The 287598-nt window shown below is 37.7% G+C and overlaps 1 protein-coding gene across 2 annotated transcripts; it reads right to left on the reverse strand.

Annotated features, from left to right (window-relative positions):
• Positions 1–6195: 6195 nt before the first annotated feature.
• On the reverse strand, positions 6196–239296 carry BNC2 (basonuclin zinc finger protein 2). 2 transcript variants are annotated; one of them, XM_074812595.1, is made up of 7 exons: positions 238351–238450; positions 214128–214192; positions 137558–137572; positions 119795–119897; positions 102781–103016; positions 28080–30043; positions 6196–6896 (listed from the first exon to the last, which is right to left on the reverse strand). In XM_074812595.1, the coding sequence occupies exons 1-7, from the start codon at positions 238448–238450 to the stop codon at positions 6236–6238; spliced, it is 3144 nt and encodes a 1047-aa protein (XP_074668696.1). In that variant the 3' UTR covers positions 6196–6235. The 2 variants fall into 2 exon arrangements, with proteins under 2 accessions (XP_074668696.1, XP_074668695.1); XM_074812594.1 differs by lacking the exons at positions 137558–137572; positions 214128–214192 and adding an exon at positions 239276–239296 and having other exon boundaries at positions 238355–238555.
• Between the last annotated feature and the right edge of the window lie 48302 nt (positions 239297–287598).

Here is a 287598-nt window from a genome sequence, read left to right on the forward strand (position 1 = left end):
AACTGTTTTCCTTTCAGTGCCTGTGTCAAACATAGAGCAACAGTATAGGGACATACACGATCAATATTTTGGCCAAAAATCAAAGCTGTCATTCAATACCACGACTTGACCAGAGAAAACAAGCCACATAAGACTGGTTAACTACAGACTCAATATTATGTAAAAAAGTTGCTGCTTCACTTTGTTACAGGCCATTTTAGAAGCAGTGATAATGCTGCTTGGCAAAGACAGACAGAAACCATGGGACTGGAACAGACATGTACTTGGGCAAACATGTGGGTGAAAGGTTCAGTCCATCATACGATGTTGCTCTGTTCATAAAGTAAAAATGGGTATGGAAAAGAGTTCCTTTTATGTCCCTACAGGAGGGGGAAAAAAGTCCAACTCATCATGTGGTGACAGCAGGATATGCAGATGCTTATCGAGCAAAGTAGCACTACATTCACTGTTTTGCTGAGTTACTATAGCAGCAAAGTAGTGACATAAGAAAAAAAAAAAACAAAACTAAGAAGGAACTGACATATACCAGCTGCCATCATCTGTCTGCCACTCACCTTTTCCCCACAGAGAACTCCTATAGCCTCCTTGCCCTTAGTACAGACACCTTTGCTTCTCTTTTGAAATAAAAAAGAGTAATTCTGTTAACACAACCCAAAGAGAAGAGTTTCAAAAACATTCTGGGGACAGAAGAAGGAGTAATATTTCTGTTCACATAACTGGCACAAAAAGTTTAGAGGAGCATGTGTGTGCTTCTAGACCAAACACTTTCCCTCCCTTATTCCTTCCCCTGCCACCTATGATGCTCTGAAAATGTCTTGCAGAATCTGAGTACAATACATTTCTGAAAAGATGTCCTGTTTTCTGATGGCACCTGATATCCCTAACCACCCTGTGAAAAATGTGTCCAAACCAAGCACTTTGATTTTAAAATACCATATGCATTGAAGGAGAAATTTTTGGAAATAAATCTCTAGTCTTGTAAACGGTTCCTATCTTTGGAACAGATCAGACCTTGAATCATTATGTTTCTGAGCTTTCCAGATACCCAGACAGCTCTTTGTCTTGTTGCTTGGGCACATTCCTACCCCATATAACTAGCTATGCCAGATCCTTAACTGAGTAGACTAAATAGAGCAGGCTAAAACTCAGGGAAAACTCAAGCGGATCCCTGCAGCCCTACTACCTATAGCTGTACTGGACCTGATCAATGGAGGTGCTGACCTCCTCTGGCAGCTACTTTGCTGTTTAGAACCTGACTACTCTTTTTCCTAAACAGTTCCTTTTTTGGTGATGGAATGGGAAACGCATAGGTAATGGAAATCTTACAAACTTCTGGAACAGGCAGAGAAAGTACACTTCAATTTCCACAATGGAGGAAGGGAAGGGAAGGGAAGGGAAGGGAAGGGAAGGGAAGGGAAGGGAAGGGAAGGGAAGGGAAGGGAAGGGAAGGGAAGGGAAGGGAAGGGAAGGGAAGGGAAGGGAAGGGAAGGGAAGGGAAGGGAAGGGAAGGGAAGGGAAGGGAAGGGAAGGGAAGGGAAGGGAAGGGAAGGGAAGGGAAGGGAAGGGAAGGGAAGGGAAGGGAAGGGAAGGGAAGGGAAGGGAAGGGAAGGGAAGGGAAGGGAAGGGAAGGGAAGGGAAGGGAAGGGAAGGGAAGGGAAGGGAAGGGAAGGGAAGGGAAGGGGGGAAGGGAAGAAGGGAGGGAGGGAGGGAGGGAGGGAGGGAGGGAGGGAGGGAGGGAGGGAGGGAGGGAGGGAGGGAGGGAGGGAGGGAGGGAGGGGGGAAATACAGTGAAGTTTACTCATGGCAAATATGGTGCACAATTTCTGTTAAGTATCTACAGATCCCTAAGAAACATACAGATTTTATGAGCTCTGTCATGAAAAGCCTTTGAGAGATCTTTAAGAACAGTGTGTATGTGCTAATAGGCTTTTTAATCTATACCTTCCACATTTTGTCCAACTGAGTTGTGATTCAGTGACACAGTGCTTATACTTTGTATGCACGATCAGAGTGTCACCATGGAGCCAGCTGCAGGTTAAGAGGCAAAGTTAAAACCTCAGCCATAACAAAATGTACCTGGTTGAGATATAGCTCAGAAAAATTGACTATTGTAAGGTGTACAAAAATATTTATGAGTTAAATTAGCTCTTTATTAACCAGCTAATTAGTCCTCACAGGAGCACCCTTATGGGGAAGATCATATAAGTATTAGCCATATTTTAGCAGAGTGAATCACAAATGTGTAAGTGATGTGATCTGTCCAAGTCTAAACAGTGAGTAGGGGCCACCAGTGGTATTAAAACTGGTTCCCATTCTTGTCCTTTGACTGTTTGGTTTTCCTTCCAAATGGTTTCATACAGGTTTTCAAAAGATGCCTTGTGATTAACCAGTATCACATCCTCTTCTGACCCCCATTTCAAAACAAAGAAAAATGCTTAACAACCTCCAGACAAGTAGTTCTGTTTCTAAAGGAGGTTCAGTACGAAGAGCTATTTCCTAAAAGTAGACAAAACCATTTTGATATTTACAGAAAAATACAACTACCTTGAATAAACAAAACATTGAAACAACATGGAAAGTACCAAACAAGAAGGAAAAAACTCCATGTAGAATGAAGAGTCTCGTCCTCAAAGTTGGTCTAATTCTTGTAAAAAGGTTTAGACTGACAGGTTTGGAAACTGAAGGGATATCCACAGGTTGTGATGGCATAAGGAACTACACAACACTTATCTTGTCATCACACCATTACAGCCATGCTCTGTGCTGGATACATGAGATGTTCAGTTGTTACGCTTATTGCAGTCTGGGTTGCTGCTGCGATCACCCCAGAAATGTTACTTTCTATCAATAAACCCAAACTTGTATGATAAAGCCTTTTCAAGGATTTTTTGGGTAACTTCAGTTGATATAAATTCCACCACAGGAATAATTCTGATAAATATAGATTCTCATAATGATGCATGGTAAGTAGGAAGGAGGGAAATGCCATTCAATTCAATGTAAGTGTATGTGCCCTTCTAAAACAAAGACTCTTCTGACATTAGTATCACTAGTACTGAAAAAACCACTTGATTCTCCTAGAAATAACTGTGAGTAATATTCTGTCTATGAGATGGAGATGATATCTCCTACACGGCTTAAGCAAAACCTGAATGAAGTTTAGAATGCTATAAAAGTAGGACTGCAGAGCTTCTAACAGTTTTTTGGAGGTTTGTGCCTGCTTCTTTACTTTTTAGAATGTCCTGTTTCACTTTGTGTAATAAACAGCTTTTTTTACTATGTAATTCATCTGCTGAATTTAGCTAATGATGATGTTTAGGTTTCCAAACAAGTTTATGAAAACCATTTGACCTCTACCAGAAACAAAGTGACATGAGAATGCAGAAGTGATGCACTCAGTGAGGAATTATTTATATACCTCAGATATGTTTTTCATTAAAAATTATATTTATTTATACCATACATACTACAAAACAGTGGGGATTTCTTTCTGTAGATATAATTCAATTTTTTGTTGTTTTGTTTTTTAGACTTTCCATCTTGCTTGTTACTAATAGCTTGGGAGGAGGGATGGGAGTGCAGTACAGATAACACTACAAAGGTCCATGTGTTTTAGAAGAATGCACCTTTACTGTTCTAATTTTCCTTTCTCACAAACACACTGAGCTTGCACAACAAACCAAAGTGAAGCAGATCTCTCCACTCAGTTTAACAAGGCAAAGTAGTTGAGACTTTGAGGAAAAATAAAAAAGATGAAAGAAAAAAGTCAGTGAAACTGCTTAGCTTTTTGCTATAAAGTTTTTTTTTGTTAAACCAGAAGATAAATTTTCCTTACAGCTTCTGTGGGATCCACAAATGTTTTCAGAGCTTCATCAGTGTACAGAATCAAAAAATCATCAAAGGCTTGTAACCCATAGGAACACAGTGAGAATTCATTTAGAAAGACTTTTCTTTTATTTTCTACAACTGGAAATACTGATTCATTAGTTATTGATTCCTACTTTCGGAAACAAGGATACTGAAATGCATAAAGAGTACTAAAAAAGAGGAAATCCATATTAAGAGTTTCCTCCTGAAAATGAAACAGGAGTTAAGTTCTCAAGTGGACATAAAGGTAAGAATAATCAAAATGCACAGCAAATCAAAGCAACAACAAGCTGAAACAATGGAGCATTTCTGACTCTTGGCTAAGAATAATAATGTTCTGGGTCAGTAAATACAGAAAAGGAACACATTCTCACTGAAGGATTATTTTATTGTATGTTGAAATATCCCTTGGGTTTTCATTTGTTTGTTTGTTTGTTTTTTCTTTTGTTATGTTTTTGTAAAGAAAAGAGTCTACAACACACACCCTAATGGTTTTGGCTGTAGACTGAACTTAAGTAAATACCATCACTCAGTCAGTATGTTGTGGTAACTCAGGCTGCCAGTGTGGTTTACCAGCTCAAGCAACATGTGTAAACACCGGAAACAAAAAAGATTCAGAGGACAGCCTCTCTTTCTCTCTGCCTTTCTCAACTGCTTGCTCCTTCTCACTCTCCTGTTCATGCTTGCTCTCTTTCTTGGACTTCCGTTATTTTCTGACAAACCATGTGGGTGAAACACAAAACATTAACAAAACTAGAGATCCCTTTTTTCTGGTCTCTAATTTTATCCAAGGGGAAAGTTATCCAATAAAAAGTCCAGCATATGTTTTCAGAGCTTCTAAGTGCTTCTGCCATTACTTTCTTTTGATTGCTTCTATAAAACATGCCTTAATCATACTACAGCACTTTCCATTGCAAAAAAGGAAACTTTACAGAACAACATAGTTAACATTATTTCCCTGTTTTGTTTGGGTTTTGTTTTTTTTTTTTAAACACCACAAAAAATCCAGGCCATAGTAAGGAGCACACAAAATTATATTCATCTTTGTTCTGTGACAAGTAGTATCAGCATTTATATCCCCAAATATTATGCCTGTTTGACAAAAGAAAAGTTTCCACTGATTCACATGACACAATTCTGGTTTGGTTTTTTTTTTTTTTTTCTTTTATGTGATGTAGTGTATAAGGAATAAGGATACACTATTGTTTCTAGTAATAATTGGCACTTGAAAAAAGCACCAAGAATTCTGTATTTCACTTTACCCCTTTTCCCTCCCCAGTAATTTTTTCTGTAGTCCAGAAGCTACAACTGTGGTTATGGTGAATAACTACATTTAATTTTTTCAAAACGTGTGCAAAGTTGGCACTTTTGTATTAACACTAAACACTAATACTCTTTGTTTGGCATTCATGCCCTCATACTGACCAGACCACTTTTATCTAAGTGTATTTTTTTAAAGACACTTACTGAAAATATGGCAATAGTTTAAGAAAAAAAAAGCATGGATATTATTACACATCCCCTTGTAGTGTACGAAAAAGTGCATGACTGGATTTATGTAATAGTACAAGACAAAAAAACTGTATCAGATCAGGTACTGTAAAGCATGCCAGCACCTCTGTATTACTTATATCTAGCAGGTAGTTAAAACAAGACCGTGGTTCTTTTAAAAATGTGCATTAAAGCTAACATAAATGAATAGAACTAGCCAGCAAACTATTTTTCCTGCTTATCTAACAGCTGAATGTAACTGTAAAAATTAAGCAAAAAAATAAGAGTTAAACCACCATCAATACAATTGTTTTACATCATAGGCCTGTCAAGGCTCAATATATATATACAAGTGTAACAGCCATGCTTAGTAGAACGTTATCCCCAATGCTTAGAAGACACAAAGACAACTAAGTAGATTGGTTTTTTTTCTCTTTTTGTTTGTTTGCAATTTTTTTTGGTGTTTTTTTGTTCTTTTTTTTCAGGCAAAAGTCATGGGTAGAACAAATTGTCTCTTTGGAGATGACCAAGAACATTCTAACAGAACTAGGGACAACTGCAAGTTTCCTGTGGGTTTGGTTTTTTGTTTTTGTTTGCTTTTTCCATGAAGGGTCTCTTCCCCCAAATTAAAGATCCCACCTTTTTTTTCTATGCAAAAAAAAAAGGAAAAAAAAAAAACCCAACAACCAACAAAGGGGAAAAAGCACCTGGTGTTTCTTTCTTTTGTTAAAAAAGAAAAGAAAAAGATTATATATATATGTATATATATTTTTATATATATATATTTATATATATATATAAAGGGAGACTGTATATGGCAGTTCAGATGTGGTGGGCCCTCTCTGAGAGCTGGCATTATGCTGTGTCCATCCTTGAACTAATCTACTGAAGTGAAGGGAATGTTTTTATGCAGATTGGGGTTCTGACTGTGCCGGTTTCGGCTACGGACAGAGGAGAACATCATGTTGCACCCAGGGACTTTACATTTGTGCATTTCTCGCAAGTGCACTGTTTTATAGTGCACTCTGAGGGTTCCCTTGTTGCTGTACATTTTGTGGCAAATGTTACACATTATCCCACCGTTGCTCACCGAAACACTGTTGAACATGAGGGATCCTGGGACATCAGTGCCCATACCTACAGCTAAGGCGGGGGCATCTGCTTTGTGGGCAGATTCCCCGCTGTCACTTGCCCCATCAACGTCGTCCAGGAGAATGCCCTCATCGCTTCCAGCATCAGATTCTCTTGAGGAGTGGATACTGCTGCTAGACTGGATGCTCGAGGTGGTGCTCAGGTCTAGGACCATATAGTCTTCCGACATGCCCCTGCCATACCCATTCATATGGGAATCCTCAGTACCAGCAGGTGAGGAGGTGTCTTCCCTTATGTCGAGCCCCATCTGATGCTGAGCGCCATATATCTTCACCAAAAATTCATCACGGAGGTCCTTACTAAGAGAAGGCTGTGAGGTGTCCAGGCCCATGTCATCCAGTTCTTTGGTCAACAGTTTACGGTGCAGGTTTATGTTAGCACTGTGTCTGGGAAAGGAAGAGGGAAGGGAGAAAAGGAAAAATGTACAGTATGTTTGATTAAACATACAGTCATCAAGCACCAAATCAAAATTCTGATTTATCAATAATTTATCATAAAAATATGCTCTATCCATGTTTCTTGGAAAATTCAGTCTTGTTACAAGTGAACAAATTGAAACATAAAACCAAACCAAAACAAGCAAATTAACTCCCCCATATTGTTTTTCTTTTCAGCTACTGCTCCTCAACATTAGTCCCCAGCAGCAGCTACAGCCCTTTTGTTTGATATTTACAAAATAATAAATTGTGCTAGCAGAAAATGCAAAATGTTCTTCTTGGTTCCTGAATCCCTGCTGGCCTTCCTAAAAGCCTTGCTTCAAGAGAAGATATTAATATATGGAATATCTTTGTGTGTTTGTATCTATGTCTATCTCTAGATCCATATCCTTATATGTTTTTACACACATACATATAAATATATTATATATATGTAGTAGCATAACTGTGTAAGTGAAATATAGAAATATAGAAAAAAATAAAGGTAACTGAATGATACATAGTCAGAGGTCCTGATTCTGATAATTTAATTCTGGTATAAAGGGATTAAGAATCAGGCCAAACCAAGATGGAGAAGACTTGAAAGGTTTAGGAGAACAAGTCTCTGAAATCTACATGTAAGTTTCTGAAAATCTTAGCCAAAGTCACTGGTTCCATCTTTCTGGGAGGGTACTGCCACTCGTCCCCGTACTCTTCCCAGTATTGTGTCTGATGCAGTGCTGATTGACCCAGTAATTTCCAGTAAAAAATCCCTACTAATGCAATGAAAATTTTGCCCCAAATCAATCAAAACACTTAAGCATGGGCTTTGTTTTAGTTATGTGCTGAAGTTACTGTGGGTGCTCAAGAGACACTGGAAAAGCTGTCACTGATGCCAGTGGTCTTTGGGCCAGATCCCAAGAGCCGCCAGTTAAATTACTCTTAAGAGTTTTGCAGGACCTGGGCCTTTGTTCTCAAGAAGTAAAGCTCTACATTTACAAACAATCTAAGCCTTTGGGTTAGTAACTGTGTAAAACAGCCTATTATTTTAAATACTGCATTCTACTCTCCACTTTTGACATTGGGTTTATTCATCCATTGCAGTAGAACCTCACTGATTTGCAGTGGTGTCAGGAAACCCTCTTTGAAAACTTCATTTTCTAAATTAACAATGCAACCAACAAAGATGACAGACATCAAAGACCTCTGACCACAGAACATGCTCATTTTGTTGACGTGCTTAATATTAAGAAATCAGTATAAAGTTTTCAGTATTAGAAAACTTTAGGGTTCAGTATTCAGAATGTGCACCATTCTGAGGAAATGACAAATATTTATTCAGTTTCTTTGGAGGGTGACTGGATTTTCAAGTCAATAAAAAAAGAATTAGCGAAGTTCTACTGCGTAACATTCCTTGCAAGCTAAGGACCCAAACCCGCAATTTACAACATGCAGACTCACCAGCCTGTCTGCCCATTATAAATTGCAGATCAGAGCCCAAATGTAGGAGGGAAAGAAAGAAAGGGGGGGAAAGGGGGGGGGGGGGGGGGGGGAGGGGGGCACGGGCAGGGTAGGGGGAAGAGAGAGAAAGAAAGAGAGAGTTTTAACATAGGAATACTTTAATTTGCAAAAAGCACTAGATAAAATATTGCCATGGGAAGACATAACAATGATCAAATATTTTACACACATTCAGGTCCTACAGTAACAAAAAAGGGAGAAGGGGAACAATAGCTATTAGCAATATTTCCTTATTGGAAGCTTTTGTTTTAAGAAACCCTTTGAAACATACCTCTCAACTAGCTGACGTCCCAAACATGGTACAGCAACACAATGCAGATAAATAGGGAAAATGCAAATGGTGGGAAGATTAAATTGACGTAGAGTTAATTTCTGTAATTTTCTATCACTTACTTTGCAATTCATCTATCCGTTGCACATAACTTATGGGAATAAATAAAGAAAACAGCAATGGAAGCGATCCGTCCCACTCACCTGCAAATGCAGGTAACTGTTCTCTGACATAAAACTGATACTGAACTGCAGTTTAATTGAATCATGTCTGCTTGGGATGCAATTATTCCAGTAAGGGGGGAGTCTAGAAGAGAAAATTTCTCCCCTAATGAGAGACAGTTGAGAGGTATGGGCAAGGGTGGAAAAAGTGGAGAGTATTCCTTGTTTTTCTCCCACATGGGAAATACTCCTTTCACACAAGCAAGTATAGCACCATTGCTTTTTGAGGCTCAGAAGTGTAATTATGCATATCCCCACACTGCACTTAGGAAGGCTGAGCTTACCTTGTGATAAGATCAGCTTTCTAATCTTTTGCTAAATTGAGATCACAAAAGAGAGAGAGAGAGAGAGAGAGGAGAGGAGAAAAGAGAAAGAAAGGGGGAGGGGGTGGAGAGAGAGAGAGAGAGAACAAATTCACATTCCAATCCAGACATATCTGGGTTTTTTTTTAAAAAAAGACAAAAGAAAATAATATCTGAAACCAATAAATACAGACTTTTAAAAAAGTCTTGACTGTGAAACTGTTTTTTGTCAGCTGTAATCTCACTTATACTGTTGTCCTGATGGATACTGATTCAACCACACAATATGAAAAACATAAAGCAAATTAATCAAAGCATATTCACAGCATCCCCATTATCATCCACAAATGAGTTCTGAACAGATGCATGCAGTGTGCACATACATGAATGATAAACAGTAGTCCTAACAGTCCCTTGCCTGGCTGGTGTCAGATGGCATACAACTCCATGTAAAGTTGCTAAGTGCAGTACAGGAAACGCTTACTGTGAAGGCCTGTTCACACTGACCAGTGTTATTACATGACCATAAAAGCACATTTGTGCTTATCATCATAACGCTAACTGCGAACTACTCATAAAGTGCTCATGTGTTTACTCCTTATGATTTCTCCCCCTCTCTCCCCTCCTCACTCCCCTGGTACAGGAATTTGCTGCAGTGTAGAAACTAGTCAGGATAACTGTAACTGTTGTTTCCATGCCTTTGCACTTACTATTTCCTTAGTCTGTTGCTGAGAAAACAGCAGCCAGGCATGCAGCAAAAATTCACTGAATGAAGAAATAAGAATAAATAAAGAGGGGTTACTGTGCCCCAGATGGATAGAGGCCATTCTGAGAAAGACCAGTGTAAGGATGCAAACCCTGCTGATGCTCTGATAAGAAGAGATGCCTCCCTTATTTAATTCTCACTTACAGCAGTGGCAATCAGTAATCTAGTTAAGGTATGTACCAGCCCATAATATCTGTCAGGCAAACGATGTGCAGAAATGTGCGGACCAGTTCTGGCACTCTGTTCAGTACTGTCCCTTTTCCGCTGTCAGCAGTACTGTTGGATTCTCCTAATATAATTACATTGACTTTTATTCAATTAAGTGCCATTCCTAGCCTTAAAAAAAAGCTACTTTATCAATTGATTCAGGTGTAATGCAATAATAAAGATGAACTCATGGCAGTGCATTAGCTCTGCTGTTCATAACTTCTGAACATAGGTTCATTCATAGCAGTCGATTTCCATTATGCAACCACAGTTCAAGAGAATTGATTCTTTTGCATTCATTTCTTAATCTATTTCACTTGTGTTTAATAATCTTCCTAAATATCATATGCAAAAACATTCTGGTAGGGATGAGAGGAGCAAATTGTGAGAAAAAGTTCATCTATTTGGACACTGAAGTTTTGAAATCTTATGGCAAAACCAAAGTCACAGAGGCTACAACCTTGTCAGAATTAAGAATGCTGTCTGCTGAAGGTACTAACACACATTTCCTGAATAGCTGAAAGGTTGTTGGGATAGGAGGGAAGGAAGAGTATGTTTTCATAGACACACCAGTCTAGAGTACTTGGAGTCTGGCTCTGCACCCCTGTCCCATCTGCTACACAGCTAAATGTAGCATTGCACCCTGAGTACACCGTGCAGGGTGCTGTTTATGCCCTGTACAAAGAAAGTGCTTCCCAGGGCTGACAGTAGCATTCTCAAGGCTTCTTTGGAAAATGATGACAAGGGTGCTCTGTGTAGTAGGAACATGCCCATGAATGTAAGGACAACTACAAGTAATGGATCCATAAGCAAAAAAATGGAATTAAGAAAGAAGAGTAAGGATAAAGGCAGACTAGAAAGAGAAGCAGTACAATCAGGAAGTTTTAAAAGGGAGATGTACTGGGAAAAGGCAAGAACTGGCAATTGCTAAATAGAATAGCGTTGAGTTTAGGGGCAGAAATGAAGCATGATTTGCTATGAAGCTATGAAGACTGTTATTCAGCTGGAAAGGCAGAAGAGTATGCGGCCAACAACCTGTACTCTGACCCTGTAGCTGCAAACAGCAGTCAGAGAAAAATGAGGAGAAAAAGTAGCACTACAAATATTGGCCAAGCCCATACTATCTTTTGTCTTGATAAACTTAACTATTTCTTTGCTCCCCTCATCCAGTGTTGATCTTCCTTGCTTTTTTTCTTGGAAAATGTACTCATTCAGCCATCTTAAATTGCTCCAGTTCCCAGACCCACTTCTCCATGCCTAATTGAAGAACTCTTTCTGTGCTGCTTTGTCACTCCTAAATCCTAGCAAGTCCTCTACCAGCCCTCAGCCAATGCTAGCCACCTTGTCATCTGTTCATCTGTTCCTACCCATGGCACCTGCAGTTTCTTGCTTCAGCTGTTCTGTTCCCTGATGTTATTTACAAGCCGCTACCCCTTCATCCTCTGAATACTGCTCCCAGGTAAGTGTAAATAATGTTCCCTGGGTAAGCTGAGGCACAGCTTTGGCAGAGTGATTTATGCCAGTGCATAAACACTGCCATCAAGCAGGCAGAAAATCATGAAGATATGCCAAAAGCAGCTAAGCTTCAGCTTGCCATGGCTCTAGTACTCCTCATACCTGAGCTAGCCAATTTAAGGCCATCTCTGGTGTCCTTTGTACTGCAGTTGCTGCTGTATCTGCGGGAAAAAACCTTGAAGAACCTAAATGAATGGCAGAGGTACATATATGTATTGAAAATGTAAAATATTTGACCTAATAAAATCCTCTGAATGACTCTGGACTTCTTAGGCTGCTTATTTGTACATCAATGACCAAATGACATTTCATCATGGCAATGGAAGTGTTGCGTAAAGATAATTGGCGAATGAAGTCTTCCAGGCAGAAGTATGAGGTTGAAAGAGCTTAACTGAAGGCATATCTCACTTAGCTCCAGTTGCCAGATCTATCCCATCCTAGGCAACAAGGGATGGTGAAGAGTGTTAATTCTGAGAATTTAAAATACTGTGTGTCCCAAAAAATGTCCAAACACCTGTTTAGCTGCGTACTACAAAAATGAGGAGAGTATTTTTCCAAGATGTTTTGAGATGTAGCTTGCTGTGGCAAGGAAGTTTCAACAAAGTCTGGTTTATTTTAGGAGGCCAAGAATGCCTGATTTTTCCACAAAATTATCATTCTTCTTTCAAGTTACTATTCATGAACTAGACATATGGTGGGCAAAAGTGTGTGGAAAGTCCTCACCAGAGTGAATTCAGCCTTCTGAATTCAATGATCTTAAGAATGGATCAGTGCTCCTGTAAGGATGATAGTAATGATGATACAAATGAAATCTGTGGTCGTGGCAAAGTAACAAGGGTATCTTAGCTCCCACTTCACCATTGCCCTTTCAGACAGGAGTTTTGGTAGCAGCACAATGCAGGGTGCTACAGCAACTACAGCAGCTCTCTGACTGTGGGCATGATCCCACTGGTGGTAGTATTTTTCTTCCCTTGTGAAGTTCATGGAAGTATTCTTCCATAATTAGAATTCATTGTCGGTTCCACCCCACCTACTACTATCAAGCTCCTCTGCTGAGAGATGTACTATGCATCAACAGAAGAAAGGGGATTATAAGCCTAGGAAATATGGTCAATTAAACGTACATGCCATTTACACAGCTCATAAATCCAGACTGGGTTCTCTTCAGCAGTTTCTTTCTGCACTTGTCAATGAATCTGATTTTGTTAATTTACTATCCATTTGTTGGAAAGAAAAATGTAATGGCCTCTTTATTATAGTTTATTTTTATTTAGTCAGTCTTTTTGTTTCTTTTTGAAGTGAGTGAGGAGGAATTTATCAGAGAGCAGAATTTGTCCTGGCATAGAAATTGGCATGAATTCTATTGATGACTCAAGGCCAACTTTTGATGCACCCATGGCTGTAGTCCTATTTGCACTAGGACAAAATGCATCTCTGATGAGCACAGCAGAGTTAGGGAATTTGGATGATAAAGAGTACTCTATTTACATTCAAGTACTATACAGAGCACAAAATCAACTGCATGAAAATTGGGCTGAATGTGTTGTTCACAGTTCAGGGCAGGGCAGGTTGTTGAAAATGAAACATAAAGCATTGTTTTCTTAATTTTTTAGCAAGAGAAAATTATGATTACACTTAAATATTAAGGGGATGAGAGAAAAAGAGAGTGAGAATGAAATAGCAGCATAGTTGTTAGGGCAGTCAGTTAGGGACTAAAGAAACCCATTTTCCAGTCCCTGATGCAGTCAGACAGAAAGGCCAAGACAACTGATGTCCCAGTTAAATGTCCTAGCTATTGGCCCCTTGCTCCTCCTTGGCTGACAGAAAACGACAACGTTCCCTGATGAAAAGCTCAAACATCAAAGCCCACTGTATTGTTCATTAAAATTCTGAAATGAATAATTTCAATATTTCCAGTTGTATCCCGCCACATCCTTTCTTTCTATGTTTTCAGATAAAACAATATCCCCATCTCTTATACTTCAAATGTTCTGAAAATGCACTTTCTGGCAATTACATGATTTGGCAAAGTAATACCACCCAGCCCTATCATTCTAACACTGCAAAGAAATCACAGACAGGAGGTCACAGCAGGGAGCCATCAGTCTTTGGGCAGCTTTGCTTTAAGATACAACAAGTGATCCCAGCATTAAGAAATACAATGAAACTATATTTGGAGACTTAATGCACTAAAAGTCAACATTAAATTATTTCCTGTTAAATTCTGTTCTTTTCAAGTACTAGTAGATTTTTGGTTTTTTTAAGAAGATAGAAGCTAATACTGAGTTACAAAACCTGAAACCACACAATGTTCAGCAGTCTGAAGAAGGTTCTATTACAAAATCAAAGGCCAGGACACATTTGTCTGGTGGTTTACATACTGATTGGCAAACCTCTTATTAAAGTTGGATATGTATGTAATCGCTCAGGTTGTACAGGCCCCATACAAGCTATCCTCCTGCTATACTTAATTTAAAACTAAGCTTTGTCAGTCTTGTTTAAAATACCATAAACAATTAAACTTTCATTATTCCTCTCATGAGACTTTTTCCACACCTATTTTCAGCTCAGTATTCAGCTTACTTTTTTACCTATAATGAAATGTTAAAGCAAAGTTGTCTTTGTTTCTCTTCACCTCAAAGGCTGCCAATTAAGATTTATGATTTTGTTTAAAAATTTCACATGATTTTAATCACTAACGCAATTTGCTAGTATGGCAAAGTATTGTGGTCTTACCTCAATTTCGTGTTCCCTTCCTGCTTATTTAAGCCTGAAACTCATAGAAAGGTCTCAGAATATGTGAACATAACAGAAAGTAAACGAAGAATTTTATGCTTTCTCAGAATCAATGCAGATAGAAAGTGCTGAGTTTCATGCAGCTAAAATCAAAGAACCAGAAAGTAAGACTCTGGCTAAATATAACAGTGTACATATTTATGAGAAAAGATATGACCTTAATTCTGATATTTCTTCAAGAAGGAAGCAGCAATCATTTTTCCCATTTACTTAAGAGAATCAACAATAAATAGTTCCTGGAATTTAATTAGTAATGGAAACTGTTAAAGAAATTATCTTCTCAGTTACTGTTCTAATTTTGCCACTCTCTTAGCAGTCTTTGATACTTTTTTTTTTTCAATTACAAAGAAAAAAATTCGTAAGTCTAAGCAAAGATAATAATTATGGTTGAAATTCTGATCTGACCTACACTATAAAATTCACATTTATATGAACAGGGCCAAGGTTTCAATCTGTGTACTAGCACTTCCATGTATTTGATCATGTTTAGTTTGCCTCTAAATGTAAGGGGAAAAGAAGGGATAGGGGCTAGTCTTTAGAACAATGACTGAAGACAAAATACTATAGCACCCAATGAAACCATGGCATTTCTACATTAACAGTTTGGGTAATAACATCAGTGCTTGAGGCTTTAAATTGCATAGAATCTGAAAAATATTAACCTTTCATAGGAAGAAAATCCAAAAGGTAAAATACAGTTCAGCACCTATTAAAAAAAGTAAAAAAACAGTACTTATTAAACGCAGGAAATAAAGGACAAGTAAGTTCTTGCAAATTAAAGATGTGGAGCCCAGTCATTTCAATCCCTTTCAATATGAAACAAATCACTCACACTGGTCACGAAGACAGCTCCCTCTACACTCAAATTATTCACTTGAAGATAAGCTCCCATCAAACTCTTTAGGGGTTTAACTAATTTACTGCACAGATACGGCACGTCTGTTGTAATAACAGGTAGGATGTATTGGGGTCGACCATTTATCAGAATTAGACTTCTTTTTTCAATTCGCAGTGAATTATGCTGCCTACACTGCTCCTCTTTCTCAGAGCTTCTCATCCCCTTATGGCCCCTAATGTGGCAGGCAAACAAAATTGACAGTCTCATCTTGTCAACAAGGGGTGATTCTCCTGAGAAGCCATTTAACTTTGCAGAGGAAGCAATGTATTAATGTGCCTGTCCCAGGAATGTTAATCATCTTCAAGCTCCCTCTAACTTTGACATGAACGAAATCACCAAATTTGTTTACTAAATGAATCGTAATATGCTAATAAGAGAGCATGACATATATGGTAAAGCCAAACAGATGGTTTGTTTACTCCACTTTGCAACTTTATAAATGTTGTAACTCTGAAGATGTTAGTGAGAATTATTGGTTTGTTGGCAGTGGCAAACACGCCTTTTGCATACTTAATCCACAGTTAGAGTCAGAAAACAATTTGTCATCGCCATGGAATGCATAAAAAATGTTAATGCTGAGATGGCATTTGGGGAGGCAGGATAGCCGACTGTGTGAGCAAATACTCAGGTTAGATGTGGAACTGATATCTGATGGCAATGTTTGCTACCAAATAATTTTTAATGTAAAATCTGACAGGTTCAGGATTCTTGAATGGCCGAATAATTCAGTACATACCTGTTGAGGTGTTTAGTGAGATGGTCCTTACAGTGTGAACAGAATTACACTTTCACAACAGCTGTGTGTGCTCAGAAGCATTGAGGTCATGTTGCACTCTTAATATATTACTATTGTTGTCCATTAAAGATCAAAAGATATTACAAACAAAAAGCACAACCACTTGCGTATTTGCCAGACTTACTCAGAAATGATCAAAATTGTGTTGCAACACTTCAACCTCTCACTTTACTAGCTGCCTGGAAGCAAAACAAACTCATTACAAAACAGCCAGCACTGTTGTCTGATATCTGGACTGGTTGAGAAAATTTAAAATAAAAAGATTTATCTGGCGGAATATTTCCAAAGTGAACCAACTAAGTGTAGCAATGTTATGTGCATGAGAAGGTCATCATATGCACAACAAAGTCCTTTGATAGAAATTACAGGTGCTCAGCACCACTGACAGTCCAACGGCAGTAAGCTGTTTCTACATCTCCACATGCTCTACAGAAAAGTTTATCTCCTGTGTGTTGAAGTATTTTGCTGGTCCTTCACACAAGGTGAATTTCCCCTTAAGAAGTACTGAGGCAACATCCAGGTAGAATCTGTTGCCAAACTGCATGAATTAACATTTCTGTTTAAACTTAAATCATCTAAATAGTATATGATCCAAGTTTTGTAAACAGAAGTTTTCATCCTTCATTTTACTGTTACAACAGCCATGTAAAATGTGAAAATTTTGCAAGATTTTATGCAAACAGTCCTTCCAGTTCAGCATCCCACTCGAATTTTACTGTGTTTCAAGTTTCAGTAAATGCAAAAAAAGATAAAACTCAGCCAGAACAGCTAGCTTCCCCCAATTCTGCTTTGAAACCAATTCTTTTCTCCCAGACATTGATGCACAGCAACACATTATCTCATGATTTGCTTAGAAGGTTCATAGACTCTTTACAGATTGCATTATAGTTCAAATTAATAACAAACCCTCAGATCCAGGGTTAGTTTTGTATGATTTCAGGTTAAACAGCAAATATGTAAACCATTTCTTTTGGTCATAATGCAATGGTAATTCTCATTCCACCTGCTTTGTTTGTCTAAAAATGCTGGTTTTATTTATATAATACCAGAGGAACTATAAAAGCAAATATGATGTGGCACTTCAACAGGGTTCCTCTATTACTAATTTTTGCATTACTAAATAAGTACCCCTTTCAGGTCAACTGATAGCTGATTATTCTATAACCTCACTTCACTGATGCCCCAACTCCTAAATAATTTCAATCCTCTGAGATTTTTCCATACATACTATTGTCAGCAGTTATTAAATTCTCAAGTTTTTACCCATCCACAAGAGACTGTGAAAAGATATCTAAGGGAAGTATGAGTTCAGCTTGCCGTCCAAGGATTATTTTGGAAGAAACATTAGCGGCCGTCCCAGCCTGGCGCTTATATCTCATTTGAAACATCTACTCATTCCTGACCAACAAAGAAAATTTCAATAAAGTACTTTTACTGGTTTAACAGCAGTGAGCTCCTGGGATTGTCAAAGTGCTCAGTCTTTTCCGAGGAGAGAAGGAATCAGCAGCTCAAATATAATTAACCTTCCATTCTCAATGCAAACTGCCACGCACAGGAGCTCTGCAGTCTATTAGTGAAGTTATAACGGCCAACAGGCAGAGGCAAAATTGGTCAAAAAGTTGGCTGCTGCTGTCATATTTTTAGAATTATGATTAATGACACTAATAATGTGGATGATTACTGATATGTGTATCTCCTGCAGTTTATCATATTGCACTGGCTGCCTACGTCCACAATAAACATGATGCTATCATTTACCTCTTTATTGAAGGCAATCCTTCTCTTGAAGGAGCACATTCTAATTACTTTGTAATGTTTTATGTCTTAAACATTTTGCAGCTCTGGACCTTGCCAACTGCTTCATGTCTACCATTGATTAATTACAGAATGTTTAATCAAAATTTAGAACCTAATGCAGTCATTTATGAGTGTGCTGCAGTGCCAAGATAGTTAGGCTGCTGTCCCAAGCTCGGAGAGTGCTGGGTTCAAAATTAAATCCCAGAAATGTGGAAGATGCCAAAGATTTTACCTTGAGTGATTTGAGTTTAAAATCTTACTTCGGTTGATGAATGACAGGCACCCACCCAAAATGAGAGGTCCTTCTTGTGCATGTATGTCTGCTTGTGTGTTTCTATTACATTTTTCTTCTTTAAATGTCTTCATTTTTCCTTTTATGCCATTGCTGCTGTAGTTGCTTCTCAGCTCCCTTACAAGACTTCCCTGCTGCTAGAGCTTTTGCAAACACCAGTCAAGAGAGTGTAGATTTGAAGTGGTTAAACAAGTGAAAAATAATTTGCAGGGACAAATACATAAGTTTTTTTTTTAATGTGGATTTTTATGGTACTGTCATACAACCATTCACCGTTGAAGTTAAGTGTTTTTTTAATACCATTACTGAACTGCTGAAATGGATGCTAATATAGCTTGGAGTGCTAATGTCAAATCCTGGTAATAAAAAAGACAGACTGCTGAATGAAATAATTTCAAGTAAAAAATAGAACAAAAGTGCTCTCACTCTCGCTCTCCACTTTTATTGAATTGGGACTGACTGAGCCAATTGCTTTAGAAGTCTGTAAAACACAATTACTAGTGAGCTGACTGACCCAGCAGTGCCCCTTCTGTGACAGAACAGACTAAAAAGGCTGCAGAATTAGTGCTGCTCCTCTATCTGGCTATCAGACCTGAGAGACGTCCAGCACTGGATCTGTTATCCTTCCTGCCAGGGCCTGCCTCCTCCCCTCATGAAATCTTGGTTCTCAGTCTTACATAATATATGATCTGCATGCATCTTCTTCCTGAAACAAGGGCTTATTTACCTTTTCTGAGTGGGAATCCAAGTTCTCTTTCTATCCATTGTATTCTTAGATCTTTATCTACCAACACAGCTAGATACATGTCTTTTAGTACACGCATCCACAGGCATACACACATTTACGTGTTTGGGCTATTTTTATTTCCACATTTTGTGCAGTAAACACAAAAGTACAACGTAAGATTTATGGGCAGCAAAATTAACTACGTGCCCTTTGTATTTTCAGTTGTAAGTGGCTGAAGTGCAATTGCTTTTTTATTTTGGCATAACAAAGAACAGGAGAGAGAAAGGGACAGAGAGGAAGGAAGAGGGAGAGAAAGGGAAAAAATGTATTGAACTGGAAGTAGCCAACACTTTTCCCTAGTTAATAAAATAAGCAATAAAGTTTGTAAACCACTAGAATCAGTAACATTGGAAATCACAACTTATAAAACTTATAATTTACAGCTTATGTTTCGGACTCACATAGTTTGACATGGACATACAGCTTAGGCCTTTTTTTTCTTTCTCTTCCAAAAAAAAGCAAAAACAAAGTGACAGCAAAAATGATCTTCTTATTACAGTCACATCCTTTCTTTCTCTCCTCCCGCTCGTCCCCATACAAAACAAACCATTTTGCATTTATAAACAGTGCCAACAAAGTCCTGCAGTCCTTTCTTTCTTATGACAGTGTACATTTTGGCAAATCTAAAACTCTTTCATTTTTCTTCCAGGTCCATTTATATGAAGCCTGCAGGTGCCTTATGGCAAAAATGTTAAATTATTTCTTAGACAAATCTTTTTAAGTAATGCTTTTTAGGGCAAGCTTAAATGCAAAATGAGCTCTTAATTAAAAAAAAAAAACCAAAAAAACCCACAACAATTTGCTTAGCACAAGGCAAACTGATCGTTTAAAAGACGTTGCTTGGGAGTAGGAAACACTACTAAAACCTTAGGTTTTCTCTAGAAGTGGTGGGCTCTAAACTCCTGTCAGGAAATATCCAGTGTTTGCCATTAAAAGGTCAACATGTGAAGAGTCATAAGTGGTATTGCACCTGAGATATTCCCATGTTACCTCAGGTCCCAACAGACCACCCAAGGTATTTCTAGTGCCATTTGGAATGTTTTATGTGTACCTGCTGGATGTGAATGAGTGGTTTCTCCTGTAGTACCTACAGCATAATACAATTAATAATAGTACATGATGTGTGCCACAGCTGGGCATCTTTGCTGAAGAGAGGCAAAAGACAGAAGACTGAGTACTGCAGGCCAGGTTCAAGGGGTAGCAAAAAGCAGTGTGTGGTGTCTTGCAGTACATAGTGACTTGCAGTACATAGTCTTTCCTTGACACTGCCCAGTATTTAACTCTGATAATTCTGCATCTCTTCCTTCAGATAAGTAGTCAGCAGTCTGGTTATCTTTCTCCTTAACTGTTTCTAACTGCACAGTATGCTCCTGCAATTATGGGCTCTACTTTACAAATTTGCTATTACTCCCTGTCATATTTGCTAACCACTAGCAACTTGTATAACCATGAAAAGGTGTGCCAGATTTAGAGAGGCTGGGTTTTGCATTTTCTTTTCCCCAGGGTCCGTAAATTGCCAAATATTTTTGAGTAGCATCTTTTCACTAAGACATATTTCAGTGCAAAACACTCTCATCTCACCTGTTTGTTGCAAACCTGCCTTCAGGCCAGTGGCTACAGCAAAACGTTCCCTGTAATTCTTAACCAATCTATCTGGGTCTACTACCCAAGACCTATCTTGTTAATATTGGAATAGGAACCCAAAAAAGCTTTGTTTTACTATACTGATTGCCTGCTACATAATTCTACTTCAAAAAATACCCCGTGACCTCACAAACCCTAGGAATGACTAATATCTTTGGGATGAGGCCAACTGTGGACAATGTCTACATCTATGCAGATATACTGACAGGACTGGCACACTATCCTCCAAAACAGTGTTGTAGCTATTTGGAGTCATCTACACCCAGTAATTTTTCCACCTTCTGGGTTATTTTTTTTTTTTTTAGGTGATTTCTAGGGCTTGCCTCACCAGTTTTCCTACTTTCAGGTAAACTTAACTTTAATTCAGATATGCCCCAGCACAGTCACTCAGTTCACGTTCTAATGAATGAAATGGCTCAAATCTAGGGGGAGGAGCATCATCATCATTAAGGGGAGAAGAAAATGACGTCACCTACAAGTAATCTTTGGTTAGGCCATAAGATCTGATGTAAAATTTGCCTCTTTAGGTGACAGTTTCTCTTTTCAGACAAGCACAGCTGATGAATGTATCATGTATGTACATAGGACAGCATTTACCTGCCTACTTAGGTTCTCTCTCATTCATTGAAAGCTGTAACTCCAAAGGGCAGTAAACACACAGCTGTTTGTGCCACAGATGTGTCTCCCTCCCCCTTTCATTATTTCTCCTCAGACTCCACCTGAGACTATTAGACCTCGCAGGTTGCAGTGTCTTGTTCCTTTTCATGCATCCAGGCTTTTGCAAGTAGTGCCCTGGTGCTATCTTGTATCTGTAATGTACTGCTTCCTCCACTGTAACAGAAATCTTACAGTCTTCTGCTGTTAAGTTTAAAAGAACAGCTAGAGTCTTTCTCTGCAGGTACTAACATAGCTAGATGTTTTGTTTACTCCACTTCCAAAAGACTAGGGAAGATGGGACATCTCTGTGTATGGGGAACAGCTTTACATTTACTCAGTTAAGTGGAAAATACTGAATTTTCTCCCACTCTCTGGAGAAGAGTTTTGGTTCTTCCAGTTATTTCCTAGGAACCTGAGGGCAATCAGGTTGTTGTGAATATGCATTCATGTTTCCATTCCTGTCTTCTGAAATAATCTCTTTCACTGAACATAAGACATACAGAACCTGCACAGGAAACTTGGACAAAACAAATTAAACATTTACACTATTTGTCACAACACATAGCAGGGGAAAATATTGCTTAATGCATGTTTTGCTTTTGGCTAGTATTTTCAATGCTTTACTTATGCTTACCACCTATCTTAATCCTGGTGTAACAGTTTATTTAAATAAACTTCTCAGGTCACTGAAAAGTCATTGACTTATTTTGCAAGTTCACATAAAAATGAGACTTCTTACACTGCACAAGAAACTGTACTGTCACTCTCAAATTGATACCATTTTGTGTACCAAAAGAGAACAAGGTAATGAAAGCAGCAGATTGTTTTAAAAAACAACCACCACCTCCAACTCAAACCCAAAACAAATGGATATGTGTAGTTGGAAAAGACCTCCCTCCACACCAGAGCTGATCCTGCAATCTTTACTTGCATGCGTAGCCTCTTTAAGGCTTGTTTTAATTTATTTCTTTTCTTTTAAAATAAAAAAAAATCTTATGAAGAAATTAGTTGTATGCATTCTAGTTTTAATTCTGCTTCCCTTGTTGACATGGCTGAGTATGCAATATGACAGAACTCTGTGTTCAACGTGACTAATCATGAAAGAGGTTAGCTCTGTGTTACAGGTGGCACAAAAAGTTTCTTTATGATCCACGTTCTCCTGAGTAAGGAAGAGTTATGTGAACATTAGCAATGACACACATCTCAGTGACTCTGTAAGAGAAAATGTAATGGTTTATACAATTGTATTGGATATGCTGCCAGTCTCTTCATAAACTGCAGAAACAGTAGTATAGGTGTAAATATGTTTATATTTTTAAAAATGTATAAAGTAGCCCTTTTGTCTCTTGACAAATGGTTCATCAAACACCTAATGTCTTAAAACCTGATTTCCTTGTCCTTACTGGAGGAAATTCAAGTTTTATATGACCGCTAATTATATTAGGGGAAATACAGCAATAGTTATCATGGACTGGTGTGAAATATCTTACTTCTTGGAGCTATCTGTTCCTAGAATCGAGTGCATTTATAGAAAACAATTCTCTAAAAAGTTATCTGTAGAAGATTCCAAGCATAGTAGGATGATGAAAAAAATGGGTGCTGTTGTGTCAAGGGGGTGATAACAGGAGGCAGGTAGCAGCTTTCTCACATCTTCACCTCTCTTGATAATGTATGCAGTGGCTCATCATAGGTAACTGCTGTTAATTTATTCAAGCACACCTGTACAGGGCTGGAAGTCAGGTAACCAGACAAAAAATATGTCTCTGCTTTTTCAGTACAGCTACCCAGAGGCCTATATCCACACAAATTTAGTTCTGGAGACATCAGCAGGTTTAAATAAACCACCAACAGATGTCTTGCTCCATACAAATCAAGGAGTTTACATGTTTAAATCTGGACTGATTTAACTAGCAATCAAGTGGCAAGATCACACTTGGCACCAATAGTTGCCTCTTATTTATTTATAAGTCACCCTGAGCAGATATTATATTGTTTTTAAATTCATTCATGGTCTCAGTCACCTTTCCCATCTTGTGGAACACACACAGACACACATGCTCACTTGGTGCAAAAATTTAAAGACAAACTTGAGCAATTAATAGTCCTACTTTAGTAGCAGAAAGACAAAATGAAAAGTTCTTGTTTTGTTCCTCTGAACAGGTACGCCGAGGATTAATTTATTTTGCATACACTAAGTAAAAGGAAAATGTGGCAACATATTGTTACTAATGCTGCATCCTACCTTAAGAAACACAGATTTTAATAGTGCCAATACTAGGTGAAACAGGAATTTAGCATGCACTAAGGTTGACAGAGAAGATGGCTGTATTTCTCCTTAAGATCTGACAGCTTCTCAACAAGACTTACTGAAGGCAGGTCCACCCGCCTCCTGTTTCATCAGTGGTTTTGACCATAATATTATTGGCTCTTAAAGGTGAGAGCCACAAATGAAGCCAACTTCTTGAAGCTTCCTGACTTTCAGCTCTGCATGTGCTCTCCAACAGACTCTTAGATGAAACTTTGGCATTGGTGTCCGCTTTAAACAGGAAATAACTACTCCCTCCTCGCATCCACATGTCTCATCTACAGCTCAGGATCATCCCTGAGCAGCTGTAACTCAGTGCTGGCTTCAAGGACCAACCGCACTTATCTCTTTGTAAGGCAAAGTCAGTAACTGCTGGGGCAGGACTCACAGATAAAGCTGGGAAGCATATCCCAGGGCAATCTAACCACTGGGGCCACAGGGCCTTTCTCCTCACTCACAGGAGAGACACCCTCCGAGTCCAGAGACAACTCACTTTAGAGAGAATTCTTTCCATTCAAGTGCATGGTTCTCACAACAACTTACCTTCTTTCTCTTCTTTCTCTTTTCCATCTAAAAAATTATCCTCCTCTTTCATTCAAAAGGAGGTTCATGACATTGCTTCTGACCACTGACGTAGTTTTTAATACAGTCTCTTTCCCTATTTACTCTTCATTTCTTTCTTACAAGAAGAAGTAGCCTGAATATCTTGCCTTTAGAAGAAAGGACATGTAAAGTAAATACAGAAACAGACATGGATGAACAGCTAATTCAGGGAGTTGCTGGTGAAGAATGGAAGAAAAAACAGTTTTCACAAGTGTAGTGCTTCCAGGAAAACAAAGACAGAAAGACTTATCTGTTTGGAGAAACAATCAAAGATATAGCTACCTATAAGGTTGATTTTGTGAGTGATGTTACTTGTAGCTCAGAAGGTGATAAAAAAAGGCCCTTTTAAAAAAATCTACGCTTAGTGGAGCTTGGCAAGTCAAAAGCAGTAGTGCCTAATTTTTAGAAGGGAAAACAGAATTACTGGGTCATTGATGGTAAGGGCCAGGAATCTGCTTTACTTTCCTCTGCCCTGTGTTGAAAAAACACATGTGAGGTGGACTCCTGAATCTTCTGGTTATCTTGATCCTAATTTACAAGGAATAGCACTGTTTAGTCAAAGATCTCAGCAGATATTCCAACCTTTCTGGCAGAAGGATATTTATACAGGAGTTGACCTTGGCACAAATGATGTAGGAATGGTGAAGCTGGATTTAGTCAGCCCTTAACATGAATTGCTACAGGATGCATTCCACAACGGAGGGTTGCAGCTGTGACGTGGATAAAAAAACCCTCCTTCAGTCAAAGCAGCACTGTATTTGCTCCTGACATGACCCGCTGCCTCTAGTAACCAGCAGTTTGTATCACAACCCCACTCTCGCAAAGCGCATCCCACTGTTAACAATTTGGAGTTTTGTGTATGTACAGAATGGGGAATATAGACAAACCTTTGATTAACTAGAATTGCATTGGAAAATGCCTTTAAGCCATATCAGATGCCTCTAAAGCAAACAAAGACGATTAGCCAATGTTAGTTATCTCCACATAAGCTTGTATTTTGTTTTAGAACATAACTGGAGTTATGAGTTTTAGACCACTAACTAGTTATAATAGGATTAATAAAATAATTAATACAATACTAGTAATATGATTAATAAAATTACTAAAGATACTAACTTCACAAGACTCTGTAAGCTATGGGATAGTTAAAACTCTGATTTCATTAAGAAGATAGTACTGAAAAAATTTTTTCATTCTCAAAGTAAAGAAATTCTAAGCTTCTCTAGCTAGTCAAACATTATGTCACTCACAACACAAGGAAATCACACAGATTTTTTATAATGTGTCCAAAGTGGAACACCGGTACATGACAAATATTATTCAGGAATTATTATTGTGTGCTTTAGGTAGCTATTTCTTATTTCTTGTACAGCATTTAATAGCAAAATGCTTCAGAGCTTTTAAATGAAATTGATTTAAGTGGCTGGGAGAAGTTCTCACTTTGCAATGCTATTAATTTAGTTATCCAGTTATCTTTGAGGTGCTCTCCATAATTTGAAGAGGTAGAAATTTTACATTTAGGTAATGACTCTCTCTAAAATATGAGTGCTAATGAAAACATCAAGCCTGAATGTGCACACAAACTGTACCATACCTTTGAATTTTTTGAAGTGTATAACCACTCTTAAATCTTTGCAATTAAAGGATATAATATGCCCATGAATTTTTTTTGTCCCAAGTGCAATGTATAATTGAAACATATTCTGAATGTTACTAGTGTAATGGTATAAAAAGATGGTCTTGAGCGTTACACAACTCAAAATGATGTGTAAATAATAATTTTGTCTTTAAATATGCAGCCTGCATTTTAAGTTCCTGAATAAGATTTTTATTTTATGGCTTGCTTGTAATAAGCTTAAAAGGAGTGTCCTACATAGTTCACAAAATATTTTCAAAATGTGCCCCTTTTGTCTCAGAAATATTTTATGTATGTCATCACACTCATCTTTTTCTTAAAACCTACAAATCTTTACTATGTTAACTTTATTATTAATATGATCTATCAGTGGATTCCTGCTGAAATAGAATGCATTGCATAAAGTTCCAAACTCTAAAGTTAGCCACTTTTTACGTCACATGCTGAACGCAAAGCTGTTTTGCGTAGTACATGACTGACTTTTCATAATTCGCTTATGGAAACAGACCAAACAAGCCAAATTCTTGACTAACAAAACCTGTGCAATTTAAGGAACTAAATGGGGTTGCACATATCTAAACTCAGCATAGATTATGCCACTTAATTCACACGCTTCCCTTGTCAAACTCAAGTCTCAAAAAAATTATCAGGATACCCCAAGAAGGGAGTCTTAGTTTAGTTTACCTGCTTCACGTCCAGTGGTTTCATCCTACTGAAATGCAAACTCTAGATTGTCCTTCTTAGCCGTTTTGAATTTGTATTCTTATGTGTGTTCCTATTTTTCTGTTTAGTGGATTTCATAAATAGTAACAGAAGACATGAGATATTTGGGGACTGGACTCTCCATTAAAATAGTGCATTTTGGCTCCTCAGTATCCTCGACACTAACTTTCTCTTATTTTATATATGATATATTCACTTTCAAACCACATCAATTTCAATGGAAAAATAAAAAAAAAGGGAGCTGTGTGAGAAATGTTTAGCTAGGTTTAATTTCCTTCCTGTGTCTGCTAAGTTTTTACAACATAATGAAAAAATATGAAACACAAGTAAAGAAAAAGAGACAACCCAATCTCACCATCACTCCATGAACCAGAGAGATTTTGTTATGTGACAATATGATCATCATCACATGCAAGAGCTTTTATCTACAAGTATGAAATAACTGTGTTATCCTACCACCTTGACAAATTCCATTTATATTACATTTTCCTCAGGAATCAAAAAGAATGGTGTATAAAAAAAAAACCCCAAACCCTAAGAGTTTAAGGACCAGCTGCTTCTGTTTAAGCCCAACTGTTTCAGTATTGATGCAGCATAGCTAGGGCATGATGTCATCTGAAGGGCCAGCAGAATATACCCTGGCTGATCTTAAAAATATGTAGGGGTCTAGCCTCTCCTCTCTGAGTGTGCATAATTCCCATCAGTGGGAAAGGCAGTTGCTCACATGCAGAAAAGAAGATAAAATAGACTAAATGACCATAGTGTACAGAGAGGTGTATAAGTTCTACTAAAGAAAGAGACAACTATTTTCTTAATATTAACTTGTTCCTGCTACAACACAGCAGCTAGTTTTGAAAATTGAAGAGAAAAAAAGAATAGTCTTCTAATGCTTTCTGTTTCCTTTTATATGACCCTATGGGGATGGAATTCATTCTTTTATTCCAATCCTTCTGTTTCTCTCTCCATCCATTCATCCAACCGTCCATCCACACCTCCCCCTACTTCCTAGTTCTATGGTTTGATATGCATACATGGAGATATTTGTATTGTAAATAATTTACTATATATTTAATAGAAGTTTTTCTTGTTTTAAAAGTTGCAGGGAGAAGAAAATCAATGTAATAAAAACTGCAGCTTATAAACAGAAGTACAATACACATGTTCACAGGCACACAGAAAGAACAGTGACATTTATTATCTAGCCAGTCACTTAAGAGGATGGCACAATATATACTATTCTGAATGCCAAGCAACAATGAAAATCTCAAAGTGATAAAACTCTCTCAATGTCATGGGAACACGACTGTCAGTTGTCATTACTGTACATCTCTCTGTTTCTTCATATATCCTAAACTGCCTATTCTTACATAATTCAACACATTTAATAATGTAGAAAATCAATTAATATTTACTGACCTGTCTCTGCTTCTCCGTGATGGGAAGGCAGCATTACAGCCAGCCACTGTGCAGACATGCATCTCTTTTAAATGAACATTTCTGTAGTGAAGCTTCACACTGTAGGAACTCTTGAAACTTTTCTTGCACACATAGCAGATCTTGGGGTCTGGGCTGGAGCACATTTCACCTTCTGGGGAGAACTTCTGAGGGCTGCTGTAGTTGAATGTAGAAGCGAAACTTTCATGAAGGGCAGCCATACTGGCACTGCCTCCATTGTACAGTCCATATTGGCTCATGTAGAACATATCATATGTAGGGTCTGTATACTCTTCCTTCACCTTAATGACATCCTGGTTGGAAGAGTCATGGTTTTCATCTGGTCTGTCACTGTGCATCATAGATTTTTCACCAGGTTCATGGAGGCGATCATCACCTTCCATGGATTCCTCACACAATTTGGGCTCTGATGACTCTGACTCATTTTCATAGTCTCTCTCGTGCTCCTGGTCTTCTGATGTCATGCTGTCTGCCCTTCTTATGTCTGGTCTAGAAATGCATCTGCTTCTGTCACTTTTGGAAAAGTCTTTCACAGACAGGCCTGGGCTCATTTCCTCCTGAGAATGGCAGTGATTGTCATGACCAATGTCATTCACCATCGTGCTGCTGTCATTCACCTCTTCCTCTTCATCATCAAACTCATCGGCAGTATCAATAACTTCCTTTTCAATTTTAACTGGCATGCTCGACTTCCTTGGCTTCTTCTTGGGGGCAAGGTCAGCATTAGACTCTGGAGTGGGCATCAGCACTGAAGGTACCGATGACTCTGAAGGAGGAGGAGGAGGATGCTCCATGCCACTCACTGCTGGTATTATTGGACTGGTAGGGAGCGAGGTTGGAGGACTCACCATTTCTCCAGGAGTAAGTAAATTTCTGTAAAAAGGAGGAACAGGTTGGACAGTCTTTAAAGCCGGGAACACTAGCTGACTGGGAAGAGGGTTCTGTAGTACAGGATCTAGAGGGGGAGTGGTAAACCCCATTGGTGGACGCCCAGGACTTGTTAAAGTTAGGTTGGATTTTGTACTTGCTATGACTGGAGTGGCGGCACCTGATGTAGCACGAATTAGATCTTTGTCACGGTTGTTCCTTAACATAGGCATGTGGAGGCGGGGATTGGGGTTAGCACTGTGGCGATTGCGGCTTCTGAGAGAGCTGAAGACCATGTTGCACCCCTCAATAGTGCACCGGTGCTTGATTTTCAGGTGAACGGCATTGTAGTGGATTTTAAGAGTACCTTTATCATAGAAAGTTTTGCCACATGCATTGCAAAACACTCTTCCTTTCCTAGAGGCCGACCCCATTCTCCTCATTCTGTGAATGCGGAATGAGCTTTTAGTGTGTTCTGGTTTTGATAAATCATTGACAGGAGTAGGTGTCTGAACAGGAGAGATGCAGGCTGGCTCAGTTTTAGGCTCAACATTTGTGATGCTGGTCAAAGCATTCCTGCTGGATGTTTGCTCATTCTTGAAAGGTGTAGGGGAAACTTCAGATTCACTGCTCTCGTTATATTCATTTTGGGTTGTAAGGTTTGGTTCACGGAGCCTCATTGCTGGCTGTTCCAGCAGGAGGCCATTTGGAGGCAGCCCCAGCAGCGGAGCAGAGACTGGATTTATGTACTGGAATGGAAGCAGGAATGCAAGGCTATTTGGGATGTTTTCAAAATGATGAATACTGGAAGGATTGCTGTTCTCCAGGTGAGCAAGGAGACTTGGGCTCCTGGTACGATTATTGCTTTCAATAAAAGTCCTTATATCTGAATCTGTCTTTGAAGATGGCACAGCCACAGCCTGCCCTTCTTTTTCTTGAATTGCCATCAGCTCCACGATGGATTTGGTTTCTCCAAATCTCAGGAACTGTTGAAGGGTAATGATCTCTTCTTCCCTGGACATGATGGCCCAGCGGTCCAGCACCTTGCCTGCAGCATCCTAGAGGCCATATCAAAGAAACAACAAAGACAAACACAAAGAAAAAACTTATTGATTCTGCATAATTATTGAATTCAATAGAAGGTGTTCTGCTGTCTGAACATGAAACACTAAGCTCAAAAACCAACATGCAAACAGCATTAACAGAACTCGACCAAAATTTCAAACTTTCCAGCCATACAAATATAGTAATTAAGAGTCACAGTCAGAGAAACAGATTGAGTTTAATAATGTCAGAGCAAACAAAATGTATACCATGGGGCTCTGTGATCCAAAATGCTTTCAATACTTTCATTTTAACATCCATGTTGATCTATGTACAATGCTACTGTTTAGCATACATTAGCGTAAAACATGAACTGTTCCTGTGCACTCCACTGTAAAATATAGAAAAATTGTACTTCAATCACTATTAAATGGTGACACTATAAGAAAGAGTTAAATAAATGCATTTGATAGATTTGCTTCTTAAATGCAAGCAGACATAAGAGTAAGTCACTCGTGGGCCATCTCACAAGAAATTTTGATGCAAGGCAAAAAGTCTTAAAAATAGCACATAATACTTGTACCTTACTCCTTTTTTTTTTCCTCTCTCTTTTTTTTTTTTTTTTCCCCCATGACTGCAATACTGAAAAACATATTCATTATTAACTTGTATCAAAAGGTAGAAATTGGGGCACTGGTTTTAAGCATAACTGGACTATTATTGGCAATTGATTGTAAGCTTGCAATCTTGGTATGGTTTAGATTTAAGAGATTACTTTTTTTCTGCCTTGTTATAAATGACAGTTAAAAGTATGTAAAAAGTAAGCATCTGATGGATGTAGATAGCATAAATGTGTAAAAATGTTGTCTCTTAACATTGCCTTCTGATAGCAAGGGAAAAATCTAGAGAGAATACACATCAGTAATCACTAGACTATCTGTTGTTAAATATACATTAAAAAGCATTTCACACTTTCATTTTTGCTAGTAAGCATGAGATTTGCCTGAAGGTAGGACTTAAAAATTCTGCAATGTAATGTCAGGCAATCCATTCCAGCATGTATTGATAAAAACATATTAAAATACTTATATAATTAATACATAATTTTATTGGCATCTTTCCTTTTGGGCAAATGCTGGACATAACCTCAGCACAGTAACTATAACTAACAAGCACTGTTGCAGGCCATCAAACCAGAATTATTCCAATGCTTCCTCATGCATTAAATAGTTTGAAAGCCTTGCAAGATACTGCATTGTACTGTCTCTGATCTTTTTAAATCTTGAATCTCAGCTTCAGAACTTTGAACACTTTGGACTATGCACTATTGCAAAAACCACTAGCTCTTGTTTGATTATGAAGCCTGCAAAAGCCTTTCTGGGTTTTTTTCAGGTCTTATTTATTTCATTATCTTCAGTCTTCAGAGGACTGATTCTTCTCTTCCCTCACATTTCCTAGAGTATCGGAAAATGCAATTTGCCCCAAATAGTAAAGTATATATTTATTTGATTACATCTGGTTTTATTATCTCAGTTCTGATCTGTGTCACCTGTGGATACAAAGTCAGTGATGAAGGTCAATGCCATGTATGTTTCAGTACCTGATGCAACTGTAAAACCTCTAGACAGTCTTCACACATGACCGTTCACAATCAAACCTTACAAGACTAAGAAACCCTCAACAGCAATTAATTATGGAGAATCTTACCCAGCTGACCCAGATGGAAAGCCCAGAAACCATCTCTATGCAGAAAATGTTTAGCATGTATTTACACAGTGATGAAGGAACACCACGATGCAGATGCTGGTCTTGATTTGCAGCATTAGTCAGGAAACGTCCCCACCTTTGAACATTTCTAATTTCTATGCCCTGCCAGTTCTACCTGCCTGATGAAGCAGTATTTTACAGGCAGTCAGTGCTATCTAATAGGAATCATCCAGAACATCAAAAAACTCCACTCAACAACAAAACAAAGTGAAACAAAACAAAACCAAAATGGGGCGAGGGGAGGGAGAAAAAAAAACCACCACCACCACAAACAAACAATTAAGACAGGTTCATATTTTAGTGCTCTAAGACTATTTTTTTCCCATCCAACTAATTTTGGCTACCCTCCCCATGAGTGTGACCTAAAGCTTCTTACGTAAACTTCTCTCACAACTTCCAGCCAGCCATACTGGTTCTACATTTGAGTAATTCCTATCTGGAACTGCAAAACCAGACTTGGTTCAGATTTTGATCTCCAGGCCTTCACTGTCACCTCTGACCCAATCTAAATCCACACATTTCTAATCCCAAACCACAAGTATTAATTCCTTCTAACTGTAACCTGCATTGTTTGAAGATGGAAATAACATTGTCTAATTTACACTGTTTACATGTACTGAATTAGGATTCCTGTCTGCACCCAGCTGCAGGCTGCTTTGTAATGTACTACTGGTAGTAATTTGTTTTGTTTTTGCTTTAATTTGTAAATCACTCACAGGCTTATGCAACAGATGGATGCTTTACAAAAATGGGTATTTAAGTAAATAAAAATTAAATACAGCCAGCACAACAATAACTCATGAGAATAGTAGGTACAGATCCTGTAACAGACTCGCACATGTAAGCAGAAGGTGGTACCACACAGTCCCTCACCCAGTGGCAGCACACCCAGCTCTTTGCATGCACAGAACAGGCAGACATCGTCTAAATATGGGGGCTCCCACTATGCTTTAGAGAAGCCATAAGTTGGCTACATGAGCTACCTCTCAATCAGACACCACCCCTCTTTGTTTCATTTAGTTTAAGGGTTTGCAATGAGGAGGGCCAGACCTTCAGCAGCTGCTAAGTCCCACTGATCAGAGAAACTGGCAGTCAAGAGTGCGATTGTCATGGCATTACCCTTGCTGTCATTCAAAGAAACAGCAGGGAATCAGAAAGCTGCTCTTAAATGATCTTTGCCTACTCCTACTAGTTATATCAAGCTATATCTTGTTAATTTTCAGCAATAAGTTGCTTGGCTTTTTTCCCCCAGCAAAAGTAAATAGAAATTGCACAGATGCCTATATTTAATAGAAAACACACTACTTACGGATACTGTGTAGCATATGCTTCAATATTTACATAGTGATGGCTTTCCATAAATCATTGTAAGTGTGTATTATGCAAAACTAGATAAAGAGCAAATAGGAATGTCATTTTTTGATAAAACTTAACAAAAAATCTAACCATTATCCCCTTTGAATTAAGCTATAACTAGCTAGGGATCTCCCTGTATATGGTAATACTTGATTAGACGTTCAAGTCCTTTCTTACATGTAATCGATTTCTTGTTTCTTACAATCTCTCATGCTAAATTTTCTCCCCAAAGCCATTAAATCATATCCACATTTAAATATTCCATGACAAAAGGTTCCAATTTATATTACTTTTTTCAGTTCACAACTGATTAAGCCAAGCCTCCTGTGACAATGTGTACAAGGAAGTCAGTGAGTATAGAGATACCACAGCACGCTTACAGCTCTAAGCCAGGCACGAGACAAGCAAACTGTTCAGCATAGTGATGCTCTTCCTTCTTTGGCCATATAGCCTTGTGTTTATTTTTATTTTATATGTGTGCATAGCTCTCTCACAATTTCAGATGTAAAAAATCTTTTAATCTCTAAATCATATTATATTAACCTCTAAGGATACAAGACATAACCTTGAATCTTCTTCTAACTCTAAACAGACACTTGACTATTATTTGTATAGATACACATTCACATACACACACACTTCATTAGATCTATAAAGTAATGTCATAATTTATCACCCTGAACCTGCCTCCTCATTTTTGCTGATCATATGTTAGGAAGGGATGTGTCAGGATATGTTAGGGTACCTCTTGTCTTAAACTTCTCGGTCAGATAGAACAAGTGATGGGTGTCAAGATGATTATCTTGGATGATACAAACAGGCTACAACAGAAAATGGGCACAAAGATCACTCTAATTTTTAGGAGCTTAACTAGGGAGGATTGTGAAGATGAGTCTTCATTTCCTGAGGGCCTTTAGGCTTTACAAATTTCAAACTTTCAATTCACCTTTAAAACCTTCCAATTTAAAAACTTTCTATTTAGAAAATAAGAACAGTCTACACAAACATAAGTCTACACTATGAAAATAAACTGTAAACCTTGAACTTCTGTTATGAAATCGGTTGTTTTAAACTGTCACTTTGTGTGAGAAGCTCCATTGACTCCTGTGCCTGCATTACCTGCAGGTAATTTTATATGTCTACACTCACACTAATACATGTATCTACATACACACCACAGACTTTTTGCAGTTCTATTTTTATCTTACTAATTAACTTCTTGGCATAGGTAAAATGTATATACACACCTGGCTGAATACATGGTAAGAGATGATTATAAAAGAGTTGAGATTAATAGAAAGGTTAAAAAAGAGTTAAAATTACTTCTTAAACAAGCCTTATGTTCTTGGAAGTAGACTGGTTTGGGGCACTATTGTGGTAACTTCTGAGAACCACCCAAAATTCTATAGAAAAACACACTGCTAACCACCATATTTTAGCAAATTTGCATATGCACCATAAACTGCTGCTTTTGATGCATATCAGCTAAGTATCCCTGTTACAAAATACTACATAGATACGTTTGATTAAATAATTAAGCAAGTCTAGTGTTTATCACAAGCCTTTCTTCTGTAAGCCCTTCTTAAAGAGATATATATTTTCTAGCTGATCTCAAAGAAACATTTTGAGTGCAGCTGTAACAGTTGAAAAGCAGACTGAAAGATATTCATTTGGTCATACTATAATTGCAGAGGATGGTTTTAATTAGGGTGTAGACAGAAAAAAAAAAATCAACATTTGTTTCTAATAAAGGCAGGCCTACATAATTTCCATGATTTAGGGTTTGTTGTTTTTGTTTGGCTGAATTTCCCAGGAGCATCTCTTTGCTTCCCAATTAAATTTCAAGCTGTTACACTATGGGTAATCCTACTACTCCTGGGGTAAGTTACGAAAAGTGTGCAGCAGCACACCAACTCACATTAGTACAGATGGGCAATGTGCAACACCTCTTGCTCATTTTGGTTAACTCCCACTGACCTCAGTAGGAAAGAAATAATCCCTCTATCTAGTTTTCCATAGAAATGTGCACTTACACATACAATCTCATACTCATTTTCCTGATAGGTGTTTGTACCGTGCTGAACCTAACTTACATTTACTCCTGTAAACTTGATAAAAAGGTGTCCATACTTCCTCCCTGTGATTATACATGTGCAACTGATATGAGATTTAAGACACTTAGCCTGCAGAGAGTCATCATTAAAATTTTTTCCCCTCATCTGTCACTTCTCATCCATCTCCCACCAGCCCTCCTTCACCAACTGAAACCATATGAAAAAACTCATGTTAAAGTGTCAGCAGTCCTTTCCTTGAGTTATACTGCTGCAGCAGGAACAAATACAGTGCAGCACTACTGAGTTCTCAGTCAATAGTAGAAATCTTTATCTTTTGGTTTCACTGCAGCCTCCACTCTACTAGAAAAATCAAAAGCAATAGATCTTCTTCCCTTCTGACACCCCCTTTCTCCTACCTCTTGGACTTGTTTTCTTCATTCCAAAGACACAGGGTATGCATGAGGATACCAGCATGTTATAGCAGGGGAAGAAAAAACTACTGTCCTTCCCCAACGTATCACTGAGAATGACACCGGCAGTATGTATTCGAATGAAGAGTAACATGAAGGAGATGTTATTTACTTACATGCATGCTTATATTTACTTCTCCTGCCAAGTTTGTAGTGGTACTTGCTCTGGTTGCTCCTTGGACTCCAGGTCTTATGCATTCAGTAGCAAAAAGCTTTGTGTTTTGAACAAAAGGACCCCCAAAGACCTTTGCAAACTTTGCTAAGTGATTTTGTAGACACTGAGTCAAATCTGGCTAGACTTTAGATCCAGAGTAATTGCACTTTAAAACCAGAGTAATTCCACTGACCATGTTGGAAAGTAATTTTGACATAACTTAGCCCTGAAACATGATGTGAAGCCAAATCTGTTTGAATATATATTGGGTATATACCACCATGGTGGAGCACAGCGGCTGTGTAACGACACACAGAAGCACTACTCAACAGTTTCAGAGTGAAAGTGAGGAACACCATGTCCTGCTGAAATTGCAGATGGAACGTAAGGAGGTTGAATGCAATAACTGCAGCTGAAACCTAGCCAGGACACTGCCATTAACCACCCACACTCTTACTAAATGCCCTACAGGGTCTTTACTGACCAAAAGTATGCCAGTCCTCTGTTTTATATCTTATCCCAAAGACATATGCCAGCAGCAACAGGTGCCTGCACAAGCAACCTGCTGGAGTGCTGGTTCTGGACTAAATTGCAGGGAATGATATCAAAATACTGAATCCTCAACATATGACTCCTTTTGGGGACTGAACTTCCTCATAGGGCACCCCAGTTGCAGAATGACTTTTAATTTTTCAGGTTCACCAACCTTAAAATACATTTGAAAGAACTGCCCTGAAAGATGATGACACTGTCAAATGCCAACTATAAAGCATCCATGTGAACTCGGCATAGGGGAGAGAAGTGTCTTACTGTTTTCATTAAAGAAACATTAATTCGAACTCTTTCCTGCTCTTCATGAATGTGTATTCACCTCTGCAACTCCAGTAAAACTATTAGGATGCAAGGGCACTAGTTTTAAATGCTTCTTCTGATTTTTAAAACATATTGTTTGACTTTTGATAAAATATGCACTTTGTTGTGGAATGCTCTTAATTATGGACCAGATAAGAATGTATAATTCACAAGATGATGATTTTTTTTTTTTCCCAAATAACACTGTGTCCTGGTTTCAGCAGGGACACACTGCATACAGCATTTTATTTTTAAAACTGTGATAGATCACTGTGGGGTTACAACGTATTTAATCACAGCAGCCCGAGGTTCATTTAATCATACCAACTACATCAAGCCTCTTTAAAATTGGGTGCCCGACAAGTTCTTTTCACAGTAAACATCTGTCCATACTTGAAAGAAAAGAATCTAAGCACAGCCAGAGCTTGATACTCTTCTTGCATTTACTAGTTTTACAGTAGTATGACACCTATGATGTCAACAAAATCTCCTTTGATTTACAGCTGTTATGGTGAAAATTATTAAAGGGCAAAATCTGTCACTAATTGATAACGGTGGAACTCCTGTTAGCATGGCTACACATTGATTTGGCAGCTTTAAGAAGATCCAAAGTAATCTTTCAGCAGTTGTCATTATCTCATTATTTGATATTTATTTTTGAAATACCAGTGTCACTTCACAAGTATTTTGCTCCTCTCCCCCAAGAATTGCAGAAATTTTCAAATGCAAACATCTATTCCCTTCACCATCAGTTCTGGTTGAGCCTTCTAAAAGATTTCTAAAGACTTTCCCAAATAAGGAGTTAATGAGAGGTGATCAGATGCTTTATGGTATCTGGTCACAAAAACATTTTTAATGCACACTAATGGTGAGACATTTTTTCTCACATTCACCAAATGGTAGAATATCAAGATTTTATAGAAATTGGGTGTTTGAATTTCTTAAGCAGCTTTGAAATCCACAACCTTGGACCCCAAGTATAGAGGAATAATTTGATACCTTTGCTTCTCTACAACCTGTGAGAGTGGAAAATTCATTGAAATGTCTCTGAAGAAGTTTTGCCACTAACCTGTGTTTGCCCTTAGGCAGACATGGCTCCTAGAGGCAATCAAACCACCAAGCACAAAGTGTACGAAGGCAAAAATTTTAGACTGTATGAGGTGCCATGGGGACTTCTCAGGATAGGATGTAAACAGAGACACAAACATGGCAAACCACAGAAATAATTTCAGCTATTAACTTTACAACACAATTTTGCATCTAAGTGGGTAGGAAATACCCACCACATATATAACCATAGCAATGATTGATTTTCATACTCACTTTCACCAATTTTTGTATATATAGTTGCCCATTTTGGTATGCCACGTAAAAAAATTTGCCTTGATACTATCAGTCCCTGAAAACACTCGTGGTTTTACTGTTTGGTGTCAGTGCTGCACAACTCACTGAGAAGTAAAGTTATGTTTTCTGTGCCCTGGCAGTCTTTCAGTAAATTTAGTAAGCTACTTAAGCCTCTTTTTCTTAGCCTTAGTTTCACCAACACTGAAAGAATGACACACAATTTTTGTGAAAAACAGGAAACATTCAGAGAGCACCAATGAGGTACTGTATTTGCAATACACAGAGCCACAAGAGACACCCAGGCTTTCCTCAGCCAAGACCTTCCCCAATGCACAATGTGATAATACAAACAAATCATGTCTGACATCCTTGCTCAATCTAACATGGACTGCACTGAAAGCAGGGCAAGACATCTAACAGTCAAATCAAATCAGGTTATCAGATGGCCCTTTTCTCACTTTGAATCTAAACTGACTAAAGCCACAAACCTAACAAAAATGTAAGCAACAAAAGCTGAGTCTTCCTGGGCTTGTAAGTAAAACTCCCAAAAAGTCAGTAAGAAATTTGTCTAACCAGGGGCATTGCAAGGAACTGAGAAGTTGCCCAGGGACAAAACCACTGGAGTAAAAGTGCCAATAAGTTATACTCATAAATTGGATTTCGTTACATGCTTGGTTTTCTGACTGAACCCAAATTGTGCATCAGTAGGGGGATTCAGTTGTGCTATATGCTGGGTATATGAATGGCAGCAGAACCAGGAGATTGATTTCCATCTTTAGTATTCATTAGGGAACTATGTATTATTATTTGCAATATATACAACATGATCTTAATGAGGCCTTTTTCCTTTGATTGTTTACCTAAAAAATTTACACCAAAACTCCCAGGTGTGTCATAGGTGGCAACCCGATGCAAAAGAGAGACAGCAGGGTGCAGAAGTGACACCAAAAAGGCAAAGGTCACTGGGATATAAAAGTGAGCTATCTGTTTGCAGGTATTAGAGGCACTGAAATGCAAAAGAAAGTGGGGGAAATTATATTACAGTGTACAAAGTAATAATAACTGTGCCTGAATGTCTTAATACCCTCTTGTCCCAGCAGTCCTGACTTTCTAGGCAGCCCACTTCTCCACATTAACAGTAGTCATTTGGAGAGCAGCAAACGTGCCATTAGAAGCACTTTTACAAGTGTATATTCATCCACCAATTAGCTTAATGTGGCCGCTTTCTGCATATTTTCTATCCAGGCTTGCACAAATCTTATTAATATTTCCCCCTAGCGCTTTGACAGATTACCTTGTCATTATGCATCCCGGAGCCTTTTAAACAATATGGGTAAACTACTGTTTGCGAGGTTAATGACAATTATCCCCTAATTACTGCATAAGTCACTCAGTCCACTTTATCTCATAGGCAGGGTTCTGCTCTGTGTATCTGCCATTGTGTCACTGTAAATGAATCTTGTATAGCTATGTTTATCTGTCGTTGCCTTGTAAATTACACTGACAGAAGAATGAACAAATTACTGTGTGTCATCACTTAAATAAGGCTTCTGATAAAAAAAGTCCCACAAGCCCAGCACTTGAATTTTAGCCTGATCACAATTACTAAACACATATTGAATGTTTTAAGAGATATATTTAAAAGTGGATGGGACACAGCATAGTGGAAGAAGGCTATGAAGTGGTAAGCCTAAGGGCGGTAAAACAGAAGAAATATAGAAAGCTACAGCAATAGTAATTCCATGATCACCTCCTGAGAACTCATCTGCTAATTTAACAGTTGATAGATGAGCCAGTGATATTTTCCAAACAATCTCATATTCAGGGCTGTGTTGAATTCCACAATTTCTATTGTTCCTGACCACAGCCACATAGGATTTTTTTTTAGCTGAGAAATTCAAACACAAGTTGGAACAGAAGTAGCATCCACAAAACCACAGGCAATGCTAATTTAATGGATGCATTTCAGAACAGCATCAAAGAAGATTAATAATTTGGATCGTGTCTGCCCTGACCAGTCCTAGTGACTCCAACAGGACTGCTCAGTACACAAGCCAGAGCAGAATCTGGCAGGGAGCACCTAAGTCAATGTATTGATTAAAAAACAAATAAAATATTAAATTAGCACATTGTCTACTGTTTTCCACAGTGCCTTCACTTTGAGTCACCTCATTGGTGTAATTAGAGTTCAACAGAGATAGAGAAAAAATTCTGAGTTCAATTCACCCTCTATGGATCGAGGTAGTTCTACCTCAGGAGAGGAGAGCAGAATTAGCAAATACCAACTTCCTGGTATATTCCATTTTCTGAAGCAATTTCAAGTCACAGTTAGAAGTACTCTACTGGTGGGACATCACTGAGACCAGATATGTCCTCCTTTGAGAAAGCAAGAAAGTTGACTTGACTTTTTATTGACCTTGATTTCTTTGTTCACCAAAGACAGCTCAATGACTTCAACAAGAAGCACATACATAGTGCTCAGAAGCAAAATAAGTCTATGCTAAAGAATGTTAAAACAACAACTGCTTTTTAAATAATGCTTCTTCCTATATTGGTGTTGAAAAGGTAACTGTCCGATAGCCCTAGGAACCTCAGTCCTTTGCAAACAGCATAACACAAACACCGCATTTCCACTCTGTCCTGGGAAGGTCCCTTCTTGAGTCAAAGAAGGCCTTTTAGTACTGGTTTTGTATTGCTGGCAATAACATTAATTGCAAAGAGTTAGTAATGACTATGTTTCTTACTGTCATTCAGGCTACAAATTTCATTTCCTCAAGCTTGGTGCAGTCACAGCATGTGAACATCACTGGCTTGAGCAGAAACCGAAACCTCTCGCTCTCCCTCAGACCTGACATTTAACTCTTAGAACAAGGGTATTTCTCTGCTTGCCAGGCAAATGGATGATTCGTGGAGTGAGATGCTCTTTTAGTTACTTAGATGAAACTCCCTGCTGCACAGCTTGCAGGAAAACCAATGCATAACAATAGGTATGTCAACCCTGCATCCTGCAATGGGGCTGCACAGTAATGCATTTTACCAGCTTTGGGGACACACTTTATACATATATATATGATACACTCACAAGTTGTATATGCATTGATATAATAATGTTACGTATTTGCATATTTAAAATGTATTTGATTTTGCCTTATATTTTACACATCTCCTTGTTCAGCAAACCTTCCAATTTTATACACATCCCAAAACATGTTCAGCACCAGCTTCTGACCAGTGCAGTACAAAACAAACGAAGTCAGGAGGACAACATGTAAATTGGAGCAAAATTATGATTTCTGGGGGGTAGCATCATAAGACTGTTTAAGATGTTGTACAAGAAAAAGGAAATGTCAGAATTCTCCAAAACCTGGTGATTATTTACTGAAATTCAGCAGGTTATACCAATACTGAAAAGATTTTTATCATAGTAAAGTGTACATTTATTTTGTTGGATTACAACAGTATCATATCCAGAAAGATTGGATAAACTGAGATATAACAAAATTGCTGGTATTACTGAAAATAACACTAGTTTGAATGGAACACAGATGAAGATAGCACCTCTGACCATGCTCTCAGTATAGGTTGGAAGAAATAGCTTTAGTGAAATGGTAAGAAAATGTAACAGCCATCACTGCCAGGGATAACTGAAAAGACTGATCGATTTTGAGTAAGCACTACCTCAAGGGTTTTGGTCCCACTAGAATTGATCTTTGTGTCTGTCCTGTGTTCAGTCAATGCAACTTTCAGCAGGGTATCCACTGCAGAAATAAATGGAAGTGCTGGAGCAAACCTCCACCCTCCCTCTAAGTATATTGTTTTCTCTCTATGCTGAAGGAAGAGTAAAAACAATGTGGCTGACGGTAAAGTGCTAGGCAACAGATGGTTTAAAATGTTCAAGGACACAGAACACTGTTACTGTCATGTACAATATTATTTGAAAAAATGCATTTCTAAATTATTAATATTTCTCTTTGAATTTGGAAGTTCTTTGGCCTCTGACCTTTGCTAATAGCAGAGAAACTCTGTAAGACAGAGACAAGTGTTATACACTTGTAATAGGTAAGTTGGCAGTCCCACCAAATGAACATCAGGATTAATACCCGTTTTCTATGTAGGCAAGCGTGGGCCCTAAATGCAACATTAACCTTTAAGGGCAGGGAAGCAATGCTGGCTGCTTCTGCGGAAAACTGTGAGACTGGTTTAACTAAACAATTTTTTTAAAAAACCCTGGCAAAAAAGCAGAATAAAATTAGGTGACAGCTAAGAAAGAAGATAGGAGAAACATAGTCATGCCACTTAGAATCTTTAAAAAAATTCCATATACTGTTGCTTTAGCACATTTGGATTTCATCAGCTTTCTAGAGATACCAGGTTACTTGCAGACAACTCTATTTATTAAGGCATATTATTTACATAGGTATTATTCAGCTATGCCTGAGATATTTTACATTTAAATGAAAGTATGTACCTTTGATCTAAAACTGATTCAAAAAGCTAAGTGATACTTTGTATGGACATAGATCAGCAGGTGGTAAAGTTTGAGGTAAGCAAGAAAACACTATAAAATTTAACATGTACATGGTGTTAACAAGACAGCTCAGTCACAACATTATTTATGAAAGGAAATTCTGAAGAGGAACGTGAACATTTAGAATTATACTAAAACCATTCTTTCTGTGTATCAATTATTCATCATTTCCAGAGAATTCACACACTGTGGAGTTTTAGCTACCATTTTCAGCTCTCAACAACAGTGAAGAAAGAACAGAAACACATTTTTCATGAGCAATTCATGTTGAGGAGGACACCGGAAGGTATGATACATACCCACAGTATGGACCTGACAGAAGAGTAAGCAAGAGTTGGAGATTAACAAGTGCCATTCATTGGCCTAACTATTTATGCAAAAACTCCCTTTTTCCAACATAGTGGAAGTTCTGCTTGAGTAAATTCTTCAAAGTCAAGTCATGCTGAGGACTGTGCCACTCCTCTCTGCAGTAACATTCACACTCCCTTTTTCAGTGAGGAACAGTGGGATGTGGCCAAAAGGGTTCAATTCTACGATATTCGGACACATAAGTTACGTTCAGTCAATGAACACCTTTTCTAGTTCATCCCCTCAGAGAATGACCTTTATTACACTACATTGTAATTGTCTCATTCATGCTCATTATGTTCAAAGCTTCCCAAGTGAAATAATTCTCAAATAAAAATACCAATCCCACTTCCTCAAATGGACACCAACAAACTGTCAATAGATTACTCATAGTACAGCAAACTCTGAAGGAAATAACAGTGCTCATACTTAAAAAAGTTTCTTCTGGTAACTTTACAAGCTACCCTCTTACCCCAGGGGACAGACAGACTCTGTCTTAATACAGAAGAGACTCCCCTGAATACAAATATTTGTTGCAAAGCAAATAAAATGAATTATTTTCATAAAAAGAGAACAGTAAGAATAGCTTGGCAAAATGCAAGCAAAAAATAACTTTTAATAACTTTGGCACATCTCCAGCTCTTAGAAACTGCATCCAAAGTTGGTCCAAGTGTGGCTGATAAAGCAGGCTTAGAGCTGCCTTTCAGCTTGCACTTTTTAATAATAAAAAATCAATATATGGAGGATTACAGGCCTCTTGGTTTTGATTTTGTATATCAAAACCAAAAGATGACAAGGTTATGGTGGTGTATGAAACTCCTCAGGCCACAGCCACGATGATGCAAGTATTTTATACCCTATTTAATTATTGCACTCTACTGAGAGGCTAAAATAAATTATTAAAATAAAATTAATGATCTTTTTTACCTATAGATATATATTATGTGGAAATGCAATCCTGCATTCTAAACCACAGAAATTTAACAGATTACAGTTCAGACCCTAAATTAATCATAAATGTCTATTTAAAAATAAAACAAGGAATAGTCTGGATAGCAACCTGCATACAAACGTAAATGCTCATATGGGGTCATATGTACTGTGAATTACACTACGGAGAGAAGGGAAAGTATCATGGTGTACAAAAGAAAGAACCAAGTGAATCTCTTGGCAATCTCAGCTGTCCCTCGGTGATGGCAATGTCTGAAATGAAACTGTTTAAACAGTTTTGTGAAGGAAGTAAGACTCTCAGCTTCATTGTTCACAGACAGACCAACTGAGCTTGGATCAATCGTGGTAATAACACAGAAAATCTTGTATAGACAGAAGGCCATATTCCTGCAATGTTGAAAAAGGCAAATGGGAACTGAAGACTGCAAGCCAATGTCAATTTTGCCCACATAGGACAGTAAGGTCAGACCTCCAGAGGGATCTGTAAAACTCACAGTAAATGGAGTTACCATTTATAAGTTATTTAAAACATATCTGTATGTCTTGCAGTCCTCTTGGCAAGAAATGATTGCTGCCAAGTCATTAGAAATGCAACATTAGTGTTGTTAAGTGATCAACTCCTGGAATTGTTTTGTACATTTTCCTTAAGTGAACTACAGAGTAATTAATTCAATTTGGTGGAGCTAAACAGGTAAGGTTACCTTAACATGGCGGTCTCAATCCACATGAGCTTGAAGGAGGGGACCGCACCTTCTAAAATCCATTCATCAAATCAAATTACTGTGCAGGATTCACCATAGGAACATCGCAGCAGTGTGAGCGTGTTCAAACAATTATACTGTAGTACACACATAGCAGCAAGGACATAGCAAACAGCAGCAGCAGTAGGTCAGAACGTGCAGCAAGGCAGTCGCTTACACCTGCCTTTTTACTCATCTGAGGGAGTGAAAAACATTGAATTTACACTAAGAAAGAACTATAGGTACTAAATGACTTATGAACAACCTTTGTCACAAGATGTAGTAAAATTAGATTGAAGCCAGGCTTTGTTCTTCCTTAACTGCAGTTTTTAGGAGGGAAAATAACACAGGGAGATGAAGAACGAAGCTGCATTTTCACAGCAGCAGGGCAGGTGAGGCTTTGAAAGAAGCTGCAAAAACTATGTGTGAGAATTAGGAGAGAGGATAAAGCCATAGCCTGCTTCCTCTGCAACCATTCACCGACCTCTTTTTCCTATTTTTCAACCAGAGTGGGGAGAGCTGTGGCTGCAGAACACCCACCTATAGTATAACCATCCATAAGTGAGCACTGGCTGGGCCAATGCCAGAACAGTAAAAGCAGTATTCACTTAGTATTTTTTAAGCACTTTGTATTGTACAGAGCCCTCTAAGGAAGATTGATTTCCATAAAGACCCATTTCTATCTCAAGGTAGTGATGATGCCATAAACCACAAGAGTTTCTCCACTCAAACCCTGCAGTGGAATTTCAGACTCTCCTCAAGAAGCCCATGTATTAGCCAGGGCTCAAGGAATACAGGCATGTACTGCAAGGCGCAGCGTCAGGTCAGCCTCAGGATCAAAGAGCAATAAACCAAGACAACAGTGTCCATCTTTAAAATAATTATGCACACATGAACGCACACACATTTTGTGCATTTTGTCTACATTTCCTAGAGAACTCTACCTATTATTTAAAGTTCTTCGATCATCACTCTACTACCACCCAGGTAAAAGCTCCCTAGTCAAAGATGGTGAGGCAGAATTCTCTGAAAGAATTACAAAAAATGTTTATTGGACTTTATTATATCTGAATGTTTTGGTGGTTTTCTGTGGGATATACAATGGCTTCTTATGGTGCTCTTCTGTCACTTCATTTATCTGTCTTGGACTTTGTGTTGCATGTAACCTGACTGTACCATACAGGACTTTCAAACAAGATGAAACTAACTGACAAAAGAAGGAAGAATGAAAGGGGAATGTGACATGTTCAAGGTAAACTTCAGAGAAAATATAACAGAGTCACAATCCACTTCATGTATTTTAAAATTATTTAGTGCTTGTAGGATGTTATTGTCAGGAAACCCAATCTCATTTGGAGTCTGAGCACAACACTTATGACACTTAAAGAGACACCATAGCTGAAAAACTTGCACTCGTATGAATCCTTCCACTACACCAAATCAACATATATAAGCTGTTGTTTTAGTTTTGAAAATATATTTTCCAAAGCCTGTGAAGAAGTCTCTGTGATGCGGGGCTCAAGAGAAGTACATAAGTGTCCCCTGAACCTCAGGTGTAGCTGCTTATCAGGAATGCAGATGCTGATGACATCTGCCTCACTGGGGACTAAGCGCTCCACCGATTCAATAAGGCTACACAAGTGCAACAGGCCTTGATGTCAGTTACATGGTTTTACATACCTACCATGTCAGTGGTTCTCAGCCTCCCTGGGAATTTATTCAGATATAAGTGTATTCAGCCCATAACAATGTCTTCTACCTGCCATAGAGCTAGAAATATTCCCACCTTTTATGAATCTACAGTACATGACTGCTGGTGTTTTACATGTTGGGAAGGGGGGAAAGAAAAAAGAGAGAGAGAAGGAGAGGATAGAGAAAGGGAAAGAAAAAGAGATGGGGAAGGGGGTGAGAGAGGAAGCAAAAGAAAAAGGGGGAGAATGAGAGCGAAAGGGAGAGAAAGAGAAGGAGAGGACACTTTTCCAGAATTTCTTTTTCACCCCCATTTTACCAATTTTTCCACCTACATACAGCACTTGTCCAAAAACTGTTTAGAAACTGCTGGAAGTATAAAACAATTACTTCGTCTGAAGCACAGTGCTTAACGCATCCACTTCCTTTTCTCTTTTATTTAAAAGAGCTCATATTCAAAATTCAAAATTTCAGTCTTGCACATCTGCAATTATTTCAACTTGACTTAGACAAGCAGTCAGCGCAACTACTTGCTGATGTAAAACTGCTTATGTGGGTTATGCTTATGGAACTAGGGCCCAAATCAGTTAATTTCTAGATGCAGATATAAAATACAGACAACTTACGAAAAGGCATGATTGCTGGAAACATGGAGAAGAGATTTCTGTGTACTTCACACACTGAGGCTGGGTATCAATAGAGAAAAATGCTAATGACATTAGTGACCTTCAGTGTTCTCTTGCACCACATTATTCACTGATAAAACAATACAGAGAGTTTTTACTGTGTTGCAGCCTCTTCTTTCTCTGTCTGTTTCTTTAATTCTGATTATATTGTCAGTAACAAAGATTAGCAAAGTATATTACTGAGGGCTGTTTTTTTTTAACGTCAGTATATATCTATGATGCAAGTTAAAATTAATTTAGAATAAGCTTATCTATCCAAAATTGTATATTTCACCATTAACACTCATCCAGATGTCCAAACGATATCAGATGCTGATACAACAAGGCATCCAAGCATATCGGTTCTGCTGTTATTATTCACAATAGACAGATAAATAAAAAATAAGTCCTAATTTCAAGCAATAGCTGTAAAACATTGTCCTCACACAGGCAGTTACCTCAAATCATGCAATAATTAAGACACAATGAAACTTTTTGCAAACATCTTGCAAAAAATTCTCACAAATTCACACAATACTTCCAGTATCTATACAGAGAACTTGGTAGTAGTGTAGGAATCTGGACTGATTAGCAATGTAGTAGGAATGATTGGCTCTCATGCATACACACCAAGACCTAGTGTTGAAATAGAGTCACAATCGTAAATGCCACCTGAAATCCTTACTATTAGAAAGGTTAGGTGCCAAATGACATAGTGGTCAAAAATTTAACATTTTCAAAAGAGAAGGGAAGTAGTAATCTACTGTCAAAATGATGGAATATGAAAGAATCTACCCTGGCTTTTGTCAGTTTTATTGGCCACAAGTTTGTGTGGATAGAAAGGACACATGCTTTTCTTATCATTCACTAGTGATTCCACGTAACATACGTAATGGCAATAACAGCATGAGAACTACAAAGACACTATACAAACCTGCGGAGGAGAGGTGCAGCAGCAGCTCTCGTTTCTGTCAACTGTAAATGGAAGGAGTTTGGTAAGTCTGAGAGTTTTTGAAAATGCGTCTAAAGTTTGAACTCACAGGAATATATTTTGTCTGGTGCATATATGGTGGTCACCATATGCATATACATATGCATACAAAGCAACCTGACCCCTTTCTTCTGCAGTGCAAGCTGAGATCCCTTTGAAAGTGTGACACTTGATATCCATTATTTCAGTCATACACACTCATAAGCTTTAATTGTATTTTGTGCATATGTCAATAGAAATCAAGAACACAGTTGCACTTACATACTTTTTGTAAATTCCTCCAACAACTTTTTTTCCTTTAATGATTTCTTTTTTCCTTTGAAAGCCCTAGGACAAATCAGGATCTTCTGAATCAAAACATAAGTGAAAAGGTTTGGCCCATAAAGATGATATAAGTGATACTAGTTAGAAAGCTTACCCAGGCTTGGTAATTTTTTCATTGCCTTGATGGTTCATATTTGATAGGGAGGATTATGGCTTGTGGTGGGCAGAAAATGATTTTACTCTCACTGTTCCACTTAAACACTCCAAAACCAGTTGCTCAACAATTATGAAGTGTGTAATACTTTGAAGAATTTAATAACTTATTATGTATCTGGGTATATTTTTTTATAAGGTGTTTTTCTAACAATCTCAATTTTTTATTAAACAGTAAATACAAAACTTCAAAATAAATTCTTGTGATCTAGCTGAACTGGATATAATTTCCTCCCCTAGTATTTATCTATGTATTAAATGAATAACTTGTTTGTACACATGACATTGCTTTTGGTTTAAATAAAATAAGCAAGCTATGATTTCTCCACAAGTACAAGAAGAAAAGTAAGACTTCAAGTAACATGTTAAACACTGCATATTTAATTTAAAACAATGGATTTTGTCTTTTGTTCTGCACCTCAATTAATTGTTAGATATATGCAAATGACTGAAAAGTTTCAGGTAATCAAAACGCATGCGACTTAAGCCATAGCTGAACCTTGCTCTGTCTCCATGAATAATATTTCTGGGATAAACCAATTCACTTGTATTAAATGAGGCCACCCACGTGTGTGTAAATGCATACTGGATTAGACCTTCCCTGTTCCTTGATATCGACTGTTTCTTCTGCTATCTTGTCTGAACATGAATTTCACCAAACATGGCTAAACAAACCTATTTCTTTCCTGTGGATAAAGCAAGTTAATGAGAATGCTTAAACCTGATACTGGGAGATCAGTCTCCCTACAGCAGTTGGTCCCTTGCTGTAACTAGGGTTAGTTTCAAATATCTATTTTTTTCTGGTAATTTACTATTTGTGATACAACAGAAATAAAACATCCTACAAAACCAGTAACTGAAACAAAAATTGGTATCAAACAGGATCAGTCATTTATGTCGTGAATGATTTATGGATATGTTAGGGGGATACCCAGGATATAGTTCTCTGTGCAGACATAAAATACAGTTTTATTTAGTATAGCATCTTTCAAACAAGCTGTATCCTAAAATGTTGCACAGACTTATATCTTAGTGTTACACTGATATTGTAAATAACAGCAGAGGGAGAAATTAAGAGGCATAGGTAAAAGGAATGTTTTCAGCTGAGATCTGAAAAGAAATAGAGACGCCAACAAAGCATAGGCTGTATCTAAGAGCACAAGCTAGAGAGGAAAAAGAGCTTGTATGAGCCATGACAAGTAGTCTGTGGTGGGAGATAGAGGAAGTCAGTTGCTGATGAGCTAGCTGAGCTAGCAGAGAAAGGGCTAGGGATACAGTGGTTAATTTTGCCACCACACATAAAAACCTGCAGTCTCTCCTGAAGAAGACCAGAAATGTGTAAGCACCCAATGCCAGAATTTGCCTCTCTCCTCTGATTCATGCTAGTATAAACTGTGAACAATTCTGTCATCTCCAAAGGACTTCAGACAATACTTTTGCAGTATAACTGGACTTGAAACTTCACTTTTGTGGATCAATCTGACTGAATAGAAGTATGTTTTGTTGTTGTTTTGGTTTGGTTTGGTTTGGTTTATGAACAACCATCTATTTAGTTGGTGGCAAGTTCTGAAGGGAATGCTAAGTGGACCACAAAGGAAGGGTGGTCAATATGGTTGCAGTTTTTTTATGCACGTATAATAATATAAAAGCAGTGCTACATGCTGGAAGACATTGGCAGAAAAATCATTTAATAAATGTGACTGAGAAGGTCCCTACCCTTAAGTTCAAATCCTGTAAAAGATAATTTTTCAGGTACAGTCAGCGTAAGAATCAGTCTGTCTCACAAAACTCACAGATTCTTACTAAAATTACTGAAATCAGGCAAGGAGTTGAAATTCAAGTCCTTAAATGAAATGGAAGCTAAAGAGGCTTAATTAAGAAGATACAGACAAGGCTTTCCTAGGTATAAGGGTTTTTTATTATGATGTTTAATACCACACCCTTCTTAGCTCATAGAGAGCAATGCTTTTGAAAGAAATTTCAGGTTATTTCAAGGCTCACAATATGTTGCTATGGTGCATGCTGCTGAAGAGAATAAGCTAATGGGCTCTCTCTTTAATGTGATTAGAGCTATTATTGACATAATGCCAGGAAGATGCAAAACCATTAGCATTACACTACAGCTCACTTCAGTCACTACTCAGATTTAGCATTTGATCCACAATTTTAATTTTGCTCTGCTCTATTCAGGGCTGCATTACACAAAATGCATAATTAAAAGCTGCTGTGATTCTCTCTACTTCTCAAATTAAAAACATAGCAAACATTTGTAGTTCTAATCCACTAGAAATTAATAAATCAAACATTGTCTTTTATCCTCATTCCTCAGTGCAGTTCAGGATGCATGTTGGGAATATTTTACCATGCAACAGAGAAAACTCCGCTAAGAGCCACTGCTCGAAAGGAAAGAAAGTCTCTAAAGCCTGTACTGTACCAGAGTGAGAACCTGGAGGACAGCAGAATACTGATAATCTCGTGATTCTTCAAGTTATACTGGAAGCTGTTTCTCAATTCCACCTTCCTATAAATCCTTGCAATTCATTTTCCTTTATTAGCTTTTTTAGTCACTAGAAAAGAGTAAAGCTATGGGTGGTTTTGATTTTGCAAAATCATGTATCTTTTGAGTTTAGACTTTGCAAACAAAAACCAGGACTAGTGGTGATCATAAGCAAATGCACTAATTGGTTCACATTGCAGATCAGCCCAATGATCACAGCTCATCATTTCTCCTTAACATACAGATAGGCCTTCTAACAAGACTTAAGGCATACTGCACCTACTTTCTACAGTCTGCCAGTGCTTCCCAGTCTCAATTTCAAATTGATTCATTATAAATTTTATAGGCCAAACTAACCGGTTACAAAGTTAGAAACATTTATCCCAGCCTACTATAACTGTATGCCACGTGAAACCGCACTCACATTTTGCTTGCTCTTATTTCTTCCCCAGATCTTTCCATAAAAACTAGACATGAACGCAGCTTTTTTGTAAGATGCCTTTCATTTTTACTGTAAAATTAAATGTTGACAGTGCAGGTGGCAGCAGAAAAAGTTTTAAAAATTTGTTTCCTCCTATGAAAAAATACATAAACCAGAAAATATTAATTGCGTTTACTTTTTTTTATCACTTGAGTGGTGTAAAAAGGCGTCAGTAAAAACATGGTTCAGGTATAACAATGTATTTTAAATGTCCTGATAATAATTCCTAGCATTGGCTCAAAAGTTCACTTGCATGATACACTAGCAAGACGTTGAATCCTAAAGCTTTGGGTTCAGATTACAGATTGCAAATATGCACATGTACCAAAAGTACAAGTATATACTAGTATCTGGATTTTATACAAACAGTAAAAGTCTAATTCAATAGCAACTAATTAGGAATTCAAAATTAAGGCTAAAACTATACATTTTAACAATTCTTCCCTGTCAGGAATTGTTTTAATACTTATCACTGCTCAATTACTTAAGCAACACAATTCCTTATTGTACAACCGTTATTTTAAAGACAAATTAAAACCTATATACTAGATGACTGAACTATTTTGTAACAAAGCAAAATCTGAACACTGAAGCAGCTCTTAAAATCTGAGATCTCTTAAACACCTAGATGATTTCCTTCAGCTACAGCTTATCTCTCATTTTTCAGCAATGGGAGCCTGGGTAGACACTGACCTAATGCTACTAAAACTATATAGCATCTTGATGATCTCGTTATCTTGTGGATCAGAAATATAGATCATTCCGCCTCACCCCTCAGAAGCATCACAGTTCTAGAGTTCATTATTTTTCTAAAATAACAGCTTGGTTTAAACTTGTTTTTTTCCACTGTAGTTGAACACTCTTACGAACTGAAAATTTCTTTACTGAAATATTTCTCTCTAGCCCATAAATATGCTTGTGCTATTGTTCAAGCCTGATAGCATCCAAGTTGTTTTAGAGTTGTTTGGGGTTTTTTTTAAGAGAGTTAGACTACAATTTTTGCATGTCTTCACCATTCCTTCCAATGCTCTACTATATCAAATCACAAAGAACTTTTATGAATACTACTCAAAATACTGATAAATAAATATGTAAACTCAAGTTTACAACAGGAAGAAATCTGCTTATGAAAAAATATGTAACAAGACGTATAATTAATTCAAATAGGTATCAGGAAGCTAAAGGAAGCAATTATTTGAGATATAGCTTATCAATATTTACATACAGTTAGCTCTTCTTAAGTCTCTTAAGCCATGGCCATATGCTTTGCTAAAGATTTTACTATATAATGACATGCCAAAAACACTAGGGGCCAGTGGAAACAAGTGCATACCCTTGGACTTGCCTTGGATTAGCACAGAAAAATCAAGCTTGAACCCAAGACCTTCTCGAGTCCAGGCCTAAATGCACACTTTTCTATGGTGTGTATAAACCATGTATACCTGTGTAAGTGATATTGTGTTTGTTTGGCCTGAGTCAATTACTAGACAGCATATATGACAATTTTGCCTGGGCCAAAGTAGGAAGAAAAAGTCTTTCTGGGCCCCTGTCAACAAGTGTTCAATATCAAATGCACTCAGGCCTGACAACAATCATTGTGCTTTCACCTGTTGTTGGGTCACCAAACAAACAAGACATGGCTTCAGAGATTTTGTTTTCTTAATGCTGTGCACCAAGTGTTGGAAGACCTTCCCTACTAACTCACATTTTATATAAATGTTTCCAAGCAAATTGTCTCCACATAATACTACTTTATTTTCACTGGATTTAAAACCAAGAATTTTCTGTGCTTTAATCAACAAAAATCTAATCTGAATAAATTAAAATATCTCGTTATTCAAAAGCACTCAAATTTCTTCAAATTTTCAGCTCATATTCATTCTGAGAAAATATTAGTATTTTCAAACCAGCACAATTTATTTTTTTCAGACTTAAAAGGGACTGACATAGGTTTTATACTGCAATTTTGATTGCAATATTCCTTATGAAGAGACTGCTGGGCTTCATAAATATAAAAATCTTCTGATGTTTGAAGTCCTTATTGAGAATTCAAAAGGAAGTAATTTCATCCACAAAGACATACAGTGATGTGTCCTCCTATGCTCCTTGTCCAAGCTGTAGTGATATTTGTGTGCAAATAATGAAGTACAAGGATGTATGCCAAATGTATTTACCCTTTCTCTGATATCAATCTTTACCATCATTACAGTCCATTTCCTTACCAGTATTGAATTAATGGGTTTGGATAAATCTTCTGCCAAATGTATCATACAAAACCAATTAGGAATTCTTAAAGGATCAAAAGCATCTTCTGGTCTCAGTGAGTCCATACCCACTGGCTGGCAATATGGCTAATAAACAATTTAAAAGTAAAGCAAAGCAAAGTAAAGCAATGGAGGTAAAAATGAATGTGATCTCTGGAATGAAATACCGCTGTCAGTAAGGCAAACGAGAGACATTTATGTCAAAATCATGTTTAATCTCAGATTCACAACATACCTAGTCTTCTTGCCTACCCTCTCTCAGTGAACCAGATTAGCTTAAATCAGGTCCAGTCCAGTGCACCCCTTGACACTGTGATTGTGTGTGAAGAACAGGTCTGTGTGGAGGGAGCTGCAGTACCTGAGCTATGGGCACAACCGAGTCTACTGCTATAGGAAAGGCAAAGAAAAATCAGTCAGACCATCCCTGACTGAGACAAAAATAATGTCAAAAGATCTCGAGATTTCATACAGGCAAAAAATAACTATCACATTGGAAAAGTGAATGGCAATGTAGATAAATAATAGATTAATTAAGAAGAGATAAGTACAACTCAATAGTGTAATAACTTTCCTAGGTTGCACCCCAGTATCTCTGACATGCAGTGGACTAACTGAAGGTCTAACTGAATCCTAGAAGTGTCTCATAAGATAAAGTATAAATATAATAGTGATTCTGTAATTTATAAACTTTTCAGTTCTCATTCCTCTCCTTATTTTTGCTCCTGCTGTTTTACTTCTGTTTCTTCACACTTGTTCAGCTATGTCCTGGCAACCTCCATCCTTCAGCTAAGCAGAACGACTGACCACAACTTTCTACACAAAATGTACTACGCTTGAGACAGCCTTCTCAAAGTTGCCAGGATAGCCACACAAATATGGTAAAATCAATAAAAATCATGTACTCATTCCTAAAATGGAGGGCCACCACAGCACCTGACTGCATTATGGGGTGCTTTCATCCAACCTCTGTTAACACTGGTTTCCTTACAGAGATCTGTGGTCTGCATTTTGTTTAAAATACTGAAATTCTGCAAGCCATGGGAACTACCGAGTCTCAGGTGCATCTCACTTGCAGATATGTAAATATGAGTTGTTACTGATTTATATCAGCACAAGGGAGAAACAAATCAGACTGGAAGTATGTGAAAGACGAAAAGGAAAATATCAAACTCAGAACACTGAGGCAGAAAGAGTCTAAATTGCTGCTTTTTTCCTGGATAGTCTATTACTTAATCTCTGATTTTATCCTTCAGTGAACACAGAATGTTCTGCCTAAAAACATCTTTTAATGCAAATTATAAGATGAAAGGACTGTTAGATGTAATAAGTGTAGATCATCTTCTGTACAGGTGCTTTTTAGCTGAGGAAGCACAAGACCTAAATTAGCCACGTGGATGTTGGTGGACTGTACCAGAGCACATTGTAAGGACGCAAGCGTGGTTTTGTACCACCAAAACGATCATATTATGTATTACAATAAATCTGCTTTTGCAGTAAGAAAAAAGAGCTTGTCACTTAGTGTAAGGGAGAAGAAACACCATTCCTGGACTATTGACAGCTACTGACTGAGCTAAGCAGGACAAAGCTGAGGGCACAGATGAAGACACAGAAGGTTAGTTTCATTCCACTATAGGGAAAATAAAAGCATGATACCCTAATATTAGTAATGTGTGTGTGTATGTTTATATACCCTTATATACTAGAAGAACTTATCTTACTATAATGCATGAGTTGTGACAGATTTTCAACTCTCCTGCCAGACCCTCTGTAAAGGTAAAGCTTTATAATGAATTGTTTTCCTGTTCAGAAAAAACAAAAAAACACAAAAAAAAAAGGGGGGGGGGGGGGGGGCAGGAATTACTCATGGTGTTTGGTGATGACAAAAGGGAATTAAAAATACTCCAGCTTTCTCACATGGGCTAAGAGCATTTTTCCATGTTTAAATTCCCAGACTCCAGTCACAATGAGTATGTGAATGTTTGGTGCCCGTACAAGTCAGCAGTAAGGGAAAGGTCAAACTAAATAGAGGTAAAACTGATTGGAATCAGACCCTATCAGACTCTATCATTTGTACTCAGCTCAGCAGAAACCAATAGAACTGCAATGTGGAAAGTGGTAACCTGTCTGACAAGAATGAGACCCGAAGCATGGGCAGGTACCAAACATGGCACACATGGCCATACTGAAAATTTGTCTGTGGTGACCAGCAGTATCTGCTGCTGCTGTGCCTCACTTCTGAGGTTCTCTGTTTAAAAGGTGTGGCCAGTGATACTGAATTATGCCAGATAGTTGCATTATGCTTATGATGAACACACAAAAAAGACCGCTAGCTTTAAAGATCATTTTTGCAGGTATACCATTAGCTCTCCACTGCAGCAGAAGCAAAAAACCCCAGCTTTGTAATAAGGCGATCAAAAACCACAATCAACGTGTAAAGATAAGAAAGTCTAGTATTTAACTGCTATCAACATATATTTGCTAAAGGCTACATTATTTTAAGCTTGTAGCACACTGTCCACACTATACAAAATAGCAAGTCTGTATTCAGCTTTCTTCATTCTTCCAGACAGAACTGTACTTCTGAGATGGTCCTCAATAAGTTGGATAAAAGTTAACATGAATTAATGATTAACTATTACTATACAAGAAAAATAGGGAAAATAAATCCATAACAGTCAATGAATATTCCAACAGCTGTTTACTCACAACATTATTTTCTTGTATTTATAAAACCATATATGAAAATAAACTTAACAAAGTACTTACTTTTGATATATGTAGGTAGTCCTCTACTGACTGACTGATTTGCATCACTGTTACCATAGGCATGCCCAAATTCTGAGCTTGGGCCTCTGAAGGTTACCATAATTTAAATAATAAATATTAAAAACACAGCTGTGAAAAATATCTACAGCAAGTTTTACAATTAAAATCGGTTGCCAATTAGCTATTCAGGACACTATCAAAAATGCTACAGGAAAGAGACTTCAAAAATGTTTTTTAAACTGACAAAAACCAGTTAATATAATAAGCAGGAAAAAGTGGATTTATTGTATCGGAAGAAAAAGATCAGTCAATTGTAAGCAAATTACAGTAGTTCTGGTCTCAGATGGGTTTTCAGTAGGTTTGCAGTGTATCATACACAGGTCAAAGCAACATGTTTGTCTGCTTGCTCTCACCCTAGAAATACTGAAAAGGCCAGAAATACTAACCTGAAAAAGTGAAAATGTTTGCTATCATAATGCAACAAAATTATTGCAGTAACAACACTACCAACAAATCACAGAACATCAGTTTTAATTCTTTCCTTTTGTATACGTGACTGATGATGTGTCAGTGTACATGTGTATACCTACATCTTTTGCAGTGTCTACATCTTCACTCCTCCGCTCAATCAATTAGGTGAGGAGACATGAAATTTTAGTGGCTGTGACACTACGGTCTGTGGTCAGACTATAGGATTTGCTACTTATGTTACAATTTGGACATTTTTTAAAAAAAGAACAAAAAAACCCAGACAAAAACATGCTGAGAAGAACAAAGTAAAATATTTACTGCTGGCTGTTAAACTACATCCTTCAAGTTAAGGCTAATGTGGTTTCCGATATGGGAACATTACCAAGAGGTCAGCATTACAGCATTAAAATTTTAGAAACCAGGACTCTCAGGAGCAGTCCATGGTCTTACAAGCAAAGGAACACAAGTACAGTGATGGAGCCACTGAACCACAAACAGTAGTTTTTAAGTGAAAAGTCATGCAAAGGTACAAGGGCCTCAGGTCTCTGGTGTAACAGGTACATCTATGTCTGCCTATCAGCTCACTCAAGTGCTATTAAAGGCCGACCAATCCATCTGAATGGGCCCATTTGCTCCTTGCAGGTACAAATGGCTATTTGCTGTACATACGCGATTACACACTCACTTCCTTTGCCCTATGCTAACAGCATGTAAAACAAAAAAGTGCCATTTTATGTACACAAAGGCACTTATCTGGGGCCCTTGGGCTCTGAATACAAAGCACTCTGAATAGATTGATGGTACTGCGGTGGGGACAAACAGGAAATGGACAACTGTGTATTTCCCAGGTTAATAGCATAATGATTCTTTATTATTAAAAAACTTGTGCACTTCACCACCTTTTGCTACTGATTCTTCCACAGTAGAAAGATATGCTATAATGGAAAGCAGCCAGCTTCTATTCAGGCAAAGGATACTGAGAAAGTCAAAAGTGTTGGGGAGGGATTCTGGACTTTTCTCCCAATTGTTGTTACCGTATTTCTCTGCAGTTTCTGTTATTGCTGACTTAAATCTATGAATGCTCAACAGACACTTTTTTTTTTTTTTTTGCTTAGCATAAGGTACAATACATGAAACCTTTCTAGCAAAGGCTGGATTCCATCCAGAGTTTCCAGTTCCTTAAAAAATACACTTAAACATAATTAGCAAAAGCTTAGGTGACACATACACTGGATGGAGTATTTCATCCATGAACCTCCAGAGACTTGTGTCTGAATTGCATGCACCATAGCAGGTGCGGTGCTTTTTACTTCTTGTATCAGCTAAGATCCCTGGTGAAAACTACAGCAAAGCAATTCATTAAAAAAAACCCCCAACCCTCACACACAATAACGCCTATACTTTCCTCCCTGCTTATCTCCTGCAAACACATAATATTTTTCTCTTCAGAAAATTAATCTACACAGAAGAGCACCAGGCCTGTTAAGAGTGTCGCTCCACATAAAGAGTATGACTTGTGCTAAGATTCAGGCTACCCTTTTTAAAGGATAAGGCATTCACAGACTGTGCTACACAGATAGAATTTTTCCTCATCCTCCCTCAAATGCATTTGGTACTTAAATGAAATATCAGTGTGAAAGGTACTCTTAGAAATATCTGCGTATCCTTGCCATAAACACCAACACCATCCCCCTACCAGGCAGTATTAATAAGACTAGCAATGTAATCTCATAATTTGTGCTTTTATTGTCCCTTGGTGACTCACACTCCAAACACTCAGGTAGTTTTCAGCATTCTGAAATTTGGCTTTGTGTTAAATTTTGAACAGTATCTGCCATTTTACACCTCAGAGCTCAGAGAAGGCAGCACAGTAGTTGGTGTACAGATGTGACAGAATGTTTTTATTCCAGAAAATAGCTCCCTGTTTTTGACACACTGGAAAATGTACAGCCAGAGAATGCTTGAGGCGAAGATGCCACACCAGCCTTACATCTGTCTGCTTTCATTTGTCTACAACTGTGCTTATAGATAAAACAAGCCTTCCAGATGTCATCACAAGCAGTGTTCATATGCTGACTTCACTGAGATGCTATTGTTTGCTGCCAGCATAACAGAGTTGTAAAACTAAAATATTTAAACTCTGTGCTAGTCAACACAACTTTGAATGTCACACAGGATCTTATTTCAGGATTAATTAATGTACACCCCAATAAAATAATCATGTGTTAAAAAACAGAGCTAGCTGGCATATACAGTATGCTGTACTTCTTTCTTTTTTTTTTTTTTTAAATGACTGTTCACATTCCAGGAGATACAGTGGAGATAAAGAAGCTGCCCATAAGGGAATAAAACATATACCCCCCATATGTCTGAAGAGAATGGGTGACTATATCTATAGAGTGTGTGGTAACATTTTGTATATTGCATGTATTTTAAACTGTCCTGATTTTGTGGAAGAAGGATTGTTACTGAAAACTAGCAGATATCTTTTAGAGGAATATCTTGGTCTACAGTGGTTGTCATTAAATCTTTACTATAGCCAGCAGCAAATTAACATAATTCCAGAATTCATGGGTTTTCCTGTATCATGTCTTGTGAACACTGCAGTATCATTAATTACTTGCAATCACAAAACTGCGAAAGATTTCTCTGAGTGACCATTTTGCTGCAGAACTTCTGGTCAACTACTCTTAGTTAAGTTAAAAAAGCATTAATTAAAAATGTCATGATTAAATTCCTCTAGCTGTTTGTGTAGAAAACAGACATTTTCCTCCCAGATATTTCTGATCTCTGGTCTAGAGTCTTTAAACTATTATTTCTGTTGAGTAATTTGAAGATAACCACAAAAGGCAAACTTTACCACTGAAAATATCTCAGTTTCACTTTCAGACATTTCTTGCTAGTAATAAAATTATAGTATAGGAATTTTTAAATGTTTCATTCATGACTTTTGTTAAAATTATTCTACTGGGCCATCATATACAGTATTCCTATCATGCCATATTGAAAATATTCACTTATCTCTATGACAGGTTCAATATCTGCAAGTTTTGAGTTATTAACTCTTAGAGAAGTATGGCAGGTTTGCAGACAACCACATGAAGTTTGTAAGTTGCTTTGTAAATTGCTTTGGAAGACATTTCATTTCTATAGCGCAACAAAGCACAGACTATACAAACTCTGAGAACCAGCTAACTGCTGGTAACGAAAATTCCTACTTTCTGGGAAAGTCTACATAGACCCAACCCTGCTTTACCAGGTTTGTTGTATAAAGTGTAATGAGCTTATAGTGGCCAATGCATAGGTTGCAACAGAAAGAGGACTGTAAATCTTGCTTGACTGTAAATCTTGAAGAAGGCTTCTTAAAATTTCTGCTAGACTTTACTCAGATTCGAAGAAACTGCATCTGCAACTTGGTAAAATCTACAGAGGATATTTTCAGCTCCCCTGACTTTCATTGAACAAATAATTTTTACTCCAGGAACTGATATACTCTTCAACATACCTTAAGAAACCTGTATACTCTAAGGTTCAAATACCATAGTCTGAAATCAAGGAATATGCATGTTCAGTTGACAGATCTACCAGGGTTTTAAATACTAGGGAAACAACAGGGCATTACTTACCTAGTAAAATTGTATGATACATTCTCACTTGATCTACTGAAGGGTGAACACAGCCACATGGCTTATCACTCATTGCAATTAGCCTTATATTTCCTTTTCTTTTTTCTTAAAGTTCCTTTCAAGAAAACCAAACCCTAAAACAGTAATTATGTCAAATAATAGAAAGCAATTGAAAACCCACCAGTTGCTATCAACAAAAAGCTAAAGATAGATGAAATTTGTTACAACAAAATTAAGGGGTGAAACTTCATTTATTTACATCGGTACTGTTAAAAGATTGTGGTCATAACACTAAAAACGTACACAAGTCAAGACTTCCAAATGAATCTAAATACAAATATTTGAGGGTGAAGACACTAAGACTCACTGTTAGGATACAGAACTCCATGTGTGTTGCAGAACTTTGCACTCCAGTTCACTAATCTACTAACAGTGAGAAACATCTTGCTACTTGTCAGCCATGTGTACTTCAAAAGAACCCAGAACATGTAACCCTCATTCCATCATGAACCATAGAGCTTATCCAGTTTACTGTCTGGAATATCTTATGACTATTTTATTTAACTGCTGCACAGAATTCATACCATGGCTCATACGGTAAGCATCAAATAGCTTCCAGGAATTTCAATCATTCTGAACTCCAAAGTTTCCTAAATTGGTAATTTTAATTTTCTAGAAAGAAAACACAAATTTTCTTGCATATATAAACATACACATGCACATCCCCCACAAATATTTACATATAGGAGTTGGAAGAAAGGCTATTTGTAAAAAACTTGTGAGTGACTTCACTTTTTCTTGTAACAGATAGGTCTTATTTGAAGGTTCGGTATAGTACTTCTTCTACACTTCAGGGTAAAATCTTTACAGTTATCAAGTCATGTATACTAATTCAAAACCTACACATTGTGCTTGATCACCATTTGATCCAACAGATCAGAACCAGACACACTGGTCTCAGGTCATCTCTCACAGTTTTGCTTCAAACAGGGAGGTCTACATTGTAACCTTAAGCAGCAGTAAATATACATATCTGATTACGGAGAGTAGTAATGGAAGGACTTAAGGAGCTTTCAGAGGGATATACCTAGATTATGCTTTATACACCTGCTAGCTGTTCTCCCTAGCTAACAATTTTCCAATTTTTCTTCTAGGCAGTAATAACAATCGCCAGAGCTACACAGGAGTAAATTAGGAGCTCAGTAATTGGTTTCTTAAAAACTGAGTTTTAATGTCATTCTTCAAAAATATAGAGTGTTATCAACAAGCCTTACTGTAGAGGCAAACAGCATTTGGTCCAGAGAATGTACTCGGCTCCACTTGCAAGGACAAAGCAATAGCCAGTTGACTTGGCAATCATCACAAGGAAAATTACAAGAATTGCAGGGAGTTAAGTTACCTCTGTCCTAAACTTCTGCTACTGAAAACAGGGGGTAAAGAATTAAGGGACATGCCTATCAAGAACTAATATGTCTACCACAGGATTATTACAAAAGACATGGGAGGAAACCATAAAAAGGCCTGGAAGGGCCTTAATTTAGAGGCCTAAACCTCACTAATAATGAGCAGGATTTAAACTCTTAAATGTCTAAATCACTTTGAAAATGAAACTGAAATACACATTTTTGAAAATACTATTAAAGGACTCATTTGCATAACCATTCACAAATACTCTCATATAGAGTTTGCTGATGGTACTTGTGAAGTAAAAATTTAAAGGCAAACATTTTTTATACTTTTCAGGCTAAATTGACCTCTTTCAAAAGAAAGAAAGGAAAAAAGGGGGAAAGAGAAGCAGAGTCCATCAGAGGACTATGGAAAGAAATTCATACGCTTCATACTGACACAGAGAGCAGAAACGCTTATGCTCACATAGTGTTGACTGCTAGCCGCACATGTGCTTTTTGTCATTGGCTCTTTATCTAAGCAATACTGGTATCTTCAGGTGTCACTCCTAATTAAGAACAGAATCCACTCACTTTCCCCTCTTACTTCATTGGGAACAGTTATGCTGCTGAAACAACCCTGCAGCTGAGAGTCCTGATGCAATACCACTCCTACCCATGTCTACCAGCACTCGCTCTGGTCTATGAAAATGAATGTGTTGTTCCTGTAGAATTTCTGACCTAAAAGTACAAGAATCCCCGTGGATACACTTATTATACCTGGTTCATCTAGTCAGTGACCTACTGTATTCACAGACTCTCTTGACTTACAGTTTTTAATGCTTTATCTTATGTCTTCTAATAAAATCTGTCACACCCTTGATAATCTGTGCTCTTCTGTGAACAAGTGCCTGTGAAAATACAAAGGCAAGTTCTGTGGTTGTAGTGAAATAATTTGTAGAAGGCAAAGTCCACACTGGAGCCACAATCTCTTTTCCCTGCACCTTGCCTAAAACATGCATATCTTTTCTAGAGCTGATTTTGCTTAAACCCTTTGAAAATAAATCATTCCCAAAAGCACTCAGGATTTCCCCGAAGACTTTGTAAGGCTTCCTGCTTCATAGGTTTCCACTCCTTTGCTGTAAGGCTAATGCATTTCAGGGATGTTTGTTCTGATGCAAAGCTAACTTAGGAGTAAAAATAAACTACCAGCATTTACAATGCTGTTGGAAGGCAAAGAATGCCAAGTGCCAAACTTAAATAATCAGAGCTGGTAGTCATTCCTTAATAACCTTCTCTTTAGACAATTTTTGCTGTCTCACTGGAAAAGACATTTAGTAGGAGTGTAATGATGAACATACAATCACTTATAAAATCTGCAAAATCCCCAAACCTGCAATAGCTGTACACGAAGATAAAAATAATTTCATGGGAGAGGATGATGGTACTCCACTTCCAGTTTGATGCATGAAACCAGAGGCAAATCATTGTCATTATTACTCAAGTGAGCTGTATGTTTATTACTCATAGGCCATCCTGTTTACCCTTCTGTGAACACTAGGAGCTACACTTAGCTTGTTTCAGATATGCCCATCTCCACAAAGATTTTACTAGTGTTCACACAAATCAGTATCTACAAAAAAACCCGGTAATATCCAGAAACAAAAACATTTTTGCATAGAATATTTAATCTGCAAGATCAGCAACTTGCTGATTAAAGCACACATCGTTATAACATATATTCACTTACATAAAATAATTATTTGTTTTTAAATTTTGTTCAGCAGATGGGGAATTCATGTTGCTGAAGTGCTAGTACTTCACTGTACATAGAACTGCAAACAGAATTTTACTTTAGATCTGTATTGGAACACAATTTCATTTTTACAAAAATAACCCAATTTAACAATTCAGAAGTTCTCATATATATTTTATAAAAATGTATGAGAGACCTAAAAACCATGGAGAGTCATAACTTCGAGTTGGCTCATTTGTTTCCATTTTATTACAGCACTACATGGTGGGTATCAGATTCTTCACACAAAGTAGCATATTAAATCTTTATTCTAATCTGTTTTAGCAGAACTATATTATAGTTTAATACTATTTTGTCTGACTGATAAAATACCATTCAACTAAGACCAAAGAGGGCATTGAACCCCAACAGAGATCTATACTGAAAAAAACCCACCACAAATATTACTTCAAGCTATGTTCAAAAATAATACTTCCACTTTCTTGACAGGTAGGATACTATATTCTATTTATTTCTCATTGTCTAGATGAACTCCTACTTCTTGCTTTGTCTGAAGGCTACCACACAGATATAAAACGCACTGTGTATATTGATATTCTTTATTTTTGACAGACCAGGTTTTTATCTGGGGTCTTGTAATGAGAATATTGACAGCTTCACAAACACTCTTCTGCAGCTGCTTGAGTATGTCTCAGTAAGTTAAATGGTTGGGGTGTACTACTACAAGGAAGGAAATAATTTGAGTAAATTATAGCTGTATACTATAGCCTAGCTATAGCAAAAATTAATTCCAGTTCTCTGTACCCTCTGCCATAGCATCATCCAATCCTTCTAGCTGTCAGAAGGTGGGGAGGATAAAGCTTCAAATCTGCTCAGGTCTTATCTCCTTTCCATTGAGATCAGAACTGAGACTTGCTTATAGACTTCTGCTCTCCCAGTAACTGGCAAAAGAGTAATTTTATGTATTGAAGAACACATCCATTTCAACCGACTTAAAGAAAATGGGAACTATTGCACCATCTACATGGTCCTGTAAAACAAAATGACAAAACAAAGAACATACAGGCATGTGCTGTCCACTGCCAGTAGTGTCTCGTTACTCGCCCTGGTCCTCCAGCTATTTCCCCAGACAAACTTGATACCTCTTCTTAAGCTCTTCTGGCAATTGTGGAGACAAAAAGAGCTTTAAAGGAGAGTGAAATAAGGGTTTGGGCTAAGTTAACGTCTGCAGAATGCAGATCTCTTTCTAAACTACATGAGAAAGCCACAACATCTGCTGTGAATCAGTTTTCCTTTCTTACACATTGAAACAAATGCCTGATGCTGTGCAAGATTGTTTGTCATCTTCTGCTTATTCATTTATTGTTCTTATTTACTGATTGATGCACAAGGTCCACTTCGCTGTTTTGGGAAATAGTCTACAGGCTAAAAACTTCACTCACAGATCTTATTACTTTTAAGTCTCATTTTCTCTGTCGTCCAGTATTCTCAGTACAGCTCAGATTCTTTCATCTAACTGCATATTTTTGTCTACAGAGACACCTGCAGATCTGACCTTTTTGCATGTAATCAGAAATCAGCCAGCAACTATCCCCTCATGTGTTTTAAGCATGTTCTGAGAGTTCAAAGAGCTTTGTTCTGGCCTAGATTTCAAAAAGAAAAAAAAAAATTAACTCCTTCTTGAAAGTCACAATTACTGATCAAAAGCAGGTATACAAAAGAAATACAAGATTCATATTTGCTTGTTTGCTGAAATACAACAACCTTGAGTTGAGAGAGAAAAGAGTAGGCTTAAAAGGCACTTCTCAGTCATCCCAGGTTTGAAATAACAGTATTGCCATGCAGCATTGTCTAAAGAGTTAATGTCACTATGTGGGTTCACTTCTCAATAGATTCAGAATTTTCCAGAAGAAATATGGTAGATCTTTGTTCAAGTCAACTTTCAGGCAGATGATCTGGACAGACTCCAGGTAACTATTACTATCAGCAACGACACTGAGAATATTGTCAAGTTATTTAAATAACACAAAGTAATCCAATGTACTATGGAGCATGACAACTTTCTTCTTTTGGATGGGTCTTTTTTTTTTTGGTTGTGATTTTAATCTCTAAAATATCTGCAAAATCATGAAATAAAATTAATGAATTAAATAATTTACTTTTTTTTTTTTTTTCCCCGGAAAGATATGGACAATCAAAAACAAAATCACAAACAACGTGCTGACCTGTCCAGTCCAAGACCTGTGGGAGCACAAAATTAGGTGGGAGAAACTTGGACAGAATCTTCTCCCCATTTCTCAAAAGAAAAAAAAAAGTGTTAAAGAAAGCATCTAGAAATCCCCACTAGTCTCCAGTTACATTTTCTAGGGAAATCTGGGGCTCTGGAAGGAATTTATTAGGACTACAAAAGAAAATATTATAACCATTAACCAAAAGAGCCTTAGAGAAATCAGGCTATTACTTAACTGGAAGCACCTAATCTCGGTGATCTCCACTGCCTCTCCCCAGTTTAGGTAGTCAAAGCTCCAAATGTAGGCATCTGTGTTAGGTATCTAAAGTTAGCAGTGCGAATGTCCTGTGTCCCTCCATCACTGCTATTGAAATTCAATGGAATTTGCTTGCTTAATTCCTTTAAAATACTTCAAAGATCCAATTTTAAGTTCTCTCATCAGCCAGACACCCACAATAATTCTCCAGGTTTTATTAGAATACTGTGAGGTACATTCTCGCAGTCCTTCCAGAAGACAGACAACTCTTGGTAACTCTTTCTAAAAGCACAAGTTGGTAATTTGGGAAGCGACAGCCCTTGCATATAGTATTGGTATTCAGGCAGGCTGTTCTCATCCTAGATAACAAATTTTCTGTTCTGTAATGTTTTCATATATAGTATATTTGAAGCCTTAAATATAAAATCTAAAAAGAAAAAAAAAAAAAAACCAACGTAATTTTGCTATTTTGTATCAACCAAGAGAATGGAATATTCATTAAGGCATCAGCATGGGAGGGGTAGCTGGGTAGGAAGAGGTTGCAGGAACATTACCCTGAGAGTATATGAGTCTCTGAAATTGTTTGCATTTTTCCTTAGTTCCACACTTACAGTTTTCCTGAAGAAGACATTTTCAAACAGGAAAAGGCATCATCACCTGGGAAACTATATTGTTTCTCAAAAGAAAAAAATAATTAGAAATTACCCAATTGCCTGTATAACCACTTCCCCTTTGTGGGTTGAATGTGGTAACCCAATAGGTTGTTTACAGATGCTCTCCAAAGTAAAGAAAAATATGACATTTTAACTGTTTTTTTCTCCTAATGATCCATTTTTTATACCAAGTGGTGTTTATAATTTCTGCCAACTTTACCATTTTATCATCTATTCACAGACAACCACAGTATCTCCCTAACTATTCTGCAAGACAGTTACTCTCCTGTTATAACAATCATCACACATCTGTACGGAATAGAGCATGATTGCTAGAAAGGCCCCTCCACAGATAGGTAATGGAAATGGAAATCCTGCATGATCCTTGAAAGGCTGCTGTCTCCAATTGAAAAGGTTATGGTGGTGAAGCTGAGACAGAAGCTCAGGGATTCTGAGCCCAGAAGGATCCACGATAGTTTCCTGATCTGGCATCGTGCATAACATGACCAATTTCTCTCATGGTTCACCCTGACGGAGGAGGTGGTCTTCTCCAATCTCAAAGCAAACTGCACAGATTATTACAAAATGGCAGCAACAAAATGAGAAATTTTGTAGGAAATTAATGTTGTTTCAGACAGATGGATACAGTACATGGTTTTTACTTCCTGTTCCCACACAGTCAAAAAAAACCCCCAAATGTAAAATCTGGTCAGTGGACATATTCATAGCACCACACTCTTTCTCAGAGAATTTTTAAACCAGAGTACAACACACAGTCTCAATGACACTAAAATGAGCATTCACCTTCTTGATATTTGCATGATTCCTTGAGCCATGTTGATAGGAGAATCTTTTCACAACACAGCAAAATCCTTTTAGTAGTCAATAAATTATATATGCACAAATTTATAACATTTTGATAGGTAATATACCATATATAATTTGTATAGAATATAACTATATATAATTTATATTATTGCTAGAATTTGCAAATGGGTGATTTATGAATGCATTTTGCCATTGCCATCCTGTGTCTATATATACACCAACTCAATACTGCCTTTATAAATATTTTAAGTGCCATTATTAATCAGTTAAACTGGCCAATCTGTGTGCCACCAATATGGCGTATAGTTTTTAATATGTCAATAAGCCCATGAAATACATTTAGAGAGAAGCTGATTAATTTCCAGGGGTTTTATCTAGAAAGGGAGTTCAACAGTTTCAAGTTGAGCTATCTAGAAAGGGATGTTCCAGAAGATTCAATTATGAAACAGAAAGAATCTTTTCCAATAGCCTCTGAATAGAAAAGTCCTTTTTGCTTCTCTGTACACTTCTCTCATTAAAGGCAAAGGTGGCATGCAAGCGCAACCACATTTCTGATTAACATTTCTGTGCCCAGTTATATGTGTTTAGAAAAGGCATCTCTGGAAAGCAAAAATTCTCACAATTTGAGGAATCAAATCTCTAACATAACGTTGAAAAAAAATTCTCATTCTTCTGAGCAAAGCTAGGAAAAACTGAAGGGGAATTCACACTCTTTTTGCTGCTTAAGTTACATTTCACAGAAGGAAACTTACTGTTGAATTTCAGGTCAACAGAATTGCTGGAAATGAGCTGCAGATAAATAGAGGTGAAGATTCTCATGCCTTTGACCTACATCTCGAACAGACATCTCCGGAGATAAATGTTATGCCACCTATGGTTATGAATGCAAAACCATAAATGCTTTGGTTAATTTGGGATGTGTGAACTCAGTAAGCAATACTGGAATTAACTGCTACTGTAACATACATCAACATATTTTCAAGAAGAAAATGATTTGACTCTCCAGCTTTAGTTTTTCTGAACATTTGCTGTTTTCCAAACAGAAAAGGAGATACTGAAACACCATGAAAGAAAGGCCATCTATAATCTGTTATCAATTTATTTGAAATAAAATTGTCCTAGAAATCTCATATGATGTTCAGTATAATCTCTGTCAAATCATGGATAATTCATCAAATAAAAATTCCCAGGTTTCTGTAGTTCATTTTTTATACATACAACATTCATGGTGTTTCACATTTGATAACTGACTACAAATATAAAAGTCTAGGCCGTTCCCTCATCATTCTTGCCATGTGTGAAATATGCTGGTATTAAAAAACAAATGTCCTATTGTCAGTTGTGTTTTTGAAAAGCAAGCAACTTTATGCAACACACAACAGTGATTTTCCAGCAACAGTTTGACAGAGCGTGGGCCCCGCATTTGAAATTTTTTGCTCTAATCTTTGTTTATAGTAGAAGTAAATAATCCAAACAAAGAGCATTCCACTATGCAGGGCTGATAGCTTTGCGATAAGGCAGAGCCTGGCACCAATGACAGAACCCGCAGCCTACTGAGGTAGAAAACAGCACCCTGATAAGTAAAACTGTCTTCTGATTTATAGACCTTAAGTTGGCTTTTTAACCCTTGAATCATGAAAATCTGCACCATACAAAGGCCTGGAAATAGAGGCATGTAAAAGAAAGAACAAAAACCTCATGAGAAATTTTTAGAGAAAAAAAATGTAGTGGCTGTTACTTTTATCTCCAGGTAATCACGTTAAAGCTGAATTTTAGATATACCACATTTAAGAACTTTTACCAGTAATGAATTTTTGTATTAGACATAGAACTTCTAAAAGAACATTTGAAAAACAAAACCATTTAAGATTGATCCTTTCTTTGTTTACACAAAAAGAATTGAGCTTAAAAATAATTAATATTTATCTTGCAAAACTTAGAGATGATGTCAAAACTAACATGATACATGGCCTTTGGTGTCAGTCATATCTTCAGTACACAAGCCCTGAGAGACTCTGGTCCTCAGGCAGACTGGAAAGACTTTCAGTTCTTCCATACAGTACATTCAATAGTTAATTCAACAATTAATATTTAATAGCAAAGAGCCCTGAGAACTGCTGCAAGCCTTTTCCAAAGAGCTCCTAAATGCAGAAGGCAGTTATATATTTGCATATATGAATAATCACTTAATAAACAATGTTATTTGATTTTCAACTCTTCCCCCAGCATTCAATATATGGATAAGTAGGCTCTTGCTCACAGAATTCAGGTGACTTTTTGACCAGTGGACCCGTATAGTTAAATACGCTTTTCATAGTCCTGTTACAGTCACAGTCTCTGAAACTGGACTTTGCCAATTCTTTTGCCAGTCTAACTGTCTCATTAGGTGACAGAGACATCTGTACTTTGTAACAGGTGAGAGGTGTCTTATACATTCATTAATTGGGATTTATGGACCATGTTTGAAAGGAAAAAAAACCACAGAGGAATAGTAAATAAACAGTGCCATAGCATCAAAGTTATGGTCCAGAAATGGAGCTATGAATTTTCAGGCCAACAAACTTCAGCAAGACAAAAACCCACACAACTTATGTACTTGAAATACAGCATCCTAGTTTCACAGTGCAAATATGTTCATACACATAATAAGTACAATCTCAATTAAATCCACCTTTAGGTATATGAAAATTTCAAGGCATCCCAGAAAACTGTCCTTGCTAGTACATCTGTGCAATTTAAGCATCTTTCCAGTGAGATCAGGTACCAAGACCAGAATGGTCCCAGAAAATTAGAATTTCTACAAGAGCTATTGAACAGCTCAGCATCATACTACACATATGCCTAACTGCTGCTTCTGTAATTCCTGTGGCACACTAGAAAGTTCTTGAGCACTGAGAGTGGATTGGCACCTCTTTCTACAAGCTTCACAGAATGGTCAAGAATGTTACAGGCTCCACTCTAGTCATCTCTTCTTCCCAAATACAACTTCACAGGAGAGGTGATGAAAAGAAATCCTGAGATGGATTAGGATGATGACATTTCAATGTTAAGCCATGTCAGGCCAGGAATGGGAAGCTAGTGTGCTGGCCTCAAAGGCACTGCATTTTTCAGTGTTGTCTATAGTTCACTAATAGGTTCAGAAGCTTTTTATTCATAGAATTTTAAATACCAATCTTTCATATTTTAGAACACTATTTTAATGGTCATTAATATTTAAAATACTAAAAACTCCTTACCAATATTTTGACCAACTAAAATTATTTGATCTGGAGAATGTCCAAATTTTCCATTATAAAACTTAACCACCTGCAAATACCACCTCCCTTTTAAAGACTATTTCTGTCATCTGTCTGAGTATCTGCGTATGGAAGTTCATCATTGAAATGTAAAATATTAAGTCTTCCTATAAAACTTTTTCGGGGTAGGGGAGATTTCTTTCAGGTTTGTATAGTTTTGTTGAAAGAATCAGAACCAAATACATTCTTTGTAAAATGATCTGTCCTTTTCAACATATGTAACTTTGATTAGGTACTGCATATAAGATCAGCAGTCAAGGCAAAGTTAGGCATGATGATTTCTCAGTTCCTCATAATCCAATATGGCCTTCAGTAAGGCAATGTAGGCAAAGCCCGTGAATTCCTTTCAGTCCGTGAACTTAGATGTTACAGTAAGGTTTTACTAAATGATTTAGTTTTACATCACCATAAGACAGTTCTTTCACTATTGCAGAAAGATTAAGATGTGTGACGGCAAATTTAAAACACTGCAAGACAAGCTAATGTATCACTAAAAAGTTATCTTCTGTGGATTTATAATTCCAACTATTAAGGACAGAACCTATCCCCAAAGCCCCTGAGACAGTAAGTTCTGATCTAGGAAAAAAATTATAAAACAGAATTTCTTGACCAAGCTGACATGCTGCTTCAAAAAAAGTGCAAAACATTTTTAGTAGGGAAAATTTTCTTGGCTTTGAAGCTCTGGTACCTCAAAACCACCATGTTCAATTACTATTAAACCCTCCAAAAAACAAAATGCTCTTAGGGAGCCCAGGACCACATACAATTTCAGGTGTACCAGCTTAATTTTAGTGACAGCACAAGTGAAAAATAGTTCTGCATCTGATAAATTTGCTACTATTTTAAATAATGATTTTAATAACACCTCATTTTGCCTTCAGATACCAAAATAAAGGCATTAAAATATAATAGCACAGACTTCCACTTGAACAGAAATATTGCTGTTTGCTTCTGCACTGAGAATGAAACCTCCTTCTGCTTTAAGTAAAAATTAATGGAGACCTGAAAGGAACCATAACCTTGACAATTTCCTGTAGTGACTGTAATAAAATAGTTCAGCAACAATGATGAAAAAAAAAGAAAAAGGAGTTTAAAAAGTCCAAAGAGAGAAAATTGAGAAAACCGCAGTAACCACCTGATGTAAAGTAAGTAAACGGACTGTTTGTGCCCAGTACTTCAGAAGAAATTGTTCAGGAACAGTTCATCCATGTGAAAGTCTGAGTCATATAAGGCTGCCAAGGTCAGTGAGACCTCTGGTGATCAGCTCAGTAAGTACCAGCTACACATGCTAGGCTGTCTTGGAGCAAAACTAAGGTGTAGACACTAGAAATCTTATTATTTATACACAGTAAGGAACACCCAACTTGTTTTGTTATATCGCTACCACATTGCTTTCTTATCACTCTCCTAAACTCTCCAACAACTCCCACACTAAATTGTTCTCAGAGGCTTATCAGGACATTGTGAAATAAAAAATATTTGCTCTGACCCTCAGCTGATACAAAGACTAATAGCTATGACTTTGGAAGTGATCACATTAAAGATCTCAAAAACTTCCTATTATGAACATCTGTTTCATTTTGCCTCCTTGAGCCTGTTTGCGTTGAGCTTCTTGCCCATGTCAAGTGTCATTTTCAGGCTGATTAGTAGTAATAGTAGTTGAAGCCGTAGTAAAAGGTTCAGTATCAATACTTAACTTATTTCTGACTATTGTCTGAAGATCATACGTGAACTTTGCCAGGATGTTCCCTGTGGCACCTGTGTATCATCAAGCCAGGGCATAAGCCTGTTTCATACACTCCAAGTGCTCCTTCTAATAGCCAGGAGGAGGAACACGAGAGAAAAGAGATTCCTGTCAAATACAGAGACCAGGAGTCAGACTGACATCTTTGTCAGGGAGAAAATAAGACTGGAAAAGGGAACTAGTGGTGGGGATGCTGTTGGAGATTGGAGATTCAGTGTGTGGTCTGCACAATGAACAAGATAGAGGAAAAGATGCCAGAGACGGGACAGGGACAAAGCTCAAATGGAACAAACTGCATTGCGGCTCTGAAGATTCCTGCTATATGAACGGATTGTGAGGATAAGAATTTCCTGTGGCTTCCTTTAAAAATGGCAATATCTCTATTAAGGGGATGTTAATCCCGCACAAGCAAGCACTTAGTCATGTAATTTTCTCCCTTGTAAGGCTCTTGGTGGAACTTCCTGCTGTGGCTGCTCCTTTCTGTGTGACTCAGGTAAACAGTTCCTTATGACTGAGCACTTTCTGGGATCAAGGTGAAGTATTTAGAGTGTCATCCCTCTCTCCTAATGCTTAAAACAGAAAGAACCTGGTGGGCTAGACTCCTGCTTAAGTCAGTACAGAAAATGTGGCATTTCCAGATCGTGACTCAAATTATCATTTTAAACATCTGCTTCAGGATAAGAGAATCTCATCATGGAAGGACCCATTTCTTTCCTTGACAGAAGAAGAAGTCTACATCATCAGCCCATGTGGAAGGACTATCATGTACACATCCAGAGTCAGGCAAGCTGAACTGCAGTCTTTAGAATGGGATAGGAAGGACTGCAAAATGCTCACAACTGACATCAAACAAACTCTGAATAGACCAAATCTTATACCATGTTCTGTTTCCCGAAGATCTGGCAAGAGCAACATCAAAAGAAGTGGCAAAAATATTTCTTTTTTATAAGCTATCTTGTAAGATTCTTTTCAGCATCTTACAAAGTGGAAGTAAAACCACCTACTTACTTTGTAAGGAGGTAGGGAAAAAAATATGATCAGTGTTTTGGAACCCTTCTGCTACCTAATTCAATGAGCACCACAGAAAAGACCAAAAGTAAACCAGTAATTCTATTGCCAGAGTAGCAATATCATGAAGCAAAAGAATTCCTGGAACCATCCATTAGAAGGACAAAATAAATACTGAATAGCCACTATTGGCAAGAAAACATAAACCAAAACCAAACCCCAAACAAACTCCCCACCCTACCAGCATGTGCTCATGGCATCAAGAAATATATCATGTATGTATATACCCAAGGGCAGGGAATTGAAGTTAATGTGCATTCTCAGGTACAGAATTTCTTGGCTACTGAGTGCTTTACCCTGTAATTTTAATATACTTTAACAGTGCTTTGTGTGATACTTACAACACAGACTGTATGTGCATATATTTTATATAACTTTCAAGGATGAGTTGCAGGTTTTAGCCAAAGTATGAAGAAGAACAAAAAAAATCAAGAAATAGCCATTAGCAGCCCAAAGAAATTTTATTGCCAAGAAACTTCAAAGTATTGCCTGTGGTTCCTTCTCTGGTGTTATTTAAGGCACCTTCAATCAGCTTGTATTCTACTGAATCAAAAGAACTCATTTAGTGTATGAAATGTTAACACAAGGGGATACTTGTATGGCATGTTTGTAATACTTGCACAATTATTAAACATACTCTTTTTCAGAAATCAACATGTGTAGTTTTCCAAAGTCTTTGCCTATCCCTTTGTCAATTACTTCTGAGAGGAAGATAATTAGAACACTCAAAAGCTAGGAATTTCATCAGATTTCTGAACACGGAAGTTCTTCACCAACCCTTTAAAAACACATTTGTGTCAACAAAAATACACTCTTTTCCCCTGCCACCAAAATTTCCTTATCTTCAATATTTTACATTCTTTTCTTTCCATCTACTTTTCCCTCCTAAGAAAAACTCCTCATCTTCTAGTTTGTTGAATATGGTCACCTTAAATTAAATTATTATGAAATACATCTATGTGAAATTATTTTCAGGTAGGGAAGGAACCTTAATGATTCTTTCAAACTTCTGCTTTCTTAGGCCAGTCATATTTTCATAGATGTTCTTACTCTATCAAGTCTAGCAACAAGGATAAGTGAGGCTAAATGTTGTTAGGTGGAACACTCTTATTAGAAATGAAATAAAACAAGGAGTTCTGAATTTTAGTCATCACTGCAGAGTAATAAGTGGTTGAAACTTCCACCTAGTCTCTTCGTATTCTATCTTTTATCTTTTTTAAATTATCTGGTGATGCCCTCCACACTGGTGTTAGGTTATCATATGAGTTGACTATTTCATTTACCAAAAAACCAAAAAAACCTCAAGAGCTTATACCTTCTTTTCTCTTTCTTAGCCAAAGCCATCATCCAATGTCTCTTTTCCCTTCTGACCGCTCTTCCCCCTTTCCAAAAGCAAGAACTTCAGATGAAACTATGGAAGAACCACCTCAGAATGTCCAAAAGTATGGTGGTAAGAGTGACACAGGTTCAGGTCTGTGGTTCTCCTTAGGCAGAACAAGATCTTTAATTCTGATGAGGAAAAGGAGTTTTGGCTATAAGGCATTTTCAGGGATATTTAGCTCCTTTTCAAGGTTTGACAAGGATGTCCTGGTCCCAAGTCTAATGAAAACTGGAATATTTTCACTAATATTTTCCCTCAGTTTTGACAAACTGGTGTGTCCTAATGAAAACTTCTTCTATTGCACAACTCCTAAATTTAGTCCTGCACTCCTGTAGTTCTCCATACATATCATAAAGTATGAAACAAAAATCTTTGCAGACTCTTCTGAGAAGGGACTTGGGCCTACCAGTGCATTGGGGAGGTGCAAAACATATCATAAAATAATGCCAATTGTAAAACCAACTAACATAACAGCAACAATTTAAAAGTTGTTACCATCTCAATTTCCTTTCTTTGCCCTCCTTTCCCCCTTTTACTAAATAATTACACTGGGACAGGCATTTGACTCTTTAGGGTTGAACTGAAAAATCAGTTAATCAATAAAAGCATTTCACTTCTTCAGGTTTGATACATGGATCACTCAACAGCTCAGCTCCTTACTAAATTTAGCTCCAAGCACCCCAACCAATGCTCCCTGTTGGTGAAAACAGCTGCCAGTACCCCCAGACTGCTGTTTCTAGATTGCTGGAGAAGTGAATTAGGGAAGGTAAAAGGTATAATATCAAGTAAAAGAGCTGTACCTTCTTTCAGGGAGGAAGGCAGACCAACAAGAATTAATCTCTTTTCTCCAATGTCCTTGTTCCCAGATTAGTTTCATAAAAAAAAAAAAAAAAAAAGAAAAGATAGTGATAAAGCAGGAAATATGGGTTATGCAGGTTGATGATTACAGGCAACAAGGGAAAAAATAAAGAAAAGCTTGACCAGAGACTGAAAAGGGTTGACTTAGTGACAAGGCAAGAGACAATCAGACAGAGCAAGAAAAGAAAAAAGGTAGACAAGTGTCCTGGTAAGTGGTGGTGGGAAATCAGCTGGGAGATGGTGTCATGACCCTTAGTAGAGATGAATGAATCTCAAAAATTTCAGTTTGGTATGCAGGGCTGAAGATCTTGCAAAGAACTGGTTGACTCATTAGGTCCAGACTTGACTAGATTGTAGAAGTCACCTGAAGGTATATTTTAAATGGAGCTTCAAGATTTTGAATCCTGAAAACAACCTCAATTTTACAATCAAGAGAAACAGTATTAATCAAAGCTTTGTTTTCCCAAGTCAAGTTTTCAGTGTTCATTTCTGAAAAAAAGTTGAAAAGTTTCAATTCCAGACACTGCAGGAAATTTTTTTCCAAAGTGAGGCATCCAACTTTTTTGAGGCTCACTTACCACCACTAGGATGAAACTGAAAGACATGCCCAGAGCCTATCTTCCTCACCATGTGGCCAAATCAGATTGATTCTCATCTTGCATTGATTTTACATTAATGGAACTTGATTGATTTCAGGAACACTTCTCTCTCACACTGGAACAACTACTATTGTTTATTCTGACTCAAAACAAAACCAAGAAATCCTTATACTGAGATGCCTGACTTGAGTAGTATTTACTACTACATGCCACAAAGTAATTCAGTTCCTCTGTACTGATTTGGATCTCCATTGCTTCAGCACAAGCTCAGGAATGTCAGAAGACAAAGAAATCAGCATATGGTTGGAAACAAGATCTTAACTCACCAGAATTTCTTAAAGCCCTTTTTAAGTGGACTTTCTAAGGTCTGTTACAATGGCACTGGAAAAGATCCAGCAATTTCTTCACAATGTACTGTCTTGATTTTCTTTAACAGTGACGTTTGACTAATTTACATTCTTCTTTTGGGTTTTGCTCTAACTGGCACCTTTATTACGTGACCTTTATTCTGGATGGCCTCTAAGGTACCATATACATAGCTGCTTCCACACCATCACCTCAGATACAATACAGCTGACTTCTGTGCTAACTGCTGGATTTCAAACTTCCTCCCCTCTGCAAAGTCCCAGTTAAAAGCAAAAAATCTGTAAGTCTGTAGGTACTCTGGATTTATATTTGGGTTTCTAACTTTTATTCTGAGGAAGATGGTACAGCCTGTTTACTGCTCAGGAAAACAATTTAGCATTGACACAGTTAAAATATTCTCCAAAAGTGATCAGCCAGAAAGGCAGCACAAACAAGAACGCATGAAATGGAGTGCTGCTATCAGAAGTGCTAGCTATTTGCAGAATTCTTATGTCAAGAGGACCAGTAAGCAAGTGTTAATATTTCTAGTGGAAGGAGAATCCATGGGGAATTCAATGTAGTTAGCTGCACAGAGCAGAGAATCAGATCGGAGAGGGAATTGTGTCAGCTCTGGCGAGTCGGCAGTATGTGGCTGTCAGGAGTGTGAAATGGAGCTGCTTCAAAGCTGAGTAGGCTGTGACCTGAATGCTGCACATCCATGCACTCAGTGTAAGAGGATCAATGACAGCATTTGCTGGGCTCTAGTCAACCCCTCTGCTAATGAAAGCAGACCTGAAAGGCATAATGCAGGGCCTCTAGGCACCCTAAAGCCTAGCATTAGCAGAGTTTGTTATAAGCTTGGCTGGTGAGTGCACTGAGTACCAAAGACCCCCTCCTCTGTTGCTTTAGCCCACCAACTCCCCCCGGCTGTCTGTTTAGTGTCACTCAGCTGGGATGGATCCCGTTAAAGATCTGACGCTTAGCAAGGACTCAGAGGTGTCTGGAACGCCTGCCTCTAATCATAAACACCACAGCTGGCAATGATGTGGTTGAGAAAAAAAAATCACCTTGATCCAGCAGCACACATTCCCTTTGATGTTTCTGCAGTGAGTTCACTGCCCAGAGAAAAAGGTACTGCTTAAAAAAAAAAAAAATCAGGCTTGACATTCTCAAATCATAACCATATGACTCTCAATTCCAAGCTTAAAAAAAAAAACACAGCCCAATCCCAGGAAAACACAACATTTTGTTCTGAGAAACTCAGGGAAGAAGCATCTGACAATGATAACATGAAACAGGTTTGGAAGATAATGGCAGTTTGAGAAGAAAACACTTCCAAAAAATTCAGACTGCCACTACCAAAAATGGAAGAAGCCTTCTGCCAAAAATTGCAAACTGTGGTGACCTCAAGCAAGAGACTGTAGCTGATTCAAGGGAAAAATGAAAACTTTTCAAAGACAACATTGCTTGTGCTCTGCCACTGTTTATAAGTGCCTTATGCCCTCTTGCCTTTCAGGGTGGCCTGGTAAACACAAGAGCTCTCTTCTATATTTTCCATTTCTCTGCCACAATATTCTGTTAAATATTCAACTGTATGAGCATGATTTTTAGGGTTTTTTTTTTAACCCAGTGAGGTAACAGAGAATTGTGAATCCAGTGCAAAAAACAATATTTATTATTTTTTTGCATCTGCCCCCATGTTGCATATATGGTCATCAAATATCCAAATGTCCTATTTATTTTCATACTGCTTGGATTTCTTCATAGAAAAACAACACTATTTTTCTTGCATTGATTTCTTTCTAGACACAGAGTGATACATATACCATTTCCTAAAAATCTAAGACTGTTACTTGTGTTCTCTGACACATCTATGCTATTGCTTCCTTATGCTATGCCGTCATATGCTAACACAGATAAAGAGCCTGATTTGAACAATCTTACTAGGGTGTATAGTCTAATTTTGTTTTCATTATTTACAGCAAGGGAGCATTATAATTAATAATGAAGTTCTTTCCAAGTCTATATGAAGAAAATGGTACACTAGACACACTGATGCAGATGCTTATTTGCTAGGGACAGAAAGAAAAATTTAGAGCTAACTTTGAAAACCGTCTCTAAAAATGTATACTCAGAATTTGCCCCTATTTGCACATTTAAATACCTAGTATTTTTACACATAAAATGAACAGCTGGCACAGAAGCAACTGCAGATAATAATTTTGGGGTATTCAAGCATATTCTTTGCCTTTCTGGATGTTCTTCTAAAATGTCCTTTTTTATGATTTCACGTTACCCACAGGTTTGCTTTCTTCCCCAGATAAAAAGAGGAAGTTGTATCCCTCAGAATCGGAAACGATACTAGCAGCCATTCCCTAATGAGAAACTAAAGACAACTGCACACTTTCATTACCTTTGCTATTAAAATGCACTATTTGTTACCGTGGCTCAAAGTGATCAGAGCCATCCTGACACAACTAAAGCAGGGAAGTGACATAGTGTATACAAAACACAGAGCTCAAGAGTGAGTATAAATTGAACTACCATGTCATGGCTGGAAAATCTGGGGACTGTATACCAAACCTATGTGAGGTTTCGCAGGCTGTTTGCTGACAGCCTTCCCTGCAATTCCCCCAAATGTTGCAGATTCAGATAAGATTCAGATTTATTAAGTTTATGTACTGTTCTACAGTGGCACACATGCTCATTTGTGTGTGTATGTGATGGAGAGAGAGGGTAGCTCAGCTGGGTTGTGAAACATCGGCGATTTACATACCCCTATATGGCAATTTTTCTCTTATACTGTATGTAAGCAAAATACAACTAAATAGTAGCCAAGATCTGCAGCCCTAGTGACACTTAAAAGGATGTGAGGAAGTGACACGATCCTTTGTTTTCATGTGCATGAATCTCTTCTTTTCAACCAGCAAGAATTAAAATCAGTACCAGAAAACTGTTACTAACGTACTGTCACAAACACAGGTTAATTGATTTTACTCTAAGCAAAAAAAAAAAATTTTTAAAAAAAGTATTTCCTCAAGCCTTGTGGAGAGTTATGGATTTTACTGCAACGGCACGTACAAAGCTCATTTGTTTACCTCTGTGTATGGAAGAGTTCAGGAGGTGGAAGTCAAGATACACATCCCATTCTTCAAGGGAAAATCAGAGCCATCCATTCAGTCCACTCCCCTATTGCAGTTTCTTTATGAATAATTCTAAACTTACTGGCAAAGTCGATGACCTATGATAATTCCTCCTTTTTCCCTATTCTTACACTACTCTGAAACATCACAGGATGAAACTGATGAGAAATCAGTCTAAACATGAATATGGTTTTAGCCCAAGGAATTTTTTTGCCTCCCATATTTTAATGTGGCAAAACCAGTGCGGAAGCGTTACTTATCAGAAGCATCCCCCCAGTGAGAAGCATAAGAGAATTCTGTAATAGATTTCCTCCAGCTTCATTTTACAGATGAGATTTAAAAGTGTTTTATTCGTTACATGTTCTCTCATAATGACTAGAGAAGAGAACAAAAAAAAAAAAAAAAAAGCCAAACACCTTCCTAGTCACAAATGGATGTACTTGGAGGAAGTCTAAAAAATTTGTCCATTATGGTCTCGGTCTGACCAAGTAAGCCAGATAAGAGAAGAAAAAGAAAAAAAGGCTTGGTTCTAGAAGGTGCTATTCATGCTCACAATGGAATGAAATATAACTGAGCTGATGGCATGCAAGATACCATATGACTGTTTAAAATGCATGTGGCCTCCACCTGTTGCATTGGGCTGCACTGAAGTTTAGTTCATCTTACTATCACTTAACACTTGTATGTTTCTCTACTGCTGTGTTACTAAACACGGCATGTTGCTTTATAAAAGGAAGACTCTCTAATTCATATTCACCAAAAATGTACATCATGGTGACTTGTTACCTGACTTGATTTGCTAAATGTTTTGGATTCCATATAACTGGCAGGGTCAGTATGCAAAACATCAGACCTGTGCAAAACTCCAGGACAAGTTAGCAGTTCAATCAGGAAGCAAATCTTTAAAGCACTTACAAGGCTGCAGTTCTGGAATGCACTCAGCCCTCCATTCCCAAACCAGCTCAAAGCTGCCTTCAGACAGCTCACTCACAACATGACAGAAGAGGTAACACCTCACACCAACTCTCTAGTGACCCCTCCAGATCAATCAGGAGAGAAATCGACAAGCTACAAAGGCATTCTCAGATGAAGGGAGGCTGGCTGGCTGGAGAGTTTAGGATGAGACACACAGGTCAAACAGAAGTCCTCAGGGATGCAAAAACTCATGTTTCCTGCACCACTCCCTCTTTAAAGAGAGCAGCAAATTCTGTCAAATTACAGTGCTCAAGTCTTTTTATTTATTTTACTTTTATATAATGTAAGTCTAAGCTTGATTTAAAATTAATTGCACAAGTGTTTATAAACCACTTAACTTGGGCACAACAATAAATTCCTGATACTGGAGTCTGATTTGTGCAGCTCCTTACTCACAAGAAGTTCTCTGTTTACTAATCACACTGCTGTTCATGTGGAGGAGGAACCGTTTCAGTGCTAGAACAGAAACCACACTACCGTGGCACTCCCTCCACAACTTTTTCTTTTTTTCTCCTACTTTTGAAGTGAACTGCCTCAAATTGCTTTGTTTCTTTGCTGATTTTGGCAACCTCACTGGGAACTTACTTTTTGTGTATAGGTAGTCTTGATATCACTTTCCAAAACTTTCCTGCCCACGTTCATTCTATGGCTTCTGCTGTACACGATGTCTGCTTGCAGAATGGCCTCACCAAGTGGGTACTGGAGTAGTTTATGCTTTATGAAGTTTTCTCAAGGATTTGCTTCTTGGGGTTTTTTGTGTTTGTTTGTTTGGTTTTATTTTTCCCCAAGAGGTGATTGAAAACAGCAAGAAAAATCCCATTTTGCCTTTTTTTTTTTTTTTTCCCCTTGAATACTCTTATTCTGAGACCACATATGACAATACCTCTTGGAAAAATTGCTCCTGTCCAGTAACATGCTCAAAGTACTCCTTTGCCAGAGGCATTCACTCATTATATAAATCAAACAAGCATACAAAAACAGACAAAAAGTGACTGGTAATGCCCAATGAATTTCTCTGCTCAGCTAAGATGATTTCGGTGCATTGCATGCAGATGTCAGGTATTTTTATAAAGAGCTCCATTGTGCAGGGCCCCACTACTCCTCCATCGCTCCCAGCACTCCCTTAAAAGGGGGGTGGTGGGGAGACAACCATTCCAGCTGGGCTTGGAACCTCGTCTGAGTCAGGAAAACCACAGCTCATAAGCAAAGAGGAAGCATAATGTTCTACAAGGACAAAACATTAGCAAAAATGTCACTCAGCCCCAGTTCCACATGTTGGCTGCCACGGCCTCTTCCTCCTAGCATGCCCGATTGATATAAATTCCATCTGCTCAGCAGCCAAGTGACAGAGAAGAAATACCGGCATCTGGTCTCTATTGCTGTCGGGTTTTTGTTCCATGTTAGACCTTAGCTAGAAACATATGAAGAGATGAAGGTGCTGGCAAGCGACTAAAAGGCTGCACTGGCACAAATGAGACTTTCTGATGCTTTTCACACTTCACTCTGGATTTTTACAGGGAAAAAGGCGGAGGAGACTTGATAAACTGAGTCTGGAGAGCCAACAGGCCTGGAGGTCATTTGGTTCCTCTAACTTTTTTTGAGTGTTTAAAACTGTAAAGCAAAACAATTTTTTTTAACACGACAGAATGTAACGAAGTCACACAAGAATGTTGCTCTTCAGCTAGCTTTTTTTTCTCTTTCTCTTAAACATCCACTGGTTTGGACCTGTTCCACAGGCACTTTATATTCTCCTGAGAAGCAGCTGGAAAGTGCCAAACCACTAACTTTTTTTTTTTAACCTCACTGTGTCCAGCAGAAAGAAAGTTCTTTAAACCAATGAGAGAGCAATAAAGCAAATCAGCAACATGCATTACTGTCTGAGAAGTGATATCTGAGCGCTTTCTGAGAGCAACTGCTGAAGAGGTAGGGGAGAATGTGAGTCAATGTGAGTGCATGTGTGTGTATGTACGTTCAAAGATTTCTTTGAGGAACAACTACTCACACCAGCAGAGGTGCAAGAAAAAATAAAAGTGTGACAGAGAGGAAAGCAAAAAAGAAAATACATTGGTAATAAACTTGGAGACAGACAATTTTCTCCCTGCTGAAAACAACTGGAGCCAAAAACTTAGGAAAGTATTCTGTGCCTAAAGAGAACTGCAAACCACACAGGATAGTTAGTCTACAGTAAGGTAAAATTTTTCTAAAATTTGAAGTGGAATCTAAATATTCCAAATCAATATAGAATTTGATTTTATTAGAATTAAAAATAGTCTTCCACTAATTTACAATGCCTCCAGCCCTTGTTGGTCTTTTATGATCCCCTCTGTAATACAATGTTTTTTTGTTTGGATGACCTCAATCTGACAGAGAGAAATTAAGCAAGTGAACAGCTATCAGAACGACATTATAACACCAACGAGAGACAGAGAGAGAGAGAGAGCATGTAAGAGAAGAGCTCTCAAGAACATATAAATATATAATAGAGCCCTGGAATGCTTAATAATTAATTGTGAGGAAGAAGCTTTTATTTCAACGAAAAGAAGAGCTTCCAACCAGCAACCCCATGAGAGCGGAACAGTCCAGTATACTGATGCCCAAAAGGAAGATCCATGCCAGTTCCTTCACAAGGTGAGGTTTCCCTTCCATACAGGGCCAGCATCACCCCAGCACACTGCCTGAATTGCGTCCTTAAATAAAGTCTGAAGTGGTACCTACCTCCTATGCTGGTTACCTGAGTGCAGTGGAATTGCTCCCAGTTACTTCAATGGGTTTTGCACCTAACCCAATAAGGTCAGCAATCTACTGCTTAGTTGGGTAACAAGTACTACAAGATCCCAGAATTAGGGGTCAAATATTCCACTGCTGGCTCACCTCACTGAAGTGTTACTTTGGGCAAGTCGCTTCTGCTAACTTAGTGTTCCTCCTGGAGTTTACTACTCAACATGTAGTCCAGACAAAAAGCCTTAAGTACACATGGTATAACATTCTTGTGAGTAAGCAGTAGTACTCATCCATTAACGATGTGCCTCCATACAACCAGTGGTTTAAAGTTTTACAGAGTTTGGAGGGGCTGTTTCACCTTTGGGTCTTTTTGTGTGGGATGTCAGCCTCTCAGAGTTGCCATTTACTCATCATCCAAACTCAGCACAGGCACTTTCTCCCAGTAGTGCCTTCCTCAGGGCATTCCTGCAAGTGTCATTCCTGTCGTGTCATTCCTGCAGAAAAGTTCTGATTGTCACTGATGTGTTAGAAGTACACCCAGAAAATGTTTACATTAGCAATTAATTCAAGGTCAGTGTTCAAACCAAAGAGTACCATCTCTACTAATGTAAATACAGTTGTTAAATGGTGCAAGTTACTTTGCCCCAGTGTCTACTCAGGAAATAGGTAAAGCAAAAACTTGTCTTAATCCAACAGCTACAAAACTAAGATAGCAGCTACTTAGGTATCGCTTCACTTTTTAGAATGCCTCTCAAAGCACTATCTTTGTTCACAAGACCTATCTCTTTATTGTCTTGACCCTAAATGACTTGCTGCCCACAGACTGCACCATGCTTGCACTAAGTTTCTACTAAGCAAGAGGATTAGGTAACAATAAATACACCAGTCAGGGCTCCTTAGCAAAGGAAGCATATCACTCTCAAAGCGAAGGGACAACTATGCTGTATTGCTGAGTAATGGAGTAAAAACCTAATCTTTTATAGCAAGGTGGCAATCAAAGCCACTTCTATCTTCCCTCCCCCTCCCATGCCAAAATACGTAATCAATACAGAGCCTCAGTTGTGTTTTTCTTCTGATTTGTGGAGCATGTATGTCAGTGAGGCTACTACCACAGTAAAAATAAACAGTAAGACAAACTTTTTAGTATTAAATAGATGTGTGCACATAATCACTACATATACTGGTCCAAACAAACTCCAGGGTTACACTTCCAGTGAAACCAATGAGGCTGGCTGAGAGCTGACTTCAAACAATTTGTAACGTGTGTCACTCTCTGGAGCTGACAACATTATACTTCCCAAAGTCAAGGCTCGGTGCACAGTCAGCGATGAGAGGGGACAATTGAGGTGCCTAACGGTGGAAGCCACTAGCACAATTTCCTGCAAGTCAGGAATAAGGAACAGCGCAGCTGCTGGGATGAGTGAATAGCTGAAGGAGCTTGTGTGAGCTTCAATAGCAGGCCAGAGCAGCACTCCACTGTGAATGACAAGTGATGGGCCAAATCACTGGGGAGCTACCGATGAGTTATTAATGGTGACAGGTACACTACCTGGGAGACAGGTTGAGAGGGGAAAAAGATTATTTATAAGCGAATAGTTAACAGCTGTACCCACTGCTAAGCATTACATGGATGCCACAAACTGTAGAATTCAAATCTTGGGTTATTCAAGCACGAACAACTGCCTGTCACCAAACTGCAACGCATCGGTACAAATTAAGGTGGGAGACATGAGACGAGGCTGGAACGATGCCTTGCTCAAGAAGGTAATGTCATCACAGAGTGCAGATAAGAGCTAGAGAAGGGCTGAGATAACCATGAGGTGAATTATGGTTCTTAATAATAATGATGAATTTGCAAGAACAGCTTTTTAATTTTTCCTGAGGGCTTTTGCAAGAGAACAGATGCTGAATATGTCCTGTACTGACAAGAATAAATGGGGGGAAAATATATAATAAGCAAAGGAAATGTTTTCGAAGAAGCTTTCTTTTGATATGAGAAATAATATATTTCTACTGTGGAGATAATTTCTTCTATCGCCAGCCCCCTCCCAAGTTTGAAAATCACATTGTTAAGCTTTATATTATAATGTTCTTACAATACCTACAATAGTATAGTTACTCAGTTTTTCCCAAAGGAATGAAGCATTCTACTACTGAGTATATTAAAGGTGGCCTGGACAAAAAAACTTTCAAATCTATTTCTCTTGTAAAATCCTGCACTAAGAGAGGCAGAGGAAAAAAGAAAAAACAAAACAAAACAAAACAAAAAACCCCAAACCCACAAACCAAAACCCCCACATCAGGATTTTGGAAATATTTTCATAATGTGAACATCATCCTGAAAGAAACTGTTTCTGAGTCCTTTCCTATCCCATTGCAAAGATACATCTCTGCAGTAACTGCTTACACAGAAGAGAAAAACTAAGAAAGAATTTGATGGCTTTTTTTGTGATATTTTAATGCAGTAGAGCGGTTAAACACCAGCAAGACCAGCCAGGTGACAAGACAATAAGCAGGTGCTTCACTGACTTCCATGCTTCGATAAAGCACTGGCTGGGAACCCCTGCACTAGATGTCTGACTAGAAGGAGACATTTTTGACTTCCAACAAAATGTGTCAAATGGCTAATCCTAAAAAAAAAAAAATAAAAATTATTGGGAAAAAAGGTAACAAACTAAATATTTAAGCTCCAAATTCAGCTTTTCTTGAAATGCAGTCTCAAACAGATTGCAAACTGGAAGGGAAAAAGAGGGCTAGTCAGCAACTGCTGGGTTTGTCCAAGGTGGAGGGAAGAAACTGTTTATAGTTACTGCCACTTCTCATTTCTTTGCCATGGGGGCATTATGCTCTTGCATGCTCTGGAGGAGATATGTGAGCCAGAAAAGTTTCACACTTCAAAAAGCTCTGAGGCTTTAAAATATAGGGACATAAACTGACTCAGCACATTTGCAGGATTTGGCCCAAATCTTTCAGTTCAGGCGTTCTAAAGTGAACATCACTGAGGCAAATAGCTCTGTGTGTTTGCATGCACGCATGTGTCTGTGTGTGTTGGGGATGGATGTGATATTAGCTAAGCTTACTCATAAGCTTAACTTTCTGCTCTTCCTAAGATTTAATTATTTTTCCTTGTCTGTTCCATTCCGGTTCTCATGGACAACTGGTATGATTCCCCAGTGTCTGCACTTCTCACACTGTGAACGAAAATCTAAATATATAGCCAAAGCTGAGTGAGACTGTTATATTTTATCTTAACAACTGGCCATTAAAATATTTTTATTAAATACTATGCATTGTGGAAACTGCTTTTCACACAGCTTAACTTTTGGGCATAAAACAATCAAGCAATCACAACATCATTTTTAAAGCTACAGTGAGAGACTCAGGAACTGAATATAGGTGGGATTTGGCATTAGTCGTGTTCTGGAAATTCTATGTCTGCACTGATATTCCCAGATATTATTGATTAAATCTTTGTTTCCCTTTCCTCCTATTTTTCAATTAATTTTTGGTTAAACAGATGCATGCTAGAGGAGCTGGGCTAAAGGCACTCTGTGAAATTTGAAAAGTTAATTCACTACACATAACTGTCAAAAAGCATAGAATTCAGAGTGAACAATTTTCCTTCTCTTATTCATAGATGGAAACTGAAACGTCAATTTCTTTACTGTTTCTTCAGAGATAGGTCTCTGAATTTGGAAGCACAGATTTTGATAGTCAAGTTTGCATGGAAATATCACTGCCTGCTGCTACCATGCTCAAAAAGTAAAACTGTAATTTACTTTAAAAAAATTGTATATGTAAAAAGAATAACTTCAAAGATTTGTCAGCTACCTTTCAGCAAAACCAAAGTTACAAAAATTATTATAAAACATCTGGTGCAAATGATGAGTGTGTTTATTTTTTATCAGTCAACATTATTTACCATATAACCATGCAGAATTAATACTATAGGGACGACACACAGCATACGTCCAAGACTATATTCTTTAGAAGTCCACACACCAAGTGAGTCCATCCACTAAAGCAGAAGTCTCCTGGTTTCCTTCAAACAAAATGCAGTATTATTTGTTTTTTATGGATTCACAAAGGACAATCTGCCAATAGCAATAAAAGGCCAGGATACTGGGAAGGAAGACTGATTTCTAAACATGCCAAAGTTTGTTGGAAACGTAACACTTAAGGGCTCTTCCCTTCCCTGCATTTCACAGAATCACAGAATCAACTAGGTTGGAAAGGACCTTGAAGATCATCTAGTCCAACTGTTAACCTAGCACTGCCAGTTCCCATCTACACCATATCTCTCAGCACTATGTCGACCCTACTCTTAAACACCTCCAGGGATGGGGACTCCACCACCTCCCTGGGCAATCCATTCCACTGCCTAATAACCCGTTCTGTAAAGAAATGCTTCCTAATATCTAGTCTAAACCTTTCCTGGTGCAACTTGAGGCCATTCCCTCTTGTCCTATCACTTGTTACTTCGTTAAAGAGACTCATCCCCAGCTCTCTGCAACCTCCTTTCAGGTAGTTGTAGAGGGCGATGAGGTCTCCCCTCAGCCTCCTCTTCTCCAGACTAAACAATCCCAGTTCCCTCAGCCACTCCTCGTACGACCTGTGCTCCAGACCCTTCACCAGCTTCGTTGCCCTTCTCTGGATACGTCGAGTAATTCAATGTTCTTTTTGTAGTGAGGGGCCCAAAACTGAACACAGGAATCGAGGTGCGGCCTCACCAGTGCCGAGTACAGGGGTAAGATCACTTCCCTGTCCCTGCTGGCCACGCTATTGCTGATACAGGCCAGGATGCCATTGGCCTTCTTGGCCACCTGGGCACACTGCTGGCTCATGTTCAGCCAGCTGTCAATCAACACCCCCAGGTCCCTCTCTGACTGGCAGCTCTCCAGCCACTCCTCCCCAAGCCTGTAGCGCTGCTGGGGGTTGTTGTGACCCAAGTGCAGCACCCGACATTTGGCCTTATTGAACTTCATACAGTTGGCCTTGGCCCATCGCTCCAGCCTGTCCAGATCTCTCTGCAGAGCCTCCCTACCCTCGAGCAGATCAACACTCCCACCCAGCTTGGTGTCGTCTGCAAACTTACTGAGGGTGCACTCGATCCCCTCGTCTAGATCATCAATAAAGATGTTAAACAGGAGTGGCCCCAAAACCGAGCCCTGGGGGACACCACTCGTGACCAGCCTCCAACCTGATTTAACTCCATTCACCACAACTCTTTGGGCCCGGCCATCCAGCCAGTTTTTACCCAGCAAAGCGTGCGATCATCTAAGCCTCGAGCAGCCAGTTTCACCAGAAGAATGCTGTGGGAAATGGTGTCAAAGGCCTTGCTAAAGTCAAGGTAAACTACATCCACAGCCTTTCCCTCATCCAATAAGTAGGTCACTCTGTCGTAGAAGGAGATCATTTGATCCCTAGCTGTACTGTGTTCTTCACATTACCTCAGTCAGTCATGTAATAACAAGTACTTCAACCACTTTGGCAAACCTCCTCCTTTTCACAGAGGGTATTTGGTAAATTATGTCCACACATTTCAAAGGGAACAGAAACTCATCTCTTAATTTGTACGTACTATGTAATCAGCGCAACACGCTGGGCAAAGTCGTGGCTCCCTGCACAGCTGGAGTCAAAGAGCTGTGCTCTAGGGTGGCTGTAAACAGCCAGCTAGAAGGGAAAGGAATCAGGGGTGCAGCAGCTACCCATACCTGACCCACAGAGACTGGGGAAGGGATAGCTGGGTGGCCAAGCACCTTGTGCTCACTGATTATTTCTTCCACCTACCTCACAAAACTCCTGGGGGGCAGAAAAAAAAAAAAAAATAGAGCAGCAACCTGGACCAAAGAAGTTAAGACCTTCCTTTAGTGAGGCCCTGGTCTTCATGGTCATGGCAAAACTGACTTGGGAGACCTCATGATGAGAATCTGCTTCATTAGTGAGTCTTCATTTGCAAAACATGCTACAAAATCAATAGCTTGTGGCCTGGTTTTGAGACATGTAATAAATATCAGTCCAGAGAGAGATGGAGTCTATCCCAGTGAAAACAACTAACAATAAAGAAAGAATCTTTAGAAACTTACTATTTTTAATTGAAACATATTTCTCACAACCTACTGTTCATTCCTTTTCAACCAAAGGGCACTGCCCACAGGAAGGGAACACTTGTGTGACCTCAGCTGACCAACCTGACATACATATATTCATTGAGGCCTCAATTCAGAAAAATATACAAGCATATGCTTAACATTAAACACATGAGTAGATCCCTGTTGAAGTCAAGGGCATTAATTGTTTAAAGTTAGGTAGGTGCTTATGCACCTTGCTGAATCAGGACCCACTTTCTGACAGTGACTAAGCGGTTCTCTGGATAATGAATTAAGTTTGGCTCCCTATGGCTTTATGTCTCAAGTGTCTAATTAGCTGAGAACTCTTTTTGTTTGCATTTTTATAACCTCTTTCCCTCCCACCTCTCTAGTATAGTTTCTCTGGTGCCTCAAAAAGGATGAGTGTTGCTTTTTCCTCAGTGTAGGAACTACCAGTGTCTCTCTCCACTACCTGGCCACATACACAGAGCATATAGAGACTTCATATATTTGCAGGACCTTCCTTCCCATCTCTTGAACTAAGCTGAAAATAGTTATACAAAGCATGTCATACAAGACCTGTTCCTTTGAACAGCTAGATAAAAAAAACCCAAGGACTTTTGTGCAGTGCAGTAGCTGCTGAAATTCCAGTACAATTATCTTGTATGAACTGAGGGCAGACACTCTGCCAAAGTGAAAGTGAGTACCTTACAGAGGGACATATAGAGTACTTCAACATAAAGCAGACTGGTGACAGGGGAAAGCCTTATAGCTACACATAATGTCTGGTGTGACTAATACTGGAAATTCATACTATGTCACTGAACCTATTACTCAGGCAGGGGAGTATATGTATAATTTCATTTCAAATTTTCAGTTTGAAGCACTTCTGAAGCACCTCAAACTGGTTTGACATTTAAATTCTCACAAGGGCTTCAAAGCTCGTAAAATTTTCTATTGCGCTGACATTTTTATCCTCCTCCAAACAATTCTTAACATTGATATAACAAGTAGTTCCATGCTAATCTACTATACTTTCATGGATCTTTTTGATCCTGCAGGTTACTACTCACCAAAAAAACCCAACCAAACAAAAAACCCCTTTGATTTTATTATTTCTGTGACTCTGGGAAAAGTGTAAAGCTCAGGTTACTTATGTCACAGTGTTTACATGCCTAAGAGAAATGGTTTTATTGACCCAATGAGAGAACTAACTCTTCATTCCAGATGAACAGATAGTCTTCCAACTACCAGAATAAACAATCTTCCATTTAATAACTGTTATAGGACAGTAGTAATACTATATGCAATGATATTGCAATATATATAACACAATAACAAAATTAGAAAACTGAAATATATATGGGGCTACAGAGCTGTTCAGTTCATAACACATCAAGTACCGGGCTCTGAGAATATACACAAGTAGGCATTATGAGAAACTTATTCTTAGAAGATGCATCTTAAGTTCATCATGTAAAATCAACTTGCTAGCCATATGTGATTGTGGGAACACAGGCTCCTCAAGCCACAGCCTCCAAATGAAGGCTGGAAGTGACCAGGTCAGAGATGGTATGCACATCATAAGCAGCTACTGTTGTATCTCAGGATCATACCACCTCTGCTGGTCAGTTGTCCCAAAACAACTTCTTACATTCTGTAATGCCCTTCTTCTCTCAAGAAACATATCCCTGCCTTCAGCTGTGGCAGAAAATGGATGTCATGGGTCTTATATCCATTACCTCACAACTCTTTGAACCTACAAAGGGGAGAGAAGAGCTCTGGTTTGCAACCTGTGGTACTGTTTGAAATACCCCTATCAAGAGGAAAAACCAGCTCACACATGGAAAGTGATTGAATCAGTACTAGTTAAATTCTTTAAAACTAAATTTAATTTTATTTTATGTAATTCTATCTAAAAGACATGGGTTGGACAAAAGCATTTTTGTAGATTGTAACACTGCATACCTAGCATGTTTTATTTAGTACTCAGGAACACTACTGCAGAATAGCTAATTCTTGCAATTTTATCAAAAATCTCTTGATATTACAAGGTGGGCTTTTTGCACTGTACTGCTTCCTGAAGTTCTTGAGTTTTCTTTTTTATATAAAAAAGTTTTTGTTTTTCATTTTTTTTAATGGTAGGTTTCAAAACAGGAAGAAGCAGCTTGAAAATACATACCTAACTTTCTCCAGTATAAAATGGAAAGCAAAAATAAAATATATTAAATCTAATATTTTAATTCAATTCCCCAGTATTCAGAATCTGAGTTTATGATCTTCAGATGTCTGAGGCTAGTAATACTGAACTGCTTCATATTAATATGCTGACCTTCTATAGTGACTATCCTTTTCTGAAGCCATTCACCAAGCACTCATTCAGCTATATATTGAGGAAGCAAAACAGAGTAAATTACCCAGGCATTGTCCTAGTGATTTCCAAATAGTCTGAGAGCCATTCTGTTTTAATGGAAAGCCTGGTGCAATATAAGCTAAGTTGCAAGCAACCTGATGAGCAGACTCATTTCTTTTATTCCTATTTGTCAGCACCATATGTCAACTTGGACATAAGTTAAAGACATCCAATATCCAGACCGCATGGATAAAAATGTAGTTATCTCTGTTACAATATTCACATCACAAGGCAAGCTAAACAGATACATTCAAAACCCAGCAAGCTGATATATACAGGGTCAGCAGTCTGAAAAATCCACCTGTCCTACAAGTGATTTCCTTCTCTGCAGGACGACTGTCAGTCAGTAACACAGGTTTGCAAACCCTTTCCAGCAGAAGGAATGTAAGACTTCAGGGTGCAATTCTGGCAAGATTAATCATGGAGAATCCAGCAAGACTGTATATAAAGAGACATATTTTCCTCTACTATAAAAGGTAAAAATGAAACAAAACAAATTCTTCCTCTTCCATTTGCTAAAAAGATTACTAAAAAAATTATTTACTGAAACTACTGTTCTAGCGGTGGTGATGTTTCAGAATTTGACTAAAGAACAATCACAATTACACATTCTATTTCATTAGAGGATCTCAAAGCACTTCATAAACATTAATTAACAACATTCAAGTATTAATTGGGATGATTAGAACATTTTGTAAAAGCCATGGGGGAGGAGAGAAATCAAGCTGAAGCACAAAGGACTCATGCAGCAAGCTAATATATTAGAGCCAGTAGAATAATACGTTTCCTGGCTTCAGGTTAAGTATTCAAAATTCTAGAACATGTTGCAAAATGACAACCAAATCATAGAAGATATTTCAGCACAGGAAAGAAAAGTAAATTTCTTAATTAAAATATAAGAGTTGATCTTGATTAGATTCAAAATGTTCCTTGATAAGTAAAAGGGGGTTGTCTGTCTACATTCAATGCTGTGCTCTTACTGCCTAGAAGGCAACAGTAAGTGCTAATGACATTTACCCCTCCTAATAAGAGTCACTCGCACTTCACTGTTGTTCCTTGTTATTGCTCAGGACAGGCACTAGCACCTCACTGAAAGATCAGTGCTGCAAGGAAAAAAAGTCCCCTTGAGATTCCTTGGACTTCAAGAAAAGCAGTAAATCAACTGATGCTGGACAGATGACAAGTTCGATTCTCTGTGGCCCTTCCTGATTCCTAAGTGTCTGTGGGCCTAAATTTCCTAAGTGCCTGAAGCCAGTGCTGACACACAGACAATCAAAACCACCCCTAAACTCAGAGCAAGAGGTGTCTAAACTGGGAAAAGTCTTAAATCCATTAAAGTGTCATGGTCTGGACTCCGTACTCTCTAATTGAGTTAATCTCCATTGACGTGTAGATGAACGGTTAATATCACAACCTTATCACCTCCAGGACCATGATTTGAATTCAGCCTGAGGTCCTCTGTGAAGAGCATAGTCTATAAAAATCAGAAGTTCTAATCTCTGAGCTGTATTTTGTAAGAAGAATTATGTTAATTCCTTGGATTCTTGGCACAAGTCGCCCCCCTCCACATGCACAAACACACTTCCCTTTGATCAATAGCTTTATGCCCTTTTGTTTTCTTTATTTTATAACAGGTCACAGCATTTATTACAAGAAAATTGAGATGGACAGTAACCCCAAGATCCTGTCCTCAACTCAATGGTCATATTTCTTTGACATAGTGCAGGATATGTTCCGGTAGAGGCTTCAACATGGCATTGTCAGCAAGAAAAGTGGTTTTCCAGGCTAGGATGAAAGCTCATCTCTCCCCTCCCCTTTCAATCTCAAAAATAAGAGACTTTTGACACAGACACACACACTCACAATCTATTAGAAATATAAATAAAATTTATAGATTATTTAAGTATGTGCATATATACGCACACATACACATATTTCATGGAAAAACCTATGCAATCATAAATGGTTAATAGAAATTCAAACACATTCTGAAGCAAGAAAGCTGGAAATAGTTTCCTCCTTGGCTTACCTGCCAAGACCCAAGTTCAGGGCTCTGTTTCTCCTGCAGTGCTTGATGGCATCACTCACACCTAAAACAGCCTAGAGAGTGAACTACTCCTCCCACCTCCTTCATCCCTCACTCTGCTATAGGTGTTTGTGATTTCATCAACTATCACAAGAGAAACACAGGACCATGAACTCAAGCTTTGGCAGGTGAAGAGATTTTCAGCTCCATTTTAAAAAGCAAGCACACAATGCCTGACAGACCTTCAGTAACAGTGATTTCCATGCTCTGCATCCCAGTAGCTGTGCCCAGCTGTGTGAAACTACATCAGCCACTGAGATCATGGCTTGTCACCCCCAGTACTGTAAACAGTACACATTCCAGGTAGGAGAAACACAGCTACACAAAAGTCTCTCTCTCTCTCTTTTTTTTTTTTTTCCTTTTGGTCTTCGACAGCCAAAAATATTTGCCATTAAAAAGGCCATCTTTGCATTTCTGAGCCATGTGAAACACTGTGGTTATAAAGGCTGACTATTTCATAGTAGTCATTAAGAACTATCATCATGTATACTGCTCTTGATCACCAGGGGTTATACAGCCCTCTGCTTCATTACCCTTGCAAGATGCAAGACACAGAGCAGCAATAGCATAGCTCTCCAGCTGCACATATTCTGGAAATCCAAATGATCTTTGCATGTTACTGAGACATCTGTTGTCATGTAACTTGTCCTGGTGGCATTCAGAAGTGCCATCAAACTCTTTGGATTTTATTTTTATTCTTTCCTGGTTCAAGTGCTAACAGTCGTGATAAATAGAGTCATGTAGCACTAGTGTGGTTGGCAGTGTTACTATTAGAAGTATGGCATCAAAAGCAGCAGGGAGATGTTAGGCTAGTGCAGATACAGAGAAAATCTGAAAGCACTTCACACTGTAGAACAAGTGGCACTGCTTTGCTCAAACATAAAACAATGCTTCCCTCTGGCTCAGCAATTGTGCTCTGTTTCCTATCTCTCTTTTCAGACCTTAAAGGTTTATCTGAGCTTTTTCCACCCTCTGTTTAGAGATAGGATAGTCACTCCTAGTTTCGTACAGCTAAGATGAATACAAAAGAGCAAGGGGCATAGCAGAGAATCTCTGTTCCACAGAAGTGCAGGGGAGTCATGCTTAACTGACTCACATGGGAGAAGAGAAACTCTTCCAGATTATCACAGCCACGAATATTAGCATGCAGTGATGCTACGGGAGGAATGGAAAACTCAGGAGATGGACACATCATCTAACAGATCCTTTTCATCTCTTCATGCTAAAGAGGCAAGATCAGAGGAGGGGCAGTGAAACTGAGGTGAGGCTGAAGAAGGGAAGATAAGCAAGAAAAAAAAAAGGGGGGGGGGGGGAGGAATGGGAGGCCATGACAACAGAATAAGTAATTTAGAGGGGAAAGAGAGGGAGGAGGGAACAGACAGGCACAGAGAACAAGAAATAGGCAGGGCACATACTAAAGAGACCCAGATTTAGATCCCATCTGTACTAGGAGAATAGAAGTCAGGATAAACGTTACCCAGCTTTGAGCCTTGGTTGCTCTGAGGGCCACTGTTGAAAAATAATGTTGGAACAAAAGAACAAATGTAAGTGTTAACAATAATTACAAGGGGGAAAAAAAAGCACAAGATAGAATTGTATCTAGCAAAGCTGAAAAAAGTAAATAATGCTGTAAAAGGGTAACTCTTCATTATCAAGTAATTAAATGTGGGTGACAGTTATGGGAAACACAAGCTTGCATGTGAAAGACTTTGATTGCACTTTGGCTTTGTTACAGTCTTTACCAGATAAACTTCTGAACCTTTAACTGCATCAGTTTTACTGTACGTACAAAGGGCATAATACTCACAGATACATGGAAAGGCTAAGTGACTGCTTCTTAAAATGCAATGGTCACAGCTGAACAAGTGTAAAGTATTAATTAAGGGACTGACAAACAGAACAATGAGGAATGAGAAGCAATATCAAAGAAACACACCATCTTCACATACAAAAGCCATTTTTATTGTATTTAGGGTGCATAATTGTCATCAAACTTTTGCTACGTTGGAAGGCTAAATTTCTCTTTCTCTTAATTTTCTATATTATGAATAATATAGCACACCACCACTTTAAAGCTGTTATTGTTATGAAAGAAAGAGTAAATCAGCTAATGGCACCTGAGGGAAAAAAAACTGGCAGAAAGTTCACATGACTTTTGATTATAGATAACAGACCCTATTGAACTGGAAGTGTATCATCACTACAGTGACCTAACACCACTTGTCTACCTTTGAAAAGCTGATATCCTCAGAGCTGCTGTTTGTTTGTTTTCTTTCTAGCGTTCCTTACATTTAAGCAATGGAGGCTGTTTGACAAGCTGTTTAATTAAACAGCCCTTGCACTTGGGCTCTGTAGCAAAAGTTCAAACATCTTAAAAGGAGGCATATGAGTACAGACAGGAAAGCTAAGACTCTAAAGTCTCTAAAAGAGGTCAGATAGCAACAGAACCCATGCTTTTCTGAAATCCTCCACAGACAAGCCAGTGGTGGGCAGTATTTAATTTTAAGAACATTAAAGCAATTTCCATCTGTGCATATGGTTAATATTTCACATGCTTAGAAGGGACGAGGTGCTAAGGGATTACTCAAAGAACAGAAAAGAAATTAAGAACAGTATTATTAAAGGTGCTCAAATTTCTTTCTTTGGTCTCTCCCCAAATCTCTTGACCTAATCTGGATGTAACAATGGTGTGCATGAACAATCTAGTTGTGGTAAACTAGGACAGCAAATAAAACCAACCCATTTCACCAAGAGCAATTATGTTTTACAAAAATTTGAGAAATTATCAGTCAAATGTAACACCAATATATGTGAGCATGCAATCTGACTATGCATATAAACAATTTTTCTTTAAAAATCTCAGAACTGAATTCTTTAACCTGCACGATGTATTTCACAATTTGAATGTTTGTTTTAGTTAATGGGATGTTGTCTTTTGAAAAAATGGTTAAGTTTCACCCCCCCGCAATGTATACTTCTGGGAGTTTACTCTTAGATGACTTTAGTGGCTGAAACAGTTGTTCTTGCTCAGCCGTTGTTTTAGCCCTACAGAACCAACACAGCAATGGGACAATAAACCACAGTCCATCCTGGTCATCATCTGAAGAGTTAACTAAATTCATAAAGTAGGGATTGTGCTGATGATCTGTGGGCAAAGAAACACACAAGCCCAAATCAGCAGTGGCAGAGGATGTAAGTAATTTCAGAGGTTTTTTCTTACTTTTAAAATAAGCGGTCTTGACAATGAAACCAGAGAGGCAGGAAAAGCATCATACTCTCATTTCCAGTCTTCCCAAAGCAGAAAATTATATCTAATAATTTTGAATTTCATCAGTTTTCAGCATTGACATTGCCATAGAAAAGACCTTCATTTAGGATTAGTGATTCCCCACACATTGTTCAGTGCATGAACTTTTGTGAGTGAGTCAACTTTTGGGCCAATAAAATACCCATATTTTTCCAGCTGGCTTTAGTTTTGATTTTGTTTTCTGAGATTTTTTTTTTTAATTTTCTCATAGCTGTGAGTGGCACCAGAGAGTCTGGTAGCCAAGATGTTGCCTATGAGCTACTAACTATAATCTACTTTTTTCGAGGGAATGATGGTAAGAATGGTAATCCTAGGTCTAGCCCCTTTTCCTGATTCTGCCAATGTTCTGTTCTGTGCCTCTGTTTCCCTCTTCGTACTGTAAAGATAATATTTATTTTCCTCTTTTATACTAAGGGAATACAACTATTTGATCACAAAACAATTTAAAAAGAGTTGAGCTGTTACTCAAAACACTGAATCATTATTTGCAAAGAGTCAGTTTATGGCCTCTAAATTGTGGTCATATGTCCTGTCATCTGCAGCTGGACCAGCATAAAAACTGAATGCCCCAGCAGTTCACTGCTAGTGACATAATTGCTCTCTAGCCCTTTCCTCTCAGAATAATCAGAGTTAACTTGCACATGTTTAACAGGAGGATTTTTCTAACCTGGCTTGTTTAGAGAGAACCTGGCTAGGGAGCAGTTACACATGTAGTTACACTAGCAAATGGGTGGGGTAAAGTATTCTCCAGTGGTGGAGCAGAGGAGAACAGCTGGCAAAGTTACCTCTTCACTCAGCTCAGCTGGAACCAAACCAGGGCTGCAGACTTACATTTGAGCTCTTCTTTACAGCAAAAGTAACTTCACCCAAATCAACTGAGCCACTAATCACATCTCTCTGAGTAACAGGTGCAGAATCTGACCCAACACAGCTACTGTTGTTGACAGAATAATTTCTTGTCATGTAAAGACAGTTGTTGCATTGGCTGTTTCCAAACAGATAACCTACAGACTCACTAATACCTCCATGTCAAATACAATAACTTGGTTACTTGAGATACTTACGAGATAAACAGGCCTAGAAACTGAAGCACTCTTGATGCACATGGAGTAGACACAGTCCATAAAATTTCCCTGATGCAGTCCATAAAATTTCCCTATGCAGTAAGGTTATTTTGAGGATCACTTCTAAAGATGAGAGAACAACTCCTCCTCTAAAACATTAATCCTGTGAGCAACCTGATGAGACTGCTGACCAAACTGTCGCTCACTGACATTTCAGAGATAGGTATCTATTCACCAGAAGCTAGCTTTATTGCACAGAGGCCAGAGAAAGCTTGCCAGGTCTTAATGCCTTTCAGCCATTACTGGCAATGCTGTGACTGTGCCCAAATGTGAAAGGTGGTGTATCACATTACCTCCGTTGGCTTCACAGTTCCTTTGCTTCCTGTGCTCCATTAATGTATTCCCTGAATGAAGCAATAAATACTGCATTTTTCTCTGCCCACTGCTTTTTAATTTGCCATTTAGAAACATTATTAGTCAAAATGAGGGTATTACAAATAATCCCACCCACCTTGCAGCACTAATACACAACTAGAGACAGGCACTGGTTTTCTCTTGTTTCTCGAGTGGAGCAAAGAGTGAGGTGTTTCTCAAAAGTTACTGAGAAAAAAGTATTTTTTTGTGGGAAAAAGGGTTTAATTATGGATCTTGAACACAAAAGAAAATATCTGGCAATACTTAAATAATTGATTTTGAGTGGATACATATACCTTAACATATCTTTTTCTTTTTTTTCCTCAAAACCTCTTCCATTTAAGGAAAATGTTAAAGTAGTTTAACACTTCCCTTATGATTCAGGGGAAGTTCAGCACAGGTTGATGTCTCAGACCTTCCCAAGGCTTGAACTCCAATTTTGTACCAGCTTTACAAATCTTCTGTACTGCAGTTAATTGGTGAACACTGGAACTTGAACCAGGCTTAAGTATTCTGGAATCTGTCACAACCATTCCCTTTCCCTATTCTGGTACTTCTCTTAGTCCTTGCAGAAGAGATTTAAGAGTACAGAGTCTGTATGTTTCAAATAAGTTCTGTGTTTCTGAGCAAGTGTTCCCAAAGCTGCTAACCTTCCCTCTTCCCCCTCCCTCTGACTCCAAACAGTGTAATTTCATCAAGGTACAAGTTTAAAATATTATTTTTATTAGATTAGAGACAAACAAGCTATTTTACTGGTTTACACTTCTCTAACTATAGCATTATAGCAAATGTAAACCTTTTCCTAGGGATATATATTTGTGTATTTGATGTACAATGAGTATGTATGACTGTATAGTAAACTTACCAGCATTGACTGGACTAGGTTAAAACTTAGACGGGTTTGCACAGACAAGTTAAAAACAACTACAGACTGAGAGTCAGATGTTCCTGAATTCACTGCGTAACAGCCTACCAACAATCCCATAGCTCTGCGATATTCTGGAGGATTTCTTTTGGTACTTGATACTTTTGGTTCTTCTATAGGAGGCTCATGCCATTTCATCAGAAGCTTTTTGTGTGGAAAAGCTGAGTTTGAAAGCCTCAAACAATTCTGTGAAGAGTTCCAATTCTACCACGATGAGCTTCATGGAACAACACCTTTTGCTCAAAGGAGACATTACCTGTAGTTCTCATCTGTATGTACTTTTACTGTGCTAGTGTTACTACACATTTCAAGTTTCCCTGCATGCCCCTTTTCTCCTTTATATCGCATAATTGCAATAGACTTACTTTTTAAATAAGACTTTTTTATTATCATAGTTTTGATTAATTTTCCCAAGATTTATCTTAATATACATTTTACTAAGCAGTTCTGCCATATACTGAGCTTCCTAGCTTTAATACAAACAAAATGCATTTTTTGCCAGAGAGGTTGTGGAGTATCCATTCTTGGAGCTATTCAGAAGCCATCTCGACATGGTCTTGGGCAACCAGCTCTAGATGGCCCTGCTTGAGCACAGGTGTGGGGCAAGATGACCTCCCTTCCAACCGTGACCGGTCTGTGATTCTTTGAAATTAAAGAACTAAACTAACAGGCAGGCTTGACTACACCTACCATAGGTCTTCGTTCACCCACTAATACAATCCACAGCTGAATGCTAATCAAGTCAATATGTGGCAAGACTGTAACAGTTGCCCTTAACTTTCATTGATAACTGTTCTCTTTTAACTGACATAATATTTAATATAGAGTTGTTGAATGTAGTAATGGTAAAATTCATGCCTTGAGGGCTAAGTGTGACTGAGTTTTAGCCAGATAAAGTGAACTCTGACCTAATGGTGTATTACGGGCCTTTACACCAGTCAGATGCATAGGTCACAATCTCACTCTGTATAAACCTCTATGTAATTATATTACAAGCCATTCTTCCATATATTAAGATCATTTCAGATAATTAAAACAAAATCAATACGAGCCTGATTCTGACCTTTAAGGCAAGAAAACTACTGATTTCAGTCAGTCTTCTTGTCTGTAAGAGACACTGAATTACATACTACACTTGTAATATATTACGCCTATTAATCGCATTTAGTAAACAGCAATTTTCTAATGTTATATCTTAGAAAGGATGCATTTTTTTATGTGTATTCCTTTGCAAATCATATTTCTTCAGCTCTCTTGATCAGTAGCATTCAGAATCCAGGAATCTAAAATATTATGCAATATGCACATAATGCCATTACAGTACATATCTCTGTAGGTATCTATGATATGTCTATCTAAATTATATATCATACCTAATATGTATAGATACATATCCATACATATATCTCACACAAACATCTATAGATATCTACTCTGTAAATATCATGTATATATACTTACACATAAGTTTTAGACTTGTAATGGAAAAAATTGATTCTATTGTATTTGACATGTGTAACATTCAGCTTTTACAAAATAGGTGCCTGAGAGAATCCTAAAACAATTGAAGAGTTCCATTCTATATATATCCTAATAGGAATAACAGGATCTCATTATTAAAGTAATAGCTTTTTTATTACTCTTTCTCTAGGACTATTCCACAATTCAGAACACTTTTCTGCAAAAATCTGTGTATAGAGCATTTAAGAAAATATTTAAGAACATAGAATATGAAGGTTTCCATAGAATTATGTAAGGCTAATTTACTTCTCTCACACAAAAGACAGAAAATTTAAAACAAAATTAAAAATACAGTCAGAATTCTTCAGAGCAGTAATAAAGAGTCCCATATTTTCTGTATAGTGCCAAGCATGCTATCATTGCCTAAGAAAGTAAAGAAATAAATCAGAAACTAGAATTTTCAAAGTTTTTCAGGTATGTCCACTTCAATAACTGGATGACTTCTAGATGATGAAGAGCTCCCACAAAGTTAGTAGCAATTAGAATTCTGAAGCACGTAGCATTAGAGTCTCAATCAGAAATAGTCTTATAAAATAATTCACTTTGGAACCCAAAAGATAATTAAATTCTTCAGATAAGCAACCATACATACTCATGACCATACTCATAAAGCAAGTCTGTCCTTTTTTTTGTTTACTTATTTTATGTTTTGTTTACTTATCTTAACCAATCTGCATGTAACCTTTATTTAAAGCTACCTTTTTAAAATGGCCTCATAAACAGGATTTTCCAGTTTATACATTACACTGTAAGGATACTTCCCAACACAAGCATGCTCCTCCATTTTATCTACCCCTTATTAGATATCTTGCTAAAGAAGGAAAGAGAAGATGAAGGAGCTGCTGACTTGGATCTTAGTTCCTTAAATCAAACAGTAGCCCTTGAAAATTTGCCAGGTGCCTTTGATGACCAAATCAGGCTTGCAGCTAGCTAACCTCAGTATTTGCAGTATTTAAGGTATTTCCTACAATAAGCATAAGCAAGTACAAATAAATACTATGGTACGAAGGATTCTGCGTTTTTTTAGCTTAGGAAAAATTGAATATTTTATTTTATCAACACCATCATTAGTCTTCAACATGTCACACTAAATTTACTTCACATCCTTCTACCTCTTTGGGTGCACAGTCACTATGTCTGCACAAAAAAAATAAAAATAATCATTTAACTGGGTTTGGAAACATGCTTTGCTTTATTTCCTACCTGAAGGATGTAGCCTCGAACGTAGTCTCGAAGTGTCCAGCCTAAGCCATGTAGAATATGCAACACCTCCTCTTGCTTCAGTACACTGAAGAGTCGGTCAAGTAGTATCTTCAGTCTCACAGGCACAGCCTGAGTACCGTAGAGCATCAGGCTGCTGATGTCAAACACAACGTTGGACTGCACAATCTCCACTTGGGTTGGGTGGTAGAGGTGCTGAGTACTAAGCTTATCCAAGGCTGAAAGAAAAGGGGTTAAGTGTAAGAGAAGAGCTAAAAGAAGACAAGAAAGTAATCCCAAAGAATTATCTAAACACATTGAATTTGGTGGTTTGAGCTAGGAGGGCAACTAAGTACCATGAAGCTGCTCACTCCCCCCTTCCCCCCCAGCACTGGGAAGAACGATATAGAAAAGGCCCAGGAAACTGAGATAAAGACAGGGAGGGATGATCATTAAGGCATTAAGGCACATTAAGGCACAGGCAAAAACCAGACTTGTTAGGGGAAGAATAAAAGAACATAAATTTAATACAGACACTAGCAACAACACAATTTAACAGACAGAATATGAGAAGCATTACCACATCTTGAAAACACCTTCCCCCACCCCTCCCTTCTTCCTGAGCTCAGCTTTGCTCCCGATATCTCTACCTCCTCCTCCCTCCCAGAGGCGCAGGGGGCAGGGAATGGGGGGTGCAGTCAGTCCTGCCTCTTCTTCCACCTCAGGCAGGTGGGGGGAACTTCTAGCATTCCTCCCCTGTTCCAGCATGGTCCCACTCTCACAGGAGACAGTTCTCCACAAACCAGCTCCAACATGAGTCACTCCCACAGGCGTGTGGGTAACCCCCGTGTGTTGAAATCCTCCCAGCCCTGAACTACAACAGCGGGGGCTTCTTCCCATGGGGTCCTGGTCCTCTTTGGGTGCAGCCATGTGGGTCAGCGTGGGGCCCCCCACATACTGCAAATCAGCATCTGCTCCACTGGTGACCCCCACAGGTCATGCGGGGGGCAGCCCTGCCCTCTCACCATGGGATACAGGGGAATCTCTGCTCTGGCACCCCCCCACATTCTCCTCCTTTCTTCCACTGACTTCGGTGTTCACACAGATGTTCTCCTTACAACTTCTCCTCACAACTCCCACAACTCCTCCCAGGTTCCCCTTCTTAAATACGTTATCACAGAGGCGCAGCCACTGTCGCTAACTGGCTCGGCCTTGGCCAGAGGTGGGTCTAACTTGGAGCCGGGGGAGCTTCAGGAAGCTTCTCATAGGGGCCACTGCTGTAGCCCCCTCCCCTGCTACCAAAAAGAACCTGACACTCACTCAAACCAGGATACAGATGCACTTATTTCCAGAGAAATATCACATGGATGATTCCTAGAATCATAGAATCACAAAATGGTTTGGGTTGGAAGGGACCTCTGAATATCATCTATTCCAACTCCCCTGCAATTATCAGGGACATCTTCAACTAGATCAGGTTGCTCAAACCCCCTTCCAACCTGACCTTGAATGTTTCCAGAGCTGGAGCATCTACAACCTCTCTGGGCAACCTGCTCCAGTGTTTTACCACCTTCATTGTAAAAAATGTCTTCCTTCTATGTAGTCTGAATCTACCCTCTTTCAGTTTAAAAGCATTACCCCTTGTGTTATCGCTGCAGGCCCTGCTAAAAAGTCTGTCCTTGTCTTTCTTATAACCCTCCTTTAAAGTATTGAAAGGCAGCAATAACATGTCCCCAGAGCCTTCTCTTCTTCAGGCTGAACCACCCCAGCTCAGTCTTTCTTCATAGGGAGAGGTGTTCCAGCCCTTGGATCATTTTTGTGGCCCTCCTTTGGACCCACTCCAACGGGTCCATGTTAAAAATTAGTACCCCGATTTACCATAAATTCTATCATGAATTCACTGCTACTTGAGCTGGCTAGTTTGTTTTACCCTTCTGTGTGGATTTCATATTATTCACTGTGACGTGAATAATTTAGAGATGAGAGGAGGGGAGGTTTGCAGGATGAAGGTAATTCTTATCCTCTCGTGAAGTTAAATATGATGGAATTGCATATGACATCACACACTTTACTGAGTATCAATGTTTAAATTTAATTTTCTTTTCATTTTATGGACTATGTTGCAGCACCTAAGCTTCTCACTGCTTTTTTTAAACAAAACTTTCTGAGCATGTAAAATAATTTTATAGGGACTTCTTCTCCTGTACTTTGGTTTCTTCTTGGTTTATGGTCACTGGAGAGTTCATGTACTCTTGATAAATTGCTTTCTTACATCCAGAGCGCAAAGGCCCTTATCATTTACTCACTGGCTTCATTCAACACATTTACTCCAAGGAATACTTTGTCAAAGAGTTCTGGTTTCCTCATACTTCATTTCTTGCAACTGATTTGTCTGATCTTTCCTATTCTAGTGGTTAAGTCAACTTTGAATAAATAGCTTTAAATATTAATTTAACATTCAAAAAAGATAAGGAATTGGCAAGCCTAGGGACTGCAGTCCTGCGTCTCTCTGCAGGACATTTATACTGCAAAATGTGAAGAGTGGAATTTTTCTTCCAAAAGCTCTTCTTCCAAAGTACTTCAGCTATATAGGCTTCATGATATGGGACTGATTTATTTACAAAGTCTAATGAATGGGATTTGATTGAAGCTTAAACAGGTCAAATACTTTCTTACATTTTTTTTCCCCCTTTTATGTATGATATTTTTGTAACATGGTTATTTTGCTAATGCTGTAACAGATGTGTCATCAAAGTAATCAGCTAGAAAAGCCTAGAAAATTGATTTTGTTACTGTGTAGGCTGTGCTGTATGTGTGCTGTTATGTATATATGTGTACCTGGGGGGCAGAGAAACCATTTGGAAAGTGTAAAATAAAGTAAAATGTTAATAATTTTTTAAAAAAACTATTACTCTCAATAAGAATGTTGTAACTAATATTAGTATTAATAGCCGTAACACATTCTACCAAACTATGAAAATAATCTGGATCTGGATCACCTTGAGCTTTCCACCTTCAGTCTTACATAATGAGTATAGGGTCCAAAGAGGTTAACTGGCTTCTCCAAGTTTACACAAATTCAGACCAGAGTCAAGACCTGAATGAATATTTTATGAATATTCAATACTTTTTAATCACTGCACCATACTGTATTTCTAATATATCTTTTTATTTATTTTTGTTTCTCTTTACTTAACAGTAAACCCTATGCCTGCAGTGAGGGAAAGCAAGTTCTTCCAGCTAAAGAGACTTGGCTTGCTGAAGATTTTAAGGTCATGATTCTACTTTGGCCCAAGTGAGAATAACTGTAAGTTGTCTTTATCTAAAGACTATTGGGTGGATTATAAAACTAATAGCTAGAATGAGATTACAAAACTCTGTGGACATTTATTCGCTTCATATAATGCGACCACTCTGAGGATAATAACTTTGGAAAGGCCGAGATGGAATATAAGTGAAATAAGAAATAAAAAAGGTCCATTTAAATTACTAAGCACACTCTTTGATGAGCAGACAGAAATTTTCACAAGATATCCTGTACCATTCCATTTATCTGCAATATTTGTTTTCAAGCAACATTGTCTATAGACATCTGCTTCTCAAAACACACATACACACAAATAAGAGTTAGTCCAGTGTTGGATTAACATTCCAAGTGGCAGTGAAATTATCTCCAATTTTGATTTGTGACCATATTCTGCACATTGTGTAATAAACAAATAAGCAGTGAATTTTATCCTTTTGAAGTACAAGTCAGGATATGCACTGAAATGTGTAATTTACAACACAACAAAGCATATATTTTTGCATGGGTGTGTAAGAACATTTGCAAATGAAAGACAGACCTCATGTTACAGACCAAAAAAAAAAAAAAAGGAAAAAGTTGTACATGAAGAGAAAGGAAATGCACTTGCACCCATATGAGAAATAATAGTATGGTAAGCATCTGAAATTCTTTTGGATCATTGACTATTGAAACCCCTTGCACTTGGCAGGAGAATGAAACCTTTTACTATAATCTGTAGTTTAGAAAAATTATCTTGTTTCTTTAAAAGACATTGCTAAGGAAATAGTTGACAATGTATGATTTCGTAAGTGCTCAGGAGACTTCAAGATGAAACATGCTATATAAAAGAATGAGCTTTATCGTACCTGAAAAATGACATAAACAGATGTGTCCCTATTAAGGAGATATCAGTGACTAAACATCATAAACCACACATTAAAAGTCCCTTCCTGGTGCAACATGAAGTATTACATACTTCTTACACTTTCAGTGGGCTCAAAAGTTCACCCAGAAGAGTCTTAATATGTTTGTGACTTTTTGTTTGTAACCTGTACAATCTTTTCTGAAAACATGACTACAATGGGTTTAGCTAGGTGCTTAACTAAGATGGGTACCTTTTACAGGCCAATTCAATTCTTAGCTCAGTGTGAGTGGAAAGGTATTCACTGATAGAGTAAGAAGAGATCTAATGCATCTTAAAATCACACACTTGCTGAGTAATCAAAATTTTTGTGGAACAGTCTAAAAAGACCCTTGTGTTTTACTATAACATACAGCTGGGTAGTATTTACATGGTGAATTCTAAATTTCAAGTACTTGTTTCAGAAATTTTAACTATTAAAAAAGGAGGGCAGAAAAGGATGATGAAGAAGTAGAAGACATTAGAAAAGATTGCCTTCAACATCCGAAAATGACTACTTGGATAACTAATACAGGAATTAGAAACCCTTCAGCACCTAAACTCTGAAACTTATGCAACTTTGAAGTATCAAGTATGCATCATAATAATTTAGATAATTTAGAATATTTTAGTTGGAAGGGACCTACAACGATCATCTGACCCACTTCAGGGCTGACCAACAGTTAAAGCATATTATTAAGGGCATTGTCCAAAAGCTTCTTAAACACCGACAGGCTTGCTGCATTAACCAGCTCTCTAGGAAGCCTGTTGCAGTGTTTGACCAGCCTCCCAGTAAACACATGCTTCCTAATGTCAAGGCTGAACCTCCCCATGTTGGTTTATCCACTCTTTAACTTCTTGAATAGTAAACAAAATCCCCCATATTTTAGAGAGACTTTGCTCCGTATAATCTGAATCCTAAAGAGAACTTTGAACTTGATACAATGTCTTCACATTACAGCCTGCAGTATTCTTATTATGCAAAATTCCAGAAAAAAATTGGACTTATTTGTAATAGATCAATGAACAAACTTTTAGGTTTCATTTGTGTTGTGTTTTTTGGGTTTTTTTAAATGCAGTAAAATAGGGAGGGGAAATCCAGTTCACCATTTATATTTTACTGGAGTTTTGGGACCCTGTGTAATTCTGAGGAGATTAAGTACAAAAGATACATTAAAATGAGGCTCAAATACTTGTTCAGTTTATCAAAAAACAGAAAATATAATTTTATTCATCTATAATTCATCTATACTGTGACCAGTTTATAGGCTCAGCTATGCAAATTTACTCATTGATTTTAGACACCTTCCTTCCCAACGTGCATGTACAAGGTCAACCAAATTAAGTCATACTTCTGAGTGGATTCCATTTTTGTTAAGCAAAAGAAATACAAGTATGCAGTGATGAATTTTGTACTTTAGAGGTCTCATATTGTTTTTTGAATAGCTACAATAAAAACATGACATTTGCCTTTACTGAATATAAAATAATTTTAAATATCCTAGTTTTAATGCAGTTGGAGTTGTAAATACACATACCTCTTGCTAATTTCCTGATCCTAGAAAAATATTTAGGTATCCTAGAAAGGTATGAGAAGGTCTAGTGAAACCCTTTCTCTCAGCTGATTTGCCTGGCTCTGCATCTCAGACCACAGAGAAGAGTCAGTAGGTCGCAATGTACAGGTCATTATGGATCTCATCCCATTTCAGTTTTAAATTTGGGCTCTGCAACAGTCCCACTCTAGATTTTCTTGCATGCTCTCTAGCCAGTTCTCTAATTTACCAAAGAGAGATAAAGTTGGAGTGCATACACACATACGCATGACAATACAGAATTTTATAAACATCATCATCTTTCCAGATTACTAGATTTGTTCAAGGGTCAACAGGAAAATGAAAAAGAAATTTTATGTAGTCTGTGTTCAGACAATAACAGGGAGCTTTCCAGACATTATTTTAATCTAAGTAACTGGGCCACTGCAGCAAGAGAAACTGAAATTGGCAGACAGACTAAATATACAATACCAACATAAAATATTCCATGATACTGTTGCAAAAACAGCATGTTGAATACAGTAAAACAGATACAGTATTATTAATGGCAATGTGGAGCACTGTAGTTTGCTCGATTTTAGTGGTGAACATGAACAGCTTCACATTTTCAGAGTTGAAGATTTTCTTCTTTTCCATCAACCACAGAAAAAGAAGTAACAATTCTTTCAAGAACAGAAGTTAGCTTAGGAATTACTAAAATGCTGTAGGGAAAGGCAAACTATTGCAGTCATAAGAGGTTGTCTAAGCTAGCATCCCTCAGGATGCAGATTTAATACCACCTGCAACACGGTGTAATGTGGTGCATTTTGTAGGTGGAAAAAATTGCTCCTCAAAAATATCATGCTTAGAAAGTGACTAAGGACAAGAAAGCTTTCCAGTGTCTATTGAATGGCTCAAATATTTTCATGAAGTATGAAATTATCCCATTCACACCTGGCACAAGTGCAGAGAGCATGGGACATTAACATTTATATGGGTAGGTGAACATCCTGAATCAGTCTGGGTGTAAATTCCAGCTACAACATGGCATCCTTTGGCGATCTCCATTTCACTTCTGTCTTCATCCCTTTCACAGTTTAATCCAGATAGAAGAGAAATGTTCACTAAGACACTGGATTTCATAAGATCACGGAAGGAGAGTAAGTAAAGCATATTCTGATTCACAGGCCAAACCAACTTTTCCTTCTGCCATTTACTGTATTTAAAAGCTAATAATAGAAACCATTTGCCAAATGCATTTAGTCTCTGACAGAGGGACACATATGTGATCTTCTAATTTACAGCTTGCATGTACAGATGTTCACACTTAGTAAAAGGATTCTTAATAGCATTTTAAAATTAAACATGTGTTGATAATAGGTGTTTCAAACCCAAACAACACAGCAACTAAACTGATGTCTTCATGCCTCACCATGCCTCATGCTCTAAACAACATTTTTATAACAGATCAAAAAAAACCCCCAGCACTTCAGTTGCATGAACACAAAATAAATGTTATTAAAAAAAGTCTGAATGAAAACTTTCATTAATTTTTCTGTCTATGATCTGATTCCAAGTTGAAACATTTAGATTGCTACTAGGTTTATGTAGCCGAAAGCAGAACCACAGTTTGTTCACAGACGTTGCTTGCTGTCTGCAATTTTTTTTATCCCTTTGCAAAACTTTGAACCCCATCCAGCTTTGACACACTGCCTCTTCAGTTAATAACTATCAAGTTTCCCCTTGTCTCCTGTCTACTTTTCTTTGAGGCAATTGCGCACTCAGCACCCCGAGATAATAACACACATCTATAAGATAAAAGCAATGGCATTAATGTAATTGTCTGCCTTTCTCTCTTTAGCCTAATCTTTTTTTTCCTTCAGTTTTGACTGCCTCTGTGACACCTGTTTTTGTCTCCTCTGATCCTACAACAGGTTTTCCGCTGACAAGGTTTTTGCCTGACAGAGATTCTGCCAGACAAGAACATAATAAAATATGAAGAACTGCTTGTCAGAGTTTCTGCCAATGCTCACATGAAATAGGGGAAAAAAAAATCCCAACTTTTTTTTTAAAGGGGCCCTGTGCTGGTTGCTTTTGGCCTGTCAGGAAAAGAGCCTCCCTGGCCAATTCCTGCAAGCCAAACAGGTGTTTTCTTTTATGTTTTTTTTCTATACAAAAAACTTTTTCTTCGATAGTGGAAAACATGATTACAGAGAAAAAAAAAGGAAAAGAACAAAAAACCCCCCCAAAATGCTTTCTCCTAAAAATGAAGGTTAGACCTAACTTTGCGTAGTGGTACCTCAGTAGCATGTTTTTAATTCAGAATTGACCCCTTAAATAAAGAAAGTGGTAGGCTTTTTCTCCCTCCTCCTTGTCGATAGCTAATTTGTTCAAAGGAACAAGCTATAAAGGACCTTCATTCCAGGTTCTCAGGAAAACATCTGGGCTACCAGACACTTTCTGCATGGGAATACTGCATGAATGAAGACACCTGACTATGGGGACCACAGTAGGGAGATGAGACAGAACCTCTTCTGTCTGTGGGATTTGGACCTTACAGTCCTCTCCATCAGTGTGTGCGTTTGTGCCTATGTGAAGGGGGACTTCAGAACTCACAATTACCCTGATGGAGAAACACATGTAGATTAATCATGTGAGGTCCCACCACACAGCTGCTTTTGTGTGTTTTGCTATCATCTGTCCCCTCTGCTTAGAGACAGCAACTATTGATCAGTCCATGGTGTCACAGCCCTGAGTGCACCAACTGTCCTTCACTGCACTGACCAGCCTCTCCGATCTCCAGCCTGAAGACCCCTACTAAAGCTCAGGCCTGGACCTTCATTCCCTATCTCAGGTACATTGTAGGTGCTGGTCTGTTGTCCTGTCTTCTAGATGACCCTGAGACCCAAATTACAGCCTGGTCTTCAGCCGTGTCTCTGGCCCCACCTTCTTTTGTTACTGACTGGATCCCGTGGATGGACCCTTGACCTGATTTATTCCCTTTCCATGCCTGAAGTTGTCAGCAGACCAGTTACCAGCACCTGGTTCTGTCTACCCTGATCAGACTTCAAGGAATTGTGCCCACGGTGCAGGCACAGCCAGTGCTGCAGTTGCCCTTGATGCCTGGCTTAGACCTCTTTGCTGGGCATCTCCACTTTTTTTGCTGCTCCTTGACACATGGATTGACAGTGTCACTGTTGAAACCTACAATTTGTAATGGAAGCCACTAAATTATCTCTATTACCTTGACTAGTTATTAATCTTCAGTCTTTTGTATCTCTTGTCTCCAAAGCCAAATGCCTCCTTCCAATCAGCCATTAACACCTTCTTAAAAATATTCTCTCCCTTAATAATGATGAGATAGGAGTTAATATGTATCTTAAATGGTCCTAATGCCATCTGGTTGACATACTGTGACTACAGTGAGACAGAAGCACATTTCAAGTCCTGGATTGTGGTCTGGATTTGGAGGATTTCCATCTTAATCTAAATGCACCTCAAATTCCATTAACTGTGATTCACAGATTCACAGAAAGTCTATGTTGGAAGGGATTTCTGCAGATTGTCTAGGGCAGCCTTCTATTGAAAGCAGGACCTCAGATTATGTTATCTCTGGCCCTGTGAAGCTGAGTCTCTGATATTTACAGTGGGGAAAATTCCACCACTTCTCCAGGCAACCTATGGCATATTCTATGCAGCCTTGAAAACTGTAATGAAAATGCAGCAGGCCCTGCCCACCTGTTAACATCATTCTGTTTGGATGGAGTGCTGTGTTGTAGAGGCATTTCACAAAGGCAAGCTAAGACCATGGTGGTATTTCAGTCTAGGAGGTAACTGATTCAAGCCTATGAAATGCCCTCCCACATGTGCTAAACCACCTCAGTTTTCCCAGGAAAAGCTGCTGTCCTAATATTCAGACCCTGGAAAGAATGGTTCAGACACCTAGTTCTACCATTCATAAGCATCAGTCTTTCCCACCCCAACCCATGTACTGTGACCATTTCACAAAGCTCCTGTTAAATATACTTCAGAAAAATTGGCTGTAATCAATTAGAATATAATTAGGGGAGTCTTTGAGACTCATGCTATACATTTCTTGTATTATCTTTTCTATTTCTAAAATCCAGATGGAAATGGGATAATAAAGTAACACTATTGTCTGCTAAATTAATCTGGGGCAAGTTTCCTCATAATGCTACAGCTCAAATCAAAATTCTTCCTAGTATGTAAAAAAAATTAAAATATGTTTTTTCCATTGAATTTAACATTTGCAAAACAGAAAGCTCAGGTAAAGTTACCCATGGTATTATCATCACTTTGTAACATCTGAAAGCAGTATGAATTTTTTATTCTTGCAGTCAAATCCCATTTTAACCTTATGAAGCTATATGGGATGGAGTGGTAGGGTTTGTTTCATTTAGAGCTCTTTCAATTCGTGTTCTGCTTAACCTAGTGAACTCTAGTTAATTAAGATGTTCCTATAAACAATTAAGCTTCTTGTAGGATCGTTAAGAAGATATAAAAATTTATGTTGTAATAAAATGATAAAGTGGTTAGCACATCACAGCAATTCATGTGCAGCAGCATAGGTGTTAAAAGAGGCAAGTAAGCAGGTAATGTCACCTAAACATCTTGGAGAACTGTGGATGCGTGTTGCAGAAGTCCACTGCTGGTGCCCCATAAATCCATTGGTGATTTGCACTCTCAGGTACCACAGAATTTATTCTGCTCATCTGACAATCAAGCAGTGAGCACCACTCTTTTGCTCCTATCTGTAACTATGCCATGTAGTGAACTTCCTATCACCACCCTTAAGGGGGCAAGATCAAGGGTTTCACTGACTACCTGTCCAAAAATCAGCCTCTACTATGTCTGGAAAGAGGAATTCCAAGTGGGAATTAAAAAATCATTTGGTTTATTGCCTTTGCTCCATCTTGCACATAGCAAGTCTATTTTTTCCTTACTGCATTCTCTCCTTAAGAAGAGAGGGTAAGACATCAAGTCCAAGATACCTCCTAGTGTTTTATCCTATGGTATTGTGTGTACTAAACGGGATGAAGCCTTCTCTGTAAAAGATAAATTCAGTAATGATGGGCACCAAATAACAGTATCTTGGCACTTTTGAAATACCTTTAGTCTAAACCTCTCTGGGCACTTTACAGCTAGGCAAGGGAGATCATAGCTATAAAAGTGGCCTTATATATATCTCAGAGTTGTCAATGGGTATCTGATGGTATTAATACCAGTTCTGTGGGAGTACAAAGTGTGATTAGTAAATCAAAAGTTTTTCAGACAATAAAACATTATTGATGAGATAGGGCTTCACTTTTGAGATGTGAATATAGGACAACCCAGCAGAAAAGGGCACTATGCTTTAGAATGGGTCATGATCTGTTTAGGGATTACTAGGCACTGGAGCAGCTCTTAGTTGACTGCTTAATGTCTGGACAGGGGTAATCTCACTTGATCACATCCAAGAGACACTGGCATATTAAAACTCAGTGCTGTGAGCCAGTAAAATTGGGGAGAGGAAGAAAGACCTAATCTTCCCAATTGTGTTAAAATGTCCTGGATGTGTCAGGGAAAAAGAGAAAAAAGAATTTATTCTGAATGGACCCCCAGGGAAATCCAAGGAGGTGTGAGTGTGAACATATGTAAGTTAGAGCCTGTGGTTTACCCCCATGGAAAACCTTACTTGACACCTGAGGATGTCAAATTTGCACGAGGACTAAACTTTTGACCATATGGTTATGTAAGTATCAGCTGAATACAACGATGGAAAAGGAAGGCTTTCTGTTCGATCTTGGGGCAACTAAGCATTATTTCCTTTCTGTCACTTGTGTCTTATAAACCTTTGAAACAATATTATTTGTCTTGGATGCCCTAGTACTTGGATATTCTCATTTGCTTTTACCTTAGTTTGACTTGCATTCAACGGTGATCTCAGAGTACCCCAAAGCAAACACTACATCCTACCAGTGTGCAGGCTTTAAAACCAGATACTAGGTCAGAGTACCCACAAGATAAAAGAGTGCATCTTCTCCATGCTGCATTGGCCGCTTTGGGAATCACTGCTGAAGGGAGGCAAAAAGACATGGCATTGGCAGAAGGGGGGCCTTAAAATAGTGTTTACCAGTAATGAATGTTAATCAGGTAAAGTTCCTGGAAGCAACTGAGTAATGAAAAATACACCTCAGCCTTCAGGGTCAAAGGGATGTTAACAGATGGATTGAAATTATTTTGTCAGTGAAAGCCAAGAAGACCCAGGCTAGATCTAAAATAGTTTTACTTTTAAAGTCATGAAGAACTAGCCTTTGTTATCAATGAATTGTAGATAATTTCTTGGCTAAAAAATCTCTATGTAACAACAAAAAAAAAAAGGAAATCTATGATGTTCTCAAGTAATTTTAAACCACTTTAAAGAATTAAATAAACTGAATAGAACAAAACAAGTATGTTCAGTACACTAAAATTGTCGTTATTTTTTATATCCTATGGAACAACAGAAAAATAACCCAATTATTTTACAAGTAAACTATAACAATAGGATTACATTCCTCCTTTCCTTTTTTAGTATTTATTCTCTACTATCTCCATTTTGAAGTAAAGAACAACATGGCAATTCTGCCAGCTTTTAGGGACGCTCTTAAGATCTGTGACGTGGTTTGGTGTGGTTTGGTTTTGTTAGAGATGATTGACTTTGCAAATCTGGATTTCTTTCACTTAACAGATTTGGACTGAGGCAAATATAGGACCCCTGCTGATTTTTATTTCAGCGTAGCACTCCTCTTCCTTCCTACCTGATTCCCATGCAGCTCACATTTAAAAACTTCTTCCTGAACCAAGTCCTTTCAGCAACTTCAGGCTAAGGGAGAAATGCGATTTCCAAAATTTCACGGCATTCTTCTTCTATTTATTTATTTACACTTGTTCTCCTTTCTTTTGTTCTCACTTCATGTTTCTTACTACTTGATCATTTCATGAACTACCATATAGAAATTCAGAATTCTCAACCATTCTGAATGAAGAAGTCACAGTCATGTCATGCATCTGACTTTATGACATTCTCCATTTTCTAGTGGAGGTTGTTGTTTTCATTGTTAGTCTCATTTACAGCAAGATAGTACATGCATTATATAAATACTGGCAGCAGAAAACTTCCTTCACAAGGTGAAAGTGTAACCCACACAGCAAGTCTCTGAACATGAGTTTTCACTGGATGGCTGCTTTAGAACTGAAAAAGAGTAACAAATTTGCCCTATGTGCCAAAATCTACTAGTTAATGTTTTCATTAAAACCAAAAGGAACTTAATCTCAAAGTTACTAGAGAAAAGACCTGTCCAAGTCTTGGACTGGAGATGGGGCCATATGTGGCCTCATCATACCTCAGAGAGGTACTAAAGCCTACTTGAACAAATTCACAGGATACTTCATTTCTTAGGGTAGATTGAACAGCATGAAATTCAACTAGTCCAAGAATGCACAGTATACCAAAAACACCTGAAAAACATGCTGCTGCTGTCTGAGTTTTACCAGTTTGAGGGCAAGACAGAGAACTACTATTTCTAATGTTCTCACTCTCTTTGAAACAAGGTGACAATGATTTCAGACAAACTTAATAGTATTACTATACTGTGTTTTTTTAAATCACTGTTAAGTCTGAGATACTGAAACTAAAATAAATAGAATGAATGTCATAAATAATAGCTTTATTCCACTATGACATATGTCACCCTGACACACCTTTTTAGATAAAATGGTTATGAGAGAAGGTAGACTGTATTTCCCTTTGATACTGCATTGGCCCTTTTAAGCTGTTGGACTAGGTATAGTAAGAGTATTTCTGCTAGCAGTACAGTAGTTGTTATTCTGACATCAATGACTAGCATACAAGGAAAAATTCAAAGTCAATGAAATCAACATCTTTTTACTGCAGACTTGCTTAATTTCTTTCCTTATAGGCTAAGATACCTCTGCTAGAAGTGGGTGGCAAATAAAATGGTGTTTTTTCATTATTTCCAATAAAGTTTGAGTAAGTGATTTTGTGCTAATGCCAGTAAAATGTCATGACTATCTTCATAGTATAGTATGTTACTTTTAATACAACAAAAATAGCAGGAAAAGAAACCAATTCCAGCACTCAAGAAAGTCTTAATATTTTGTAGTCATCTTACTCCTACATTATTTAAACGCCACAAAATAGAAATTGCCTGTGTTAAAATAAATTCTTCTTTAAAAAAACGACTATTAAGATTTTAATGAGATTTTATTTTTCACCATATGGACTATACAAAGTATCTTAACCATTAAAAAAAAAGAAGGAAGAACATCTAACTGTTACCTGTTTGCCTGCTTAAGACCTAGGAAATGGCTTATCCAATTTAAACCAGTTATTTTTTGTTTTAGAAAATAAATCACCACCCAAGCTAACAATATGAAAACCAGGCTTCAGCTGAAAACAAATTAAAACAGTCCAGTTATCCAAATCCCTTAAAATATCCAGACATTCACACCAACAATAACCCATTTTCTATTATGCACAGCTGTACCACAGAAAGCTGCTATGCTCTACACAGCTTTTGGCTTTAGCCTTAAAAACACTGATGGTAGGATTACCACTGTAGCACAGGGGTGCAGGGTCAAAACTCGATAAACTGAACTTTTGCCAACAGAAACATTTATCTTGCCACAGAAGAACTTCTCTGATGAATCTGTTCATATATTGACAATCCTACTGTTAGCAACTCCAGACAGGAGAGATTGAACTTGTAGGAAACCTCTCCTTTCAAGACATGCACAGCTCATTTTAAGTAAGCGAGGAAAAATGTAAGAAAGACAATGGAAGCAGGAAAAAAGAAAACAGTCCAGCAGTAGGAAACAGGCCAGCAGTTGCTAAGTGCAGTAATACTGTGGTGGCCGTATGCCCTTTCCTCCTCACACCAAGAATTCCAACATTTTAAATGGCAGTTATTAACATGAATTAACTCTGCACAGATTAGTCAAGTACAGCATGAGAAGACTGCAGTTCTAAGCTGGTTTTGATCTGTTCATTTAATTCTGATTCTAAGTTACCAGAACTGAATAAGCACCGTAATTCCTGTTGGAAACACCTATTCTTTGATAATTACATTCAGTAAAGCACTACATTATGTGTCAGAGACCTGTGTTGAAATTCATTAATAAAAATCAGAAGGAAACCCTTTAATTAAAACATCAGGAAATACTATTTGCATTCAAGGAACAACTTCGGAAAGTACCATGCTAACGGTTTCAAGAAAATCACTTCCGAACTACAACGTGATTCGGTTATTTTGAAATCCAGATGCTACAGTGCAATGCATTGATCAGTCTCCTGAATGCTGCCCTCAAAATCCTGGAAAACAGCTAAGATCAAGAATTAAAGCAGATGTATCATAGTTTCCAGGAAGTAATTTATAAGCCTGTGCTTTGAGTATGTATATGAAACATATATCTGACTTGTCTCACTCTGCCATAAAATGTAAATACTCCAGACAAATGTACACAAAGTGCACTAAAAAAAGTAAATCAGAGCATTCTTCACTCGGTGTAGTAGTAAAACAAACACTTTCTAATAACATATAGCTGTATTAAGTTTTCTATTTGGAATGTTAAGCACTCAGGTACAGGAGCAGGTGGTATATCCCTAATTATCACATTCACCTTTCAACTTTCTGGATTTTTAAACCAGGGACATTTCTATTACACACACTGTGGTAATCTTGGATTACTGTCATATATTCTGATTTTGAATTCAGCCACCTCACAGGGAAGAATTTATCAGGAAAATCTGATCACACTCTTCTAAGATATGCTGGTTAAAAAGAAAATGCGGGATGTCCATATGCCAGAATCTAAGTGCTAGACTCCTAATTTCTATTACTCAAAAGGAGGACACCCTGGAAAATAGCTAGACAAGTCTTCCCTATCTGTGGATCGGCAAAACCTCAGATGATGATTTTACACAAAGCCTGAAGCATGCCTGAACTGTACAAATTTTGCAAGGTTTAGCAATCCTTCCAAGAAATGTGAGTCCAGTTATACTGTGACTAAAGATATCTTTCTGGGAATTAAGAGGAGCGAAAATAAGCTGTGTCCCTAGAGAATCTAGTATATAATAAATCTGCAACCAGCTACCAGATTGGTGGTGTTAGGGTATTTCTAGGCAGGCTGTATATACTATTATGCAGTGACACAGGACTGCATGGTACCTGCATTCCTGCCTTCCTTTCCATGTATGTGAATGTTTTAAAAACTTCTCTGGCAGTCTACGCTGTTGAATTTGTTGAGCATTCACACTTGCCATATGTCAGCATACTCAGGCACAGATACACACAGACATGAAATAAATAAATAGAGATCAAGTGCATCTTTAGAGGGAAGTACTAAGCTTCCACCTGAGGTGTCATCAAAATAAAATTTATAAAATATAATCCACTGAATGTCTGGCAGAAGTGTGGAATGAAGACCATGCTTGCCAATAGCCTAGACCATAAGAAGAAATCTCCAACACTAATTCTTTCTCTTTTTTCCCTCCCCCCCCCCCCCCGCCCCTTTTTTTTTTTTTCATTAAACCATTTTAGGTATCCTCCTTATTTGCCATCTACTTGTGTATACAGGTCTTTCTCATGCATGGTTTAATCAAGACTGTCAAGGAAAACAAACCCACCAAACACACAAAATAGTAAAGGATAAATAAAATGGAAGGTCTCTAAGTGTATTTTGATGCCTGTACGTAGGATCTGTGCATTCTAATCCACCCTTTCTTTCTTTAGCTATTTAAACATGGGAAGAGAGGTTCAACTCACAGATCATATATGCACACTTTTGTTGATCCGTATAGGATACACTAATTTCATTCTGACATCCAAGCTCTGAAAGTTTGACATTGGTATGTTTGAATTTCCACTGGGCTCAGTGACTTATTGGCTGATGCTTCCCTGCAATGCAAACTCTACTGTGCAACCATACTATAAACTTCTTGCCTTTCTGCTAAGCCCTGCTGGAACTACATTATTTCCTGGAGGGTAGAATATTCTTTTGAGCTGTACATGAGCTGTTGAAGTCCAGTGGCACTTGAAACTATTGCCAGAATAACAGACTCACTTTTTCATCCTAGAAATTGCTGTAAAAAAATCCTGTGCATGCATACACATGCACAAACCCAGATTGCATGCACATGCATGTACAGACAAACATATCACTACAGCACTGAGTATTTAAAGATACTGGGAAGGATGCATAGAATAGAGGTGACAAGCCCAAACAGACATTTCTTACCGTGTGCCACCCAGCCATGTTTACACTGATCACAGGTTCTCAGGTTAATCTTCCCTGGTTGAAAACATTCACATGTGCAATTCACCAGTGTACAGCGGATGGCCTGGAAAAAGAAACAGAAAACACATATTAATGTCTTTCTTTCTTCTTGTACAAATTTGTTGTGAAGGCTAGAATGGTATTTGTACAGAAAAAAAAGAGCCTTCCAACATTCAAAGCATTGCTCATTCTTTTAAGTAAAGATTAATTTTCTTTCAAAAACATACATCAGTATCCCTGAGCAATGACAACCAAAATACTTATTCAATAATAACATAGTCTGTTTTCCCATGGAGATGAATACATTCCTAAAGTCTTTAGAAGAATTGCTCTATTTCCTTTAGGGAAAAAAAGTGGTAGGATGAAGATTCTGTAGGTGTTCCACAAATTTCCTGGTTTTCATCAACTGCCTGAAGGAAAATATTACTAGTGATGTCTTAACATAGCAGCATATCAGCTTGATTAAAACCAAAAGTAAAATGAGGAAACAAAAACATACAAGAAGGAAAACTACAGATCTCATTCCCATTCCCCCATGGTATATACAGGTTATTCTCAAGTTTTCTTTTTGAGGTTCACATAAGATATAACTCTGCTACAGAAAGGAGTCATGGACTCGATGTATTTCCAAAAGAAGATAAAATTATCGAGGAACAAGAATAGGACTGGTTCATAAAACATCCTGTAACTTTCCTTTGCACCTATTACTTTCTCCAGTATCTAGGCATAGCCCTTTACCTCTTAGCACTTCCTGTTTGTCAAACATCTATCTCTCTGTTTTGCAAAAGATGAAACTATTTCAAAGCAATGATGCTAAAACTCAAGTCCCATGAAAAGATCTAAAATTTGCTTAAATAATGCACCTTATTAATATCTCATCTCCCTTTTAAAAATTATTTTAATAAATACACAGGCTTACTTTGACAGGGGCTAGTTACATCCACAGAAAAGTGAATACAAATTGAGTGAGACTCTTTTTAATGTGTAACAGACATATGTTTTTAAATAGTGTAGAAGATGACCTGTGCACTTCAAACTGCTACTAATAAATTTATGGCATGCATTTAGATGTAAGTTGCATGGAGATTTCTGAGACAAAGAGGCTTATTCTGATCATTCACAGATTAACAATCTACTGTAACTACCAGAGTTGCCAGGAAAAGATATCTCTATAGATTTAGATGCAATCAATGATTACTTGGGGGCTAAGGTGGGGGAAGGGTGATTGGTACCTATGGCCACGTAGATACTGAAGTATTATGAAGGCTCTTGCCTTTTCCAAACAATTAATGTCTCCCTCACCCCCACCCCCCCTTCCATACCAAAAAAATCACCTTAACTATACTGACTTAAAGAAAATTATATTCAACTTTAGCTTGACTAAGCTAAACTCCTTGGTTGCTGACAATGAAAAAGGTTCAGTTATTTTAAATGTTTTATCTCTACTTATTTATCTGCATCAGATGGCAATTTAAAGTCATACTTCATGGATCCACTTAAAATCTGTATTTCTCTGACAAATATCTGGTACAAAAGTCCCTTCCTCCTATCCTATCTGCTCTTTTACTATCTTTTACTCTCAAAAACCTAGTAAGGAAAAAAAATACCCTGCTCTATTATGCCTGACACTTCAAGGCCTCAGTCCCAATGTCACCTGTCCAATTACTCATTAGCTAGGTTATAAAACACTGCTGTATGTATGCGTGATTAAAAGAATTAGTAATATGAAATATAAGGGTACCAAAGAAGTGCTGACTGTGCAAGAATAATATATGTGTTTGTGGGTTATGAGAAAAAAATTCTCCTGAAAGGTCTTGTTTCATGTTCAATAGTTTATTGACTCAGTAATATATCAGGTCTCCACTGGTCAGTAACGGTGTTCTTTCTCTAATATGTTCATTAATTAATGAACTCAGTAATTAATTGTACTGCAAGAAGAAGGGCTTACAAAATAGTATTCTTATTTTATCATAAAAGTTTTTCTCTCATTCACCACCTTTTCTAAATCCCTGCACCAATGTGACAGACATTTGTTGTATTTGATGTTATTTTTTCTTCATGCGTCATTTACAGTATGTGTAACAGGGTAATATAGTGTATATATACATACTAGATGAAACTGTGTCATTTGGTAGAGTTGTTTTATTAAGGCTCATCAGCATTTCCATTACAACCCTAACTATTTTTGGCCTAGAGGTTAACAGGTTGCCTGTAAAAATTGGATTCAGCTTGAACTTGAAATACAATGTTCCAGCCTAAGAGTGAGTTTTATTACATACATTCAAAAATGATCCATATAGGCATTATAAATTATAAGATGGGGAAAAAAAGTTTAGAGGTTTCACGTTTCTTTTCCTCTTCCCTGAGTTAAAGAGAGTCTTGATGGTGTAAAGTGTTGAAGGAGATTAACTAATTAGTAAGATTTCTATGTTTTATACATAAAAAAATTCATGCAAACATTTCAGAAACATGAAAATGCCAGCTTGTTCTTCAAATAACTAAATCTGAAAGGTCTGCAAAAAGAGCTACACATTTTTCTAGGGTAATATGGATTGGCATGAGAAACTCCAGAGATAACTAGTATGGCCAAAACGTTCAGATTGGCCTTACTTGGCCACTTTTTCTGTAAAGGGTGTGTTGATGCCACGTTGTAATCTGGTTTCAGTAGTTTCCCATCCCATCACTGAGAATCCCATACATACTTCTGAGTGATAAGGATAACACCTCAAGCTGCAAGATGCTCATTTTTGACTAGAAAACCTCATATTCTAGTTCACGTTCTGGCATGATCTTGTGCAAATTACTTTGATGCCTACATTCCCTAAACAATAACCAGACACAATGATAGTAAGTGTTGTTGTCAGGGTAAATACAACATAAATTTTGAGGCATTCTATAGTGATGGAGGCTATTGAAAATCTTCAGTAGAATTTAGTCTTTATTTCAAAGATTCATTTTTCACTTTACTCAGTTAATCCAGAATCATTGTAACTACCTCAGATCACTACAATGTCCATCATTAAACCTGTGTAACTTGGCAGAGAGAAGATTCAAGATGCCAGGAATAGTGGGTGTTCCTACACACACAGATGGAACATTAACATCATTAACACAAAAGAAAGCATTGTCTTTAAAGACCTTCACAATGCAACCAACATATGTACAGAACCTTGCAAGGATATGCATCTGAATTATTAACAGTATCTTTCTACTGGTTTTCAATAGCATTTAAGTTAGGTGTACAAGTTACTGACAGTTTGTGCAACAGGCTCAGGAATGACCCAGAACAGCAGCAGGAGAAGAATAGATTCATCTAAGAATCCAAAGCTTTAATGCAGCCCCTCCATTCCCCAGTGGCAGGATTTTAAGGTACAGAGAGGATAAAAGTACAGTAGCTCATGTGCTTGTAGGTAGCACCGTGGATTGGTGTAACTGTGGTTGGACATCTGTTACTGCTTAATATGATAGAGGTGGGGAGTAGGGATAATAAAAAGATTCTGGGTGAGGGTGCAGAAGCTAAATATTGTAGCCATTGTTCAAACCTGTTAAAAAGTAGGCATAAAAATCCAAGGCTGTAGCAATGCTTAACTTTTGCCAGAAAATGCTTCTGAAAGAGTACTGCTAGGCATTCCAGAAGTTATGCACGGTAATTCCACCTTCACAACACATTGCTAACAAGTTTATGTAATGAGACTCTGTGTACTACAGTATTCTGTAGGGAAAGAAACAGAATTTTTTCCTCACTAAGGCTTTCCTCAGAAACTCCTCCAAGAAAGAAAGGAAGCAGAAATAAAGGAAAAGAAACCAATAACCTTGCATAGCTAGCAGAACAGTAAAATCAGCAGATACAGGCTCCCCCTGTACCAGCCAATAGGCAATTGTGTATTTAGATGACAACTTGCGGGTTAAGGCCCTTAAGTAAGCAACAAAACATGGTTTTCCACAGCTTCTTGAAAAGTGCCATTATGTTCTACCATGTCAATGGTCTGCAGATAATATGAGTTCTCAGATATTTCTATACATCCCTTCCACTGAGTTCCTAACATAACACTCCTTGCATTTCTACCAAAATTACAGCGGCTCTTGAGGACCTGTGGAGGAAATGTATTGGATTTCAGCAGAATCATTTTAAATAGTTTACACAACTGATTCCATAAATCCTAAAGCAATGCTATTAAGGTTTTAAAACAAAATACACATATACAGGAATAAATTAATGTTTTTTTAACTGACACTGAAACATTCAGAAATATCTTGCTGCTGTCTTTGTGATCTTCTTCCTGTAGCGTAATGTGGAAAGAAGGGAACTTTGCTGAGTATAAAAGCATGTGGTCTAGTACACCTATGCATAAATTTCTATGGCTAACATTAAAAGATGTTAGACCTGACTTCTGTGGGTTTCCCCCAGACCAAGGATATTCATTTAACGTAGTTTGGGAGATTTAATGACATCTAATAAGTAAATATTATTCACATATTAATAGAAACAGCCTATAGCAGTAATGGAAAATCAATCTGTCTGGCTGTTTTGCAGAGCTTCCAGGAGATAAAAAGCAATAACCTATCACGAAAGGGATCATAGTATGGTAGAAGAACACGTAAAGAAGAGATACGATTCTTCCTCTGGAGTTCTTACAAGTGACCACAAAAGATGGAGGCAGTTTAAAATGATGCAACATTCTGGAGAGATAGGTAAGTTTTCAACTTCCTTTATCCTGAATTTCAATAGTAAATCTAACAAAAATTCTTAATGTAACCTGTGACGAGGCTTCATGAGTCTTGTGGGTTAAATAGTGTCTTACTGAAGTCTCCGCTACATGCTTCTACACAGTGGGCAGTGTTATCAGAACCTTGCTCTTAATGTCCTTGCCTCATCTTTCTCATGTACAAAAAGGTATTTAAGAAATGTCTCCTATCAAGCCATCTATGATATAAGGGGTCACTGTGCACCTGAATACATAACAGAGTCAACTATACTGACTCTCTGCATGGAAGTTCCATCTATCTGTCTAAAGCATCGACCATACATTTATCCTACACAGCTCACACAATCTAAATCCACCTTTACCAATCACAGGAGCATGAGGCTTGAGGATGATTTGGTCCAGTGTTTGTGAAATATTTTTAGTGAGACTTCAAATCAGCAAACTGATGAGTAAGTGCAGTTCCTTACAGCTGCATTAAGATCAGTAAGGCTGAATGAGTATGTACTCTACATAAATTTATTTAGTTAGTAATCCTGTACTAGAATCCTGTACTAGTAATCCCATAGAACCTGTACTAGTTTGGATTATATAAAAATCACAGTGCATGAGACTGTAAAGTTCATTTCAAGTTAACACATTCCTCCCCAGGGAAACTCACAAAAAAAAAAAAAAAAAGGAGAAAAAATCTCTAATAATATTAGAAAAGCAGATAGACAGAAATCACTACACCTTTCCTAAGTTAATTTCCAAAGTATATTTTCACTTCTGGCAACTGGAAGTGCTTGCCGTACTTTCTACAGAATGAAAAGTATACATGCAGAAGTATTTCTGTCTCTGCAGAGAGACCCAATGTCTCCATCATGTAATTCTGGTATAAAAATTACGATTGTTAAACTTACCTATAATTTTTATATAGGTAATTCTGCAGCCAGAACTCTGGATAGAAAGAGGGGGAATGCCTCGATTCTGATCCTGGGTCTGCCACTCCCACTGATGCACTGTGTGGCACTGGTTAAGTCACTTAACCACTCCATTTCTAACTGCCTAATCTGTAAAAACTGGGTAAGATATTACTTGCCATTTTCAGACATGAGACTAATGAACTGCACCCATAACACAGTAAAATATGAGGACAGAAGGTAAGGTAGAAGCATGAAGCATTACTATTTCTTCTGTTGGCACAAAAATTTTAACAGATTTTTTTTAATTATACAACTTTAGGTTGGTTTGCCATTGGTAAATGAGTAATTTTAAACACAGGAATCACCTAGAGAAAATAACCTTAATTGATAGATGACCATTTTTAACTTCAATACCTAATAGCCTAATAATCCATTGCGCCAAACAAAAAACAGTAAGGGGGTTTATACTTTGCATTTGAACGGTCTTAAACATCCATGCAATGCAACAAGGTTTCTGATCTCTCTCCCATTCAGAGATACTCAAATATCTTCTGAATAGTTCACTGCATTGCAGTATTTTATTAGCAATTTCACATCACACTATATTAGTATTGTTTCTTACTTGCATTTATTTTCAGTGATACAATTTGAAAGGTACTAATATTGTTATATTTCTCTGTGGCATTCAAGAAAACAGTTACTAATACAACATGATAGGTGCTAAGGACAACCTAGCGTTTAAGCATTTTAGAAAACCATTTTCAACTCTTCTTGAGAAAGAGCTGGTAAATGAATGGGGAGTATGAAAAGAAGGAAAAATAATAACATTTCATTTGTAATGTTGCATTTAAGTTAGGAATCACTCTTCTATTCTACCTTAGATTCTTCAAAAAGTGGAAACCTGTGTGAAGGAATGCTACCTAGACTTTCCTAGAGGAAAAAAAATATAATGTAAAATAGCTTTGGTTTTTTTCAGGAACTTTCTGGAGGCCACGTTCATCCTGATTCTACACATTCAACTCGCAGTGCTGCCAACAGGATATTCTACAAAGACTGCAGGTACAATATCACCCTATGTTTCTGTAACATGTAAAACTAGCCTGAGGTTCCCAGGCATCAAAGGCAAAGTTGTTTGCACTGAAAAAATTAAGACTGACAAGTGTTTCTTTGCTTAAAATTCAAAGAAAAACACATGGTTGATTTAAGAATGAGATTCCCTATGCCTGAAAGCATGTTAGCAAATGTAGACATTTGTTCTTATAGATGAAAACTAGATTCATGTTATGAGACCAACACTGTCAGTCACTGGAGTTCAGCCATGCACTTTATCAAGGCAATGGCCAGTGCTGGATAGATACCCAACAAGACCAATGGACACACCTGCAAAAAGCCTCACATACCCTTCTCTACACGTGACTCTTCTAGAGATTCACACTGCTAGCTCCACCCAGCTCCTCACCTCAAGTATGCACAACTACGGTATCCTTGAGAGAGCACAGGAGGCAAGTTGCTTCCACTGGTTTTACTGCCCTGCCCACCCTGAACCAATCATTTACTCCACTCTGGTGAGATCCAGCTCTGGAGTCCTCAGCACAGGAAAGACATGGACCTGTTGGAGTGGGTCCAGAGGAGGGCCACAAAAATGGTCAGAGGGCTGGAACACCTCTCCCTATGAAGAAAGACTGAGAGAGTTGGGGTGGTTCAGCCTGAAGAAGAGAAGGCTCTGGGGACATGTTATTGCTGCCTTTCAATACTTTAAAGGAGGGTTATAAGAAAGACAAGGACAGACTTTTTAGCAGGGCCTGCAGCGATAACACACGGGGTAATGCTTTTAAACTGAAAGAGGGTAGATTCAGACTACATAGAAGGAAGAATTTTTTTACAATGAAGGTGGTAAAACACTGGAGCAGGTTGCCCAGAGAGGTTGTAGATGCTCCAGCTCTGGAAACATTCAAGGTCAGGTTGGACAACGCTTTGAGTAACCTGATCTAGTTGAAGCTGTCCCTGATAATTGCAGGGGAGTTGAACTAGATGACCTTCAAAGGTCCCTTCCAACTCAAACCATTCTGTGGTTCTATGATTCTCTGTTTCTGAACTGAACAACTGATGGGTTTACTATTTCTACACCATCCCTGCACACACAACATTATTGCTTTTATATGAAAAAAGAAAAACATTCTCCAAAGTGAAAAATTTAAATTTTATTTACCATTGCTGGTAAAAGTAAAACCATTTTGATTTCTATAAACCTTACTGACACCTCTGCAGGGAAAAAAAAGTCTCTGCTGGCAACTATATAAGTATACTGAGATTCCCATACTGTGATATCAACCTTGTTATTCACAACAGAGTTCCATTTCCTTACAGCAAATCTTTTCAGAAGAAACTATGTAAACCAATAACATTTGAAACTTGTGATGTAAAAATTAAAACTAAATAAAGCATGCCCCAAAAAGAAATTTTTCCTGGTGTGTCACAAAAAAGACATTGAGCCTGTGGATGTAGCATGCATGTGGAAGGAAATAATCAACATACTTTTGTCACGTTACATGGACTATTGGATCAGTAATCCAAAAAAGATTTTATCAATAGAATATAATTGGTTCAAAAATAGTTATTTAAATCTATTAAACAAATATCACATCCTTTAAATCAAATTTATATCCATGTATTGTTTCTCTACAAATTAATCAGAAGATGATGAGAACATTTAAAGTCTTAAAGAACATCAGATAAATAACTCATGTTCTCAAGACTAGTTTCATTTTATCTTGAACAGTTACAGTTTGTCCAGTAAAAAATACTAGTGAAAACATACAAATATGCAAACATATCACCTGTAACAAATAAATAAGGAACCTTATTAGAAAAACATAAATGTCCACACAAAAATATCAGTAGTCAGCTTTTTTTATTTTCTACCTTTTTCTTCTGTAAATCAAAAGAATAAGCAAAATCTGATTTAAACAAACTAAAATACGGCATGGCTCTGGAAATAGGTATTTCTTTCTGTTCATTTATTCAGAAATTCTCCTTAAAAATACCACAAATGAATTGTTTATTGTCTAATCTACTTTTCAGGAAGACTTCACTTTTCAGGGTTTTGTTTACCTTCTCAGATGTTACTACTTTCTGGATTCTAAATGATGGGCTTTCAGTCTGGATAAAACAATTGTCATGGTTTAAACCCAGTCAGAAGCCAAACAGCACACAGCTGCTCGCTCACCCTCCCCTGCCCCAGGGGATGGGGGAGTGAATTGGAGGGGTAAAGGTAAGGAGACTCATAGGTTGAGAGAAAAACAATTTAATAATTGAAATAAAATAAAATTAAAATAATAACGATAATAGTGATAGTAATAACAGAATATACAAATGAGTGATGCCAGTGTGATTGCTCACCACTCACTGACTGATACCCAGCCTGTTCCTGGCTATCAGTCCCAGAAGAGAGAAGAATCCTGAAACCACAATCCTGGAAGAGCAGAGTGAGCTTCCCTGCCAACCCTCACCTATATACTAATCATGACGTTGCATGATATGGAATATTTCAGAGGCCAGTTTGGGTCCGGTGCTCTGGCCAGGCTCCCTCCCAGCTTCTTGTACACCTGTGCACAGGCAGGGCACAGGAAGTTGGAAAGTCCTTGATTTCTTAGCAACAACTAAAAATATCAGTACATTATCAACACTTTTCTCGTATCAAATCTCATACTGAATCCAAAACATAGCACTATTCTAGCTACCAAGAAGAAAAATTAGCTCTATTCCAGCTGAAAACAGGACAAAAATACATGGATTTAGACTGCACTGTACTGCATTTTAGCCAGTGAGGATAATTCTGAGTTGTACAGAAGTTACGTGAAAAAGTTACAACGAAAGATTTTATTGTTTTGAAAACAACTGCACTGAATTAAAATTTATTAGAAAAGTTTTAATATTTTATAAAAAGAAAATAATATTTTCTATCTCATCAAGATCAATACTCTGTACCATGTACCATGTTTTTAAGTTATAACTTAAAGCAACAACTTCTTATTTAAATTATTTACAGACTCAATCTTTCCCTGTTCCTTCAGTGGCCAACTCTGTCAACCACAAAACTGATACTGTAAGCAAGTAAGAACAAACAGACCACACAACGCTTTTTTTTTCTTTCCCTCAAAATGCCAGATTAACAGGTGAAAATTTTTCTCTTCATTAGAGAATGTTGTTCACTAAACATGTATTTCTTTTGTTCATTTATCTTCTAAATTTTGCTGTTTCAACACTTCCCAAAAACAAAGCCATGTAATTTTTGCACAGAGGTTTGCTAACATATCCCTTATGCCTTTCAGCTTAAGTATGAGAGACAAGAATTCCAGTAAGTGTGAAATAGATAAAATGTTTTCCCTTAGCCAGAATGGAGCATGATTATATATATAACCACTTATTGAGAGAGAGAAGAAAAGCAAGAAAAAGAAAAGAAGCAAAAGAAAGAAAAGACGGAAAACAAAGAAAGAAAAAGGGGAAAAAAAGAAAAAAAAATGTTATTGGTTTTCTCAGAAGGATTTTCTTTTATACATAGCTTTATCCTATAATTTTGTCCCTGTTGGGCACACTGCCTAAATTTAAACACAAACAGTCAAGCAATGAAGAAACATTACCACATTTACTGTGAACAAAAACTCCCAGTTGTACAGTGAAATTTTAATACATTTCAACTTATCTCTTTTACTAATGGGGTGAGTACAAACCCTGCAGGAATTCGCTCTGCAAACTGGTAATTACAGTAGACTCACTTTTTTATAATGCATATGTATAGTCAGACAGAAGAACCATAGCTGCCCTTTTGATGTAGGTTACAATAAGAATGTTTAAAAAAAATTATGAAAATCTACAGCAATTCTAAAGGAAAGCATTATTTCCTGGGAAGTTGTCCTTTAGCTATACTCAAGAACACAAATATACATGATACAATATAATATACATATATTTATTTGTTTTTATAAACTAAAGCACAGGCTTTATCAGCCTGTTCTTTTTATTCAAGCGGGGTTTTTTTCCCAATGTACAGAATAAATCTGCCCCTACTGGTATAAAGCTGGAGTTTCCATCCTACTATATCAGAAAAAGATTTTTGTTCTCCCAGGCCTCCTCCTCTGCACAACCTTCAAATTTAAATAGTTTTGATCTTCAAACTTATGTCTCATTAAATCATTACAACACATATTTAAAAGCACTATTTCAACTGCACAGATTTACAACATACAATGTCCAACTCAGCTAAGATAGGACAGTCAGTGTCTGGCAGAACATGTTTGAAGTATACACAAAGACAGATTTAATTTCATCCAAGGAGGGACTGAAATCAAAGGAAAATCTACTGCCACTGTCACACATAGGGACAATATTTATCTTTAATATAATAACAACAAGACAGAGCTGTAAGTTAACTAAAAAAAGAACCACGTATAAGACAAGTAAGGGCCTGCAAAAAATATATATATTTCCAGGTCTTTTATGGTCTACACCATTTTTTTTAATGCCTATCAACCGTACCACTTGATTCTGCAAATACTTGCATCCTCACTGTTTACATATACTTGTATTCATACACTTCTCTTTAGGGGTAGAAAAAATTCTTCTGACACATTTCAATAAATAAATCATTGTGTCCTCTAGCTACAACACACACACAATTATATAAAAATTCCAGTTTCTGAAGTTCCTGTAAATGGCAACATCTCCCAGATTGCCAGAAGAGCAAGCCATATATTTAGCAATTAATTTTAAAACTGATTTGTCAATACAGTTTACATTTACCTAGCATCTCTTTGAGCCAAGGGCTGCATTTTCATCAGTTTGCAACACCCAGCTTGATAGAAACAAAATCTGTCTCTGTTAAGCAGCTCTTGTGTGTTTTGTTGGTTGGACAGTAACATGAAACATTTGGAAGTTTCTTTTACTATGGAATAGCATGTTCACAGTTCAAAACAGTCACAGGTAAAGTCACTAGACCCTCAGGCTTCATTTTCCAAGCAGAGAATATGGTGTAAGTCAGTGTCAATGATTAGTTTCAATCACCAGTGGGGAATCAATGGCCAAATGAAAACTGCAAAAACAGTGATGGGGAAGATCTCTCTTGTACGACCTTGAAACCAGCTTTCCATAGAGGCATTATTAGAAACCTTCAAATTTTACATGAGTTTAAAATTTTCATTTCCCTCATTGCTGGGCACTAGGTCTCTCACAGATGTAAGTCTCTTCTCCAGAGTTGGCTGGTTTTAGCAATGAAATTCTTTCATAAAAAAGTGAGTTGTTAATACTGTGGAACCACTTCACACTTTTTTTTTTAATAAAACAAATCTGGTCTTGACTAAATTTTAAGAGGCTCCTTCTCATTCAGAATCAGGAGGTTTGGTACAATGTGGGCATCAGGCTGGGGAAGGGTGCTACGCTAGGGGTACTAACAAAAGGCACTGCACTTAATGTGTGTATATGTGGTAAGTATTTTACTCGTTCCTACCTGAAAGTGAAATCTAAAAAATGCTAGGAGGAAATAGAGTGAGAAATATGTGTGCCAGCAGGTCTACAAGTGTAAACATTTCTCACAGTAACAAAATTCATTTTCACAGAATAGAAGATAAATCCTGTATCACTTACGGCTCTGGCTGATGCAATACTCAGGATATGCTTAGTCAGCAAGTCTCTGTTGAAAGCATATGGGAGGTAACACAAACTCATCCTCCGAAATTACCTTCACCACTGTGAATCATAATTAAGGTAACAACCTTGTCACAGTGGTTTCTGTCTGTCTCAGGGTGGTCAGAGGAGATATGCAGAAGCTGAGTATGGATTTCCCAATGCATATGCTGTGCTAAAACTTCACGGAATTTCTAGATTTCAGAACCAGTGTGGGGATAAACAGAGAAAATATATCCCAGATTAGGACTCTTTTTGGGTAGAAGGCACCAGATCTAGTCAAATTTCTACATGGGAGAATGGTTGCTGCAATGAATACGCAGCAATGGGGCTATTTTCCTCTTCCTGTTACCACTCATTTAATTCCCAAGGATTCACAGATTCCAGGTCATTGACAGTGACCCTCATTATTTATTTCTTGACACTTTTTAGTGCTCATTAGAGCACTTTTTAGTGCTCATTTCAATTTGGGACTCAATTTGGGAAAGCGTACAGAACCTTCAATACTTGCAAAGGTTCTATGGATCTTGATGTTAAACAACTTTCTTCTTCCTTATTACTCCTTATTTTTATAAAATTATGTGTAACATTTGATCGCACATGGGCAGAAAATAAAGAAAACTTATCAGAACTAAGGTGGCTGCAGTTTAAGGAGATAGTCCTCAGTGTGACCCGAGACAACAAAATGGAAATGCCTGACAGTGAAGCTGGATAGATTTTATGTTGGCTGTACACCTCCATGCTGAATGCGTTACTTTTATAAACAATTAACGTTAATGCAAAACCTAGAAGTAAAGAAATCCAGTGGCTTGCAATGTATACCTCAAACCCTGTTTGAGATGATGACTTTTTAAAATAATCTCTGCTTCAAGGGAGAATGAATAACTTTAAACCGAGGGATGTAGAAGTACTTCAAAACCTGTCGAGTCCAGCTGAGTACTGTGCTTGCTGGCATGAAAGTGATGTTCCCACTGTCACTCCTTCATGTCTGCCCAAGAATTTAGACACAAGCAATCATGTCTATCACAGACGCTGTACCAGAATGACCCTGAGCACCTGCTCTTCAGTGAGCAGCATCGGCGAGGGAGGAAGGCAGAGGGGACACAGCATTGGAGGGAGAACACAAACTGTTTCTTTCTTTTCTGTTTATTTGTTTAACTGATGGCTGTCTGAAAATTCTGTATTGTTTAAAATACAAGAAGCAGTAAACAAGGAGAAAATAATTTTTAAGCACAATACCAGGGAGAAGACCAACAAAGCATGGGAAGCTTACCACACAGTAGCGTTGCTTTTTACATGTGTCACCAGTCCTATAAATATCACTGTCTCCTGTGGTATACCTGCATATTTACTGTTAGGTTAGGTAAGAAATGTTTAGCGCAGCTATCATTTCTAGACTTTTACACAATGTGCATTCATTTCTACAATGTCCTGAGATGAAGACTTCCATGTAATCAAATTGCTGACTGTTTATACATTTGTGGTGGACTGTAGCCAGCCTGTTAACACAGTTTCTGTCACAGTAACTTGCCCCTGAGCAACAAATTTAAAGCAGGCAGTCAAGAGATGCTGTATTTCTTGCTTCTGACCTTACGAATTTAGTACTATTGTCTTGCATAGTTCCCAGTAATTGTAGCTGAATTGGGCCAAATGACTACCAAATTGTTTTCTGAAAGATCAATATGCCCTCTTCTGGTTTTGCATTTAAGGGAGGTGGTGGGGGGCAAGACAACAGGTGATTCATGAGGACAGCATGTTCATATAGGCCAACAGGAACTCTGGCATTCAAATACAGAATCAGTTTTTCTCCTAATCTCTTATTTTATAATAGCTTATCTTCATCTACATGTATTTATTTAAAATCAGTCAAGGAGAACTCAGATGCTAGACTGCACCCAAGGGAAAACCCGCAGTCTAATAATAAAATTTGGTTTTGTTTAGATTTCCCATTGCTTTTGGTTTTATTCAGTGACAGGAGCAATCACTGGTCTGACTTCAATACTATCCACTTCCCTTACACTACTAGGTGAATTTATACCTTGAAATGCATACTAAAATATTATCTCTGGACCCTGAAGTCTAGTTTATCCACAGATATGAGACAGATTAGGCAATGGTAGTTAAAACTTTGCTGAAACAACCTTTTCCTGTATCTCAGAGCTGGAATAACGAAAGTCATACTTCCAGCGTACTCAAACTCAAAATTCAGCAGAAAGTGCAGGTAAAGGACACCAACTAATGGGGAACAATTTCTAATTTTTTTTAAAAAAGAAAATAAAATATTTTACTAAATAAAACTCATCCATTCAGACACATGCATTCAGCAGAGGACAACAACAGCTATACCGATGTCCCAGGAACAATCAATCAGGCCACTCCATTCAGAAGAATGTATTCTAATATGCTGCACTAAAACAATGGCAATTTTTGCCACTTGGAAGCCTGCACTGTATTTGAACCCGTTAATCTTCTAGATTATTTCGACACCGGGAATAAACACCATGCTCATTTGTATGTTGTATTTATCAGATCCTGACTGTACATTTTGATTTGCCACTTTAAAAATCAAGCAATGCACATTCTCAAAGACAAAGAAGTCAACTGAATGCATTTAGTGCATTCCCAGATTCTTTTATAAGGTCTCTCCCAACTTTACCTAGAGGAATACAATATTCAGTGCATGTTTAAAATTTGTTTCATTTTGCCTTCTGCCAAAGTGGTGTTAGATCACACTAAGTCTAGCATCAGCTACAGTAGTCCTGCTGCTACTCAGTACATGAAGTGCTAAACATGGGCTCTGCAAAGAGGAATGTTCTCACTCCCTATGCAAAGACCAGTCTGCAGGCTCTAATTCAACATGCATACTTATGTGCACATCCTGTGCTTGTGCTAAGACCTGTATTTATTCCTGTCATAGCACCCAGCAGTTTATTACAGGACAAAACCTACTTTGGTCACCATTTAATATGCAAATGCTTTGCAGCAAATACTTACACTGTGCACATCTGTAGAAAAAGCAAACCAGGCTGGTAGAAAGTGAAATGGCTTGGTATGTGCAGCACACTGGCCAAGAGCCTCTTCCCATTGCAATCAATAGGCGTGTTGTCCTGTTTCACTGAAGGCAGTATAAGCCTGTCATTGTCATAAAGCTGTGAAAAAAACCTAAGAGCCTAACATAGTAACCTGGAAGTCTGTCAGTAACAATTTTAACAGTTTCCCTTCCCCCAAGTTATAAAATTGAGAGGATTATTTTATCAGGATGCCATTTCTAAACCATACCCGCTTTCTAGCATACTTCAAATGTATCAGCCCTCTCTTGGGTGCAGTGTAAAGCTATCAGAATAACTATCTAAGAGTTGGGATCAAATTCCGCTGTCAGTTTACATTCTGATGCTTGTATGGCAGTAGGACTGCACAGGGACACTTAAACCTGTGGTACCCATAGCAGGTATGAATGGTACTCCTCATTCACAGGCACTGCTATAGTGTCCTTCCTCCCTAGGCAAATTCAGCAGCAGCCCTGATGAGAGCTCCCAGACAGGCTCTTACTGCCACCCTCACAGTTGAAGTCCTCGCTTTCATCTACCTCCACATATGTGCATGTCATCAGCAGCTGTACAGTAAACGCCTGTCTGTGTGCAGGAAGAGTTAAATCAGCACAGTCAGCCCTTAATTGCAACTTTTTTCTCCTGTGGGACAAAAGCACCGGCCAGATGGAATGGGTTCCGCCATCTAGACCTCAGGGTCTAAGCAATGGACAACACTAGCATAAAACAAGCATGCACATACAGAGAGGACTAAATTCAGCTCCAAGAAACTCATGTGTCACCTCATTACAGCCAGTGGATTTCCATGATGAAAAGTTCAAGTCACAATGAGACAAATGGGAGACTTTTCTCTCATTTTTGTGAGTTCCACCAGGTCATAATTAAAAGCAACATTTAGCCTAGCAGAAATTAGTGATTGGTAAAACCAAGATGCAACCACAAGCACAGACTCTTCTCTACTGCACTTACCACCTGATCCTCTTTGGTGTGAAAACTGGTTCTGGAAACTGCATAAAAGCTGCCCTTCTGGTAAGACTTCCAGAGTTTTCTGGTAACAACTCTTCCAGACACACCACAAAAACAGACTCTGTTACAGTATGTTGATAAGTCTGTTTCCACTCCTAGGAAAAGCCAGATGTTGCAGAGGTGTGTGATGGTAATTTCTAAACCCAAAAAATTTTAAAACCCCAGAATAGTTGTGGTTAGTTTGAGTTTAAGGATCAAATTAAGGTTAGTTACACTTCATCCAGACTGATTCACTTCTCCCTATTATTATTTGATTGCTGACAATGTGCTTGCTGCTGTGAAATCCTCAAAAAGGAGTTTAACTTCAGGAGTTCAAATGCAGATACAGAGGAACAAGATGTACTAAGTAGTTAAGAAGGGAGACAACCTCATGGAACTACTTTTTCTTACCTTTCTAAAAATATAATAAAAATCTTAATCAGGAAACAAACGTTCAAGCTCTCACTAAACAGAAAATGAACATTCTTTATCAATTCATCTAAATTTAATTGAAGACTTTGAACTGCACACAGGCTTTTGGTATTTCAAAAAGCAGTATTTACATGAAGAAAGTATCATGGCAGAAACCAGGAAGTGATGCACCATTAATATTCATTACATGCCAACACTCAAAAAAAAGGAAAGAAAATGGAAGCTGCCAAGTTTATTTTGGCAAAGCTATATGACATGATTTGTATTCAAAGCAAAATTTAGAAAAATGTCTTTAAATAAATGTAAATCCCTTTCAAATTGAAAAAAAATCCACATAAAACAGAAGGAAAAAGCACTTCTGAGTTTTAGTCTGTTTTCAATGCTAGACTGTACATAAGCAAAGATTAGTAAAGCACATTGTCACAAAGGACCTACCAGCTTGTTAGATTTACTTTTTCACACCTTTGTAACAACAAACTTGATTTGTCCCCTCCCACCTATTTATATTTTTTTATACATATATCTAAATAAGCACAACATTTTTAAGTGTATGAGAACGTGAAGTACAGAGAATAATCCCAGTTCTCCTAAGCAAAGACCAAACTACACAAGAAGATGGCAGTGGCCTTCAGCATGGTGTTAGCATACTTCTCAGAAATAAAAACACTGATTCATTGCCTGGCTGGCCCAGTGGCAGGAAGGGGGCCAGTGATGTCCATATTTCACAGTGGAATGAATGCCATGCACAAATTCCTAAAACTCTTCTGCACAGCTTCGCAAAACAAATGAATCCAGGCAGTGCTCCATGCACATTTGGCCACATTGCTCCTAGCACTTCAGTAAGTTTGTATAAAAGCAGGCCAGTAATCTTGCAGCAGCACAGGACCATGCTCCAGGGACACACGGCACAAAAAATTCAGTCTAGCAGGGAAGACAAGGTTCTGTCCTCAAAACAGAAACTGTGAGCCTCTGTTTATTCTTATTTAAAATGTCACCTACTGATTGCAGCGGCTAGAAAAACAAAGGCATTTCTGAAGCCAAACCTGAAGACGAGGAACAGGTCCTCACATGACTGTATGAAGATGTTTCTGTGCCTGTTTCACTGACTTCCTGAGTGACTTAATGTATCTTCCTCTCAGTTCCTCTATCTTTCAACCACAATTAACAGTTCAGGAATTAACTTCATCAAATTAACAGTTCAGTCTGAGAATTAACTCTATAAAGCAGAAATTCTAAAATTAGGAAAAGGCAGGAAAGCAGCCATGTAAGCAGGTGTGAGAAGTCCAAAATCTACATCTATAGACACTTGCTGTCCGTGCTCTTCTTCCACTCTTTCCCCATTTGTCTGCCTCGAACAGGTCCTGCTCTTTTCTCATGATTTGAGAGAGCATGAGAACCTTGTGCCAGCAGGCAGGGGAACATGGGCTACAGAGCAGGCAAAGGCATCCTCTTTGGCTACACAAAGGGTGTCTCCTCTTCCTCAAATACCTCTGTCCCCAGACATTGAACCACACACCTCCTAGTAGTCTGTCCAGAGCTGTTCCCACCATTCGCAGGGGAGCAGGACAGGCTGGTCACGGCCAGGTAGCCCTAGGGCTGGTGACATGAAGCAGGGTATGAGGTCAGGACATCTTTCAGCAGGGAGTAGAAGAATAAGATGAGGGAGCAGAGTGGGGACAGTTCCCAGGAGGCAGGCTTTGGAGGGAAGGAGGAGCTCATTAGACAGGGAGGGACAGCAGAGGCCTTGCTTGAAAGCTGTTTCCTCCTATTTAGGAGAAATGACTGTGCTGGGATTTGGGATGCCTAAAAACATCAGGTGTCATGGCAGGCACTAGTAACAACTGTTAGACTTGGAAAGAAGGGCAACTGAGGACCAGGGCTGAGGAACTGGAGAAACATTGCAGCATTGGAGGGTATGCATGACGGAAGTTGGGTAAACAAACAAGTTCAGAACCATTTTTGACTTAACAGCAGAAAGGAGGTCTCATCTATATAACCACTACATTGAAACCTTTGGAGACCATTAGTGGCAGGCATCCATACATTCATACGGATGTATTACTTTCCAAAATTATCATTCAAGCCTATTGATATAGCAGTTTAAAACACACCTTTCAGCTGTAAGCATATATGGTAATATTCTTTACCTCATTTAAAAAGTTGTTCCCTTTTCTGAAACAATGGTCCCATTCAGTAAGGACTACAAAGATGAAAAACAGATGCTTCCTAGGAGACCGGCAAAACTGATAACTCAGAGGCATCTCACTCACCTAATTACCAAGCATCTAATAGTTATTAGATAGTAATACTATTAAATGCTACTAAAAGAAACATGTAACTCCAACAGCTCTGTAAAGTCTCCATTAGTGTCAGCATCCAAATTCAATACTGTTGAAGGGAATCCCAGCAGATGAGAAGAACAGACATTCTACATAATTCTCCCAAAATAAAATTGTCACTTCTGTGATTTTTCTGATGCTTTTAGGGGGTTTTGGTCAGGCACAGTTTTTGAAGTCAAATGCGACTTTGGGTCTATGCCAAGTTGTTCCCTTTTTCTAAATTTTAAATACTTGACATGCTTTAGGAAATCATTGCTTATGAGAAAGTGATGACTTTTCGAGTGTTTAGTCAGTACAAGAAGAAGTTGCAAAGCTATTCCAGTCCCTTGTAAAACTTCAAGGGAGTAAAAACATGTGGAGAGAAGCATAATACCTGACAGGTAGTAGCAAAGGAAGGAAAGGATAAAGGAAAGCACTGGGTCAGATGTAGAGAAAGACGATAGGGGAGGGAAGCAACAAAGGCAGAAAGGGTGAAGGGGTGTAGGGGGGAAGAAATAAAACAACCCTCCAAAAAAAAAAAAAATGTGTTAGAGGAACAGGACAAAACCACTGGCCTTTCAAATTTAGGCTAATTTAAAATTCAATGTCAAGGTGTAAGTACTACATTTTTGAGAATAGGGGGCATAATAGCAATTTGATTGGTTTGCTACAGCCCTGCGAAGCTCACATGTGAAAATGTGCCACTGCACATCATGTGCATCCATCCTGCTGAAATGCAGACATTCATCACCCAAAGAGGAAGTATGAAATCCACTTTAATGATTTCTAAAGTAAATATCTGCAACACACACATCCCTTTCAAATGGCTTTCACCAGGGTCCTCAATGTACATGTGTTACCTGGATAGTTAGCAGTTGTAGTAAAACATCAGGAGCTCCAATTAATTCAGACTAATTTGTAAAGCACCTGCAATGTTCTTGAGATTCACCTGTGCAGTTCTGAACTAGAAATGTTTAACTACTTAGAATTTATCCTTATAACTGATGGGCAAATTTCAAAAAAAGACATGTAACCTGCAAGGGCAAAAATATAATTTATGAAAAAATTATATGTAGTCCAGAATTGTGTTGCTTTCATTCTTCAACTTAACTTCATCAAACAGTACTCCTTTTAACTACTAAAAGTCTCCTGATTTTTGCAGGAACACAAAGTATGGATGTAAAATATGAAGAAACATGAGAGCAATTCTGTGAGGAATCACTTCTCACAGAACAGTAAGTTCTCAACAAGCAAAGAACCTGCATAAGCATAAGTCCTCAAAACTCCACATGCATGAAACCTGTCAGCATGGGGAGCAGATGGGGCAAATATATTCCACAACCCTCTAGATTAAGTCAGAAGACCCCTTAACTCTAGTGTCCAGATGGAAGAAAGTCAGACAAAAACCATACTCTTACTCTCACTTGTGTCCATGGTATGATGAAAAGTGGAAAGTATTTGTCCTACTACATCAATGAACTTATCAAACTAATGAATATGATTTTTAAAAAAATAAATGCTGCTATCTGATTATGTCTCCAAAAGAAACAATAGTTATGCAGTCCTGGACTCTATGTGTCTTTTTACCCTTCCACAACTTCTGAATCCATGAATCAACTTCCACCATCTTTGGCAGAAAGGTAGACTTTGCAAAGATACTTAATTCTTATAATATGGTTGCACAAAGCATGACCCAGAAGCTGCATGCAGTCCCCAAAACCTTTTATTTTGGTCTGCCAGGTACTTACAGCCAGGGCATTCCATTACACTTACTTAATAGTGAAGAGGTAGCAGCCAGCTGGTCAATCAGCAGCTCCTGCCTAGTCACACCACACCTCTTATTAAGCCAACAAAAGGTAGCTCTGGATTACACGAGTGCTGCAGAAGGTGGGCTGGAGGGGAAGTTTGGGAGAAGGTTAGAGATCTGTAATAATTTCCAATGCTAAGAATAAAGCTGTAGGAGATCTGGTTTTGCTAACACTGCTGTCTGCCTGGTACAGATACTTCGAATTCATATTTTCAATCTTATGAGAACTCTGGAAAAAAATAAATCTCTCTATTCATACGAAGCCTGGAACTAGGAATTACTGGACATCTAAGAACTCAGAATCCTCCAATCTTCATCTAAGAAGAATGGTAAAATAAATTGCCTGAGTACATGACATTGTACAGGTTCTTACCAGGCATCAACAAGATCTGAGAGTATTCAGATGTATTTCCGAGTACTGTGCAAAAAAGGTAAATCTAACTGAAGGATCAGACATACTAAAATCAGATTCAAAATGGCATACTAGAAAACAGATTTACAGACTTTTATAGGAGATGTTTATGTAAGTTTTAAACATTATTTTCCAAAAGGAATATTTCAGCAGGAGCCTCCCTGGTAGCAACACCTGGTTAAGCTCTTTCCTTGATATTGCAGCCAGAACTCACCAATGTTACTGAGCCAATCAATACCACAAACAGTTTAGGTTTTCACAGATCTGTATGAAGATCCTGAGCTGTTAAGAAAATAGATCTCTAAAGATCACAACTGACCAGGACATGAATCCAGAAAAATTTTCATACAGTCAGTTTTTGTGAAGTAATTAACTAAACACAATCACCGTGGTTCAGTTCATTAAGTACAGCAGTTACTTGTTCTCATTTTTCCTTGTTCTCAGATGCTTTTAACAACTGCAAAACATAAATGAAATGGCCTTCTATGTTTCATGACAATCCCACTCTTTTGTTGCAGAAGTTTTATTAATCTAATAAAAACCTATGGACATGTCACACCACAGACAGTAAAAAAGGATGTTAAAAATAATGATACGACATTTGCTAGAGTCTTCACAATTTAAACTATGTCCAAAACTATGTCTGGTTCAGTAAAAAAAAATTTAAAATTGTGTTTATAGTTAAGTATTTTCACAAAACCCTTTAGATTTTTGCCTCCTTCTTTAGTAAAGTTAACTTCACAACCCTCACTGCTCCAGCCTGTACACACTTTACAAACCCAATGATATATGATATATGATAGCCTTTCACTTACTGTCATTCATCCTAGTCAGGAGTTTAACATTTATACCTGACTGACTAGACAGTGACTGAGCATGTAACTTAAAAATAATGATCACCTATTTAGTAATAAACCTGATTCAAATCTTGTATTTGTGAAATATTTGGAGAACACCCCTTTGCAGTTCTTCTGATTTTAGGATGAGTAAAAGCAAAGGTTTGAATACAGACCCCTGGAAAACATAAAGAAAAGTAGTCCAGACACTTAATATATACACATTTTTAAAGACAATGAATGGATCTGGAATATGTGAACATTTCTTACATAAAAGTGTCCAACTGAAAACAAGTGAAAAGGACAGGAGACTTAGAACTGGGGAAGTTAGCCCCTACTCCTCATTCAAATTATATCAGTGTCACTGATTGATTTAAATTACTCACTACAAAGTACTGTATGGAAAAGCTGCACTTTAATAACTACATCGTTAGGAGAAAAATAAAAAAACTAAAGCAAGGACTTTACATTACATACAGTACCTAGTCAAAAACTTTCTTTTCATTGATTTCAGTGGACTCTGGATCAAGGCCATATTGATTGCAGGCAGTGTGGTTCAATGATTAAGACAGCAAATTTAGGTGTCGTTCTTGGCCTGGTCATTCACTGGGTTCTGAGCCTTGGGAAAGTTAATAATTTCTTGTGTCTTACTTTTTCCATCCATGTAATAGGAATAGTTCTAATTCCCTTCATCAATAAAGGGAGCCAAGATATTCAAAGGGAGATACAAAAGAGCTAAATATTGGACTTAGATAAGTGTGAGACAAGCCCCCTTATTTTTAATTTGAAATAAAATTTTCTAGTCCCATAAGAACCTCAGGTGGTAATTTACGATACAGTTTATGTGGTAATCTATGATAAGTATCAGCTCTAAGATACCTGTGTGCACACATGCATGTGTGCAAGAAAGTGAGAGAGACAGAGAGGCAGAAGATACTGTTGCTCACCAACTGGCAGTTCATGAGATACTTAATTTCTTGTAATAAAGCAAAGAAAAAGTAGCTGTCAGTTAAACTGCCATTTCTGTCACACTTTTTAATAATACTGCTCCCGTAATTACACTGTGGTTCTTTATACTTACTCAGTAAAAGCTTGCTTAGTTTTAGCACGGAAAACAATTTATGAAATTATAGAAACAGACTGAACACAGCAGTTCATTTGTTGAGGCAATTACCCAGATCCTTGTCAAAAAAAGAGAGAGAGTAAAGACTGTGATGTGCAAAAAATGTTTCTAATTCTATGCTATAATACATACAATATGTCTGTGGTTGTGTTGGATTATGTTAATAAACTGCAGTCGAAATATATTTGTCACAACACAAAGGAAGGGTGCTATCAATTGTCTTGCCAGATATTTTAAATTAGTCACCAAAATGTCTAGCCAGGGTTTCCTCTATGACCCTTAGATGAAGGGAGAGGCTTATTGGACAGTTTTTCCTGTGGGACTAGACAGAGTCTTCTAATGCTCAAGTATTTTGAATAATCTGGAAAATAACTGTAAAGTGAACTGTGGCACAGTTGCCTTTTTTAACAGACATGTACAATTCAACCCTGAACACAAATCCTATGTTGTTTTTGGCTGGTTATCACTCAGAAATGAGTTTCCCTAATATTTCTTAGCAAAAATTGATGGGGGCTTTATTCCTTCTTTTGGGAAAAATAAAGGGTATAAGGAGTGAGATATTGCTCAGTTAAAAGAGCTAACAAATAATGGCAAAAATCTAAACACATAGTCCAGAAAATTTCAACTTTAATAAGGAAAGAAAAAAAGAGATAGAATACTGAAAACAAAGCAGTCTCATTTGATATCCTATGCAGATTCAGAAAGAAACCTACTTTTTGTAAGAATGAAGTAATTTGTATAACAAGTTGGAAAAAGAGCATCTGTAAGCAAGCTAGCACTCCAGAAACACATTTGCTACTAAGAATTTTATTGAAATTAATTACTTTTCATCATTTTAATATCTGTCCTTTCTTGTGAAACATTTATCATTTATCCTACAACATAATCATTTATAACATGTAAATTTTTTTTCTGAAAAGAGAGAAATGCAAATTTTATATTATTTAAATTGACAATGCAACAACCAGTTTATTTTCTTCAGCTGGACACTTCACACTTCAGAGGAAGATACTGCTGTAGACTCTTTGCTACAAACTTTGTTTTGTTGGACAAAAACTGGGAAAAGAGAAGACTTAGCACACAGGAGACAAAGCAGAAATGGCATCCAAACACTGATCATGAATTGTGAGCATGCTACAAAAGTTTCACGTATTAAAACGTGGATGTTCTTCCTTCCTCACTTCCCCTAACATCTGGAGATAGTTTGGTGGAGCAATTTCCAGAAACCAAACAGTATCTTTGCTTGACTAGCTCTTTTCATTTGCAAATAAACAATTAATGAAATGGGCAACTAATTTCCAAAGTGTTCACATTCATTAGACTGTTTCCTGAAATTAAGTAGCTGTTCCATGATGCAGTGCCCACATAAATGGTACTACTATTCTTTTTCCAAATATCAAAGTGTTTTTAAGATAATCTATTCATGTTTAATTTATTCTAGCAACAAGAGCTGAAACAAAAATGTCGCCCACTTTAAAAGTATAAATACATTTGCATATTAAAATAAGGGAGGGACAACTAAAGAACTATTCCACCTGAATAACCAAAAGTAACTGTATGGACCACACTTTATCATAGGGCAAAATCTAGGTTGTATTATTTTATGATTGCATCTCTGAATTACAGATGAAATTATTTGAAGTTATGAGAGGCTGTGATATATTTTTCTTTGAGCATGCAAAACAGGGTGGAGAAAAACTCTACTATGCAGAGGTCCGAGTTAAAACAATTACACAATATGATTAATTTCAATAATCAGTCAGGAAGCTGAAGTGTCTGCTAGATATCAGCTACTTAACTACACTTACAAATCCTGGCTACCATTCTGACCAAAAGCTCACACTAGAAACTGCTCTTTTCACTCAGTTTGTTTTTAATGTGCTGTCCACTGCCAGGAAAAGAAAGCTCCTTGAAAAATTTTTTAGCTGGTCCTCTATTCTCCACAGTTTTTCCTCTAGATTTCCTATGGTACAGCTCTGCTTGAGCTGTACACGTACTCACATAACATACTTTTCCATTCTGTAAAGGGAAATACCAGGTTACAGAGCTCCATATCACATTCACTAGGAAAAAGGCTGTGGCACTTACAACATTGCCACCTCCCCGTGTGTTTTGACACCTTTACTTTCTCAGCATTTACTGACCTAGTAAAGAAATGAGGAAGGAGAAATGTGCCCCAGTTTTCACCAGGACGTGAAGAGAAGTTGCTGAGCAATGAGCTTAGCTTCCCTCTGCCACTCAGCTCTAGTGGCTGTGGTTCTGGGGAAAAGCCATCAGGACAGACATCTGGTAGGAGAAGCATCTTAACCTCTAGGCAAGATGCCTCAAGCTCATCATTTACCTACCATCGCCCCATCCAGAGCTGTTTACAGGACACTTGAAGAGCAGCATGAGTCAACTGGGAATAACAACTACTGAAAAATATTTATATAGCATAGTACATTTATTTAATGTTTTACAGACTGAAGCCCTGATATTACAAACATTCATCTCCTTGTATAACACTATGCCAAGTAACTTCTGTCACTAATAATTTTCCATTACTTAGCATACACAAAAGTTTAAGATGCAGGCCACCTTTGCCCAAGTCACCTAAGTACCTAGCCTAGGGGATGCTCTGTTTCTCTCTCAGATAAAAACACTGGTTTAAACTCACATTCTTATATAAACACACAATTCCCTACCCCTTAAATAAATGCTACTTTTAAAAATGCATGGATGATTTGAGCAACACAACATGCTGAAGCTTAATGGAGATCTCTGTTTGTCAAGCTCTCATGTAACTGAGAGAGCCGAGGTTTATATACTGGGGTGGGGGATGAGAAAAAGTAAGTGATCTGGATCCAATCTGGATCCATCAACAGTCTCTTTTAGACAAGTGAATGAACAGTTCTGAGAGATGGGAGAATGCAACTCTACACATGAAACGACCCAGCAAAGTACGTCAGGCCATTCTCTTTCTGAATAAGAACATTCACACACAGCTTCATCATGGCTTAACTAAACCGCTTAGCAAAATGGTTTCAGATGATCTTCTGTGTTTGTCCCTGCACCAACAAGCTCCAGATCTAAATATTACCTCTGAACAGCAATCAGAGATAAATCTGAAGGCTATCAGCCAATCTGTTTTACTGTAGGCTTCACAAAGGATCATGCCTGACAGTCCGCCATTATTACATTGGGCAAGGCACTTTCCTTCTCCTTTGTCTCAGTTTATAGTGCTTCAAAACTGACAGATGTAAAGCAGTGTACAAGCTGGCTATTCTATTTGCTCTCAGGATTCAAAACCAATCCACACAGTAGGTAGAATACGTATTATTATCTGGTGCAGCATAAGCAGAGAACAGTCTGCAAGATTAAGTAGCAATGATGAAAGGATTCCCTAGTCTTTGCTTGAGGTCAGCTTTAACCTGTGGCCCTTTCAGGCAGAGAATGGACCACATTGCCTCATTCACTCAGGACAAAAATTTCATAAGATAGAAGTTAAAAGGTCACAAATCATAAATGTCAGGAAACAAAAGTTTGCAGGCCAACACTAAAAAGTACACTCACAGCAACCAAGTGAAGAAGCAGACTGTGAAGGCATTTGGGGGGAAAGCGCACTGATACATACTTTATATATGCACTTTTAGATTTTAACACAGAAGGGCAAAGTAGTTCTATTTTCCATATGTGAAAATACTATTTCCATGTCCTCTGTCCTGTCTCTGCATTGCAATTGTACTTCAGCTGACCCTCAAACACCACAATACATGTGTAATGACAGTATTTTCTTTTCCAGAACAAGACTTTTCACTAATAAAACTCAGCTCTGTAGCTGAAGTGGATCACTAAAGGAAACAAACAGTGAGTCAGACTGGTAGATTTGGTAGTAAAGTACTGGAGAAAAAAATACAATACTCCATATAAGAAATAAAGAAAACAAAATCTCATAAATGACTGCTATTATTATTGAAGACTATGTTTGGTTTTAAATACAATTTCTGTGAAATGCAAAACAAATTAAAATAGGTTAAAAAAAATTAAAGACACATCCCTATCTCAGGTCAAATGACAAAAATAATTATTAATTTTCAGGTCTGCATTTTCTGAACAGTTTCTTAAATTACATCTGCAGTTCTAAACTTAACATGACTAAATCTTCACAGTCATACACAAACTTTGTGCATATGAAAAATTTCCACTGATACCTAAGAAATTTGGGTATGTGTTAAAAGAAATGAAAATGACATTTTGAAATCGTCAATCTAAAATAAAAAGTGAACTTTCAAATTTATAATGTAGAAGCAATTTTTCAAACTGTTATCACAGAAACAACTTCACAGTAACAGGCTGATTGAGATTTACAGTATTCTGATAATGTAGTCACATTTTCAGTACGAAACACAATCTCTCTTCTGACAACATGTCTTCTAACTCAAAATATTCTAGACAGGTGGAAATGAGCTTGTGTATGTACTATCCTGATAGGTAACAAAAAGGAAATTTTCACTGCTACATGGGTAATCATCGAAGTCTTCTACCAAAGACAGAACCATGTAAAACAGAATATATGCCCATTTTTCATGTAAGACTAAGAGGGAGCACAAATTACTCTTCTTATCAACTTTTATCACTATTTTTATTGAGTCTGATCTGAATAGTCTAATTATGAAGAGTGTTAGTATCTGATTTAGCCTTTCAGTGAATAATGTGAAGCATGCTGTCAAGAAGAATGGCAGAGGGGACAAAGAAAAATTCCAAAATATAAAATTCTAAGCAGGTAGGCTTGAGCGACAGGATGGATAAAACCCTACGTAATTACTTTAGGCTACACAAAGACAAAATTTAAAAGAAAATAAACAGAATACTCTAAATTACCTCATGGGCTACAAACAGAAAAACTCAGAAACAAGTATCTTTGTGCAAACATCCGTCACGCATTTACAGGAAGAAAAGATTACAAGTGTAAGAATCTTTCAGATAGTGAACTATTCCAAGTTGCTTAGTGAGAAGTAGTAAGCACTGAAATCCAATTCAGAAATAGTACACATCAAGGGAACAGAAGCAGTATTCTGTTTCTGTAGAACCTCAAATGCTTTTGTCTAGGACCTAAAACTAATGACATCCTTAGAGCTGCTGGGTAGAACTTGCAAAATTCTTTATGACATCGTTATTTTAGTTCGAAGAACTTTTCTCCCATACGTTTATAGCACCATGCCAGTTACTCGAGCTGAGCTGACACAATGAATTTAAAATGGTCTAATACTTTTGACTTACCAACAGATTAGCACATGATTAGCTAGAGTAAAAGGATTATTATTACTGCTGTTATAAGATATTAACACTTTTGGTAGTGCATTCTAGGGATGCTATATATAATTTCCACATTGAGAAAGTGGAATGAAGACCAAGTTTTCTTAGTTTTAATTATCAACAAATGATCTTGCAAGGAAGTAACAGAATCCTCCTTAATTGTTTTTTTTGATCTTGAATCTTCACCCTTATTTCCCTAAGGTTCGTACAAGCTGATTACAAGCTGTAAGACAGGCTACAGAAACAGTCAAACAATTGCAGCATTCAGTCTTCCTTAAAACAACAAGTTAACAAACAACCTCAACTCAGGCATGCACACACGAATCCACACAGAGGCTTTATGATGAACCACGAGATTCATGTCTGAAGTGGAGTGCAGCATTAATACACTTAGCAAGGCAGAATTATATTCACTGAAGCTTGACACCAGTTCTGTGAATAAGGGTTGTATTTGCAGGAGCATAGGAAGGGGAGGAGATAAAGAAAAACACCAGCAGGAGAGAGGATTCAAGGGACAGCTGAACTGTGAAGTGATCCAGCAGCTTTTTGATAGGGTTTACACTTTGCTTTGGGAATGCTACAAAACAACAGCTACAAACTTAACCCCTTGACACTGTCAAGACTGTCAGCCTCAAGTGCTAAGCACCCAAGCACTAAAATTCAGACACCAATCGCCAACAGGTTAACGGGTAGGAAGCTTTTTCCTCTCCTGCCAAAGGTGGCGAGTTCTTGTGGCTGTATTTCTGTTTCATGTACAGACACTCTTCTAGATATATTAATCTGTCACTGCACTTCTTTGTTCTTTTTTTAAATTCAAGATTAATACTACTATGCTTAAGTCTGTACAGACTAAAAAACATACATGGTATGGAAATAATATAAGAAAACATGAAGTGAATTAAAGGCTAGGATTTTCGCAGAGTTTCAGAGTTGTACTGCGTTTCTAGTCAATTACATGAAGGTCTAACTGATGATCAATAGTGAGTTCTAAGAAATCATAAATAACCAAGAAAATCAGTTCTGTTATGAATGTACTAACACAAGAACATACTTGGAAGAAAACTGCATTCCTTAGTTTTAAAATTGTCATTTCAAGTTTTGTGTAAAGCAATGTGAAAGGGAAAAGAAAGACAGCGATGGATCTCAATTTGAAGTAATTTGTTAATTTTCAGACACAGATCACAGTTAAGCACTGCTGGTTAGGGTGGTCACAAAGTTAAGATATGACACGTTTTTTGTGCATATAAAAAGCTGCCTTTCTTCCTGGATGATTATTTAAGTGTAAATACAGGTGACAAAAACTGGAGTTACAAAGTGAAATAAAAATTACAAAATGGGAAAACTCTGCTTTGCCTCCACAGCATTATCTGGTTCCCCCTGTTGTCATACAGCCAGGGAAAAAAGCACTTCCAGAAAGCTCACCAAAGATCAAACTGTGTCTGGTGACAGCAGTGTCCAAGCTATAAGTAATGTTCAAAGGATTCAACAATGCCTGTGACTGATCATTCTCCTTCCCTTGCCATCACCTGCTGATTTTGTCCAGGTGTTTTATGGCTATCTTGAGGCTCTGGAGAACAGACAGAACGAAGACTTTGCCAATTTCTTTTGTCTGGGATTGTGAATTCCTTACACAGATGGTGGACAGCCACAGGCTGGCCAACTCCAGGCACAATCGCCTTCACCCTCAGAGGGAAAGCATGAGAGCAATATTATCTTCTCCCAAAGTACTGTCTGTAACATGTCTGTGGTTAGGGTATAGGACAAGATGCCTTTTCTTAAAGAAAAAGAGGTTCCTCCCTGCCTCAACCCCCCCATCCCCCACTAAAACGGGGGGGGGGGGGGGGGGGGGGGGGGAGCAGGGGGGAGGTGGAGAGAGAAATAAATAAATAAATAAAATAAGGCTTTGGCTGGTGTTAATAAATTAAGCATTCCTAAGCAATTCAAGAGGTTTGTCTAATAAGATAATCTTGTGTTAACATGGTTTCATAGTATGTTTACAGTCTCTCAAGTATTCCAAACAAATCCTGCTAAATCTTACTCACTAAGCAAACCTAGCCATTTCTGGCAGCAGTTTTCAAAGATGGGCACCAGGTATGAGTGTCCTCACCCTTTTTCTCTTACCCTGTTTACTTACAAGAAAGCCCATTACTTATGCAAATTACTGCTCAATGTGCAGTTACCTAATTGTGCAAGTACCTATTTAGATATGTGCTTTTCTCCTGCAGCAATGCAAATGCGATTTCGAAACTGGTTATTTAAAGTAAAACTGCTACTGACCTCTGAAAGTGTGACTAGTACCAGGGAATGGGGAGTATGTAACAAAGTATTTGTGCAAAACTTAGGCACCTGATAAACCAAATTTTACAGAAAATGTGTGACTATTTCCAGTTCTCAAAACTTGAAGGGCTTGGAAAAATATGTTTATTTTATATGCATTTCATTATGAAGAAGCCAGATACAAATCTTGTATGACAAACATATCATTGACAGCTTCTCTCTTCTCATACTCTTAGAAAAAAGATTATGTATGCAATATACAATTATTTAGGAAGTTTCAAAATATGCACTATAAAATAAGTAGATATCCAAGACTCAAATTACAGACAGACTTTGGGAACCTCAGAGCTATACCCATGCCATATGCTGTTTCAGTTTTGCTTATAGGTGATGTGAATGAACTCTGATCTCATCAGTAAGATGTAAGGCAATGTACTCCTCTTAGATCCTCAAGACACAGACTTGCCCCTCACCCCCCACCCCCCACCTAGGGATCAGTGTCAACATATACATAGGGAGAGCAGTGTAATGGAGCTGATTTCCGTCACGCAGATCTGAAAGCACAATTATGTCCTGCTCTAAATTATTTATTTTAATGCTAAAGGGTATAACATTTTCATCTTTTTTGGAAAAGTATACTCAGCAGTTATAAAATCTAGCATCATAAATGTTAGAGAAGGAAAGGACCATTACATCACCCTGCCTATCTCCTGCCAAAATGGGCTAGTTCCCTACTGTATATTTTCTAGCCTTATACAAAATGTTTCCAGTAATCATCTGCTGATGTTTTAAATGCTCTGAATTACATTAACATTTAAAAAAAAAAAAAAGGGAAAATGTAATGCTCATAGAAGAGATGAACAGGTAGCCTCAGAACTACAAGTCCCTTTTTTCTACTACCACAGGTAGCAGCAGTAAAGCTTCTATATACTGTTTGGTCTACCAGCACTTCATAACCCTGACCTAAGGAGGTCAACTTCATGGTTGAAAAAGCAGCTCAGTCTCCATGGCTCATTTCGTCCTTCAGCCTCCTGCTGTGATTACTGACAATTTAGCCAATGTATTTATTTATTTTTATTTCCTTACTGTACCCAAATACAGAGATACAGCCACATAATATACTGGCCATACCCATAAAAAGGCTGCTGTGGATGGGCCTACACAAACATCATCTAGAAGTCTTTGTGCTTATTTTTTCTACGAAGATACAGAAAACTTCTCCGTGGCTTCCCATGATTGTACAAGCATCCAAACAGAAGTATTCCCATGTCCTATACAAAAACCTGATAATTTTAACTTTACCCCATTACATGTTCCCCTTGAGATGTTAATTTTAACTTTACCCTTCCAATCTTCCCTGAGAGATAAAAACGTCCAGAAGGGTAGCCAGCCTAGGATGTGGCAGCCTAATGAAATTAAGTGAGTTCCATGGATGAGCCTGTCTGACTGTAAACTGAATTCCTGTCAACTCCAACTCTGCCAAGCATTTAATCCATAAAACTCTACACAACACAGCTGTGTTTCTGGGGGGGGCGGGGGGGGCAAAGGATATTTTTTTGTTTATTTTAGGGGACTTTTTGTTTGTTTCCTTTTCTACTCCAGAGTGTCTTGAAACATTAAAAGGGCACATCACTGATGGTGGTGATGGTAATGTCACACCTGAGTAAGTAACACAAAAGAAGTGACTGTGGACGAACTGTTCCTTAAAGAGGGAAAACTGGATCCAAGTGTGGATGATGGAACTCACTTAAACTTGGCAGGATGACTGCCCAACAGAAGGAGCTCAACCCAGAAGAGAAAGATCGGAGAATGGAAGAAATGTGCCTGCTGGGAACTGGACTGAGAATGACATGCTGCCCTCAGATGTTAACAGCAGTCTGATGATAGCCTGGACTGAATTCAAACCGGTGACCTAAAGCAGAAAGATTCTGTATCTAACTAGTAATCCCCTGATCCATGGTACTTCAGTACTTCTAATACAAAAGAAAAATTACAGTCCCAGGGGAGACTTCATTGGAGGGTAGCGTGCTAGAGACTAAAAAAAAATTTAAAAGCTTATGAAAAAACATGCAGTTTCTTCCACCAAATGATAATGCTCCTATGTGAACTTTATCAAAGCTAAAAACTGAGGAAAAAAACCAAAAATAAAACATTTCTTATAATTCTTGTTGGATAGCGATTAATGGGTGAAATTTCTTCAGTTCCATTTCATGATTCAGTTTTTCATTACACTAGTGGACTTTCAGGATTAAAATTTTTACAAGACACACAGAAAAGGAAGGGAAAAAAAAAAGACTGTCTGACTAGGCTCAGCACAAGCCATGGGATGTATGTAATATGTGTATTTAAAACATAACAAGAGTGTACATTGTCAGCCCTCAATAATGGAGGCTTCACAACACAACTTCAGCAGCTGAAGTTACTTAAGTTTGAAAGTGTAACATAAAAAGTAAAATTGGCTGCTTTTCTGAGATGACAGAAGTTGCATTATTATGAATAACAGTGAAATAACATGGCATGCACTTTTTCTTGAGAAAGTGTTAAGCTCCTAACTGATTAGTAAGGAATGAAAGAAAGCATGCTACATTTTTATTGTAGATACTATTTACAAAATAGGACTACATAATCTTATTGGGTAGTATCCTGTGAGCATCTCAAAAATCTTAACAAATTATAAGTCCTAGGTTAAATACTTTTAAAAGCAGAAAAATATTGTTTTTAAAACATCTTTTATTATAAATTCAGCATCTTTCCCATATCATTCCCCCTCTCTAGTGAGATTATCTGTGGATTGTAACTATAATCATCTCTCAACAGCAGGGTTTCTTAATACAAGGTGAGTTTTTTAAACTTCTTCTTACACGAGTAACAAACATTACTCTTCAATTCCAGAAACACTCAGACCATGCTATGAACTGATAATATGCCAACATTCTTGGTTTTAATTTAAGCTCATTTCAAGTTTCATCAGCAAGGAGGAAGAAAGCCTTGAAATGGTAACATTCATTTTATTTTCCCTCTATTCAATGACTTAAAATAAGAAAAGATAAAAGGATATGCTAAAAGATTGAGCCAAAAAATAGTTGCTTCAGGGCAGATATTTCTTTATGTCATGTTTCAGCCTGGAACAAAGTTTTACACACAACTTATAAACCTGGAAAAAAAAGGATTTATAGTTCAAGTGTTACCGATACAACCTTAAGTACAGTGTGCTACTGACACCTTAACTACAGCATTGCATATGGTGCTGCTGAAATAAACCATCTCATTCTTTCTTTTTACTGAGAGAATGCTGTAATCATTAAAGCATTCTTGCCCTCTGTATTCTTGGGAGTGGTCTGTCCATAAGTTATTAATAAACCATGGAAAGGTGCAGCAGCAGACCAACTATTCATATTAATGACTGCCTCATGAATATTCAGCTGCATGTTGACTCTTACCTCAGAGGACCAAGGGAACCAAAATCCAGCCCCCTATTCTACCACTTAAACCTCCTCATGCTGTAATATTTTATTTTGAATAATAATGCCTAAATCTGTAACACTGCCTCTTTTCCAAAGCTAAATAACTGTTGTTCCTGTAAGAGTGTGAGTGGGGCATTGCTATCAGCTTCATTAAAAAAAACCCACAACAATGAGTACACATAGTAGTCATAAGTCTTTAGTTTAACTAGAACTACATTACCTATAATTTAACATCTGCGCAGATTTAGTGCTAAAGTAATAGTTGCTGCTGCCAGCTGCATCATGTTCTGAAGCTAAAACTACCTATTTGGTTGTATTATTCCCCTTCTAGTCAAATATGATGCAGCATGGATGGGCAAATGCACACACACACTTCAAAACACTCTGACTACTGTATTCCCTCCTACTCAATACCTTTTACTCCCACTGATTTTTAATTCTGACTTTTCTGTATTCTAAATCGAAATCTCTTGACCGTAATCTGTTCCAGCAACATAAGACAAAAACCATCATTGATGTAGAAGGCTTCTAAGTGGGATTTATCAGGGGCTTGTTTGCCTGAATTATTTGTCATTTCATTTTTCTTTCTCAAAAACATTTTTCTTTAAAGAACAGCTCTTCTATAGCCAAGATGCGAATAAACACTAGATATCCTTTCAGGGCCAGCACACACTTCCTTATCCAAATCCACCACTTCCTTTTCAAAGGACAGAACTCCTTCAATTCTATACATCCTCTAAAAGTTAGAAATGAGCACCTTTACATGTAGTAACAAGCACCTGGGAAGCCAACTGGAGCAGTCGGAGCACATATTTTAATAAGCAGCTCTTAAACAATAAAGTGAGTGGTAATTGGGCACAGAAACATAAATTGTCAGAGCAAATTAAGAAAAAGTCTTTGCTTTTCAGTGTGTTATATGCAAAATTATCTGTAAGATTACACTAGACATACATTTGAACGAGTACAGATTCTTATACATTTGGTCAAATTATCTCAGAATATATAGATAATTAAGTGTGCTTTTCTTTTGGATAAAATTAATGGCAGCTTTCTGTCCTTAAACCAGAGCCAATGGGGAAACAAAATATGTTTAGCCCTGAAAGAGTTGTGGTAATTCAATCCCTGCACTCTCCTTATTTTCTTGATGACAAAGAGAAACTCCCAACTGGCAAGGCCACCTGCACTGATTACTCCTCCATCCACACCCACGGAATAGGAAAATGAGCCAATGATCATTAACCTTAATTTCTTCTAACATAAACCTCAGCTTTTTTTTTTTTTTTTTTTTTTTTTAGGTTTGCTTCTCTCAAAACTCCCATGAGATTGGGGGGCGGGGGGAGATAAGGAAAAAAAAAAAAGGAGGGGAAAAGTCATAACTGCAAAAAAAAAATCAAGAGAACTGAAAAGAACTCAGTGGCTTTTTTCCTTCTGTTTCACAGCTGGCTTATTATAACTTCACAGCACTTGGATAAAGGGATTTTGAGGCACTATCATCTCTCTTGATAGCAACTTCTTTCCCTCCCCCGTCCCTCTCTCCAAGCAATAAGGTAAATGCTAATGCATGGGTTTTCTGGGGTTTTTCAGATTTTTTTTTTTTTTCCCTGAAGATATTACTGGGTAAAGGCAGTTGGCAAAAACAAAGATGGGTCTGGACACCAGGAATGCAGGTGTGGCCCAATGTCAGGACTAAAGGGCCAAGTACATCTGGGTGGGATATTTCCAGTGTAACTACTTCAAAATACAGTAGAGAATGCATCACACCTCCTGGTCATCCACATTCTGTTACTGCCAAATGGAGTAATTTTTGGTTCAAGCTGTGTGGGACTAGCTCCCACTGGCATTACATCACCTTCTAATGGATAAGGCACTCATTTGGACCCTCTGAAGAATATAATGTGTGTGTATCTATATATATATATATAAATACATACTCATAACAGATATAATATGTAAAAAGTAATAATGCTGTAGAAATAATGGTTTGTATAGTACAAACGTGTGTACTGAAAACAGATAGCCGGTTGTCTTATTAAATCTCAAGACAGAGCTAGATAGACCTTAATCAACATTTTCAAAGGAATTACACATCTATAAAATGAAGAACTTATCAATTCATTGAAGTATGCTTGGCTATATCCCCTGCTGAAGTAATCTTTTTCCTGCAAATATTTTTTTAAAAATTATACAGCTAAATAAAAGCAAAAAATATTTTACTATGTATTTTTTTCATTAGGATTACTGAATTAAAAAGCAAATAAATGTTCAAAGAACATAACAAAAGTGTGATTGTATTACCTTCAAATACATTACAACAAGCTGTTTGTCGCCTACCAAACACATACAGCAGGGCTTCTGTGGAGACCAGGAGGCAGACAGTAACTTTGATCACGCAGACATTCCTCATTATTTCAGACCTCAAATCAAGTAGCAACAGTCAGGGGAAGAAAGGGGTGAGAGACATGGGGCTGCTGGGGAGGAAAAGGGAAGCAGACTGCAATTTTGTCCTAGGTTCAGCATCCTAATTTAAACAAAAACAGGCTGTTGGCATCTCTATGCTTCCCTGCAGCCCCCTCCCCTTCTCTGTGCTTTCCAGCCTCCTGGTTCACTAAAAATGACAAGCACATTTCTAGGCTCTGCTTTTTTATCAAGCTGACAAAGGTCAACAATACTAGCCAGAAGAGTGTTGAAGTATTCAGTGCCACAGGTCATCCTAATAGATACTGGAGGGACTCATTGCAACACCACTGTAAGCCAAGACAGCATGATTTTTAAGAGGCAGCACTTTGCACGTTCACAGCCTGGTTAATTTAATACAATACTGGCCTCTTGTTTGCAAAATATCATCGGCACATTTCAGAGCTGGTATCGTTCTGTGGGTGACAGTAAGGTGACTGAATTCAGGCATGTTAACAGATGCACCTTTTTATGCTCTGTTAAACCATGTCACAGACTACAGCCCCTAAGTGCATTCCTTTATTTATGCTGCAGCCAGCTGAGCTAATTATCAGAGACAGAGCCGGTTCTAGCTCTATAAAGTCCAGTGGCTGTGTATGCATGGGAGGAAAAATGGGATGGGGAGGGGGTGGGAGGGGAGAAGAGAGACTCTTTTTGAAAGCACTTTCTTAAACACGTCTTTGAAGTCTTTGTGTTATTTCATGGGTGATATGAAGGGGGGCAAGCTGTATTAGCAGTTTAAGAATACAGTAATGTTTGGTTCAAATGTGCTGTGTCGTGTCCTGTCCCGTCCCTCCCCCACTTCTTTTTTTTTTTCTCATTTGAGCAGTTATGTTTAGGTCCAAACAGCTATAAAATAAACATTGGTACAAAACTCTCTCCAACACTCAAAAATAGTGGAAGACGCTACCCCAGGAAAAAAAAAAAAAGGTAAACAAAAGAGCTTGTTACATCTCTCCGTACAATTCTGGTCTGTTTTATCATATGTGGGCACAGGAACACCCACTTACAGCTCTCCTTCCACCAAATATTCCAATATGCCAAATCTTCTCCACAAGCCTTTATGCCACAGTCATATTTTATCAGTAGCAGCAGCTACCTCCTTTCAAAGATTCAAAATTCTTAGCCAGTTTGGCCATTTTTTTACCAAATTAATGTCTTTTGCTTGCACAACTTCTTCCTGTACTACAGTTTTCAGCAAAAAAGTTCATGATCCTTAAGAGAAAAGAGGGGAAAAAGGACTTGATGTTGACATTTTTTTTACTACTTATGACTAAATGACCTTAACCAAAGAATTAAATCATTTGTCTTATGAGCAACAGTGTAGGTTTTTTTTTTTTTTTTTACAGCATACAATTTAGCTAATAACTAGTTGGGGCCAATCTGTAACAAGTCACATATTTCCATTGTCCCTTCACCCCCTGCTTATGCTTTTACCACATCCTAACAAAAACATGACCAGAACTGGTGAAAAACATACGGTTCCAACTAATGAATCACATACTTTCCCGCAAGTGCAGTAAGTACTACCAGCTGTGACAGTCTTGCTTTGGCAGTAGAACCAGTGCAGAACAAGGCCGACACATCTGAAACCAGCTGTACTGAAAAACCACAAGCAATTTAAGTCCGTCTGCCTTCTCAGGGGCTTCTTTGTCTCTGTCTGTGTCTCTGCTCTGTCCCTAAAACTTGCCAGCCATCTTGTTTTGACAGAGTTCAGAGTTTCAGAAGTTTCAAGGGGGAAAAAAATCCGCTGATTCAGGAAACTGGGTTTCAAGAAAATGATAAGGAGGTCTTTGTCAAACCAGCCCGAGTCAGAAAATTTAAAGGGACAGAGAACGCATCTAACCGTCTGGTCTGCTTGTGTGACAGCTTAAAGCACAGAAAAAGACAGGCATATATTTAAAACATGCGTATATCCATAAATCTGTATTTGTACCTAAAATCACAGAACGGTCCTCATGAATGAAGGAGGGTGTAGGGAGGAATGCTGTCCTGAGATGTCAAGATTTTATCAGATTAAATCTGGGAAGGTCACAAAACTCACAAATTACTTCATTAATCTCTAATTATATACATCACCCCAACAGGAAAACCAGTAGAAGTTATACCCCATCACACTGCCTTATGTGCTGTAAATACCACATGCTTTATTGAAGACTATTCCAGTGGTATTTCAGAGAGCCTTTTAAAAATCTTGAGGGGGACAATTTCTTGATTCTTCTACACATAAGCCAGGTACTAAAATTAACATATGCCTACTATACTTGACTGAGAGGGAGCGAAAAGTAATCAATGTGGGGGGAAAAAAAAAATCAGCATTGACTTCGAGTGGCTTTCCTTTACATAAGAAATGCTGTGACATTCAGGTCTGATGTTTCAGGTCCATCTAGGACTAAAAACGAGTACTGAATATCACACTGGGAAGTCCACTTTTACCCTCACGCCTCCAAAAAAAATAATACTCTTGCTTCCACCCCTGCAGAAATGCAAAAGATATAAACCCTAATATTCTTTAAAAAGTCAAGATCCTTGTCCAGGACTGGTCTTTCCTTATCTTGCAGCTCACATAGGTATGCATTTTAGAGAATATCCATATAGGAAGGGGTGAAAATTTTTGATGTAAATTGATTTTTCATTAATTACAACTTTTTCAGAATTTCTGAACAAATTTAGATTAAATAATTGTCTCATGATGGATTCCTGAAAATAGCACAATAGGTACATCACACATCTATCATAAGATTTTCCAGCAGACACATATGTCCCCCCTTCAATACATTTTGGGCAAGCAGCGAGAAAGGCCAAAACCCACAGCGGTTCGTCCCCTTTTGGTGACTGTTTTTGTACAGTGTATACGTGTGCACACAAACACTGTAAACACGTTTATCAGCTTTAAGGCTTTTGGTTCTCACTGGGTATGGTCACATTACCCCCCAGCAGTAAAGCTATTAAGTGAGCTATTCAGAGTCTCCCTATCAAGTGCAAACAACACTTTAATGTGGTGCTGTTCTATTATATATTTTGTATGCACACATACTTTGTAGGAAAACTATTTTAAGTATAGTTTAACATATAAATACATGTACTGTGACCTCTCTCTACCAAACAAGCCTGTGATGTCATGCTGACAGACTAACAGCAATGTATGCACTGCAAGTCCAGTTATACAGACCTCCCTCTGTAATCAGGAAGGGAATCAACTAACAAAACAAAATTTCAACTAACAGTATTTGCAAATGATGAGAAACTTCTCAAGTCAGCTTTGACATACCAAACAGCATCATGATTTTAAGAATTGTTCAGATTATTATTCATTCCTGGATGTGCCATGTATTCTACAAGGAAGCTTGAACTTACTCCACTTTCAGTGGTTAAAGAAATCCCCTTAATGGTATTTGTATTTATCCCTTTCTGGTACATGGATATCTACTCCTGAATCTATCTGTGGTCAAGTTATTGTGTTTCCTATACTAAAGGTAAACCTGATGCTGTTCTTACATTACAGTTGAGGCTCTCACCAGCACTGGAAAACTGGGAAGAGTGATCAAAGATGCTGAAATTTAGCTCCATCCTCTCCTTCTTGGTAAGATAGACTGAAGACAGCTCAGTCATATGCCCTCTAAAGAGCTGCACTGGCTGGATTGGAATTTTAAAGGTTTATTTGTGTGGGACAGGTATAGGAGGTTATGAAAAGAACAGACAAAGTCTTCAAAGTATCTTGTATATTACCTTAACACCAGCCCTGCACCAGCAACATCAACTGTGCAGCCTTTTAGTTAACATAAGGTAAAAGCAAATTACAAACTTGAGTTCTTTACACACTTAAAAATCACCTTTTTCAACTGTAGGGCAGAAGGTGGTTTTGTTTTAATGATTTACTGGTTTACCTCAAATTACAAACTAATAAAATATATTTCCTCTTAAAATGAAAGAGGTCTTCAGCAGACCTTTGTAGACTGAAATAAAGAATAGTCATAACAATAATAAACTGCTATCACTGAATTAGCTTTACAATTTACATTACCTTCTAATGTGAGCTTTATTCTTCTGTCAGCACAAAAAATGACACCCATCCATTTTCCAAATTCAAAAGAAGAAAACCCCACACAACCAGTCAAGCATCAAAAGAACGAACTGAGAGAAGACACTTAAGAGATGTCCAGTATCAACATAGGAGGGATAACTTTTGCATGGTGTCTTATAACTTCATCTACAATTATATAGCTAATTCTAAATCCCTGTTATCAAAATTTTACTATAATGAGAACTGAATAATCATATGAACAATATACCTTTTCAGTTCCAATTTTTATCTCCTTTTTTTTTCTGAAATAGACATTTTATAGACATTTCAATTTAATATAAAGTGATTCCAAAAATTGCAGTATAAAATACAGTACCCTATATGTTAGCACATCTCACTACAGTTTCCTGAGTAGAGCAAAATGTATTCATGCACACTTCCCTGAATGGGAAACAGAATCTCTGTTTGTTCTGTTTCAATTAATGGTTATTTATCAGTTCACTTTTTTACATTCAGATATTTAAAAAAACTTGCCACATTGTAGCAGAGGAATTGCTGAGAAGGATTAAACTCAGGAATCAAATATATTTTTTTTTCTTGACAAAAAGTTTTGAAGCATTAATCCAATCTATTATTCAAAGCCAATGTTACGTAACTCAGCCAATTGTAAAATTCATCCAGTGATTTCCAGAAGTGGTCGGACTGCTTGAATTGAAAACTACAGGTTTTTTTCCAGAAATTGTATGATTTATAAAAACTGCCGATCATTAATGCACCTTTTATAAACCAAAAGGAAGGTATAAATTTACTGTATAAGTTAACAGCTTGACTAAGCCAGGTTATAATTAACAGCAGTGCCTAGAAAAAAAAGGTGATAGCTGCCCTTGGTAGTTGGCTAATATTCAGTGTTAGAAAATCATATTATTTCTTGTAAGAAAAATCAGTATAATCATAGATTTGAACATGACAGTACTATTCACTGCTTCTCTGAGGGGCAGATTCATATCGAAATCACCAACCCATCTACTTTCAGGTACCTCTCGAGTTTCTTTGGAAATAGTTATCCTTCTCTCCCAGAGAAGGGAGCATCCAAGGTAGTAGAAGATGCTGAGGTTAGCCATTCTTCAACATGTCAGCTGGGTAAGACAGAGATACAGTGCTCCAGCCACGTAAGTGAGGCCATAGAACAAACAGCTCAAATGTACACCTGCATGAGACATGTAAACAACAGCCATAGAAGACTGTGAATCTATAATTTTTTGATGCTTCAATGTATATACTTTGATTTGCCCTTCACAGTTACATGAAAAAACCCAAAGATTTTCTTAGCCATATAGGTGCAACTCTATAGTTTTTCAGTAAGACTTGGGCAGAAGAACACATTTCTTACTGTGTTATACACAGTATATACACAAAACGTGTAACATATATGACATTAGTTTTCGGTTTGGGGGGTACTCCTTTCTTTTTATAGAATCATAGACTAATTTAGGTTGGAAGGAAACTCTGGAGGTCATGTGGTCCAAGTCCATCCTGAAAGCAGGGATACTTTTAAGCAGAATCTCTTCTGGTTGAGTTTTTCTAGAAATCATTTTGTTAAGGGTTTTTTTTCCGTAATTTTAAAATTATATGAATACAGAATTCTTGACCTACGTTATTAAGCGTTACGATCTACAATAAGAAAAATAAACACGGGTGTTGAAAGATTTGTCCATAAAGAGATGGCACAGGCAGGATCAGAGGTCAGGCAGGAGCTTGCAGTTCAATCCATAAAACACTGTTGCTTAACAAGTGTTTATGTTGTCTTTTAAATAGACTTCATCTTCAAATTAGTTTTACCTGCTTAGCAAAATAATGCTATGCACTCCTTTCCAAGTAAATACTGAATATACAAAACATTGTGTGGGCTAATACTAAAGTCTACATCATCTCAGAAAGGAATCTTTATTTTCATTCTGTGCTTAGTTCTCTCATACTTTTTAATGAAGTCAGGATCTTCTTATATTTTGTCAAAAAGTCTCACCCAAATCAAAATTATATAGAAATGTCCTCTACAGTCTCCTAGTTTCTTGCTTTTTAGCGTGTTAGAAAAGCATACGCTACCCTCAGAAAAGCTCTTTCAGTTTTCTCTTATCATCACCACCATTAGGTGCCGAGTTGTAATTCTGTGTAAAGAGTTTTTACTATGCCTTTTCCTCCCATCAAAAACCTCATCCCACCATTCCAAAAGGAAGAATAAAACATCTGAGTACCTGAACAAAGTATATTTAACAGATACATTTTATGACACTACAGCTACAAGTCCTTAGATGAGTGCCATTAGTGATTTATTACAAATTAGTTTCTTTCATGTCCTGTCTAAGCCCCAGAATCATTTTAGCCAAAGCTGGCATTGCTGCAGATGTGAGCTGTGTTACTATATAATGGGGACAGCAATGGAAATATTTTCCTGAAAAATCTAACTAGCCCTAGTAATACCCACAATTTACTTACATGCAGTCTACATAAACAGTTATGCTGGATTTAGCTTGTGTTTAGCACCACTTGATAAAAACTATTACCAATGTGGTTTACATAAATTACATGTAGTCTATTCCATATGGAAACCATATTTTAGCAGCAGCCAGTGTTTAATAATGAACACTCTGCCTTGCTCTCTCACAGGCAGGCTCTTTCTTGCCTCTTTCTGGCTGTGCTGTTCCTGTGATTTAAGAAGATATTTAGCTCATGAAACAAGTCATTTGAATATTCATGCTGCAGTTAAAAAGGGATAATTTTATCCCATGTTATACTGTTAACAAGATGACCTGCCTCTTTGAAATGTAGTGCACTAAATTATCCTCATCTATAAGTTTTTTCAAATATAGGCTAATAACAATTCACTGCATTAACATCATTATTTGTCTAAGTTATTAAGGACTTTTAATTGTTTACTTCATGATAAGTCTCTTTAGCCCGTCATGTAAAATTAATTAACCAGCAGGCCACAAAGAAATACAAGCACAAAGTGGTTCAATATTTTATTGTAACTTTGTGTACTTTTGTACTTTTGTTTAATAATGGTGGATGCATTTCATTAGACGTGATAGAAGGTGTAGGTTAAGCAGAAATCATGGAAGACTATATACTAATGATAGGAATAAATGTCTTCTTGAAGATTTCAAGCTTACATATATACTTAGATTTCCCTACTAAGCTTATGCAAAAGAGATAATTTTTCTGTCAGGACTGTAAAATTTTAGGCTGGAATTCTGATTCTTTTGAAGTTCATGGCAATTTTGTTCTTTTGCTGTGGCCACATTTAATCCTCAATTTATAAAATGTTTAATATATCAGTTAGCAGGAAGAAAAAGCAGGTTCTAACAAAAGCACTTCCAGAAAAATAAAAGCTATTACAACAAGAGCAGGCCTACCCCATTCCTCTGTTCTTTATTTAAACCTTTAAGATATAAGAAAAAGCTTAAAGATTTTACCCAAATAAACTAGTCAGAGAAATGTAATGAAAACAATGAGCTAAAAAAAAAAATAAAGAAAATACAAGAAAAGCTATTACAAGGTAATGCTCTAAGGACCTAGATGAGATGCTCTTCTTCCTGGAAAATTAGAGTGAATTTAACAGAAAATGGCAACATTGCTAAGGAGCTTTAAACTAAGTCTTACTGTGTATAAATACCTATATCTCTATAATATAATCCTATACAATTCAGAAAGCTTGTATCAAGGATACAATTCTTTATAGCTCACATACAATATAAAATTCCAAACATCTGGTGAACTTCAAGGCAGAGCTTTCCATCTCCCCCGAGAGTTATCAGCTGGAATATAATGTTATCAGCTTTCGCACACTTCTTGGTGAGATGCAATCTACTTGCCTGAGAACATGAGGGAGAGCCAGGAATTCCTGTTTCAGTTCCAAATTTGTGGACTCTCTAAGATTTCTGGTAAGTCAAGAACTCTCAGCTGCCTCACTTTCATAGCCTCCAGAAACAGGGATACTTAGGTGCCTACTTTTCAGACCAGCAAGTATTAATTACTGAATTACTGACCATTATATAAATATTTCAGTAAAATTCTTTGAATGGTAGTGCTCACTTCACAGTGCCTGAAAACAGACACTTTAAGAAGACTTTAAAGTAGAACATTGACATATGAACATCACTTATCTTAGGTGCAGACATAGTGATGCCATTTACGAAAGCAAAGAAGACTTTCAGTTGCCCAGACAGTAGAGTTAGTGCCTTAATACAGTGTAATTCATCATAACTCAATCAGCAGTTCTCTTCAGATCAACTGACTCATCGACAGCACAATTCCAGTTAACTCAGTGTGCATCAGTGACGTGCCACGGGATGCACAGAATACCTTTGTGTGTTCCCCAAAGGTCAGGACAACCAGAGCTGTTTGGCTGCTTCCTGAAGACAAAGCTGTTTCACAATCTAATGAACTACTAGAGAATACCTGGAGGGTGTGGAATCTGGATACTACTCAAAGCTTGCCTTCTGACATGACTTTTATCTATCAAAGACCAACACCTGTCCCCAAACTCGAAACTGGTAACTCAAACACAGTTTGTGAGCCACTAGGAAATCTGCATCCCAACAAGGCAGAAGGGAGTTGGTAAATACCAACAACAGTCTTTATTGTGAAAAATGTGGGGAGGAATGGCAAGAAAAGTGCTAACAGTTTGAAGACAATGAAATTATTCTTTAAATTATTCTTTTAAGGAAGTGGTTCTTAACCTGTAGTCCACTGAGCCCTGGAGGGCTGTGATGTCATCACAGGGGGTCCGCAAAGGCTTAAAGCAAGGGTGGGGAACATGCAGTCTGAAAATAGTTGGTCTGGCCCACAGAAAGCACTGCACTTCCTTTTCCCAGACCCCCTCCCCTCAATGCTGCTCTCATACTCAAGCCCCCTGCCCTCCTGTTTCACTGATCAAGGATGCCAATTAAACTCAGCCACTAGAGTAAAAAGAGTAGGCTTATTTTACTGTTAATAATTAAAAGATATAACCAAGTAATACAGAAAATAAGCAATAGGGAAAATACAGAAAATAAGCAATAGGGAAAATACAGAATAGTGCACTTAATTATTACTACATACAGTTAATTTTAGAAAATAAGAATAAGCAAGGTAACGCACCTAATCATTACTACATGATGGGGAGAATAGTGATTAAGAAAGATACCTCACCACCTGCATACGTTACCAACATCCAGATCCACAGATGCTGGGGAGCCCCGGTTACAGCGAGGATTTGGAGTACCTTTCCCTGCAAGTGGGAAGTCCTACGCAATGCGTCCATCCATAGGTGAGGCATCCAAAGTCGCGGCAAGAGGGTCCAGCCTTATATACCAAAAAAAATAAGCAAGTCATAATGACTTGCACTCTTCTTTGAGCGGAAACATCTGGTGTCATCCTCCTGTTGTATTCCACCCAAAGCCTGGCCAGGGCTCGGGGGGGAGAACCAAAGGAGTTTCTAACAAGGCCAAACACTTGGGTTCTCAGCCTTGAACAAGGCTAAGTGTGGGAAGTTGGATACATTGTCACAACATTTCATCCTCACTACTGATTACATTTTGTCTAAGCTACATCTTTCACTAGTGAGCTTACATATTTCATTAATGATCAGATACTAACTAATAAACACTAATGGTAATCCAGTTTACTAATTAGCAGATACTAATAATGGATAACGTTTGGTTGTGAGGTTCATCTAGAGGTCAACTTTGTTTCAGGGCCTATTATTCAGACCCTAGCACTACCCCCACACACACACCTGTCCTGATGCGCTAGCATATGCTGTGCTAGTATGGTTGGTGGGACCTACTTTCACTAGGCGGTTTTTCTCTTAAAGACATTTTCTTAACCCAATGGCCCTCTTTAGGGCCACAACGGGGCTGAAGTCTTTTCCTCTAAGTGGTAGCCCTGGACCTATAAACAAAAATATATGGTGACTGAACACAGACAAACAAGGGGGGAGTGAGAAGAATTGTAAAAACTTTTCATCAAATTTTAATTTAAAAATTGGCATCAAATTCAGAACTAGCATGTTAAAATACCATAAAATGGGACATTTGAGAAAGAAGAGTGTTGATGCTATTATTTTAAATTCATAGGGAATCATTGCAATAAAGATACTGCAACAGGAGTGTGTGCATTAGCAGATTAACTTATTTCCCCTTCTCTCCAAATCTGAAAGCCGCTCAAGAGAACATTGAAATAAATATTTGATGCAGTCTAGTGCTTTAAATCTTGAATTAAGTCTTAGTGGTCTGTGGCCACAAAAGGTATTTAAAGGGGGTCAATGGTGAAGGAAAGGTTGAGAATCCCTGTTTTAAGGCATTATTCACAATTTCTTGTAGAAGTGTTTTAGTAAATAAGAAATCTCATGAACAAGAAAATAGTATTATATCAACAAATTACAATTAGACGGCATGCATTGCTCCAAGTATGAAAATGTTTCAAAAAGGAACACTCATTCCCAATTTACAGTTGGAAAAAGCAAGGCATATGAAGTGGAACTTGCAAGTAATTAATGAAAGTCCCATTAAGAAAGTTCAAGTTCCACAGATTTAGAAAAATCAGAATTCAGTGAGAGAGAACACCAACAAACTGAACTTACTACTCATCCTTATTGATCCTCTTACTAAACTAAGCTTTCTTTTATACAAAGGTGCTGAAAGAGCATATAAATAACACTGCAGTGGTTTTAATGTCCTAGAATAGTAAGTAGCAAAAGATTCTTACACTTAAATAAACATCTACAAGTGGCAATCTCTATCTAAACTGCTCTAAATTCTTTGATTGAGTAAATGAAATTTCCCATTCCATGAAATTTCTAAGAATTTCTCATCCTAAAATTTCACAAATGCTTGGGTCCTGTTTTGTTGATGCTTTGAAACCAGCTATTCATAATGTGCTGAGATTCCTGATATTCAGGTACAATTACAGAAAAAGGTATTTAACATGGAGAGTTTACATGGACAGTTTGGGCAACTGTCTCAGAAAATGTTTAGTATTGCAGATGAAAATCTCATGACAGATCCTCTTCCATAAAAACATATCAGGTCTAATCACTGATAGTGATTACTGACTTTTCCGATAGCAATCCAGATTCTTAGAGAACCTTGCAGGTTTCCATTCACAGGGGACACATATCTAGTATTCATAAACCATCATCTTTTTCCTTATTTAGCCATCACAAAATTCTGAATAAAATCGCATGCTGTTTTCATAGATAATTAGGTACAGTTTGGGTCAGATCTATTTAACATGGAAAAACTGGCAGACCTCTAACTGTTATTGTGAGAGTCTGTTACTACTGGCACAAAATTTAAGTATGTTCATACTTTTCTAACTTCTAATTTCAGTGTTCTGCTACTAATTACTAATGTCAAAACCAGAACAAAAGCTCACTGCTTGGCTTGTTGACTTCTGCATACAGATGTCAAACACACAGAGTTCATTAATGATTTCAAGGTGACGGAAACCAAAGAGATGTCCAAAACTGTGCTGTTGATTATTGGTTCTTTTCAGATTAGGATCTTCATGAATGGAGAAAGCACAGTTAAAACCAAAATCTTAATTTGACATACACTCTAAGTCATTTTACACTTACATACAGTACCAAGGGAATACCCTGGAGAGCCTAGAATACGTAAGGATGTAAAAAACTTAAATATAAGCCTAGTTTGCTGAACTGCATGGCATCAAGTGGTTACCAAAGAAGAAAAACTAGCTGGAGTGAGATAGAAATAATACATTCACCAGTAAGTGAATGTGTAATGATCTTCAAACAGAGTATGTAGACATCTGTCTACATCTGTTCAAAATGTCTTATGTGGTCAATTTTTAAAAATTGCAAAGAGGCAACAATGGGTAGTTACCTGTGTGACTGGTATAAAAGTAGTATAGGGGATAATTTAAAATGTGCATAAGCATTTACTGAACATTACAAGGAGTGTGCAACTACAATGGTGATCTCCCCTTCTAGTCAGCATGACATTTTGTAACATTAGAAAACTGTATTTTAACAAAATTCCAAGCCTGCAGATTTAAGTCCATTCTAACTCCCGTACCTAGTCAACCTACCATAATACAATTCTTCCAAGTAGAAAAAATAGTAATTATTATGTCCAGATTTCCACATACTCATTAATATTTGGCTAGAAAAGGGGGGTAAACATACAGTTATTTTATGAAGTCCTGAACTACACTGCTTTTGCAGAAGCTGAGATTAGTTGTTAGGGTAACAAAAATGTGAAAATCTGAACATGAAAAATGTGAACATGCACTCAACCCATAAGAGGAAGAACCATCACTGGCAGCCTTTACTTCCACAGGAATTTTTTCACTCTCTCATACTCAGTGTTGTAAGCTTACATTCACAACTGCTGTTGTGAAGTGTTTTATCCTTATATTACAGTGTGGAAGGTCCACAGAAACAGCAGTGGAGAGCAGGTACATACTGATGTCAAACTCACAATTAAAATGGGGTAGGGTAGCTTTCACATCCAGCATCCCTCAGTTCCACAAATCTGTAGCAGCACTTGAAAGGAGACCAGGTAAATCACTTACAGACATGTGAGACTGTTCCCTTTACAGTACCTCCTAAAAATATTCCATTCAGCAGTGAACAGACTAATCCTTAAAAACACAGAAGCATTAGAAAATACTGAGAAGAATTAATTGTTACCTATATTTCTCTGGAAAACATGTGGAACCTCAGAAGGTGGCTACCTAAACTATTCTTCCTGTACACTTACATACTTTGAAAGCAATTTTCTGAAATTTTCCATATTAGTCTCCTGATTCACATTCCGAGCTATTTTTGGCTTGTCTAGAGTACAGCTACGGCACCTGCACTCTCACCAATATCTACACAAACTCCACTGACAGACAGTAGCCATTTTCTGACCTTGTTTTGGTTCCTCCCTACATTGTATGTCAATATTCCCACCATTAAGGGATTTATTCACAGAAGTCACTACACAACTGAAGAGTTACGAGGTATGATTCACACTGTAACACCTGGGATCCTGTTTTGTCTGTGAAGAATCCAAAGACTGGTAACTTTGTGTTTCAGGTGGGCTGCCTGGTTATCTATAAATCACAACTATGCCCAGCAGTCCCACGTAGGATCAACCCCATTGTATATGCACTTCATAGATGGCTTTTAGGACAATTTATCTCTCTGGAAAGCTTGCAAAAACTACTGGGCAATTTACACACTCAAGTCTAACTTCTGAGGAAGGGTCAACTGTACAGCTGATCTGTTCACACGCACTAAGCCCAATATGTCCCAAACACGCTGTCCTTCCTCACTTTGCAGAGACTATCTGGTCAGTGCACATGCAGTAGGCCTGGCATTTCTTGGAAGCATGAGACTCATTGACCATGTGCTGCAGAGAATGTGAAGACATTTTTATGTCCAGGAAATCCTAGGCAGAAATACAATGGACATAGTTATACACCACATCTGCCTTTCAACAAGGTAATCAGAAATCAGCTCGCTTGCTGATGGATTATTTGCCCTCATGATGAGAATTATGTATAATAAACAGGACTAGTTACAACAGCTGAGTGGTTACCCACATCATAATGATGCCTTTGTTTTATTGAAAAACACCTCTTTGGGAGACCTTTTCACAATGCAAAATAATCCAGTAGTAAAATTGCTGTGGATTGTACCAATCTGAAAAACAATTTAAAATATTTTTAAACAACCTCATTAATTCTTAGCATTTAAAAAAGTATTTTCAAATAAACAAAACTAAAACATTTTAAAAAATACTACTACATATTTTACTTTTGTGTGGTATGTTATTGTCATTAACTGCTGTATTGTCAGCATCCCCTTTTGTAGGAAATACCCTGCAAATCACAATAAATATTTTAAAAATACCACTTTTTATCAAAAACCACACTGCTATTCTGTAATTCTTTTCTTTTTCCTCCCCTGAACAGAAACAGATTCAAGACAGATGCTTACAAATTAACTTTTGAACACTCCAATAACCATGACTACAATCATTCCCTCTGTCAATAAGTCTCTGGCTGGGCAGTAGGAAGACAGGCATCCTTTCCCATCCCCCACTGTACACAGATGACAGATTCCTTCAGCAGCTCCTCCTTCAAGTGCTGCACATCATTTGGGGAATTCAGCGCATCTAAAGAGTGGCTCTATGGAAGCCACTGGCACCTCAGTCATAAACAGCAGTGAACCCCTACATGCTTGAAGATGTTAATACATGCTTCCTCCTGCAACTTCCTTTTCTAGGCTATTCTCTATCCTTTCTTTGCAGACAGCCCAGGACCAGCAGATCAGGATGGAAATGTTCCAGAAAACTATCTGGAGATGCTCTGTTGGAGACAGAGCCTTAGATCTCAGAAAGTGAGGGATTTAGGAAATTCATCTGCACTGTAAAAACAGCAGGTACAATCTAAACTTTTGTCTAACACACATAAAATATATACCTGTACACCCAAGTGCATTCAAGTTCACAGCAACATCCTGCTTCCTTTTTAAGCAGAGTAATACTCCTTAGTAAGGTTCAAAAAATTGGGATGAAAAAAAAGAACTTGCCCTTCTCTGCAAAGTATTCTCCCACCATAAGCAAACACTAAAAGTAACATGTTGCTTAGCAATGTTTATCATTGGGCATAAACCTGCTCATCACAGTTAAGATTTATCTTAATGTTTCATAGGCCAAAATAAACAGTGACCCTCCACTTAACAGCGTTGTTTTCACAGGTTGTTAGCGGAAGTGCATTGATTATTTCTAGGTTGTATTTCACTTCTTGCATGCCAGTTTTAACTCTGCTCCTTTGGTCATTTCTACCGAGTCAAGTTCTGATAAAAGCAAGTAGGCACACAGGGACCAGGACATCAGACCTGTGCACAGAAACCTAAGAATCTGAAAACTGAAGGCACTTAAATACCAAGAGTAAAAAGAGAGCACACTGTTCCCAAACAAATTCAGTTAAAAATTGCTAGTGATGACAATTATAAGAAAATATTATGTTTTAGGTAATGTTTCCTACTATCTCTTCAGGTGCTTTAAAGAGGAGTGGATTCCATTAAGGTCCTAAGACCCCTTGTAAAAACATTGATTGAAGCGAGAAACCAGTAATCAGAATAAACACTTTGAAATTAGGCAATCAGCATGACTAAAATGTTTGCTTAACATTTCCTCCAATTTCTAAGCCATCCCTTAGGTGTCTTGCTTCTTCTGAAACAAAACTAAAATGCCTTTTGGACTCTCAGTAGTGGAAATAAATCACTGAAGTAAGTTACAATTCTGATAGATACTATCCCCCTCCAGAAGTCTCCACCACACAACCATCACCTCCTTTTCCACTTCAGCACTCAGCACTGCTGGGCAAGAGGGCAAAGGCAGAAGGAAAATTGCACCACCATTATTCTTTGAGTAGTGGCAGTCACAGCAGTAAAACTCCACAGAACCAACCCAGAGAGAACAACAGTCCCATACTGACAAACACTGCATGAGCACAAAGGAAGCACAGCTGTGAGGGAAAACCTCAGTTAAGCAGAAAAGAAACTGTTATAAGACTTCAGAAACATAGGCAGCATTACTGTGCTGAATCTTGTTTGCTCCTGGATTGGGCTTGTTTTGATTTTTTTTTCTTTTTTTGACACACCAATTATGTTGTCTTTTTTGCCATATAAAAATGGCCAACAGGGTAACAAAGAACGGTAGTGTGGATGTGGTATAAGAAACAAGCAAGGATGGAATAAAAGTGACTGGGAAGTAAGGAGAAGAACAATTAAAAGAACAAAGTGGAAGAGAAAAATGGGCTGAGGTAAGGTCATTCCAGACAATGCATAACAGGGTAAAAAGCATCTCCAAGGCACTGCAAAAACACAAAGGGGTGTCATGGGCAGGGAAAACTGTTTCATCCACACCAGAATAAAAAGTTCAGTTTTGCCTTCAGGAATACTGCTCTGCAGTCCTCTATCTGCATGGCTGAAAGCAGCCACCTCCAGATAAAAACTGCTCCAAGCCTTCTCCAGATACGGAGCCGTGTCTTCCTCCTCATTCTCCACTGCTCAGAAATACAAACACACCCTACTAAGTGCTTTGCAGAGATGTTCACATGAAATTGTTCTTCCCCATCCAGTCAAACATATATTTAACTTGGGATTTACAGGGGTTTTATTTGCTTGTTTCTACCACAGAGTAACACTGAAATGATTTATCTTCCTAGTAATGTAAGGATTAGGATCAGATGTCATGAGGTAAACAGTCATTGAAAACAACTGGGTCATAATAGCTCTTCACAGGATAATTAGTAACACTTCACTAAAACTATGGACCAGAACAAGAGTTAAAATGAATGCTTCCACTAAATAGTATAAATAGTGTTATTTGTGAACTGCCCAAGTCTCACAGTAATTCTTAGGGAGGATCAAGTCCCTCAATATTACATCTTTCAAAATTCTCTTATACAAAACTAGATGTGTATATATTAATAGCTTTTTATGAACATTTACTCAAAATGCTTCTGAACTTTCTCTCTGTGTGTTTGTGTCTTCTTTGTGTTCACTTTCTCTGAATCTTCTGGGACTGTTTTCTGGCATGAAAGTTTGCAGAAACAACAAATTGAATGTTAAGTGGCAGCACTCTAGGAATGGTTTCCCAGAATGTAGGCATCTGCAACAAAGCACTGCAGGACAAATATTAGGTCATGAGGAAATGTGATGGTATGCATGTTATTAAATTTCCAAAGTTTAGCATCTATTTGCCCACCATAAGGTGCCTTTTTCAGATGAGTCTGGGTAAGTTCCCCTATGTACACAATCTAGATACATATTTCACAAAGAAAATTCCCATGATTTCAGCCAAATAAATACTAAACAAATATGAATAAACTATACATGCATAGTTTCCAAAGGTTTAAAATTATATTGTTCATTAATATAGTGCCCTTCATCCCAAAGAGTCATGACACTTTTCCCAAACTCTCTATATATTCATACACTGAAATGCTGATACACCTTGTTGAGACTGTGTAATTTCCTTTAATGCACAAAGAGGATTATGGTAAATTTTTAGAGGACGCTGACCTGTCCAAAGTGTACTAGTGGGTTTTTTAGTCTTTACTGGTTTTTGCAAATCGAGGAGTTCAGGCCAATATAGTTACCATAAACAGGCATAAGATTGTTACGAATACAGAATCAGGAATGTTATATTTACAGAGAATGGATACCATTTTGGTTCTTTTGAGAGATCTCCTGGTAAAATAAACTCCCTGATATGCAATTCATGTGTCTCAGAACAATGATGGTCAAAGAGCAGGACCTGCCATGATTTCAAACAGCATTCTCCAGAAGGGCTGGTACTCAAAGACTTGAGCCTGGTTTCAAGGTATCAGTCTCAGGTGAAGATCCCATCATTTCAGTTGGGATCTTCAACCTAGAGTTTGTAAAGGGCTTCAGGATTTGTCCTGTTTATTTAGATCAGAAAACTCTCCTTTCCCTTCTGGCTACCCTGTGAATGTTACAGTACTTGCAGTATTGTAATCCAGACTGGAATATAAAATGTGTAATGGCATTAAAACTAGAATGCTCTCTTAAATCCAAACCAGAACTGATACATATGGATTGACTGTAAAAAAGCAAGTTTACTTTTCATGCATTTTTAATGGATACATAGGATATTAATGGGGTTTCTCCTTTAAATTATGTGAAGAATATGGATGCACAGTGTATAAGTCCTGGGAAAATAAGGCTCTTATAGATTAGTGGCAGTTGCTGAACTGTTTAGCAAAATACTCCGTTTTCATGCAAAATACTCCGTTGTTAATAATTCTGTAAAGAAACATTGAAATGTTTTCAGAGCTCTGCCTTCTAGTCTGTGTAACCGAGGCTTTTTATGCTTGATCTGCAGGAACAAAATCTCCTAGACTGCTCAACTGGTTGCTTGCCTGTCTGCTTTCACAGTAAAAAAAATATTATTTTAAAATCCACATTTGAGTTCTTAACTGTATGCTAGTCGCTAAGCTATTCTTTAGCCATAAAAGTAAATGTCTTCAGATAGTAGTCCCATTTCAGAAAATCTCTAGGACCTCTTCAATAGGTAACATATAATCAATTTCTCTTTTTATTTAAAAATTAAGTTTAAATTCTGAGCTTAAAGTTAGGTTTAAAATCATATATTCTAAGCAAATTGCTTCTACAGGGAAGCATCAGTTCTGAACCTGAGTAACTCCACTAATGTTTCCTTTTGTAGTCATTTTGATACAATCAGGATTTGACTCCAGTGGCCAAAGTTAGAGATCAAGAGAATTCTGAGAAAAAGGTTTAAAAAGCTGCTGTTGCTTAATAATTCTAACTGGGAAGAAAGATTTTTAGCAACAAAGAATAAACAGGAAGGTGTGTAGCAAGTGAATGGTTGCCAATTTATTCCTATGTTTCTGCCCTTCCTCCTTCAGATTCAATTTTTCTAATTTTCCTTTCACTGGCATTTTCCATACATGAAAATATCTACATGGCATGTATGTCTCTATTCTCACAGGTCTGGTGATAAGCAATTTATCCCATGCATTGCATGACTCATTTGCTTAAAACTCTTATGGCTACGAATAGCCAGTACAAGAAATCGAAGTCTTGATTCTATGTATTTCTGCAGAACTTCCTGCTACCCCACTATACAAATCTGGGCAAAGCAGAAATCTGTATAAAATACTGTGAGGCAGGAGTGTTTGCTAACTATTTTTTAGGAAAAACCTATCACAGACACTCACCCTTTCTCATCTTTGTTTTCTACTTTTATTCACTCCTTCTTTTTCCTTCTTTTATGATTTTCTTAGATACAACTTGCTTGACTCCCTACATTTCAGCAGCAGTTTTGAAGACTGACAAATTTAACAAAAAATGTAATCCATTTTATATCAAAATTTGAAACTTTTCCCTATATCCTCTCTCCTTTCCCCAAATCCACCAGATTTTATAACGTCATACACAAACTTGTGACAGTATTGCATTGCTATCCTGTTTAATATAGTATTCAAAAAGAAAGCCAAAAACTCACAAAACAAGGGAAAACCCTTAGAAATATCTAAGTTTCTAACCTTTAATCAAAGTTGTATCACTTGGTCTATGAGCTTAGCAGTGTCCTCAGCTCTCTGGCAGATCATAGCTGGTAGCTCATTAGACTATTCTTCATGTTAAATTGCTGAAAAGGGTGATGTATTTATAATACAGCTTGCAATGCTATAAAATGGCTCATCAATCTGTTTTATTCATGGAAAGTCCACGTAAGGCCGCTAGTCTGTTACTGGCAATAAACCTTGGGTGCATTTTCAAAAGACCTGTGTATTAGATAGTGATTTATAGACCCTGTCCAAGAAATCAAACATGATACTAACAAGGAAAGGCATAATTCAGTTGACACCTTGAAAAGCAATGTAATTCCATAAGTACATCATGTGGCTATAACATACACAAAGAGAACAGAATACCTTGTTCTTAAGCGTAACATGGACTTCAGAAGACATAGTAACATTCAATGCACTACCATTTTTATATTTGCTTCACTGCTGTTACAGACAAATTAAATATTGTATCTACTCTTTTTGTGTGTTGTAACAGTTGACGTATACACTGCTCACATTGCACTGCCTACCTTACCCACCTTGTGATTGCATACTGCCATATAGAAATTGTTTATCATCTGAGAACTATTTACATCTCTGAATACTATACCATACTGAACACTTTGTCATGGAATAATAAAAAACCATTGGTTTTAAAATATTTTTCTTTTCAACCTGAAAAACAGGTTGAAAAATGCAAATTTAAATTATTCCATCACCTCACAAAATTACAGATAATTTTTTTATTTTGATGAAACCAGATTTTTTTTTAATGTTAATTTTCAATAAGGCAAAAAGATATTTAACAGTACTAGAGAGGCCATAAGGAACATAAAAGGTACCTGTCCAATTTAGTTATGCTCTTTATAACAAATGTAAACACCTTAAAGAGGGAAGGCATAGGTTCCGCCTCAGTATTAAGCATCACCCTGGTGACAGGAAGTGATTTAGTATAAAAGAACTCTTGAAATTTTCCTTTAAGAGTGGATAGTTTTCAGAATATCACATAAAGTATTGAAATGACAGTTAATCTTCAAGACAGCTAATTATAAAAGTTTCGGTTGTAGCCCTCTCTCAAAAGTCTAGGCAATTTAGACAATTTTCAGTCAATTTCAAATTGTTTGCAATGCCCTTCTTTTTTGCAGTTACTGACTGAAAGAAGGGAAACTAATTATAAATGGGAAGAAGTGGCACTCATTATATACAAAACACTATCAAAAGCACAAAGCAAGTAACAAAAGAAGGAAACTATTTTCTGCCAATATCTTTTCCGTAGCGCAATCACTAGGATTTGATCCACCAGTGAAATATTTCCAATGACAGTGGGGCCCTACATCTCTCTGAAGCAAGTTTTTTTTGGTGTTTTCTACAATATAATAAGTAACATATTTTTAGAATGAAGAGTCATATTAATATGGTAATATCTTTACAAAATGTTAGATAGAAACCTTTTTTTTTTTAGTAAAGTGTTCCACATTATATGAATTTTCAAAACTCACGAGTTTCAATGGTTATTTTACTCAACACAAATTCAAAAATTGTAAAATGTGATTTTTAAACAGAGGGACTTCTATTAACAATCTGCATTATCCTTTTCCAACAAGACAAAACTTCTCCGACTTGGTGATACAGTGCTTCCATGTCACATAATATGGTTAAGTGACAGCCTTTCAGCAGAAATATAGATAGATTTAGATAATTTATAGTTTATACTACAAAGCAGAATGAACCTCTATTAGGATAAACACTTTCCTTAGAAAGCTGCATAAAGCATGAAATGTGCTCTCAAGTTAAAGTAATAACTAAATAGTAGAAGTAATAAAAATAAGTAAATCCTTTAAAATGAAGCAATTTTCTAATAGCCTATCATTATAACCTCTGTCCACTCCTTTCTTCATTTACCTTTTGGAATTACTTCATCTATCGATTACATTAACTTTCTATTTTAAGTAAAATACAAGTGCTTACTGTCACACACTACTTTTCTCTCTTTTCTGTAAAGTACCTTAAACGTTATAGATCCTAAATACTGCTCAAGTTATTAGTCAGAGGACCAATAGCATTGTGTTTGAAGATGGGTTTTTAAATAATAATAGGATTAACTAAGATATCCATAGTGAGTTTTATGCTCTATAAACTCCTACAACAAAAGCATGATCATTCACTGACCAAAGCATGATGGCACCTGGTGATGTGTGATGTCAGAACACGGAGCTGTATTAGAACTTGGCTGAAGGCAATAACTATAGATAGATTAAGGCTTTACAAAACTTCTGTACCTTCACAGATACCAAACCAGGTATACTCACTGGAGTCAAATTTGTGATTCAAGTTAACTTTTTCCATAGGAAAAGCAGTCCTTACTACTGAGTTCTGTTCATCACTGAATAAGTGAGGAGGTTGGGGTTGGGGAGGGGAAGAGAAAGGTATTTAAAAGGAGGGAGATAATATCAGTAAAACAGTGAACACTTGAAAACACATCTCATAACTCTGCTGCACTGAAATACATTGTAATAAAATGCAAAAGAATGCTTAAAGTCAACTCAAATATTTCCCAGAAACGTGGTCATGTTTTTACACGTACAATATGCCTGGGTCATTTTACTATACTAACACAAATAATTACAATTCTATTAAAACTTTCCTGCCTGTGATTAGTGCAAAGTGGGCTCGTTTCCCACTCCCCCCACCAGGCCCATAAAAAAAATGCCAGCGCTTTTTCTTTGTGAGAAGTAGCAGTGGCTTTTTTTTCCTTATATGTTTCTGTAGACAGTTCTTGAATTCTTGAACGATTAAGTAGAATTAATGTCTCTTGAATGTTGAGGCACTGGAAAAAAATCGAATTCTCTGTCATAGGGAATGTGGTGCAGAACTGCTACCGTGGACCTCTGGAGGGAGAGACTGGAGCTGTTAAGGCAGGCTTGGGTTTCTCTCTGTTTATGTGAAACGGACATTGGCATATCTTGCCTGGACTTTTCCTGTGGGGTTCATATGGTAGGCAGGGTGGGGAATAGTTGTCTGAGCCATACCAAGGTCAGCCTGCTAAAGCTGACAGTTTCTGTCTCTGTACAAAGAAAAGAATCAATACTTTTGGACTACGGCTGTGCCCTCAGTGTAAAACAACAAACATGCAGCGTCTGACATGTTTCTAGGTGATTTGTGGCAGAACCTCTTGTCTGATCTGTATCCAGGAGCTGCTGTGTTACTGCTCTGTGCTTTTCTTCTCTCGCCCCCCCCCCAGCTCTGTGATGTCTAATACTTTACTCAGGTACAGAGGCGTGTGTTCTACCCTACAGCTACTTGTCACTCAATAAATCACACCTACAAGCACAGTCTGCACATAGTGATCTGGGCTTTAACAAAGGATCAGAGGGACAAAGTGCAGGCAAGATACTGTAATTATAACAAAAATAAAACATTCAGTGGGTTGTAGCAAAGACACGGGCTCCCAGGCACTAATAAAATGTTATTAGAATTGCAGTTTTGTTTCAGTCCTTCAGCTTCCATTTTTAACAATTTTTCCATCTTAGATTTCTCTTCTTCATCGTCTTCCCAAGCTGAAACACAAACTTTGGGGAGATGACCTAGTTTATGCAAGAATCTGATCCTGGATAACAGAACGACCCTGTGTCCTACCTTTTGAGTCACTGTCACCTACAGTCAGTGCCAGTATTTCTTCCTGGAGTTCTTTATCTCAATTTTGGTGCCACATGGTCTAGCAGAACTGTAAATCTGATCCAAAAGCAAAACCAGCACTAATGAAACATCTATCTGAACATAATCGGAACACAATTATTTGAACAGTCTTGAACCAAGCAAGGTTTATGCCATATGCATTTGTTTTGTCTGATAGTATAATTCATGTAGAAATATTTCCTCAGTAAAACTTCAACATACATCACACAGCTGTATTTGCCTTGGAAGGTTTTACACCAGGCCTGTTCTTCCAGCTAAATTACTTCCCAGCAGTTAATCTGTTAACCAACTCAGATATGAGGGCAATGGACAGTTATCATCCATCCCAAGTATTTTAAGCACACTGATTCATGTTAACCTAGTCATTTCAGTCAAATCAAACACCTTGTAATGCAGGGTAAGTAATTCACCACCACGGAGGTTTCAAACCACCCTGATCAGAAGACATGAGTTAGAGAGCTCTACTTTTCCTTCCTATTCAGGCAGCAACCGACAGACCACGTTCCCTCAGCCATGTACTTCAACAGCAGTGGATCAATAATTGTGGTTTTACAACAGGGAGCTACCAATCATATGAATGATTAAAATGTGTCTGCGTGCACATTGCTTTTCAGACTGCTTGGGCCACAAGATCAAAGCCTGTACACTGGATTTAGTGCTGGCAGATGAGATCTGATTGGGAAGGAGCACAAGATAAGGGGGAAGTAAAGGTAATCACGAGTTAAGCAAACTCTGGAGCAAATGCTTCCAATTCATACTGGTCTTGGAGAAGTGAGATCACCGCATCTGTTCTATGCATTGCTCACCTTGGCACTTTCCCACCATTTTGAACAGTGGCAAGCTTCCACATACATCCTTTTGCTGGTCCTCATTAAATCAGCATCTCGCTATTCATGGAAAGAAGGAGCAGCTTTGCTTGCATATTTTAATGAACAAAGACTTATTTAAGCATAGTCATTACAAATGAAAGTCATGTTGATGAGCTTGCAAAGGGTCAGCACTTTCTGACTGGGAACAACTGACCTTCTGCCCATACCATACTTGCTGATTTCTCCCACTGAGGAAAGCAAAGGACTATCACACTTGCTTGCCCACACACAACAGAAATGATGTCACTCTCCCAAAACACCAATATTTTCTTGAAGCACCTACTATTACTGACCTTAAGACCACCCCTGAATAAACAGAAGGAAAAAAAAAAAAAAGAACACTCCACAGAAAACAATGTTAGAAACTTAACAACAGTACTGAATCTGCTGAACATTTACTGCTGGCCTGAATAACTCCAGATGGTCCAAAGAGAATATCACTTTTTGATCCTTTAACTTAATACTCAAAACCACAATTAGAACCCTGAATGTCAAACTCCTAATGATTCGCTTACTCTTCAAAATTCTGGCTAACTGGCTACACACTACGACCCTTTCAACAACGGATCCAATTCTTTCCTAAAGCTTTGTGAATCTGTACACAGTTGGAGCTGTCTACTGGGAAACAACTGCATTTGCCATATGGTTGTCCTCCAGATAAACAAACAAAAATAATCCCAAACAAGAATTCTCACATTCTTTTTCTCTAGTTGTCATAAAGTCCCATAGAAGTCATAAGTATGATACTTTACAAAGAATATACCAAAATAGCCCACATGGTGTTTTTCGTTGAAGTAGATGAAACTCACTGGTTGCCAAATAAAATCCTTTAAAGGACTTTTCTCTCCTGGTCTACTTAACCAATGCATAGCTTTTGTTTTTCAGAAAGCAAACCCTGCCTCAAAAAACAAAAAAAAAAAAAGGTTTTCCATGGTTTGTCCAAATCATTCATGGTCTTCCTAGTAATCAGTTTACAGATTGAAATCACTAATTCTCTCACATTTCAAGTCACCTAATACCAATGATTTGTAATCAAAATTCAGCTTAAGGGGAATGTGAGGTGGTAGAGACTTGCAGCAGAAATGTGCATCACAAAATGTGCAATAAAACTACAACAGCACTTTGTACAAAGCCTCTAACTTCAAAGAGGCTTTGCATTGGCTTTTCAAAACATGCCACACACCAGGAATGCTGCAAATTCAACTCACATTTTATACAGCAGCAGACTAATCCGGTATGATTTTCAGCAAACATATGCACAACCAAATGGAGACATATCCAACTATTTGTAATTGATATGCTGTAAGACTAAGTAGGCTTTAATCTGTAACTTTTTTCATGCATGTTGTTCCACAGCATATTGTTCTTCCATAACTAGTACCAGTGATCTCTGGTATACAGTAACCGAAAACAAAATTACAGGTAACTGTAAATCTGCTTCCAGAAGATGTCTGGATCCATCCTTATTGTCACATTTTATATGAATTGCATAAAAAATGCAAAGTTTAACATGTTCCAGTAAAGGCATACTGGTTCTATATAGAAGGACAGGATTAGGAGCTCATTCTGCTTTAATTGTGAGTTATGCTTAACTCAACTGCCCCCAATCTGCTTCAGTTCTTTTTCCAACTTTTCAATAGCCTAAGAAAGTATTTTCCCTCTTAATGCTTTCCTCCAAATTTATACTTTTATATATTACTGGCATTAATGTATGATGGGCACTTCTCTATAACTTCAAAACTATTGTAAGAGAATTGCTCTATAAGAGAAAGGAGCTATATCATGTTAAAATCATGTTATAATAGCGCAGTAAATTGTAGTTCACAACTCTTTAATAGTAGTAGTGTTGTTCTATGAGATTCATCAGCATTTCAGAGCTTTCCTATTCTTACATGCAATAAACAGTTTTGATACAGCACATTCTGACATCGTATTTTTGGCAAATCTGTTATAGCATTTCTCTTGGTTTAGTTTGTTCTTACATATCCAGGTCTCAATACTGGGAAGTTTTAAAAACATATTTAACTTTATAGACCTAGGTAACTGTATAGATCTCAAGGGTGTGGGCATTCATATTATAAATATTTATCTATACTAAGGACCTTAGTCTCCTGACTAATGCTTCATAGAAACACAACTATATGTGTGTATTTTTAGTACATGGAAAACTTAATTACTATAGATAAATTGTATCACTGTGTAACCTTTAACTACTATGGATTTCACTTCACTTTGTTATCTACTTTAGGGATATATTATTCCACTTTTTAGAATTAAGAGATTCACATTTCTTTTACATATTTATTTTTCTTCTACTGGATTTTATTAGACTTCATTTTAAGAAATGTATTATCTCACTATAATATTCTTGGACACTCACATCATGAGATGTACTTTTGTTCTTGGGCTCTTATATCTACATGTTACCCTAATTTTCTTCTCATCTTCAATTCTCTGCTTTGTCTCCTTCCAGTAATTTTGGCATCCCCTTGGTCGTTCTCATGTCGGTTGTTGAAATTCCCTTTCTTTCTTCTTACCCCCACCCCTCCTTCTCTTAATGTGTTTGTGTGTCTATGCCATGTCATAGGGAGAAATCTCCTATTATCTAAAAGTACAAATATATTAAGAAAGAAGGAATATTATTTAAAAGATCTCAAAATGTAAGAAAATAGTTATACACATAATATTATTAACAGATTCTGAGTTTGTGTGTGCTATACTGATAATCTATGTACAAAGATATGTTAGAAAAGTAAATATTGAACGTACATGTCTTCCTAATATCACTGGCCACCTTTTTTCCTGAACAAGACTAGTCATCTAACACAAGCAGATTCCTCAAAACAATTTTCAACAATGACTCCTTCCCCAGCCCTGCTTTTTTTGAAGTCAAAAGCTCCTCAAAATTGTACATCCTAGGTACCAATATTCCCTAAATCAGACATAATTTTTATAATATTCAACTTGTTAAATTTGTAAGGTGTTATGTACTGTTAAATTATAAAATTCTAAAGGCACTTTAAATTGAGAAGTTACAGTGTAAGTCGCATAGGCTCACAGAGACATTATAATTCAGTCAGATCATGTACCCAGTCTTCAGAATACATACAGAAATGACCTGTAAAAGACTTCACCATGACAAAATGAGAACTTGAGCTCTGTAAAATTGTCACAACTGGGTAAGAAAAAAATTGACATTAAAACCAAGTAGAAGTATCTATTTCAAGCAATAAACCTTCAGAAAACTATTTTATCTGGGCTACATAGCTTTGCTTACATTTGTCTAATGTGGTAGCGATTTTCAGTTTAAGAGGTGAAAAGTGCATTATTGCTCCTTTAAGAAACATAACCTTTAGTAAGCAAGCACTAGGGAGGCTAGGGAGTGAAGAAGTTTTTAGTAGCTATTAGCAAAAGGACATATAATGAACTTGCCATCCCATGTAATTTTAGCCGAATTATGAGTTTTTACTCAAAGAAACCAATGAGCACAATGATAATTTCCTATTAAATTTTGCTATTGTTGTTGCTGGGATGTTGGGTTATGCTGTGATCATTATAGCTAGCTTTCTGCTGCCCTGAGCCAAGTCTGTGCCCTGCTGTGGAACAGAGTACGGAGGCCTATAAAAAGAATATTCAAGTCCTCCAGTTGCTGATTAGGGTCTTTGACGTATTACATTTATTTTCAAAAAGGAAAAGACTACAAAACCTGCACTTTCTATGTTTATAACTAAAATGCAAGAGACTCTGACAGTAAGTCATTGACTACAAAAATAATTCAAGTGTATCTGCAAGAACTATTGTAATAGTTATATACATACATATATATATTTAAACCAGAACATGACTGGCTTACGACTGCAGGACATAAAACTTAGTTTTGTGTTTACACTGTACCTCTGATTGGAACTTGGATAGAGCTACTGTTGCTAGTTGGAATAAAATGTATGCTGTAATATTGTTGACATTACTCATGTTGGACAGACTGTAATGTAAATATACATTTTGCTACAGCTAGAAATATGGTTTTGATAGATTCTCAGATTTTAAATTGATTGTAACTCGGAGCAGGTCTCTGCCAAAATGAGTTGATATTTCACAAGCATATGAAAGAAAAATAGATGACAATGGATCAAATCTGGATCTGAATAACTTGACCTAGTGGTTTATGGTATTGTAATTTCTCTCCAACCTCTCCCGCAATCTTCATACAAAGGAAAATATCTCAGGCTGTGCTGAGGGGATTAGAATCAGTCATGGCATCAACATGTTAAGATCTTAAAAGACTGGCAAACTATCAGCTATTCATAAACCACATTTCACATTTTTAGGTCATAATGTAATTATAAGGTATACAATACTTCATATATTGACTGGGTTGATTGAGTGAGTCAATATCACAAGATAAAGGATGGCAGAGAACAAGATACAAAGTAAACATTAAGCCATAGAGTTCACTTTTTCAACCCCCAAAATCAACTATTTTCAAAGTAAACACAAACTTTGTCTTATCTCCCCACAGTACATTTAAAGTTAGGAAGTGTCTTATTGCCCATAAGTGCACCTCAGATTCCATTTTGCCTGCAGAAGCTTCTCTGGTTTTGTCTACGAAGTTGCATCATGAGGCTCTGATCCCATTTTGTTATGTCTTATTACCAGTATTTGGTTCCACTGGTAGACTCAGTTATCTGATAAAAAATAGCTCTCATAGCTCTCCCAGATGCTTAATAGCTTTCAGTGTGAATAAAACAATCACAATCCCCTTGTACTACTATTGACCACACAGGAAACCTCTAAAAAGGCTAACTTAATTCAGTTTCATACAACTGAACTGCATTACCTCCTCTTCAGTTTCCTTCCTCAACATCTGCCTGGTTGACCACCTTCTACATGGCACCAGCAATTTCAAAGTAATGTGCAAAGCAAAATGAAAACTGAATTAAGCACATGAAATTTTGGCTAACATGATTCTCTTTTTGTCCACCCCTTCTTTTGAAGTCCTCTTCTTATTTCTGGATCAGTGAGTGTACAGTTCCTGATACATCATCACAAATGGTTGGCATGAAGATTTACAGTACTTGCAACATCCCACTCTGGGATCGCTCCACTGTAAAAATAAGATTTGTTCTGTGTTTGTACAGTGACCAGACTCCTGGCCCATAGCTGGAGCTTCTATGCATCACTGCAATACAAATAATGAACACAGTCATAACAATAAAGAAAAGTAACTTTTCTAAAAGGTAGTTAAGTCTTATTTCGACATTATTGCCCCCAGTTACTCAAGCTGGTGACAACATCTAGCACTGTTATTTGTTTCCAGTTTTGGAGATTCTGAGCTCCTCATTAATCCTTGTACAGCATAGAAAAAAGCAGGAAGAGTACTGGGTGGTTTCTACAGCTATACAAGTGAATACAGCATTAAAGAATTTAGCTTCACCCTAAGGCCCTCTGCCTTAATCTTTGATCTGCTTATCCAATATCTCTTACCTGGTATATTATGAAAATAAATACATATAAATACACATAAATAAAAAGTATTCCACTATGGAATCAATAAAATAAACAACAAAAAATAAACCACAAAAAAAAATCATTTTGCCTCACCCCCATTGTAATTCATGAAGAGTGTTTACATAATTCTATCTTCAAAGTCAGACATTTGCAAAATTTAGCAGCTATCACCTATCTCTGAAATGCAAAATCACATGCAGAACCCTTTCAGCTAGCTACCATATGATCCCAAAAGCATGCCCCCGTAGCACATCCTGGGATATTCACCAGTCTCCAGCACTGGCTGCTATCACTACTTGCAAATAGAGTTGGACTCAATGATTCTTATGGGTCCCTGCCAACCTGAGGTATTCGATGATTCAATGAAGATAAAACCTTGTCCTCAGACAACTGCAGATTAAATAAGTCTTTGCCCTTTCCTGATGGCAACCTACAAGTCCCAGAAGGGTGGAGAGATAGAGCATGGTTGTTGCCAAAGTGTGGCAGAATGGCAGCCATCTCTTTAGACTCTCATTTTTGGTACATATCCATCCTGGTTCACCTGCTCCCCCAAACCACCCTTCTAGGCAACAAAGTACACCTACATGAGTGAGAAAGAATACCTATGTAACAGAGCTTGAACACCATACAAATTAAGGATCTATATCTATTTAACTTTGAAAACCCACAAAAAACTGAAAACCAGGGGAGAAAGGGAAGATTCAAGGCAATGGAAGTGGCTGATGTGGGCAAAGGATAGAAAAGAGAAGCAGTAATTACTTTTTCCTTCTTTTGCCCCTTCTTTTTAAAGCAAATTATTATATTCAAGATTATTTTCTCCCAGATCTATCAGTGATATCTATCCAATCATTTGTATAATTTTTATCACAGATCTAACCAAAAATGAACAGCCTCAGTGTATGCAAAACAGATTGTCAACCCCACTTCTTTCCTGCCCATGCAGTTCTAGTTTTCCACAATAAACCTCAGCTCCAATTGATATATTCATATTTTGGTAAAGGCAGAATAACAGTTGATCTAACTTCCAGAAAACAGATCATATCTAATTCAGATTTGTCTTGCACGGCTCAACTGTGACTGTGAAAAACTTGCACTTAGTATCATTGCTATGCTTAAGGCCTTTCCGCAAAAATCCAGATATGAGACAATGAGTTTGTACCCTTATTATAATGTGGTCTTATTATCCATTTTTTTCTCATTAAGAAAACACCAAACAAACAATTAATGGACAATTTGTTCAAAAAACTTCAGCAAGTACCGATTCCAACCAAAGGAATGAGACATACTCCAAACAATTAATAAGGATGGTGACGAGAGATCAGTACTAAAAAGTTGCTTCATTTAAGAAAATCTAGAGGCAAATGCAACAGTCTCTTCAAAATGCTTAAAGTTTCCAGTAACTTTTTTTTTTTTTAATTAGCATTAGGCTGGCCATTTTTTATTTCTTCGCACAGAATAAATCTAAAAGTACCACTTCACCTTGTCCTATACGGAGTTCTACTGCATCCATTCATTCTAAACTTGAATAAATCAAACACAATTCAAGGATAAGTCTAGGAATGCCTGCCACATCAGGCACTAATTGCCCATTCATAAAAATAGTATTTGTAAGTGAATCACATGGGTTTTGTGCTACCTGTTGATGCCATAGAAGGAAGCCTATTTCAAACCAGTTCCCTGAAAGAAAATACATATGATTGGCAGCAAAACATTGGGAGAATGTAACGAGGCACACAAATAATGCATACAATGATCTGGAAAAAAGTTATGCTACTTTTCCTCTGCTAGCTGCCACTGAAATGGCAGTCAGAACAAACTTCTTTTTTATTTATTTAAGGGGAATTAAACCCTATTGGCCTGGTTTTCCTAACTGTTTCGTTTCCAAAATGGCACTGAAATCAGTGGAAGCTGCAGGTGTTTCATGTATTTGGATACACAGAGCACATGTTATTCCATTAGCTCTCCAGTCCAAAGTTAGGCCCCAATCCTTCCAGTACTCCAAGACTGCAATTCATTTGCTGTAAGTGTTGGTACCAAATGTAGAGCAGTTCTGTGGACTTGCCAATTGCTCAAATGCATGTATTTCAATTTTTACTTTATTGTTTTTCCAGTAATAAGTCAACAACAAATACAGCATTCGAGGGAAGTCTCTCACATAACAACTGATTTTATGATATGTTCCTAAAAACATGGTTTGCCTGAGCATCAAAGAATACCTCTTTGGTCTACATAAAGAATATCTAATAAACTTAACACACAAGTGAAATATTTTTGTACCAAAACAGCACCACACAGCACTGCTCACAAATAGCGAGCTGCATCTATAATGAACTTTGCTTTGCCTTGAGAAAGCAATGTCTAGAGGGTATATGTACTTAACGAGGCAGGGGACAATGGGTTAAAAGAACACAATTCCCATCCGAGGAAAGAAAAAGAATTAAAACTGTAACTGGGAGTTAAGCATGTAGCTCTTTTACACAGAAGACTGAGAAACTTCCTTCAGAGTTCTGTTATCAGAATTGACAAACAAAAGGAACCTAATAGATGACAAAAACCTAGCAAGAAATCTTGTTCCATAATCACAATATTTCTGCTATTACATCATGAACCTCACAGAACAGCTTTACAAAATAAATTGACTTAAATGTGCATTTATCTTCAATGTACAAAATAGGCTCAATTTAAATCTCTGAACATTTTTCAGCCTAATAAATTATTTCAGAAGGATGGGATGGCTTGTTTATTCCTGCGAGAGAAAACATGGTCCTTAAAATCATATTTTATAAATATTAAAGCAACTTGAAACAGTCTGCATTTCACTGCAGCTAGCTAGCTAGTTTATATTCATCTAGTACAGCCACCCTTCCCTCCCATTCTCAGGGTTTACTTTTACACTTAGGCTGCTAAGTTTTAACAATGTCTGCAGCACTATCTGTTCACTCTGTGGTTCTTAATTTTGTTATTTCCCACTCCCTCTCCACTGTGTCATAGTTTAACACAATTATTTAACTAATTTAAAACAAACATAAACAGAGAGTGTTCCTCAGAAATATCTCTCAGTGTATATTAGCCCAAAGAAACTAGTCTAGGGGACACAAAGCTTTTATTTATTCATTTTCTAGTGACATTACTGAAGAATTGTTTCTTCACAGCTTCCAGCAGGGTATAAACAAATGTAGTTGATGCATGATAGGGATTAGGCAGAAGGAAAGTGACAGTCTAGAAGGGGTTGCAAAAGCCTTAAAAAATAAAAAGTCCCCGTTCTGAAAGGATGGGGAGAGAGATCCAGTATCTCCGACACAGCAGAAACAAGTAAAAACAAAAGTCTTCATGTTGTTTTCCGTAACTACATAGCAGCCAAACTACATGCCATATACAAAATGCAAAAACATTTCAAATATATTCAAGGTGAGGTATGACCTGCGCTACAGCAACTAAAGCACTCCAGGGAGAAAATATTTAATATTCTTTTCATTTAGAAATACTGATAATATTTTAACTGTCCAAATCCAAACTGTCTAAATTCATTGGCCTGCAGTTCAGCACATACAAGCCTATTAAGACCCTTAACCTGACATGCACCAATTTTCCATCTTACCTGGAATTTCAACCGGGACAAAAAGTGCTCAGCACCTCCAGGACTCAGGCTGTGTTCAGCTCCTTACAGGGGTCAGGCGTTCACTTTCTGACTCCTGCTCCCACCCGCTTTCTCAACAGCTTCCCAGTGCTCTGGAGAATGCTCTGATACCAACTTGAGTTCAGCGATAACCACAGCACCAATTTCTTGGTTTCAGAAGGCAGAAGGAAGCACTGGTGCAAAACTTACAGATTTTAAAATGTTTTGGGTCAAAGTTATGACTGTTATTGCAAGTTTTTCCTTAATATTTCCACACTAAAATAAACAGTTACTTCACCTACAGGGTATGCAATGAGAAGGAAAAGCCTTGTAAAGTTTATACACTATGAAGACTGGTGATCCTTACACTGTCTTTCCTATGACCAAATTTTGCACCATCTGCTGTACCACTGCATCCTGTCTGGGCACCATAAGACAAGATAAAAGAAGTGACTTACACAAAATACATGCAATTTTAGTGATGAAAATAGTTTTAAAGTCTAAAAGAATAATTGATTTTTCAAAAAAGAACTATTTTCTGATTACTATTTTGGGGCACCAACTCCTTCAAGGGAAGTGGACAAATTAGTCCGGGATGCCAGCCCTACCTCTATTAATACAGAATCACAGAAGCACAGAATCATCTAGGTTGGAAAGGACCTTGAAGATCATCTAGTCCAACTGTTAACCTAGCACTGACAGATCCCAACTACACTGTATCTCTAAGTGCTATGTTGACCCTACTCTTAAACACCTCCAGGGATGGGGACTCCACCACTGCCCTGGGCACCCCATCCCAATGCCTAACAACACCTTCTGGAAAGAAATACTTCCTAGTATCCAGTCTAACCCTTCCCTGGTGCAATTTGAGGCCATTCCCTCTTGTCCTATCACTTGTTACTTGGTTAAAGAGACTCATCCCCAGCTCTCTGCAACCTCCTTTCAGGTAGTTGTAGAGGGCAATGAGGTCTCCCCTCAGCCTCCTCTTCTCCAGACTAAACGACCCCAGTTCCCTCAGCCACTCCTCGTACCTAAAGGCATCCACTGGGAATTAAAGTACTCTGTCTTTAGATGCTGAAGCACCCTCAATTCCAATCAGGAATTGAGCAAAGAAAACTGGAAGTCTACAAACAGGCAATTGGACAATGGAACCAAAGTTAGCACCATTTTAGAAGCTGACCATAACATTTTCTCAGAAAGGCAGAAGAAATACACAAACACTTACTCATGCTCTCTTCTACCCACAGGAAGAAATCCCAACAATATTTTGCTGGTAGCTGGCAGAATTTAAAGTAGCCTTCCAGCTGCACCTTTGTGAGCAGTCTACCTGCTCTCTGGAAACAGCAGTACATACATATGCTGTTGACAGCCAAAGCACAGGCTGTGTCTGCTGGCTCTGTCCTACCTGCAGCTAGAGGCTTGCAGTATTTCAAAGAAGCGGCTGGGCTAAATCTGTAACTTCTTGAAACTTTAGAGATGTCCACAACCACCACTTTCCACCATTTCTGCTTACTAGGTCACTAGCCAGCAGTCACATTGTGTCTGCCTGTTAAAAGTTAGAAACAAGTTAGTCTGCACCTAACACCTGTTCAAAAGAATTTAGCTTTGTACAGCCATTTTCTCTGCAAGTTTGTGAAAGCTGATAATTCTTTATTTGAGGAATGTCCAAGCAAAAAGCAAACTGAGACATTTTACCCAACACATCTCCTTTTCAACCAGTTCAAAATTACCTATTTCCTTGAAATCCTGTGCAGTGTAATTTCTTCATTTTATAAAACAACTGATGCACAGATATGAAAATCTCATGCCAATAAATGCTCCTTTGACAAGATTAAAACTAACAAAATTTCAAAAGTATTCTCTGTATAGGAGGCCCAACCACTTACTTGTGAATATCTCTGACTTGGCCCAGTTCCAAAGTTATTAGACTGGTAGGTAAAAAATAACATAAACTGTGCTAGCATTTGCAGGAAAAACTTTGTTTACAAGACAGGCTGTTTTAAAAATGCACAGTAAGCTTCCCAAATCCTGCACCAAACCATCCTTTGCTTTACCCATCATCATCAGGTGTGATCTTAACCAAAACTTTATCAAAGTAACATACCACTTTCCTGCATGCTGATTTTACAAAACTCCCTCTCTGAATGTTCTACATGATGTCATCACACTGTAACTCACTTCATTTACAGTATCTGTTTCACTTCTACTCACAAGCTAATATAATTCATTTCTTTTTTTTAACTGCACACAGGCTGCTAGACACATGTGCACAGCAAATGGAATCTGAACTTAGCTTAACAGCCTCATTTATTCCTGATGGTTTAAATTATTTCATCACAATTAATGACACCCCCTCAGCTTCCTGTGCAGCGCTGCCAGATGTTCAGAGACCACAAAGCCACTCTCTTCTCTGACGGCTAGTGACAAGTCGTCCTCTGAAGGACGTTCCCTCAGTGCACAGGCCGGATGACACCTCCATTGCTTAGCACCTCTCTGAGTAACCATGGTGAGAGAAGAAGGAAGACATGAGAAACCAGCCAGTGCATTAGTAAGGACAAATTAAGTGAAGCGTTCTGAACTTGAAGGATCTCACCTCCTCCTACTGGAGTTTCAAGCCTGATTGTTTTATGAAAAAGACAGACAACCATTTGCCTTGACCTTCAAGGTTTTAAGTTTTCTGTGCTTCTTTCAAAAATTATCTGTCCTTACTTTAAAGGGGAAAAAAAATAATAAAGAAGAAATTAAAATTGCCACTTGGGCCATAAACACTTACTCACTTCACTATCCCATCATCTTCAAAAGCAGAATGCAAAAACCCTGGAATCTTAGAAAAGTTTCACTCACATTGAGCTTGGTTTTTGGGTTTTATTTTGCTCTGTGAGGAGAAGCAGATGATTTTCCCTTACAGTGTTCCTCTCACAAGATTCAGGTATTTTTCTCTACAGGAGGAACCTAGACATCTTACATGGGAAAAAAAAAAGTGAAGTTGTAAGTCTGGACATTCTGAAAACAAGGATATGGCTCCATTTAAAAGGCCTGGGCAGAAAGGGTAATAACTGTGTGACTACAACCCTCAAATAAGAACACAGCAAGTGTCTTGCATTTTTAAGACTAAAACCTAAGCATCTCTGTTCCTGAAATTCTGTCCACTATTTTAAGCACATGTGGCAGACATTCTATCAACTTTTTAAAAAAATTTTAAAAAATGGTGATCTGTGTTAAGGACCAAAGGGCTGCTCAGTTTGCCAAAAGTGTAGTATTAAAACAGAAAGGCCACCTATGTTAGCCCACCCGATAGGAAGGTCAGGAGCTGGAAAGTCTGTCTGTCTCTCCTTTTTTATTTCTTTTTTTTTTTTTTTTTGTTAAACATACTTAAAGACAGACTTGGAAGGGAAAATTATCCCCCATTGATACAAACTCTAGATAGCAGTGCCAGAAAATCTTTGTACATGAGTCTGATTATGTGTGTGGCCACTCAAAATTATTTCTGTTAAGATAAAAATTAGTTCCTCACTTAGATTATTGAAAGTTACTTTGAAGGGAAGTCTTTTCAGAATTTGCCTAAAAATACAGTAGCAAGGGCTGAAGGAAAGCGAGAGGTAACACATCATCTACAATCTGTCACAGGCTTGTTTTTTTCACCTATTTTTAAAAAGTATTTTAAAAACTTCCACAGCACAGAGGTCATCACTGATGTTGCTCATTACAATCACTTTAGCAGACAATCCTGTAAAATGTTATGCTTTGTTTTCAGCATCAGGAGGAAGACAGATTCATATAATGTGACAATGACAGGAACTCCTTAGCAGTCTCAAACTGACATTACCTTTTCCACATACACATGCATATATATGTGTTTATAAGTTTATATATAAAATGAACAGCAACAAATAAACCAAACTTACCTAGATGCATACAAATAAAAAAATCCAACCTACTCTGAAATGCACTGAGATTTATGGAGAGTCACATGGACTTCATCTGTTGTCTCTGAATGTTTTATTGGGGGGAGTGGAAGAGCTGAATAAACTTTAAACTCTCATGTAGGGATGTATTGCCTGTGTGTCCCTGGCAGATGTGGAAAGGAGATGAAATGGGCAAGGGAGAATCGAATATCCCATCACTGCAGGTTTGCGAAGGGAAAAGAGCACTGCAAAGATTTCACATCTGGCAATCATTTGTCAATAGCTGGAAAGAGAACGGCAGGAAACTTTCTGGCTCTTGTGGAAGATGAAAAGACAAAAAACATGTGTCACACATGCACAGTGCTGGTACAATGACTACTACATTTATTCCCCGCCCCCTTTTTTTAATTTAATGATCTTCAGATATACTTTACTCTGTGGTCAAAATCATGCAGTCACTTGACTTGTTAAAGCTGCAGTGTATGTACATTTTTCAAATAAACCCCAGGGCTGATGTTAGAAAATCAAAATCATTCAAGCGTAGGCTGCCTGGTACTTTGGGCAGGAATCCTTGTGGTTTAGTCAATAAACAGAATCTAAATGAAAGACACCACAGTAACTAGATAGTAGTGTTTTGAACAGTTCTTAACCCAAAAAAGAAGAGACACAGAGAAACAGAGGCTGACCAAGCAGCCAGATACAATGCTACCATGTCCACAGAGATCATTCTACTGCATAGAGCATCTGCAGAGAGAAAGTATTTTTATTTAGGGCTATTTTTTATGGTTCTTCTGTAGTTCTGGGTTTGGTTTTGGTTCAGCGTTCCCCCCCTCCTTTTTTTCCAGAGAGATTCTATTTACCCTGCAGAAGTATCTGCTAAATAAAAAATACAAGGATCACTGTGCCCTTTCTGAGCCACAATGACAGATTTTACTGTCTAATTCACATTGTATCACATAGTACAATATTGTGAACACTCCTAGCGAAAGAGTCATTACAACCTACAAAAATTGAATAGGTTTGTATTCACTGGTACAACTGATGGCCCTTCACAGATAGCTTTCAATTCATTCTTCTACTGCTTTTAAGAAGAAGCTGCTGCAGCAGGAGCACATCGTGTCCCCGTGACTCTGCAAGTAAATGCTGCAGGTTGTTTAATCTGGCAAAATCACAGTAGCCTGTCAAATCATAACAGGAACAATATCTCCCCCAAACAAGTCTGATCATGGTTAATTACAGTGCAGACCAGAGAGCAGCCACAATTATTCATTATTACAGGAAGCACCTTATTTAAATTTTATGGAAATTTGCACTTGCACTGCAGTATGCCTGGGAAAAAAAAAAGGGAAGAAAACCCCACTCACACAAGGAAGGACCTCAAACATCTGAAAAATCACAAGATACTACATATAAACTGGGAAGAAATGTTGCCTCAATATTTACATCAAGACATCGCAATGGTGGTATTTACCAAGCCCAACCAGCATGCAAAATTGTTTTTCAAGTAACTGTATTCAGTTTAAGCATATGCCTTGTAAACACCAGCAAAATGCAATGAAGTATATTTTAACTAGAAAAAAACCTAAACCTATCCCTATAAAAATATACATAGGTAGACAGATAGACAGACAGATGGACAGACAGATAGATATATGTATCTATATGTCTGCACACAAAGACTTATATGTCTCATATGACATGTACATATATGTCTTTGTGTGCAGTGTTGCTCAAGTTGCACCATCCTTTACATCAAAGACAACTGTTCTCCTTAATACACTCCACAGCGCAATAAAGTTTCAGGTTTCAAACTCAGACAGGGAGAAAGGAGAGGCAGGGGGGTGGGGCTGCTTTAGAGTAGTCCATCAGTACCAGCATATCAGTAAGAGCATGTCATTTAGTCTCACTGGCATAAGCAAGTATAGCAGGGTGCCAGGGAAGAAAATCCTTCCACATGTATGGGTGTGGGTAGGGAAACATACTGTTTACTGTGAACTGGGGCACAGCATTTTTTTTTCTTTTGCATTCCATGTGTGTAACTGAAATAATTCTGCTGATGTAACTTTCATTCAATTTTCTTCTAACAATTAGCTATATATCAGATGCTGACTTTACCCATCCCATTTATGTTTTGAGCTATCTCACTCTTACTAAAATTGAGAGTATAGACTTCAGAGAATAAATTTACATGAATCATTATTCTTGGTAATATGAGCAGCTTCAGAAACAAGTTTAATACTTCAAGATCACAAAAGATCGCAAAAGATAACCCCAGGGATGAGTTACCTCAGAAAATGGTTTCCAATAACATCAAAAAAGGTGATTTCATCTCAGATCATTCTGCATATCTAGTTTACAGGAGAGCCCAATAAACAGTTGTGAGAGTAGCAATGGAAAGGTGGAGTGAATGAGCAAGGGTATTAAGCCATACAGGAGCTAGGATGGAGAACGGGTGTCTTTGCTATCAGTGAAACTGAATTCTGAAAAATTCAGAGCAAAATGGAATAAAGCATTAGAAATAATACAGCACACTGAAAAGTTCTGCATCAAGAGTATATGGACCTACAAATGGAATAAGAGATGATCAACAGTGACAATATTCAACACTTAAAAAAAAAGTCTCATGAAAACATCCATCTTCAAGACACTGTCTAAACATTAACAAAACTGCTCTACCAGATATGTACTGAAAAGTCAGCAGGGTTACTATTTAAGCTGGAAGTGAACTTTAATGACTGTTGCAAGCTTGCCGTTCTGCTTGCATTTCAGGATTATGCTTGTTTTTATACGTTAATAAAACATTATACACACACACATAGACATACTAAGATATACACACACTTCTCACCCTGCTCACTGCTCTGCTGTTTAGTATTTTAAGAAGTGAGAAACACCAACCCACTGGCCACTATGTCATCAATTCCAAGCTCTCCTTAGCCACCAAGGAAAGCAATTTGGGGCTGGAGTACACTCTCTAAGTGTCTGTCTGTCTATATATTTTATATATATAAAAATATAAATATGTATATATATAAAAACCTAAGTATGGACTCTTTATGGCCTGCCTTAGGTCCATTATGAACAACCTCTCTCTTGATCACTGCTTGGGCAACAGGAAGATGGCACTCTCTCATCTGAGTGAGTTTACAAAATCAAATAGATTTCAGTTAACTATATATGTAACCATTAGTTGTTGTGGGGTTTATTTTTTTGCTTGCGTATTTGTGTTGGGGTTTTTTCTACAAAAATGTCAAACAGAAAGGGAAGAGACAGGGTTGGACAAAACCTAGGCTTTAAAATCTGACAATGTCTGAATCAAAGGAAACATTCATATCTCTTTCAATGCTGGAAGCATCTTGTTATTTTTAGTGGAAACAATGGCAGTTTCCAGCAGTTGCAGACCCAACTCACAATGTTCACTAGGCATCGTCAACACACATGCAGAGAAAATAAGGTTCTAGCCCACCTCTCCCATCTAACCCAGTCAGCACTACCAGCTCTAATTCTGATTGCGAGAACCTTCCAAATGTCCCCTGCAAATCCTCTCTACTGAATGAAACAATGAAACATACAGATTCCACCAAAATTCAAATTATGGGCATCTCAAATCCGTAGTTCCCTTATTATCATCTTGAGCCATCTTTTAAAATTGTTATTGGAGTTCTCTACACTGCAGGTTGCCATGCAGTGACAGTAGAGTTAAGATGCAAATGAACTTGGGCAATGTAATCAACTTGAATGACTCTGGAGCAGTGAGTTCTGCCTTCCAACGGCAGAGTAAGTTACCTTATTTTGCTCTTGAGAAAAGCAGCCCACACAGAGCTTTGTGAACCTGCAGCTGGGCTGCTTTTGGCATGCAATCTAATTCGGATCGCTCCAAAAGGCACCCTACTACACAGACTAACTGAAACACCTTGCATTATTTAAGCTGCTTTCAAATAAAAAAATGTCAGTGACCAAGATCTCCTGGCTGCTAAAACAAAACTGAAGGCTGGCTCCATTTTTCCATGGCTGATCTGTCCTAATTCTGAGCATAGAACTACACAGGAAACAAGTTATATTCACAAAGCCAGTGTGTTGCACGCTTTTTCACTTCATAAAATCAATGTGGACCTGTTTTTTCACTGTACACTCTAGATAAACATCACTGCGCAGGTATGCTTTTGCCATAAAAGCAGTGACAACCAAAAGATGGATACTCACTAAACTGCAGCTTGAATGTCAAATTAATATTCTTTATCTAGAGACCATTTTGTTCACAATCTTTTTTTCTCTCTTGAATGCTTCAGTTTTGTAAGTACGTTTCCTATTAATGTAGCATGAAACTTGTAGTATTTCTCACCTATTGCCTGGATCATGTCACTCCCCTCTTTGATGTGGAAGGTAAAGGAAGCTGATTCAAGTCCAGGCTCTTCATCCTAAACTTCAAGGCTCTGAACAACTCCGCTTCTGGCTACATTTCTGTTCCCCATCATAATTCCTTTCATTTTGCTCCCTGAAGCCCATAGCCTTCCTCCTCTCTTGTCTATTTAGCCAGCTCTTGTCTTCAGACTTTCTTCCATGTTCTTTTTCACACCTGGGCTCTCACTGCATTCCACTTGTTCTTTAAAACAACTAATTTCTTCTGTGAAGCACGAAAACCTTAAGCCACCTAGGGAGAGTCGTCTCTGTCCTACCATTAAATGTCAATCACAGTGCTCAGAGAGACAGTCATCCTAGGGCCACTGTGAGTGTTTCACGACTAGATCACTCTGAACATCTGTTTAGGTTATGAGGAGGGGCCCATCTAATATTGCTTGTTTGTATAGTGCTAGGTATACTACTACTCTTATATAAACCACACTTTTAATACCATCATTAACAGTTTGAAACCTTTTCCTACAAACAAATCTTTTTGTCATTGGCTGCTTATATGTATATATTTTTTTTTGGCAAGAATCTAAATAATTTCAAATGTAAAGCATTCTTTTGCAGGGTAATATTTACACTGAGGCACTCTCAAAAACTGGTGAAACAGGATGTTTAGGATATTCAAGAGATTTAGAATCAAATATATGAGGAAGATTAACAATCTACCGTCATCAGTGGGATTATTGAGCAGAAGTCACGAGAGAAAAAAGGGATGGTCTGAACAAAATTTTAGTCCCATCTGGAAAGATAAAGTTGAAATACCACAGATAGATTGGGAAGCCCTTACTCTGGAAAATAAAGTGGGAACAGACTTCTGTTGAGACATTACACCTTAAAAAGAAAAAGAAAATAATCCTGAAGGCAAGAAACCCTTTTTTCTCACTGCCATTGTTCGTCAAATATCAACTGTGCAAGACACCTATCATGTCCAAAGAACTTAAAAGTCTGGAAGACAAATACAAAAAGACAATTTACGCTGTGAAACTGAAGAGAGAATTTCTTCGGGCAACTTCCTTCTGCACTCTTACATAGTGATATTTTTTTTGGAGCTCATAGGCCTAGAAAAATAAGCGTGTCTTTAGGAAGGCACCTGAAAAAGGATAACATGTCTCAATCAGATTAGAAGATTTTCTATGGCAGAGACATGGACGGTAAGACTACACAGAGGTGGAAATGAAGGAAGGACGTAAAGGCACTCCAGAGCTATCACAATGAAATGAAAGCAGAAATGCAATTTAATAAGGCTAAAACATGTCCTAACTGAATGTTTATGCTTTCCCTATGTAAACCATTAGTTTACATTGAACTCTTAACCTCAGATGAACTAAAAAGCAGTAGTGACCTGACACACAGTTGCAATATTCCAGCATCACAAGTCAGCCTCCTTTGTGATGGACTGAAGGTTATATGGCACAAAGTGTGAGTGTTCAAACACCTGGCCTCTCCAGCATTTATTTCATTTCACAGTTCTCAGAAAATTCTGTTTTACAACTCATTTAAATGGATAGATAACCATGTTTCACATGGAAGTCCTTTCATTTTGGGCAGTCTAGCAATTGAAATCCAAGAAAGTATCCAAAGAATGGAGAGTCAGAGTCTTTGAAACATTATGTTATCTCTCACCAAGTGCAATGTGGCAAACACAACTGACCTCTTTCATCTAGCACAAGTACTCACTTTTCAGAAAACTACTGCACAGGCAAAATTCTGTGTTTGAAATGAAGCATTCATAGGACCTAAAATTTTCTCACAGAATATAAAAAAAATTATTTTTTCCAAGACCAGAAACAGATCTATTAGATCTACTATTAACTGTAAAAACTAAAGTTAGATTTTTATATGAAGTTGCTATTTTTCTTATTTCATCAACTACCACAACATCAGAGTCACAAGTTACTTTCTCTTCATAACAAGACCATTGTGGTTTTTTAGTATAATCACAAGCTCCTATACTTTGGCATCCCAAAGTCACTTCGATCTGTGACATGACACAGGTTTATTCCCGTGTCTTAAGTCTCAGATTACCTTAATTACTGTAATGCACACTTTTACAGCCATTCCCTAGCTCACTCAGTGCATTCTGAACTACAAGGGACCAAAACACTGCTACCAAGAACAGTCAGTTTCTCCAGGAAGCAGACTAATATTGTATTGTTGTTCTCAGTTTCCAATTTAGACCTGTATCTAACTCAAAATTACCGTCCTAGTTTTCAAATTTCTTCATGGAGACAGAAAGACTTAATGAAGTACCTTCACATTTGAATTTCCAGTGGACCTGAATGCACTCCAGTGATTCATTTTGACAATATATTTTAACAACCTACGACTACCAATAACATGGTCACGGTCCTCACCTCTCTTACCGGTCCTTTTTCTTTCCACTTGTGCTGTTCCATATATGTGTGGCTCTCTCCATTACTCTTTTTCAAGCCATTAAGTCATCTTTCTTCAGCTCTTACCTTTCAATTTCCTATTCAGTGTGGCCATCTCAATTCTAGTGACTTTTCATTTTCCATTACTGAATTTTTCTGTTCTTCCTTACCTAAAGTACCCTACCTAAACTGTCTCACATCTCTCTGCATTTATATTCCAACTTTTATTTATTCTGCTCTTCAAGGATTCTCATGTTGCTTAAGAGCATGGACAACATTTTAAGAGACAAAATGCTGTGTGGACCAAATCTCTTTCCATTACGGTCATGTGGAGCACCTCCCCTTCTACCTGTGTTTACAACCCACAGTGATTGTACACGTGGAAAAGTACAAGCAGGAAAACGTTCATGCAATTCAGCAGCAGAAATCAAAGAAGAAAGCCAGCACCACACCACTAGTCAGCTCTCCATAAGCTATTAGCAAGTGCTTCACAGACCATCAAAAATTACAGAATTAATGACTCTGTGAGCTGTTCTTCATCCCACTGTGCCATCTTGCTTTTCTACTCATTATCATCACTGTAATTGTTCAAAACAATATGCACAGAAATACTGCACGAAGTAATTTCTGGGTTTGTTCTGCACCTTAGCTCTCCAAGCTCCTTGGACTCCCTCCACTCCTGACTATTATATGCAGTGATCCATTATATTAAGGTTCATACTAGACCCGAATTTTCCAGAATGGCCCTTGATATCTGCAGAACTCCAGGAGAGCAGAGGGTAAGTTTTGCATCAGTGTTAGGTATATTAAAAGTTGAGGAGTTTATTGATTTTAAACTATAAAAATTAACAATACAGCCAGCATCATATTTCAAGCACTAGGGAAGACAGGAAGGTGGAGACAGGACTCTGAATGTTAGCAAATAGATACCTATACACACAGAAGCTCCCTGAACACATTTTAAATCACACACAAACATGTCAGAGGAAGTTTATGTCCCAGGAATTAAAAACTATTCTCCAATAAGTTTAATACAGAAATGTACACTGAAATCTGTTTTGTCATCTATATTCCCAAGTGGTATAAATATTAAAACCAGGATGAGAACAAGTATAATTAGCCAAGCATTTAGTGTCTTTCACTTCATGAATTCTACTATTATACAGGTTGTGAGCCTCATTTGACTGATAGGAGAATAAATGAAATTAAACCCTGCTACTACTCCCTGTATTTAAAATAAAATTTGTACCTGACCTGTCTCTTTTTCTTTAGTTTTTTTTATTCAGGTGCTATGGTGTAGATGGCAGGCAGTGTATGAGGATTCAAACACGTATATCTGTATATCATACAAATTCATAGTTTGAGATTGTTTGATATTATGCTGACTGCTACTAAAATTTTGAAATAATGTTCAAGCTTTAATAATTGGATGACATTTGTCTGATACAAAGCTAAATTTCTTTCTGTCAAAAATGCAGAAATGAATGAAAAGGGTCTTTAAAGTGTCCCTCTCAGATCCCTGGGGCATAGCAGTGCTGAGAGTGTGGCTACTGTGCAGTATCTCTCTCAAAGGAGTAACAGCTGTGTGTGAGGGAGCTATTTACAACTTGCTTTATGTATCATCAGCAGAAACAAAAGATAGAACAACAAGCATAAAGGCTTTTCCCCATCTATCCCTCCTGACCTTTATTCCTTCCACCCACCCAGGAAATAAGGGGAGGGGGGAGCAGGGGTCACAGCCTTTTGTGTCAATAGGGGGTTTTGAGGTAATACTTATTCTGAGCTACAGGAAAAATATCTGCCCAATCCTTCACTCCTTCCCTCCCCATATAGATATGGACATACATGTACACACTGCCTTTCCATACCAAGTCTGTCCAGGGGCAATAAGGACCTGACTGTGGAATAAATTAGGAGTGATGCTCTTCTGACCAGGAGTTGAAAAGATAGGCCAAAGGGAGATAAACAGTGACAAGAGGTAAAAGTGAAAGACACTTCAATGACTGGTGCAGCTAATGGAAAATGCCCAGAGTCAGATGCCTCTTCTAAATAACATTGAGACTGAGAGCACCTTTTGAGGCCAATACCAGTGACCATCAAGGAAAGGTTAAGAGTTATGGAATTGAAACAGGTCATAGGGAAAATCAACAACAGGAAGAGTACAGGTTAGAAGACATGCCACCATTGTGGGAATGTCACTGTCACTGCGGAAATTTTTCTGTTGTTCCAAAGGGGCTTGAAGGCTGCTGGAAAGCACCCCTGAGACTCCTGGGGAAGCATCAGCATGTTCTGCAGTCCTACAGATGGTGCCAGGGGTCTGGATAGTAAGACTGAACTGAAAGTTCCGGAAAAGGCAGGAGGATAGTCTTAATTTAAATTATTTTTCCTATTTCATAGTGGCAATTTAGGTCCTTTTACTCTAACAATTTTTATTGTTTACCTAAAGCACGCTAGACTACAGGCTGATGCTTTTTGTTTTTTTCCCTCATTGGAAGTTTCTGCAGTGTCCCACTGGCACCAACAGAACTCTTGTCATGACAGACAGACATGCTTTCAGAAACACAGAGCAAATGCAAGCATGAATCAGCAGATGGTCCCCACACTTATGAAGCTATCACAAAAAGATTTTAAAAAAAAGCAGAAGGCAAAGCTTGCAGCGCTGGTTTCAGTTCTGACATTTAATATATTATAGTCAGAGAAGGCACCTGTGCAGATCAAGGAACTCAGGTACAATTACCTGTGGACCTTCAGGACTTTGGCAGAAATACCATTTCAGTCAGTAGTGTAATGACACTTTGCATATCCATACACTAATTACCAAGGAGAGATTCTGAATACAATATACAACGTTTTCATCACTAACAGAAAATTGCAACGTAAGATGCAGCCTGAAAGAAAAGAAAAATCCCAAGAAACAAAGCATGGAGGAAAAAAATGAATCTCTGATTCAAAATACAGCATAAGAAATGCACTGTTGAAGTACATACTTACGGCTGGTTCTAAGTTTGCAGCTATCCTTTATGTTGCTCTCATATAAAAAATTAAAATGTGTTTTCTCACCAACAATTTAAAGCACATTTCGTAAGAAAATTCAATAGATGATTACCCAGCTTCCTTCCTAGTGCAGCTCTCTAAGAAATGGGAAGAATATCAGTAAAATCCTAATATTAAATTAACAAGTTCTTTGGGACAGAATATAATAACATAGTCTTTGGAGCAAGATCAATGAATCAAGGTGGTTTTCTTTGTAGGTGAGGAATGGATTTCGTTGTGGAGAATGGAGGAGGAAAAGAGAGTGAATATGATTTGCTTCATGAGAAATAAGAACACTGCCAATACACACCTTTGTTACTGAGTATAGTCATTAATTTAAAAACCCTCCCCTCCCTGTTACACGAATTTTTCAAAGCCTCAAAAGAGAAGTATTTTAGTTTTGCTGTGCAATTAGATTGTGTCTAAAATCTTCATAATGTTCTTAGTCAAAGATTAATGGGACTTCCAGCAAAAGGCTGAGGAGATGATATACTATTGGATGAAACAGAAAGCAAAAAAATTCCCCAGCAAACAGCGCATCTAGCAGATCTCTGGTTTTTTGGAGGATGATGAAGAATCTTCAGAGTAGCTATAAGACTGGATTCATCTCCCCTTCCTATCTTTCTGTCATTATGAGTTCTACACATAAGCCCTGTCAATTCAAATTGCTTCCAAAGAAAAGTACTGGAACTGAAAGAGGCTAGAAATTTACACTTGTGATAGTATAATGTGGTGGCTCCCATGTCTGCATCAGTCAACTGAGTCTTCCCCAGTCTGTGGCAAGTACCAGTTGTCTGGCAGTCAAAAGGAAGACTAGCTAAACAAATAAACTATATACTAATACCCTAAGTTTTTTAACATGGTATTTAGTCCCTTAGATAATGCTAGACATGTAAAAGGGAGGAGTAGGCATTACTCTGTGAATCAGCACAACTGTTGGCACATTTTATTGTCCTTATCCCTGCTATCCCACCACAAATAACACTAATCAAGTGACAGCATTTATGCAGCACTTGCTACTGTGAAAAATCATCTCACATGCAAGATCAGGAACTAGATTAATTTCTTTCCTAACATTTTATCATCCTTCTTCAGTTTCCAAGTAAGGAGCAACCTGTTTGTTTGCTTCTCTCCCTTTGTTAAAGACAGCCTACTCCCCAGAGAACCTTTCTTACTTGATTTTAAACATGTTTTTACAGGCCTGTTAATAAAATGGGGGTGGGGTGCACGTAAAAAGTAGTGCCTGGAAGTGCCCTCAATACTTTGTCAGCTGTGGTGCCAAGGAAGTTCAGGCTTAGTCCACACCCAGAAGATGCAGGGGTGTGTGTTTCTGCCTTCCACTTCATATCCAAGTCTAACAAGGTAGAGAAGAAATCTGCTGAAAATATACTGCCCAAATGAAAGGGTATCACTAGGTCTGCCTATGGATCCACACTGTCCTGACTTATGTAGGTCTGAAAATCCTTGCTTAGGTTGACATTATGCGCTCACCTGAAGATACAAGAAAACAGCTAGAAACAGTCCAAAACCAATTAAACTTAATAATTCACTAGCAGAGTCTACATTTTGGAAACAAATCCACAAGACAAAAAAAGAAAATTTCCAAAATTATTATGGGACTTTTATCTTCACAAGTCTGAAAGTATCTGATCCCTGAAAATATTTTTTTTTTCTGAAAGAGTAAAGAACAAAAAGAGTGAAATGAAATTAAAGTGTACGTGCTTGCTTCAGTTTACTTTTTTTTTTTTTCTGGGCCTTACCACTGTCCAATTTTGCCACTAATTTTTGTGGGCACAGTCAGACAGTAAGTTGTCTCAAGTAATAAAGCTTACAAACTATCAACATTGCTACAAAGTCAACATGAAACAACAAATCATTTATGTACCTTTCTGTCAAAGTTTTCCTGTAGATACATGTACACATTGTTTCTTCTATTTCTCATTTTCCAGTCTTTCCCAATGCAGACTCCATAAATAAACCAAGCATATAACTCTAAGCACATGAAACATCGCTCCATGCTTTGCTTATTCATAGCTCAAATACCCAAATATTTTTTTTCAAATTTGACCTTGAAAGAACTTGCTAACAAAAACTGTTCAAAGCTATGGGGTTTTTTTTGAGCTACCTGCAAAATGAAATATTGCGTTTGTTTAAAACTCTAAAACAGCTGGGAAGATTTTGACCCAAGTATAAAAGTATATACTGAAATCCCACAAAACAAACCCCACATCTTTAATAGAAGAGTAAGCCTGAAAAAATTTATATGTAAAAGTCACTGATCTTTAATTTTTTTTTTTTTTTTAAATTCCGTATAGTTCTGACTGCCACGTGAGAGTATGGTATATAAAGACTGGACCTAAAGCCTTATGTAAAAAACTGTACAACTGGTAATAGCCAGTTCTGTATTTTCAAGACTTTTTTCTTTTCATTAAGTTTTCTTGTTGTGGTATGTATACCATGAACATGAGAGAGATACAAATTCATCCTTACATGATATCTCAAGATCTGTTAAGAAAGAATTCTCAAAATGACAATTTAAACTTTCTTAATATTGCAAATAAAGAACTTTCTAAAGAAAATAGATGTAAGTCATCACCTTTCGAGATTCGTCTTTATTAGGAAGCATGAAAATATATTAATCCATCTAAAAATGGATCCAGTTATAGTAGTCCAAAACCCTAATGTAGACATATTTAAACAAGTTCTACTCATGTTCACACAGATCTAGTTTTGAGTTCAGACACACTACTGAATTATGATTTAAAATATTGTTACACATCAGCTTAACCTTGATACCTAAATGCATGTGCATTTATCGCCCACTGTAAACTTGAGATAAAATGTGGATGATTAAAGTTGTGTGAAAGAGGTTTTTGCTCACACATTTTTACCTCACATTTGTTGTGGTAAGTGGATGGAGCTAATTACCATAGTTCAGCTGACTTACAAAACCAGCTCATATTCTGAGCCATCATTCATTGAATTACTGGTTTAGATGAACACAGTTATAGCAAAATTTAAACTGGTTTAAACAAGTCTACATTAGAGCTTCTAGTAGCATAATTAGATTAGTATATGCATGTATGTATATATAGATGAGTCTACAGATGTGTATATAGATGTGTGTATATATATGCATACATATGTGTATGTACATATATGCATGCACCTTAAAATAGATTCTTTTTTAATTTTTTTGGTGAAGACCGAACTACTGGAAGCATCGAAGTAAAATACAGTGTTAGTTTCTGCTTTATATTTGCAAACCAAAATATAAAAGCCTAAAGTCAGCATATTCCAAGGTATCAAAAGGCAAAAAAATTAATGTTAAATGTATTATTATTAATCTCTTAATCTTCACACCAGCCTCACTATTTTGTGAAATCTAAAACATGCTTAGCAATTAATGCGTAGCAGTCTGAAATTCCCAGCCATGGTGTAGCGCACATTATTCTCTTTTCAACGTAACAGTAAAACCAAAATGGTTCTCTACAATTTTGCAACTTGAGAAAAGTGACTGCAAAATGTATGAAATGCTAATTCTGATTTGAGTGGAAAAGTCAAGAGTTAGTATTACTTCCACATCCCTACGCATACATTCCTATGCATCTTCTGATTTGAAAATAATTAAATAACTTTGTTTTATTTTGACATCAGACTTGTAGCTAGCAAGTAAAATAAGACCTTCTGTCAAATTACCTCTTTACAGAATGATATGTGAAATCTATTTGTAGGATATTTCCAAAGTTTTCTTCATCCCAGTTTTTAGGAAAGAATTATAATTTACTGCAATTGACTTGGGAAATTATTTTTAACAGTTACAAATAGTAGAATAAATAAATACTTACATACATTATATGAGCATATATCACTGGCCATTTATCTTTGATAACCGTCATTTTTAAATTTTCATTTGCAGATCCTCACAAGTAAACTCTTAACAGTTGTACCCAACATAGTTCAAAATAGGTAATACATCCTTAAAGTGCATATTGTTTGGAATTTATGGAAGGTGTTAATGAGAGTTCCTGAAATTTGAAGTAATGATTACATTTATAAATCATTTATGGCCGACTGCTTGTTGAATTTATGACCCGCCATAAGCCTTGTCAATTTAACTGTTTAAAAACACCACCACCAAACCATCATAAATGGGAACTAATCACATTAAAATCTTGTTTATCTGACAAAATTATCTCTTTTTATGCAAGCAAAAGAAATAAAGCATGCAGCCAAACACAGATGTCCTAACAGTTCTTATGAAATAGATAACACAGGATATAGTTTATTATGGGTTGTTCAGGGATTTATTTTCTTTCCTAGTGTGACATTCTTTAAAGCGAAGATGTCATATATAACTAGATTTCCTGGAGATATGTGGACAAATAAGAAATTATAGTGTGCACATCTGCTTTATAATGTAAAAGATTTCAACCAAATCAAGTATCTCTCTTTGCTGCTAAGGTATACTAACACTAATTTTTAATTGCAGAATTCAGAAAGAGTAAATTGTATGAATCAGTAAAAAATTACATATGTAAATGTACTCACATATGTACAGACAGGCTATGTACATACTTACATAAGATGGAAGAAGTTCCTCTTCTCTTTTTTTATAAAATTTTATCTTATTTTAAGTACAGTGGGGTTACTTTCTCTACTTTCCATGCTAATGTGGCAGTATTAAGTTTTTATGAACTCTTGCAGATACAAATTCTTGCATGTAATGTTACCTTATCATTCAGAAATCAAAAATATTTGGCCATGTATTAACATGGCCAAATGAGCCCTTGCAAGAAACCAAACTGTCTAGTAGTAAGAATGCTAACAACATGAGCAACAATGAACTTAAGTTTGTACATAACCTTTGAAGTGACACAGTTGTTGCAAAAGACTGTTTGCAAAAAACTAAATCTGCTCTATGATCATTTCTCACTTGCAAAACCAAAAACGTGTCACATCATTCTTTAGTGTCATGTATTCTGTAAACACAAATATCTGTGCTTACATGCATACAGCAACATTTTTGCACTCAGACCTAGATGTTTAAATAAAGATGTAATACATAAAGATCTAGAGCATTTTGTCCCATGAGGAATCAGACCAGTCTTAACTCACATGCTTGCTGTTTCTTTGACTTCAGTGACTTTACAAGAGTACATGCATGAATCATGAGTTAGTGTGTGTGTGCATACACGTGTGAACAGCACACAAATTCCATGACAAACTTGCCCAAACACAGGTGCTTATGTTTTTGTGAAAACAGTCTGATTTTTAGAGATCCAGACTACCCACAAATGTCACTTAGGTCCCCATTAGACTTCCATATACATATCCACGCAGATTATTTTCACACTAGTCACCAGCAACATGTACATACAAATAATTATAGTATAACATCTAATGTAATTTTAAACTACAAAGAGTTCTGAACTGAAGACTTCACAGTAATTTATGAAAAAAACCCCACTCAAAAATCACATACAGCACTTGACTGGAATAGCTTGAGCCCATATAAAAACACAGAGAAACTGAAAAAATCTAGTATGATTCAAAACAAAGTTTCTTTCCAAGGACTGTATCTGCATGGCTGTTGTTCCAAACTCCCTATTCTTGATCTACTAAAGAATCATGTTTAAACTTTGCTAGAAGTCATCACCTACAACTAACGCAAATTGTATGGATAAGTTTATTTCCTTAAAGAACTAAAATCTCGCTAACGTGCAGCATTGTTACATTTAATTATTTTGTCCTTTCGCAGTCTAAAATTAAATCCTCCTGAGTCATGTCAACCACTAATACAAAGAGTTGTTTAAAAAATGTAAAAAGGAATGAGGGAGTAGTAATGGTAACATACAGTACCATGAGCTGCTTTGGACTCCCAGTCAGTGGTGTACAGTTAACAGATCACTCCTGGCCTTCGCAGACAGGGGAAAAAAACCAACCTCCCCTCACTGGGCTCTCGGCTGGGGTGTCAGAGCAGGAGGAGGCCGGGGGAGAGGTTTGGCAGTTTACAGGAGAAGGCAACCCGGCTCCCTCCCGGTGCATTCCTTCCCCTCTATCGCCCAACCTCTTTGCATGTGTCTTGTCATATTTACTTCAGCTGCTAATTGTCTGGACTGTGAGATTTTAAACAGCCACAGCTTAGGAAAAGTGAAACCTGTCTAAGTGACTATCACAGCCCATCAGCTTCGTGCTGCCGGGTAAAATTTTCCAGGGGAAGTGCTCTTCTGATAGTTCCCAAGTCTCTAAGTCACCCTCCCTCCCCCTTTCCCCACCACACACACTCCCCTTGAGGCCTGAATGCACTTGTGGCAATAAAACATTCATGCGACTTGGAATTTTAACACAATGCCATTTCCCTAGTTTAACCTGAAAGGAATGCACTAGTCACAACAGACTACATCATCCTGCCATTAAGCCCTGCCAAGGAACCGCTTTTTTGGCTGTGCTGGGCCAGCTCTGACGGGAAAGAAGTACACAGACCCACACACAGAGCACAGAGGGGCCACCTCTGCTTCCTCAGCCTTATCCAGCAACACCCTGCTCTTAACCATGACCCCTGGCCTGTTTCAGCACTGTGACAGCCCTGTGATGCATGTGTCACTTCAGGACTTCTGCAGAGTCACAACACTGAGCAGGCAACTCCAGCATTTCACTGACTTGCTGCTCTGTCTCAACAGGCACTTGATCATCTGCCAGAGGGTGTTGTTTTTTTTTTTTTTTTACATTTTCCAGCGTTTTTTTTAAACATATACACTATTGTTACTGCTGAATGTTCTCTGTCTAAACCCAAAGACCTTTCCTCCACCTATAAACCCTCCCCGCATCCAAACAAAAAAAAGGAAAAAAAAAACCAAACCCAACCTTTCCAATTGCCTGTGGTAATTAGGTTATGATCACTGACAGAACAGTTTGCTTAGGGGACTAGTTACCAAAGCTACCAGCACTTTGGTATTCTAGTGGCATTTTAATTTTTCTGTAATTAAAGAAAAGGGGAAGAAAAAGCAGAAGTATTTCCTTGATGATTTACAAAGAATGCTGATGGGAAAAAGAAAACATCAAGTGTCTCATTTGCCCTCTGTTAACCCATTTGTGTAATGACGATTGCTGCAAATAGAAATTGGAAGTGTAGAGTAGTGGAACGATGTACAAGGAGTGTTTACCTGTCATTTTGATTTTTGAAACTATGAGATTTCTAAGACCTGAATTTACTTACTTTGTCTTGTTCTGAGTGATAGGCAGCACAGCCAATTTCACCAAAAAGAATTTTAGTGCTCCTTGCTCTTCTTCACTATTCACTTTAATTCTTCTGCAGCTGAATGATCTTTGATTTAAGTGAACAGAATGCACTGAATAAACAGGCAAGGAAACATTTTCAAAAACCTGGAAATATACCCTCAGCTATGAACCGATACCAACTGTCCTTCTGTCCTTGTTCTGTCCCTTATGCAGGTCATTACAGATGTCTGTAAACCAAATTAGGAGCTAAAAGCACTCCTCGTTCTGCAGAACACAACATTGATTGTAACTCATGAGACTTGACTAGCACTCCCTTGTGACTGATTATCATGTTATCATAATTATTGACATGCCATTGTGGTTCCACAGATGCTTCACAGAAAGACCCAAGAGCACAGGTCCCTCTGCCCAAGGAGTTTACAAAGGGAATGAGACACTACCACATGAGCAAAAATATAGGGTGCAAACAGAAGACGAGAAGAAAGAGCCTACCATATCTGAAAGCCCAGGATATGTGCTTTAGTTAGCATCTTGACTAACATCTGGAACCGTATCTCCACATGTAATCACTCAGAGGTCAAGGGGAAATAAGCACAGGTTAGAAAGATATTCCATCAATACACAACAACATCCAAGTGATGTATTTCAAAATGCACAATAGATTAACAGATCTGTTTGATAAAGAATGCCTTGTGTCATTGGCATTGAAAATAATTTTTCTGTGATTTTTCCATTGAGAATCACGTTTCCAGAATGCAAAAGAAAGCAGCAGTTCCTCTGGAATCCAGGTTTGTCTGACTAGTGCATATGTTTTCAGGAAATACAAGCTGGATTCTCTGTTTTCTAGAACATCAGAGATTTTACAAATGCCAAAGCAGCCACAGGGAACAGTGGTTAGTATCACATACTTCAGAAAAAGAAATCCAATGTTGGACAAATATGGGCTAGACTGCCCACAGAACAGACGTTTTATAATCTCCACCCTGTTACGGAATAGTTTACGGCATGATGTGAAGATGTAGATAATTTGGGGGGAAAAGCTGCAGTTTTGCAAATGATGTTCTGGTGTCCACACAATTCCCTTCTGGTTATAGCAAATAATCTTAACTTTTCATTTAAACTACAATTAGTTTAACTAACTTGTGTTAGGTGATAAGGAAGGAAAAGGAATGCTTCTCTACACATACAAAATATTTTTCAATATGCAGAGTCAAGTTTGCTTTATGTCTACCATGAATATGTAACACAGCAGTGTAAATGTTCAGCATGAAGAAGTGCTTTTGGAGCAAAGACAAAAATTAAGTAGGCATATATGCAATCAAAGTTGTTCCACTGCTGAAGGCAAACAATACTTTAAATTTAGTCTATGCATGATAATATACTCATGCAACACAAAGCTCCCAGAAACTGCTTTTCTCTTCTGAAAAAATCTGACCTTGTTGCTAGAAATCCACAGTCATTCTTTTAAATGTACACTCTCGCATTTCAGAAAATTTTCAGCATCTAAATGACCCAAATCCATGAATTGTGAAAGAATTGCCATCTTTTTTAAAAAGCCTACTCTTTTTAAAAGGCCTACAAAAGTGTGAATGGATTCAGCATCTATATACAAGGCTGTAGAGTTTACAAACCTATGCCTGCAACCTCAAATATAACCTATCCTTATAACTACTTCTTTTCATTTAACAGGGTTTCTTCTCATTCAGTTCTTCTGATAAGGAGCAGCTAGTAATTTCTACTAAATCCTGCTTTATACAACTCTGTTGAGTCTTTCCTAATGGTCTTCCACCTAAACAAAAAATTCCTAATCTCCCTTCTGTCAAAATATATCTATTAACAGTTCACCACAGCAAACTAGTCAAGTAGGGCTGCCTTACTGTATCATAACCATTCAAAAAAGGGAGGATAAGGTGTAGATAGTTGTTTGTATTTACCTCTGCTTTATATAGCTCTGTGGTATCATATCCACTCAAAAAAGCAAGAAAACAACCAATGCTTACAGTATACTTTGGAGTAAAATTTACTTGAGAGGTGGCAGAGTTTAGCTTCCTCTTGTGACAAAATTGTCTTTGTCACAGGGTTGAAATACATACCCAGATAACCTAGAGTACCAGTACAGCACTTTTTTTTGGGTTTGTTTTATGGATGCCTAAGAATTTTCTTATGGTGAAATGGGCATCTTTACAAAACAGATACAGACTGCTCTCTAGGATATATGATCTTCTTCTCTTAATTATCTTTTACGGACAGCTTAGACACAAATCTCAAGGAGCATGTAGACTACAGATGGAGATAACACAGCTATACTGCAGAGGGATCAAGAGGTCTTTCAGGGCGGCAGGATTGAAGAATATAATTTAATTCTGACCAAAGGTGCAACAATGGTCTGCTTGGGGCTATTGAAGCAAGGACTTTTTTTTTTGCTACCAGCAGCACTATCGTCACTGCAACAAAAATTAGGAAACAGGCACACAGCACAAGCTGATGGGTCTCTAGGGCATAGCTGAGAACATCTATCAATGGTGATATACCTTGGAGTTCCAGTTGTATTTTCTTGCCTTCACTTCACATGAATGCTCTCATGGACTGACTTCAATACAACTTAAACATCATTGCAGAATTAGTTGACTTTTCTATCTTAAGAGTGGTCTGTTGTCTGTCCCTTGACCTACACACCATTAAGTAATATAAGCAAGTGCCAAGAGTCTACTAGGCTACCAAGGCAAAACCGAATGCCTAGAAAGCCACTAAATGAGGTACCATATCTATTATCTTTTTAAGGTCCTCAGAATTCATAAGGAGTTAAAATTAACGTGATGCAGGTTAAGAAGAAAATCCTTGGTTCTTCACTGCTCTACCTATTTCTGACAGCTGACAAAGTGTCCATCTGTAAAAGATGAAGGATCCCCACTCAAGCTCATCTCTGTAGAAAAACCATCAATGATATCCATTGTGTACATACTTCTTCAGCATACAAGGCACCTTACCACTTCCTAAATGTATCACAGAAGGCTTGGTTCAAGATGTTCCAAATAATCCTCAGTACTAAACACTTTCAATGAGAAAGAAAACACTCTGCAATCCTGCTGCATTCTTTAAGCTTGGGTCAGGAACAGTGGCCTTGCATGTTATAAACTACATTTTCTTTAAGCTAATCAGTCAATCCTTGGATGACAGAATGCATGAAGGAAGCAAGCAGGTTCTAAATGTCTAGAAATTTCTGTGCTCCATTAACCTTTAATCTGTTGACAGGGTAGAAAGGAGACAGTAGAACATCAGAAAATCAACCCTGTCAATCAGAATTCTGCCCATATAGAACATGTTGGGAAGCAGAGCTATACAGAAAAAAAATACTTCAGTTCACCATTTCTCTGAGGGAGGATGCCCGGAGTATTGGGGGTTTGGCACAAAACCAGAGAGGTCAAGATAGTAGTCTAAAGAAAGAGAATGGACTCTTTAGAGCTGAAAAGCCAAGAATCAATATTAGTTAGTATCTCTGAGCAATATAAATAATATTAATTCCTTGATGGAGGATGGACATTTAGCACCAGCAAAAGCCCAGTGGAAGTTGCAAGAGAATTAACATCTGGGTGCCTGTCTGACTCCTCCTCCACAACAGTAAAAATCTTTTCCTTTTTAGGATTTGGAATCAATGCTGGGGATACTGCCAGAGGAGACAGCTGCGAAGACCTGAGAAGGCAGTGAGTGAGTGAATTCACATCTTCAGTTAAAAGTCTTCTGGCTGCTTGTTCAGGTTCTTGTATCTCTGGAGAAGCATCTGAAATGACAGTCCTCCACTGAGTTGATGGGGCTTGGATGCTGAGGGTATCAAACTAGTACAACCCTTCAGTTCCTCCTCCTCCAAAGAGCTGGAATGAACTGGTTATATGGTTGCCAGGGGCTGGCTCAGGGGTATCCCATACCACCATCTGCAGGGAAACTTTCCCAACAGGTTGAATACAGACTTCTTCCCAGTCAGAACTAGTGGAAACATGTGCACCTTCATGCAAAAGCATAATTCTGGGAGAAACTCACCTTTACTTGACATGGTAGCAAATGGCTGCCTGCACTGGGTAGGGAAATTGCACACAGAAAGAAAGGCCGCTATATGAACTCTGCTATTTCCATCAACTACTTTTTGGCTCACAGACAGAGATCCACATAGTGCGTTCAGGGAATTAGGCAGTTCATACAAAAGACTCTTTATTTGAAGCCTGGCCACCAGTGCTCCTTTCATTTGCCCTTCCATCATGGCACTAAAATAAGGTCTAGAAAATTCTCTCCCAAAGCTTCATCAATACTTGTAGGACAATCACAAAATAATCATAGGCAGGCCTTCATTTATTTCAAATCACTAAGGGTTGTGCAACTGGATCATGACCTGACATTACTGACAGTCATTTCAGTAAGCAGGAGAAGAATCATTGTTACCAAAATGAGGTTTGCAGAGTGCAATGGCTAAAATGTAGAGAACGCTTTGACAAAGGATCTGCAGTGTAACCTGTCATTCATGTTTTTTTTTTACTGAGCAACCATAGTTATGAACTAATGTCTACAAATTGTTCCTCATACTGGGAACTCACAGTGCTTCTGGCATCTTTGGCAAAAAACAGTGCACAAAAATATGAAATAACAGAAGAATTTAATCGTGGAACACTAGCAATACCTCATATTAAATTCTCTACTGAGACAATTCAGTCCCTGTGGTTAGAAACAGGAGTGGCATTTAGAAATTCAGTTTCTGCTTTGCCACAGTACTCAAGGTATTAACTTAATTCTCTGTTTGGGTGCCAGCTTCCACAAGAAATGAAGTCCTATTCCACAGAACTTATGTAACACAATTTCTTTCTCTTTAAGTGCTTTCAGATCATTTGAAAATGGGGAAGAAGAGATTCATGATGGGTTTCTTTTTTACAGTCACACATGTGCTTAAAATTTCTTTGGTGGAATATATATATGAATGAACCTCCAGTCAAAGGCATCTCTCTGACTCACTCTACATAAGTCCAACTTCTAATGTTTCTCTCATAAAAATAAAAAAAGTCTTTATTATAAACTGCAAATTTTTTTTTATTATAAGGAATGACCACTCCAGTCAAATTTATTGTCAGATTAGCTATGGTGATAGTCCATTCTTCACATTTTATTGTTCCTTTATTGTGTTTTAGTTAAATTCTGAAGTCTGTAGGGACAAGACTATGTTGATTTCTGTATGACAACAGAAGATCATCAGGCGAGGCTTCAATTCAACCAGTGCAAGGAATAACCCTAGTGAAGATACAGAACCTCAGTCAGGATATTGCTTCACAGCCTCATGAAAGAGCCTGCTTAAAATCTGTGGCCGCTACAAATGTCAAATATCTCTACTTTTTTTCTACAGCAAGATGGCACAGGGACTTCTAGCAGCTTTAATATAATTCATGATATTAGATATTTCTGATAGTAAAGAATAGGTGTTACAGATCTGAACTGAATTTGGGACAAGGAAGGAGAGACCTCTCTCTTTTAACTGTTGGTATCAGTATTGTGAGTAGCTTTGTTTCTATCTGGTCACCTCTTCCATTAGTCCTTCTGCAGATCCTTGCTATTATTTCACCTTTTCCTCAAAGAGGGTCCAGAAGCTTCTGTCAAAACCACCACAAATTATGCCTCAGCTGACACTAGATGCTCTGAGGGCATTTATGCAGCATTCGTTTCTACTAGGCCCCTAAGCTGAGTGTATCACCTGCATGATTAAACCAGTCTCCAATGGTTCAGAGCCCCTTTTTGCCTAAAATAAGAGAAATATATCCATCTGCATACACCATGTATCAGATGCACTTCAGCATGGCATCTCATGTTTATGCAATATTAACACAGCACAGCACACTTTTTTTGTCCTCTGCATGCTGCACAAAGTTACAGTGGCAACACTCTCTGAAGAAAGCAACGTATTATTGTGAAAACATAGGAAGACCTCCTATCTTCCATTTCTGCTCTTCATCTCATTGGTGGTTTCAATTAGTCTTGACAGCCCAGTTAAAAGACAAAAGTTGTTTAATCACCTCAACTCTATGAAGCCATAATTATAAAACTGTTCTCTACTAAAAAATATCTCTATAGAATTAGGACCGATTACTTATCCAGGACATTATGTTAATTTTAGCTTGTTGAATTTAAGTTTTCAATGTAAGCATCTCAAGGCAAAGAACTCTTTTTACTTTATCCTTGAAAACTGATACAAATTTGGCAAATAGCAAATACTCTAGTTCTACTTTGTTGGAAGTCTAATGGATGCATAACCTTTGAAAAGATGAAATGTAAATTAGGCAAGGAATCTAATCCATGCTTTCATGCAGACAAAATGTCTCATTGTGTTAATAGCAACTAAGATTTTCAAAATATGGCCCCTAATTAGTACTAAATATTATGCAATTATTACAAGATTATGCTACTAGCTCTACACAAAATAGGCGACCAATCTGGATCTTACTCATTTTATCTGGGATTTTGAGCCCTGATCACATTCTGTTTCTGATGCCTAGAAAACTGGATCACTTAATACACCTGCAAGAAGAGGTTTCCCAGAAGCACTGTATCCCAAACAACAGAATTTTTCGTGTTATAAAAGATAGAAAGGAAATTTCTGTTGATTATTCCTGAAATTTCCATTATCAGAAGCATAGCACGGGAAAAAAATTACCTTAAACTCTCACAGCAAACAATGGTAATAAAAAGATAATCAAAATAGTGCCGGAATAATGAATGTGCAGTATAAAAGAATGTCATTTCACTACTCAACACTAGCTCTAGAAATCTGGTTCCTCTATGCCAAGGAACCACAGATAAAAATATGACCATTTTATTAGCCATCTTAAATGAAATGTAATGTTAATTTCATGTACATAATCTTCATTACTGCAATACATGTATTACTAGTGTAATTTAGTCAATTAAGGCATAGCTACAAATCTGTCAGCTGCCACCATGAGAAATATAAAGTACGAGGTTGCACTGAAAACATTAAAAGTGAATAGTAAGATAGCAGTAATAGGGATGGACTGAGAGAGGAAAGAAACGGTGGGAAGAAGAAAGTCTTAAAACCAGCTAATTACAATCAGAATAAAAACCCACAGTTATAAATAGCATATTTCAACACAGACATGTAAGCACAAACTATCTTTAGATCTGTGCAGACATTCGTTAATGAACAACCAAAGTACTCGAGACTCTAAAATTCAGACCTAAGATACGCAGTTTAATATTGCACTTTAACAGCATTTCTGACTTGACATATATTCCTTCTATTTCTTCTCTCTTTCCCCTTTGACTCAGCTGCTGTACAGAAGACCTCAGCACAAAGCAAATTAAATAAAAGAACAATGTGTAACTTCACTAGAGAATGAGGCTGGTAAACGCAGCCATTCATCCTTGCAGCCCATCACCTTCTTCCCTCCGCCCCCTGCTTATTCCTTCCCCAGTCCAACCAAAAATATTACGCACGCACGCACATGCATATACACACACACGTGCATATTACGAGCTTTATGCAATGAGAAATATGTTAATTTACTCAGCTCGGCAAGGCACATTTGGTGAGTGTATTACCTGGATTAGCTACAATAACAGAGGGGAAAAGCTGGGGTAAGCAGGCTGAAGCCCTGTGTGTGGCCAAGGCAGCGGGAAGCAAGGCAGAGAGAGAGAGAATGAACCCAACAACACAACAGTGGAACAGGCAGCTGGCCTGAGATGCTAATTCAGCGCTTTAACAAATCAATGCCACTTGAAAAGTACAATGCGAGCCCTCACTGGGTAGATGTCAGGGGACCGAGAAAATGCATTCTCAAGTATTTCACATTAAGAGGGAATAATGTGTTAATTTATAACTCTTCACCCTATACACTTGGATTATCCATCTGTGTCAGTGATTTGACTTCTTAAATTTATCAAAAACATGCGCAAAGGGAGGCATCTTCTGCTAAAGCGTTGGGAAATAGCGATTCAGAAACAGCCTGCCCTATCTGGTTGTTGGGTGGAGGGCTGGGGTTTTTGGGGTTTTTTTTGTTTGTTTTTTTCTTTTTTTCCTTTTTTTTTTTTTCCTTTGGACCCTTTGGTCAAACGAAGGCCTTGCCTTAGTAGTGGCTGATTACATTAGGTACCATCCGTCAAAAGTGACACCATAGAGCAGCAAAATCTTGAATCAGCAACCTGAGATAGCATCATCAGAATTTAGTTTAAGGAAACTTAGCAAAATCCCTCTGCACACCTAGCAGAAGAGAAGCTGCTACAATTAAAATGCCATTCTAAATGCCAGCTGTGATCTACAGACACTACCTACTGAAATACAAAGAAGAGGAGGCTGGAGGGGGAGAAATAAATAGGCATTGAGATGGCTTGTATGTATAAGGAGTTTCCACACAAACGTGAAGTAGAACTGTAGTAAGAAAAGTGTTACTGATTTCTTGAAACTGTTTCTTAACAAAACCTGTTCATTTTAATTATATAGACAACACTATTTCATATGCATAGGGAATCTAATGTCAGTGCAGAAAACACTACTCAAACCTAACTTCCTTTTGTTTGGAAAACATGTCTGTTTCACAATTTAACCTTTGTTGGTTAATTTTCTGTACATTTAAAGTGCCAAGTTACCTGCATGAGAATGAAGTCTGGTTTATGTCTATTGAACATGTACGGCTCAGACAGTGGTAGTGTATCTTGCCACCTAAATATTTTCAGCATAATGCAGAGAAGCAAAATCCAAAGGAGCAATAGGGAGACCATGTCCTAATTAGGATCAGCTTAATAATATTTTATGCAAAAATACAGTGGTTACTGACCAGTGTCAAACAGTTATCCATCTGTGGATTAGATATTAATAAACAAAACAAAATTAGGAAGAGCAAATAATTTCTAAAAACTCCTGGAAAGCATAAGTGGCTTTTACGGCTTTAGATTAAATTAAAAAGGCGTGGACAACTTTCTAGGTGCTTGCATAATTGCCACTTCTATTTCATTGTATTTGTACTACACAACGCCTACATTGTTGTAGGAAATTTTTTTGGTCAATTATACAATTGCAATAGAAGCAGACACTCTTATTTTCAGAACATTCATATGTAAATAATATGCTGATGAATGGAAATTAGATGCTATAGATGATACGTAAGTATCCACATCTAGTAAAAGTAAATGCTACTTCACTTAAACAGACTTCAGTACTACTGCTTCTGCCATTCCCTGCTTCCCTAGTACAGGCAGGTACAACATAAGATGAGGGTAGGTGGCCTTTCGGGGGGTTTCTGATGGCTGTGAAATTAACCTAGAGAAACAGAAGCTGGAAAATAAATCTGGTTTTGACAGGAAAATGTTTTATAATTTCATGCTTTCACATGGGGGCTTTGTCTTTTCTTTTTGATTATTTTTTTTAAAAACAAAGACCTTGAAAATATATTTTTTTGTTTCCATAAAGAATGCAAAATTATTTTCTTTCGAAACAGGTCACCCCTTAAGGAATATTTCATATTTCTGGCACTGTGCAGCACCTCTTTTCCTTCTCTTCACATGAAACCTTATGAAGGATATAACATGCATGCTTCATAGGCTTGTTTAAAACCCTAAAGAATCCTGAGGGGGCCTTTAGGTCTGTTTATTAATTATAACCCAGAAAGGTACCACATATGTGCACTGATTGCAGAAAGTCTGCATCCTAGCCTCTTGCACGAATTTCTATTCCTGTCTGTCCCATCCAGGCTTCTCCCTAATATAAGCTATCTATTCTTATCATTATAGTACGTTTAATCCCCCTCTGTTACTCCCTTCCCCCCCTTTCCAGACTCACCTAAGGGGTTAAAAGACTAGAGTACATTTGTGACTTGTCAGTGACATATAATACCCAGGTCCTTCATGCAATCAACTTTTACTTGACATGTATTTGCTCATCACAGGACCCGCATTACTACTGGGAAAATGAAGAAAAACCTAAATTAACACTTGACATTCAATATGGTCAAGTCCTTAATTGGCTGGGCTTCCTGAGAAAGCAATTTTCTATTCCCCAAACTGTTCGTGTGTCATGTGTGGAGTGCAGCTCTTGGCCATCACTGCTGTCCCTCGCTCACTCTAATGAGAGCAGATGAATTAGTGCTACGTGACACGATTTTAGCAGGGCTCCCTCCTTCCCTCCCCCCAGTCCTTTTCCGCTGTTAGTGACAGCTGTGTGGCGGGGGGTGGGGACAAGGACACTAAGAAATGCCAGTTCAAATAGTTCTGTGAAGACTGAATATTTTTGAAATATGAAATGTTTTCTTGATACTCCTGGAACCTTGCAATTTAAAAGTAATAGGTAGGGAGAAGGGGATGCAGCAGTATAAAGATACAAGAAAGTAGCTGAGTTTGGCTGGATACAAATTAACTTCTAGCATCTCTACCATCCCTCTATTAACCTGTAGCAATCTAATTAAAATGGAAATTTCCTATACTGGAAAAGTAGTTTAAAAATGTTTAAAGAGTCACTAGCTAAATGAATTTGCGAATTTTTTTATGTCTACTTCATGTAAATAAAAAAATAACTTTTACAGCATGCTTCCCTGTGTGACAAAGATCATGTACGACAAAAGAACGTTTGTGTGTCCTGTTTGGAAATGACAACCATTGCATTCAGTTTATTTTTAGTATATGGGAAATTTTTTTCATCCAGGATGGTACTGCTCACTTTTCAATATAATGTTAAATTCTAAAATGCTTTAACTATTTGAACACCAATGGAAATTCCATACGGAGTTCGAGTCTTTCCTGAGCGTTTGCCAGCTGATGGGAGAATGCAATTTGTATCGCTAACATAAAAATAAAACAAATGAAAGCAATGTAAATAACTGGAGTTTCAGCTGATATCAAAGATCATAAATCAGGAAGAACAGAGACTAAAGAAGCAGGATATTCAAAATAGTTAAATTAAATTGCCCACAAAAAAGAATGAAGTATATACATACCTGAACATTTATTATTCAAAATGCACAAATGTCTACAAAATAATTTCCAGTAGACAGCTCTGTGGGTCATACGGTTTCACTTGGCTTCTTATATGTAACAGAAAAAGCAACATGTATGTCATGTATTGTGAATGACCTTTTAAAAAATCTGGCATTGCACAATCAATTTAAGCAAAAAATTCTAAGAGTTATATTAACACTATAGCTGAACTTGTCTCAGGAAGCGTCCTTGTCTCAGAAAAAAAACAAGTAGCTTTGCAATTTTCAAGTTACCTCTCCAAATCTGAGCCTGGCCTTGTAAAGTTACATTACGTCAGTAATATAACAAACAAGTGTGGACTGTTAGTTACAAGATAAGAGAATGACAACATTTTTGCTGTAAAATACATTGATAAACATGCATTATCACAAACAGAAGGGAGATTTTTTACTGTATGTTTCTACAGCTATGACAAAGGTGTGTCACTTTTGTGGCTATGGTTGTAAATATTTCAATAAAGCGGCAACAAAGTTTAAAGACTTGCTTTTTCTTATTTGCTTGTAAAACATCCTTTAGTTATTTCTGTGTTTTCAAGCTATGCAGAAGGAACACATACAGCTTTGGTCACAAGAATTTGTAGAAGACTTTAAATGTTTCTGTTTCTCAGGTGCTGAAATAAGCCCTCGAAATGTAATAAAAGCTCCAAAATTAAAATATCAGCCATCCTCACCATTACATCTTCACACAAAAAACCCCACCAAACTGAATGAGACCACTGGTCATACCTGTATCAGCAGAATGCTAAACTCCAGAGCACTTCACTGCCAAGAAACAACTGTACCTTTGAAGCACTTGTTGGTGAGGAGAGAAGTGGTTATCTTTTAAAACAAACCCCAAACTTTACTCCTATTATTTTTTTTTTTCAAGTAACAAGTACTGTAGCAGAAGCATCCTCAAGAAACAAAGGGCACAGCGATCTAGCTAATAGTGTTGTGGTGACCTTTGAGGCACCGACTAGTCCGTCAAGCACCATCTGCTATATGTACAGCATAGTTAAGAGGAGGATTATTAACTGGCCTAGAATCTGAAGAGCCATTTCAGTCTTAAAAAGAATATGAACTGACTTTACTGAACTTGTACAGATTGAGCTTCTGAGTGCCACCAGTTAAGAAAGCCTTCTACTTCCCAGGATAGGATCCAACTATTATGTTGAATACATGGCACCTCTCAAATTCATCCCAAGTTTTGGAACACTAATATTAAAGAAGCACTGTACCACAAATCACCTTTACTATCAGGAAGACTACCTCTACTGCTGACAGAGATCACACATACAGTAAAGTTCCTAGGAAACACAGAACTATTGCCTAATGGAACTGAAAGACATGCATTAAAGAAGGCTTAGCTTTCCCTAAAAATATTAATTCTACTTGATGCAGGCTATGCAGCACCAGCATCCTGATTTGGCATCCTCAGATTTTAATCATGCAACCCCCTTCACATTGCTGGATGAGAAGTAGAAATGACAGCAAATAATGGGTCAGAAGAACTACTTGCTGCTAAACTGGAAAGCTCCTTTCCTTACTGCCTACAGTAAAACAGCCCATTAAGAGTTGCTTTTTGATTAAAAACAAGTAAGTAATTTCAACTATGGCAAAGTGACATGTTTTAACTTGACATTTTGTTAAGGATGAGTACCTTGTGAAGCTCATAAAAGAGTGAAGAGATTCAGTGGAACATTAAGATTTACTATATATACTCAATGCCACTGTCACTTCTGTGCAAAACACGCCAACCCGGAAATATCTGACTCAACAGCCCTAAGGTTATTTAGAATAGAAAGTGAGATTTTTACATGTTTCACTTTGATGCCATGAGAGCAGCTGCATTAAGTTCTCTCAGTGGTTTTCAAAACCCAAATAAAATGCTTGCTCTGTGTTTTAAAAGTTACTGTGCAAATGTGCCACCCACCCAGTCTGTAATAGCTTACATTCACCATTTTCAGAAAAGATAAACACAGGAGAGTAGGAAATGATAATATAAAAACAGCCTGGCACGTGAAATGAGGAAAAGCATTGTAGACTATCTGGCAATACAAAGCACACAAATGTTATGTTGTGAAAATTAATAGCATCTGAAATTATACTCCCATCCCAGCACTCTCCTCCAACCTAAACCCAAATTAAAGGTATTTTATCTAATTCCCAGTTGAGAGGTTGCTAGAAGTGGTAAGTCACAGCTGTGTTGACACTGAACTTCTTGAACACAGAATACCAACGTCACACTCACACACTTTGCAGATGCTTCGTTATAAGCAGCACCAGTCACTTGATTTGAAATACCTAACCTAGCTGTAAAACAAACTCTTAATCTCCAGCCTCTTCTCCAGTTAAAGTCTTCTTTACAGTTCTGGAAACACACCAACACCTTATTATGTTTATGCTAAACTTATCTGCATTTTGATTGGAATTTTACAGTGACCAGTGGTTCAACTCAATGGTACCTCAGACACTGTTGAGAACAGGCCCCACTTACTCATGGTTTTAACTAGATGCTCTCTCTTTTTGTTCCCACAGAAATCTATAACACAGTGACCTTCAATTTAAAACACAAACTAATTAACTATCCATTCTGTTGAAAAATGTTGGTATAATGTTGATATCTGATTTGCCTGGAGAATTTAAATTATGAACAGACTTATTTTTCCTTGCAACACAATAGACAAAAAAGCACAGGACATCAAATTCTGCACACAGCTAAATGATGCTTCTTTATACCAGATATCAGTATTTGCTTTGATACACCTTGTTTCAGAAAATTTTATTCTCATAGCACTCTTCTTCAGTCAACAAAATTACAACTACCTGTGTAGGTGATTATGCTGTAATTGACTAGTATGGAAATTACAGCACTGATGCAACACCTGCACAATAAGTTTACTTCTGAAGACTGCATGAGTTCCATCTAGTTCCTGATACACCATTGAAAATTTGTGCTGGAGCTAGAAGCACTGGCTTCAACAACTTTCAAAAACCAATGACCAAATTTAGCACTTTAATAATGACTTTAATAATTACAGCAACCTCTGAGGTTTTACCTTCACAAAGACATATTTTCTAGACTACAGCTGTCTAACACTACAATGCTGACTGTTCTGAGGAGTTTTATGATGGTCAATGACTATTGTACATAAAACTTACTGCAAAGCTCTAGCAGCACTATGTTTCTTATAGAGCTGACCAGCAGCCACATTTCACTCCAATTAGGAGGCAGGGACCATGTTTCTCCTAACTGTATTACAATAAACTGACTCAAAAGCCCACACTGCAATTCAGCTAGCATTTCTTAAACCCTTACTTTGTTTTTTAGTATTTTAAACTACGGGGTTTTGTATGCTCTTGGGGCCACAAATGCCTACATTTCTTGATGTCAATTTCCATATCTACATTATGGCAGCAGAAGAAAAAATACCCTGAATTCCAATCTAGAGAATATAATGGATAAGAGTAATAATAAAAAAAAATAATTAATGAACATATTTTATTTGGTACCATGGAACCAGTGACAGTTTTGCAGTTCTTTTCAGTTAGTCTCAGACAGCATAAATGGTTTAACAATGGATATTATTCATAATTCAAAATGAGAGTTCTTATCAATCAATTACATACTTAAAAATGTAAAAAGAAGCTATATACACTAGATACCTGAAATGATTACAGATAATATCACAAAAATCCATTTAGGCTAGGTAAAGTACGATACAAGTATTTTTAAAGATGAAATTATTTAGAACGTGGATCATTTTAAGGACTGCAGAGTTAGCTTCAAGAGAAATACTTTTCCAATGGACTGCTATGTTTTTCTATAGATATGTCCAGATTCTGTGTTACGGTGGTTACATAGATACATTATTCATGTACTTGATTCATTAAAAAATTATTTACAAGGATGCTGTATTATTGGAATGTGGATTTTTTGCATGGAGGCTGGGGTGCGTTATGACTCTAATTCAAAGGAGGAAGAGAGAAAGGGTTACAGGATTCATAAAAAAGTATGTAGACGAGATTCCGACTGGCACATAGTGTGTGATAAAAATCAAATATGGAACATAATGGGACATATGGAAACATATCTTTTGTGCAGGGAAGGATGAATCACAAGTTCACAGCTGGAATTTATGTGGATCCTTATTTAGTGGAGCATCTGTAGCCACTGTTTAGCTACATTCCCACATCAACAACAAAACAGTGCCACAGAAGAGAACACATGCATCAAGCTCCAGCTGGTATCTGCGCCCACCACTCCTTTCTTTTCCCTAAAGCTACATTTAGTCAGTTTTCTTTTTACAGTTTGTAGGTGTATAAACATGCATACGCAAGCCAGTGGACAGAATCAAAATGCCACACCTGACCACTGCTGAATTTTGGAAGGGATGGGGATGTGGTATAGAAAGGATAGGTTCAGAAAAAAGCCCCAGTCATTTAAAAACAGTCTCATGTCTATAGCTTTACTTTATGCATTTTACATATTTATGTACTTCATGTACTTTACATGTTAGAAAAGTTTTATTTCAGTTTGGTACCATTAAAAAAGGCCTTTAAAAAAGCAAACTGAAAAAATCACAGAAAACATGATTGTATAGGTCTATCTGGAGCAAACCAGATATCAACTTCATAATTATAAAATTGCATGTGCATTGAATTGCTTTAACATTTTCACACCTGACTTGTAGCTTCCCAACATTAACAAAAAGCAAAATAAGGATCTGGAGAAGTCATTTCACTTCTAAGCATCTTTCGTGCAAAAGATACATAAATACCAACTAAAGATGTTTAAAGTGGGGTTTGATTTGTTTTGGGGATTTGTGATGTTTTACTTTTTAAGACCATTGCTCTCTATGCTATGAGTGAATTTCTTTCCACTGCCTTCTGAAGGATTTTGCTAATGAAGATATAGATTAATGAAACATACATTTTTATGCAAGAATAAAATTGCATTTTAAAGTAAAAAAAATGCCCAGTACTGAGTTATCAGAGGATTTTTTTTAAACTAGCATGCACCACACAGTTTCTCTTAAATGTGTAATTAAAATTTTGAAGAATCTAGATTTTAAAGGTCATAATTCTATAAATAATGCATTAGTTTACATTAGAGTACAATGCTCTAATCTCTTCCCAAAATTTTACTTCCACAATTATTTCTTCACTTAATATGTATTTTAGACACGCTCCATCACGGAACAAGCAAAACATAAACTACCTCTTCCTGAAGAAAGACTGTAGGAAAAGCCCTCAGACCAGGTCTGTGATTATAGACCATACTTGTACTGATTTCAGTGAGGAAGGGACCAGGCAGTTAAAATTAACATTTCCTAGTGTTGTATTGTTTTTCCACATAAACCTTTTGTATCAGCAGAAGAGTTTGAGATACCTTGGTTTTGACCTGTAAAAAATGTACTGACAGACTGACTACCTCAAACAAGCTTTCACATTGGGAAAAACAGATAGAAATTATTTTAAATAAATTAACAGGTAAGTCTGATGATGTAGGAAATTTACTAACCATTTTTCCTGTTGTCTGAACATTTTCCATAGTCTTGGTTGTGTTCTAAAACCCAGCTCTTTTACTTCTCTCCTTAGACAATCAGAGTGAGAAGCCACTAATGAAACTACCCTCATTAAGAATACACCAGTACGTACCTACCTCAATTCTTCCTCAATTTTTAAGGAAAAGAAAACAAAAAATGCCACTTTACAATAAGTGCTATGCCAAAACTAGAGTAGCATTTTCCTTGGAATGAAAATTCACTTATCATGAGAGAGATTCTACATTTGTCAAGTTCTCGTAAATAACTTATCTTTGAATTGCTAAATACTAATTTAATATTACAGCTCATGCAACCAATTTTATTTTTTAAATATTTAAGGAAGACAATGTCTTCAGAATGCTACATCAAAAGGTAAAAAAAAAAGACACATTTCCAAGTTAATTCAAATGTTTCAGTTGTCTGTCTTATTTATCCCTGCAGAGAAAAATCAACACCTCAGTAGATTCCAGAGCAATATTACAGGAGGTCTTGCAAAATAGTGTAATAATATTCTGTTTAGATTACTTTGTCTTTTGTGTTTAAAATGATTTTGTATTCTAGGAAAGAGGGAAGCAAAGTGGGAAGAAACTGGAAATTATACATGGCACAAGACAAACACAGTCAGCCATATACATTTCTTAATGTAAAACAGTGTTTACTATTCAGCTATCACTATTCTAGTAGAAATCCAACATTTTTTTAAAAGTAGAACAATGATAAAAAAATGTAATAAGTAAAATCTATGATAATGAGATCCCATGCCTGACAGACAGATGCCATACCTTATTTCGATACATGAACAAAAACATGTATGCTGAGTTGAGGGGTTTTATTCTAGCAGAAATTAAATGATTGATAGCCTCCAGGTTAAAATTTATTTTCCTTTAACACTCTGATCATTCTTTCTCATTTCCTCTTTCTCTTCCCCCCCCCAACCCCCACCCCCGAACTGAACTTTAGCATTGCATTAACAATGCTAAAGGATGGGTGGATAGGAGGATCTATTAAAATGAGTAACTCACTGCGTAAGGTACTTTTCTTGCAGCATGCTCCATCTGCATGAAGCCAATGTTTTGGTGTGCTGTCTGCTGCTGTAACCACTTCTCTCCCAGATATCAATGAAGCTGTGCATACATTTTATTTTTTTATGCAAATTATGGCTTTGGAGAGGTCATGCCTCAACACCATTGAATTAATAAGCTGCCAATCTGTGATATAAAGAACATATCTATAATCATCAATCACTTCTCAGATTATTAGATTGTTTCCAGGGCATTATAAAACCCATTAAATATCGGGCATTTCTTTATGGCATTCTGCATAAAGATGCAGCAAAGCATATGAATAAATCTCTTTTGGGGGAAGCTTTACAGAGAGCACTTTTCCCGCTATCTTTAAGGACACTAGCAGTTAAAGAGTGAGCTGTTTCATAAACCTGTTTGTACACCAATGTTCAAGTTACACTTGAGGGACATGGTAATTTAGAAAAAGGATTTTTGTTTTAAGGCTTTGAATGCTAAAAAAACCCACACCACCCCAAATCCTGAAAAAAACTCCATAAATAAATCCCATTATTTAATCTTTAATAAAAAATAGAATCCTTACAATCTGTAGCACAAATGATAAAAGTTCTTACACAGCTGTTACGTTTTTCCTGGTTTAGAAACAGTAAACCAGAAGTTGTTTTTGCTTTTCATACCTGCTTTTCACAACCTCTTCTTCCATGCATTCTAATTTAAAAGAAAAACTAATATTAGATAAAGCAACACATAATTTGACAGCCTACCAGTTAAATTCTGACAGGGTCAATAAAATGAGAGCTTGCAGGAGTCCCAGATGAGGAACACTTTCATGAATGCCTCCATTGTGTAAACTCTCCGTATATCCTGCCTGCAAATGACAGTCATATGCCACCAGCTGCAGGAGGCATTCCAGCAATGTCAACTGCTGTGGGGCATTAAGGCAGGGTAGATGAGTTGGTACTTCTTTATATTTTTCCCTGGCTAGAACAAGGGCTGTCATGCTAAACTCATTTAAGCGTTATTTTTCTAAAGACTATGGTGTTTATTTAGAAATGTAAAAAAATATATAATTAAAGCCTCGCTAATGGAGCTCCTCATGTTAATAGTAGTTTTATAATATAAAGCCAGCTGGAAGTAATTATTTTTTTCCTTGCATACTTTTCATTAGTTTGTACCTCCCTCCTCCCCAAGACATATACTTCAGATGTTCTTATCAAATTTATGTATTTTAAAAAATAATCTGTCCAGGGAACAAACAGCCGCTAAAAGTTACAATAGGAAATGTGAAAACCTCTGTGTCTACTACTCAGAAATACAGTCACTACCACTTCTGAGGAGACTGCTTTCCTATGAACTCCATTTTATAGATTGCCATAAAATTTAAGTTTTAGAGAATTCCTGAAAAACAAACAAACAAACAAACAAGACTTGGCACATTTTTAATTAAGAACTAAGTCTGAACACAGTGATACAGGTTTGTGTCTAACTGGTTTTAAAAAGCTCACTTATGTGCAAGTCAATTATTTTTTGTCTACTAAGACTGTGTAGAAAAAAAAGTGTTCAAGCATTCCACGAATTTAATTTTCCCATTTTTCTTGCTATTTATTTTGTCAAATAAACACAAAGCTTGTATTTGAGATATAGGAATACAAATATACTGAGGGCTCCTTTTTAAATATTAGCAATGCCTTGGTTAAGAAATTGTGCAAAGTAGAGATTAAACTGAGATGTTTTTCAGCACCTTCCCTGTGATAAGCCAGGGTATCACATATTTTTATCATGCTCTTGCATACAGGCACACCAAAATACAAAACACTGAACTCTTCGCATGTCAGCACCTACATTCAGCCATCCTTGGAAGCGATGCTTCTCCTCTCTGCCCCTCATCTCTTCCTATATTCCCTTATAATCAAGATTGGTTTAATTATTCAATTACTACCAAGAAGAGTTTTTCTTTTAATACATGTTCAAATATACATACAGAACAAGAAAAACTGTAGGGAAAGAAAAATGAGGAAAGGCATTAATAAATAAAGGATATCAATAATGATCTATCATAAAATGACATTTTGCCATTGTACTTCTGCAGGAGCCGTAACATCTCACAAGACGTCCCTCTGAAAGCAGCAATAAAACTGCAGTACAGTACACAAGGTCTTGTATTCTGTGCAGGCAAAGGACAATGAATATGCTAAAAGGAAATCAATCTGCATAAAAAGATCTGAAAATAACATCTTCAGGTTTGTTTGGTTTTGGTTTTTGTTTTGTTTTATTTTTTCCTTAATTAAAAAACAAGGAAGATAGAACACTTTGGAAAGCCAAATTTTTATGTAAACAAGATTAATTCCTTTCAAAATGCTACCTAATTGATTAAATTACCTTTATCTTACTGTGTTGCTACTCTTCCTATGGAAAAGTTGGCAATTCCAGTCAGCAAGGAGTCTTGCAAATATTTCCCCTCCAATTTAATTTCATGTTGAATTACACTGCCCAAATTTCATTTTGAGATTTCTGGTTCAAGAAATTCAAAACTTCAGAGGGAAACTATAAGCAACCATAATTTTGCACTGGCTTTCAGGGTAGCCCATGAAAAACTGAGCTTTGAGTAACTTACACATAAAATCATGCACAGGCCTATAATGTCTAAAAGCTCAGACCTGAGCAGAGACTTTACGGGTTTAATTTCTGGATTGTGATAAAACAGGAAGCCAGGTTTAGATTTCTTTAAGAAAATGCAATGCCTTTTTTTTTTTTTTTTTTTTAAATGATGTTCATCTCATTAGCATCTAAAGAATAGAAAAGATTAAAATACACAAGAGCAACCACTGTAGAATCTTGTCTTGGAAAATACCTGCACATTTAGCTTCATAAAAGTTACACATGTACAGAAGGTTTACAGAATTCAGCTCCTAAGTTACAGCTCACTCTGAAGGCTAATACACTGCTATCTGTAATTCTGTACCTAAACTATATGCTGTCCTTGATGCATGACAGGGCCTCCAATGACATGAATGGAAAACACATGCTCAGATCATGATGAGGATATGACCCTTTATATTCTATTTTCCTCTCACTGCTACATACCAAATGTTGAATAGTTCATCTGAAAAAACTACATTGTATGACATTTTCATTCAAACTGTTCAAAGCCAGAATTATTGCATTTTAAAGTTACCAATCTTTAAGAAATACACTATGAAATGCATAAAGAAAATACATATACAGGGAATCAGGTCTTCCTCCTGATAAAATAAACCTCCTGGTTAAATAAAGTTTAAAAAGAACCACCACAAATAAACAAATTGTGTTCATCAGGTGTGTCTCACTGTTCCCCAAGCTGTTAAAAATTACTGAGAAAAAGAAGAGCAATTAAAGCTCTTCTCAACATTAGTCGCAGCAGGTATCACAAAAAAACAAAGACATTTACCATGCCACTCAATTTCGTCTATAAGGGGCATATTCCAAAATGCACAGGTAGGCAGCCTGCAGCACCGATCTCTACTGACGTATTTGTGTTGGGGTCCACTTTGAAATAAACATAATCTCAAGTATCACAGCAAGTTTACTTGCCAGTGACAATACATTTCCGCTTTAATGACACCACCAGTATAAATTTCCTCACTTTCCATAAAGCTTCTTAAAGTATCACTTATTATTCCCTTTATAAGAAAAGCTTGCTGATTTCTGTGTTGTGCACGGGAAGGAATGGCAGGATCGTAATTGTGTCATTTTCTCTTCTGAACTCCTGTGCTCTGTAAGTGGCAGATGACACTCTTTTCCTTTGCACAAGTGCACAGATACGCATCATCAGTAGAGGATGGGGATGCAATGACTTCCCGAGAGAGTCAGAATAGCATCAGTGGTACATTGTTGGCAAGTTCACACTGATCAAAGCAATTCTGAGATGCTCAACCCCCGCCCCCCAAAAGAGATGGCCTCTCTATGACAAAATGTTGTGTGACACAGCCGTACAAGTGGCACTGTTTTCTTTGTCAGTGAAGGAAAATCATTTAGAAAACAGTTGTCAAGTATTTCAGCAAGGGAAAAGGGGCATTAGGGCATTACTATAATGAGTGGGATGAGCAGTAACAAAGCAACAGATGCCTGTCCACAGGCTGATGTACAGTCTCTTATTCTGGACATTTGTTAGACAGACTGATGTTAAGCTAAAAAACACATCTGCCTCACTGAAAAACTGGATATAAACACACAGACTTTCATTTAGTAAAACTGCTTTTTAAGTTTACCCTTTTCTACATGGCTTGGCAAAAAAATAAATCCCTTAATTAGTTTATCTAGATGCTGAAATTTTGTCACTATGCTCTATGATAGTAAAAAACTTCATTAGTGATTCTCTGTCTGAACTAAAAGATTAAGGGAAGCAACAATGGAATTCTCCCTTTCTCCCTATTCTCTGTTTCAGCCTTCTCTTTCTTGAGCCAGTATGATTCATCACCTCCTGGGTATACTAGGAGCCCCAAGTTTGGAAATTCTTCTAAACTGCGAAGAACCAAATCCTTTTACAAAAGCACAAGCACTATTGTTTGCAAAAAATAACTGAGCAAAGAAAGATATACACAGCATATGTTTTGAGCATTTCTAACAAAAAGTAAAAGCTCTTTAAAGCTTTTGTTTCTGATTGTACTTTATGACGACAGTTCTGTATCAGTGAACAGAGTGTTCCTTAGCAATCAGCACAGTGTCACAACGACCTGGCAAACGCGAATGCTTTCACTATCACTACAGTCCTTGCAATCTTGCCTCAGCTGTGACCCATTCACTTTTGCCCCAACTTCACTAAGATGCCTTACTCAGCATCTAATTAGTTAGGGAAGATTTGCCTTGGCTCTTAACCCTGACATAAGAGCAGGAGACTCTGCTGCTGTTATATACCAAATCTGTTCTGTCACTACATTAATCAAACCCCCATAAAATTATGCATGAATCAGTAACTACTAAAATACAAAGTAGAAAAATAGAAAGTAGAAAAACTATACATTTTAAAATGTTAAACACCAGTGCTTATTGCACAATGTATTTGAGCATGTGCTTTAATATATGCTTCATCGCTTCATGCAGATTTTACAGATTTGTGCATACATATCTCAAAGTTAAGCAAAGATCTGACAGTGTTCTTAGCACATCATCAACTAAAATATACAATGGCACAAGTATGTTCAAATGCTGTATGCATATATGTGCAAGATTAATATATAGAGAGAGGAACGGGAAACATTTTGCGATGTTTTAGTTCTCCTGCAAATACTGAACACAGTAAGAGAAACTATTGAGAGGGGTTTTTTTATTTTTAATCATGTTATCATGCACAGTCATGTATTTATCACTGCATGTACTTGTCTGTCGAGTGCTATACGCCATACAAGACATTCTGTGCTTTTGTCATGTACAATATTTTTCTAATGCCTCTATTCAGAGGCACATCAGAAGCAGCACAAAATTCTTGATGCAAATATTTTTAATTTGCTAAAAGGACATGAACCATTACAGGTCTAAACCATGCTTTACCAAAACACCCAACAAAATTAAAACAAGTGTCTGAAATGAGACAATGTAACCTGATAAAGCTTCTGAATTCCTACTAGCACATGAACTTATTCATGAACAGCAAAAAAACCCACCCACCTGGGGTCAGCTAATCTTTAAAATGGTGTGATAAAAATGTATATATTAAACTGTTATGTTTGCTGATGCTTACTGACAAAGGTGATTGTTACCTACCATATACTACAAAATGCATTTTACCAATGTTAATCTTCCTCCCAGAATGTTCATAATAAATCAATGTATGGAATTATAGCCTGTTGTCAAATTAAGTTTGAACTCTTTTTGCATGTACGCCTATATTAAAAGAATAGTTATATGCTACAGTAAAACAGTTAATTACTTAATAAATGTTAAAATTGCATACAACCTCTATGACCAGCAACCCAGGAACATTTAAAGAGCTTTCACCTTCAATACATTAGACATTACACTATGCTCCTATTTTTAAATACTGGTTCAATAAACAGTTTATGTGCCTATGTCTACATCAGTGTTAGGAACTATCAGATTGAAGAATACAAGTACAGCTCAAAACAGGCACTGCACATCGTGTACAGTTGAATACTTCTAGCAATATTAATGCATACTCCACATATTGTAAGTCTTATTTAGTTTTCCTCGGAATAAGCATATATTTATGCAAGGAAAAAAAGTTGAATTTACTGTACCATATCTCTCATGAACAGACGCGTCTATATTAATATACATCATTGATTTAATTTTTAGTTTTCTTGCCTTCCCACTCACCTATCTAGAAGTGATTTCTCTGGTGATAACTAACACATCATGCTAATGAGAGAATCTAATGTACAATAGAGAAATGTCACTACTAATAATATTTGCATGAAGTTAAATAAAGCAACTGTAAGAGAATGTCAGACAGTTGTTCTTTAATAAGATACAGTTACACAATGAAATTATGTTGTTAATTTTGTTACATCATTGAGTGAATCCTCAATTACTATATAATGACGCACAGATCCATTTATAATTCTGATATACTGCTTTTTCACTCTCACATTGAAAAAAGCTTCTGGAAAGGCTATTACCTTCTTATCTGAAACAGATTAAACCTACTTCTTTCTTAACAAAAAGGTACATGGCTCTGGCATTTTGTGTCACTGTGGGTTACAGCCATTTCTCTTATGGTCTCACTTCTGAATGACTTAAAAAGTATTTTAGAACATTACAGCACTTAAGGTAACTGGATGAAGAAATATGACATTTCCTATCCTGACAAATGCACAAAACATTTATGAAAGCAGACAATCACAAAAGCCTGCTTTTTTAAATCAATCAAATGCAGAACTTCTTTTCTGTTGTTAACAACTCCTTGCCAGAACTAGAATGGGCAGTGGGTGCCCTGGACTTAACCAGATGAGCACGGAAGAGAACCCAAGGGTTTCTGCTCATTCTCTACCTGTCACTGATCAAAGTGACCCAAAGAAGCACTCCTTTTTAAAAGTTAAGATTTATGCCCTTTGAGGTTATCACACATTCTTCTGTATACAGAATGGGATGACCCTTTTCAAGCGAATCACACACTTTTATGTGGACAAAAGGTGCACAGGCAAAACAATGCAGTCAAGTGGCCATGTCATAAACTTCTCACAGGTAATTTAGGAGACTATTCCTCTTCTCCTCTCACCCCACCATAATCTAAATTTGCTCTGGAATATGGAAATGCCATTTTCTTGCGCTCCATTCTCTAAGAAAATAAACCAAAAATAAATACCATCATAATAGCCAAAACCTGTATAATCAATCCTAATTTTTCTAAGACACATACAGTTCCTTGTCATAATGAAGTAAGCTTTCCTTTTATTCTGAAAAAAGTTATTCATTTCTATAGTATGCAAATAGCAGTGCAAAGTGAATTGAGAGGTAAGAGGAAGGAGGGATTGCAAGGTTTTATTTTGTTCTAAATCATTCTTCTTGCCATGCTTCAATCTTTGTACTAAAAACCTGCTTGAGATTAAGTTACAACTTCAAGGAAAAGTGATGGGACTCGACGTTTGTTTGCTTCTAAAATACATGTGGAAAGCCATCATTATACTTCGAAATTTAAAAAACAAATCTCTCTAGCATTACTATGTATAGCTGGAAAAGTTTCATTAAACAGTTCTTTCAAACCATGCCAGCAGACTTTGCTTGCAAGTTATGTACAATTCATAACTTCATGTTGTTCGTACTCGTGAAAACAATTTTTCTTAAAGCATAGTAAAAATTAAAAAAATACTTACATTTCCAGAAGATGGATTGAAAATAATTTTTAAATGGATTAAAATAGGTAACAGAAAACAATATTCAAAATTTTCATGATTTAGAAAGAAACAGTGGCACTTAAGACACAAACGTGCAGCTGCACTTGCACACAGTCTGTGCTTACAGTCTGCGTGAGCTAGCAAGTTACAACAGCCTTAAGTCAGAAATATAAAACAAAATATTATCCTTAAAGAGGAGAGAAATGGGTTTAGCAAAATAACTTACCCTCCTCTTAAAAGCATGATGAAAGCATATTGGGACTGATTATGCTTAGCACATGATAAACAAACAAACAAAATATGACAAGGAGATTAACACAGTATGTGAATGCATTAAGTACAGACTTTTAAGAAATAAATCTGTTCGACATTACCACCTTTGCAGTGCTACTGTGTGTGTATTCCAGTGGAAGGATACACACTGATGCAGCATCTACCACACATTTAGTCATTTAGTACATTACTTCTTCTATAGAGAATACAACATGAGCACACATGTTCAACAATGTACAAAATCCAGTTAATACTCAAGAATTAGCACATTTAAAATATTATTTACAAAAGAAAATAGAAACCAAACAGCCTAGCTTACATGCATAAATGTTTGTCTTGGTCTAATAAGCTAGTTGTCTCAAATTATTTTACCCCCTTACACATTGTGATGCTCTTTTATTTAGTTTTGTTTCCTTTTGTCAGTGTTGAACATTTTCTAGTATTCCAGAGACCACAGAGGCTAAATCTGTTGAAAAAGGTCTAATACTAAACAGGCAATCTAATACTATCTATGTGGTTCAATCGTCATTTATCAATTGATCGTTATCTGGATCTAGTTATGTTAACTCTTTTGTGGCTGAAATGGAAAGAACCTTGTCTCCACTCCAAAAATTTAATCCCACTTCTTACTAAAAAAATACAGCAAGTAATTTGAATAACTGCTTTCCATGCTATTGCTCAATATCAGTATAACCAATGTGTTATGTATCAGACATACATACAGCTGATAAGGCTTGTAAGCAGTGCAGTAGCAGTTCACACTTTCTAGTGCCAAGCAGTGTTTTTGAAATGTGCACCTCTACCAGGAAATGAACTTTTTTACTTTCAAGAATAGGAAATTGAACAGAGTTGCTTATTTGCCTTATGTTGATTACATTCTATACCAGCATACTGTATCAGCAGTAATCAGGGTCCCTCTACAGGATATATCAAAATATTCCTTATTCAAATGCCTTCATCCTGTCCTGAGCTATACTGCTTAAACTGTCGTCCATAGACAACCGCTATTGGTTATTAACTATCTGCTTTGGAGTTTTCTTGGCTTTAAAGTTTTCTTTTAATTAAATTACCATTTTATGGCCAGTATTCAGGCATGCTTTGTTACTGTAAACTATAAAAACCTAATTACTTTCCCTCGCCTTTCTTACAGTACAACGCCTCTCAGGTAAATGAGTTCATTCATCTTATGTCCACCATTAAATAAATGTCTAATATTAATATACAAATCATTTACTAACTCATCTTTTGGCTAACACAATATTTCAACTACTACCAGTCAGTGTCAGACCATAATTGGAAACTAGTTTTCAGAAAGGCAAAACATCCCCTGGTAGCGAGTCACCCTGTTAAAAACCTCCAGGTTGAACTTCCCTCCCCTGCTTGAGCCCCGTCCAAGCAGAAAGTTTCTCCCTCTCTTTTTTCCCTTTCCCCCCCCCCCCCCTTTTTCTTTTTTACCCCCCTTTCCCTTCGCCCAGAAGAGCCAAGCAATTGTGCAAGATTAGCCACAACACACAGGGCGCGTATCACCAAGTGCATGGTACAGAGACACTGGCTCCTGTGATTAATTATCAGTTATTACTGGCCTTGCAGTAACATTTTCGCTTTCCCGTCAGAACCGGCATACCAAACTGCCTTAAACGCGGCCCCCGGTGAAGGAGCAGCTCTGGGGAGGACGCCAAGGCACAGCTCCGCAGAGAGGGGGGGGGAGAGAGAGGGAGCAAGCGGCGGGAGGGAGCGGGAGAGGGACCCGAGAACTGAAAACTGTCTCCTGTAACGACCCTCACTCAGCTCCGCGCTGGCAGCAGCTCCAGCAGGACGGCTCGCCGCTTCTTCCTCTGAATAAAACTGTGTTCTGCCACATGAAGTCAATTACGCCGTTCTGAGGGGCCCCCTAAATTTAGTATCAGTTTGATTTGGGGGCTTATGTACTCAGGAAGAAAGAAAGGAGTTTTGCTGGGATAGCAGATACTTTTATTTATGGGACGGGGGAGAGCAAGGAGAAAAAGACTGGAACAAAACAAAAGCAAACAAAGAAAGAAAAACAGTCTTACTAAGAGCAAAGCTCTATTTGAAAACTTTAAAACAAATGCTTTGCTTTTACTTAAAGCTTTAATATTTTTTTCTCTTTTAAAAAGGAGCCCTTAGGGAAGCAATGAAGTAACCATGCACATTCCAATGACATAGTTATGACAGTTCAGAGGCTAACTATGTAGTGATGAATGAAACAAAAATGAAACGTGGAAAGAAAGAGAAGAAAAAAAAAAAAAAGAGCACAAAAATGCCATGTTTTAAAATAAACGAAAGTAACGTACCTGTTGGGACATTCTGAATAAGAGGTTAGTGTCAGTGTTCTGCCATGTCCCCATGAAACCAGAGTCGGTCGCTGCCGTTCTTGTTCCGAACTGCATGGAGTTGTCAGTGCAGGAGTCTCTTAAAGTCAAGTCTCTTGCCCTCTTTCGCTCTCTGTGTCTCTGTGTGTGTCTGTCTCTCACATCCACTTCTGCCTCTTCTGACTGAAAAGTGAAGGTGGATTTTTTGAGCCTCTTGGCAGCCAGTAGCAGGAGTGTAGTGTAGTTAAGAAGCTAGCTGCACTGTGCGTTTCATTTGGGAAGGGGGGATTCAGTGGAGAGGGTCAGAGCTTCTTTCGCACCTTCAGCAGAGATACCCCTATCATTTATGCGTAGATTGTGACTCCCCAAGCTCGCCTTTGCTCAGTTTAACAGCTGCCTGTCAGGTGTGCATGCAGCACTAAGGAGACCCAACCATCAGCTTCAAACTCTCAGCCACTGGATGTCATTGGATAGCAGAGCAAAGAGTCAACTGCACTGCTCCACTGTCAGGCACCAAATGACATCCTGCACTAACCCTTCAGTCTACAGATACACAGATACACACACACACACACGCACATTCTCTCTAAGTAGCACAATGATCAGAGTGAATTGGAAGAAAGAAAAGGCTGTGGCCCTTTCCCTGTCTTTCTCTGTTTTTCCTCAACAATGCTGTCAAGTACAGCATGTAATATCTGACACTTGCCTACCACACAGGATTAGCCAATCTTAAAAAAAAAAAAAAAAAAAGAAAAAAAAAAAGCAAGCAAGCAAGCAATTACTCTTAAATACAGTCAATATTCACTCAGAAGTAAAACATAAAAGTTGGCCTAGTTATTTTCTAAATATTAGTCAGACAAGAATTGTGGGATAGTCAGTTCCTATCCCAAATAAAACTCTTACCAAAGACGGGAAAAAAGACATGATCCAACTCCTTTTGAAATAAAACCAGAAAGTCACATGCACATTTCATCTCTCACACCCCTCTCTTCCCTTGCCCACTGCTAAGTGTCTTAAGCAGCATCGTGAGCAAGAAAGGACGGAAAAATGAAAAAGCTAGCCCATTCTTCCCCTCCCCCAGAAGATCAAAAGTAGTTTTCTGTTTTGTTTTTTTAAGTAGCTGATTGAAGCAGATACAATACACCTTTCAAATCGTAAAGAACAAAGAAATTAATCACAGAAGAAAAGAAGCCAGTCCCACACAGTTAAAAAGTAACGCAAAAGAAACAATATTTTTCCTTTAAGATCTTTCTTCTGTACTTAAGGTACAGTACAATATATCAGGAAAAATAATACTACTACAATACTGGTTTTAATTACAATGGCTTTTTAAAGGGAATCTTATTTGAAAAATTCTCTTACTTCATCCTTTACATACAGACAAGAAATGATAACTGCAAACAAACTTCATAAATATAAGACAAAATTCATGCAATCTCATAAAAAAAACACCAGAGTATTAAAAAAAAAAAAAAAAGCTATCCTTTCCAACATAAGGAACATTCATCTTCTAATAAAATCTACAAATTTAGGAGGACAAATGTACCACTCACTGCTTTTTTCTTAACTCAGGAATAACAATAAACCTCACTCTCTGGAACAACAAAAGAAACAGAAGAGAGCTTCAGTGGCAGCTCTGTGTCATTAGTGTGCAATGAGAAAAGATGAGAAGATGTACACTATGTTGACACAAATGTGCCTTCCCCTCTAGACCCTACATCTCCTGAAAGCTTTTCTGTTAAACTTTCCTCCAGTTCAGCACCATTAAGTACAAAAAAAAAAAGTCTCAAAAGCAGCAAATTCAATATCCAAGAAGAAACAAGCAAGAATCCCAAGAACTGTTGCCTTAAAATATATTAAGTCCACCTGTGCTCAATAAAAATATTCTCTACTGGGGAGGGGAGAATGACACTTAGAAGTCAATTGTGCCAACAGTGGCTGTACCTTTACAGCTAGCTATCAGCCCCTCAAACTCCCTCTAAAATTTGCCAGCCTCTTCATTTCTGAAGTGGTGGCACTCAGTGCCTCAGTCAAGCTGCATGCTCAGCTCCTGACCTTCCCACTAATGGCTGTTATTTGTGGGAGGCTTAAGGACACTGTCAATAGCAAGCTTCCTCCTCTCCGTTCTGCATCTCTTGCGTGCTCTCACCCGCTGTCTCTATCTCCACCTCTTACCCCCCCCTCTCCATTCTTTTTCCTGTCCTGCAGCCCTCTCCTCTCCCAGAGAATAAAAAGCCACCCGTGCACACACACATGTATACACACACACGCATGCATGCATGTGCATGCAAACGCACACACACACAAAATCAGCTGGCATGCAGCAGCAAGCACCTGCAGTAATAGACTCTTTTATTAAAACTGTTATTCTGCAAGACTTGAAATTCCCGGTGGACCGGGCCATGTCAAAGCCGATATAATTAACTAGAGGCTCAGCAACGGATCAATTACCAGACAAGCAAGTGATAGTGAAATCAATGAAAGATCATCAGCCACATTATCAGTGTTGCAACTCATTAGGGTAAAACTGAGAAATGTGCTCAAAGCGAGCCCAAGCAAGGTGGCATTACAAAACAAAGGGCTAATTTGGAGACCCTGCTGTGAACAATCTGTAACAGAATTAGCCTTTTTTTCCCCTAAACTGCAGAGCTCAGTAACGAAATGTGACAGACTGAGAGAAGCAGTTTATTAAGACACCAACTCCAAGTTTATTTAGTTCATAAACTCTCTCCTAGAAAATCAATACAGTCTGTACAGGGTTATTAGGCTGACTAGCTAATACATCCAAATCTGGTCTTCCCAAGCAGAAATCTTGGCCAGAATGCTACAACCTTACATGAAATCTAAGCACATTCAGATCACTGTATCAAAGGAGGACTCTCATTTAATTGTCAAATACATGACTTCTACATCACAGCTTCAGAACATTTTAAAGACAGAAATATTTCCCCCCTGCTAACTAACATGACAGAGAAGAACCAAAATTTAGTCTGCCAGTTCCAGTCCAGATTGGGTCATCCTTAGATTTACAGCGCCTACATAGCATCTTGTTTGGCACAATAATGCCAGCATATAAAACCAAGAAAACAAATACTTACTGAATTTCAAACAGGGATGTGACAAGTAGTAGTCACTAAGGAGATAAAAGTAATCATTGCAGGAAAAATACAACAGAAGTACACCCCCTACAGTAGCAGATTAAGTCACCTCTAACTGTACAGCAGTATGGGGGGGAAGAAACGAAAACAAAACTGACACGAAATTTAGCAAAAATTGTAATAATCAGAATCCAGGCTTAGAACCCAGTACTTCCCTTTGTAATCTACTGCACTCTGCTTATTGGTATAATTCCTTTGGAGGCAGAAATAATTCTTCGAATCATCTGTGGGAAGCACAGGAACTACTTGTTAGTATACAAGTTTGGCACAAACTGAGTAGAACAGTATTTTTTATCTCCCCTTTGGCTAACTCATGTGAGAATCAGAAACAGTATAGACAAGGTGAGGGCTCTAACAGCATTTAAAACAAATCCTTTTAAAAGCTTTTTCAAAAAATCTCATTTTCAATAGACTTTTAATCAGGAATATGTTCTGCAAAGTATTTTACTGTTATCCAATGGCATTTGTGCTGAAAGATAAAAGGATCTGTGAAATTATTTTACATTTTCAGCTCTTGGGAATACCTGGGTGCTGAACAGAGGAGGTGGCTACAGAATCCAAGTTCTAATGGAACTTAAAACAGAGTGCAGTTGCAGTTGTCTACTTGTGTTTTTCAGAATTTTAAGTGCTTTGTGAACTGTATGTGAGGTTGAGTTTTTTCTTTCTTTTCATTTTAACTCATACTTATTACTTACTATCAAAGACAATTATATTACACATGTGGCTTTGTGAACCTTTTAAAACTATAACGTTGATTTTGTCTCTCCTCTTAAAACTACCGATACAGAAATGCACCATATGGCAAGAAAGCATAGGAAAGGTGATTACAGAAAGCCCAGGTGATGCCAATAAGAAAATCTAGCCAACAGAATGTGCTATATAATGTAAACGTATCTTATTTTTTCTAAATTCCATTCTGATCATTTAAGTGTTAATTAGTTCAGTCAAAGGGTTAATACAAATAGTTCAAAATTACTAAACATTGAAAAAATATTTTCTTCTTTTTGTTCCAATTATTCTGTATTATTAATTAAGCTGTTAAAACATGCAACAGTTACTATCTTTTTAATGTTCAATAACATGTAAACTCTTTAAAGAGATTTTTGTTCCACGTCTCTGCTTTAGATATTAATCAAGAAAATAATTACAGAGGAATTTAGTAAAAAAAATCTACATGCATATAACTATGTACTGTACATGTACGTTCAACAAGGTCCAATTAGTTGGAAAGAATTTGCATTTCAGTTAGTATGAGCTAACAAGACTGTAGGGAGACAATGAGATTCCACTAGCAGGGCAAGAAAGAATGGTGTTTTTCTGTAAGCATTAATTCCCATAACTGATCATTTTAAAATGTTACTGATCTTTACAGTATTTGTTTTTCAAACATCTAGGAGTTCAGTATAAATGTTTATATTAACTGTACATGCAGCAGTGTCCCTGAGACTACTCCCAGGGAAAAAAAAAAAAAGATAAAACAGGGAGCACAGATTTATTATTTCTGTTGATTTAGTATTTATGTTTCTATTTAATAATAATTATCAATCAATTATTCTAAAGGAGAATTCCTTATATTTGGTGTTCGTTCTCTGGATTAAAGGTATTGGGAAAAGATACAGAAAAATCTTTATGTCTTTTTATGCAAATATTCCAATTTTCAATTGTAACGATATATGCACACGACATACACAGTTGGTGATCTCATATCTCTATACATAGTTTTCCTAAATTTCTGTACCCTTGACTGACTTACTGGATAGTACCTGTAATTCCCAGAGTTCATTTTGCTGCAGATGTTAACAGTTTCTGTAATTTGTAATGACAGTAAACTGGCCTTTGCTCTTCCCTTATTCACTATTCATTTCTAGGCTTGGTTAAGTAGATAGCTGGGTTAAAGATCAGTGGTTTTTCATGTGACACATTCTGGTATTGATCTAATAGCTCATCAGGACAAAACTGTCCCTGTTCTTGCCAAAATAATGAAAATGGTCCTCCACATCGCATGACAATCAGCCCTTGCTTGTGCTAAAACAACCAAGCTTATATAATTGAGCTGTTTTAAGGACATTTTGTAACTGAGTATTCCATACTGCCTCCAAAAAAGTATGTATTTTACCAAGTAAGACAGAATTCTTCTATGTGTCATTACAATAACATGTGAGCAGAGACTGTAACGATGATGCTCACACTTTATCCATGGATAACAACAAAGTTGTGGATTGCGTCCTATCTGGAATATAATCTCATACTTGAAAATTATGCAAAGCCATCTTGATGGTCATATTCAGAGAGGTGGTGATTCTGCTGTGGAAATGTCATTCTTTATCATCCCCTTCTCCCTAAGAATTATATAAGGGACTCTCTCTGCAACATCTGTTAGACTCTATGAAATGTTAACAGATGTCTAAAATGAAAAAAAAGGGGGGGGAGAATTAATAAAGGAAACCTTCTCTGAACAGATAATCCACCCAAATTTCCATATCCTAAAGAAAAAAAACCTGGCAGCACTGTATTTTCTCTGAAACCTGTCATCCTTACTTTGTAAAACATTTTTGTGTGAGTTTTAATAGGTAACTTCTGACCTATAACCAAAATGCATAGGACTGATTATGTCATCATGCAACAATGAGACTGAATACTTTTTAGCTCACTGTGTTCCAAATGTCCTTGCTGAATCCTTCTTCTCTATCTTATCAACAACAGTATTGTGCATTTAGGAATCTGTTTTTCACTTTGATGTGCATGCACACAGATTCTGGAAGTGTCCACATCTATATTTTACCTCTTTTTTTAGGAAGAATTTTAGGTCAAAAGTGCCCAGTATCCCCATCTTCAGACAACTGAAGCATGCAGAACTTTTCAACATCAGTGAAGTATTCATTTATAATTAAAAATCTTATTTTCAAACCCTAGCCTACTCTAAGTTAGTTATTTATGCTTTTTATAGACACGTATTTAATTTCTTTCCCATTACACATTAGGTGACGTGACAGGGCCTTCAGAGAAAACTTTTGATGATGAGTCTGAAAGTGTACATTCCTATTATTAAAGTTTCAGTTTCTAGCAAGCTGTCACACTGCAGCTGATCCTAATCACATCTTTTCCAAACTATGTATCAGCACCCAATACTACAAAATATTTAAAGAGACTGCTGTGACACACTAGCAAGAAGGTGAAAACTGTGACCTATTGCCTGCAGATAAAAACCTCATCAAGCAGTGATCATCAGGATTTTAGTCACTTGGCCAGTATGTTTTAACAAGTTACAGAAGTAAAAGAACAGTCAAATACAGAAAAATTAAGCACACAGACAAGACAATGACATCCATATATGCTGTCTTTCTGTATTTAACAGGATCACAGTGTGAATGTTGGCAGAGATGCCCAGTTGAAGGTTTGGGGGATGAACATAAACACGGAGGAAGATATTACACAAATTAGAGGAAAGTTCTTGTCAGCTGCAGGTGATGAATAATATACACTTTTGTTTTCTCCTTTTACTTTGTTGTGGTTTTTTTTGTTATTTAAACAAGCCAATACTGGGAGATCAGGTCACCTGAAACTCCTTTTTACAGAGGAAATCACATCTGTATGTCTCAACCTACTTTGTAAGGGAGATATGTCAAATACACTCATTTGCCTGCTCAACAACAGAGGAGTACACAAAGCCTAGAGAATCAAAGAATCATTATTACAGTGTATATACATATGTAAATGACAAAATGCAGGTGAAATGGAGGATACAGAAGGTTATAAAAACAAGTAACTTGATAAAAACCTTGTGAAAACATATAAGCTAATGCCAAGTAATAGGAGTTTGTTGATTGTGCCCATTAAATTTTCTAAGTAATTACTTGCTACACGTCAGCATGGCATTTAACTAGTAATAACCACTACATATATGTGGATAATGCACTAAACTAAAAAAGTTCATGCTTTTCTCAGAAGAATTTTACATGCCTAGCAAAAATTTGGTGCAAACCCCTTAATTTGCAGACAGGTAAACAAGGCAGCTCATTCTGCACATATGGCACAGTTTCACATCTAGTCTTCATTACATATCTGTGTTTGCGTCGGTGGTGTATTTTTGCCACAAAACTATCTATTTATTACTTGTTTATACCAAAAGGTATATAAACAAGATAACCATGTTAAAGTATGACAATCAGATTCAAGGCACAGTAGATAAAACAAGCTCCAAAAAACTTCGATTGTGCATCTAATGAAATGTCTGTATGGCCCACCACTGAAATAGTAGTCGGATTCAGACATTCTGTTTTGATTTATAAGGAATTAAAAAGACAGAGGGCACCTGACATGCCTAACATAGGAAGATGTATAACACAAAAATAAATGTATTTCACTTTTGAAAATAAAATATTTCAAAACCAGTTGTACCTGATGAGATGTAAGTTCAGGATTCAATAGAAATAATAGCAAGCTCACAGCAACTGTTAAAGTAACAATGAAACAACCCAATTTATGTAAGTCATCAAGAAAGATAATTCAAACACCTTCACCTATAAACCCCCATATTTACATGTTTATATCTACAGATTATCACTATACTGTTATACATATATATACTACAGCATCTTTAAGCTATTGATTATCTGGGGTTAAGTAAGGTTTATATTTTTAATATACTATCAAACTCAGCAAGTTTTGCTGCTCTTCTGAAGAACATCCTAAAACTGTGGAAATTGTCTGATGAACACTAGTTTAGTACAAGACCTTTACAAAGCAATTGATCCTCTGGTAGTTAATTTCATTATTCTCATCCTTTCAGTAAACTTGTCTCCGTAACAAGCAAGGTCTTTGGATCCCACAACAGCCTAAAGGGTTTAAGTATAGGCTAAGCTTATGATCTAATTATTCAATAATACAATCTATTGTGCCACTTCCTACTAACAATTATTTGGTGTCTAAAATATAAATCTGTCCTATTTCAATAGCTAAACTGACCTAAAAATCCTGGTGGTTTAGACAACAGCTGAATTTTAGATGGCTGAAAAGACACTTCATGCACAAATGCAAGACTGAATTAAGAGCAGCTATGTTTTTCTAATTACTGACTCATTCACAGTACACAGAATTGCTTGAACTGCCCAGTGTCCTACTAGCTCTCTGGACAATTAGGAAAAGCTGCATTAGCAGGAACTCAGCAGTCTCTGCCTCACTTCTCTCTGGAGGACTGGGGAAATGATGAGCTCCATCACCTGGCCAGCAGTAGCAGCAGCCACAAAGTCACCTCAGGGACTTGGACAAAGAGATTCATCTGCAGCCTTGGCAGCGACTAAAGTATGCCTTACTAACAGACAGTCACACGACCACACACTGGCACAAAGTCCTTTCATTAAGAGCTGTTGTCTAAGTGACCTGTCACAGAGTTTCATAAAGCAGCATTAATACTGTGGGCCAAAATGAGATTGATCTTTGAGCTTCATGGTCTCCTGTTGACAACAGTGCATTATAAAACCAATACTAAATACTTTATAAACAGGTCTCCCTCCAGTGTATTAGAGGAACAGTGCATATTTCATGCCCTATAGTTAGGTAGCCACATATCCATCAGACAATTAAATAATTTATAAGATACTCAGAAGTACAGTAAGACTCAATAAACTTTTAAATACTTACAAGCTACTATTTTGTTTGAAAACATACCAACCCCCCCCAAAAAGATACCTGCTCACCTGCTGAGTATAGAGCATCCATAAGATTCAATTTTTATAACATCTTTTCACCTGAAATATCCTCATTGCACACAAATCCAGCTCTCCACTCAGTTAAAAAAAAAAAGGACACTTACTAGTTTTAAAAATGTTTTATAAATTTCCTACAGTATTACTTTCATTACTCTATATTTCAGCTTCCTCTGCTTGACATCAGATTCCTTTTTTGTCCTTTTGTACACTCTGGCCAACATGGCTGCAAGAACCTTCTCCTCTGCAATGCCTGCCATCTGGAACCACCCTGCTGCATTTCTCTCCCTCATTCTCCATCTATTTTCAGCCTTCATCTGGAAACAATATGTCTCTGTTCTCATGTCTATGTCTCTTAACTTCTAGTAAAAGGAAAAAAAGCTTTTTAATTTTATTAACTCTGCACAGTGTTTTGGAGATAAAGTTTGTGTGAAAGATACTATACAAAGACATTTCTTTATTAAATCACAAGATTGCAGGGACAGAGCTTACAATAAAAAGCAATCTAAAAATACTTCCTATTCTGTTAAATTTAATATACAAGACAATGATTTGAGTGAATTTTTTAACAAGTGACTTCAACATAAAATGAAAGAATATTAATATTAGTAATTCATTCACACTTTAAGGAAAAAAATTATGAGTTGGCCTGCTCTTCAAAAATTGTGGAAAACAGGCAGTTCTTAGAGACAAATACATCTGAGAACGTTCAGCACATTTAGAAGAAAATCAGGACATGTACTTTTTTACCCCATACAAAAGATATTCTCTGTGTGGCTACCAGAGTAGATGAAGAGACACTAACTGCATATAAGCACTGAAAGCACATTTCTATTATTTTTGCATACTGGTTATGCCAGCAATGTAGGAGATATAAACAGGTTGAGCTCCTGTAATATTAAGATATTACAGGGCAAATAAGCTTGTTTCTTCTTTGGTTCATCTTCAAAAAACCAAAACACTGTTTATGAAGAGTTTGAAATTTTCATGTATAATACTGTCTGAATCTCTGTTATAATGAAACTCGTAAGCAGAATTTCACACTATCTAAGCCTTTCTGAGCTGGTTGTCTGTAAATTTGTTCTAACTCACTTTAAAAACTGAAATTTCTCTTGCTGGGAGTAGTTCCCAAACCACCACAGGCGTGGACCTTTGTATAGTATTGCGGATGCCATGGTTTCACAGACAAGCCACATTAATACAGGATAGCAAGCATCTGGAACCCACAGCTGTGTGTACGCCAGCCCAAAGCACCCACAAGTCTATGCCAATTCAAACCCCTATTCCCAAGCCACAAATGAACCACACTGGTTTTCCTTAGGAGCCAGACCTGAAATTGAAGCTTTCGGGTTTTCTCCTTTCACACAGCTGAAGAGAGAATAGGAGTGTTGGGGGAAAAGGGGCAAATATGCTCTAAAGGAAAATCATAATGGACAATCCCTGCCTTGGCTTTCACATATGGCCTACTTGGGACAAGTTGACCCACAGAGACCTTAGAAGTGCTATTTAAAGATTAAGACAGATTTTGTTTTTACAGTAATTGCAACAGACCTACAAGGCTGGCACCAAAGAAACATCTACAAGTCTATCTGTTATGGAAAGACCAAGGATTTGGAGGGGTGTGGTCAGCGGAGTTGTTCAAGGATGTCACAAAGGGGCAGTGGAGGGTGTTCTAGATATCAGAGTTGTTGGTTAAACCCTCATATGTAGGACACTCCTCTGCCCTTTGGCCTGCATCTAAAAGGCACAAAGATAGTTTTAACTACCACTTTGCAAGAAAGTCCTGTGCTTCACCTTCAATAGTGTTTATTACATGTACAATGGAGAAGAATTAACATGTCCTCCCCCTTACTAAAATACCTTGCATCCTGTGCAGTACGATCCTTACACCTTTCTGAAGCCAGATGAGGAAAGGGAGTTACTGCCAAGTTACTGCAGCCTGAATTTTTTTCAGATCTCCCACTCTGTACTGATGGGTCCTAAAACAAAAAGGCTATGCCTTTTTATCTCTGGGATGTAGATATTTCAACTTTTTATCTGTACTGTGTACCAAGCAGAAGCTTCAGCTTTTGGACATAAACATTTTACCACCTGAGATTAAATTACTTTTCTTACTACTTTTAACCTGAAAACTGGGCTTGCAGTTATGTACTATGGAGTACATAAATGTCCCTTCAAAAACTTGCCAATTTTGCAAGAAAGCTTTTTCTTCTTTATGCCAAATACATCTGGAAACATAGGCAAAGCTCAATCCCAGCAAGAACCCATAGTCCCAAAATGAAAATGGTTACTTGGAAACTGTGAAGAAAGGACACTAACATCAACTGATTTCTCCCAGAGTTGGCTGATGGAGGTGAAGAAAGCTCTCCCTCAAAGACCATGCATCCCCATTCATGCATAGATTCTGAAGGAGGAGGAAGACCCAGGGCAGGGAAAGACGACAGTATGGCTGAGCATCCGTGATACTCCCCAAGCTTGCTCAGGATGCCAAAAGTTAGATCCTTTCTCCCTCCCTTTCCCAACATCACTGTGTTTCAGTTTCCACTGAGATTAGCAAAACTGAGCAGCAGAAAGAGTAACCCTTTTCAAGTATTAGTTTAGGTTTAATCAGCTGGTTGTACAGCTACAGAGACAGCCATTACAGCACAGGATAATTCTAGTATGATAACTTATCAATTCTCCTTCATCCAACTCACTTCCAGGATACCTGTGAACATGTTAAAAGTCAATCATAAGAAAAAACTAGTTTCACTTTAGGAAAAGGAAGGCTTTTTGTAGGTGGGAAGTAACCTGGGAGAATGTCAGTGGTCTATGCCCCTGCTGTTCAAAGCTGCTAAACAAAAAGCTTTAAGATTTTGTCTGCTGATGAGCTACTCAGTAAGCATTTCTTAAAAGGTGATATGCAGCTCAACAAGTTTAAAATAGCACAAAAGCATTCCACTCTCCACTCTGATGTTAAAATAGCAAGCTAAAGCAAAACTTGGTGAGTATAAATATTTTTAACCTCCTGAAAATATAATATTCTCTTGTCATTCTGAAGGTATCTTAGAAGCAAAAAAAATAGCACCTTAAATAAAACTGTAAGAAAGGAAGATATGTCCTCTTTTGCTTAAAAGATGAAAATTGTCTTAGGAGCATATTTGGATGGAGGGAGAAGTTCTGACTTAAAAATACAAAAAAAAAAGCCTTTTTTCTCTTTTGCTAGAGGACTGATCCTCTAGGATTGAGCCTTCTAAAGAAAAATCTCAGTGAGTTTTAAATCAAAGAGACTAAAAAGGTAAAGCAATGTAGAAATTTTAACAATGAAAACTTTTCCTATATTCTTACTCCCTCTTCACATACAAGATTAATACAAGAAGAATTGAGAAAAACTAAAAACCTGCTAAGCCAAGCAAAATCAGGGCACAAGCAGGTTTATTTACTTTGCAGGTCTCTTTTCAAAAGGAATACAGGATAACCATCAATGTAAACACATGGAAGACTATAGTGTCATACACTTGACTTAACAGAAGTGCTAACTGTACAAAGGTAATTGAGGTGAAAAGAACACCTAGAAAGCATCAAAGAAAACATCAGCTGTTTCATGTCAAAAAATGTAAAGTTCTTAAATTTAAGTGTTTTTTAAAGAAATTAACCTTCAACTCTCAGCTTCTATACTGCTGTGAATGCTCCTGCAGTAACAGTATAAAAATCATCCCATCCCTATACAGGAAATGAGAATAAATTTCACAGAATCACAGAATCATCTAGGTTGGAAAAGACCTTGAAGATCGTCTAGTCCAACCATTAACCTAACACTGACAGTTCCCAACTACACCATATCCCTCAGCGCTATGTCAACACCTCCAGGGATGGGGACTCCACCACTGCCCTGGGCAGCCCATTCCAACACATAACAACCCGTACTGTAAAGAAATGCTTTTTAATATCCAGTCTAAACCTTCCCTGGCGCAACTTGAGGCCATTATTTCTCCACTTTTATCAATCAGTGATTTACCATTATGTTTTATACTGGAATTTTTGTAGGTGAATGTACGTAAATTGACTTTTCGTTTATCTGTTTTTCTAACACATTCATTATTTCAGAGAGAGCGATTAAAATCCCTAGATACTTGTTTAGAAATGTTATACTTCCCATCCTTTCTCTCTTTTGAATCCTGTCATGACAATTTTATTTATTGTCATAAAGAGATCATATTCACAAAAATTAAAAAAGCAATCTTTCAGTATCCTAACACGTTGTGTTGAATTCATTTGAAGTTTATTTCTGTTCTTTGATAAACAAGAAAGCATCACTGCTTATCTGGCAAGTTGTGATCCTATACTTGTGTACGCATGCAAAGCAGCTGATTTTCACAAGGTATGAAGCAACGGATGCTTTGTTTTTGAGATCAGAACCAAATCCACAAAATAAATCTCTCTAAAAAGCTGAGATATTTTTAATTTTTGCTTAAAGACAATTTATCTCAGGATTATTTACACAGGAACTGAGAGACAGCTTCATTGCTGTTAGCTGCCTCCTATTTGTATTAAAAAGAGTCTAAGAGACTTAAAACCAAGCTCAGCCCATCTTCCTCCTCCAGCTGTGCTGGGTGCTGTACAAACAAAAGGAAGAGAGAGTTCCTGTCTAGAAAGGTTTATAGCCTGAGTAAGCAAGAGAGACAACAGATAGAAGAAAGGAAGTATCTCATTTTGATTTTTACTATTGGGAAACTGATACATAGAGCTGGAATTTTAAAGAGTACTTCACACCCATAGCTCATGCCAGATTTTCAAAGAGCCAAGAATAGCAGGTATCAGACTACAAATTGAAAAGAGAGTTACTGGCATGATGCTTCACCAGAGCTTTAAAATGAACTAAATGTAGAGTATGTAGGTAAGCTGCAAATGAAACAATACTATTGAAAAAATACTGTAAAAGTTTTACAAAATATTTCTAAAATACTGTTGGTTTCTCCCTGCCTTCCCTCCTCTCCCATTTTTCTATCAATCACCTCAAATACTAATTTCACTCAGTGTCTCTTACGACTCACTAAATTCAAGACATGCACTTTCTATCACAACACAGAGACAGCAATTAGAAGCACACTGAAACTGCTGTCAGGTTGTCTTCCTAATCCTTAATGTGACTTGATCATCGCAGGTCAAGTGCATGATTTGATACTGATGCCTTGGAGGACAAAGTCAGTGGCTCTACAGTTTTGTTGCTGTTTCACACAGGAGCATCAAGGTTCACTAACCCTGTAGTAAATGAAACATCGAAGACTGGCAAGTAAATAAAAAAGGTGAAGGAAAAGCTTATATATAACACTAGAAACTGAAAGTTACAGTTCATTCACATAGCTGTCCAGTTCTAAAAACAATTTTGGAGTACATTTCATTAAAATCTGAAATGCATGTTTCTAGTGAATTTCAATATATATTTGATTTACAAATTCCAGTAAAAATGTGCCACAGCTGGCAGAATAAATTACTATAATAAATCATTATTAAATAACTGTAAATCTTTAGAATGGCATAATGTCTAATAAAAAAAATATGTATGCAAAAGTGAGTATTTGTGGAGAAACATTCTTCATATAGTGGAAAACAAATTACAAAACTTACCATCCTGGTAGTACAGGATAATTCAGTGGGTAAATGCTGGAATAAAATTCACATAAATAGTGCTTAATCTACTGCGATTTCATGTTAACAACTGCATCTGAACAAATTGCATGGTAAAGGGTGATGGTAAAAGTACTATATTTCAGGGCTTTTTTATGTTAAACATTCACATTTCTGGTAGAAAACTCTGGCTCTTGCAATGCATCATCAGAGCAGAACATTTACTTTCCAAATACCATGCAAACATTGCTAAATGTACCTCTGGATTTCAGAAACATTTTCTATATTTTGGGATTGTTGGTTTTTTTAAAGAAAAAGAAAAAACACACCAAAAAAACCAACAAAAAAGACACCAAAAAAAATAATCCCAAAACACAGTAACAGAAAGCCCCAAATCCTTTAATTTTAACCTGTGTTCCCTCTGATGTGCAGCAGATGGACATTTACAGTAATCCATTACTGCAGAAATCAGCTGAAGAGCTATTTGCACGTTCCAAAACTTCCCGTGCCTTATTCAGCTCTTACAAGACTTCATTTGTCAAAGTGCAGACACAGTGCTGATGTCGCATCCAATGGCGCATTTCTATACTCAGGATGAGCGGCAGAACTGTGACAGGCCCAGGAGTACCTCGCTGCTGAGTGTGATTGCTTCCACTGCCTCTTGGGATGGGTAAATTATTAACTGACACTTTCACAACTGAAAAACTGTCTAAGATAAACCCATTAAAACTGTTAGCCTACAGAACACTTCACACTCCTGGTTTGTTAAATCTTTGTCAAAGTCATCATTTGGCCAAACTCTTTAAATATACATACACATCTATGTAAAATCTATTTATAAAACTTTCAATTATAAAAGTTTCCTTTACCTTTCCTTGTCTCATTTTCTTTGGCTGAACTAAGTCAACCCTGCAGTTAGAGGAAGGCTGCTAAGGACTGAGTTATAAAATAGGCATGACAAAAGCTTATCAAAAATAGAAATATACTAGCACTGTGATTCACCTGATTAACTTACAAAATTCACTATAAAGACACAATTAGGTAATGCAGGAAGACTGCACCACAACCAAGTCAGTACAAATTGGAAACAGTAACACAACATCAGGTGGTGATAGTTGCTGGAAAATTTACCAGCTCAGACATAAAAATCTATTCACTTAAAAAAAGAATGGGAAAAATATTTTCCGTACATATTTTAGAAAGTTTCTGAAACACGGTAACAAACAGATTTTTGCAAAGCCAAAAAAAGTCTGTTAATGCTACATACACTCTTCTTCTTATCTTTATGAGTGCTAAAGAGAATCATGATATTAAGATCTGAACTAGTTGAAGACAATTACAGTTACTTCACTGTTATTTGTATTCTGGTCCAGATTTTACTTTAATCCAGGGAAGCAGACAACGAAATAACATTTTGTGTACTGATGTATAATATTATTAGTATAAAATTTATGTATCTCCAATACATACTGTACACCCAACTATCCTACTGCCCTATTACATTAAAAAAAAATAAATTGATGAATCATGTAGGAAGCAAAACTGTTTAACTAGCATATTTCTGCTTCATTCACAAAGTTGCCATGGGCACTCCCTCTTATGCGAGCATGGAAGAAACGCCACACTATAAGTCCAAATCCAACCACACTTGCCATAACACGATCATGAAACTGCACACAATTAAAATTGTCTGTAGACAGGAAGAACACGCCTGAACATTATGGGTATGCATGGAAGTAACAGAAAAAAATTTCAGTGAGGTACCTTTTCTAGTGGATTAAGAAACCAAGAAATAAACAGTGCCACACTCTAATTCAGACCAGTTTAATAGCATATCATACAACCTTTTCACAGAGAAAAATACACACTCTCTCCTACAGGAGTTCATTTTTGGGGAGCCTGATTTAATGCTCATAGGTACTGATTTGCTGTTCCAGTTGACTTCTGTCACAGCTGTGAATGGTTAGAGTAATCAGAGCCTGACAGGTCCTAAATCAGGAAACCAAATTTACAAGTCACTTCTGAGGATGACTTTAAACTGTGTATAAAGTGGGAATTAGGCTTCAGCTACCTGATAGGGATACAGCAAAGATTTACATTAAAAAATTACTTACATGCAAATTACTTGTGTATGTGACAAATACTATTTTAAGAATATTAAGAATTAGTGTTTTACCGTGCGGGAAGCACAGCTGGTTTATCACACCACATTAACACAAATATTCGAAGGCATTACTGTAGTATCTGCCTAACCAATGGATGTGTGAGTCTGTCGGTGTGTATGTGCAACTAAGTGTGTGTGTACACACATGTACCTACATAGCATCACTGACTGTTTACACACACACTCCTGTTAAAATTTCTGTTTTCCAGCCAAAAGGGAGTGCCTTTTTTTTATTAACTGGAATTTACCCTGAAGCTCAGAAGGAATTTTGAGGGGGCAGGACAACGGTTTGTACTCTGTTTTATCCACACTGTTCTATATTCATTCTGGTAATTTAGGTATTACAGGCTTCAGGGATACCAATGATCATAAGAAGCACAAAACTGTAGTCTAAAGTATGATGCTATACCCACAGATACATTCCTAATGCCCATACACATACAATTAGTGCAATACATGCCTCATTTTAGTGTAAAATAAACTGACCCTGATCTCTTCTATGCACCTCATGTCCTAACAAAAGCATTCACCTACTTCTCTCTCCTCCTTTCAGCCTCCTAGTTTGTACTCAGATGCATAATAATCTCAAGACTCAAGACTATTTTATTCAAAGCTTTCTAACCATGTTGCTTGTGTGTCCCTACTGCCATATGATGTTTATAACACCCACTGCTACAGCATTATCCTTCAAAAATTTCTCTACCTGCAGCGGCAGCATTCAGAGATGCTGTTCTACTAACCTATGGACCCCAACATACAATGCATTTTGCTTGTGAATTCCTAATTGCTGATTTTCACAAGTCATGAGTGTCACATCAAGATTTATTATATGACTGATATTGCCACATGGAACATCAGGGAGCAAATACTAAGCAATGTCTTTTAAACTTCTGCAATAAAATATTCTCCCTTATTCAGAATTCAGGTGGTATATAGTTTCATGCAGTACATACCACACACATGATCACACATGGTAACAAAGTGGCAGCACAATGACTCAAGTAAGGAAGAACATCACAGTCTTTGGGGGAAACTCCCAAATGCTAGTATTTTACTGTGACAAGTCACAGCACAAAAGACTGAAAAAGTATTTCCTCAGAGAAGTAATGTTCCAGTTTTAGAAGGGGCTGTATGCATTGGTGGAGAGATTCTTCCAACTTTGTAATGATCTGGTTTTGACTTCTGAGGCTTTCTTTCTATGTGCAATGAAGTAGCACAACTGCCATCATGAACAGCCCAGGACATAAGGAGAGACAGTCTCCTTCTTTTAAAAGAGAGAAAAAGAGAAACTGCCAGAAAAGGTTATATCTTTCATCAGACCAGCTGGCGTGGAGGAAGTGGCCATAATTTATGCACGCAAGGCATTCAAGCTTCTCAGGGGGTATGAATGGATGCTCTTAACATGGAAGCATCAGAAGCTTGCAAAGATCAGCAAGAGCCCAAGTTTGGAGGAAGGAGCTATGCAAGGAAAGTGAAAGTCACTAACGTATGACAGCATATTTCTTTGAATAAGAATAAGCATCTACGTGCTGAAGACAAGATTGAGTACTTGCTTCAATCCCCATGTGTACAAACTGTGTGTTACAGTTTCACTGATGTCAGAAAGCAGGATTCCAGAAAAGATTGCTCTGAACACCCAGAATTGCAAATGCACCATTGAACGAAGCACCTGGCAGAGTAATCATGGTAACTTACAGATACGAAATGGAAGCATGGGAGAGGCAGTGCTGGTTTACTATAAGTAAAATTAACATGCTGAGAAAAAATGCTGTATACTATCTCAGCAACCACAGAGTTGGCTGCACAGCAAATGGAGAAGTAACTTCCTGCTAGATTTGTGTTTGCACACCTCATACCTTAAAGTCTTCTACTATGAAAATGCAGGAGTCTCCTTTGGAAGACCTGTGACAGAGAATGACAAGAGAAAGTAACAAAAGCCTAACATGGAACAATTTTTTTTTAGTATTTATTAGAGTATGTGATTGACATTAAAATACAGCTCAATGTTGCTCCCTAATAAAAGTTAAAACTCACTCTTTTCCCACCCACACAAAGTAATTTTGTTTAGAGACCTTCATTTCTTTTGGCCTTAACCCGTATGAGGGGTGTGTGATGCAGTCGGTGCCAGTAATTGCTTCCATACAATACAAATGTTTGAAAACATTTTGCATACTTGTTACGATTATATATGACATTTATATTGTATTTAAAACTCCAATGGGCTTGAAGATTTTATTTTTGCCTATAGAAAACAAAGACAGCACAGAATGTTCCTCTAATATATCTAAGAAAACTAAGTCAATTTTATTTTCAGTTAATACCCTATGAACTCTTAGCCTCTCAACATTTGTTTTTTCCATTGAAAACAAAAATATGTACATTGATGGTAAAGCTATGGGAGCTATGTACACAAATTTGATTGCATATACATTCACATAGCACATGAAAGTGGACAGTTAGGCAAATAGCTGTGCTTTTGCAATTATTAGACATATGTTAGCTGCTGGCAGAAATAATGATCCCTATTCTGAAAAAAACATCTGCAAATCCTTATCCTCACAGATATGCATAGCTATTCAATCCCTTAATTTTACAGGTGAGAGATTATTCAGATATAGTTTTCTAGAATTAAGGCTTTTGTGAGGGAATTTTAACACATTAGAACACCTACTTTTATAGGTGCAATGCTATACATGTCTCAAACACTAATTAAATCCTCCACATATCTAATGATATATTACTTGAAACATACTTCTGGGTTTTTTTACAACAGCCAATTTTAATATATGACCTTAGAAAACAATTGTATACTGAGTAGTCTGTTGTCTAAAGTCTCAAATTTCCTTCAGCTGAAAAAATAGGAAATTAAATTAAGTACATACATCATACAGCAGTCTTTTCATAAGATTCCCAAACCTTTTTTGTAGTCCAAATTTAGTTAGGTAAATTGGTATTGCTCCATTTACCTGCAGATCCAGCTTTATCACCCTGCACCCTCCACAGCATGGTTGCCATTCCCTCCTCCTTTCCTGTCTGCCTTGGAGATGCCACCACTGGTGACTCAAAAGCCAGTTGCAGGAATACAGTGAAAAAAGACCCCACCTAAAGTGACACTGATCTGGCACCACAGGTAAAGGATAGACACCTGGACTATAAGAAGTTAATCAGTTTTCTAGCAGGGCTATGCCTGAGTGGTTGACAGTCCCAACCAAACAGCCTACCTTCTTGTTCAGGATACTTAACAATATCAAATACACGAAGCCAATATTCATCAAGCTTGCAGTATTTAAGTGCTTACCAGGAGACAGATGATGAACAGTAGCAGTGGACAACCCTTATAAACCCTTCATGTTGTTTCAACACACTGAGAAAAGTGATTTTTCCACTACTTTCCAGGTGAGACTAGGAAAAGAGATTCCAGAAAGGTCATGGAAACGAATTGTTTCCTACAGCTGTGGGACAATCACAGATAAACATCTATAGCAACAGAGGAGTTCATTTTAAGGAGAGTATCTCAGAATCCCATTCTCTGATCTTCCCTCTTTCTACCCATCCTGTTCCACTCTTCTCTCACTGTTCCCCACTCATTCTCTTTAAGTGAGGAAGTCTCAAGTCCTGACCTAAACACAATGTCCTGACTGCTCTGCTTTGGTTTATCAATGGTAATACTTAGGCATAACCTGCTGCCTGCTCTGACAAAAACATCTGACGTGGCTCATGGCAAATCACCACTCTGTTACAATGACCATGATCCCTGCTCCCTCAACCAAATAATAATTATTTCTGTCGTCCATACATACCAACTTAACCCCAAATCTGTCATGGCCACCTATATCTTGTCCCCCTTTTAACTTTCAAACTTCATCAAACATTCTTGAAAGACAGAGCAGAACAGCTGCTTTTGCCATTAAACATTGTCTCTGTTCAGATTCTTAAGTTTCTTAAATTTGGACTAACACACTGAAGACAACTCTCAGTTTACTGAAGTTCACTCAACCCTACTCTGCTTTTGCAGACTCTTCTGTCACTATGGGGCTTCATTTCAGATATTACAAAAAAACACTTTGGCCTTAAGAACCACCTCTCTGCAAATGCTAAGGACTTCCTCATGTATAAATATATTTCTGTGTAATGCAGCATTATTAAAAGACATTCTGAAGTTAAGTTACCATAAAGAAACTTCACTTACATTAAATTGAACAGAAAGTATTACATTGCTTACATTTCAAAGGACTGTCACTTTTTATAGTGAGGCTTCACTGAGTTTATAGATGTGCCATTCCACTCAATGGGATTCAACCATGCTAATTGTCTGGGAACATGTATTATCACCTAACAGATGGTTGTGAAATGTGGCTTTCCAAAGGAATTATCACTTCCCTTTCTTCTTTGACCTAGACAGAGTCAGGGGGAAAAAAAAAAAGAAAAAGTTGCAGATTCCCAATGGAGAAGATGAGTCCTTGACTCCCAGTCTTAAGAGCAGCTGCTCCCAGTAGGGAGTCAAAAGAACCTATTTATCAAGCTACAATCAGTTTTTACCAGAAGTGATTGTATGTATTTCAAGACAAATCCTCACATTTAACAGTTACAAGTATCACCATTAAGTGATTCAGATTATGACTGTCATGAGCTCCTGGGCTGCAGAGGACAGTGCTTTTTATACATGTGCTACCTTTATTGTGCATGGCTTCAAGCTAGGAGCAAACCTCTACCTACAACACATTCCTGTTGAACACAATGTGTCAGCAGATGATGGAGCAGAACAGAGTCCTCCTGACAAGTACTGAAAGTGAATGTATGAACAGCATTAACTGTTATCACCTGATCCACATGGCCAACTACTAAACTTAAGTGACTATCATGGCTGCCAAAGGCAAGCGATGGTTTTGGTAGTCTTCTTCACATTCAATTGGTAAAGCCAATGTTAATCACAGCTGAAGTTCTAAGGTTCCAGCCACACCTATATATATCTCTCTACAAATGATTGTTTCTACTGTCTAGTAGGCAATTTCCTTATATGACTAATAACAGTGTTTAAACCATCATTATTTGTCTACAGAACTTCAAAGACTTTTATCTCAGGGGAAAAAAAACCTAAGAAACTAAGCACAAACTAATGGAAAACACAGAAGAGATATTCATAGTTGAAGGGGCCCAGATTTTCAGTTTAAAATATTTAATGACTGCTGAGCAACAAAATCTCAACAAACCAAAATGAGAATACACCCTGAAGAATCCTAATTCCTTGGCTCAATAGGGGATATTTTTAACTAATTCCTTACTGCATCCTATTACAGTTAGATATTAGAAAGAGATATAAACAATTTTACATTTCACCCTCTGTGGCAAATTTCCTGGGTTTAATGTTTTCTATCAGAACTTTAATGTTCTTTTAATGTAGATTTTTTCTTGAGCAATATATCATATTTAACTCTGTAACTATCAATCAATATTCCTTTTAATTGAGGTTAATTTCTTTCAACTTTTCATAAACTTCCCCTTGGAGCACTGAGGGTTCTTGCACCTGCTGAAGAGCTTAAGTTTATTTCACAAACCAAAAGTGTCTTCTACTCTCACTCACAGACAGGACCGTCCCCAGGTTTTGTAAGACACTGCAACAGCAGCTTTAAAGCCATGTCTGACACCACAGCAAACAGAAGAGAAGGGAGAGGAGGGGAAGAGCATGGTGAAAAAAGACATAATATAAGATCCCTTAAAATTATGTTGTAACAATATTTAATATTACTGCTTTGGGGAAGAACCTCTAAAGTACAGGTGGAATAAAAGTACAACAGTGTCTTTTCATACATGCATGCACACAAACATAAACATACCAAAAAAACTTAGTTGATTTCTCCAGAACAGAGAAATATAGGGGAAAATTGAGATAAGGATGCCCCTTTTGCTCAGATCTTTCCAGTATAATTTAACAGATCTCCTGGCGTTGGGGCAGTACCAGTCCACTCTGTGTCAAATAAAGAATTTGCTAAAGGAATACCTACTTAGTTGGTTGTTCCAATGGTCAATCACTAACCCATTCCCACCGACACTCTTTATGCAGACATTTTCAGAATGTCTTGACTACCGGTAGCAATATTAAGGATTGGAAGAAAACAAAAGTGTTGGGAATAGAAAAAGTGAAAAGATGTGGAAAAATGCCAATACACAGAATTCTTGAATAGTTCATTAAAAATTTGCTCCCAGCCTACATAGCTAAAACCCTGGATTCTCTAAATCAGGCTGCAAGGCAGCATATGAAAAGCAGACGTTCACACTGATGTTCTTCTGATGTTTGTTGTAATACAGTAGCGCCCAAATCAACTATTCTAAATTAAAGATGTGAGCAGTACTGTACTCATCCCTGCATGAACACTAAGTGTTATCAAAGACCTCACAACTGAGGACCAGATGGAAACAACAGGAAAAAAGGGGAAGGGAAGTGCAGGGAGGGGGAAGGGGTAAGTGTAAAGCAGAAGAGAAAGGGGATAAGGGGAAGAGAGGAATTGGGAAGAGGCAAGTAAGGGAAAAGAAGGTGGGATGGAGAAAAAGAAGGGTAACAGTAACTTACAGTATACCCCGGGGGTCAATAATGTGTCCAATCCTGTTTAATGTCTTCATTAATCATCTGGATGACTGGGCAGAGAGTACCCTCAGCAAGTTCACAGATGACACAAAACTGGAAGGAGCAGCTAATACGCCAAAGGGTTGTGCTGCCATCCAGCACAAACTCAAAAGGCTGGAGAAATGGGCTGATGGGAAGCTCATGAAGTTCAACAAGGGAAAGTACAAAGTCCTGCACTTGGGGAGGAACAATGACATGCAACAGTGTATGCTGCAGAACAGCTAGCTGGAAAGCAGCTTTGCACAAATGGATCTGTGGGTCCTGGTGGACACCAACTTGTCCATCAGCCAGCAACATGCCCTTGTGGCAAAGAAGGGTAATGGTATCATGGGCTGCATTAGGCAAAGCATTGCCAGCAGGTAAAGGAAGGTGATCCCTCCCCTCTACGCAGCACTGCTGAGGCCACACCTGGAGTCCCGTGGCCAAGTCTGGGCTCCCTGGTACAAGAGAGGAATGGACAAACTGCAGCAAGCCCAGGGATGGGCCACTAAGATGATTAAGGGACTGGAGCATCTCTCCTATGAGGAAAGGCTGAGAGAACTGGGACTGTTCAGCCTGGAGTGGAGAAGGCTCAGGACGGATCTCATCAATGTGATGGAGATCAACAAATATCTGATGGAAAGGTGCAAAGAGGATGGAGCTAGACTCTTTTCAGTGGTGTCCGGCAACAGGACCAGACATAATGGGCACAAACTGAAACACAGTAGGTTCCTTCTGAATATCAGGAAACACTTTTCTCTGTGAGGATGACCAAGCACTGGCATAGGTTGTCCAGGGAGGTTGTGGAGTCTCCAACCCTGAAGATACTCAAAAGCCATCTGGACATGGTCCTGGGCAACTGGCTTTAGGTGACCCTGCTTGAGCAGGGGTGGTTGGACAAGATGACTTCCAGAGGTTCTTTCCAACCTCAATCAGTCTGTAGTTTGTAATTCTGTGAAGACAAGGAAGGAGAGGTGGTGGGGTGGCGCTGTATGTTAGGGACTGTTACGATTGCTCTGAGTACAAGTGTAGTGAAGACAGGATGGAGTGTCTTTGCATTAGAATCGGGGGAAGGCCAACAGGGCAGATGTTGTAGTAGGAGTCTACTATAGGCCACCCAACCAGGACAGAGAGGTGGATGAAATATTCTATAGGCACTTAGGGGAAATCTCACGATCGCTTGCCCTTGTTCCTGTGGGAGACTTTAACTTCCCAGACATCTGCTGGAAATACAACACAGCAGAGCGGGACCAGTCCCGGAGATTCCTGGAATGTGTGGCAGATAACTTCCTGACACAGCCGGTGAGTGAACCGACCAGAGAAGGTGCCCTGCTGGGTCTCCTCTTTCTGAACAGAGAAGGACTGGTGGATGATGTGGCGGTTGGAGGCCGACTAGGGCACAGTGATCATGAAATAATAGTGTTATCTATTCTTAGAGAGGCCAGGAGAGGGCTAAGCAGAACTGACATCATGGACTTCCAAAGGGCTGACTTTGACTTGTTTAGGCACCTGCTTGAAAGGATCCCTTGGGAGACGATCCTGATGGGTATAGGGGTCCATGAAGGCTGGGCGCTCTTCAAGAAGGAAGTCTTAATGGCACAGGAGCAGGCTGTCCCCAGGTGCTGTAAGAGAAGCCAGTGGCAGAGAAGACCACCCTGGCTGAACAGGGAGCTTTGGCTGCAACTCAGGGAGAAAAGGAGAGTTTATGGCCTTTGGAAGAGGGGCTAGCCACTCACAATGATTACAAAGAGGCTGTGAGGTTCTGCAGGGCAGAAATCAGGAGGTCTAAAGCCCAGCTAGAAATTAATCTGGCTTCAGCAATCAAGGACAACAAGAAGATCTATAAGTATGTGAGCAGCAAAAGAAAGTCCAGGCAGAGTCTCCATGCCCTGCTAGATGCAGGAGGAAACATGGCAACGAGTGATGAGGAGAAGACTGAGGTGCTTAATGCCTTCTTTGCCTCAGTCTTTAATAACAAGACTAGTTGTATTGAGGGAATCCAGCCTCCTCAGCCAGAAGACAGAGACTAGGAGAACGACTCCCTCACAATCCAGGAGGAGACAGTCAGTGACCTACTGCATCACATAGACACACACAAGTCTATGGGACCGGATGGGATACACCCGAGAGTGCTGAAGGAGCTGGCTGGGGTGCCCGCCAAGCTGCTTTCCATCATTTACCAGCAGTCCTGGCTGACCGGGGAGGTCCCAACAGATTGGAAATTGGCCAGTGTGATGCCCATATATAAGAAGGGTCGGAAGGATGATCCGGGAAATTACAGGCCTGTCAGCTTGACTTCGGTGCCCGGGAAGCTGATGGAGCAGCTCATCCTGAGTACCATCTTACAACACGTGCGGGACAACCAGATGATCAGGCCCAGTCAGCATGGGTTTATGAAAGGCAGGTCCTGCTTGACAAACCTGATCTCCTTCTACAACAGGGTGACCCGCTTATTGGACGAGGGAAAGGCTGTGGATGTTGTCTACCTGGACTTCAGTAAGGCCTTTGACACCATTTCCCACAGCATTCTCCTGGTGAAACTGGCTGCTCGTGGCTTGGATGGGCACATGCTTTGCTGGGTAAAAAACTGGCTGGATGGCCGGGGCCCAAAGAGTTGTGGTGAACAGAGTTAAATCTGGTTGGCGGCCGGTCACAAGTGGTGTCCCCCAGGGCTCGGTTTTGGGGCCACTCCTGTTTAACATCTTTATTGATGATCTAGACGAGGGGATTGAGTGCACCCTCAGTAAGTTTGCAGATGACACCAAGTTGGGTGGGAGTGTTGATCTGCTCGAGGGCAGGGAGGCTCTGCAGAGAGATCTGGACAGGCTGGAGCGATGGGCTAAGGCCAACTGGAGGAGTTTCAATAAGGCCAAATGCCGGGTGCTGCACTTGGGCCACAACAACCCCCAGCAGCGCTACAGGCTTGGGGAGGAGTGGCTGGAGAGCTGCCAGTCAGAGAGGGACCTGGGGGTGTTGATTGACAGCCGGCTGAACATGAGCCAGCAGTGTGTCCAGGTGGCCAAGAAGGCCAATGGCATCCTGGCTTGTATCAGAAATAGCATGGCCAGCAGGGACAGGGAAGTGATCTTACCCCTGTACTCAGCACTGGTGAGGCCGCACCTCGATTCCTGTGTTCAGTTTTGGGCCCCTCACTACAAAAAGGACATTGAATTACTCGAGTGTGTCCAGAGAAGGGCAACGAAGCTGGTGCAGGTCTGGAGCACATGTCGTACGAGGAGCGGCTGAGGGAACTGGGGTTGTTTAGTCTGGAGAAGAGGAGGCTGAGGGGAGACCTCATCGCCCTCTACAACGACCTGAAAGGAGGTTGCAGAGAGCTGGGGATGAGTCTCTTTAACCAAGTAACAAGCGATAGGACAAGAGGTAATGGCCTCAAGTTGCACCAGGAAAGTTTTAGCCTGGATATTAGAAGCATTTCTTTACAGAAGTGGTTGTTAGGCATTGGAATGGGCTGACCAGGGCAGTGGTGGAGTCCCCATCCCTGGAGGTGTTTAAGAGTCGGGCTGACATAGCGCTGAGGGATATGGTGTAGTTGGGATCTGTCAGTGTTAGGTTAACGGTTGGACTAGATGATCTTCAAGGTCTTTTCCAACCTATATGATTCTGTGATTCTGTGAAGAGGAAAGGAGGAAAAGAGAGAAGGAGAGAGAAGAAGGAGAGGAAGAAATGGTGAAAGAGGAGGGGGAATGGGGGGAAGGAAAAAAGGAAAGAGGACAGGAAAGGAGGGAGAACAGAAGGATTAAGGGAGTAATGCAAGGAAAGGGAAACTACCTGCAAAATTATCACTAGTTATTACTTGCCAGCTTCTGTGTCATTATCAGTTGTTAATACCACTTAATAAGCATAGCAGAGGGGAATTTTATACAAGGATTAAAATCTCACACAGCTGCCTTTCCTGGATATTGGGGGGAAAAAAAAAAAGTCTACAATGACAGCAATAAACAAATTAAAATATCATGGTTGCCATCTCAGGGGCAAACAACCCTCTGCCTTCCAGTGAGTTGTCTGAAAGCAACTGCGTGATAGAAGACTGGCATAAGCTAACTCTTCAAAAGACTGCCAGAATGCTGCAAAGGAAAGGAACACACTTTAACTGATCTGCCAGGCTGTCAGCCTTCCCTGAAAGGTGTTAGGCCAGGTGACTGGAGCAGACCAGTGTAGGTGACATTGTAGTGGGTGTCTGTAATAGGCTGCTTAATCAGGAAGAACAAATGGATGAGGACTTCTACAAACAGCTGTAAGGAGCCTCACATTCACAAGCCCTGGTCCTCATGCAAGACCAATCTCCCAGATAACTGCTGGAGGAACAGAACAGCAGTGCATAAGCAATTCAGGAGGTTCCTGGAGAGCGCTGATTACAACTTCCTGACCCAAGTGATAGAGAAGCTAAAGAGCAAGGATGCTCTGCTGGACCTCATAGTCCCAAACAAGGAAAGGCTCACTGGGGATGTGAAGGTTGAAGGCAGCCTTGTCTGCAGTGACCATGAGAATGTGGAGTTCAGGATCCTGGTTCTGAGGAGGGGGGTTGGGCAGGATGACTTCCAGAGGTCCCTGCCAAGCTCAACCATTCTGTGATTTTGTGATTCTAGTTCAGTCACATCCTGCTACCTCTAAACACCTACCCAGGTTGCTAAAGACAACTTTTTCTGTGTGCATCTGGTAAGCCTGCTACATGAATGATTTGTAGATTTGAATAACATAATTTTGGGGCAAGAAACAGAGCTTGTTTGAAAAAACACTTAAGCCACCTGTAGTTCAGAATACAGCACTTGTCAGTTTACTAGCACAGGCTGTTGAAGGTACCTCAACAAAGTGCCCTCCTCACATTTTCTCAAAGGAATATTGGACTAAATTTAACGTTAAGGCTCAGGCACCCTAAGCACCTCTTTCAGAATTCCCCAGGTTGCTTCAGGAAGCACCCATTACTATAGGCAGTCAATGTCTGGAGGAAAAAGTGTGTGCATCCTCAACAGAGAACACTTGATATCTGGCTCACAAATGTGGAACTAAAAGAGATGAGTCTTGCATGAGGCTTACTACCCTAACTACAATATGCAGGGCTGCCTTCTTAGAGACCACCTTCTTCATACAATAAAAGACCAAAGAAAACCACTCAGTTCTGTTGGGAAAAACAGAAAAAGGAAAAGGAAAAGGAAAAGGAAAAGGAAAAGGAAAAGGAAAAGGAAAAGGAAAAGGAAAAGGAAAAGGAAAAGGAAAAGGAAAAGGAAAAGGAAAAGGAAAAGGAAAAGGAAAAGGAAAAGGAAAAGGAAAAGGAAAAATTGCCTATGCCCTTCCAACTAGGAGATACAGCACTACAAAAGTGTTCATACACAAACAGTAATTTTGATGGCATTCGGTTTTGATTGCAAAGATGTAAGAATACAGATGGCTAAAGAGAGGAGTCATAGGAATGACTTGATAATTGAGATGATGGTAAACACATGGTTAAACAATTCAGTGGTACTACTACTACTACTGGGGAACAAGCTCTGTAGACATGATGGGACTACTTCATTTTCATCTGTCACAGTGATTCTTCAAGAGATACTGTGTTGGGTCTGTGTGTGTGGTGGAGGGTTTTGGTAGCAGGGGAAAGGGCTACAGGGGTGGTCCCCGGTGAGAAGCTTCTTGAGGCTCCCCTGGCTCCAAGTTGGACCCACCTCTGGCCAAGGCCAAGCCAATTAGCAATGGTGGCCGCACCTCTGTGATAACATATTTAAAAAAGAGAACCTGGGAGGAGGAGTTGGAATTGTGAGGAGCAGGGGAGGTGCATCAGAGCAGAGACCCCCCTACAGCCCATGGTGAGAGGGCAGGCTGTTCCCCTGCCACCCACGGAGGTCACCGGTGGAGCAGATGCCCACCTGCAGCCCCTGGAGGACCCCACACTGGAGCAGGTGGCTGCCCCTGAAGAAGGCCAGGACTCTGTGGGAAAACCCCGGTGTTGTAGTTCGGTGCTGGGAGACTACAACGCACAGGAGGGACCCGTGCTGGAGCAGCTTGGGAAGAGCTGCAGCTGGTGGGGAAGACTCATGTTGGAGAAAGTTCATGGAGGACTGTCTCCTGTGAGAGGGACACCACGCTAGAGCATGGAACGAGTCCAGGGAGTCCTGGCCTTGAGGAGGAAGGGGCGTCAGAAACAACATATGAGGGACTGACTGCAACATCCATTCCCTGCCTTCCCTGTGCCACTGGTGGGGAGGAGGTAGAGAAATCAGGAGCAAAGCTGAGCCCAGGAAGAAGGGAGGGGTGAGAGGAAGGTGTTTCTAAGATGTAGCTACACGTCTCACTGTCTTACTCTGTCTGTTAAGTGGTAGTGGTGTTTGAATCAAACTGATGTTCTTTTTCTTCCCCTAAGGACTCTGTCTTTTACCCATTATCATAATGTGTGAGTGATCCCTCCCTGTCCTCATCTCGATTCCCAAGCCTTTTGCTCTATTTTCTCCTCCCTGTTCCTGAGGGGGAAGGGGTGAGTGAGCAGCTGCATGGTGCTCAGTTGCCCTCTGGGCTCAAAGCACAACAGATACCAATGTTATGGCCTAGGACAGCTGAGAGGATATAAAACATCTACAGTTGGTGCATCCTATTTTCTTCTTTCCTGTAGCACTACACAACGAAGAAAGTGCAAAGAAACTCAAACCACTTTGTACTGTTACAGAATCATAACTTACATGGTGGACAATACCACCCAGCCAGGGAGGAGCTAACAGGCAGAGCCTGTATGAGAACCACTGATGAATATTAAATTAGGCAAAATAATAAGAAAGAGAAAGCTACTTCTATATAAGTAGATAGGGAAAAGAGGGAAGAAAAATAGGATGAAGAAGCTCATTGTCAGTAACACCACCACTACACCAAGCCATTTTTAGGCCCTCCACAAACTAAACCAATGTGCAAGTATTACCACATGGGCAAATGCAGCTGAATTTCTACATCCATTAACTCCATGTAAGAAAATGCACAATTTAATATGTAACAATACTTCAGGAAAAAAAAACCCAACATAATGTATTCAGCAAACTAGGTTTGCTTTTTGTTATTTAATGAACTTATTTTATGTGCAGAAGGCAGTCACAGGCCATATTTGGCTTGACCAAGCTATGCTTCATGAACAGTCAAACAAATGGTGACAGATTTTTGAAGTCCCTGTAATATATACTGTCAACCCTGTTTTTCCATACAGATTAACAAAAGTAATTACAATTTGCTTACCTTGAGATAAAACAAATACTTATTTGTAATCACAAATAGACTATTTCTCAATTTCTGACAAAAAGTAGTTTTAAATTTCTTTTATAATCAGTACAGTTTAGCTACTTGTAAACTAATGTATATGCTTGGGGAAAAAAACCAACCAAACAAAAAACCCCTTAAAAGCAATAGAAAACCCCTCCAAAAGAATAATAATCACACCACTAAAAAGAAAACAAGCAGGACAGTAAAGCTTAGGGGAACAGGAATGTTTTCTGCAGCATTAAATAAAAAGTTAAAACTGCATATCTGTGCTAGGCAAGAAAAAATGAAAAGAACCCCTAAAGCATTATCCATCAAGCATAAGTGAATAATGAAATAACGAGTATGTCTATACCCTTGGTCCTTAATCTTACAGCAAATTATAGTATTCAAATATAGTATTTTGCGCATGCAGTCTGATAACAGTTTCTATCTTTCTTGGAGATTTTGTGAACGACATGATATGAAACACAATGTATTTAATGAAAGGTTTCTAAGCTGATTTCCCTACAGGTTATTTTCTTTCTTTTCTCTGGAACCCATACGAAGGATATACAGCAGGGACCAGGGGCGTATATAAAAATAAACTACCAAGCGGCATCAGAGCCGATACCCCATTCCTACAGGGGCAAGTGAATTATTAGATCTGTGTCATGAATTTTTTTTTTTTTTTTAATATGCCATTGTTCCCACTTGAGCACATTAAATTTTCCATATCCACTTTTAAACCAATATTACCTTTTTTCCCCCCATGGTCATAATGTTCAAAGTATACATTAAGCCAATCCAATAGCTTAAGTCACACACCAGTTATATGTAAAGTAGGATAAACTATAACCTTTTGATTTTCCTCTCTATGAACTTATGTGTCTAAAGAAAAGAGAAAAGAAGCTAAACAAACCAAGGTGGCTCATGGTGAAAAAAAAAATTACTAATATTCATTTTAAATTTGGTGATGAACATTTTATCTGACTTTGTATATTCATGAAAGTATTACATCTGTATATATATATATTTGTGTTATAACCATTTTAGCTTGTATAAGCCTTTCAAATCAAAGGTGAAAGCATTTTTGGTTTTGAAGATGTGATTGCCAATTATTTTTGCACTAGTGCACATAAACAGGAAGGACAGAATCTTAGGTATGAGTTATATATTCCTGTACAAAATAATTGTATATTCTATGAAGACTGATTCTTTTTCTAGAGAAATATACAACAACACAAGGGAAATCTTGTACCAGCAGCATAACTGAAGTGGCAAGACACAATATTAGAAAAACAGAGCTACTTTCATTACTGTGATGCTGTGTGTCAGAATGTCTCTCCTTAATGAACCTGTTTGCAATAAGACTCCGGGTGCAAAGAGGCTATTTAGAGAGCCTATTGTGTCTATAGTGAGTCCTTCAAATATCTTCCCACCATTAGACATGCCGCATTGACCAATTCTGTCCTGATTGCTGTTCTTTTTAGTATCAAGGGACATTCTTGCCCAGACAGACCGATGGATCAGAAACTGCACTTCATAAAATGTTTACACTGTACACACATTCACACAGTGATACAAGCAACAGAGTCCCAGATCACACAGCATGTTGAATGTGCCAGTGTCATCTCAAGGCTTATGACTTTCCAATATCTACAAAAGGATTTGGGTTAAACTTTGCTTCTGCTGCCTGCCTGTCATTCTAACAAAAGCCATGTTTTTTTCACCCGTTCAGAGTGTATCCAAGCCCATAGCTCACATGGGAACACTTCAAGCAAATGTTCCCTATGTCACAAAGCCTTTTTGCTCAGTTGAGACCATCTCTTAATTGCTGACAGCAGAAAAGGACCACAGATGTCATGACATCAAAGAGAAAAAAACTTTGCTGTGAATAAACAAAACAAGTCTTCCTAAAAGATTATGAATTACTACTCTCAGTGACAGCAGCAAAGAACAAGGGACTTTTCTTAACAGTAATTACAGAAATACTTTGTTACTTTGTACAGACCTGTAAATTAGTCCCTTTGTAAGAGATTTTGTGAGGGTAGTTTGATGCAGTCTCAGACTTCCTATCAAGGCAGTGGTTTACTTATTAGCCACTAATTAATGTGCTTTATTCTCACCTTTCATGAACCTCATGTCAAACAGTCTATCTGCAGGAAGCCTTTTTACATTTTAACTTTTTTGTGGTCTTACCCTTTTATTCTCCTAAGAATAATTTACCTGCCACCTACAGTTGAAGGCCCCAAACCCCATGCACAAGTGACAGAAAGCATATGGTATAAAACCTGACTATTAGTTTACTAACACAGATTAAAACCTATACACTTTATGCTTGATTTAATATGGGATACATCTGTGTTACCAGTTGAACACAGAAGGAGTGGCGGGGGGGAACCTATGAGGGAGAAAAATATTTTTTTTAAAATGCTAAAGGTGAAGCTAAAGCATAGGTGATACAGAAAGCTCTTCTGCAAGTACGAACTGGGAGACTGTATATGCTTTCAGAGGAAGTGGCAGGTGCCTAGAAATCTCAAGGAAGAAACCCTAATGTTTCTAGGTTTTGCTCAAAGAACAAAGGGAACTCTTCTTGCCAAGGGCAACCTGTATAGACAGATAAGGCACAGGAAGGAGGAAAAAAAAAGCCTTATCCACCTTATTTTGTAGCTAGGAAACTGAGACACGAGGATTAAAACACATCAAGAAAGTGTATGCCACCGAACAAATGAAGAGGCTATTTAAAATCATTTTCTGCTAAGTGTGATATGTATCACTAGTTACTGTTGATAAGTTTATGAAAAACAGTATTATGTGTAAGATGACTGAACAATACAACCGGTAGAAGTGAAGTTGTTCTAAAAGCAACACCCCAAAGTGTAATTACCTTTTCATTCTCCTCACCTGAGCCACCAGATTAATCTATAAAACAGGTTTATAAAATTGAAAAAGAATAATATTTTGGGCTGAATTCTTTCCTCAAATACATTCAAGTCTCCTTGAAACGCGAATACTATTTAAGAGGCAAATTTAGCCAACAGACATATTATACTACATACATTATAGGCATGGGATAAATATTTTCAGAATTAGCAAACAACCCATTTTGTTACACTGATGACATTTTCTACATGCCTTATGCATCTTCTGTGGATTGTAATTAAATCTTTCTAGGCTTTCTGTCTGTATTTTCCATGTACCAACATGTTCCTCCAGTGTTGTGCCATCTTTACATCAAGAATACATGCCTTTCTCTCATTCCACATTTTTCCATACTGATGCGTTCACCAATTATTCTGCTCACCTGGCAAGCAGGCATATCTCATAGGTAAACTCTTATAGGTTGCATTTATAAACGAAAACATTCAGAGTGACATACTTGACCGGGTTGTCACAAAAGAGCCAAGCTGCACTCTTACACAGCCTTTCAGTTTGGCAACTCCAGCCGGACTTCCATTTTCATCATGAACAGTGGGCATATTAAAATTGCAAAGACAGTCTCCCTAGGTTGAAGTCCTCTAACTCATATGCTGCAATTTCACCTGTAAGAGAAGTACGCCTTCCACTCCAGAGGCTAGTCATGAAGTACTGCTTTACTCCACAGCAGACAACGGGGGCTTCAATGATCTGTAGCAAAGAAGTTTCTGCAGTAGGTTGCCTGCTGCTACAGACTAGATGCTGAAGCGAGCCCTCCCCTACCTTTAACCATATCTATATGGTGACCACTCAAATTTCACTTGCAATGCAATTTTTCTCTGAGATTCTTAGTAACCTGTAAGTTTTCCAAAAATTCCAGGAAAACAGTGAAAAATTGTGTGAAATTTGCTGTACTAGATAGGCTCAACAGTTACACTCTTTATCTTTTTTTTGCCAAACCAACTAAATCTAAGTTAATGCCTGTTCTAAGTGCCACTCTAAAGTTTCCCTAAGGTTTCCATTGCAATTTCACTTGGCCTTTAATTAAATCACTTCAGCTAGGTCCTGTGTGACTTGAGACATGTTTCACCTTACATTTAAAAAAATCTACATACATGAACATCCTGTAAGGCCTACAACACTGATATGCAAAATTTCATGTACAAACTCCAGTGTTTTCCCTTCTCCCTCCCTCCGTGCTTTCCACACCAAACCAAGAAAAGGGAGTATCATTTGGTCTTCAGTCACGGGGACTAAAAATTTTCTCTAAGGTCTAAGAATGGAAGGGTCCCATGTAAAACACCACTTAACTTCCTCTCTGATTATCATATCTTGTTAAGTAGAAGTTCTTCAGACATGTCTTAATCACAGAATTTAGATACCATTTTCCAGTTTCCGTCAGATTTTCTCATGTGTAGCTTGAAAGAAAGTAATCTTAGGTCATACACAGATGTCCTCTTCCAGAGCAATATCACCAGCTCTGTAAGGGAGGTTACCCTGCTCCCTGAATAGCTGCTAAAGCTGTTTTTCATTCACATCAGACAAATAAAAGCAACGTCCCTCCATCCCCAACAGCCAAATTAACTTAAACCTGGATAATTTTGCCTGAACTAACTGTGACAGCATTCATATAAATTTTTCCACCAGCAACATGGTGGGGGAATGACAAATAACCTCTTCTGCATACAGAGCCAGACACAGAAGACATCAGTATCTTAGAAATAAAGTAAGTATCTGATATGGCTGAGATATCAGATCTCTCTTTTATTACAATTGATGGTAAAGGGCACTTCTTATGAACAGACAGAACCAGTCTGTTATGTCATCTTACAACTTCTAACTCTGAAGTGCCACTTTGATACTGCAGGAGAAAAAAACCACCAACAGACTGAATGAATAGGTAATTTTTTGTCCGCATGGAAATGCTAAATTATTATGTCTTTCCAATGTATTCTCACACACAGAAAGAGATACATTCTTTTTGGCAAACTAGAAATCAACAAAATTAAAATGTATTAGTTTTCACAAGAACAGAACACTGATAATACATAAGAAAACAAAACAAAGATATTACATGTAATAAATACATCACTGGAAAGTGAAATACAACCAGAAATCAGGTAATAAATACTGTAATGACTTAAGTATAAAACTAGGAAATAAGCAGATGGAAGGTGCAATTAAGGGAGACAATTAGCATCAAATTATGCCGTATTTTCTGAACTTCGTTTCCAAAGATCAAATTCAGATGTTGTGTGTTCTCATAGACTTTGGAAGAGTAAATAAAACATTCTGCACATTGCACTCCATAAATCTCATACTTAACTTACCATACAAATTAAATCCAAACACAAACATAATTGTAAAACCTCCTCCTTTCCCACAAAGCAATCATACAACCAAACCAATCAACATGTTAAAATTATGAATGTCAGTGCTTTAGTTTCAAATTGAAATTATTAAGCAAAGTTTTCATTAGTGAAAATGATGTATAGCTGGCTCTTGGGTACAAGAACATCTGAAAAATTCACATCAAACTGGGTCTATCTGTACATTAAAGTCATTATAGACAGCGATATGCAAATCAGCTGCTGGGACTCTTGAGCTGCATTGTTGCTGCTGTCCTCACAGTAAAACCTGTCAGATTTGAGGAAGTATTGCTTCCTGAAGTTAGCCAAAATCTTATTGGAGACCTCCTCTTTGATATCCAGAGATTTTTCTAACCAACTAATCTCAAAAAAGCAGACACCTGTCTTCATCTGGCATTTCCTTTTTTCTGGTGTATTTATTTAATATATATACAGAACAAAATACAGAAGATTTTAGTTATCACAAAACTATTTTTAATTGCAGTTTTAAAGTATTTTTAGTTGTATTTAATAAAAAATCTGATTTTTTCTTGAACAAAGGGACCAATGTCCATTTAAAAAAACCTGATGCTGTCAGCACTACCAGGTAGAAATACAGGTCTCCAGAGACAGAGAATGAATTTTTCTGAACTGATGATTTCTGAGACAACAGATTCTAAATTCTATGGAGTTCAAATTGGTATCTTGCTTTTCACACCTAAATAAATTCTAATAGTTTTATAAACAGCAAAACTACACAAACTGACCCAGAGTCCAAGCCAGAATATAAGGTCTGCAAGCCTTCTCACAAAGCAGGATCAAACACTAAATAAGAATAATTTCAAGACATATTTTAGACAGTTTCTTAGATTTTATAAATTAATGCAGTTCTTCTGATTTCAGTGAAGCCAGTCTGATTTACATTGGCTCCTACTACCCGTTCCTTTGAGAAACTGGAGAATAACACAGTCAAATCAATTTATAATTTAAAAATACATTAAAAAAATTACATTTCACCATATAAGGCTCAACTTTTGCTCTTCTCAAAAACCTAGGAAAAGGCTGGACTTGTCAGCATATACAAAAACTTATGAAATGCACACTCTGGACAAGAGAAGGAGGATTTTTACTATAACCTTTTAGAATTTTACAATATTCCATTACTTATTGCTGTTTCATTCTAAGACAAAAACTACACACATGAGTTCACATTCAGGTTTCAGGCTAGGTTAGATTACCTACAATGAGGCTAGATAGATTACCTACAATAAGAAAGAATGATTTGTTGCTTAGTGACTTTTCTGCATCTTGTGACACATGTGAAGTAATTCTCAGCCATAAACAGAAATGGAGAATGGTGTTAATTTTGTTTCGTTTTTAAAGATGGTATAAGAAGAAAAGGGGGCACTCCCCCTTCCTCGGGAAAAAGAAATAAAAGGAATACACTTTTTTACTTGATAAAGCACTCTTAAAGAGCAGGTGTCTCCTTTACAGAGCCGTGGACCTTTTTGCCCAGGACGTTGCCATTGAGAATAGTTTTATTTTCTTTCCATCTGATTTAACAGATGTCTTACGTACTTCACCATCTCAGCTATCTAGCCCATATAAGTTATGATCCCCAGACACATAAACACTTTAGGAGAATGGATAACAGCATGAAGACTGACTTTTTAACTGAGAGCTTGTCTACACTTTCAGCTATTTGGGAATAAAAATTCAAGGACAGCAATTGCAGAAAAACTGTTCTTGAAGGATTCAGTTCTTTCTATGAAGATACTTGCTCCAGGAATGGGGAGTCAGTCAGGAATACTTACTTCTATAATACCAAATGTTATTAACATGTAAAATAGATCACTATTCCTATTTCACATCTCACTAAACCAAATAAACTTTTAGGTACAGACAAACCAGTAAGCAAAGCATCTTGAATACTTTCTACAAAACCAGATTATGCTACAGCACAAAGGTTTTATACAAGACCAATGTGGAACAATTTCTTCATGCACAGAAAGAAAAATCGAAATAAGAAATCATAAAAATTAAAATGTAAAAAAAAAAAAAAGTATTTCAGACTTTTAAGGAAACCTTTCATCATCATAGTAACAAAAGAAAGATTCTTGCATTGATAGCTGCCTTGGTCAGAAAGCAGTCTTGGTGAAGTGATGGCAAGTAGAAAATAGATTTTGACAGACAGACAGAAGGTAGTAATGGATTTGAAAGGCAATGCTGTGAAACTTGTTGAACCAGAGCAACTCCCATATCATTAAGAGAGATTCTTAGTTTGAAAACAACTTGCTACTGCAAGATATCCATCAGCTGTGAGGCTATCTTGACATGGAATACCACAACACGGAGTTGTGCCTCATTACTATGGAGAGTTGCAAGAATTCTAAGGTAGCTGGAAAGTTAAGCTTCTTGGTTCCAAATGGTTATTTTTGCCCTCCTAACAGTTTATTTCATGTGATGTAGAGCTGGGTTAAATCTTATATACTATTTGTATTTTTCTTTCACAGATCTATATGCTGACTAGGACTTTTTTAACCCTTTATCTGCTGAACGACAATGATAAAGATTATCTGAATAAATAGACTCTAGAATGGGAGACTTCCCTCCATTCAGCAAATGCAATGGCAATTTCAAGAATAGGTCTGGGCATGGGCCTGGGCAATCTGCTCTAGGTGGCCCAGCTTGAGAAAGGAGGTTGGACAAGATGACGTCCAGAGTTCCCTTTCAACCTGAGAATAGCTGCCTTAGGTCTGAAAACAATGGCTTCATGGGGTACCTGAGGATTTATAAACAGAATGAGAAGGCACATGATACTTTCAGCTACCTGCTGGTGAAGGTGTTTCTTTGTAACATGAAATCTGTCTCCAAGTTTCCTTATGTAGGGAAAAAACCTCCTGATCAGGATGGCTGAATTTCTATGCTTCTAGAAGATAGCTCTTCTGACCTGGACAACTGGGAGGGAAGGAGTTGGCTTTCTAAGATTTATCTTTCAGGTTTTTCAGTCATATAATGCATGGAGAGAAGCCCCTTCTTCATACAGTAAAAAGTTCAAACCTCAAATGTTCTGACTGCTACTCTGGATGAGTTGTCTTACTGGGCTAAAAGGAACAATGATATCAAACCCAAGAAATTTTTCTAAAGTAGTATCCACCGTTCATGAGTGTGGCTCACCCACAGAAGCATATGAAAGATCTGAACAGAGAACGTGGCACCACAGAATCTCAGGCAGGCAGAAGTTATGGGTATAATTTGACCTTAGTGTCCCCCAAAAGTAACATCAAATTCAAATATTATGATGCAGGAAGAATAATACCAGTGACTGACTAAAAAGCTCCATCTACTTCTGCATGGCTAGTAAAACACAGTAATTGATCAAGGTCTTTCAGCCCTGACATAGGACATATTCTTTTCATTGAACAGTCAGGTCACCCTCAGAGTCCTCCTTAAATCAAAAAGTGGCACTTATGTTGAGCCTCTGCTCTCTATCAAAACAAACACACATATATTTTAAATAAAATTCTTGCTGACCTGTCTTTCAAAAGATGAAATATCAACTCCATGAGCTTCATGCTGCTCTTAGACAAGGAGTAAGATTTACAGTAAGATATGTGTTTTTAAGAGGAATTAGCCCTACACTGATTTCACTATGAAGCTTTGATGGGATCACAATCTGCAAAGCACAGAGATGCACTGTAATGACAGACCAAATTCAGATCTGTGTAGCTATAGTAAGTATAGGTCACACAAAATGTTATACTACTTAATACTACTCGAAGAATTTAGTAGACCAAATTTGCTATTGGTCTGTACAATGCAAGAGGAGCTATACTGTATGGTATAATTTTTTACTGATCTGTAAGTATTGTCATTTAGTGGATTATGGACATAACATCTAGAATATTACACGTGAACTGAATCTTAAATTTACAACAATTGCTTTTTCAGAACCCTACAGTAAATCACTTCACAGGATGCACTGTAACATAACACACATTTAGGTACAGATATACACAAAAATACTTTATGGTAGTGCAATTTACAAATGAAACAACAGTATGTTGCATTATCAACATTCTAAATACTAAGATAATGTTTTTAGAGGAAAACATTATATTTCACTGAACAAAAAAACCTAAATACTTTCCCTACAGTAGTGTTTTTTCTCTTCTGAAAAAGCTGGTAATACACCAACTTCATTGATTTCAGTAGAGAAACATCAAGGATGACTTTAATTCACCTGGTAGACATAATAAACAGGAGAACTTAGTTTTATTACAATGCCATTTAGGTGACAGCTTTCTCCTGAGTTGCCCATCAACGATTCCAAATAAAAAATATCACACAAATCAAAGTTGCTTGCCCAAATCTTATCGTGATCCCATTTCCCATGTCTTATCATGATCCCATTTCCATTTATACTATTGCAGCATTTAAGTCCTCAATCACAGTCCCACTACAATAGGCAATGTAGAAAATGTAAACGAAAATCAATTCTAAATTAAGTAAGCATCACTCCAGTTTAAAAGACATAAAAGCAGTTTAACTGGATCACTGGAAATTCCCTCTGCATAAAAGGAATTTCCACAACTATTGCAGAATTAGTTCATGGTACTACCGTACCACGTTCTTCAAAGCCTCAAGCATGGGAGAGGTGGTTCAGGAAATGTACATGTTATCATGGACGGCTAGAGGCCAGCATAAACTATCTCTTCACATCACACTAAAGGCCAAAACGGTCCAGGATAGACCAAGAATCAGAAGGCAGACAAGTCTCCTATATTAGTCTTCACTCCTCCCATATTCACACTGAACTTACTCAGACTACAGGATTGCCCTTGCATTGCCCAGTTGCCCCACAAATTAAGGAAGAAAACATAACTCTACAGAATACATTCAATTCTTACACTGTAATTCAAGAGAAGAAGGATGTAAAGGGTAACAAACCAGTGAGAAATTTTAAAATGACAAGTTTCTAAGGACAAAAGAAATAGTAGGTGACCAAAGTCAAGAATTAACTTTAAAGGAACAATGTGTGGAAAAAGAATTGACTTGTTTCAAAGATGTACTAACAAATGTCTAATGGAACAGCATCCTTTTTAAGGAGACAAAAATCCCAAGATGACTAAATGGCAAAAGTGAAGAGGCAACAGAAGAAATATTGATGAAAAATGCGCTGTAGATGCAACTAAAACCATCAAGAAGAAATGATTTAAAGGAAAAATACATGTTGGGAGCTAGACTGAGAAAAAAAAGAAAATTACACAGGAGAAAAGCAGAGTATCAGAGGGGACAGCAAGCAATATAGTGAAGAATAATAAGGCTTTCTAAAAATACATAAAAGGAAAGAAGACAGTAAAGGATAAAATGAACGCATTAAAGTATAAAACAGACGCTTAGAAACAGGATGATGCAAGGTTGATGGCAGGATTAAACACCACCTTCACAGGCATAATTCTCTTCAGGAAATGTGAAGAAAATACTGGGAAACATGAGGCTAACACTGGACTCCCAGATCAATTAAGTAGCAACATGCTGTTTTTACAGCTCACTATGAGTTAGTAAGGACAAATGTAAATTCAGAATCATCTGGTGCAGTATGGACTGAGAACTCATCACTCTCTCTGCCTCTTATTTGGGGTTTCACATTAATCAGACACAGACGAGTCAACTGCACAGTAGCCTATATTGTGATTATTTTTTGTAACAGACATAATTTCAACTCCATCTGCAGTAGGATGGGATATCTGGATACAAAGGATTATATAGTAAAATTATATAGTAAAAAAGACAAGACTAATTTCGTACAAAAGCATATTCATTGGAAACCCCTCAAGAATGAAATTTAGTCAAGTTTCTCAAAGGATAACTAAATTAATACATGAATGGACTTGAAGGAGTACATATATACAGTTTCAGTAAACCCATTTTGAAAAAGTATTGATAGATTAATTACTCAGTAGGAAAGAATAACTTCAGCATTCCTTCAGCTGATAAAGTGAACAAAAGAATATCTATCTAAAAAGGGTGAGTATCATTGCTGTCCATTTTTCGGAGAAAAAAGCAACCACCGAGGTTCCACAGTCTACACACTAAAGCCAATTTAGCCATATTTTTAAAATATGTAGCGTTACTTTAGTATTAAGATATCCATTTTAAAATGTTTTATTGATCGATGACAGTGTGTTCTCTAGATCAGCTTGATTTCCATTTCTAAAGTACATTCATAAAGATACAGTGACAAAATATACAGAAGATGGCATTAGAAAAGACATTTGGTACAAAACCATATCTATTGAAAGACAAAGGAAGTTATTCAGGACACATCTGTCCAAACAGCAAGTCGTGACTTGTACCTATGAAGGTTGCTCAGAAATTTCCTATGAATCCCACCAGAAGGCTGTAATGACATCTCTAGGGAAGTTCTGGGAAAACAAGCTATTGCAAATTCCAGTTCCCACTTCTTAAAAGGCAGTGGAGGTGATGATACAAAGCTCTGTTCACTTCATCAGTCCCAACAGGTCTCTGAGTTGGCACCGTCAGAAGGTTGCCACACTTGGAAGCACCCCATTTCTCATTTCGCTGAGATAAGAAAAGCAGCCAATAGTCCACTGGAGACAGAGAGGTTCAGAAGGCGAAACTAGGCTACTGAGGAAGCAAGGGAGGAGTCAACACAAAGAAAGATAATAATGGAGGAAAGTGAAGAAGACAAAAGAGATAAGAGGAAATGGATATAAAACAGTGGAAGACGGAGTACACTGGGTAACAACAAAGGAGAACAAAGTGAGAGAACATGAGCACAGACAAGAAGCACAGCATAGTTCAATTACTAATGTTACTTCTTAGTGGTTTCAGTACCAAAATATTCTGATAAACCCCAAATTAGGTGATTGAGTGGAGAAGACAAAGTGAAAACATTCCTTTGCTTCATTGGGATTTCAGATGAAAAAAGAAGGCGCAATCTCTACATTCAAAAGATTGAGCACATTTACATCTTCTGACAGGAGGAAAAACATTTAACTATTTTTAAAACAATTCTTTTATGTTTGGTATGTATAAAATTCTACTGAATAACACAAAAGAGGACTCGAAAGTTACAGACAGGCAAAGAAACAGACAAGTTTTTACAAAGAAAAAGGGGAAAAATACAAAGACTGGGTAGTTAGAGAGGTAAGACAAGGACTGATTTAAATATGGGTTCCATTATTATTCTTTCTCAAAAGAACACAGAAAATATCAATACATGCAAGATGTTTATACAGTCTTAGTGGCACACAGCTTTTCCCTTAGAGATGAAGAGTGAATAAGATGCACATGAATGTTTCTCCACAGTGCAGTTTGCTCATGTGTAGCTTGACCTGCACCCTCCTTCAGGCACTTAGCTGCTGCACTGGGCATATCTGGTAGATGTCAGCGGTGGGTGGGGGGGTCCAGGGCAACCTGTGCCGGACGAGGTCTGGAACAGCCCTGAGCCAGTCCCAGCCAGCTCCGCAATGAACAAAACGGACCCACCACCACATGCCAAACTGTGCCCACTGGGGAGCACATGGTGCCTCTGTGAAAATGTGTTTCAGAAAGGGAGGTAACAACTACGGGAAAGAGAGATATTGAAAAAAAGAGGAGACACTTGAACAGGGCAGGAGCAAAAAGGCACCTTTGCATGGCTGGAGAGATTCCTGAGCAGGGGCAAGGCAGAGACACCTAACAACTAGCACTGGAGCAAAGAGATGCCTGAGCAGGGACAGAGGGGAGACACAAGAGGAGGTACACCTCCAAGGGGACTGCAGCCCATGGAGGAGCCCATGCCTGAGCAGCTGAGTAAGAAGCAAGGAACAGTAAAAGCAAAGTAACCACTACACACTGACCCCAGTCTCCTGCACCACTATCACCTCACCCAAGGGACTGACTGTGATGTGCGGTGATGAGACTGGAGACCAGTGAGGGGGGAGCAAAAGTGGCCAGAGGGAAGCTGAGGCGTGTTTCTCTTAAGTGTTTGTTTAAATGTTTGTGTTTATTTCTCAGTATCGGAATCAATAATTAAGTTAATGATAATTGGCAATAAACTAACTTAAGTAAAATTCCACAAATTGACTGATTTTTTTTTTTTTTTTGGCCCATGACATCTGGCTACCAAAAAGCAAACGAACAAAAATATCAGTAAGAATATAAACTACTGGCAATTTTGTCACTTAACTAGATGTAAACAATTAAACCATATTACTACCATGAAGACATAATTCCTGTTTTAAAATGTAATGTACAATTATAAATTAAGTTTGCTAGAGGATTTTCAAGGATTAAAACTAGGGAGGGCCTCAGAATATTTTGTCCTACTGCTCCATGGAGTATCCTTCTCATATCAAAGCATTAAATGGGAAAACCATGGTGAAAACGAAAATTAAATTTAGCAACAGAAACCTCATTGCATTTCTGTGTACTGCTGTATAGTTATAATTTTCCCAGGTCAAATACACAGCACAGATTTTCACGTACATCATGACAAAAATCAAGTTCTACCTACTCTTCCATTAGTGACTAGTAAAACCAAGATCATAACATCAAAGGGGACAAAAATTCATATTTAGTGTAACTCCACTAGCTACAGCTGAATTGTGTCAGGAATTAACTTGGACCTTTTTTTACAGTAAGAGTCAATGTAGGTTGTATTAACTTTCATTTCTTCATTGTAATGATTCTGTAGATTACACCTGGTTTTCAGGCAGTGATAAATAATACAGACTACGAACCAACTATCATTCATTATTTGTCAGGCAATATTTAAAATAAAAAGAGATGTTGCAGATATTTCAGTACAGGTTTTTAGTCTAAATCAGTATTATCCACTTGTAAAGCTTGGTTATTTCTGAAATACATACATATGTACAAACACGTTACCATTTCCATAGGCACTGTTTCCTACATACACACAATCTCTCCTAAATATGCATGCACATACACAAAGGATAAGTATCACACAAGTTGGAGGGACACGACTCCAAAGGAAATGTAAGATTGTAAGAGTGAGGGTGGGAGAATGAACAGGAAAATAGAATAGGGAAGACATAAGAAGGAGGAAGGCTTCAGGTTAGGATATCCAGCCTGTTCCTCCTCAAATACTGGTTCATTCCACTGCAGAAATAAGCTATTATCTGCTTCCAGGTAACTGACAAATGCCAGCTGTCCTCCACTATTTCCTGTCTCCATACCCAGGAATTCCTGTATGGAGGCATAAGAACAGACAGCAAAGATGTCAAGTAATGATACTCCCTAACATCGTTAAAGACCCTACTGTCAGCAGAAGCAGTTCAGTTCCCACATTTCTAATGAGAACATAGATGACACCTTAGCTGGAGCTGAAATTTAAGAGAGAACCCTATATAATCATAAGAACCCTATATAATTATTTTTTATTATAGCTACATTTACTTGGATATGATTTTCTGCTAGTCGTGCAAAAAGGTGTCGGCTTTCAGGTTATTCTCCATGCAAAATGGCCACCACCTGTCATCACAGCCAATGGCTGCCATTTCTCTATAGTTAACTAGCATGTAAAAATGAGGCTATCTTTCATAAAGGTGATTACTTCTTCCAATTATTTTCAAACTGAAGGAAATGAAAACCATTGCCTCTCTATGGTTCAGAGATATGGAAAGATACTATTGAGAGACATGAAGATTTGCATATGCAAAATAAGAATAGGATGCAGATTTATAATATTAAACACAGGAGTTCACAGGATTGTCAGACTTTGTCATACCACAGACTTTGGCCTAAACCTTAGATGCTCTTTCATTGTTTTCTGCCTCAGACCTACACTGCCTCAGATCTCAGTACCCCATTTCCCTTCAGAGAGATACATGTTCTTCTTACATACTGACTGAAGTAAGGTAAATCCATTTGCATATTTCACCAATAATTTCATTGTTTCCTCACCTAAGGATCAATCACCTAGAAATGGGAGGCTGACCTGAAGGTTACTGCATTTCTTTCCAATGACTAGATATTACAAGAACAGACTGGTATCTAGTATTTTAAATCAGGGAAGTGAGCAGCAATTTATATTTGAGTCATCAATTACAGCACCATAACTTCAGAGGATTGTAGCATGGCTCTGCACAACTATCATTGCTCAATAAAATCTACAGAAAATAACTTAAAACTGTGATACAATCTTCTGAATATGGACTCATTCACGTACATGTCATAAGACTAAGTCTGAATCCATGTCTGTTATGTAAATATGTGACTAAAGTCACACAAGTATACATGCATTAATTTCAATTTAAACTTCAATAGCCATTCCTCCCCATTCTTTCAAGGATCACAATTTCAAAACATGCATTATTATATAAATACTTCTTAAACAGCTAGGTTTAAAAAACTAAACAAACCCCCTTCTTAACAGGACTACCAGATTGTACCTCCAACATTATCTGTTCTTCTAAATCTTGTAAAAATTAAACTGCATCTATATAAAGGCATTGTCCACAAAACTAAAAAGTGGAAAGTGTTACCTTCAATATATCATCACCTAAAAATACATCAGTGTTGCAAATATACAACTATAACTGTAATGGTGAGTCATTACAATATTAAATGGGTAGTGTAGTAATTTCTCTGCATATCAGATACATGCGTGAAAGGATCCTGTAAACAGAAGCAGTATTTCTCTACAGCCTAATCTGATGGGTGAACATAGTTCTAAAACTCTGCCAGTGAAATTTGCCAGTGCAGTTTTATTCCCCACAGCATAGTGATTTCATATGTCCTGTGACCCCTCCCCAAGCACCCACTCTAGCATATAAATGAAATACAGTCTAACAAGTTAAAAAACACCTTTTTTTTATTATGTGTTTTAAATATGTTGTTAGTGAAATAGTATTTTCATATAAAGTAAAATACAGAAATGATTCTATGATATTGTTACACTAGATTTTAGCAGTTGCAGAAGGAAATAACTGCTGTGAATTGTATTTTGGATGTGCCTATTGCACCACAAAGAGTAGAATATATAAAACAACATGAAATAACACAGCTAGAAGTGACCTGATCAGGTGAAGGTGATTCCAAAGCCAGGTCTCTACTTGCCAACGCACTTCAGAACTACATAGTTTCTTTGCTAATCAGATCATTATGTTATTCCATGCATTTTTCAATTAACCTCTCTATTGCCTTCATGTGTTTAATTGCCACTTTAGATGTTGCATATATGGTGTGGGGAAAGCTTTAAATAACTTCTCTGACATAATACCTCTCCATTTCTTTTAATGATAGTCTACTTCTTCCTTAAGGTCTATCTGAACTAAATTCCACCTGCCTCGTGATAACTGCAGCCACTACTGTTGTGTAGTTTGCAGCAGAAGAATCAGACAGACAAAAAGCAGTATGTATCTTCCCCTTTCAGTCCTTCCCTGTTTTTTTGGAGGTATTAACAGGTGCAAATCACTCCAGCATTTCCTCTTAAACAGAAGCACTGAGAACTTTACACAGTGCCATGGAAAGACAGCAGCCTCTGAAGTCACTGAAAGGGCATCAGTTGGCCAAACTAGACAGAAAGCTTGCTCTTCTGTGCTCTGTGACCTAATTTCATGATTTTAGCCTGCATGTACTTAATGGACGAGGCTTCACATCACTACAACTTGCACAGAGGTCAAGAACATCATAGCAAGATTAAAGAACTCAGGTTTAATTTTCTTTCACAATCTAGAAGCAAATACACTTTTTTTTTTTTTTTTCCACAAGTACTATTTGTTCTCTCAGTCCATTATGAGGAACATATGCTAGAATTTTCACTGCCTAAATTTTCACACTTCACAGAAGCAATAAATATAAACCATTTATTACAAGGAACAATAAACAACTGAATAGCCAGGAGAATGAAACTAATCCCTCTCTCCTCTCCCAGTGTACCTGTCCTCTCTTTTACACAGTTATCATGTAGAAGGGAAAGAGGAAGGGGATGGATTCCTGCTTTGTTGGATCACTTCACTAGCAGCAGAGAGACTCCAGAGATTTTGTTACTTTCACGATCACCAAGTTTATTTGAAGATTTCTAACCCTGATTCTTTTGATTCTGTGAAGATTCTAACAAGCAAACAATGGCATTTATATTTTAAATTGTTGATTACTCTTAATTGATTACAGATCAAGAACCACATCAGATCTCAACATTCCAACACTCCCTTCAGGGGCCTGTGAAGCCACTAGGAAGAATGAGGTGCTTGACAGGCAGTAACAGAAGCACATAGCTTTAGACAGACTCAGGGCAAACCTGCAAATGCTGAGTGGCTTCAAGAACAATGTCAAACAAGTTAGTGTTTCAGGGCACCTAATTTTTGCCTTGAAATCAGTGCCTCCCTATCTTTCACAGGCAGTTTTTGGAGAAACACCCAAGCAAGCTGTGAATGAAACTCATTCTGATCTTGAAATGATTACATTTGCTTTTGTACAGCAAGTTTCCTAGACTAGTATGTCCTGTTACAGTGGGATTAAGCAGCTGGACATAGACCATGCAAAGTGGAATGGAAGCTGCATTGCTTCCAATACCAGTAGTTCAGTAGTTCAGAATTACTATACTGCCCTGCATTTTAATGAATTACTACACATCCCTGCATTGTACAATAGAGAGGTACACTAACTACTCATGAAGGAAGTAGCCTATGTAGATAAAAAAACACATTAAAAGGAGTCTTTCACCTCTAAACTGCATTCCTGAGCCCATCCAGATTAATCGTTTTCCTTTATCATAGCTTGAAGTCACTGACTTAAAGAAGAAAATTATAGCTTCACTAGTCAAACACCAGCCTTAATAACACAAATTCATTTGATCTCAATATCTTGTATTGCTTACAGGGGGAGTCTACTTACTTTGTTTGTAGACAGTGGTAACACAGGTACCTAATCAAACAGACCTTGTTATACTGACTGGCATGTAAAACATGAGATCGTGTATGTGTTTTGTTGTATGTATAGCTGTAGGAGGTAACCAGAAGTCTTTTTCTTGTATTTAATGCATGTATTTGGTCTCCCAAGCTTAAATGAGACAACAACCAGTGAACCTCAATGCCAACTCTGAAGAATCTAAATCACTCGCCTTCAAAAAATAATTATCACCTTCATGGGAAGGTAATATTAAGAAAAAAAATTTGAAAGTTGGCTGAATCACTAGATGTAATGTTAATCTAAAAGCTTTTTTTATATATATATATTTTTTTTTTAAAACAGCTATTTGCATAGATATATGGTGAAGTGAACCTAGCTCACTTGCAGTCTGTCCCTGCATTAGAAATCTCAAAGTGTTCAGTCACTCAGCTGGGCATTTTGATTGTAATTCATTCCCCTCCTTAACCCAAAGACAGTTCACTGTCATAATTAACACCCTGACTAACATTAAACAACTACCTGGAGGCACTGTAGCCTACAAAGCACAAACGGAATGAGCACTAGGCAGAAATGCCCTCGAGCTTTAACATAAATTGATTTAGCTAAACTGGT

This window comes from Strix aluco, chromosome Z (assembly GCF_031877795.1).
Source record: "Strix aluco isolate bStrAlu1 chromosome Z, bStrAlu1.hap1, whole genome shotgun sequence".
Taxonomy (NCBI): Eukaryota; Metazoa; Chordata; class Aves; order Strigiformes; family Strigidae; genus Strix; species Strix aluco.

Excerpts from the sequence above, each read along its gene's own strand:
- BNC2 (XM_074812594.1), bottom strand. The coding sequence starts at position 239,296 with ATGTCTTTTTTCCCGTCTTTG. Across the intron at positions 119,898-238,354 it reads TATTCAGAATGTCCCAACAG|GCCATCCGCTGTACACTGGT; the intron begins GTACGTTACTTT and ends TTCTTTTTCCAG. Across the intron at positions 103,017-119,794 it reads ACATGGCTGGGTGGCACACG|CCTTGGATAAGCTTAGTACT; the intron begins GTAAGAAATGTC and ends CTTTTCTTTCAG.